The 288,358-nt window shown below is 40.0% G+C and overlaps 1 protein-coding gene and 2 pseudogenes across 6 annotated transcripts; 2 read left to right on the plus strand and 1 right to left on the minus strand.

The window, feature by feature from the left end:
- Positions 1-66,956: 66,956 nt before the first annotated feature.
- On the minus strand, positions 66,957-220,546 carry AKAP7 (A-kinase anchoring protein 7). Of its 4 annotated transcripts, none has more exons than XM_082856006.1 (9): positions 220,429-220,546; positions 206,883-207,014; positions 198,171-198,310; positions 190,109-190,245; positions 170,800-170,960; positions 144,953-145,065; positions 126,713-126,860; positions 104,880-104,948; positions 67,638-68,608 (listed from the first exon to the last, which is right to left on the minus strand). In XM_082856006.1, the coding sequence occupies exons 1-9, from the start codon at positions 220,445-220,447 to the stop codon at positions 68,412-68,414; spliced, it is 1,116 nt and encodes a 371-aa protein (XP_082712132.1). In that variant the 5' UTR covers positions 220,448-220,546; the 3' UTR covers positions 67,638-68,411. The 4 variants fall into 4 exon arrangements, with proteins under 4 accessions (XP_082712133.1, XP_082712132.1, XP_082712131.1 ...); XM_082856005.1 differs by lacking the exon at positions 104,880-104,948 and adding an exon at positions 108,633-108,707; XM_082856007.1 differs by lacking the exon at positions 104,880-104,948 and having other exon boundaries at positions 66,957-67,728.
- LOC309972351 (ubiquitin-like domain-containing CTD phosphatase 1) lies at positions 166,450-170,783 on the plus strand (annotated as a pseudogene). The gene has a single exon. The product of its transcript is annotated as a ubiquitin-like domain-containing CTD phosphatase 1 (transcript).
- Positions 220,547-240,088: 19,542 nt separating the features above from the next.
- LOC309971943 (small ribosomal subunit protein eS27-like) lies at positions 240,089-251,091 on the plus strand (annotated as a pseudogene). Its single transcript has 2 exons — positions 240,089-240,361; positions 250,991-251,091. The product of its transcript is annotated as a small ribosomal subunit protein eS27-like (transcript).
- The last annotated feature ends 37,267 nt before the right edge of the window (positions 251,092-288,358 follow it).

Consider the following 288,358-nt stretch of genomic DNA (forward strand, 5'->3'; position numbering starts at 1 on the left):
TTGTTTGTTTCTTTGTTTACTTTTCTGTGGGCAGATTGGTGAGCAAAAATGAATGCCATGAAACTAGCTTCTTTTTCAAAGGATAAATTCCCCCCTTCCCTCCTTTTTTCAATATAAACTTTAGTATTGCTCAGAAGAATATGGACATGTCAAGGGACTTTTTTAAAAAATCCTTTTGATTGAAAGAAAGAAAAATAATCTAGATAAATGGGAAAACATCACAAATCCTTTAAACCTTAATGAATAATTACTGGTACTGAGAGAAAAGCTTAGAGGGTTGTTAAAGTTCCTCCAGGAAGTGTCAACCTCTCATTACCAGAGAAGACCTTTAATTAATACCCAGGACTCCAAGAGAAGGAGGTACATGAAGAATTTCACAAGCTACTTCAGTTACTTGGAATTTTGTTAGGCAAATTGAGTCAGTTCTGAACATGCATGTGGTGCATGTGGGTACAGCCGGTACCCCACCCAGATGCCCATCATGTGGCCGCAGCACCTGTGTCCCAGCTGCTGGGAGCATTGACCTCAGGTGTGGTGATCGTTGCCCCCTTCACAAGCACAGCACCCTCAGCTGAGTGAGAGTCTCCTGTCTGGAAAGTTGTGCCCCATCCCAAGGATGGAGGATGGGACAGTTGGCAACCAATGACTTCCTGACACAGAGGCACAAAGGCTGGGCTCTGCCTCAGGGTGAGAAAAACTCGATGGGACATTTGTGGCCCAGAGCATCCGGTGGGGCCTGGCTGAAATTAGTCTGCAGGAGAACTCTTCCTTACGTAGCCTTCCTGCCCTGTCAGATCGTGCTCTCCCAACTTTCTTTCTCCTGAGAGCGTTCCCTCAACAAAGCTCTTCCACGAGAATCAGGCTCTGCTTCTGAGGAACCCAACCTAAGACTGTGCAACTAAATAAAATCTGAAACTCTCTTACACAAATCCCCATCTATGCCAGCCAATATTCAAATTTTTTACATTTTCTTTCTTTCTTTTTTTTAATCAAAATCTTTTCTCAGAAAAGGATCTGACAGAGTCAGCTTCATACACATGTATGATAATAGGTTTAAGGGTCTCTCTCCCTCTCTCCTAGGGTACTTGCGTTTTAACATGACACAAAGAACATGACTGGAATTAAGGGATTCATTGTTACTGGCTAAAGAATTTTGAGGGGGTGGAGTTAACTTTTCAGCACCTAAAGCAACACATCACAGGTCAGTATATACTCTACCTAAATACAAGTTTCACCTTAATTAGAAAGTTCTGATGTCATTTGTTTTTGTAAAATTACAGCCCCTGCCATCACTGCAAGTACACCAAACACCCCTTCCAGCTTCCTCCATTCTTACGAAGATATGGAGGGGGTTCTGGAAGGAGAAGCCAAGGATCTCCTTCTTTCCCCCACTTCTGCATCTCCTGGCCTCATCCTCTGCCTGGAATCGCAGACAATTAGACCTGCTAGTCCAGCATTGCCCGAAGGTTCTGAGTTCCAGCACCTCTGGAGAGCACCATTCATCTTATCCCCACTTGGGAGCAGGAAGGGGGGGAGAGTCACAATATCACTGATATATTAAATCTAAGAAATACAGAAGTACAGAATCCTAGTTAACATAGTAAACCCAGTCCTCTTAAACTTACCTCTAGAATCCTATTTTTATGGCTCACCCTTTAGGAAACACCAGTCTGATCCAACCACCGCATTTTACACGTAAGAACGTGAGCCCCGCCCCCTCCCCCCCCCCCCCCCGATTTCCCTTCTCTGGTTTGCCATCTCCCTGGATGAGGCGTCACCCCATCCCGCAGGAATGTGTCACATCACAGAGGCAGTGCTGCCTGTGTCCCGCCCGACCACATGCTGCACGCCTTCACCGCGTACGCTGGCAGCCACAGGCTGGCTGCACCCCCCACCTTCCAGGGTAACTTTACCTGGTTCACAAGTCAGGGTTTGAGATGCGAGCTTTAGGCCTCCTGTTGTATCTGTATAAGTAGACAAAACTGTCCCAAATCCAAGTTGACTAAACAAGTATCCTGTTTGTTTCTATTGGGGGTGTTTCTGCGGAGCTGAAACGCACTCTCGGAGATCCTGGTTTGTGGCATTTCACCTGTTTGAATTCACAGTAAGTCTCTGTTCCAGTGAGTTTGAGGATTCCAGGTCTCTGTTTCTATCAACAATTTTTGTAAGTGATTCATATTTTTTAAACATTTAGTAATTCTAGATACTTTTCTCTCCTTGTTTAGATTATCAACATCACTGTTTAATAACAGTTCGGCTTTTTGATCAATGAAGTCATTGAAAGGCTCTTATTCTATGAAAAAACCAAAGTGTTTACATTAAAAATACTTAGGCTTAGCTTTCAGCTCTAATCATGAGAAAAGGACTCAAGGTTCTTCAGAAATATGTCATAGTGTCTGCATATTTATAAATAAATGAGAGCTGCAGGGGTGAGCAGGGTTTCTTCAGAAATAAACCCTCAGGCTGCAAGCTCCTTTCCCAGCTCAGCTGAGGATAATGTAGCAAGAAGCCATTACAGCTGGAAAGAAAATCAACCATTTTATACCCTGTTTAGTATTTAGCCTTTTATCTGGAGCTAAGCGTGTTTATAAAGAAACTATTAGGACGGCTTGCTTTTATTCCACTCAGATTGCCCCAGCATCATGAGTGGGCAGACAACAGAGAGTCCTAACAAGGCCAGTCTGTTGTAGCCCACTGCCGCCTTCCCTAAGGAAAGCCTCCCTCACAAGTTCACAGAGGGCAGCCAAGCGTGCATGGACACCGTCCTCAATGCCACTCACTATTAGGGTCTGCACATCTGTCTGGGGACTCAGTACCCCTCCGCCCTTCCAACAACATAAATAAGAATGGTTGCCTGGGCTTCCTTGGTGGCGCAGTGGTTGAGAGTCCGCCTGCCGATGCAGGGGACGCGGGTTCCTTGCCCCGGTCCGGGAGGATCCCACACGCTGCGGAGCGGCTGGGCCCGTGAGCCACGGCCGCTGCGCCTGCGCGTCCAGAGCCTGTGCTCCGCAACGGGAGAGGCCACAGCAGTGAGAGGCCCGCGTACTGCAAAAAAAAAAAAAGAATGGTTTCCTAACCAGCCATTCTCCTATTTCATTCTCTCTGCCCACAGGGCGAGGAGAGGAGCAAAGCACAATGAATCTACCCACAATTATAAGCAGAGACATAATATTTTAAAGTTAAAGGGGGCCTTAAACATGGTCTCATTTCTGCGCTTTGCTTTTCACCCAGGAATATCCTTCTGTTCCAGGAAGTCACGCCATCATTTTTTCTCTATCTGCACTCCTGGAGCAGGTATGTTTTATAGCCATTAGCAACGCAACCTCTCCCTTTGCACTTCAGTAATCATTTGAGTCTACACACACACACACACACACACACACACACACATACACACACACACACACAGTTTTAGGGGGTGGGAAAGAAAGGCAATATGAAATAAAAGGGAGAATAAAGGATGTTGATGAATGGAGTCCAGAGTCAACTGAGCAACACTTTGGCTCCCATGGAAGATTCCAGAAGCACCATGTTTATAGGCTTGAGAGGCCACTGGCCAAGGCTAAGCCCCAACAGACTTCAGCTGGAGCAGCCCCTCTCCCCAGTGTGCTGCAAGTTCCCTTCCTACTCCAATACCCACGTCACCCCTTTCATTACACAAATTCAAAGTAGTGCACATGGGTCTTCAAGAAAACTATTAAACAACTGGGAAAACAGGTGTTGTAAACTGAAAAGGATGTGCTCATCTTGGTAAAGTGTATTTGTGCATATGTGCGGCCAGAGCTAATTCTCAGCAGATTTTGTGTTTGGCTTCTCCAAGAAAAATATTTGTTTTCTCTGTGCAGAATTATTGCTCATTCCTGGGGAGAGTCAGTCGTTTGCCTGTATTAGTTCGCGAGGGCTGCCATAACATAGTATCACAGACTGGGTGGTTTAAACAACAGAAATTTATTTTCTCACAATCTGGAGGCTAGAAATCCAAGATCAAGGTATTGGCAGCGTTGGTTTCTTCCAAGAAACAACATGAACTGTTGCTGACAGTTACCAGATAGGAATTCTTGTGCCTTTAATTTTCAGGTTAAGCTCGATGGACAATTTCTTCAACTTTGGATTCTCCAACGAGAGATGAAAGCTAAACTATGTGACATCCATAGCGTCATCTTTTTAAGTGCTTTTTCATGGTGCAAATGTGTCTTTTCAGGAGCAGTTTGCCTTATGTCTATAAAAGGTATTAAGCAGCAGTGCATCTCACACTTGATGATTGGTTTTCTCTTGGCCTCACCTTCAATCTGCTACTTAGCGGAGTGTATCTACAGTTTCCACTGGAAGATGGGTGAGTCACTTCTGTCCACCTGCTGGCAACAGCGATGCCAGTAAAAGGCCAAAAGAATGTTCGTCTGTTTCTAACAAATCCAGAAAATAGCCCCCAGGTGTCCCAGCTCGGACCAGCCCTAGAACCTTGGCCCCGTCCTCAGCCCACCATTTTGATCTGTGTACTGTGCTCGTGCTGAAGGACCTGGGTCGGTCTTGAACTCTCTCAGGATACCTCCTCCCCACCCCCACTCCTCACGGCCTCTTGCAGCTAAAGTAGATGTTTTGTTTCCTGACTCATGCAGTCATTCCCCTTTGCTTGTGGCTGAAACTCTTGGCTTCGTTTTAGTCATATAATTTTGTACGTTTATTTGGAAGTGTTTTTTTGTTTGTTTGTTTGTTTTTTAAATATATAGTCGTTGCAGACAGATGCACACACGTCTTTGCTGCATGCAGGTGGGGACTGGGGAAAACCTTTAAGGATACTCTTTGCATCTGGTGAGAGTGTGTCATAAGCTTTGTTATTGCCAAACTCACTCCTTTTTAGAAAAGGAAAAAAAAAAAAGCCAGAAAGTCATCTGTTCCATGCAAAGGGCCAAGAGCTGTTTCCAAATTAGTCAGCCAGCTCCCGAACGTTTAAAAAAAAAAATCAAGGCATTGGCAAGATTCCCTCCAAAGGCTCTAGGGGAGAATCTTTCCTTGCCTCTTCCAGCGTCTGGTACCTTCTGGCATTCCTTGGCTTGCGGCAATATAGCTCTGCCTCTGTCTTCACATGGCCTTCTTCTGTGTCTCTCCGTGTCCAAATCTTCCTCTCTTTTCTATTAAAAGACACCGGTCTTTGGATTTAGGCCCACTCTAAATCCAGAATGATTTCATCTGGAGACCCTTAACTAACGATATCTGCAGAGATCCCATTTCCAATAAGGTCACATTCTGAGGGTAGACATGGATTTGGGGAGGACACTATTCAACCCTTTACAACCCATGAAATAATTTTGTTAGTTATTTGTATTTAGTTAGTATTGCATGTAGAGAATAAACCTACATAAAACAAGATCTAGGTAATTTCTGTATCTGAATTAACACCTTCAATTCATTTCACCTGTTGAAGGCAGCAAGATGAGTTAATACACTGGCTGTCGGTATTTCTAAGTTTTATTTTTTAAAGGACATTATTATCCTAGTTTCTCCAAGTCAGACAGGTAATTAATTATAGCACTAACAAATGTACCTTTTGCATCAAACATAAGTCAAACAGCAAGTCCTGGAGTCTACCTGGGTTTCAGATCATGAGCAGAGAGTGAGCTATAGAAATGTGGTTGTTTCACATTCCTGCTAAACCCATATGTCCTTTGCTACTAGAAAAAGACCTAATGCTAAATATGAACTTGTGTGGTCTGGCCCCTGGCTCCGGCCAGTTCCCTGACAAGGTCTCCCACATTTCCATGCACTCTTGTGCTAATACGTCTATTTGAATGATTATCTAAATAATATCATTGAGCCCAATGAAGGTGGAAACCCAGTCTCCAGCATTCAGCACAGAGTATGACACATCATTGCTCTTCAGGATACAGATTGTTGAAGGAATTAACAGATGAAATGATCACTTTGCCCATCTGAAGTTTCTGATCTCGCTTTGTTGGGTGGTATCCCTAGATACAATCCTGGACATACCTGCAATGGGATCAGGACAAAAATACTTTGGTAATCTAAGCAGCCTTGTTCCCACTGAGAAAATGATAGACCTGAACAAAAGCTGAGGCTTGAGAAATCAAATGTGGCTTTTGTACAGTCAACAGAGGTTTTCACAGCGTGCTATTACTTTTTTCCCATTTGGAAAATTAGCAATCTGCTATCGCCTGAGTAGGAGGTATGCAATGGAGACAAATGACCAGGAGCTGGGCAGGGGGCCATGGTGAATAGCAGGGTATAGGATCAGTTGACAACTTGTGAGCCCGTCCTCAGAGTCCCCCCACCAGGTTACATTTGAATTGATCACATCTTCCCCGAGAGCTGGTGTCCCCCTTCTGTGCGGGAAGCTGATGGAGTCCCGTGCTTTGCAGCTGCCTGCTGAAACCCTGGCCAGGCTTTGTTGGCCCCGGGGCCAGGAAGTCTTGGTTTCTTAAAGGCAAGCAACCCGCTGTTTCAATTTATGTTGGCCTTCAACTGCCAAAAGGCGATCTGCTGAAAAGTTTATTTCAAGTAGAAATAAAAAGGGAATGTCGTAAATGAATCCAGCTGTTTGTTTCAGTTCTCATTTTTCAACTAGTTGAGTCAAGCGTATTGATTTTCAGGGGGAAAGAAAGGCTACAGATGTATACAGCCCAGGGTATTGACTGGGGGTGGGGCAGGGATTGAGTCAAATAACTAAAATGTCATTTCTGGGTAGGAGTCCCCATCTTTTTGGACTTTAATTGGAAATAATGAAGACCCCCTGCTGACTGAGGAGGGAAGAGAATATTATTTTCCTTCTTCTCCGGAGCAAGTGCTCCCTTAGAAACTAACGGTGGAGAAAGCCCTGAGGAGACTTCTCTTTGTTCATTACTGTCCCGTGTATTTGGGTTTGTTCTCTGGACTGTGAAGGAAAGTGGAAATGTCTTTTTCCTCTTCCCCACTCCTGCCTCAAGGCTAAACTTAATGACATATGGAGTTTGAGAAGGAAAACCCATAGGGCTTCCCTGGTGGTGCAGTGGTTGAGAGTCCGCCTGCTGATGCAGGGGACGCAGGTTCGTGCCGCGGTCCGGGAAGATCCCACATGCCGCGGAGCGGCTGGGCCCATGAGCCATGGCCGCTGAGCCTGCGCGTCCAGAGCCTGTGCTGCGCAACGGGAGAGGCCACAACAGTGAGAGGCCTGCGTACCGCAAAAAAAAAAAAAAGAAAACCCATAAGAGAAGCCCAGATGAGAGACAGTTTTTAATATCACACCCATTATATTAGGTATGATTATTGCTTTTTTACTTCTGAGAAAATGAGGGTCAAAAGGGCATAGTTACCTAGTTAGTACGTGGTGAAGGCAGGATTCAAACTCAGTTCTCTCTCACCAAAGCTGTGTTCTTCCTGTTACATCTATGGACAAACACCAATGGGAGAATTCAAGTCTACCTCTCATTAGCCAAGTGACCTCTCTATACCTCAGTTTTCTTATCTATAAAAAGTCAACGATTGTAATAATTCCTGCTTCCGGGAATGTTACAAAGATCAACTGAGTTAATATATGACAGTGTAAAGCATAATGCAAATGTCAGGAGGAATTATTGTTGTAATAAATTCTGCACCCACCACATTGGTGATAAGAGAATTTGCTTTCACTTACAGGTAATGCTGGGGGCTTTCTCCTCCACTGTTTTTAGAAATTATGCTGCCTAATTAAAATCTCCATTAACTGTATGAATGATTAGTCTCTGGAGTCATTATCTAAAGAGATTTGCTATCACAACTCTGCCTTTTAGACTCCAGTCTAAGTGTTTGTTCAAAAAAAAGAGTACCTCGTTCCTAATAGCTGCAGTTGGACTGGTCTAGTCACTGCAATTACCCCTAAAAGCGTACATCATAAAAAATTGTCACTGTGAGTATAGTGTGAGTTTTCTTAAAAGGAGATTTGCTTCCCCATTAGGCTTTCTTTAGTCTATTATTAACAGAATTTTGTATTACCCTAGGATGTGTCATCACCTATCTTCTCTGGGAAAACTGAGCTAGCAGCCTCATTATTATACGTTTCTCTCCTTTTGCATTTATCATCTATATTACATGGTTAATGCTTAGGTTGTTGGCACTACATCCCACAGTGGACACCTGATGAGCACGATCTCCCCTTTCCCCAGCCATTCTATTAATAGGACACCTCTTTACAAAGGGGAATCCTTTTCAGGTCTAGGATGGGACTGAATCTCCAAAGAAACAGATTCCCTTGCAAAAGAGCCTGGCTCAGGGATGGGCACATGCAGAGCCTGGGGAATATGGGTCTTCTCAGGGACTTCTATGCTAGATCTTTCCAGGAAGACATCTCTAGGAGGCTCCTAAACGGTAGGGCATGAGCCTTGATTTCTGGAAGCTATCTTGCCAAGTACCTGGGGAACATCTGCCCAAGGAATGAAGCCAAAGAGAGACAAGGTGAGATGGAAAGATGGAGCCAGAGTCCTGACAACAGCACCTAGGTTCCTAGAACCTGCCAGCCTTAAAACCCATGACTTCCCAAATATGCATCAACAAATTCCTCCCCTACTTTTATTAATTTATTTTGTTATGCTTTGAGTTGGTTTTCTGTTGCTTGCAGTTGAAAGCATCCTGACTAATTCACACTCCAATTGAGCATTTGATTTGTATTTCTATAAAAGTGATGCACGTGGCTAAGACTTGTGTCTGACACCACAACTATAACTACTATAGTCAGTGGGATACAACCAATGAGTGTGGTCTCGATGGTTGAAGGACGCTACAGACTTGTCACCTGCTGAAGAAGAGTCACAGTCCAGAGGATTGTTATTAACCAGCCCCCTCCTCTCTTCTCCCTTTAACTCTTTGACAGAGGCTGACCTTGGTTTCCTCTTAGATTTTGTGTAATATAATGCATTTTTACAGCCCAGTGGAATTGGCAGTCCTGCGTCCTTGCTCCTACTTAGTAGTGTGATATTGGAAAAATCACTTATTCTCTCTTAACTTCATTTTCTTCACCTACCAAATTAAAGTGGTGGACTAATCTTAGAAGATCACTATTAATCTTATGAAATTACTATGACTCTTATGTCCTAGTTGTTCCTTGCATTTGTTTCATCTTCCCACATAAACCATAAACTCTTTGTACGCAGAAATAACATATTAAACTTCTTTTGAGTCTTCAGCACGTTTGGTTTTATATCATTCAGAATATTTTGGCAACCCAGATAAAAATGTTTTTGAAATAAAGTTACTTTTTTAATTAATGAAGTAATTGACAGTAAAGTGGTACAAAAGTAGAGGGGTCCTTCATTTCTCTCAGAGAAAACAGCGTTGAGGAACCCAGAAACTTCCACTTATTAGAGTAAAATCTCCCAGACTGGCACTACCAGTTAGACGAGAGACTCCATCAAAAATATAAAAGCAGGGCGCCTTCAAGACAGCGGAGGAGTAAGACGTGGCAATCACCTTCCTCCCCACAAATACATCAAAACTACATCTACATGTGAAACAACTCCTACAGAACACCTACTGAATGCTGGCAGAAGACCTCAGACTTCCCAAAAGGCACCCTCAGGCGACCTACATGCAAAGGCAGGAGCAAATCCAAAGCTGAACCCTAGGAGCTGGGCGAACAAAGAAGAGAAAGGGAAATTTCTCCCAGCAGCCTCAGGAGGAGCAGATTAAATTTCCGCAATCAACTTGATGTACCCTGCATCTGTGGAATACCTGAATAGACAACGGATCACCCCAAAATTGAGGCGGTGGACTTTGGGAGCAACTGTAGACTTGGGGTTTGCTTTCTGAACCTAATTTTTTCCTGGTTTTATGTTTATCTTCGTTTACTATTTAGAGCTTATTGTCATTGGTAGATTGGTTTATTGATTTGGTTGCTCTTTTCCTTTTTTTTAATATATATATATTTTCCTTTTTCTGTTTTTGTGTGTATGTTTCCTTGTGTGATTATGTCTGCATAGCTTTGCTTTTACCATTTGTCCTAGGATTCTGACTGTCTGTTTTTTGTCTGTTGTTTGCTTGTTTTAGTAGAGTTTTTAGCGCTTGTTAGCATTGGTGGATTTGTTTTTTGGTTTGGTTGCTCTCTTCTTTCTTTCTCTCTTTTTTTAATTTTTAATATTTTTTTTCTATTTTAATAACTTTATTTTATTTATTTTTCTTTCTTTCTTTTTTTGTCTCCCTTTTCTTCTGAGCCGAGTGCCTGACAGGGTCTTGGTGCTCTGGCTGGGTGTCAGGCCTGAGCCTCTGGTGTGGGAGAGCCGAGTTCAGGGCATTGGTCCACCAGGGACCTCCCGGCCCCACGTAATATCAAACAGTGAAAGCTCTCCCAGAGATCTCCATCTCAATGCTAAGACCCAAATCCACTCAATTACCAGCAAGCTACAGTGCTGGATGCCCTTTGCTAAACAACTAGCAAGACAGGAACACAGCCCCACCCACTAGCAGAGATGCTGCCAAAAATCATCATAACTTCACAGACACCCCAAAACACACCACCGGATGTGATCTTGCCCACCAGAAAGATAAGATCCAGCCTCATCCACCAGAACACAGGCACCAGTCCCCTCCACCAGGAAGCCTACACAACCCACTGAACCAACCTTACCCACTGGGGGCAGACACCAAGAACAACGAGAACTACGAACCTGCAGCCTGCGAAAAGGAGACCCCAAACACAGTAAGTTAAGCAAAATGAGAAGACAGAGAAATACACAGCAGATGAAGGAGCAAGGTAAAAACCCACCAGACCAAACAAATGAAGAGGAAATAGGCAGTCTACCAGAAAAAGACTTCAGAGTAATAATAGTAAAGATGATTAAGAATCTTGGAAACAGAAAGGAGAATATACAAGAAACGTTTAACAAGGATCTAGAAGAACTAAAGAGCAAACAAACAATGATGAACAACACAATAAATGAAATTTAAAATTCTCTAGAAGGAATCAATAGCAGAATAACTGAGACAGAAGAACAGATAAGTGACCTGGAAGATAAAATAGTGGAAATAACTAACGCAGGGCAAAATAAAGAAAAAAGAATGACAAGAATTGAGGACAGTCTCAGAGACTTCTGGGAGAACATTAAATGCACCAACATTCAAATTATAGGGGTCCCAGAAGAAGAAGAGAAAATAAAAGGGACTGAGAAAATATTTGAAGAGACTATAGTTGAAAACTTCCCTAATATGGGAAAGGAAATAGTCAATCAAGTCCAGGAAGCGCAGAGAGTCCCATACAGGATAAATCCAAGGAGAAACACTCCAAGACACGTATTACTCAAACTATCAAAAATTAAATACAAAGAAAAATATTAAAAGCAGCAAGGGAAAAACAACAAATAACATACAAGAGAATCCCCATAAGGTTAACAGCTGATCTTTCAGCAGAAACTCTGCAAGCCAGAAGGGAGTGGCAGGACCTATTTAAAGTGATGAAAGGGAAGAACCTACAACCAAGATTACTCTACCCAGCAATGATCTCATTCAGATTCGAAGGAGAAATTAAAACCTTTACAAACAAGCAAAAGCTAAGAAAATTCAGCACCTCCAAACCAGCTTTATAACAAATGCTAAAGGAACTTCTCTAGGCAGGAAACACAAGAGAAGGAAAACCCCTACAATAACAAACCCAAAACAATTAAGAAATTCAATGCAATCCCTATCAAACTACCAATGGCATTTTTCACAGAACTAGAACAAAAAATTGCACAATTTGTATGGAAACACAAAAGACCCCAAATAGCCAAAGCAATCTTGAGAAAGAAAAATGGATCTGGAGGAATCAGTTTCCAGGACTTCAGACTATACTACAAAGCTACAGTAATCAAGACAATATGGTGCTGGCACAAAAACAGAAATATAGATCAATGGAACAGGATAGAAAGCCCAGAAATAAACCTATGCACATATAGTTGACTAACCTATGACAAAGGAGGCAAGGATATACAATGGAGAAAAGACAGTCACTTCAATAAGTGGTGCTGGGAAAACTGGATAGCTACATGTAAAAGAGTGAGATTAGAACACTCCCAAACACCATACACAAAAATAAACTCAAAATGGATTAGAGACCTAAATGTAAGACCGGACACCATAAAACTCTTTGAGAAAAACATATGAAGAACACTCTTTGACATAAATCACAACAAAATCTTTTTTGACCCACCTCCTAGAGTAATGGAAATAAAAACAAAAATAAACAAATGGGACCTAATGAAACTTAAAAGCTTTTGCACAGCAAAGGAAACCATAAACAAGATGAAAAGACAACCCTCAGAATGGGAGAAAATATTTGCTAACAAATCAACGGACAAAAGATTAATCTTCAAAATATATAAACAGCTCATGCAGCTCAATATTAAGAAAACAACCAACCCAATTAAAAAATGGGCAGAAGACCTAAATAGACATTTCTCAAAAGAAGACATGCAGATGGCCAAGAGGCACACAAAAAGCTGCTCAACATCACTAATTATTAGAGAGATGCAAATCAAAACTACAATGAGGTATCACCTCACACCAGTTAGAATGGGCATCATCAGAAAATCTACAAACAACAAATGCTGGAGAGGGTGTGGAGAAAAGGGGACCCTCTTGCATTGTTGGTGGGAATGGAAATTGATACAGCCACTATGGAGAACAGTATGGAGGTTCCTTAAAAAACTAAAAATAGAATTATCATATGACCCAGCAATCCCACTACTGGGCATATACCCTGAGAAATCCATAATTCAACAGATACATGCACCCCAATATTCATTACAGCACTATTTACAACATCCAGGTCATGGAAGTGACCTAAAAGCCCAGAGACAGACAAATGAGTAAAGAAGATGTGGTACATATATACAATGGAATATTTTTCAGCCATAAAAAGGAATGAAATTGGGTCATTTGTAGAGACATGGATGGACCTGTAGACTGTCATACAGAGTGAAGTAAGTCAGAAAGAGAAAAACAAATATCATATATTAATGCATATATGTAGAACCTAGAAAAATGGTACAGATGAACCAGTTTGCAAGGCAGAAATAGAGACACAGATGTAAAGATATGGACACCAAGGGAGGAAAGCTGGGGGGCTGGGTGGTGGTGGGATGAATTGGGAGATTGGGATTGACATATATACACTAATATGTGTAAACTAGTTAACTAAAAAGAACATGCTGTATAAAAATAAAATAAAATTCAAAAAAGAAAGCAGTAATGTACAAACATCTATTTCTGACTGTACGCTCCTGCCCTCCATCAAAAGTTTTGTAATTTGAAGCAAAGCTGCATTTTTATAAAGTTAATTCTTAAAAGGAAGGAAAAAGCTAAAAATATTGAAGAATAACTTCACATAGCATGTGGTAGAAAAAGTACTGGGCTGGAAGCCATAATGCTTCATTTTTGTCTTGGTTTGGCCACAGTCTAGCAATGAATGAATTAATTGGCAAATATGGCACCTTGTAGGTTTGACTTCATCATCTAAGAACAAAGGGTCTGGATTAGGTGACTCTAACCCCATTCCAACTCTCTTAATTAACTATGAAAATACTGATGTGTTCTATATAAAACTGATAAGCATATTATTTTATGATTTGGTTTTCTCATAATTTTTGTTCACTGTAAATTTTCACTAAAATTACCTAAATCATATTTGTTAAAGGTTTTTCTGTATCTGAAGGAAAAGAAATAAAGACTTCTCAGAGTCTCCTTCTGAATTCTCTGAAGCAGTTCCCTCTGCCCAGGACAGGAGCCTAAGGGTTTCAGCTTAGATGTGTGTGAAATGGATCAGGTATGGCTCAAGTGCAGAGATGCTTCTCCTAAGAGAAAGGATAAATGATCCCTGTGTTTTAGTCAGACTTGCCAACTGAGTATATTACAACAGAGCCAATTACAGGCTGAGCTAGCTTGGGAGCTGTCCAGAACACCAATCTATAAATGACATTAAATCATCACAGGATAAAATTAAATACGCAGCATAACTGAAGAAATGAAAGTTGTCTCCACTGGAACTGAAGTGGACAGTGCATTTATGGGAGGAAAAAGAAAATCACCCGTCAAGTATTTTTGCTGTGCACTCGAGAGGCGCACCATCTGCTAGCCTCACCATCACACTAGGTCAGTAGTACCTGAGATCAGCAGAGTCAGACAGCTGACATTCTGAAAGATAATAGTACCATCAGCCCTCTATAGCCTTGGGTTCCTCATCACAGATTCAACCAACTGTGAATCAAAATTATTGCCCTCAAAATTTCAGAAAGTTCCAAAAAGCAAAACTTGATTTTGCCATGTGCCAGTAATTATTGACATAGCATTGACATTGTATTATGTATCATAATAATCCAGAGATGATTTAAAAGATATGGGAGGATGTGCGTAGGTTATAAGCAAATGCTATGCTGTTTTATAAAAGGAACTTGAGCACGCATGGATTTTGGTGTCCTTGGGGGTCCTGAAACCAATTCCCTGTGGATACCAAGGGGCAACTGTATATGATGTACTCTTTACAGAAATGACCCATTTATCCTAACATTGCAATTTTGGACAATTTGCTATGCCCCCAAATAGTTGCCTAGTTTGGAAGAACAGCATGTAATAAATTTATCATGAATATTCAAAGAGGCATATAACTTTAATAAATGTCAAATTAGTTCCTCCATATGTGATAGTTACCTTTTTTTAAAATAGATCTTTATTGGAGTATAATTGCTTCCAATTATGGTGAGGCTGGAGTAGGATGATTGTTGTCTAAAAGTTTCTGTTTTGTTAGGCTGCTCTTTTCCTGACCTTTGGCTAAAAAGAGCAGGCTTTTGTCTGGGCTTTTCTGGGGGGTCTGTACTCATGGGCATTTCTAGGTGATGGCTCCTTCAGCTCCTGGCCTGGGACATATGAAGCTAAAAGAAAATCCAAAGAACTCACCATTGTGTCATTTCTTCCGCATGTCCCAAGGTCCCAAGGCAGTCTGCCTTCTTCTCTCCAACTTTCAGAGTCTTCTTGTGTTTGCTATAAATGTCACGTCCAGGGCTTTTAGTTGTAATTTCAAGAGGAATAGGGGAAAATGTGTCTACTCCATCTTCCTGGAAGCAAAAGTTTTGGCCCATTTTTGAGCATCCGAAAAGCCAATTTGTCTAAACATTTTACAAATAACTTTAAGTGGAAAAGTCATCACCACAATCTTAAAAATGTTTCTCCATCCATTAGTGGGCATTTTCACCTAATTTAGACCCAGCCTACCATCATCTTTTTGTATCTCTCTGTCCCTTTCCCTTTTCTGTTCACTAGTCTTTCCCCTTTCTGTTTAGAGCAAACCAACAAATTATCTTGCCCACCCCTCCCCAAAATTTTAGTGAAATTTATTGAGAGCCTGCCCTGGCCCCAGCACTGCAGAATGTGTTTGCCTAAAATCTTCCATCAGCCCTGAGCAGAGAGAAAGCAGCTAAAACATTTTTATCATGCTATTTAGTGTGACCCTGACTAGTTTCTAAATTAAGACACAGATAATGATTATTTCAGATTCATTTCACAGTATCTTCTAAAATAGTTCTATCTTGGGAGAGACCACTGTGTGCTCTAAAAGATCAGCCACTCAAAGTCATCTTTAGAAAACGAGCAACAGAATGAGATTTGTATTTGGTGCCTTCCTTGCTTAAGTGATATAAAGTAAAGTGATGGATTAAACCAATCTTGCTCCAAAACATCCTTCTCCTCTATTCTCCTCATAGCACTCAGCCACCCCTGGAAAGATCTTACCTATTTGTTTACAGGTCTTCAGTCTTCCCACCATACAAAGCAGGAGCTAGACAGCTATCTTGCCAGTAGTCACTTCCCAGGGGTAAGACGGTGCCACAGGGAGTCAACTGTCCAGGAATACTTGTTTGCACTGGTTGCAATGAGATTTTTAAACGTATAACATCCAAAATTTCTGCACTTCCTATTACATTTCCCTCACTTTCAAAATTGACTAATCTTTATAGGAAATTTAATTGGAATTTTGTTTGTTTGTTTTTTGGCTGCATTGGGTTTTTGTTGCTGCGCACGGGTTTTCTCTAGTGGTGGTGAGTGGGGGCTGCTCTTCGTTGCTGTGCACGGGCTTCTCATTGCAGTGGCTTCTCTTTTGGCAGAGCACTGGCTCTAGGCACGGGGGCTTTAGTAGCTGCAGCATGCGAGCACAGTAGTTGCAGCACGCGAGCTCAGTAGTTGCAGCACGTGGGCCCTAGAACGCAAGGGCTTCAGTAGTTGCAGCCTGTGGGCTAAGTAGTTGCAGCTCGCGGGCTCTAGAGTGCAAACTCAGTAGTTGTGGTGTACAGGCTTAGTTACTCCACGGCATGTGGGATCTTCCTGGACCAGGGATCCAACCCGTGTCTCCTGCATTGATAGGCGGATTCTTAGAAACTGCACCACCAGGGAAGTCCAGTTGGAATGTTTTATATTTTTACCTCAGCTGTCTTTTTAACAGTATTTAATCACTTCTTTTTTTTTTTAACCCTCATATGTGTTTTTCATGTAAGAATTCTGAAGTGTTTTTCTTTTTTAAATGCCCATTTGTTAGGAGATGAGTATAGATATTTTGCATTTCACCAAATACAATTTTCCTGAATTTGTTTGGTGTGAGAGAGAGAGATTTATTATGAGGAATCTGTTTATGTGATTATGGAGGCTGAAAAGTCTCACGAGCTGTCATCTCCCAGCTGGAAACCCAGAAAGGCCAGTGGTGTAATTCAATCCACGTCCAAATGCCTGAGAACCAGAGTTGATCATGGTTTAAATACCAGTCTAAGGGCAAGAGAAGACCAATGTCCCAGCTCAAACAGGCAGGCAGGAAGGAAAAACAAGGCGAATTCTTCCCTCCCCTGCCTTTTTTCTATTCAGGCCTTCAACAAATAGACTGGTGCTCACGCATACTGAGGAGGGTCATCTGCTTTCCTGAGGTCACCAATCCAAAGGCTAATTTCATCCAGAAACACCCTCTTGGACACACCCAGAAATAATGGTTGATCTGGGTACCCCCAGCTAGTCAAACTGACGCATACATAGCACAGGGAGATCAGCTCGGTGCTTTGTGACCGCCTGGAGGGGTGGGATAGGGAGGGTGGGAGGGAGGGAGACGCAAGAGGGAAGGGATATGGGAACATATGTATATGTCTAACTGATTCACTTTGTTATAAAGCGGAAACTAACACACCATTGTAAAGCAATTATACTCCAATAAAGATGTAAAAATAAATAAATAAGAAAGAAAAAAAAATTGACACATACATTTAACCATCACTGTGATAATACCTCATAGGGGCTGTGGTAGATTAAAGTATTTAATGTACATAGTGTACTTAAAACAGTGCCTAGCACCTGGTGCTAGAAAAGTATTTGCCATCATTATTATTACTATTATATTATTTATTATTTGGGGATTAATTATGATTACCTAGATCATTCATTTGAGAATATAAATCAAGAAAAGATGGAAGTTCGAGGCTGAGGGTACTTCAACATTTAGAAGAGCAAAAGCTGGCAAAGAAGAATGAGAAGGAAGGATCAGGAGGGTAGGGGAAAACAAGTATGATGACATAAACTCACAGGAAAACAAAAAAGCATTTCAAGACTGAGCAAAATTCCCATGTGTTGAATGATGCTGAGAGTTCAAGCAAGGCAAGGATGGAGATGTGAACACTGGAACTTAGTACATAAAACATTTATGTTAGTTGACAAGATCTTTGTGTAGATATCTCCTGGTTTTGACTACCAGGCATCCTTCTTCTTTCTTCTGGAAGCAGCATCCTACACTTCCTTGGAGATTTACATGCCAAACTCTGTATGTGGACCCAGTAAATCTGTCCACTATGGCACTATATCCTCTTCTATCACAGACATAGACTAGCTCATCAGAATCCTCCTCAGAAAGGTGCATTTCAGAGTTTGGGGGAAATACTGTCTCTTTAAACTTTTGTTGTTAAACTGGTGAGATATTAGCCTGGGGTTATAGATAGACAATGATCTTGCCTGGAAAATGGAGAGACCCATTAAGGGAGGCAATGACAGAGCCCTAATTATACTGTTGGAGCACCTAGATTTAGCCATGCCTGAAGCCATATTCATCCTCAGGATTCCTAGAATTCTTAAGTTGGCTTGAGCTAGATTTCAGTCACTTTCAGCCAAAAGCATTTTGACTCTATCATAAATATTTTCACAATGATTGTAATATAAAAAACATCAAGTGAGATTTGTATTTTGGCACATCCAAAATCTATGTAAAGAAAATTGGAAAGTAGACAGCAGAGGAAGGGGGAAGATGTAGAATTCAGTTGGTGCACGTGTCTCATTGACAGGACCAAGCTCTCTATTCCTGATAATGAGCTCTGGGTTTTGAGTTCTTTTATATTCTGTATCTTTACAGACATATCTGCAGCAGGTACTTGACACATGGGGTCAACAGACTAGGCAACATCGGGAAACCAGTGATGTTAATTGGTCTAGCAGCAGGTAACAAGCTAGGCTCAGTCACAGGGTGAAACTTCAGGGACATAATGTTAGTTCCTGGGAACAAGTGTGAGAGGGAAGGCTTTTGAGGATAAGGCAAGGAATGTTCTTGGGAGAGACTGGAGAATAATGTAGTAGCCTGATGAAAACAAACAAAAAGCTCAGTTAGCGCTCCAACCAGTTTGAGTTCATCTTTACAAGCAACAGAAACTATGTCTAGCTAAATTAAGCAGAAAGAGCATTCATTACAATGGTGTTGATGACTCACAGAATCTCTGGGTAGGCCAGAGAAGCAGGCTTGGGGGACATTCAGGCAGGGCCACCTGCCAAATCACAACATAAACCTGGTCCAGTGAAGATGCCAAGCGCTGCTTGCCTCTCAGACGCAAGCAGCTGTGGATAATAGATGCAGCTGCCACCATCCCCAGAGTGCACTGTGTATGGTTTATGCTTCTTATGTCACTAGCTTCCAAAGCAACATCTGTGTGACTCTGGGGGCACCGAGGGGTTGGAAGTAGAGGACAGAGAGTGGAGTAGGACCGGCAGAGCCAAGTCCATGTGCCTAGCTGCAAAGGAGGCTGTGAAAGGGGATATAAGGCAGTGTCACCTTCTATCATAGCACATGAACTCTAGGAAATTTTGTGCAGTATTCTCAAATATTAGAACATTCCAATGATGGGTGGCCAAGAATAATGGCAAGCACACTAGCCCCATTAAAGTGCAGTGTGGGCAGTGACTCAGAGTGTAGGCTTTGGAATAAGACTGCAGACATTCAAGTTCAGGGTCTGATAATTCCTTGCTCTTTAATTTCTCTAAGCCTCATTTCACTCATCTGAAAAATGGAGATAAGAATAGAACCTAGGGCTTCCCTGGTGGCGCAGTGGTTGAGAGTCCGCCTGCCGATGCAGGGGACACGAGTTCGTGCCCCGGTCCGGGAAGATCCCACATGCCGTGGAGCGGCTGGGCTCGTGAGCCATCGTCACTGGGCCTGCGTGTCCGGAGCCTGTGCTCCGCAACGGGAGAGGCCACAGCAGTGAGAGGCCCGCGTACCGCAAAAAAAAAAAAAAAAAAAAAAATAGAATCTAGCCCAGAGTTGGTGTAGGGATTAAGGAAGGTGATGCTCATGTAAAGAGACAAATTATGAGCCCGAGGATGCCCAGCCTTTCCCTTTCTTTGTCTGCGAAAGGAGATTCTGGTGGTGGCCTCTCAAGTTATTTTGCTCCCATATCTTCCAAGGAAGGCCCTGTTATTGCCAAAGTTGTTCCTAGGGATTTGTGATGTAGAATTGGGATAGAAGATCAGGAGGAATATAACTCAAGATATGCCTATGCTAGGACTAGGACAAGAGAAGAATTTTCCAAGGATTTTGGAGAAGAGAAAGACTAGAGATCTGGGAATACTAGAAAAGTGGATGGGAGAGGAAAGGGGCTCCTGATATTGCCCTTTAAATAGATAGATAGATAGATAATCTTATACATGTAATCGTACATATTATATATAACCTCTTATGGTATTGAGGAAATGCTAGTCATGAATATGGTCATTTTAAAATTATGTTTTGATAGCTGACCATGTTTCTTTTGGGTAACACTGCCTTAAGCATGAATTAAGTGGATCATAGAGTCATCAAGAAGGAAATGAAAATACAAGGAAAACACTTGGCATAGCGCCTGGCGCATAGTAAGTGCTGTACATATGTTAGCTGGTGTTATTATCAAAATTGGATCAAAGTCAGAGAAAGAGTGATATGATGTGACTAGTCACTTGAGCTATTGAACCAGGACTTCATAAAATCCTCTGAGGGAGATCAGGATTGATGCCAAACCCCGAGGCAAGATCGAGCTGCATCTGCTGAAGCCAGCTGCAGTGCCTTCTGCCTCCCAACTAGAAAGCAACACTCCTTGTAGGAGCTGAACTGTCCACCCCCCCATTCATATGTTGAAGTCCTAACCCTCAGTACCTCAGAACGTGACTGTACTTGGAGATAGAGCCTTCAAAGTGGTAATTAAGGTAAAATGAGGTCGTATGTGTGAGCCCTAGTCCAATAGGGTTGAAAAAAGAGATGAGGTCACAGATAGACACGTATAGAGGGTAAACCATGTGAAGACATCAGAAGGCATCCATCTGCAAGCCAAAGAAAAAGATTCTCAGAAGAAACCAATGCTGTGGACACCTTGACCTTGAACTTCTAGCCTCTAGAACTGTGAGGAAATAAATTTCTGCTGTTTAAACCACCCATCTGTGGTATTTTGTTATGTCAGACCTACCAAACTAATACACATGAAAATCAGCACCATTCAAGTTCAGAGCATCCTCAGTGTGCCCCACTGTACTCGGCCGATAAGCTTATGAGGCAGAGGATAGAAGCTCAGTAAATACTGGAGGTGTTACCCAGGTTGGTAAATGTCAATCTGAGGAAGTAATCTAGAAGCTTGTTAAAAGGTAGAAATGAATTTGGCGATGCTCACTGATAATCATAACCTTCAAGTAATACTAAAAATTCTGATACAGGGAGTCTGTCTTTTTTTCTAAGTCGCTAAGTAAGAATTGTTAACAGCCAGTGCCTATTGAAGGTTTTAACATACTAGATGCTGTTACTTTGCTGTATTAACTGATTTAATGCTCACAACAACCCTATCAACATTAAAATATCAAAATATTCATTGTTTTTGTGAATATGATCAGCATTCTAATTATATCCTGACATTAAACCCCTTGCATAGATAGATAGATGAGACACAGAGAGATGAAGTCGTTTTCCCAAGGTCACAAAGCCAGTAATTGGCAGAGTCTAGCTATGGGTCTTCCTCAACGTCTGCACTCTTACCCATCAGGGTAAGACCCAAGAGGGTCTCCGAGTTTGTGTTGTATACTTGTGTGACCTTGATAACCTGGAACATAAACGTCTTGCCTTCTGCCACTTGAATCGTTGACCAATCAGAGGTAAATATTGTGAATGACCTTTTGCCCTAATAAATATCAGTGTGACTTTTTTATTTTAAACAAAAAGAGGTTAATGTGACTATTCCTTTAACAATGGTCAATGTTAGGGGAAAAAAATCCTATTTGCTGAGCTTTAATGATCCTCCCATATAACCCAATTCCTCTGTCAACCTTTCCCCAATGTGAAAATCCTCATTATTAACACGAATCTGATTAGCATTCTAATTATATATTTACATAAAGACATCCTTTTTCAGTTTTTTCCCACACACAGTTTTCATTACAGTATATGGCAATCTTGGTGCTGAAGGTCAGGGTCTGAAAGCTACTCTGGGCCCCCCACTGCCTTTATTTACAACCTCCCACAGTTCTCACATAGCTACAGATGGGTCCTTAGGCCTTAGTCTGTCATAGATTTCTTTCTGTAGTGCATGAGGAGTGACCCAGATTTTTTAAATGCCTACAGTCTCCTCTGAAACAGCAGTTACTGCAAAGGAAGGATTTGTTATGGAGAATACAAACAAACTGTTTCAGCTGGGAGCTACTCAGAAATTTTATAATTTGCCATTAAGTAGGATTCTTAGCATTGACAATGGAAGGCATTCTGCCACAGTGAACCGTTCTGACTGATCAGAGTTCAGCATCACGTAGACTAAGAAGGGCAGAAATAATCCTACCATCCATCTAAGTAGATCAGCCAGAATGCTTCATAACACAACACATGGGTGCTAAGTGGGTTGTGATAGAAGATAAGACCTCTGTAACAAACTGAAATCACGGCTAATTTTTCCAAGCCCTTGATCAAATCATTTCTTTCTAGGTACTATCTGAGAGCAAAAGCCCTATGTCTAAATTCCTTCTGGAAGTGTGATATTAAAAAAATACCCGTGTTATTGAAAACTTTGTTATTCTCTTTCTGGAACACTCATTGACTTATAATAACAGCATAATACATCCTAAAGACAGATCAAATTTACAGACTAGGACTTTTTAATCTTTATCTACCCAACTGTGTTGGGAATGGTATCCTGAATTCATTGTGCTTCCAAATTAAATTTAGATCCACAAATTTCTTATGCATGCTGTGCAAAACCATCAACTCCATAATGCACGTTTGTTAAATATTTGCGCTGCGCTTGCTGGAAATCACAAAAGGCTAGGTTGTTGTTCTTGACTAGTACAAACAGATTTTTTAAGTGAAGAATTAGGGTTTAAAGAGACCAAACAGGAAAAAAATAATTATACCCCATTTGGAACTCAAGCCCATTGTTTGTATAAAGACTACATTAAACTAAACATCTGAGTCATCGCTAACTAGTATAAGCACCTTCAAAATATATTTAGTATTTTACATGAATTTTAATACTCCTAACAGTTTCATTGGGGCAAGAAAGAAATCTTTCCTCTTATCTGATAGTGGCAGATAAAAGCATGTAAAAGTTGCTTTTGAGGGGTCATCCACTTAACTTTGCCTTAGAACCTGCTGCATGAACCCTACGCCCCAGCCTCTGCCTGGGGCTGCCTTGTCCTGTTTCTCCTTCCTGGCTCTCTGCTTGGCTCCACTGCCCTTCTGCTTGTTTTAGGCTGAGCCTGGCTCACACTCGAGCCCCCAGGTAGGGATGTCCAGGTAACCCCTACACCCCAACGTGACCTCAGTCCCTCCCCTTTTTCCTCAGAGCAGGTCTCAGTGCCCTGACCTCCACTGCCCTCTCCCTGCAGACACCCTCTTCATGCAACAGACTTACCACTGAGGAGATAGAAGTCCGGGAAACCCAACACATGAGAAATAACTCCTTAGTTCATAGCACATTTTCATCAACGATCTATAGAAGATCCCCTTTCGTGATGTTAAAAATTATATTATTTATTTATTTATTTATTCATTTATTATCTCGTTCTCATAGCAAATTCCCTTTCCTCCACTGCCTTATACAAAACTTTTCAGGAACCCTCCTACACTGTTGGTGGGAGTGTAAACGGGTGCAGCCACTGTGGAGAACAGTATAGAGGTTCCTTAAAAAACTAAAAATAGAGTTAACATATGATCTAGCAATCCTACTCCTGGGCATATATCTGGAGAAAACTCTAATTCAAAAAGATACATGCACCCTAATATTCATAGCAGCACTATTTACAATAGTCAAGACATGGAAGCAACCTAAATGTCTATCAAGAGAAGAATGGATAAAGAAATTGTGGTATATATATATACATACATGTAAATATTACTCAGCCATAAAAAGAGAATGAAATATTGCCATTTGCAGCAACATGGATGGATCTAGAGATTATCATACTAACTGAAGTAAGACAGAGAAAGCCAAATACTATATAATATTGTCTGTATGTGGAATCTTAAAAAAATGATATAAATGAGCTGATTTACAAAACAGAAACAAACTCACAGACATAGAAAACAAACTTATGGTTACCAAAGGGGAAGTGGGGGAGGAGGGATAAATTAGGAGTTTGAGATTAGCAGATACAAACTACTGTATATTAAATAGATAAACAAGGTCTTACTGTATAGCACAGGGAACTGTATTCAATATCTTGTAATAAACTATAATGGAAAAGAATCTGAAAAGGTATACACATATAAAACTGTATAACTTTGCTATACATCAGAAACTAACACAATGTAAATTAACTACTTTTCAAAGAAAAGAAACATTTTCTGATGTGTTTGGTTTTTTTTCATTAAATGTGTTGCTACAAAATATTCCTTGGTGTGTGTGTGTGTGTTATAGGTTTCATTCTGTTTCAAATCTCACTCAGGATTATTTTTCAGATACATTATGTAGCTATGTGGCTTTTAACTACTGTATAATATGCCCATTCTTCACATTGTATATATTTACTCTCCCAGTGATGGTCACTCAGCTTGCCTAGAATTCCCTGACCACAGATAATGCTGCAAAGAACATCCTCGTATCATTCCTTTAGGCTTATGCCCAGGAGTGGAAGCCCTTGGCCACCCTGCACGGAGACTCTCAGCACCATACCCGTATCCCCTCGACCTCCCCAGCACTCACACAGGCAGGCCTCCCCAGCTGCCCAGTGCCAGCATCTGCATATCTTTGCCTGTGGGCTTTCTCAGCAGACCTCAACCAATGCCTAATGACAGTTATATAAAAATACTCCAGGGCTTCCCTGGTGATGCAGTGGTTGAGAGTCCTCCTGCCGATGCAGGGGACGCGGGTTCGTGCCCCGGTCCGGGAAGATCCCACATGCCGCGGAGCGGCTGGGCCCGTGAGCCATGGCCGCTGAGCCTGCGCATCCGGAGCCTGTGCTCCACAACGGGAGAGGCCACAACAGTGAGAGGCCCGCGTACCGCAAAAAAAAAATACTCCAGTTCTTTCACCCCTTGGGGGTGCGGGGTGGGCAAACTGTGAGGGTCTTACTCTACATTGGCTCCTAGACTCCCCCAGATAAACTCCATTAACACACAGTAGTAACTTGCTTGAAAACAGGTCCTTTATTGAGTGCCTTTCCTTCTCTACCTCACTTCTCTGCACCCCTATAAGGGTTTCGTGTCACCTCCCAAATAAACCACTTCCCTTCCAGTCCTTATTTTGGGGTATGTTTTGAGGAGAACTCAAAACACAGGGGTGTGTTTATTTACCTTACCAACAGAATGACTCTACAAATCTCATTCCCAACAGCAGTGGTAAGGGCGGTACCCACATTCCACATCCTCCCCGACACTGGCGCTATCCAGCCTTCTCAATTGTGCCCATTGAATCGGCTTAAGTGATATCTCATTGTTATTTTAATTTCCATTTCTCTGATTTCAGGGAATTCCTTGGCGGTCCAGTGGTTAGGACTCCGCGCATCCACTGCCGGGGGCCCGGGTTCGATCCCTGGTTGGGGAACTAAGATCCCACAAGATTGCACGGCACGGCCAGAAATAAGTTTTTCTCTGATTTCAAATCATTGTGAACTTTTCCTTATTTGTCTGTTTCCATCTTCACTTTCTGCAACAAAGTTTAATGGTAACAGCTAACACTAGATCGTTCACGTATATCCCTAGAGGCCATATTCCAGCAGCTCTATATGTATATTAACTCATTAAATCCTGGTGCCAATCCTAGGTTTTACTCTTATCACCATCCGCATTTTGAAGATAAACCAAAACCCAATTAAGTAACTTTCCCAAGGTCATATAGCTAGTAAGTCATGGAGCCTGAGTTAAAACCCACCAGACTCAGGCTAAGATGCTGTGCTCTTAACTCTCTTACTCTGCTGCCTTCCCTGATTCAACATTTTAAGAACCTTTCCCTCTTCTGTTCTACAGAGTTTCCTTTGAGCCCGCTTCCCCTTCTAAGCAAATGAATAATGTAGGGATTGAGTCCTAGAATTGGGTGGGGAGTCCATTACTTGGGACACAGCGGTACAATACAAAGAATACTCGGTTAGCACAGTCGTTACAAAGTGAAATATTCTACTTAATTAACTACTCTAGTCAACTGAGGAGTATATGACTCCCATACTAAGACGCATTAATAAAAAGTGGTACCCTAAAATGTTAAGATCTGTACTAGGTTTCTTTCGCTGCTGTAAACATTACCACTAACTTAACAGCTCATAGCATACGAATGTATCAGCCCACCCTTTCTTCAGCCAGTTCCCATGAGCTCAACTTCTTCCTCTGCTCTGGGTCTCAGAAGGCTGGCCCAAGCACGCATCTGCAGCTCCCTATCTGGAAGGAGAATTTGCCTCCACACTCACTCCTGTTGTTGGCACAATTCTGATCCTCGTGGCAGCAGGGCTGAATTTCCCATTCGCTCACTGGCTGTCAGCCGGGAGTCCCCCGAGCAACTTAAGGCCACCTGCATAACCCATCACGCCATGACCTCCATCTTCAGACCAGCAACAATGTATCAAGTCCCCCTCATGCTTCTCATATCTGACTTCTCCTTCTGCTGCATCCCTTCTGCCTCCAGTCAGAGAAAGTTCTCTACTTTTAAGGGCTGGTATGGTTGGATTGGGCCTACCTCAAAAATCCAGCATAAACTCCCAATTTTAAGATCTATAACTTTAATCATATTTACAAAGTCCCTTTGCTCTGTCATATAACGTATTCATAGGTTCCAGGGATCAAAGCATGGACATCTTTGGGGGAGGGAGTTGTTATTGTTCACCAAAAGATCCTCGTAGGAACCTGGGGTACCATTCCAAATTTCAATGGGAGTAATAACAATACCTACTTTTATAGGTTGATCATGAGAATTAAATGAGTTAATATTTGTAAAGTGCTTAAAACAGTGTCTGGAACGTGCTATATAAGTACTTGTTGAATAAATGAGTGGATGAATGAAGTTCTGACTGTACTTGAAAGATTGGAAGTATAGGTGATACAGCTGAATGTTGTTACCTACTGGCAAAATTGGAAATTATTGGTGGGTGGGAGGGTGGAAAGAGAGGAGTTAGAGAAAATCCCTGATAGCAATTTTGTTCAGTTGTCATTTGTAATAGGCAATGGTACCCATTATCTAGGATATTCTGGTTATTTGAAAGGTGCCTGAGAAAGTATCAGTAAAAATGTGAATATGGTTGCCTACATAACTAATTTATTTTAAGGCCCAGCTAGTCAACAAATCCCTCCTCTGGCATGGGCTTGGCAGTAGATAACCCCATGTGTTGCAGCACACACCGTGACGTTTTTACAGAGCCCCTACGCCCTTGCCATGGTATCCGTAGAAACACAGATTTCCTGGGAACAGACCATCATCCCAGAAGGTGAGAGGCAAATACAGGCTTTTTCCTACACTTGATGACACTTCTTAATCCCCATATTCCCATTACTCTTTACACAGTCTCTTTTCCTATACCCAGGATAGGACTCATGAACAGAGAGACCCCTTGTACCAATAAAACACTTGGGTACTCTCCAATTTCAAAGTGTTTCCATCAACTAAAGAAGCAGCATGATACAATGGGTTTGAATATTGACTATGCCATTTACTGGCTATTTGATTTTGGAAAACTTCCTTATCCTATATGCAAAATGGGGTTAGTAATAACTGTTTTCAGTTGCTGTTGGAATAACGGCCAATGTAATTGAAGTACCTAGTGGTCCCTGGCACATGAAAAACACTCGACAAATAGCTATTATTACCACATATTATTTCTAGGGATACCAGAAAAAATATGACAACAGGCAAATTTCAATTTCAGATAAATAACAAATAATTTTTATGTATATTTTAGTATATTGCATGGGGTATACTTATACTAACTATTTTTATTTGCTAGATCTGACAACCTTAATTATTTCATTTGATTTTTAAGACAACCATTGAAGTAGATATTATTCACATTTTACAGGTAAGGAAGCACACTCAGAAAAAAAATAAGTGATGTGAAACCATCATAAACACATTAAGTAGTAGAACCTGTTCTATTTTGTTTTTAACAGAGGTTTGGGGTCTGTTTGCTTGTTTTTTCTCAAAAAAGGATGCTCTTTCATGTTTATTACTTTCCTCTCTCTTTACCCTCATCTCACCTGCAAAGTGCTTACCACAGCTCCATAGATGTTCCACGCATGGGCTGTCTACGTGAACAGAGAGTAAGGGGTGGCATGGGATTGCTGTGTTATCCTGAAGTACACTCCAAACAGGAGAACTGCCTTTAAACACAAGGGTTGAGATGAGGTGGATTAAAAAGAAAGATGATTTTAATTCTATTATTACTTAATATTAACACAGTACATGGTGATTTTCAGGCAATACCTAGTAAGGGTCTACTGTGTTTATCAAGCAGTGAGCTCGCTCAGTGTAGGTGTGAATTCAGGGACAGGAAGATACCATAGGTACCCCATTAAGATCCACAAGGTCAGGAACCAGGATTTTTTGTATCTTATCAATGTATATCCTCCACCTGCCTCACTTTAGCTGTGTCTTGTTCCCCATAGCTTATCAGCATCTTCAACAAAGAGTGACTGAAGGAGATAAAGTTCAGACTAAGTACTGAAGGCTAGCACGTCATTCCAGCTGAGGTTTAGGTTGTCTGTGAGATTTTGCTAAGCCAGGTCAGAGTTACAATAACCATCAGGAGTTGACCTTATCAGTTACGGTATTAGAGGAGGTAGGAGAAGAACTTTAAAGTCAGCTTTGAATTACCCTCTTTTGAGGGCACACCGATTTAAAAACATCCACCACAGATGTAGAGGTCAAGAGGGATAAATCTCTTGATTCCCATGGTAGGGAAGCTCCAGAAGCAGTGTGATCTCCATAAAGTATCCTGCCCTAGATTTTTTAAGGTCTCTTGAGATGAACTTTGATTTCTTATTTCTGCCAGCACACCAAAGACTTTTTTTCTATTGTAAGTATATGCTCAGAAAAAATTTAACACACTAGCACTTATGTACAGTGTTGATTTGAGTGGCTGAAACAGGAACTCACCCATAGAGAACAGAGTCCTGTGGGCCTTCAAATTACCACTGTGCCCAGGAGGCTGACACTTCTCTCTCTGGAGTGCATTTTGCTGACCTTTTCACAACTATTCCCATTGCCTCTTTTTACTCTTTTTACTCTTTTCTGCCTATTTTACCTTTTATTTTCATCAATTTACTTGGAGTGGTAGAGAGGCTGAACTTGGGGTATGATTTTTAATCTGCATGAAAAATTCCTTTTCCCCTTTCCATATTTATGAGAGTCTGACTTGGCATCTCCGAGAAGGAAATCACTATAAAGTGTGGAAAATGCTTACGGCAGCCTTAAGAGTGCCAAGCCAACTGAACTGGGCCAAAAAAATTCTGCTTGTTGACAACACCTGTTAGCTCATGTCTACACACCTAGACTGGAAATAGCCACGGTGAAATTTCAATTGTTTACCCTGCAATAAATCTGCAAATTGCTTAGCTCAACAATGAGGTTTCCTTAAAGCAGTATTTCTCAAACTGTGGGCCATGGACCACTTGCATGGGACCCACCTGAGGTTCTTATAGAAAAGGCCCATTTCTGGGCCCCCCTGCAGACCTCTTACTGAATCAGAATCTGCAACTGACAGCAATGAGTCTTTAAAACCTTCCCTTAGGGTATGTACAAATGTGATCCAAACTGAAGTGTATCAATTTCCTCAATTGATTGGCTGATATGGTGTAACTAACAGCCTGCGACTTCATCACTTCCCCGCATCCTCTGGCCCACGCACCTGGGTCCAGGGAGCCAAATAGTGACCACGTGTGAGAGGAACACTGGGCAGCACTTAGGACCCAGGCTGCGTAAGGCTGGCTGGCTGTCATAGCACCAATGTGTGTGATTCTGTGGCTTCTCTATAATGGGTTCGGTACCTGTGGGACCCTCTGACTGAGACAGACGCCATTTGCTTTACACCTGAGGAGGGAGACACAAATGCATCATTCCACACACAAACAACAAGAATTACAGCAAACTTATTTTAAAAAGTAACTTAACCGTGAATATATACACTAATTCATTGAAACTACAAATTGAATATCCTGTGGTTTTTCTATTAACTTTCAATCCCTCCTCATTGGGAATCAGTGAGATCATTAGAGATGGTTAAAGGAATTATCTTTTTCCTGGTCTGGTCTGAGTTTCTTTCCTTTGCCAGGCACCTACCTGCACGATGCCCCGATCCTCTTCTATTTTAGGCTGGTCTTGTTGGAATGGTCATTTCCTCGTTAGATGACATTTAATGCCAGCATCCCAACATTTCCAGGCTTCCTACAATAGCTCGAAGTCTGGCTCTTATATACGGCAACTGCTCAGTTGAATTTCTGTGCTCTGTCTCGCTCCCTAATTATACAGAATTAAAGTGGTTCCCTCAGGGTCCCGATCTCTCTGAAAAATGTCTGTCCCCAGAGGAAAATGCATAGTTCCCATGTGCCCCTCGGCTGTGATCCTCCTATGGGTTGCCTGTCCCTGGCTCAAGACGGCTGCGTGTCCCCTCAGTCTGGCAGGTGAGAAGACCTTCTAAATTGAGCTTCTGTCCCCTCCCCTGGGAAAATTCCCTATCTACACAAAAACCCTTGCATTGTACCGTATTTCCTGTGCCCAAACACTCTCAAAGGCACTTGAGGTGTTCCTGCCTCTATCGTGTGGGCTATACTAACCGAGGCCCACGTAAGCCTCCCAACCTGTCTGCAGGTGGGAGAGAAAGCGAACGCTCCCTTCCCAAGGGGCACAGGCTTTCTGTAGAGCTCCCAGACTAGACAGGTACGAGGGAATTGGGAGAAGCAGGAGTATATGGGAAGCTTCTTTGTCTAGTGGGGGTTGTTCCTTCACAGAGCAGCCCAGGAGGTAAGGCACAGGGTCTCGCGTTACGTCCAGAGGAGGTCGTGCTCCTTTATCATGTGTGCTTGATGAAGAACTCACCACCTGGGGTATAAGTAATAGAAGGGTTGGATGCCTAAGGAAGAAGCAAAAATGTAGAAGGAGGCGCCTCTCCCCTCCTCTCTCGAGAATGAGGACAGTAAGTGACCACACAGCTTCAAATAGAGATAATCGTGTGGGTGGGAAGAACTCGAATTTTCATCAGAAATTAAGCCATGGTTGTAATCAGGTGATAAAAATAATGTAATGAATAGAAACATGGACTCTTACTGGGTACATTGTTAGTATTGATGGGTTTTACAGTGAAGTCCTCCAAAACAGGAAGTTGAATTTTGAAACTGTTCTTGGATTTTGTTCAAATTCCATTTTCAAAAGGATGAGGTGCTAGCTAGAATTTTTTAATCACTCCAGAAAGCTTGTCGTTCTCAAAAATGGTCTATTCCTAAAGTGCAACATTTTATAATGAAGGGTGATAAAGAGCTGTAATTGCATGGAATGAGAATTTTCTAGTCGATTTGGGCAGAAAAACTGAATCAAGTTGGAAAATCTGTGCTGCAAATCTTTGATCCTCCAACTAAATAAAGCAGCAGTAGAGACATTTACATTTTTTCTGTTTCTTGATTTTTCCTAGAATTATTTTGATGATACTACATAGACCTGAATTATCAAAATAGAAACTTGATTTACTGGAATAACCTTCCTCATGGGAAGAACAAAAGTATTATCCCTGTGATTTTTTGTTTTTAATGGGTTTAACTGCAGAAATCTCAGGCTTCCTCTAAGCAGGAAACAGAGACATACATCAGTGAGACAATGGATCCAAGATATTCATTTATTCATTCAGTGGATATTTATTTGACCAGGAGCTGGGCTAGCCAACGCATGTAATGGATATCCCTTTTCTTTAGTCTTTTGGATCAAACACCCATACAAGCTTGCAGAAACATTTCCAAAGATGAAGATGTTTGTAAAGTAAAATTAGGTCTCCCTTCCATCTCATCCCAAATGGGTATTAATAACACTTTGTTAATCCCACTAACAATGTCAAATGATTCCTTCTACACTTTCTTTATTTAAATAATCATATGTGTGTATATTTATCATTTTATTTATACTTACATATTATAAGTTATAATAGGTATATACACAAAAATACTATTCTGTAACTCTTTTCACTTTATTATATACTGAATTATGTCTAAGACAAGAAACAGGGATACGCCTTTTTATTTTACTTTACTACATAGTATTCTATAGACTAAAATTCCACCTTTTAAAAATTCAGTCATTACCATATTCACAGACCTTCAGTTTTTTTCTAGCTTTTGTAAATAAGAAAATTGTCATAATAAACATTCTTTAATGTAAACATTGATACATAAGTTTTTTTCTGTTAAATATATTCTCAAAGACATACATTGCTATGTTAAAAATATAGGCATTTTCAACTTTAATAAAAATGCCAGATAATTCTTGTACAAATTATGGTAATTTACAATCTCACCAACAATGCATATGAGTTCCTCATATCCTAGCCAGCATTTGATATTATCATTTTTAATTTTGGAACCTAATGGTTAAATATGGTAGCTCAATTTTGTTTTAATTTGCATTTCCCAGATGACAAAGCTTCATCTATTTATTGGACCTTTTCCCTTTCATTTCTGTGGACTGCCTGTTGATATCCTTAGGCCATTTTTCTACTGGATTGTTTGTAACTTGCTTGTACATTTGCTAGAAGCTCTTTGAAATATAATCCTCTGCTATGTTTATTGCAAACATTTTTTTCCCAGCCTATTTGATTGTTTGACTATTAACTTTTTTAATGTTTTCTCTCGCCATACTGAAGCTTTTAATTTCCATGTAAAACATTCTGTCAAATTTTATTTTATTTTTTCTCAGAAGTTTACCCCCAAGACAATCTCCACCCCAAAAATACACAGATATTCTCTGCATTTTGTAGTCTTTACAGCTGTGGGTTCCTATGACATCTTTTGGAACCAGGCTCTGATTTGCCGGTTTTTCCCCCCCAAAATTTTTTCTACATACTGTATATACTCCCTTGCTATGTTCCGTTCTCTAAGTCACTCTGGATTTTGTGTGGAGAAGGGGTTGTTTCTTTTCCCTGTGTTTTCGTTTTGTCTTTGGTTTGCAGACGATGTGTTCTGTCAAAGAAGAAAACAATATAGGAATATTCCTGGCAGGGCACTTTCATTTTATAAAAGGGCTGGAGAAAGAAAGCGCATAGCGCAGGGGAGGTAAGTACATGACCCAGGGCCCCAGCACGTGTCCCCTTCTGACACACACGCCTACTCCCACACATCAAAACTTTACAGCATTCCCATACACCCTGCGTGTGGCCCTTAAATCCTTTCCAATTAAGCATCGGCCACAGATGGCATTTCTCAAAGATGACTACAACTATATCTCCCATCCCACATGCTTTCTAGAATCTTGTTGCTCCCCCACCAGAGCGGGAATCTAATTCCCCTCCTCTTGAGCCTGGGCAGATTTGTGACTCACTTGTAACCAACAGGATGTAGCAGATACAACTCTGCTGGCCTTCCAATGCTGAGTCATAAAAGATGATGCACCTTCTGCCTTCTTAGCTGAAATACTCCCTCTTGAAGGTGGAATACACTTCCTTGACATCTTCAGTCATTCGATTACCCTGAGGCCACCATGCAGTGAGGAAGGCTTGCAGAGAGACCATATATATATAAAAAGAGAGAGATGCTCCGTCCGTCCCCAGCTGCTCCAGACCTCCACTGCCTCAGCCACTGTCTGACTGACCCACGTGGGAGACCCTGAGCCAGAATCACCCAGCTGAGCCCTTCCTGAATGCCCGCCCTTACAGACACCAAGAGTCATAATAAAGTGTTTACTGTTGTCTTAAGTCACTAGATGTTGGGATGGTTTGATACACAGCCATAAATAATTAGAATGGCACACTACATAGTGACAACCCAGGGAATGGAGAAGTCCATAATTTGAAATCTATTAACCACCCCCTTGCCTAATTATAGGTGAAATTTTAGGCATCTATAAGCAAGATATTTTTAAACAGAGAGGTTTTACATGTTCCTTAAATCACTCGGTGATTTTTTTAACTCTTAGGTGTAACGCTGGCTCTGCTCCCGTTCCAGAAAAGTATTCCTTACCTTACCACCATGCTTCCTCCTCCACCAAAAAAAGAAAAGCATAAGAAAACTGTAGGGAAAGGATCTAGAACTGAGTACTGTGGCAGCATGGAACAGCCTACAGTCTTCTGGTTCATATCAGCCCCTCACTCCATGTGCCCAGGCGAAAATCCCTTCAGCAAGAGCCTGGCGATTGTCTGTGCTATGTAAGCCCCCTCAAAAGTTTGAAGGAGAGTTAATATCTCCATACGTCTTTTTATGATCTTAGAGACATTCAAAACAGTGATTGCATCCATGCTTCATCTTAGTTTTTATTTCTTGGTTCCCACTTGCCTCTCTCCCCTCCTTTCCCCACATAACCCCATCTCCAAGGTAACCCATGTTAGCCACTTACATGAACCCATGTATCCTGCCATATTTTTATCTGTGCTCAATTAATGCTACACAGACACAGGGGCATACACGTACATTACCGTATAGAAAGCTAATGCTTGTAGACCTGTTAACCACATAAGCTGTGTTAACTGCCACACAGCTGACAGCCAGCTGCACCTCCATGCCTTCTTTTCTTCTCCCCATTTACACCCAGATCCCATTCCCACGGCTTTTCTCTCTCTTCCCACAGAGGTTGCTTCAAGTCACATCATTCGGAGCCAGGACATTGCTACTTATGTTTCCATCTCTCCATCCCTCTTTCTTTCCTTCCGTTCTTCTCAAGGAATTCAGGCAGTCAAACAGGTAAAGGTTGGACACGTGCAAGAACTCGAGAGGAATGGTTGGAAAAGGCCCTCGTCCTTCTTGATTTGGAGCAGAGACAGCGCCTCACTGGATGGGTCAGCGCCTGCTAACCTCTCCCTTCAGCAATTGCATTGCTGCTGCTTCCGTGTCCGCTAAACATTCCAGAAAGCAAGTTGGAAAAACACTATTAGTTTTCCAGCTATCATTGTCCTGTTGTCACCATAGCGACAGATGTTATGTGAAATCAGCTGTTTTATTGTGAAAACAGCATAAGTTGAAAACCGGCCTTGGGGAAGTTGCAAAAAACATGAGATTCAATTCTGATATATTATCTTGTGGATTTTCTTTTCTATATTAGCTTTTCTTTGAAATATACTTTATTGCAAGACAATAATATAAACTAAAAAGTCAAAGGGTCATCTTTTGAATTCCTTCAAGGGTCATCTTTTGAATTCCTTCAATTCCTCAATTGCAATAGTATAAGAACAGGTCTTGGTGGGAGCCTTGAAAGCAAAATCAAATCTGTGCAAATCCAAAGAACTTCCGAGCAGCCAAAGAAACCATAATGGCTAATGTGTTGTGTACTGAATGCTGGCTGAGGTGGCAGGGGAACACAATCAGATTCACAGGTTGCATCAGACCGAATTCTCCGGACCACCCAGTTCCAGAAACTGCCCTGGAGACATTCCGGACCGCCCAGTTCCAGAAATTGCCCTGGAGACATTCCGGACCACCCAGTTCCAGGAACTGACCTGGGGACTTTGAACCCAGCCCAGCCTTCCCGCCTTTCGAGGGGCGGGACCAACGGTCCCCCAGGATACCCGAAAAGACCACCAAATAAGGAATACCCTGCGCCCTCCCAGATTCACCACACCCCTTTCCCTTCTTCCCCTATAAAATCTTGCCCAACCCTCGCCCGGGTGCGACTTCTCTGGCCCCTTTCTCTCGGACCAGTGAACCTCGCCCGGGAGCGCTCCCTAGTAAAGCTCACTTGAAGCTTTCCTCTGTTTCGCGGTGCCGTTTGTTAAGATCCGACTTTACAATTTTATTCTTCTGAACATTAAATTCTATTTCTGGACCAAAATTAGAAATGAAAACACATACTTTGGACTCTGACACCTTTCAGTTAACTAATTAGAGCCCTGATTCATCATAAATGAGACCATTCAGAATCCAAATGCCTGCTGATAAGTCAAACTAAATAATGGTACAATTAGCTTTTAATCCCCGAAAAGATACATACATATCCAGGATAGAATAATACAATAGGATGAAAAGACAGGAGTAAGAAATTCATGTTATCATTGCCGGCTTGTGCCAACAGTGAATTCAGGAGGCATGTTACCTAGAGAGCCTGTTTCTGCAAGTGGCTGAGGTGTGTTATTCACTGAATAAGCCGTCAAGGTCAGAGGGACTTTGAAGTCGATTTGATTTATAAGACGTGAAAAATTCCTGCCCTTTTGCATGAAATTACCCAAGAAGGAGTCAGGCATAAGACAAAGAAGTTTATGCCATCTGGAAACCCTAGGAATTAGAATAAAATGATTCGATGGTAGGGTAGACACAAGTGTAGTTTCAGTATCCAGTCACGTTGTTTCAACCACAAATTAGAATTTAGGTATATTGCAAAGACAAACTTATGAACTTCTTAGAATATTATGGATAGCAAGTGGAGTACGCATACCAACGAGCAGCCTATTTCCTTGATACTAAATATCATCATATATGGTAATTCATAGAGACAAAATTTTAAAGTAGGAAATTAAAAAATTGTGAAAACCAAAGACTGAGATCTAATGAACTTTGAGGAAAAGCATGACTACATTTATGTACTTATGATTCCAAATCTGACTGAGGAGGCTTTCTGGGAATATAAGGCACTAGTACCAAAAACCTGGGTTCAAATCTTGAATCTGCTTCTTACTAGCTATGTGATTCAGATAAATTCCTTAACCTCTAAACTTCCGTTTTTATCTGTAATATCCACCTCAAATGTGTTATGAGGATTAAGTGGGAGAATGCATGAAAAAAGCTTATTTCAACTCCTGGGACACAGAACTATTATTATTGCTATTGTTGGCATCCAGCTGTGCAATGCACTCAACAATTTTAACAGCTTTTTTCAAATCTTAGGAGTTTGTAGATTATTACCAATATACATTTTAAACCTAACATTATTAGTGTTTGTTTTGAACCAGTATAAAAAATATATCCATTGCACTTCATATTGATGCCAAACAAGGCCTGAAATCTATATATTTCATCATCTGATATTTCTGGCCAGGATTAGAAATTGTTGTAGAAAACGCTTAAATTAAATCTGAAAAGAGTTTCCATAGAGAGTCTGCAGTAATTTGAGAGATATCAGAATAAAAGAGCTGAAGAAGTAATGAGAAGAAACGAAATTGGAAATACACCCATGTGCATAAAATACTTATTTGCATGATAAATATTGGCCCTACATTTGCAGTATCACATTGAAAGAAAATAAATGTCAATTTATTTGGAAACTAAGTTGCATAGGATTTAGATCAACAAGTTAATGTCATCCGTAAATGCTCCTTCATCAATCTGAAGCAAAGGAAAAGTAATTGGGAAATAGTGAAGAATTATACAATTATATTACATTTGTTTAATCTAGTGAAATTGACAGATAACTGTTTACCTCTGAAACTGGTTTCTGAGAAATGAAAAGAACACAGGGACCATGTAGAAAAATCAAATTAGCTGTGGTTAAGAGCTTTTCAAAAGGCAGAGTACTTTCATTCAGAAAGTTCAGGTACTTCTATCCTGAGGCTAATTATTTCAGAACCACAATTTGCAGTATCTGAAGTAACACGGAAACCAAGCAGGACTCTGCGGGATGTCCTGGGTAACAAAACCCCTCTGTTTCCCGCATTTCTTGTTTGTAGAAAAAAGCTTTAGTCTCCTAGGTGTTCCCTGAGTTCCAAAGAGCAGACTCAAACAGTTACTAATTAGGGAAGTGAGGGAATGCAGAAACAAAGGAAAAGCAGTTAAGCAAGAAAAGAAATGACAATAGTTCGGCAATAAAACAGAATCCTAGTTCCTCCACAAGGGATATATTAACAATCTGACACTTGTCTTTGAGTGCTTCTGCAGGAACTAAGACCCCCACCCAGGTGGAGGATGGTGACTATGTGACCCCAGACTGGTTGGAACCAGAAGGTTGATGATTAATATTCCGGAAACACCACCCTGTTACCTCACTACCAACTACAGAAGAAAGCTGTGCATGCTGCAGCTCTCACCCTAGATGTTGCCTTTAAAAACCCTTCCCTGGGGGACTTCCCTGGTGGTCCAGTGGTTGAGAATCTGCCTTCCAATGCAGGGGGTGTGGGTTCGATCCCTGGTGGGGGAACAAAGATCCCACTTGCCCCGGAGCAACTAAGTTCACACACCCCGCAACTAGTGAGCCCACATGCCACAACTACAGAGCCCACGTGCTCTGGAGCCTGTGCACCACAACTAGAGAGAAGACCACATGCCACAATGAAATATCCTGCGTGCCGCAACTAAGACCCGACACAGCCAAAAATAAATATACAATTTAAAAAAATAAAAATAAAAACAAACAAAAGAATAAAAACCCTTCCCTCAAAGCCACTGCGGAGTTTGGGCTTTTTGTGCATGAGCTGCTTGTTCTCCTTGCTGGGCCCTGCAATAAACACTGTACTTTCCTTCACCACAACCCAGTGTCAATAAATTGGCTTTGCTGCTCGGCAGGGGAGTGGACCCAAGTTCAGTTTGGTAACAAAATGATTTGGAAACAATGGATCTCAGACCTTTTATTTATTTATTTATTTTTTAGCTGCGTTGGGTCTTCATTGCTGTGCACAGGCTTTCTCTAGTTGTGGAGATCAGGGGCTACTCTTCGTTGCAGTGCACGGGCTTCTCGGGACGGTGGCTTCTCTTGTTGCAGATCACGGGCTCTAGGCAAGAGGGCTTCAGGAGTTGCAGCATGCGGGCTCAGTAGTTGTGGCACTCAGGCTCTAGAGCGCGTGGGCTTCAGTAGTTGTGGTGCGTGGGCTCAGTAGTTGTGGCTCATGGGCTCTAGAGCGCAGGCTCAGTAGTTGTGGCACACGGGCTTAGCTGCTCTGTGGCATGTGGGATCTTCCTGGACCAGGGCTCGAACCCATGTTGCCTGCGTTGGCAGATGGATTCTTAACCACTGCACCACCAGGGAAGTCTCTTAGACCTATTAAATACTACAATTTTCTAAGGAGTTCCCTGAAGGTCCTCTGGATGAAACCCTCCACTCATAAGAAAACATCTTCGGCATTTTCTTCTGATTTGTCACATCAGATCTTGAAAGATTGAAGAGAAGATATTCAGGGAAGAGCCTGCAGATGACGGTCTGTCTCCAGTTCTTGTTACCCAAGATGCTTCACTGCCTCCATGGATCACCGGGCACTGACCTGGAGTGCCTCTTTGACGTGCCCAAGGACTCTTGACCACACCCTCTCAGCCATAGTTTTCTTCTCCACCACCCCAACCTGAAAAGGGCCATTTACCTTTTATTTTCCATCCTTCACACATGTTTTCTCTGTGACCTGAAAGGCAGTACAGTGTAAGGCAACCATGAAATTAAGTAATTGTCCAACTTTTTATGGTTAAGTTAAATCTGACGTCTGATGTAGGATAAAACATACTCAGACACATGTTTTGAGAAACAAGCCACGTCAACTTCTTTCTCCTCTTTCACAGACGGAAATCCTGTTCTTACCTAATCCTAGGACAAATAATTATATTTCTAATACCCTCAGGCTATAAACCTTCGTGTGGCTATCCTACTATTCTGCTTCAGGCTGGTACTACAATAGCTACACCCTGGAGATCCCAAACTGTAGCAGCTCCAGGATTTCTCTGGGTCCCTCAGGGCCTGTCATACCTGAGATGCCACTTCTACTCAAGTGCTGGGCTAGAACACTGGGCTGGTCTTAGTGAGTGAAGAAGCAAGGAATGACACAACAGGCAGATTCCTGCGAACGCTGAACTTCAAGGAAAACAGATTTCCTCAAGGAAATCAGACAGAGAAGCTTGGGGAAATCATTATACAGTGCCCTGCTTTCTTCAGTGAAAATGTTTTTCATGGGAATTTAGGTATGCAGAGTACTTGCAATTGGAGTTGGGGAGGGTATGAATTCTATAGCTCACGGCATGTTTTATTCACTGACCCAAACTGTTCATTGCATTAAAGCTACATTCAGGTGTCCTAAAACTATACTTTATAGTAGGCAGAAATCTCAACCCTTCAAACTCTCTTTGCCATTTAAGCCTTTCTCTAGACTCAGTTTTAATTTCCGACCAGACCTTTTTGTCTTGAAAATGTCTCAGTTTAGAAATAAATCTTTAGAATCTCAGACCTGAGGTCTGGCCCTTTGGCCAAACAGGATATTCTTGAACATATTTGTAAGAAAGCCTTTCTAACAACACCCAAAACCCCGTGCCAAAGTGGCCTGGCTTGTTAGGGAAAATTTCTGGTAAACATCCCCCAACATCTGGATATTCAAGCACAGAGGTTAATGACTTTGGTGACTCTTCGGTTGTTGTTCACCTTAATGGTTATGAAAGCCTGGAACATTAAGAATTAGAAAGAGCTAAATGCTTTTACCGGAAATTCAGTAAACACACAAAAGAATAACACACAGTTCCTGGAACAGCATAACAGGGGTATTTTTTTCCCAACACGGGTCTGATATCAGGTTAGCCATTTGGTGAGATGGGAGCACAGCTCCTGGGATTCTCTGATTCTTCAGCCATCCCCTGCTTACCTCCTCCTCTTCTCTCTGCCTGGTTCCTACCTCCCTGGGGAATCCCAGAGACAGAGGCAAAGGCTGCCTAATCTACCATCAGACTCTGAGGTTTGTTCATGTTCAAACCTGAGTATATTAATGAGTTTACACTAGTTAGTATATATAGTTCCCTCTCAACTTGAGATCACTTGGGCCTGAATGGAAAGCTATGAAGTGTTCAAGACAAAGTGTCAATGTTTTCACTCTATTAGAAAGTCTTTGCCAATAAGAGGAAAATGCATTTAAGTTCTTTCTGGAAGCACTGGATTCTCATACCTGCATCTGTCCCTCCCCGTCCTCTAGCTCTTTGAGCCCTAAATAAGTTTCCAGCAACCCACTCTTTGTCTGGACCTTGTGACATCTCTCATTAAATAATAAAGCAAACATTCATAAAGCACTGAAAGTTTGTAAAACTAGGAGTAGTAACAGCAGTGTTATGGGACTTGTTCTAGCAGTGAACTTTAAGAAATCGCAAATCTAGAGAATTTCTATTTTTCATGCCTAGAAAATAGGATTAAGTTTTCTTTCAATGGATATGATAAACGCAATTGTCGTGTCATATGCAGTTCAAAACATTTACTAAAAAAACTTGTTAAAATCCCTTAGTTTTTTTCTCTTTTTTTCTTTAACTTCAGGAAATGAGTTGTTTTTTTGGTTTTTTTGCAGTACGCGGGCCTCTCACTGTTGTGGCCTCTCCCGTTGCGGAGCACAGGCTCCCGGACGTGCAGGCTCAGCGGCCATGGCTCACGGGCCCAGCCGCTCTGCGGCATGTGGGATCTTCCCGGACCGGGGCAAGAACCCGGGTCCCCTGCACCGGCAGGCGGACTCGCAACCACTGCACCACCAGGGAAGCCCCAGGAAATAAGTTTTAACTTTCATTATAAAAATAGATTATGGGGACTTCCCTGGTGGTACAGTGGTTAAGAATCTGCCTCTCAATGCAGGGGACACGGGTTCAAGCCCTGGTCTGGGAAGATCCCACATGCCGTGGAGCAACTAAGCCTGTGCACCACAACTACTGAGGCTGTGCTCTAGGGCCTGCGAGGCACAGCTACCGAAGCCTGAGCACCTAGAGCTTGTGCTCTGCAACAGGAGAAGCCACTGCAATGAGAAGCCCGCACGCCGCAATGAAGAGTAGCCCCCGCTGGCTGCAGCTAGAGAAAACCCGCACGCAGCAACAAAGACCCAACGCAGCCAAAAATAAATAAATAATAGATTATGATTATATGAAGGAAGTGATATGACTAAAATTTAGGTGTTCTCAGAGTTTTTTTATTTGTGCAAGGCCATAATTAGATGTTCCTAATAAAGATTGTGTTTACCACGCTGAAATTAGGGTTGTTGTGCTTTATGAGATAAAAATTTGTGGCCTTTAATTGGCCATTTATGGTGTGTAGAGCATCCAGATATGTTTTCTAGGAAAAAAAGAAAAGGAAGTATGGAAGGGAAGAAGTGAAGGAAGGTGGAAGGGAGAGAAGATAGAAAAGAACTTGCTTCTGTCTGCAAGTAATGCATTGCCCTATCTTTACACAAAGCAGAATTAGACAGTTATCCAGGCATACTAGTTAGATCAGTTAGGAAATAAATATTGTCAGCCCTACTCAGTTGATTCTCAAATCATACAATCTGCCCTTAATTCGTAATGCAGAAAATTATCCCCAAGTCTAAGTTCCTTTTTCTCAAAATTTTTATTATACATTTTCATCAGTTCTTTTAATACATGTATGAGTCACTCCTGTTGGGAATCATTAAGGGAAGAAGGGCTCTGAGGAATGAAAGTGGGTATTCTCATATTCTGCTGAAGTATAAACTGGTACAAAATTTCTGGAGGGCAACTGAGCAGTGTCTACCAAAAGTCTTTAAAATGTTAACAATTTTGACCCAGAAATTTCATTTGTACTGCTATGATTCAACAAAATACAAAGGTTTAGCCACAAAATATTTAATATAGCATTTTTTGCTAAAAATAAAAGTATTGGCAGCCATCTCAATATCCTACAACTGGGGAATACATTGAGGAAATTGACTGTAGTGCACAAAACAGCATAATATGCAATCATGAGAAGTTATAGAGCAAATGCTTAGTGTTAGAGAATGATTTTCAAAGGGTTAAAAAAAATGAATCTGTCAGTGGTTTTATTTAACTCATTACTTAATGAAGAGTAAAACGTTAAAACTGGACCAAAGGGCATTTGAGAAGGTAGGCCTTTATGGGCAATTTAATAAACAAAGGTTCAGATAAGAGACAGATTAGAAACAAAATTGATTAATGTCCAAGAGGACAATCAACCATAACCTTTGGGATTATCACTACCCTCCACCCCCCGCCCCACCCCGAGTCCACCAACACAATAGAAATTATTTACGTCTCAACACAAATCTACAAGTCAACCTCTGCCTGTACAAAGTGTAAAATAGTCTATCTAGGCAATAGAAAATCAAACTTGCAAATCCAGCAATACCCTGGAAAGACACCCACTTATCCCTTTTATCTATTTCTAAGTTTCAGATAATTTTTCTGATACTACCTCCTAGGGTTGACATGAGAACTGCACGTGTTAATACACGCAAAGCACATACAAAAGTGCCTGGCACAGAGTAATCATTAGCGATCATCATTATCACAGATGTAATTTTGGACTTTTGCTTATTCATTAAAACAATTTACTTATAAAAGGAAAAGAGACAAAGTAAATGATAGAATAGAAGTTTTCTAATGAAACCATTTGTGATTCACTGGAAGCTGAGAAAAAAAAATCATCCTAGAATCCAGTCTTTTCTAAGAAAGGGTATTAAAACATTCTTAAGTGCTATTTCACTCTATTTGTCTTTAGAACATCGTGGGCTTGGGAGGTGGGAATCAACAACTTCTAGTGACAATATTTAAAGGTCTGAACATTTGGACCAAGAATGAGACAAACCAGGCAGTGGGAGGTAGGATGGGGGAGAGCTTTATAGAACGCACATTATCAGCAGCAAAGCAAATGAATTTGAAAGCAGCTCAGTGGGGGATGATGAATAAGTTTCTCCAGTTAGAAACGGTAAATAGAAATTTATTTTATAATGCCCATAATTACTCTTTTAAGATTTATAAAATGTTACTTTCACTTGCTTTATTTAATGTCACCCCAGTTATGTTGTTTTAACAACTTTACAGCATATTATAACAGCTTTCGTGGTTTCACTTGCATCCTCAATTTCCCCAGCTCTGTTTTCCTATAAGGTCTTAGGTTCCTCAGTCATGAATTCTTCATCACACAATTTCAAGGATCTTCATGGTTTGGCAAGTCTCATTTGTACTTCAGGGTCTGTGCAAGAGATCATACCCTTAAAGACTCTATTTCCCAGTTGCAGTTATAAACATTCGTTGCAAAAAATAACCCTCATGGAGGGTTGGCTAAAGGCTAGAAAAGCTATTTACTCCAATTGCTCTGATGTTAGCAAAACAGACTCCTAAGAATCTGATCAGAGTTTTGGACCTCCTGCCTAGAAAAAAATGCAAGTATGTCCACCCATACAACATTTTGTATATGATTCCAGGAGGATTATTGAGCCACTGAAATCCCTCTATGGATCAGTTGAGCCTATATAAAGACCTGCTGTTTTAATTTTGTTTGTTTAATCTTTCATTATAGAAAATTTCAAACATTCACAAGAGTAGAAAAGAATAGACAGAGTAGTATAATGAACCTCCTTATACACGTCACCCAATCCCAACAGCTATTCCTCCCAAGCCGATTCTGTGGTCCTTCTCTCTTAATCTGTCTTTAAATCAATCTAAGCCATCAGATAACCATACATTCAAGATATACTATTGGCCCCTTCACTGTTTTCACCATACGACCATGAGGCATGATTATAACTTAGAATAACCTGATGAATATTCAAAGTGACCTCGAGAAAAAATTTGCTTTTGTACTTCTTTCAAATTCATTCTGAGGACGTTATCCACGCCATACCACCCCACCCCTCGCCAGAGATCATTACGAGGACAATCTGCACTTTTCTTAAGCTACTTCTTTGGGATTATTTTGTGAATACTATGAAATCTGTAAAGTTCTTTGGTAGGCAATTTAAGTATCGGTTGCAATTGTGAGTGCCACTTCTTTTTTCATTATATTAAAATTCATTTCTGGCAACCTTTAAAATTCATTTAAAAGTTGATTTTTGGTGTGATTATCCTGTATCCCGCCATTTCATTGAACTTTAAAATTAATTCCTAGAATTTTTCTGTCAAGCCTTTGAGTTGTCTTTGTACAAAAATGTATGATAAGTGTGTGATAAGGTCATCCAGAAATAATAATGTTGAGACTTTCTTTCTAATTATTAATCCAGTTTCAGATCTCATAACATTGACCTGAAATTCCAGAGTATTAATTAAATAATAATTTTGGTAAAGGATCATCTATGGGTTTTTTTTTTTATTTTAAAGAGAATGTTTTTGAATTTCACTATTAAATTAGGCTCTAGTTTGTTGATTTTACATTGATATGCTTTCTCACATTAAAAAATGTGTCTTCCGGGCTTCCCTGGTGGCGCAGTGGTTGAGAGTTCGCCTGCCAATGCAGGGGACACGGGTTCGTGTCCTGGTCCGGGAAGATCCCACATGCCGCGGAGCGGCTGGGCCCGTGAGCCATGGCCACTGAGCCTGCGCGTCCGGAGCCTGTGCTCCGCAACAGGAGAGGCCGGGGTGGGATAGAAAAGGAGCATCTAGTAGAAATGGGGAAAACTGGAGAATGATTATCTTTGATACTCAGTACACCTTCAACTATCACAGGATACAGACCTATAATCCCTGGGTTTGAGACTGGATAATCAATATCTTTATCTTACTTTAGATCTTACTGCAAACTCTCTGTTTATAGTGTTTTAGTCTCCAAACTAGTGGAGACAAATAACTAACAAAGCATTGTATGTTCTGCAGAAGACAAGCTACATTAACAAGGATTCCAGCTACTCAGAGTATCACATGGATATTTCTCAACATTCCTTTCCATACTACACACTCAGAGGGGCTCTGTCATAATCTCATAGTTCTCCGTTGGTTTGGTGAGTCATGTAGATCATTCATGCAAGTTGGTCACTTGGGCATCTAGAGGACCCATTTTTTCAGGGATCCACTAGGAAAACCTCAGAACCCCACCCCCTCCCCATGATCTGTCCAGGGTTTACAATACAAGAGTATGTCCCTTCACCTAAGGCCAAATCTTCTACATGTGCCCCATAACCCATTCCTCAACTAGTGTCTCAACTAGTGAGAATCCCATCACTTCTCTCTCCTATGTCTTCAACCTCTACCTCTCTACTCTGTGTTTTCTCACTAAAAACAAAGAAGAAAATCAAAAAATTTCATCCCCATCTATTTCCCTCTTTCCCTCCTCCTTTGCACAACCAAATTTCTCAAAATGGTGCCCATTTTCCTCACATCTGTGGTCTCACCTCCTGGACGATCCTCCACCTGCTCTGCTGTGGCTGCTGCCCCACCAGTCCTCCAAAGACAGGAGCTCACTCAAGCTCAACCATGTTGCTAAACCCCAAGGACATTTTCAGACTGCACCTTTCATGTCATTTCAGCTGTGATCAGTCTCTCAGCCACATCCTACATGACCCTCTCCTAATTCTCCACATTTCAATCACACTGGCTTCCTTCGTTCCTCCAAGTCTAGATTTCATACTTGCTGTCCTTCCTTGAACTAAGCCCCCTCCTTAGGAGGCTTCTCACTAACTTATGATGTTTCATGCATAACTATTTTGTTCATCTCATAACCCCAGGGCCTAGAACACCAGAGGCATTCAATATATATTTGTCAAACAAATATTTTAAGTTAGAGCACTTCTAGCAGGAGTCGTTATTCTAGCAGTCTTTCTTTGAGCACCCTCTCTGTCCACAACTCTTCAATTTCAGCACACTCACCACCATAATTACACATGAAATCTGAGGAAAATGGTCTTTGAGCAATTGAAAAGAGAATGGCAGTTATACATGGCAGCATAAGGTCAAAACCCTAGAGCTGAAAAATTCCTAGAGGTTATCTAGGAATACAACCCTCACCCCACACAAACATTATTGGTCAGCTGTGAAGAATACTGAAGTCTGAAAATGTTAACTGGATTCTATAATGCCTAGTAGATATTGGGTGGCAGAGTTGAAAATGGATGGACCACTGAGGCTGGATACTGGCACAGGCATTGCATTTGCAGTCATTGTGCATTTCCTTTGACTACTTTGGTTAAAAACTTGATCAAATTTCAATTCTGTATGGAAATGGAATCCCAAATATGGAATCTGCCAGGTGTCACCCACAAAACAAGAACCAGACAAGAGGTCTAAATTTGGCTTTTTGGTACCATTTGTTGCAATTGTTTCATCTCAAGATTTTGCTACTAAGCTGAGCAGCATCATTTTATCTCCAGATTTGCAGCCAGGAGCTTTCATTCTGCTTTTGCTTCACACTGGTCTCTGTGTGACCTTAGACATATCACCACAGTGTTCCTTCACCCATTCATTCTTTCACTTGTTTGCTCACTTAACAGCCCTCTCTTGAGCACTTCATATTTGCAGGACATTGTGTTGGCTGCTACGCATGATATGAAGATGTGTGAGATGTTGTCTAGTCTTCGACAAACTTGGAAAACAAATGAGAAAGGAAAAAGCAATTTGCATATATCAGGATGTAAATAAGCACGTAATCTAAAGATCTGCAGGAAAAGAGTGAGACAGAAGAGAAGAAATCCTAAGAAAGAAGAAAAAGCTACTCACTGAAATTTACTCATCCTGGATGATGGTTATTTCCAAAGATTGGGTCAGTGTCGGCGCTGTGACCTAAGAGTGATCAGTGAGGTTCTACAACTATGATGTAACAGAAGGAGCAGGAGACCAAGATGGAGTTTCAGGGCTGCCGCACACTTATTTTGCATCCTTTAGGCCAGTCAGCCTCATACAGCTTCAGTTTCTTCTTCTGTAAAACATGGTTAATAGAAAACTATTTTACAAGTTTGCTGTAATGTATGTAAAATGGTCTTCAAATTCTAACAAGCGCTTAGACGTATTATTTCACAGCATACCCTGCTTTCTCACAGGATATTGTTAGAACCAGCTTCCAGTCTGCTAACTACAAGTCAGGGACCACTCTTACAAGATTATCTAGGCTGAGATTCAGGAGAGTGTAAATAGTTTTTTATTTACTATCTATGTGGCCCTATATAAGGCACTAGAGTCTATGAGCCTCTGTCTCCTCATCTGTAAAATAAAAGTAACAACACTTATGCTACCAGATTCATAGAGTTGACATGAGAATCAAGAAAAGTAATCTGTTTGGAATGTCTTAAAAGGGTATATAACTGTTAAGTATTAAAGAGTGGAAAGAAATTGGCCTGTTCTTAAAATGAGAAATGTTTTACTTCTAGGTCTACTCATTTTCCCCTAAAATGCCAACACCCTGAGATAGTACCATTAACATTTTGATGGCCATCCTTTCATGACTCTCTTTATGTCTATAAAGCCCCTCACCCACTCACATACCCACTCCCCACACACACATGTTATTTCAAATGAATGGACTTTAACACTATACGGCTCTTAAAAAACATGGTTGGGGACTTCCCTGGCGGTCCAGTGGCTAAGACTTTGCCTTTCAATGCAGGGGGTGTGGGTTCAATCCCTGGTCGGGGAGCTAAGATCCCACATGCCTAGTGGCCAAAAAACTAAAACATAAAACAGAAGCAATATTGTAACAAATTCAATAAAGACTTTAAAAATGGTCCACAGCAAACAAATCTTAAAAAAATAAAAAACATGGTCACCTTTTCTATGTAATTGACCCCTCCTCAATGTACCTTTCAATAGTCAACTCAAGCTGTATCTCCTCTATTGAGCCCCTCCTAAACACTGCCTCCACAAGGTAGAATTTCTCCTTAGCCCCAGGACACTGTTGATGCCTCCATCATAGTACCCAATGCTTTATGGCAATTCCTTCCTTCTTAGCTGTTACCTTCTTAAAGGCAGGGACCATGTTTTAACCCCATTTCATATCCCTGGCACTTAATACAGTACCTGATACACTGTAGATAATGAATAGATAATCAAGGAATGAACAAGGTAACAAATAGATGAATGAATGAATGAATGAGTGAACTGCTACCTAGGATGTACACAAATTTTTTAATTGTTCCTTTCTAAAGTAGAAGGCAAGTCATAAAATTATTTTCATTATCTATGTCCCAATCATATGTAGTGAATTTGTTAAAGCATGTATAATTTTAAATTATATATATATAGTCAAATCCAAAATGTAAGGCTTGGGAAACCTCAACAATATATTAACTGAAAGCAATTCCTTATGATTCTAAATCTTGTCAGGGAAGATAGTGAATCAGAGTCATTGGAGACTTCATGTGTTAAGTTTGAGAAGTTGTCCCAGTGAGATTATAATACTTATTGGTGATATCCCTGCTATTTATTCCTCTCCAGGACAAAATGGGCCAGCCCAGATTCGCTGGAGGCTTTGTAATGGAAAATAAGTGCTCAATGCTTCTAAAATTTTAACATACATGGGAATCACCTGTGAATCATGTTAAAATGCAGATTCTATTTGAATTGACCTGGGTGTGGGTCTGAGGTTCTACATGTGTCCTGGGGTTGTCCATTTTTCTTGTCTATGGACTGCCCTTTGAGAAGTAAGGCAATAAAGAATAAGAAGGGGTCATTGCTGTCAACTCCATTTCCAATGACAATATCCTGAATCTTAAATCACTATGAACTTAACCACTGCCAACTGAGACCCCAGTTATTGGACTTGTTTTATGAAAAGGAGGAATAAAGGTATGTTTTGGCAATTAGTGTAACAAATGACCTTGAAATAACTGAGCTCAGATACTTATTACTAGTTCGCTCACCCTTTTTACTTCTTGAATGGTTTCTGTGGAGAGCTAATTTAAAACCAGAAAATCTTACAAAATTTAATTTTGCAATATCCTCACCTTTGCTACCAAAGGAAATATTCCACCCAGACAAGCATATTTCCAAGATATCAAATTTAATAGAAGCCAAGTAAAAAAATATCATGTTCTACATGCAGCACAAACTGCAGAGACCATGAGCTCAACATTGGCATTCCAGCTCAGCAGAACATATAGATGAACCAACTCAGAGGGAAAATCCCCCCTGCCTAAAGTGAAAGCAAACGCTACCTAAAAAGATTGTATTGAATCCATAAATCAATTGGGGGAAAACTAACATCTGAACAGTACTGAGTCTTCTAATTCATAAACATGGTATATCTCTCCATTTATTTAAGTCTTCTTTAATTTCTCTCAGCAAAGTTTTGCGGTTTTCACTGTACCAATCTTATACATATTTTATAAAATTTATTCCTAAGTATTTCTTTTTTTTTTTTTCTTTTTTTTTGCGGTACGCGGGCCTCTCACCGCTGTGGCCTCTTCTGCTGCGGAGCACAGGCTCCGGACGCACAGGCCCAGCGGCCACGGCTCACGGGCCCAGCCACTCCGCGGCACGTGGGACCCTCCCGAACCGGGGCACGAACCCGCGTCCCCTGCATCGGCAGGCGGACTCCCAACCACTGCGCCACCAGGGAAGCCCCGTATTTCATGTTTTTGAATGCTATTCTAAATGACATCTTAAACTTCAGTATCTAACTGTCATTGCTAATATATTAAAGATACAATTGAATTTTGTGTATTGACCTTGTATCCTAGGACCTTGCCAAACTCACTTATTAGTTATTCCAGCTTTTTAATAGATTCTAAATGAATTTCTAAGTATTTAATCATGTCTTCTGTGAATTAAAATCATTTTAATTATTCCTTTCCCATCTGTATTCCTTTTATTTTTTCCTTGACTATTGTACATGCTAGAACCTCTAGTACAATAATGAACAGAAATCATCATGAGAAAGGGCATCCTTATCTTATTTCTGGTCCTATGGGGAAAGCATTCAGTCTTTCACCATTAAGTATGACATTAGTGATAGCTTTTTAATAAATGTCCTTTATCGGAAAGTTCTCAGGGCTTCCCTGGTGGTCCAGTGGTTAAGACTCTGGGCTCCCAATGCAAGCGGCCCGGGTTTGATACCCGGTCAGGGAACTAGATCCCGCATGCCACGACAATGATCCCATGTGCTGCAACTAAGACCCGGCGCAGCCAAATAAATTAATAAATGTTTTTTTTAAAAAAAGAAAGTTCTCTTCTTTTCCTAGTTTACTGAGAGGTATTTTTTTTTAATAATGAAAGGGTACTGAATTTTGTCAAGTGCTTTTTCTGCATTTCTTGAAATGATCATATAGTTTTCTCCCTTATTTTGTTAACATGGTAAATTACATTGATTTTCAAATATTAAATCAACCTTTCAATTTTAATGTAAACCACACTTGGTCATACTTAATACACACACACACACACACAGCTAGATTTTATTTGCTAAGTTTTTGTTATTTTTGTGTCTGTTCATGAGAGATATTGGCCTGTAGTGGTTTTTTCCCTTGTATTTTCAGTGGTTTTGGAATCAAAGTTATGCTGGCTTCATAATATGAATTGAAAAAAAATTCCTCTCTTCCATTATTTGGAAGAGTTTGAGTAATACTGGTATGAATTTTTCCTTAAATATTTGCTTGAATTCAATAGTGAAGCAATCTGAGCCTGGAGTCTTCTTTGTGGGAAAGTTTGAATTATGGATTTAATTTCATTAATAGATATGGCACTATTCAGTTTTCTATTTTTCCTTAAGTCAGTTCTGGTAATGTAAATCTTTCAAGGAATCTGTCCATTTCATCTAAGTTTTTACATTTATTGGTATATATTTTTCAATTTTCTTTTATTATCTTTTTAATATCTATAAAATCTGTAGAGATGTTTCCCATTTCACCCATGGTGTTGGTCATTTTTGCACCTTCTTTCTATTTTCTGGGTGAGTCTGACAACAGCCTTACCAATTAACTGGGTTTTTAAACGCAGAATGAGGATTTGTTGTTTTTCAAAATGTTCTCAATTGTTTCTCCATTTTCTATTTCATTCATTTCTGCTCTTGTTTTCTTATCTCCTGCTACTTACTTTGGGTTTAATTTCTTTCTCTTTTTCTAGCTTCAGGTATAAGCTTAGATCATTGATTTGAGACCTTTCTTTTTTCTACTATAACATTTAAAGCTATAAAATTCCCTCTAATCACTACTTGAGATGTACTCACAAAATTTAATATGCTTCATTTTTATTTTCATTCAGTTCCAAATAATTTATAAATGCCCTTGTAATATATCTTTTGACCCATGAATTATTTGTAAATTTGGTTTTTTGTTTCCAAATATTTAGGCATTTTCCAGATAGCTTTCTCTTATTTCTTTCTACCTCAATTCTTCAATGGTCAGAGAATATACTCTACAATATATCAGTCCTTTTAAATTTATTGAGACTTGTCCAGCCAGCTTCCGTGAACTTTGATTGCCATCTTCAACTCAGTCAGGCCACCAGTGTTTTGAAGGGGCTCCCTTGCCAGTCTGAAATTTGCCTTTGAGTGAAAGCTGAGACATTTAGGATTTGTTTCTCTTCCTCAGGGTTTCAACCTTATGCTGCCTATTGTCTAATGTCTGAAAACAGTTGTGTAATATATTGCGTCCAGTTTTCAAGTTGTTTTGGGGGGAAAGTTATGTCTGTTCGTTGCTATTTCATCATGGCCAAAAGTGGAAGTTTGGAGTAGTTTTTCATGGATGACATTGTGAGACTAGGCAATGTGTTTAAAAGTCTAGATGATGAAGTATGCCACATTGTTGAGGTAAGGGGCATGCTCTCTATTTCTTGAGGAACAATCATGGCTCCACCCAGTGAGGACTGAAGGGAAGGCAGTACCATTTTGTCACCTCAATGGTTTCCACCATGGGAATGGAAGAAACAACACCACCCTGCTCAGGGCAACATTCTTCCAAAGGGGCAAAAGAGGCATGCATGGCAGAGCACAGGAGTGAATGATAGAGCCTTAGACGCTGGCATTTGGGCATCTTCCTGGCAGAAGAATGGCAATAAACAGAAGCTAGGGCAGAAAATACTGGATAAGCCCTCTCAGAAATTCTTGCAATATAGGAAGCGATGACCTGGAAAATGGCTGACTCATTTTTGTAGCAGACTAGATTTCCAAACTTTCATTTTTTTTTTTTCAAATGACATGTCACTTTACATTTTTTATTTATTTTTGGCTGTGTTGGGTCTTCGTTTGTTTCTGTGCATGGGCTTTCTCTAGGTGCGGTGAGCGGGGTCCACTCTTCATCACGGTGCGTGGGTCTCTCCCTGTTGCGGCCTCTCTTGTTGCGGAGCACAAGCTCCAGACGCGCAGGCTCAGTAGTTGTGGCTCACGGGCCCAGTTGCTCTGCGGCATGTGGGATCTTCCCCGACCAAGGCTCGAACCCGTGTCCCCTGCATTGGCAGGCAGATTCTCAACCACTGAGCCACCAGGGAAGCCCCCAAACTTCCATTTTCATAGCCATAGTATATTGACTTTTAAGACTAGGAAGAATGGAAAAGCTATAATTCTCAATATGTAAATATTTATTCAAAAATATTTATTGAACGTCTACGTGTACAAAGAAAAGTTCCTGTCACTGAAGGCCTCCTAGACAACCGAGGGAGAAACAGCTACATTAAGCCAATGCTTATAAGAGTATGTTCAAGGTGTAATCAGAGCACAAAGATGAAGCATTTTTTTGCTGTTTGGGTAAAAGCTAAACCTATACAATTCAAAACAGATCTTTCATGACAACATTCCTGATTTCAAAACAGGATAGCCCGGCCAGAAGAAATTAGTCAATCTGATTTGCCCAACGAAATATAGACAATGATCTAGTCATGTTTTAGTTTTTGATGCAGTACCTTATCTTTCTCCTGTGTGAAAGACAAACCAGGGAAGGGTTTCCCAGTCGCTCGGCACAACAATGGGGATAAAAATAGAAACTGTATTTCAATGCTCTGCTTGGTTATTCAACGACTCTGCCTCTTGATCACAAACTTTTCCTAATTTCAAACTGAAGTTTTTAATAAGCAAATAGAGAATACAATCAACCTCAGAGGAAATGCAATCGAAAATTAAAACTGAAAACAAATTCATGGGTAATTATAACACATTTTAAAGAAAGCCCTAGGAAGTACAGAATTGAGCCCACAGCAAAACTTGATCAATTCAAATGGTCTGATATTAACCATTTGAAGAAAGCCATCAAGCTTTCATATAGCCATTCTCTAGGCTCTAGCCCATCTTATACATCTTACACACATCTGCTTCTTTATGGGAGCATACTAATAAAAACGCAGTAGTGAACCTGTTTGCAATGCAGATTGTTCCCTGAAAGTCACCTCTCCCTGACCCCGACAGCACATATGAATGTGTGTTTGTGTGTGTGTGTGTGTGTGTGTGTGTGTGTGTGTGTGTAGCTGGAAATGGAGGTTGTTGCTTTTATTTACTCAATATGTATGAACTATCTGCTAAATAAGTTCATCTCCATGAGATTCCAAAACACAATATTACTTCCCTCCGTAAATAATGGTTTCCATCGTATGAAAGAGCAGAGCTCAGCAGCAAAGAGAATGCATTGCTTATACCCGCAGTGGGAGCACACTGATGGAAGCTGTCAATACCCCTCAGGCAGTAAAATATGGCTCTTCTCAACTCTCATAGATCCAACTCAATTTTGCGTTGCATGTAATTGTGCTATGCCGCACAGCCTGGGCTGAGTAAACCTATGATAGTCTGGAAGGTCAATGGTTTTCCAGGGAACAAGAAAATATGCTGCTAAGGATCATCTCACTAGCAAGAGAATAAGCTCAAGTGCCCAACTAAATAAAAAACTTAATTAAGCTCTGAATAATGATGTTTCCATATGCAGAGACTAAGGGAAGCCTGTAGGGAGGTGAATTTTCTTCCAACGTGCCTCTAGAGGACATATATTTGAACATGCCCAAAATAGAAAAGGCAAATCTGAATCCATACGCTTTAAATAGACGAAGCTCTCGTTATATACGGAGGAAAACAGTGTTTTGGCAGTATCTTAATTACTTCTCCATTTCTTTTAGAATGTCAAGATGTTATCCATGTGAGTTCTGCAGTAACTGAATCTTTTTTGTCTTCCTTCCTTATCTTGTATTCAGCAAAGATAAACATTCTTTCAAAAATAGTAAAAAAAAAAAAATCTTTCTGTATTATGTTAAGTGAAAAACTCAGTCTCGAATGGGTATGAGTCTCGAACTCATACTCTATGATTCCATTTCTGTGACATTTTGGAAAGTCAAAAATACAGGAACAGAAAACAGATGAGTGATTGCCAGGGGTTTGGAGTGAAGGGAGGGTCTGAATAGAAAGGGGCAGCTGGAAGGTATTCTTTGGCGTATTCAAATTATTTTGTATCTTGTCTATGGTGGTCATTATAAGCATCCGTGTATGTGTAAAAACTTATAAAACTGTACACCAAAAAATGAATTTTGCAAAATTTTTAATTGGTTTAGAAATAATTTTAGTGTCTATTTTGTAGCAATACAACAATGAGATTCTCCTTGCTATAATGATGCTGAATTTTCAGCATCTCACCTACAGTCTTAATCAGCATCATTATAGCGTAATATTGTTTCAGCATCACTAGAACGTTATTACAGCATTATTTTCTGTATCATTATAGTGTTGTTATTTCAGTGTCACTTAAGCTTCTTACGCCTCTTACCTAAGTAATATAAATCAAACTAAAGTAATGGTTGGTGTGAAGCACTCTTCCCATGTTCCTGCTTTCACTTTTTTTCTCTCACTTTGAGGCCACTATTTTAAAATACACAACTAGCAAGATACATAAATAACAGGATATTTTTGTTATCTTATACCAAAATGTATGCCTCACCACAAATTCCCTTAATTTTTTCCTTCCCTCTTCCTTCTTTAAAAGAATAACCAGAAATTGTGATAAAACAATTACTACTCACACATTTTTGAGAAGCAGTTTATCCTGTAACTGGGGTATCAATAATGCCAGGACCTATGAACCTGGAGGACATTCTGCTGAGTGAGATGAGCCAGATAAAGACAAATACTGTATGGTATCACTTACAGGTGGAGTCTGTTTTTTTTTTTTTAAAAAAGCTGATTTTATAGAAATGGACAATAGAATGACGGTAGCCAGGGGCTGAGGAAGGAGGAAATAAGGAGAGGTAGGTCAAAGGATACATACTTTCAGTTATAAGATCTGAGGATCTAATTTGCAGCATGGTGACTATAGTTAATACTGTATTGTATACTTGACATTTGCTCAGAGTAGATCTCGAGCATTCTCACACAAAAAAAGTTAACCATGTGAGGTGATAGATGTGCTATCTTGATCTCGGTCATCATTCCACAATGTATATGTATTCAAATCACCACATGGTACACTTTAAATACAATTATATTTGTCAATTATTTCTCAATAAAGTTGGAAAAAATAAAATAAAACCAACTTTTAAGTTCAAAATTGATGCCATGAATAAAGCATCTGAAAAAGACTTTCGTATACTAGTAGTTCCTTTCCTCATTCTCCTTGGTTTCCTTACCCCTTTGCCATGGTCAAGTTGTTAATGGACCCTGGTATGGTATTGTACGTTTGAACACACACAATTGCCATAGAGAGTACTGTCTTCAAACCTAGAGTCCTCAGAGGAAAGACTTCCCACTTCAGTGTACCGTGGGTCTAGGTGTCCACACTCTAACGCCTCCACCTGAAAACCCTTTCCTGGCTGAGCATTTTCTATTTTGCTGTGTTTCTGGAATAGGAGTATCCACACCCTACTCCATTTACAAGCCATGTCCTATAAATCCTGTACAAATAGCAGATCCCTAAGGTAAACCTTAGGAGAGAAACTCATTTCATCATGGGCCGCAAGGTCTCTCACTGTGGATCCCTGGACACCTTCCATCACTGGCTCTTAGAGCTTAATATTTGCATCTCTACCTCTTCCCAGTTGCCCTCCATCCCTTGCTATCTTGTTTTTGTCCATCACAGTGACTCCGTTTATTCCCTACAACAGGGATTCTGAACTTTTCTCGAAGGCGTCCCTGTTCAGACTTCTGTCTTCTGGTTTCCTAGTCTGTTGGTCTGAGAGTTGCTTATCTTATCCAGTGTGCACGGATGGAACGCGAATCTCAGTGTGCTTCCTGATGCTCAGTCATCTCTCCAAAGGAAGCATCTTCAATGATTTCTTGGGTATCTTTCCAGAACTTTCCCTGTATATACATGCTTTATACACACACACCCTTTTGAAAAACACACACGAATAAAAGCATATTATTCATATTGTCTTGTGCTTTGCATTTTGCTTAATATGCTTCCTGATCTCTGTATTTCAAAATAAATATACTCACTTCATTCTTTTTCACAGCAGCATAATTGGTATGTACCATAACTTATTCATCACACCTTTATTCTCAGTTATTCATTTTTGTTGCTGCCACCATCATAAGCAATGATGCAGTCAACATCCTTGTACTCATATTTTTGCAAAGACATGCAAGTGTAATTATAGAAAACTTTTTGAAGTGGAATTAATTGCTGGGTCAACACTTTCAGTTTATTCATTTTCATAAATTTCACCAACCATCCTCCCAAAATATAGTATCAATTTATATTCCTACCAAAAGGATGCCAGAGTTCCTGATTCACACTTCACCAAGCTAATATGTTACCAAACTTTTAAATCTTTACTTAAATCTTTATTCTTCAATAGGTTAAAGAAAGATACCTCATTATTGTTTTAACTTGTTTGACCTAATTATTAGTGAGGTCCGCATCTTTGTATACAATATTTGATTTTGGCCGATGTATATTCTTGCCCATTCTGGGATCGATTCAGATCTTTTCTCATGGTGCTGTGAGTCCTCAGAAAATTCATCCCACAGTGGGCCACGGGCTCTTTTCTGCCTCAAGTCCAAACAAACCCCATCGCCATTTCTACTCCTACAGATGGCGTCCAGGACCGCAGCAAAGGGGCACTTCTATGTCAGGCTGGCCACCTCTAGCACTTGCACCAGATACGGGGCCAAGGGTGCCTCTACTCTCAGACCCCAAACTTAAAGTGGGGAAGGGTCGGGGGAGTTCTCTGCCGGTCCAGTGGTTAGGAGTCGGCACTTTCACTGCCATGGCCGGGGTTTAATCCCTGGTTGGGGAACTAAGATCCCGGAAGCTGAGTGGTACGGCCAAAAAAAAAGGGGAAGGGTCCTAGCATCACCCCAAGCAGAGCAAGACAGCAGAGGCGTGGAGGACACAGCGCTGCCCACTTGCTCCCCTGCCCTCCCCGGCCCACCCCCAGTTTTGAGGCCCTTATCTGGCCTGGGCAGAGAAGATGAGAGCCGGATTCAGTCAGTCATCCTGCTGCGAGCAGTTTGTTGAACAAATAGAACTGGTGACATTATCCAGCAGAGCTTTGTTTTTCTTTTCCCATCCCTTTAAACTTCAGCCCATGCTTCTTCTTCTCCTTCTCCAGGAAAAATATTTGCAAATCCCTTGGGGATTTTGTGTTTTCTCTTTATTTATATATATAGGAATATATATATTCCCATAGTCACTTTGAGGAACACACGCCATCTCTTTTCAGTCATCAGCATGTCCAGTCCTGGTGAGAGTCAAACTCCACGCCCAGCCCCTGCCTGGGCTGCTGGGGGCTGAAAGCCAGGAGCGGGGAAGGAGGCACGGTCCTCCCCCTGCGCCCCCCACTCACTCCTCTGACTTCCTCGCTCCCTATAACAGTAGCAGCTCAGGCAGGAGGAGACACGAGGGGAGAAAACAGTACGTCCTGGCCTGGGTGGCTTCATGCCCTCAAGACCTGTTTCAAGCTGGCATTCCCGAGCGAGAAAACAGGTGATGGAAGTGTCCTCTTTGGGGGCCCCTTCGGGCTCCTGCCCGAGCCCCTCCCCGCAGCCCAGAGGATACAGCTCCGTCTGAGTGGGCCCAGCGGTCCCTCCCCAGGCCTCCTTGGCTGAGGCCTTCTCACCCTCTCCAGCACCCTGGGTGGCCAGGCCAGGCCCAAGGCAGTGAGTCAACGTTTTCTCATCCTCTGCACTCCCCAGGGGGAGCGAATGCAGCCACAGTGGGCTTTGTTGTCTCAGATGCCTGAGGCAGGGTCCTCTGTGCCTCTAACCTCCAGAGAGAATGAGGCGAGGGGGCAGCTTCAAGGATAAACAAAGCTGGACAGAAATTAAAGCGGTAACCACGATTTTATTTGGTAACTACTGCAGCAGGGGAGACAGCTGAGCTCCAGCCCTATTTGCACAGAGGTCACTGGCATTTTAAAGGGAGGCTGAGGGAGTGGGAAGGGGAAGCAAAGCGGGGACTTGAGCAGAGTTGGGGAAGTGAACCTTTACAGAAGGCGAGCAGAGGGTGGGTCAGTATGAAGGTATCAGGCCAGCTGTGTCTGCTCACTGGCGCTTACGCAGGACAGGTTTCTACCCTCCCAACAGATGGGGAACAAGCCCTCTACTTCCTGATGAGTACATTTCAAAGGAATGGCTTTCAGGTCTTTGAGAAATTTCTCCTGGGTTGTACGAGATACAAATATTTCTCAAAGGGACTGAGGAAATATTTACAGCTGTAAGTTTAGTAGCATTTTAGTCAGTGTTCTAAGAACGGGAGGTCAGGGGCCTACATCAGGTGTTGGGTAGAACAAATGGTAAAATTCCTTTGGCAGCCTTGACCTTTTCCAGACAGGAACTGCAAGGGGGACTAGGTCATCGCAGGGACATAACCTTAGGCCACTAGAAGTCATGGCGGAGTTTGGTCACGTCTCTTAGTGCAGGTGTTTGGATGAAGTTTAGATGAAGTTGTCTATACTAAAAGTTTCTGCAGTTCTCAGCAGGCCGTCCCCACCAGGAAGAGCATAAGGTATAAAGCACAGCTTGCTCCAAATACCTCCTCCACACAAGATGCTTTTTTATCCCTTTCTTGTGTCCTTGACCCCACTGACGGGTCTGGGTGTCACTCCCTTTGTACATATGATAAGGGGAAGGGTCTCTCTCACACACACATCTTTTTTCTGTTCCAGCTTACTAGTGCCTCAGTGGAAATGACAGCAGACAGAGACCAACTCCAACATCCTGTTAGCCAAACCTGTGGTTTATACCAAGAATTGGGGCATTGGGAGCCCAAAAGCCAAAGCTATAAAAAGCAGCCTCCTTTGTTTCTCTATTTTGGTGGTAGCCTCCCACCAAAGACAGAGTCTTATCTGAAATGGGGGAAACAAAGATTACAGAGAAAGGAATAAATACACCTATATCAATACATCATGTATCATTTCAACATGGGTTTTTTGCATACCAAGCACCCAGCCCAGAGGAAATGCTCAAAAAGTGAGTGAATGAACGAATGCATGAATGAATGGGCCCTATTTCTGAGTAAGGCAATCATTATGTAGTACTTCCTTATGGCTGCAATGCAATGAATTGTCTGATATCTCAATAGGTTAGTTTTATTTTAAAATAGCATTTAAGATTTGATTTATAAGAATAAATGTTTAGGGCTTCCCTGGTGGCACAGTGGTTGAGAGTCTGCCTGCTGATGCAGGGGACGTGGGTTCATGCCCCGGTCCAGGAAGATCCCACATGACACGGAGCGGCTGGGCCCATGAGCCATGGCCGCTGAGCCTGCGCGTCCAGAGCCTGTGCTCCGCAACAGGAGAGGCCACAACAGTGAGAGGCCCGTGTACCGAGAAAAAAAAAAGAATAAATGTTTAACATATAACATTTTGAAAATATGAAAATGCACAAATTAAGAAGTAAAGTCACTTGTAATCTCAGAACTCATCACTGTTAACATTTTATATGCATATATAAACATATATTATGTATATTATTTAAAAATAAACTAAATTATATGATATGAAATCCATACAGCCCCAAAATGGTACATCCTCCCTGGATGCTATTGCCTTTTTTTTAAGCACAACTTTGCTCAAGTTTGCTGTTGTGTTTCAGTTTGACTCATAGGTCCTACACTAGTCAGCTTTTGCCACAATAATGCTGCATAAGAACAACAACGACAAAAACAACAACAACAAAAAAAACCAGGTGGGACTTCCTTGGCGTTCCAGCAGTTAAGACTCCATGCTTCCACTGCAGGGGGCACGGGTTCAATCCTTGGTGGGGGAACTAACATCCTACATGCTGTGCAGCCAAAATATAAAAATAAATTAAAAACAGGTGGCAAAGAACAGTGAGCACGTGATTCTCACTCACATGTCTGCAGAAGCGGGTCTGCTAGTCACAACTGCACTTGGCTGGGCTTGGCTCCCGGCCATAGGTCTGGTTCAGGTTGGCTTCACATGTCTCTAAATTTCAAGCCTTTGCTTGATTCATATCCACATACATCCCATGGGCCAAAGCAAGTCACTTGGCCAAGCCCAACATCAGTAGGGCAAAGAAATATATTATGCCTTTGGTGGGATTCACTGTAAAGTTACATGAAACAGGCAGTCACATGTGAAGGATAAGGGGAAAGGAGAAGAACTGGAAACAATAATCCAGTCTACCCCAGGCCTAAACATCCTTCTTTCTATCATTTCCTTGTAGTTAGGTCTAGGATATTCATAGATCTTCTGTAATGTTTCATTATGTTAAACAACAAACATTTATTCAGTATAAACATGAAAAACACATTCTGAATGCACTAAAGACTGGTAATTTCTCTTAAAACAGGAAGTTTGACTTCTCCACAATCTATAGTAATGTACTCATTTTTAGTTTACTACATTTCTTTGATTTGAATGCTCCATTGAACTTTTGTCTGTATTTCTACGTGCGTCACTTAACTCAGGAATCCACCTTTCTCCAGGTTTCAGTAGAGCCCTATAGGAATAGTGCTTTCCCATTCTATAGCTGAAATCTTTCTACCATATTCTCTCAGGGAATATTAATGTTTTGGGTATATTAAAACATTTTTATATTTCTAAAACATCGCTAACATTTCTTACATTAAAATATCCCTACATCTATTTATTATAAACTTCTGTCCTTAAGTATATGTAAAATACTTATTTTTTAATAAAATGGATAAGACATAGCCCTATCATAATAATGTCAATCACCTCATATTGTTTTAGAATCTGGAGGTCAACTGTTTTCAATCTCTAAGTCTGCCCCCCAAAATTACATAAACCAATAAAATTCTTTCAACAATGGTGTCATTACTATCACAACTGATGTTTTCTGCCATTTTCCTCGTGCAATTACTAGGTGTTTTGACCCATATCACTTAAAATACGCAGGTGGTTTCATTTTCTTGTTTCTACCCAGAGACGTGATAAAATGTATACAAAGAAAGCCCCAGTGAATACGTCCTTTTTAAGGCCTAAATTACTTCTTGACAGAATGGGCAGGAGAGGAAGCACTGTTAACTCTTTTATGCTGTTAGGAGAGCATATAGGGTGCTCCCCAGCTGGGGGCTATGGTGCCCTCATCTGGAGGGGATGGTTAGTGTGTGGGGCATGTTTAGTTGTCACAGTAACTGGAGTCTGCTACTGGCATTTAGCGCCTAGGGGTCAGGAATGGTAACCGTCTCACACTACAGAGAGGTGTCCAATTCAAAATGCCAGCTGTGCCTTGTGTTGATACACTGACTTAGTGGAGTACGTCCTGTATTAGGACTTTCAGTTGCAAACAACAGAATAACTTAGCTAGTTTAAGTGGAAAAGGAACTTTACATTAAAGGATATTTGGTAGCTCACAGAATCCCCAGCAGGTCCAGAGAATCAGGTTGGGTGGCCAAGTAGCAGGAAAAATGCCTCATTTCACTGCCAGATGCGCCAGGGAAATGCTGTTGCCACCAGCCTCTGCCAGCATGTACCACCTATGCAGGTCATGGGATCCCCCAGATAGCACCTTTGCCACTGTAGTTTCTGAGACCTGGGTCTCCCTCCACCATCTTCACCGGAATGGACTGATTTCATGCAAGGTCTCCCTCTTGCTTGGTGGAGCCCAGATCACATCTGAACCCCAGTGACAAAGGAGGCTGAGAAGGTGAGTTCCTGGCCTCTACTGTGGGTCTCTACCCAGGGAAGCAGGGCTCACAGGGTAGGAGGTTCCCCAAACACAGGAAGGGTGTTCAAAAGATGCTGAGCAGTCACTGTGACAAATGTCCACAAAATCATCAAAAGCCCTCATCTCATTTCCCTCCATAAAGATACTTCCCAAGCATGGACCTGATAAAAACAGCCTCCAAAATTGTCTTATAGCATCTTAAAAAGATACATTTAGTCTCTCCCACTGTTGCATTTTCATTCTATTTTCCCTACCTCAGTTAGCATATCAGATATTTTCTGGATTGATGCTTACCTATCACTGCTGTTTCTTTCCTCAGCACTGTAATTCCTTTTTTAAAAAATTGATTGATTGATTTTGGCCGCACTGGGTCTTAGTTGCAGCACTCAGGATCTTCGCTGTGGCACGCAGGATCTCTTACTTGCGGCATGCAGACTTCTTAGCTGCCGCACGTGGGATCTAGTTCCCCGAGCTGGTATCAAACCCCGGGCCCCCTGCATTGGGAGCGTGGAATCTTACCCACTGGACCACCAGTGAAGTCCCAGCATGGTAATTCCTGTCCAGCTCTACGCCTCTTATTTCTTTGTCCTCTCACCTCCTACACCTTTACATATCTCACGTGAGCATTTACCAAAAAAAAAAAATTCTTTTAATTATGGGGTAAGATAACATGTATGTGGTTTTAAAAAAAGCAAAAAAAAAAAGTACAGTGCACTTTGGTTCAAAGGCATAATCATGGTGACTTTGTGTCCATGTGGTTTTTGGCAGGAAGTGTGGGGAGTAATCAAAAGTGTTGTACCCATTTGCTGTATGGTTACCTAAGAACAAGAGCTCCATATACCATATAGCAGCTTAAGTGGACAGGACTGTAAGCAAATGGGTCAAAGAATTTTACACATAAATATGTAGGGCAGTGCCACAGAACAGTGGCTTTTCAGAAGTCACTTGAACCACTAAAGGGAAAGCAACATAAGTTTCCCAGAAACAATGAATCGATTTCTCAGTTTAATTATTCCTATCTTTGATGCTATAACAGAACTTCATGGCCTTCCAATGAGTAACTAATTGTGGACTACACGGGGGAATAAGTATTGCAGTTTACATTTTAAAATAATCCCAAATTGCCTGAATTTATCAGTTACATTTAATGAATGCAAATAAGTAGTTTTGAGGATATTATACTAGAGCTGATAATAGCACCTTCCATCTGCTCTCAAATTACTTTATAAACAAGCTTTCTTATCCCCAAAATAGTGATCCAGGAAAGAAATGCTCTAGCTAGTATCAGAATTTTAAATTCACTGACTCAGAGTGGGTTACGCTAATATTCATTTTTACTGTGAATGAATAATCCAGGGGTTTGTCTTGTTAAGAATGTGTACTGCCATCAAACTCATGTAGGGGCTTGGAAACTTTTTTTTAAAGTACACTGGGTTTATTTATTTTTTATATGACTACCTGGAAAACCTGTTATTCAAGAATGCACCCACAATTTGTTCAATGATAAAACCGTTATTTGAAAGTGATGAAAATAATGGATGATGATAGATTATCCATTCATCAATTTAGTTTGGAGATACTATAGGTTCGTTTTGATTATATAATGAAATAAATTCTTAATTTGTTATATAATCTGATAGCTAGTTTATGAATTGATGATCAAGTATAGAGGTACCAACATACCTTATTAGTCTTCTGTCTGAAATGACATCTAGAGTGTGAAGTCAAAACTACAGTAATTACCTCCCTACGGGAACATCTGGTTGCTGGGATGACCAGGTAGAAGCACATTTGGGATTTTGGAGTGAATAGTTTGAATCTTAAGTATGCTCTAGCTATAAATCTAGAATATCTCAAAGGCTTATAGTTAGTTTAGACTGAAAAGTAGGTTAATACAATAACGATCTAGTATAAATGGGACCAAGTTCAAAGCTGGCAGAATCTTGCCCTGCTGTTGAAAATATTACTTTTTTGACATCCCTTAAACTATTCATATAGGATCTACTATTTTACCAGTGACTGAAAATGTGGGAATCTGGTTATAAATGACAATATGTGCCACTAGGTTTCCCTATGTGACGTCGACAGAGCCTTCTAGAATTCTAAGTCTCTTGTAGACAACAGATGCACTAGAGCAGCCCAGTCAAGAAGGCCCCATGGGTAGCTGTCCCAGACATGGAATCAGTAGGACTAGCATCGACGTATAGTCACAAAGAGTCTAGGGTCGGGCTTCCCCGGTGGCGCAGTGGTTGAGAGTCCGCCTGCCGATGCAGAGGACGCGGGTTCGTGCCCCGGTCCGGGAGGATCCCACGTGCCGCGGAGCGGCTGGGCCCGTGAGCCATGGTCGCTGAGCCTGCGCGTCCAGAGCCTGTGCTCCGCAACGGGAGAGGCCGCAACAGTGAGGGGCCCGCGAACCGCACACAAAAAAAAGAGTCTAGGGTCCTTGGAGATCACCTGGCACCACACTGTTTCAATACAAAAAAGTGAATCGGTTTGTTCAGAATCATTGTCAGTGGTGGGCCCAGGTCCACCCACTGGACCAAACCAATGCTCTTTCACCAACCACGCAGCCTCCCTCTCAGAGACTAGCCTACATAACATACTATACCAATTTAGGACAACACAGTATATCTATGTGACCCAACAAGCAATTCTTCTATGACTTTGACTAATGAGGAAAAAGTCATTTCATATATTTCCGATTCCAAACTTTGATTTTTGTAAATTAATGTCTTAATTAGATTTTTTAAATGGAAACAAGAGGAAGATTTATCTTACTGTACACTTTCCATTGTCTTTGTAAACCTGCTTAAATGAAGATTTCACTGATCAAAACTGGAATCTTTAATCCCTAAATTAAATATCTGGGTTTTTTTTTTTTCCAGTTCCATCATATCAGCTGACCACTCTCCTATGTTCACAGAACTTCAGGGCTGCAAGGGAGCTGGTCTGGTCAAAAGAAAGTGACTTTCCCTTTGTTCCACATCCTTAACTTCTGTAATGATTTGTACTCGGTGGAGAGAGGAACTGCCGCATTGTGGAAAGAGCATGGTTTTGAACTAGAATAGACCCAAGTTTAAATTTAGCCCTACCTTTTATTAGCTTTATAAATAGCCATTTAACCATTTAGAGCCCCAGTTTCCTAGTTTCCTAATCTGTAAAACAGAGCCAGTAACTTCCTAACAAGTTCACTGAAGGGAAGAAATGTAATAATGTGCCAAAATCACCTCGCTCACAGCCAGGTACTTCACAAATGGGAGGTATGATTCTTAAATAAAAGAACAGGAGGGCATGTAACCTCAGATTGCAAAAAGGATACTTTTTTAAGCCTTTCAAATTGTTGGGAAGGGTTGGAGTAGCTCCTTGAGGATAAAGAGGTTTATAGGTGTATGTTAAGAAGTGCTATTTTTCCTGAAATATTATTAACTTAGGTTCTGGGAGGAGCCCTGGGTTGCAGTTCAGGTCCTGTGCCCTAGCAGCAGAATGGCCTTGGATACGGCACTTGATCTCCTTATGACTGTTTCCTCACTTAAAAGACAAGGCAAGCCCCCAAATATCTTTGCTTCCCACTTCGAGGGTTGACTTAAGGAAGCCATCTACAAACAGTAAAGCCCTCCATCCCCAGGAGGGACTCCTGGTAAGCAGCTCCCAGGTCTTTGTATCTGGATGGACCCTCTCTCTTCATCTCTGCTACTGATATCACTTCAGTGACCCACTGTTAGCAGTTTATGAGATGCTACTGAGATTTTCTTTGCCTTCAATGTTCTGTTAATTCTCTGTGAAGCTGACTGATTTGAAGAGCTTTAAAAGTCTCAGGTTAAAGGTGCTCTCCCAGCTGTGCTATCTTAGCATGAAGGACAAAAACGTAAAAGTTAAGAAACACTAAGCTATCAGAGCGCCTGTTTCTGACTTCACTATATTCACAAAGATCCAACAGCTTCTAAGAGTGAGGAAAAAAAAAAATGAAGAAAGGCAACAAGGGAAAACAATACATTTATTAACGGGCATGAAAATGCATAAACTCACTTATAAATAAATGTAGTATAATTTACCCAGTGAAAAAATAGCTAAAATCCATGAGTAAACTGGATTTTATCTTTAAAATGATTACATATTTGATCTCTAATAATTCCCCCTCCATCATAATCTCTTAGTAGCAGCAATTTTACACTGACTACAGAAAAAGCTGTTACTAGTGATTATCGTATGGGAGGGAAACCTTTCAAGAATTTTCTTTAAAAATGAACCAGTGCAAACAAATTCAGATTATGAGGGATACAGTAAGACCGGGGGCTTATCTTCAGAAAAGTAGAAAATAAAAATCCCAAACATTCATTAAGAAATGAAAAAGCAGGGCTTCCCTGGTGGCGCAGTGGTTGAGAGTCCGCCTGCTGATGCAGGGGACATGGGTTCGTGCCCCGGTCTGGGAAGATCCCACATGCCACGGAGCAGCTAGGCTCGTGAGCCATGGCCGCTGAGCCTGTGCATCCGGAGCCTGTGCTCCGCAATGGGAGAGGCCACAACAGTGAGAGGCCCACGTACCGCAAAAAAAAAAAAAAAGCAAATTACATTTTGATCACTGAAAAGTAATACATATGGACATTATAAAACATTCTTAACCAGTGACTGCAATAATTACATTTATAAATGTTCATTCAAGTACTAGTGATCAATAAACATTCAAAGTCTCATTAAAAGTAACAATAGGCATAGATACATGTGAACAATGCTTCTTTTGATTTAACAACAAAAATCATGTCAACAGGAGACAACTTACCCTTAAAATACTGTTTTTTCTTTTTGTCTGTAAATGATTTTCCACAGTCTGTATATTTTATTTGTGAGGACCCAACGAACATCTCACAATGGCTAATTAAGAAGTCCTTTCTATAAAATGAACCTCGGTATTATAGAGATAAACATTCTAAAACACAAGTCTAGCTTAAAAATAGCAGTGCAGAATCAGTTTTCTTTGGTAAGAAACTGTTAACTCCTTACCAATGTTGGTTTGCTGTTGTGCAGACTCTATCAGAACACGTCTGTGGTATTTACCAAAGAGCTATTTAATGAGCTGAAAAGATTTCATAAACTCTGGTACCATGATAGCAATGTAGAGCTTACGTCAAAATTGCGCTGAAATCAACATCATTTCCTTCATTACTGTTGTTAATGACTCTTCCTTCAAAAAGCTCCCTCCTAATTTTGGCCTGAGTCTCAGGCTTTAATAAAAGTTCCTTTATCTGTTTCACTTTGGACTGCAGACCCATCCTCTCTCGACGCAAAGCTTCATTAATTAAGTCCCGGATTCCAATAGGTTTCTGGCCTATGGAAAAAAAATTATATGATACATTTTACATACAAATGCCAATGAAAAACATTAAATATGGTACACTGACTTATCAAAAGAGAGTTAAAAAGAAACCTTTAAAATGCTGCCCACATTTTATAGAAAAGGTTGCATTTCACCAAAAATATATCATTTACGTGAAACAAACTTACTGTAAATAAAGATCACTGCATAGCGACAGCACACATAGGACAAACATGGAACATTATGGACTAGCTGTATGGATAATAATTTCAACAGTGATCATTTTAATCATAGCACTTGCTAGCTCTGTGTGTGTTCTGGCCTCAGATGAAGTAGTCAGATGCCCTGCTAAGCAATATAAATGGTAGTATTCCATTTACGGCAAGGCCCCTTCCACGGCCTTTGCGTCCACGAGGCATCACGCAAAATACTCTCTCCCAGAGCCTCGGCTGAGGGCACGTAAAACCTGGGCCATTCTTCCTTCGTAAAATAATTTCCTCTGATAGTCCCAGCACTCCATTTCTCTTCTGCTGTGTTTCAGGAATGCAAACACATCGATCATGAAAGTATTAGGCAATCTCCACAGACTGGACAAGAGACACTTAAATAGCACAATGCAAATTAGTCCATTGACCCGGCAGAGGGGAGCAGGGATGCTTCTCACGGAGCGGCGGGGGCCTGCCTGCCTTCGGGTCTCATTTCCTGTTGTTGTCACTGTCAGTGCCATTCCTATCAGCCTCTTCAGTTTTCACAGAGCTCCCATCCCCTGGCTTGTTTTTGTTCTGTGTTTCTTCCAGATACTGCTGGACAGCCTTGAGCACCGCATTCTCCACCAGCCTCTTACTGAGCCTTACCAGTTCAGCATCATCGGGCTCACCTCCATTCTTATCACCTACATTCCACAATAGAGAAGACAGGTCACTGAGATCATATTGCCACAGAAACTCAGCATGCAGGGGCCGGCTAGTTCAGTTAGTTACAAAGAGCAAGTGTCCTTCAGTCTGGTAAACTGGATCTATAAATCCAAGAATACTGGTTTGGCTTTTCATTTGGTATTTGCAGAAGCAGGAGACTGCCTGTTCCTGAAGACTTCAGGTTGAAAAGCAGTTCATTAGCCCCAATCTTAAAATATTCTACCTAGCAATGCTGGAAGTTCCCCATTTCTACATGAGATTTTTGTTTTTCTCTCGTCCAAAAGTGATTACTACTACTAAAGTCCACATACCCACCACCTGGAGCCTCAGACATGTGAAATCACCAACAAGATGTATTTGCTTCTACTTCACCACTACCAAACGTCAGGTAATTGAGATTTCCTAATCAACTAGCCACATAGGATCAGCAATTTTATAACCCTTGGCCTGGATCGTTGTTAAAGTCTCAGTCCTCCCATGAAGACAAAAGCAATTACTACTGCTAGGAAATGGTTAAAATAAGCTTGTAAAACTAATATTCTTTTTAATTTCAGAGCTATCACTGCAATTTAAGAAATAGGAAACTCTTCGAGGAAGAGTTAGGATTATGACAGTAAATTCCTAGATGTTAGTATTTTATGGCCATTTTGCTTCCCTGCTAGTGATGATCAAGGTTAAATTATCCTTTCATTTTTCTGTAAAAGGGGTGGTTGTCACCTGTTCATATGCTGCACATTTCCCACTCATTCTCTTTCTTGTCTCCCTTAACTGAGGAAAAAAAACTAAGGGGCTCATCTCTCATGCCCAGTCAGTCCTTCATCTCCTTCCACTGAGCTACGGATCCAGGAAGGCAGATGACTGGAAGCAAAGACATCTGAGCACCTAAATATATTAAGTAAATGCTAACAGATCTCAAGGGAGTGATAGCATTACAGTAATAGTAGGGGATTTTAATACTCTACTTTCAACCATGGATAGATCATCCAGACAGAAGATCAATAAGAAAACATTGGATTTGAACTATACTTGAGGCCAAATGGACCTAAGAGACATATAAAGAACATTCCATCCAACAGCACCAGAATACACATTCTTCTCAAGCACATATGGAACATTTTCCAGGATAGATTATATATTAGGTCACAAAACAAGTCTTAGCAAATTTTAAAAAATTGAAATCATACCAAGTATCTTTTTCTGACCACAATGGTATGAAACCAGACATCAATAACAAGAGGAAAACTGGAAAATTCACAAACATATAGAAATTAAACAAACACTCATGAACAACCAATGAGTCAAAGATGAAATCAAAAGGGAAATTAAAAACATATATCTTGAAACAAACAAAAACGGGAACACAACATACCAAAGCTTATGATCCAGCAAAAGTAGTGTTAAAAGGGAAGTTTATAGCAATAAATGCCTGCACTAAGAGAAAAGGATGAGCTCAAGTAAACAACCTGGACTTGGGACTTCCCTGGTGGTCCAGTGGTAAAGAATCTGCCTTTCAGTGCAGGGGACGTGGGTTAGATCCCTGGTCAGGGAACTAAGATCCCACATGCCACGGGGCAACTAGCCCATGCGCCACACTGCTGAGCTTGCGTGCCTCAACTAGAGAGCCTGTGTGCTGCAAACTACAGAGCCCAAGCATTCTGGAACACACATGCCACAACTACAGAGCCCACGCACCCTGGAGCCTGTGTGCCACAACTAGAGAAGAGAAAACCTGCACACCACAACTAAAGAGAAGGCCACGGGCCACAGCGAAGAGCCCACGTGCCACAACGAAAGATCCTGCATGCCTCAGTGAAGATCCCGCGTGCCACAACTAAGACCCAACACAGCCAAAAATAAATTAATAATAAATAACTCTTAAAAAAAAAACCTAATTTGACATCTCAAGAAACTAAAATATAAGAACTAAGCCCAAAGTTAGCAGACGGAAGGACATAAAAATCAGAGCAGAAATAAATGAAATAGAAAAACAGTAGAAAAGATCAATGAAAATAAGGGTTGTGTTTTTGAAAAGATAAAACAAAAACAACAGACGTTTAGCTAGACTTCCAAGATAAAGAGAGAACTCAAACAAAATTATAAAGAAAGAGGAGACATTACAACTGATACCACAGAAATAAATATCATAAGAGACTACTGTGAACAATTACAGGTCACTAATCAGACAACCCAGAAGAAATGGATAAATTCCTAGAAACGTACAACCTTCACGTATGAATCATGAAGAAACAGACAATCTGAACAGACCAATAACAAATTTAAGATTAAATCAGTAATCAAAAACCTCCAACAAATAAAAGCTCAGGACAGTATGGCTTTATGGGTGAATTTGACCAACTGCTGATGTGCAATAAATCTTACTGTGCTGAGACTGCACACAACATCTCCTCCAAGAACCGCAAAGCCATTGTGGAGAGAGCAGCCCAGCTGGCCATCAGAGTCACCAAGCCCAACGCCAGGCTGCGCAGCGAAGAAAATGAATAGATAGCTCGTGTGCACGTTTTGTTTGTGTTAATAAAACCATAAAATGGCAATAAATAAAGAAGAATTAATGCCAATTCTTCTCAAGCTCTGCCAAAAAAAAAAGAAAAACAAAACACCAAAACAACAACAACAACAAAAACCCGAAGAGGACGTAACACTCCCACACTCATTTTATGAGGTCAGAATTACCCTGATATCAAAGCCAGGTAAGGATACTATAAGGAAAAAAAAAACAAAAAAAACCCCAGGCCAATACCCTCATAAATTTAGATGCAAAAACCTCAACAGAATACTAGCAAACCAAATTCAACAGCACATTAAAAGGATCATACACCACAATCAAGGGATATTTATCCCTGGGATATAAAAATGGTTCAACATATGCAAATAAGTCAATGTGATACACCATATTAACAAAATAAAGGATAAAAATCATATGATCATTTCAATATATGTAGAAAAGACATTTGACACAATTCAACATCCCTTCGTAATAAAAACTCTCAACAAATTGGGTACCGAAGGAACATATCTCAACATAATAAAGGCCGTATATGACACACCCACAGCTAACACACTCAAAGGTGAAAGGCTGAAAGCTTTCCCTCTAAATCAGAAACAAGGCAAGGGTGCCCACCCTCACCACTCTTATTCCACATAGTAATGGAAGCCCTGGCAAGAGCAATCAGGCAAGAATAAGAAAAAAAAGGCACCCAAATCAGAAAGGAAGAAGTACAATTGTCTCTGTTTGCTGATAACATGATCTTGTGCATAGAAAATCCTAAAGACTCCACCCAAAAAAACTGTTAAGACCTAATAAATGAATTCAGTAAAGTTTCAAGATACAAAATCAACATACAAAACTCAGTTGCATTTCTATACAGTAACAATGAACCATCTGAAAAAGAAATTTTAAAAATAATTCCATTTAAAATAGTATCAGAAACAATAAAATACTTAGGAATAAATTTAACCAAGGAAGTGAAATATCTATATACTGAAAACTATAAGATTCTGATGAAAGAAACTGAAGACACAAATAAATGGAAAAATACCCCATGTTCATGGACTGGAAGAGTTAATATCATTAAAATGTCCATACTATTGAAAGCCATCTGTAGATTCAATGCAATGCCTATCAAAATTACAATGGCATTTATTCACAGAAATAGAAAAAAACCCCTAAAATTCATATGGAACCACAAAAGACCCCCAAAAGCCAAAGCAATGATGAGAAAGAACAAAGCTGGAAGCATCACACTTCCTGATTTCAAAACAATATGGTACTGGTATAAAAAAAGACATACAATAGGCCGTGGAGCAGAATCACGAGCACAGAAATAAACTCACACATGTATGGTCAGCTAATATTTGGCAGTGGAGCCAAGAATACATAATGGGGAAAGGACAGTCTTTTCAATAAGTAGTGCTGGGAAAACTGCATATCCACATTCAAAAGGATGAAATTTGACCCTTATCTTATACCACTCACAAACGTTACCTTGAAATGAATTAAGGACTTAAAGCCTGAAACTATAACATTCCTAGAAGAAAACACAGGAGAGGAGAAAAGCTCCTTGACTTTGGTCTTGGCAATGCCTTTTTTGGATATGACACCAAAACAACAAGCAAAAGAAGTAAAAATCAACAAGTGGGGGCTTCCCTGGTGGCGCAGTGGTTGAGAGTCCGCCTGCCGACGCAGGGGACACGGGTTCGTGCCCCAGTCTGGGAAGATCCCACATGCCGCGGAGCGTCTGGACCCATGAGCCATGGCCGCTGAGCCTGCGTGTCCGGAGCCTGTGCTCCGCAATGGGAGAGGCCACAACAGTGAGAGGTCCACGGACCACAAAAAAAAAACAACAACAACAACAAGTGGGACTATATCAAACTAAAAAGCTTCTGCACAGCAAAAGAAGCAATCAACGAAATGAAAAGGCAACCTACAGAATAGGAAAAAATATTTGCAAATCACGTATCTGATAAAGGGTTCATATTCAAAATATATAAGGAACTCATACAACTCAATAGCAAAAACACAAAAAATCCTATTTAAAAATGGGCAGAGAGGGCTTCCCTGGTGGCGCAGTGGTTGGGAGTCCGCCTGCCGATGCAGGGGGCGCGGGTTCGTGCCCCGGTCCGGGAGGATCCCACGTGCCGCGGAGCGGTGGGCCCGTGAGCCGTGGCCGCTGAGCCTGCGCGTCCGGAGCCTGTGCTCCGCAACAGGAGTGGCCGCAGCAGTGAGAGGCCCACGTACCGCAAAAAAAAAAAAAAAAAAAAAAAAGGGCAGAGAACTTGAATAAACATTTTCCAAAGAAGACATGCAAATGGCCAACAAGTACATGGAAAGGTGTTCAAATCACCCATCATCAGGGAATGCCCTTGATTGTGGTGTATGATCCTTTTAATGTGCTGTGAATTTGGTTTGCTAGTATTCTGTTGAGGTTTTTGCATCTAAATTTATGAGGGTATTGGCCTGGGTTTTTTTTGTTTTTTTTGGTTTTTTTTTCATATAGTATCCTTACCTGGCTTTGATATCAGGGTAATTCTGACCTCATAAAATGAGTGTGGGAGTGTTACGTCCTCTTCGGGTTTTTGTTGTTGTTGTTTTGGTGTTTTGTTTTTCTTTTTTTTTTTTGGCAGAGCTTGAGAAGAATTGGCATTAATTCTTCTTTATTTATTATGGAAAAAAAACAAGAAATAATAAATGCTGGTGAGGATGTAGAGAAAAGGGAACCCTTGTGCACTATTGGTAGGAATGTAAATTGGTGCAGTCACTATGGAAAACAGTATGACGATTCCTCAAAAAAATTAAAAATACAATTACCATGCGATCCAGCAATCCCACTTCCGGGCATATATCTGAAGAAGATGAAATCACTATCTCAAAGAGATATCTGTGCTCCCATGTTCACTACAACATATTTCACAATAGCCAAGACATGGAAACAACCTAAGTGTCCATCAATGGTTGAATGGATAAAGAAAATGTGGTGTATATATATACAATGAAATATTATTCAGCCATTAAAAAGAAAGAAATCCTGCCATTTGTGACATGGATAAACCTTGAGGGCATTACGCTAAGTGAAATAAGTCAGAAAAAGACAAGTACTGTATGATATCACTTACATATGGAATCTAAAAACACTGAACTTATAGAAAAAGGAGAATGGAGGTTGCTAGGAACTGAGGGGGATAGGCTTGGAAAATATGTTGGTCAAAGGGAACACACTTTCAGATATAAGATGAATAAGTTCTGGGGCTCTGATGTACAGCATGGTGATTACAGTTAACAATACTGGATCCTATACTTGAAAGTTGCTATGAGAGTGAAGCTTTAATGTTCTCAGCATAGTAACAAAATTATAATTATGTGAAGTGAAGGGTATGTTAACTAATCTTAATGTAGCAAACAGTTCACAATATATAAATGTATCAAATCATCACCACTGTACACCTTAAATTTATATAATGTTATATGTCAATTATATCTCAATAAAGCTGAAAAAAAAAGAAGTAATTAGAACGCTCACACGTTAAACCTCAGCTCAGTTTTGGAATATCACCCATGACCTCCAGAAGCCAAAAGCCCAATGCCACACTTACGACCTCAGGTCTGGGACAGGCAGACACAAAGGGTATGAACAGGAAGATGGACATTATTTTCTAACGTCCCATGTAACAGGGATTGGAATACAAAAGCATATACGCCAAGGGTGAGAACTGGCTCCTAACCCTCCTTCTGAGTCCCACCACTTCTCCTTAACACATGTCCGAGGCCAATTATGCTTATAACCATCATTCCTAGCAACATCCAAGCAGAAGAGGGATGGTTTAAAGGCCCATCTGGACACGCTACAGTGGGAGGCCTTAGCAACTGCTCTCCCCTCAAAAGTGACAGTATGGTACTCCAGACCCATGATCAAAAGTCCTGGATAGTAAGCTTCAACTCAGTGATCTCTATACAGAATTTACTAAACTAAATATGTTAAGATACTGTTAAAAGAAAGATAAAGAAATTCATTACTAATACCACACTTGGGAGCAAGTTAAAACTATTTTTATTAGTAAGAATGAATGCGTATATTGCCTAGTATTTAAAGAATTCTATTAATCTTACAACACAGTGTTTATACTGTATAGATGTACCTCCAGATGTGTTACCTGGAACTATTTTTTAGTGGCTCTTCAAATTTAAGAGGGAAAATCAAACTTCACATGAAGAAATACTTCTCAAGTACCCTTCAATACACTGGAAACGACTCTCTACATCTGCCACCCTATTTGTGCTCTGCGTCTAGGCCAGAGATTGCATTCTTGCAACTCTTCCTGACCCCAGTCAGCTTTAAGATAACATCACTCGTCACATTACTGATACATCACCAGTGAGATAATAGGGTTGGATTTGAGTCTAAACATTACGCAGTCTCCAAGAAGCATCTCAGGTCAAAGTGTGTGCTTCAGTGATTTCTCTCAGTACACAATAAAGTGTCCCATTACTTGAAACGTTAAGGAATTTAAAACACAAAAATCTTCCCACAAAAAGTTAATTTTCCCTTCTGACTTCCGTATTTCTGTTTATGCTTTTACTATTAACCAAGACAACCAAGCTCAAAACAAGATTATTACCACCTTTAACTCTATCCAGCCTATGGGTCAAATATTAACTAGCTACAATAACAAACTAATTAACCAATCAACAAAAAATAAATTTATAAATGAATCTTCCAGATCTGTCCTGTATTCTTGCCCCACCTATGATTTCCACAAAGGCATCCTCAGACTATCAACGTTGGCCCAGGGAAAAGCCTATTGGAAGGCTCGCCACAGAGGCCTGCTAGAACGCAGCAATTCAAGAAATGCATATCTTCGTTCCAGTGAGATTTTTTTGTGTTCCCACTTTCAGTAGACTTAATTCAGCTTACTTGAAAGAGGCATTTTAAGATTAAAGTATTTTTCTTTTGACCACTACTTGAATAAAGGCATCTGTCTCCCACAGTGACCTCTAAGATAAACGACTGCATTCATTTTACCTGAAGCCTAGTTAACAATGGCAGTTCAATGTGTCACCGCAAGGTACATGATTTATCATTCGATATTCCAACAAAAGTACACACAAAAAATATTCCCAGTGGGCAGAATAGAAAACGAAATGATACAAATGAACTCACTTACAAAACAGAAATAGACACTTAGAGAAGGAACTTGGGGTTACCAGGGAGGAAGGGTTGGGGGAAGGGATAGTTAGGGAGTTTGGGATTGACAAGTACACACTGCTATATTTAAGATGGATAACCAGCAAGGACCTACTGTACAGCACAGGGAACTCTGCTCAGTGTTATGTGGCAGCCTAGATGGGAGGGGAGTTTGGGGGAGAATGGATACATGTATATGTATGGCTGAGTTGCTTTGCTGTGCGCTTGAAACTATCACAACATTGATAAGCGGCTATACCCCAGTACAAAATAAAAAGTTAAAAAAAAAATAAAATGTCTGCATTTTTTATGTTAAAAAATATTCCCAGTGTATGCAGCACTCTCTCGACAAAAATATTCTTTCTTGGTCTATCATACCTATTTGAAATGACAGATTAATCTTTCTCTTTGACACTGTTTTTTTAGAAATCCCCCCCCAGAAAATTTTTAATCAATTTCTTAGGAGAATACTAAAAATATAAAAGAAAGGGAATGAGAAATGCTATCAAGTCCACCAAACATAGTAGTGTCCCTAAAAGAACAGACTTAAGAAACTTTTCAACAAATTTGAAGGAAGCAATTCCACTCTCTGTAAGAGTCGTAACATAATTAATCCACGGTATATACCCAAGATTCAGCTTTTATTTATATTACCTGAGATCGCTGATACCAAGCCAGCACATAGATAAAATTTATATCTGTGATTATAAAAAAGAAAATAAGTGACCTTCTTTGTGGTAGCAAGAATATGTGCTACCTACTGTGATAATTTAAGGTCAATATTAATGTGGGTCAGCTGTTTTTATGTGTGAGCTGACCCAATAATTGCTTAACTGATATCACATGAAGGGCTCCAGAAACCATTACCACCCTCCACCCAATGCCAATATCTAGGTGCCTATTTGTCCTGACAAGAATAAATCATATTAATAGTTTTTAAAAGAGAACCAAAAAAATCTTCATAACAATGCCATGTAAGCTCTGAGAGAAAGGGTGCAAACACATTAAAAGTTCTCATTTGTCCCAATCAAAATCCCAGCAAATTATTTTGTGAATATCAACAAACTGGTTCTGAAGCTTACAGGGAAAGGCAAAAATAAACATTATAACCAACACAATATTGCAGGAGAACAACAAAGGCAGAGGACTCACACTACGCAACTTCAAGACTAACTATAAAGCTACAGTAATCAAGACAGTGTGGTATTGGCAAAAGAACAGACAAAAACATCAGTGAAAGAGAACAGAGAGTCCAGAAATAGACCCAGACAAGTGTAATCAATGTGATCTTTGAAAAATGAGCAGAAGCAATACAATGGAGCAAAGACAATCTCTTCAACAAATGGTGCTGGAACAACTGGACATCCACATGCAAAAAAATAAATCTAGACACAGACCTGAAACTCTTCACAAAAATTAACTCACAATGGATCACAGATCTAAATGTAAAAAGCAAAATTATAAAACCTCTAGAAGAAAACACAAGACAAAAGCTAGATGACCTTGGGGGTGGCAGTGACTTTTTAGATACAACACCAAAGGCATGATCCATGAAAGAAATAATTGATAATTTGAACTTCACTAAAATTAAAACCTTCTCCTCTGTGAAAGACAATGCCAAGAGAATAAGAAGACAAGCCAGAGTCTGGGAGAAAACATTTGCAAAAGACACATCTGATAAAGGACTGTTATCCAAAATGTACAAAGAACTCTAAAAGCTCAACAGCAAGAAGACAGGCAATCTGGTTAAAAATGGGCCAAACAGGTACATGAACACATGCTCAACATCACTAATCACCAGGGAACTACAAATCAACACCACAATAAGATATCACCTCACACCTGACAGAATGGCTATTATCAAAAAAACCCAAGAGATAACAAGTGTTGGAAAGGAAGTGGATGAAAGGGAATCCTTGGGGCTTCCCTGGTGGAGCAGTGGTTGAGAGTCCACCTGCTGATGCAGGGGACACGGGTTCGTGCCCCGGTCCGGGAGGATCCCGCGTGCCGTGCAGCGGCTGGGCCCGTGAGCCATGGCCACTGGGCCTGCGCGTCCGGGGCCTGTGCTCCACAGTGGGAGACGCCACAATGGTGAGAGGCCCATGTACCGCAAAAAAAAAAAAAAAAAAAAAAGGGAATCCTTGTTGCTGGGAATGTGCATAGGTGCAGCCACTATGGAAAACAGTATGGAGCTTCTGCAAAAAATTAAAAACTGAACTACTGATCCAACAATTCCACTTCTGGGTATTTACCCAAAGGAAAAAAACCCACTAACTCAAAGAGATTATATGCTCCCCCATATTCAAAGCAGCATTATTTACAATAGCCAAGATAAGGAAACAACCCAAGTGTCCATCAATGGATGAATGAAGAAAGAAACTGTGGTACATACATACAGTGGAATATTATTCAGCAGTAAAAAAGAATGAAATCTTGCCACTTGTGACAACATGGATGGACCTAGAGGGCATTATGCTAAGTAAAATAAGTCAGACAGATAAAGACAAATACTGTACAATATTATTTATATGTGGAATTTTAAAAAAACAAAACCCATAGATACAGAAAACAGATTAGCAGTTGCCAGAGGTGGGGGGCTGGGCATAGGTGAAATGGGTTAAGGGAGTCAAAAGGCATAAGCTTCCAGCTATAAATAAGTCATGGGCATGTAATGTACTGCCTGGCAATTATAGTTAACAACACTATACTGCACATTTGAAAGCTGCTGAGACAGTAAATCATAAAAGTTCTCATCATGAGAAAAACGAGCCTGTAACCATGTGTGGTGATGTACGTTAACTAGACTTATTGTGGCGATCATTTTGCAATATATACAAATATCAAATCATTATGCTGCCTAACTGAAACTAATATAATGTTATATGTCAATTATACCTCAATTTATAGAAATGGGCTGAGGACCTTCATAAACACCTCATCAAAGACATACAGATGGCAAATAAGCATATGAAGAAAGGCTCCATATCATATGCCATCAGGAAAATGTAAATTAAAACAATATATCATTATACAACTATCAGAATGGCAAAAACGGGAGCACTGACAACACCAAATGTTGGTGAGAATGTGGAGCAACAGGAACTCCCATTCATTGCTGATGGGAAGACGAAATAGTATGGCCACTCTGGAAGACAGTTTGGCAGTCTTACAAAGCTAAACATATTCTTACCATATGATCCAGCAATCATGTTCCTTGGTATTTACCCAAAAGAGCTGAAAACTTATGTCCACACAGAAACCTGCAGAGGGATGTTATAGCACTCTTATTCATAACTGCCAAAACTTGGAAACAACCCAGACATCCTTCATTAGGTGAAGAGATAAACTGTGGTACATCCAGATTATGGAATATTATTCAGGGCTAAAATAAAATAAGTTATCAAGCCATGAAAAGACATGAAAGTGCCTTAAATGCATATTACTAAATGAAAGAAGACAATCTGAAATGGCTACCTACTGTATGATTCTAACTATGTCACATTCTAGAAAAGGCAAAACTATGGTGACAATAGAAACATCAGTGGTTGTCAGGGGTTGGGAGAGGGGAGAAAGGGATGAATAGGTAGAGCACAGAGTACTTTTAGGGCAGTGAAAATACTCTGTATGATACCACAGGGATGGGTACGTGTCATTACACATTTGTCCAAACCCACAGAACGTACAGCACCAAGAGTGAACTGTAATGTAAACTATGGACTTTGGGTGATTACAGTGTGTCCACATAGGTTCATCAATTGTTAACAAATGTACTGCTCTGGTGAGGGATGCTGATGATGGGGATGTTATGCATGTGTAAGGGTAGAGGGTACATGGGAGATCTCTGTACCTTCCTCTCAATTTTGCTGTGTGAACCTGAAACTGATCTAAAAATAATAAAGTCTTAACTAGAAAAAAAAATATTCTCACTTGCTGACATCCCAAGTATCAAAAAACTTGAGTTGGTATCTGAACCAAGGCTTCTTAAGCACCTTCCCATCACCTGCACAATCTTGCCCTTCTCATTCCTGCAGCGTAATGTATCCTCCTTAGAAGCAAAATTCTTTTTAGCTGAGCTTACCTTTTCTTTCACCTACATAGACTAAAAGAAACACTAAATATAGATCTATAGGCTATTCAGAAAGTTGAGGTGGCACGCTCAGCTTCCTTGCACACCACCTGCAACTCATTGGAGATGAGGGACAGGTCAAGAATTGCCCCCAAGTACACATTTAAACTGACACCGTCCTCGGACACTTGTCTGCCAACACTACGGATAACAGAGTTGCTGTGAAGAAAGCTCCCCTCTTCTTGTCAAATACCAGAACTCTCCCCCACTCCCAACACAAACACACCAGAAAATGTTAGAATTAAAACAACAAAACCATATTTTAAATATTTTCTAGAATATAAAGTCCAAAGAGGAAAGAATCCTGCCTTTGTAAGTTTTATTCTTGATTTACTAGCACAGCATAGATTTTTTTAAAATGATGATGCTTTATGCACAAAAGGACAACCCCCAGGGGTTCTGGAGAGCACTATACTCCAACACTCCACCCTCACTATTTTTAAATCAGAGGGGTAGGAGTTGATTGCAATTAGACTGAATATCAATAGTAGCCTTGAGGGAAACCAAAGAGGAGATAAGGTCCAAAAGGCAGTGACCTGCAACCTCAGTGGGCAGAGGCATGATGCGGGTGGCCCCAGGCAAAGCTGTCATGATGACTAAGGGTTCTGAGCGCCTTGAGTCTTTTGCTAACACAGCTGGTACCTCCAGAGTCTTCCCTTTCCTCCACTGTTCCCCGAGTCACCGCCTGAAGCCAGACCCCTCACACATCCCTGTAGGAACCTCCAAATCACATGGCTGAAGATGATTTCTATGACTTGTACCCTCAAGATTGCCCTTCATATGGTCATATCAGAGGTGGGACACGACATATGCCCTGGATGTTTGTAGGCCAAAAACAGTCTACCAGAGAACTCTTTCCAGACATACACAACAGCCTTTTAGACAGACTTCTCCATTTCGGTCTGCAACATCAGCTTTCTGAGTTCACACTGTGATCCACATTGTTCTTTACACAATTTCTGCTGTCATGCTGTCATTTCTCATTAGAAATCTTGATGATGTGATAGAACTATCAGTGGTGATGTGGCAGAACTCCTAATGTGTGTGCAAGGAGGGAAAAATATGATATACATATGACTTTGAAATACAATTCTGCCATTTTCTATCTGCACAGGCTTGTACACAATCTCTCCAAATTTAAATTTCCCATCAATGGGCCAGGAACTTGATCAAATTGCTGAAAACCAATAACAAAAGAAAATCATAAAAGCAGCCAAAGGAAAAAGGATGCATTAGAGGAACAAAGACAAGAATGACAGCAGACTTATGCATGAGAAACAATGCAAGCCAAAATGCACTAGTACAACATCTTTACTAAAAGAAAAAGAAAAGGCAACTTAGAATTCTTCATCTGGACACATTACATTTTAAAAGTGAGGATGACTGAGGGCTTCCCTGGTGGCGCAGTGGTTGAGAGTCCGCCTGCCGACGCAGGGGACACGGGTTCGTGCCCCGGTCCAGGAAGATCCCACATGCCGCGGAGCGGCTGGGCCCGTGAGCCACGGCCACTGAGCCTGCGCGTCCGGAGCCTGTGCTCCGCAATGGGAGAGGCTGCAACAGTGAGAGGCCCGCGTACCGCAAAAAAAAAAAAAGTTAGGATGACAGAAATATTTTTTTCAGACATACAAATGCTGAATTAATCCATCATCAGCCAAAGAGCACTAGAAGATATGTTAAAGGAAAAAGTTAAGGCAGCAGGAAAATGAGACTAGATGGAAATTTGGATCTATTCAAAGATGAGAAGAGAACTAAAAACTGTACACATATAGATGACAATAAAAGACTTTCTCTCATTCTTAATCTCCTTAAAAGACAAATAACTGTTTTAAATGGGGTTTATAAAATTCATAGAAATAAAGTATATGGTAGCAACAGCACAAAGACTAAGGGAAAATGGAAATAATTGTCATAAGCTTCTTATGTTAAATGTGAAGTGGCATAATATTATTTGAAGGCACACAATTGTAAGTTAAGGATGTATATTTTGAAAACCTAGAGCAAGCACTAAAGTAAAAATAAAAAAGAGGCATAACTAATAAACTAATAATGAACCTAAGATGAAATCCTAAAACTTCTTAATATAAAATAGTGCAATAAAAGAGGAGAAAAGGGAAAAAAGAGCAGATGAGACAACTAGAAAACAACAAGCAAACTGGGTGATTTAAACTCACCCATATTGGGAGACTGGTTCAAGATGGCAGAGTAGAAGGACGTACGCTAACTCCCTCTTGCAAGAGCACCAGAACCACAGCTAACTGCTGAACAATCAGACAGGAAGACACTGGAACTCACCAAAAAAGATACCCCACATCCAAAGACAAAGGAGAAGCTGCAATGAGACGGTAGGAGGGGCACAATCACAGTAAAATCAAATCCCATAACCTCTGGGTGGGTGACTCACAGACTGGAGAACACTTATACCACAGAAGTCCACCCACTGGAGTGAAGGTTCTGAGCCCCACGTCAGGCTTCCCAACCTGGGGGTCCAGCAATGGGAGGAGGAATTCCCAGAGAATCAGACTTTGAAGGCTAGCAGGATTTGACTGCAGGACTTTGACAGAACTGGGGGAAACAGAGACTCCACTCTTGGAGGGCACACACAAAGTAGTGTGCGCATCAGGACCCAGGGGGAAGGAGCAGTAACCCCACAGGAGATTGAACCAGACCTACCTGCTAGTGTTGGCGGGTCTCCTGCAGAGGCCCGTGGTTCACTGTGGGGACAAAGACACTGGCAGCAGAAGTTCTGGGAAGTACTCCTTGCTGTGAGCCCTCCCGTAGTCCAACATTAGCCCCACCAAGGACCCTGTGGGCTCCAGTGCTGGGTCACCTCAGGCCAAAAAACCAACAGGGAGGGAACTCAGCCCCACCCATCAGCAGACAAGCAGATTAAAGTTTTACTGAGCTCTGCCCACCAGAGCAACACCCAGCTCTACCCACCACCAGTCCCTCCTATCAGGAAGCTTGCACAAGCCTCTTAGACAGCCTCATCCACCAGAGGGCAGACAGCAGAAGCAAGAAGAACTACAATCCTGCAGCCTGTGGAATGAAAACCACATTCACAGAAAGACAGACAAAATGAAAAGGCAGAGGACTATGTACCAGATGAAGGAACGAGATAAAACCCCAGAAAAACAACTAAATGAAGTGGAGACAGGCAACCTTCCAGACAAAGAATTCAGAATAATGATAGTGAAGATGATCCAGGACCTTGGAAAAAGAATGGAGGCAAAGATCAAGAAGATGCAAAAAATGGGCTTCCCTGGTGGCGCAGTGGTTGAGAGTCCGCCTGCCGATGCAGGGGACATGTGTTCATGCCCCAGTCCGGGAAGATCCCACATGCCGCGGAGCGGCCGTGCCCGTGAGCCATGGCCGCTGAGCCTGCGCGTCCGGAGCCTGTGCTCCGCAACGGGAGAGGCCACAAAAAAAAAAAGAAGATGCAAAAAATGTTTAACAAAGACATAGAAGAATTAAAGAACAAACACCTAGAAGAATTAAAGAACAAACAAACAGAGATGAACAATACAATAACTGAGATGAAAAATACACTAGAAGGAACAGCAGAATAACTGAGGCAGAAAAACGGATTAGCAGAATAACTGAGGCAGAAGAATGGATAAGTCACCTGGAAAACAGAATGGTAGAATTCACTGCCACAGAACAGAATAAACAAAAAAGAATGAAAAGTAATGAAGACAGCCTAAGAGACCTCTGGGACAACATTAAACACACTAACATTCACATTATAGGGGTCCCAGAAGGAGAAGAGAAAGAGAAAGGACTCAAGAAAATATTTGAAGAGATGATAGTTGAAAACTTCCCTAACACAGGAAAGGAAACAGCCAGCCAAGTCCAGAAAGCACGGAGTGCCATACAGGATAAACCCAAGGAGAAACATGCCAAGACACACAGTAATCAAATTGGCAAAAATTAAAGAAAAGAAAAATTATTAAAAGGAAAAACGACAAATAACATACAAGGGAACTCCCATAAGGTCAACAGCTGATTTCTCAGCAGAAACTATACAAGCCACAAGGGAGTGGCACAATATATTTAAAGTGATGAAAGGAAAGAACCTACAACCAAGATTATTCTACCCTGCAAGGATCTCATTCGGATTCAGTGGAGAAATCAAAAGCTTTACAGACAAGCAAAAGCTAAGAGAATTCAGCACCACCAAACCAGCTCTACAATAAATGCTAAAGGTACTTCTCTAAGTGGGAAACACAAGAGAAGAAAAGGACCTAAAAAAACAAACCCAAAACAATTAAGAAAATGGTAATAGGAGCATACATATCAACAATTACCTTAAATGTGAATGGATTAAATGCTCCAACCAAAAGACACAGCCTTGCTCACAGCAGTGAGAGGCCCGCATACCGCAAGAAAAAAAAAAAACCTAGAAACAAATGACAATGAAAACACAATGATCCAAAACCTGTGGGATGCAGCAAAAGCAGTTCTAAGAGGGAAGTTTACAGCAATACAATCCTACCTCAAGAAACAAGAAAAATCTCAAATAAACAACCTAACCTTACACTTAAAGGAACCAGAGAAAGAAGAAAAAGCAAAACCCAAAGTTAGTAGAAGGAAAGAAATCATAAATATCAGAGCAGAAATCAATGAAATAGAAACAAAGAAAACAATAGCAAAGAGCAATAAAACTAAAAGCTGGTTCTTTGAGAAGATAAACAAAATTGAGAAACCTTTAGCCAGACTCATCAAGAAAAAGAGGGAGAGGACTCAAATCAATAAAATTAAAAAAAAAAGGAGAAGTTACAACAGACTCCACAGAAATACAAAGCATCCTAAGAGACTACTACAAGCAACTCTATCCAATCAAATGGACAACCTGGAAGAAATGGACAAATTCTTAAAAAGATATAACCTTCCAAGACTGAACCAGGAAGAAACAGAAAATATGAATAGACCAATTACAAGTAATGAAATTGAAACTGTGACTTTTTAAAAAATGTTCCAACAAACAAGAGTCCAGGACTTGATGGTTTCACAGGTGAATTCTATCACACATTTAGAGAAGAACTAACACCCATCCTTCTCAAACTCTTCCAAAAAACTGCAGAGGAAGGAACTCCCAAACTCATTCTATGAGGCCACTATCACCGTGATAGCAAAACCAGACAAAGACACTACAAAACACGAAAATTACAGACCAGTATCAGTGATGAACACAGATGCAAAAATCCTCAACAAAATACTAGCAAACAGAATCCAACAACACATTAAAAGGATCATACACTATCAAGTGGGATTTATCCCAGGGCTGTAAGGATTCTTCAACATACGCAAATCAATCAGTGTGATACACATTAACAAACTGAAGAATAAAAACCGAATGATCATCTCAATAGATGCAGAAAGAGCTTCTGACAAAATTCGACACCATTTATGATAAAAATTCTCCAGAAAGTGAGCATAGAGGGAACCTACATCAACATCCTAAAGGCCATATATGACAAACCCACAGCAAACATCATTCGCAATGGTGAAAAACTGAAAGCATTTCCTCTAAGATCAGGAACAAGACAAGGATGTCCACTCTCGCCAGTACTATTCAACATAGTTTTGAAAGTCCTAGCCATGGCAATCAGAGAAGAAAATGAAATAAAAGGAATACAAATTGGAAGAGAAGTAAAACTGTCAGTGTTTGCAGATGACAAGATACTATACATAGAGAATCCTAAAGATGCTACCAGAAAACTACTAGAGCTAATCAGTGAATTTGGTAACGTTGCAGGGTACAAAATTAATGCACAGAAATCTCTTGCATTCCTATACACTAACAACGAAAGATCAGAAAGAGAAATTAAGGAAACAATCCCATTCACCACTGCAACAAAATGAATAAAATAACTAGGAATAAACCTACCTAGGGAGGTAAAAGACCTGTACTCAGAAAACTATAAGACACTGATGAAAGAAATTAAAGATGATACCAACAGATGGAGAGATACCATGTTCTTGGATTGGAAGAATCAATATTGTGAAAATGACTATACTACCCAAAGCAATCTACAGATTCAGTGCAATCCCTATCAAATTACCAATGGCACTCTTTACAGAACTAGAAGAAAAAATCTTAAAATTTGTATGGAGACACAAAAGACCCCGAATAGCCAAAGCAGTCTTGAGGGAAAAAAACGGAGCTGGAGGAATCAGACTCCCTGACTTCACACTATAATACAAAGCTACAGTAATCAAGACAATATGGTACTGGCACAAAAACAGAAATACAGATCAATGGAACAGGATAGAAAGCCCAGAGATCCACGCACACACCTATGGTCAACTAATCTATGACAAAGGAGGCAAGGATATACAATAGAGAAAAGACAGTCTCTTCAATAAGTGGTGCTAGCAAAACTGGACAGCTACATGTAAAAGAATGAAATTAGGACACTCCCTAACACCATACACGAAAATAATCTCAAAATGGATTAGAGGCCTAAATGTAAGACTGGACACTATAAAACTCTTAGAGGAAAACATAGGACACTCTGACATAAATCACAGCACAATCTTTTTTGACCCACCTCCTAGAGTAATGGAAATAAAAACAAAAATAAACAAATCAGACCTAATGAAACTTAAAAGCTTTTACACAGCAAATAAAACCATAAACAAGATGGAAAGACAGCCCTCAGAATGGGAGAAAATATTTGCAAATGAATCAACAAAGGATTAATCTCCAAAATATATAAACAGCTCATGCAGCTCAATATTAAAAAAACAAACAACCCAATTAAAAAATGGGCATCAGACCTAAATAGACCTTTCTCCAAAGAAGACATACAGATGGCCAAGCGGCACATGGAAAGATGCTCAACATCACTAATTATTAGAGAAATGTAAATCAAAACTACAATGAGGTATCACCTCACACCGATTAGAATGGGCATCATCAGAAAATCTACAAACAGCAAATGCTGGAAAGAGTGTGGAGGAAAGGGAACCCCCTCTTGCACTGTTGGTGGGAATGTAAATTGATATAGTCCTATAGAGAACAGTATAGAGGTTCCTTAAAAAACTAAAAATAGAATTACCATATGACCCAGCAATCCCACTACTGGGTATATACCCAGAGAAAACCATAATTCAAAAAGATACATGCACCCCCATGTTCACTGCAGCACTATTTACAATAGCCATGTCATGGAAGCAACCTAAATGTCCATCGACAGAGGAATGGATAAAGAAGATGTGGTACATATGTACAATGGAATATTACTCAGCTATAGAAAGGAACAAAATTGGGTCATTTGTAGAGACGTGGACAGACCTAGAGACTGTCATACAGAGTGAAGCAAGTCAGAAAGAGAAAAACAAATATCGTATGTTAATGCACATATGTGGAATCTACAAAAATGGTACAGATGAACCACTTTGCAAGGCAGAAATAGAGACACAGATCTAGAGAACAAACGTATGGACACCAAAGGTGGAAACTGGGGGGATGAGGGGGGTGTTGATGGTGGTGGGATGAATTGGGAAATTAGGATTGACATATATACACTAATATGTATAAAATAGATAACTAATAAGAACCTGCTGTTTAAAAAATAAATAAAAAGAAAAAAATAAACTCACCCATATTTATCATCATATAAAACATAAGATGCTCTAAATACTCCAATAAAAAGTCAGAGATTGTTAATTTGGATAAAAAACATGAATCAACAGTGAGGGCAACAAAAAAATCCTTCAAATATAAAGACATAGAAAGGTTAAAGGTAAAAGGATGGAAGAGGATGTATTATGCTAACACTAATCAAAAGAAAACTAGAGAATCAATACCAGACAAAGCAGGTTTCAGGAAAAAAAAAATTACCTGCCATAAAGAGGGATATTTTACAATTATAAGTGAGTCAGTTCATCAAGAGGAAGGATATAAAAATCCTAAATGTGTATGCACGTAATAGTAAGAGCTTCAAAGTACCTGAAGCAAAAACCAATAAAACTGAAAGTATAAAAGATAATCCACAATTACAGTTTGAGATTGCAAGGCCACTTTTATAGTTGACAGAACAAGGAGAGAAAAATTCAATAAGAACATGTAAGATGTGAACACTAGTAACCAAAACCACCTAACTGATAATTATGGAACGCTCCACCCAACAACAGAAACACACACATTCTTTTTAGTGTACAGAAAACCTTTACAAAAAGAGATCATATTCTGAGCCATAAAACAAGTCTCGGTAAATTTTAAATTATTACATTCATCCAGTGCATTGCCTGAAGCACAATGGAGTCAAACAAGAAATCAATAACAGAAAGATATCTTTCAAAGATAATCATTTTAACAGCATAACATGTGAAACAGTTAGGTACAATTCAACAAAATGTATGCAACACCTAAACACTCATAACTGCAAAATTTCCTAAAAGAAATTAAATAAGACCTGAATAGAGATAATAAGCTACACTCATTGATCGAGAGACTCAATATTGTTCAGACGTCAATTCTCCATCAATTGCTCTATAAATGCAAAACTAGAGAGTTTTGCAATCCAAACCTCACCAGGCCTTTTCATAGAAATTGTCAAGTTAATTCTAAAAGGCATATGAACATGTGAAGGAATTAAGACAGCTGAAACAATTTTTTAAAAAAGAACGAAGTTGGAAAACTTATACTACCTGATTTTTAAGACTCACATAAAGCCACAGAAATAGAGACAGTGTGGTATACGTATAAAGACAGACATATAGATCAATGAAACAAAACAAAATCCAGAAACAGACTTACAAACATATGGCCAACTGATTTTCAACAAAGGTACCAAGACAATTCAACAGAGAGAATAATCTTTTCAAGAAATGGTGCTTAGGACAATGGTATGTATAAAAAAGAACCTCAACCCTTATCTCATAGCATATATAAAAATGAACTCAAAGTGGATCACAGACCTGTTATAAGAGCTAAAATTATAAAGTCTTTAAGAAGAAAATATAGAACTTCTCAGTAACCTTGGATTAGGCAAAGATTCTTAAATAGGACATGAAAAGCACAATATATTCCCTAAAAAGGATAAATTGGACTTCATCAAAATGTAAAACTTTTGCTCTTCTTAAGATACTGTTAAGGCAAAAAAAGCAAACTACAGTCTGGGAGAAAATATTTGCAAAAATATATACATAATACATATAAAGAAAGTGTATCCAGAATTCAAAAATAACATAAAAAACAGTCAAAACGAATTGAAGCATTACTTCACAAATGATATACAGATGGCCAATAAACATGTGAAAAGATACTCAATATTATTAGCCATCAAGGAAATGCAAGTTAAAGTCACAATGAGATACTACTACTCATCCACTAAAATTAAAGTTTAAAAGATAAACAGTATCAAGTGCCGGTGAGGATGTGAAGCAAGTGGAACTCCCGTTGCTGGTGGGAATGCAAAAATGGCATAGCTGGTTTGTAAAAAGTTTGGACACCTCTACTAAAAGTTTTTCTTATGAAAGTTGGCTATATTCTTACCATGCAACCCTGCAATCTCATTCCTAGCTAGAATTGAAAACAAGTGAAATGAAAGCGTATGCTCACACGAAAACCCACACATGAATGTTTGTAGCTGCTTTATTCATAAATGCCCCAAACTAGAAACAACCGAAATACCTTCAATTGGTGAACGGCTCAATAAGCTGTGGTAGACCCACCCAATGGAATGGTACTCAGCAATACAGAGGAATGAATACTGATACGTGCAACAACACAGATGAATCTAAGGTGTGTTATGTTAAGTCAGAGCAGCCAGAGTCCAAAGGCTGCACACTGCATGATCTCATCTTTCTGACATTCCGGGAAAGTCAAAACTATCAGTACTGAAACAGACCAGTGGTTACCAGGGGCTGAGGATGAGAACGGGAGTTATAAATGGGCATGAGAGTCTATGAAGGATGATGGAACTGTTCCCAATTTTGACTGTGGTGGTGGTCATATGACTCTATGTGTTGGTTGAAACTCATAGAACTGTACACACACAAAAAGAGTGAATTTTCCTTTATGTAAATTATACCTCAATTTAAAAAATACTAATGAGAACAATTTCTTCCCCGTGATGAGGAGCTATGGAGAGGTTTATTCAACATGTGGACTCGCTGAATGGACTGGCACCCTATCACTCTTTGCAATTAGCATGGTAGCTAGTAATAAGGATGACTTTCTCAGCTCCTCTCTCTGTTCTAAGATACACACCTCAACTGTGATACCTGCAATCTCTCCCAGCTGCGGGCCTCAGATTCTCAGGTGCTTTCCTTCTGAATCATATTTTTTCTCTTGTGCTCAACATCAAAATTTGAAAATAATTTCCAGTGAAAGAGACTGGGGTAGTTTCTGAGCATGAATAAAGCCAAATCATTTTAATTTTCCTCCTCAGCGTATCAGACACGTATCACTTGCTCCAATCTGCTCAAAGACTGCAAACTAAATTGGTACCCAGTACTTGACTGACAAGTGATTACCGTCACTCTGTTGCTGAAATCTATTTCCAAGGGGCACTGTACTCACTGTGGTTTGTTTTGTTCACTTGTTTTGCCTTGTATTGTTTGTAGTTGTCTATCTGCTGTTCTATATCATAAATTGCTCTCTATTCAATGGAAACCGTGGTTGTTTCCTCCCTAAATTTTGATTCCTGTATTTGTTCAGGTAGGAATATAAGGAGTTCTCAATATCCCTGACTGTTTGCTCAGGACCACTATATGTCACTTTATGCAAAGATGATTGAGGAGTGCAATTTGAGCAGTGATAAAAGAAGCAGATGTTCCAAACACAAGTCCTGGTGCAAAGAAGTATCAACAGAAGTACAGCTATCACTGGAAAATTATTCTTATGACAAAGAAGAAATAAATAAGTTTCAAACATGTCAAAAGCATAGATTTTCAAATAATCATGCTCTTGTCTGGCAGAAAAACAAGGAGGCTAGGAAATGAGCCTTAAAATGAGCCTTGAATCTTAGAATTATTATGGTCATGTAATTTATTATCTTCTATTTAAGAGAGTTTTACATAAAACTTAAAAGTACGACTAACTAGAATTAATTTTCACTTGTTTGACGAACACACCTTCTCATGATAATATATACTTTTGTTTCTAGGCTGACGTTCCAGGTTGGGAGTTGATTCAAGCAGAAATAAAGGTCACTTTCCTGTTTTGAAGGCAATGTTCACCAACGTAGATCAGCAGCATAAATGCTGCCATTAATCTAACTGGTGAAATAAATCATAATTGTAGATATCACTTTACCTCTTTTATAAGCAATAAAGACACACCCTGATCAGAAGGTTCCAAAGGCTGAGAAAAACCCCACGGTACCAGGTCACTATATAGCAATAGCAGGAATGCACCCCTCCATCTGTTTAGGTAACACTTCATACTTTCCAAAGTGCTTTCAGAAACATTCTCTCATTTGGTCCTCAAAGAGATCTTACGAGGTTAAGATAAGTATTATTCTTCCATATTACAAGTAAGAACAATGAGATACAAGAGGCTACATAAATTGCCTAACAATACCACACAAAAGTGATGGCAATCCATAGCTCCCACCCGAAATCAGGAAGATGAATTCATCCAGGGCACCCACACCCCGGCAGATACTCCACAGCTCCCTGGTGCACCCTCATCCTGGGGAAATGAAGGTATACATGTGAGAAACACCACCTCATTTAATGATTGGTTGACTGGAAAAGAGAAAGATTCAGAAGCTTTCGCTAGCAGATGGCAATTTTTATTTTATTTTTTTTTGAAAATTTTAGACTAAATAATGGATGTTGATGAATGTAGTACAATCCCTTCCTTCCTTCCGTCTTCCTTCTCCCTTGCTCTCCTCCTTCCTTCCTTCCTTCCATCTTTCCATCCACACAGTCCCTGAGCACCCTCTATTTGTGATAAGCATTGTTGCTGTGAATAGAGAAATGGGCCCTGCCTTCAGGGAACCTGCAACTGAGTAGAGGTACAAGTGTGTGTTCATAAATAAGGGCTCATGAATGCTCTGAAGGACAGATGTACAATACAGAGTGGATCCATAAAGAAAAGAGGGATCAGTTCTATTGAGGAGAAAATATCGAAAGAAAGTGTCATGCTGGAGGTGATGCTTGAGCTGGATCTTGTGAAATGAGTGTTTCTCAGGCATGACAGGGAAGGAAGACCAGGCTGGCCTGTCTGGGAAACTGCAGAACTCGGCCTAGTATAAGGTGACTGAGGAGGTGGCAAGGAGGGAGAATGATGAGGCTGGGAATGTACACAGGAGAGACCACGAAGGCTCCTGTAGGACACGCTGTGGAGTTTGTACATGTCTTGTTTCTAGAGCATCTAGTATCATCAAATGACACTTCTAGATTCTGAGATATACACAAATTACTAAGGCTTGTCTTCAAGGAATTGCTTATTTCGACTCATGAGGTATAATGTTAAAGAAAATTAGATTTTCACAACCCTGCTAATGCTTCCAAGTCATCAAACTTAGTGACAGGGACGAAATCTAAGCATAACTACAATGTGATCAAGAACATCACAAATACTTGAAATATCACACACCGGCTGAAAGAAATCCCGTTTTTTTAAAGTATTCAAAACGTAGCTCATTTTAACGCAGCTAGCTGCCCAATCCAAAGGCAAACGCTTTTGGGATGAGCGTGCAGAGTGCGTTTTATGTTATAAAATGTACCATCTAGTTATTCAACTGGCGAACACATGAAGTAGGTTAAACTGCCTCTCTTCATTTCGTTTCATGGCTTCCAAGACCTAAATTTTAAAGTCTGGCCATGAAAATCCAGGTGCACAGGACGATTTGGCCAATGTATTTGGCTTGTGAGTACTGAGAAACCTGTGGACCCCGTCAAGTGGGTATCACACCAGCAACGATGGTGGGTCAAATAAAGAGTGTTCTGTGCTAAAGAAAACTTGAAGATGAGATGATTAAGAGTTAAAATAAAATCAGGAGAAACCTGATCATTTACAGTCATCCTTGGCTATTCTGCCGGGCATATAATAAAAACGCATAAAGAAACCGAGCACGCGTTCAAGCACTGAGTTCCGAGCACTGGAACTGTTTCCCCAGCTGTAAAATGCGGCAAGTCATCTGCTCTGCTGTCCCCACAGAACTTTTGAGAGGCTCTGAGGGGGATGGTGTGAGTCCGCAGAGAGGGGAGAGGCGCTGCTCCACCACCCTGGCCACTACAGTCCTCATAAACACCCCGTCGCCTGAGCCCCCACGGCCCTTTGCCTGTGCTGCCCACTGTGTTCAGTACACACGGTCTCGTTATATTAAAAAAAAAAATGAAGTTTGGTGAACTCCTAAATTTATTGCTTTCGCCTCAGGAAGAATGACTGAGAAAAGTAATTGTTTAGGATATACTTTCCTTTTCTCGACCTAAGACTATCAGTTTACTAGAGGCTTCCACAAAGCATTCAGACAAAACTCAAATGATGTTTTAAGTTCTCTTTGGTGGTATCCCCTGTTCATTCAAGTTCTCTGAATATGTGAATTCCTCCTAGAGGAGATTTTTTTTTTTTTTTTTTTTTTTTTTTTTGCATTACGCGGGCCTCTCACTGTTGTGGCCTCTCCCGTTGTGGAGCACAGGCTCCGGACGCGCAGGCTCAGCGGCCATGGCTCACGGGCCCAGCCGCTCCGCGGCATGTGGGATCTTCCCAGACCGGGGCACGAACCCGTGTCCCCTGCATCGGCAGGCGGACTCCCAACCACTGCGCCACCAGGGAAGCCCCCTAGAGGAGATTGAACGAGCATTTGAACTTGTTGAGTAATTAACTGCTGGTGGTCTGTAAGTGTAAATTCATTTCTTCCAGCAGTGGGTGTTTGCTTCTTAAGCTCTTGATGTCTAAATAGGGAAGAATTGCTCCCAGTCAAAGGAATTTCAGGAAACGGGTAGAAACACACACATGTGGTACGGGGTGGACAAACGACAATCACTACTGCACTGGGCTTCCTCTCCAGGTCCCCTGAAGGCAAGATTGATGTCCCTGGGGAAAGCAGGGCACCAAAAGGATGGTTAGAAGGAGATGAGAGATGATCTCCACGGTGTCCACTGTTCCTCTCTAAGGATGAAACCAGAGCTGCCCCCATCACCGCTGCTTAGAGACTCTTCCCAGGAGCCTTAGAGGCTGAATGGCCATGTTCCTTCATCACCAACTTCTTCTAAGACCCAGTTAAGTCCTGCATATCAAGTCCCAAGACTCTGCAATACTTATGTTTCCATGACACGTAGCACATAACTTTAGTTGTAATAGTTATATTTATGGATCCTTTTAATAATAATAAACCTACGATTAACTGCCTATTATGTGCCTTTTTTCTTTACACATTTAAATCAAAAGCTTACTATTATTATTGCTATTTTACCTACGAGAAAACCAACAGTTAGAAAAGCCATGAGACTTGCCCGCGTCTACACAATTGAAGAATGGCCAAGTTGAGACTCAAACCACACTTCTGCCATTATACCACCATGCTTCTTTATGTCTAGCAACTGGAAATTATTTTTATGTTCTATGATATTTTTAGCTCTAAAATGAGACTTCCAACCAGAAAATATTTATAATGCTTCCTGTTTAGTTATAGAGTCAGAATACCTGGACTAGAATCCTAGCTCCCCCATTCACTAGCTCTGTATCTCTGTGAAATTTGCTTAACCACTTCTAAGGGTCACTTTTTTTATCTGTAAACCAGGGATAACAGTAGTGCTATACTAAAGGGCTGTTGTGAAAATTAAGTAAGATAATAACACAAAGCACTTAGCCCAGTGCTCCACTTACAGTAAATATTCAACAAAATTAGCTACTATTACTACTGTTTTGGTTTAAATGAAAGGGATACTATGACCCTCTTTTAATTTATAAGGCTACAAGGCTATTTGTTTATGAGGTCCCTGCTATAGGGCTCTGTAAGCAAACATGATATGGGCAACCTATTCACGTTATACAATTGGAATAACTGCAAACAAGAAATGTATGCATTGTTCTATATAGTTTACATTTACATTCTTCTGCAACTAAATGATGTTCCTTCTTAGGTAGAGAGAAGAGCTACTGCTAATTAATCTTGTAAAAGGCCTCCAAGCAGACATATGAACAGACAGTACTCAAAACAGTGAGATACAGATGGTTTTAGGTTTCTAGATGCACCAAACTGAAAGGCGAAGCATTGAAAATAGTAATTTTTCTGTACTTGAAAATCACAATAGATAAAAACAATCATATCAAGTTTAGTATATATGCAACCTCCCAGCAACATATCAACTTTAGAACGTGCGTTATGCACATGTGGTAAATGTCACAATCCTTCGTAGCCTCAGGTTTGCTCTTGTCTTCCCAGTAGAGCCATTACATACTTTCAGTCACAGTGCTTCTTTCCATCCATTCATCCATTCATTGTCAAATACTCACAAGACTTGAGATAATTAATGGCAAGAAAAAAAAATACAGTAAAAGGTACACTACAAATGAAAAGTAAAAATCAGGATGAAGAAAAAACATAGATTACAGTAACAAGTAAAGAACAGAGGGAAATATGGATCACAGAAGTGCAGGTCATGAGAGCCATGAAATGGAGTTGAGCTTCCTGATACTTGGAGTGAAAAGGGAAACATGGTGGTTCCTCTTGTCAAGAGTAGAAAGAGCAGGGACTTCCCTGGTTGTCCAGTGGGTGAGACTCCACGCTCCCAATGCAGGGGGCCTGGGTTCGTTCCCTGCTCGGGAACTAGATCCTACATGCTGCAACTAAAGATCCCACATGCCGCAACTAAGACCCGGTGCAGCCTAAATAAATAAATAATTAAAAAAAAAAAAAGTAGGAAGAGCAAATCATGGTTCCTTTAGGATCAGAGTGACTGCTCCACTGCTGACACTCCCACAGGGCTCCAGGCCACATCCACTTCCCCAAACCCCTTCCTCACGTACCCTCCAGCCTTTCTGGTAAAAACAACCACTTCACTTCTCCCCTTCAGGTAACTGCCCATCTCATATTCTACATGGCTCCAGGGGGGCTGCTGATCTGCCAGAGCTACACTGGTTCACATGATACAGGTATAATTTTTTTTAAAGTGCCTCTTCCTCAAGATACTTCATTTCTATCTCTTGGAAATTTTTCATAATATACTTCTGTTAGTATACAAAAGTACTTTATGCCATAATATATAAATTACAATGTCTCTGATATGTACAGTGCCCTCCAGGGTTGTGTAGTTTACAACCTGTACCTTCCCTCAGATTTTACATATGCGAATTAGAAGAAAAGAACTCATTCTACTTGAACGTTGAACAGTAAAAATACTCCCCAGAGCTGCTGGAAGTCATATCCCCACCACTGAGTAAAACCTGAGAAGGTGAGGACACAGAGGATGCCGGAAGCCACAGCCACCACCAGCAAGCAAAGCCTCAAGTGTGTTAAACTGATCTGGGTGAGGGGTTTCCCTAGAAACATCAACAATTAATTTGAATTACTGTAGCATGTAATTTTTAAAAAGTTCCTCCAAACCTTAATGAATTCCCTGTGTTAAATTCTCTCTGTTAAAATAACTGGTGTCACTCTGACTTTCTTGACTGGATCCTAACTGACACAAACTATTTCTGTATTTTTCCCCTCACAATGCTGCATTTACAGAGGACTAAGATATAAATGACAAAGGCAAAGGGTACAAAGTTAAGAGCAGCTATGAGGCTAATTTTTAAAAAAATATTGCTAAAAATTGCATACTTCATGAACTTGCTTCCCTACAAAACAATTTGTTGGGCTTCCCTGGTGGCGCAGTGGTTGAGAATCTGCCTGCTAATGCAGGGGACACGGGTTCGAGCCCTGGTCTGGGAAGATCCCACATGCCGTGGAGCAACTAGGCCCATGAGCCACAACTACTGAGCCTGCGCGTCTGGAGCCTGTGCTCCGCAACAAGAGGCCGCGATAGTGAGAGGCCCGTGCACCGCGATGAAGAGTGGCCCCTGCTTGCAACAACTAGAGAAAGCCCTCACACAGAAACGAAGACCCAAGACAGCCAAAAAAATAAAAAAATAAACAAATGTGGGATTTAAAAAAAAAGAAGAAAAGATTTTAAAAAATAATTTGTTTACTATCTTTTAATTTAATATTCAAATTTCATATAGTTTTACATATATTTTTTAGGTTTTATAAAATCTAAAAATCTGTATACCTAACTTTACATTGAAGATTAAGTAAAGGATAGTGTATATTATACAGTAGTGGGTATACCATAGCATCACAATGAATTTTTATCTTAAATTTACTATATCCATATTATGGAAATTAATTTAAAATAGATGTAAATTTGGATAAAATGTTTTCATAAAAATTTCATTCACCAAGACAATCATACAACAGGCAATATACCTTAGCTTGTTATCTCTAGGACTTATTGATACCAACTGCCTGCTGTTACTACAGAGTTCAGTAATCAACATTTTATGTGCTGCTTAGGTGATACAACAGTGTACCTAGACCCGAACCCAAAGTTGTATGTTACATTTCTATTTTAAGCAAAGTTTGTTGATCCTAAAGGTACTCATTTAAAATACGCATTAACAGTCATTATAAAATATGAAATAATAATGAGGCATGCATTTTTTTCATAAAAATTTTGGTTTTCCACTTAAAGAAAGAGTTTGATGGCTTACAGCAGTTGGAAACGCTACCTTAAAATATCTTCGTTCAGGCAATGTATTAAGAAGTATTAAGGTAAAATCTGACTGTGATAACTTCTTTCTCTTTTAGGGCTCCATTTCAGTATTTTCGTTATTTAAAACGGGAGTTATGCAAACATAATTAGAATACTACTGGATAAATATATCTTTACCATTTGGCTCCTAAAATCACCAAAAGAAATGTGTTAAAATGAACACTCACTGTCCTAATTCTGCCACCCTGGAGCCATAGAGAATAATTTCTTTCCCTTCCACATTAAAGAATCCTACAGATATTTTAAGACAATTAATTCATCATCCTAGCTAAGCAGCTGCAGTCCTTCAGCCTTCTTCTTACGATGTGGTTTCCAGCCTCTTCACCATCCTGGCCTCCCTCCTCAGGACATACTCCTGATTGCCAGAATTCTAAATAAGGTCTGACTGCTATAGATCTAGATAGAAAGTTTTAGATTAACAGATCAACTGCTTGCCAGTTTATTAGTTATCATAAACATCAATCAAAACTCAAAAAGCTGAGTTTCACAGCTAACTTTAGCTGGATATTTTAAATGCTTAGAAAGTGTGAATTTTATTTTTGCTCTAACAGTCAGATGTGAGGTATCAAACTGAAACTTGGTGTAATTCACATGGCAAATGCCAACACCAACTATCTAACCACAAAGTTGGGGGGATGGGGGAGCAGAGACATGTTAAAAAAAAAAGTGAATCACCCTTTTCCATCAGATTCTTACCAACTGGGTGAGTTCTCGCCATGTACTCCAAGCAACCTGTTTTTACATCACTTTCTCCCGGCACTATAATTTTTCTGTATATATACCTGAGGTTTACAAATGACCTTGACTAAAGACCTAAGTTTCTGGGGGGTGTGTGTGTAAAAACAGAAAATTATAAGCCTCAAATATCTTTGACTCAGCCTTTAGTAAAATTAACATCACTTATATCCTAGTTAGCATAGACTATACTTACTCTTTATATTTTCATTATATAGTTAAAACTATACTCATTCTTTATATTTTCATCATATAGTTCAGTTTTTGCCTACGACTATTTGTTAAGGGCAAAGAACGTTACTATACAACAGAAAGGTTGGTGTTAATAGTTCTAAGCTCCGTTAACTTGTACCTTTGACATTATAAATGTTTGTTAAGGGAAACTTTATTTGCTAAAATGTTTGTTGTAGAAACTGTGGTTGCCTGCGTCAAGCTGTAACTGCTGCCTGTGATAGGAGCTTGAAGTAACTTCCACTCTGAGTGGTAATTAACTCACTTTCACTGGACTTGGCTGACTCAGCTCTAACTTTCCTGGAATGAAGGGGTGTGGCTCTGCTTGTTAGACTGAGAGCATCAAGATCTTTCATCCCGGCTTTCTCCCTTCAGAGCATGATAAATATTGGGACCCAAAACATCTCTCTTTAAAAAGTCATGTAAATTAAAAAGAAATCCTCCAACAATAGGGACCATGTATCATCACTGTACCTGGCTCAGGGCTTTCCAAATGTGACATGCTCAACAATATTTATTAGTTGAAGTGAAGTGAATACTCTTCATAACAGCTCTCACTTAAGGCTAAATTTCATTGCCTAAAATGAAACATGAAAGTTGAGAAGAAATCAAAGACTTTTTACCTCTTCACTAGGTTTAGAAATATTGGCTCCAGAATGGATGTACCCTGAGACACACTGAGTGTCTTCTAGAATATATCCGAAGCCTTTTGGTTGCAGGTGACAAAAATTTAACCCAAGCAAGTTAAACAAAGAAAAGAAGGAGGATTTATTGCTTCATAATATAAGGTCTCAGTCAAAGCTGAACTCAGAGGCTCAAACAATACCAACAGGACTATCTCTTTCTCTCTCCTTCTCTGGCCTCCTTCTGTGCTTCATTCTCAGGAAGACTCCCCCTCACTCCCTACCACTAGCAATCTTACGCTTACATCCTTTCCACTCACAACCCGAAAGGAGGACAGATCCTCCATCAAATCTTAGGGAAGGCTATGGTTAACTCCACATGGACCACATGTCTCTCCCAGGGCAGGGAAGCATGGCATCATGATGGACAGAACCCCAAGGAGAAGAGGAGGGAAGCTACAAAGATAAATGTTGTAAGGCTGCTAAACAATTCAAGGTCTGAAATTCTAAGTCCCTTTTTTCCCCTCCTGGGCATGATGGAAATAAAACCATAGTTTGCCAGGTTGCCTTCTAAGGTGACTTTGGTTGTACAGTACATTCTCATTCACTACAGGGAAATTATATTTACTGGGTCTATTATTAGCCAGTCACTGTGTCAGGCATTTTATAGACATTTGCTTATGATAAGTAGACATTTAAAATGAGGGTACAGAGGCTTTGAGAAGTTACTTAGAATAATAAATACTAGAGTCAAGGATGCAAACCGAGTCCATTTGCCTCCAAAATCCTCTGCTTTCAGCACTGAGAGTTCAGGGGCTCTTTTGAGTTTCTTTACTGTGGGCATCAGAAGTTGGTGGATGAAAGCTCAAAGATCTACATATTAGGCAGGGTCAACTTAGTTAAACAGAAGGCAACTACCTATAGGAAGTGACTTATCAGATGCCCTGAAAGAGTTTACTAGTTGCCTGAAATTCCTTCATTAGAGGTTACTTTGGGCTAAGTCAATATGGAAGCTTAATTTATTATTTTACTACAAATACTTCCCAAGGTCACTTGGAATAATTCAGTCTTGTTAAATGCATATGTCCCAGGAAGGGGTAACATTCGAGGCTTTCTTCTGTTTACCGAAACCTTTATGTACATCAGATTCCCCACCTTTTTTCACATGGCCCCCAAGAAAGAAGATACAGGGACAGGTAGCATCACATTGTTTGACAGGGCATCTAGGCAGAGCTCACAACAGCCAAGGACTGCACTAGGGGCTGGGAAAAATTCTACAACCTTTGCACTCCCAATGAAAATTACTCAGCATTTGATCATAGAATCAGCAACAAAAAATTCCGTTACCATATAGCCTATGAATGAACAAAGGGAACCAGGCATAGTAACTATTAGCATTTGCTCTAATGTTCCAAAACTTAATTTTGGAAACATAAACCTCTCGGGTATACATTACTTAATAAAGGAAAAATCTAATTTTTAGTGACTAGGGTTAAATGTTTGACATTGCACATTACTGTTGCTACCACAATGTTACCCACAGAAACCTTAGGCACAATGTAGTCTCAGGTTACACGGAGCACCACTGGCTTTGCTGTGCTTCACTGCTTCAGAAAGGAGGTAGCAGATAATGGGCTTGCCTGGCGTCCCAGCCTCCTACCAGCTCTTGGCCCCACAGCACCCCTGGAGGACCGTAACTGAGAAGTCCCTCAAACTACTAGCTTTCAGCCACTTCCCCTCTTAAATGGGACAGATGGGAAGCATTTTTTTCTAACAGTTTCACTTTATAAGCAGTTTTCCAAATGGCCCTGGCAGAGTACCTAGCACACAGTAAGCATTCAATAAATTAAAAAGAAGAGAATGAGGATGAGGTGGAGAGAACGACCAGGAAGAAGAAGAACTGCATCTATAATATTTATTTCCTAGACTCTTAGCTCTAAGGGACAATGAAGAAACTTCCCAGATCATGGTAGTTCAACCCCCACTTCTTAAATATGAGGAATTGAGGCCCAGAGATATTAGCAACTTGCCCAGTGTCAGACTGGATGTTAGGAGCAAAGCTGGGTTTATCACCCAAGTCTCCTTTCTCCTAGTCCTGTACTCTTTCTATAGTAAAAGCTGCATGCCAAGGGGTGGGCCATCTGTATTCAACAGGCAGCAAGAGACTGGAGTCACGCTGTATCCCCTGCAGAAACACATTTCTAAGGAAGGAAAATGAATGTTGTTGTCCACTGATGTGGGGTTCCCTATCACACATTTCCTGGGGCCCGTGCTGCAGTGCCTAAGGGAGAACCTGCTGGGATCTGATGCTATGAAGAGAGGTATACGACCTGGGTCCTGCTTGAAATCTATAAGATGAAACAGAGCACATGTATGAAACATAACACTAAAGTCAGTGTATCTAAGCGCAAGTGAGAAGAGCACAGTATATGGCTGTAGGATTTATAGGAAGCCTTCTGGAAAACTGGAAAATCTAAATGCTTCTCTGAGTATAACTGAACAATAACCACCAGTTCAAAAAATGAAAGCATTCATCAGGCCTGAAGTTAACAAACTGCTTACCTCAATTTATATATTAATGTTATATCATCAAATTCCAAATCATCAGAAACAAACCACCTTGAGATTTGACTCATATTTATAAAATACTACAAATGGTCCATTTAACTCATCCCACACAAAAAGACTATACTGAACCTCCTAGAGTAATGAAAATAAAAACAAAAATAAACAAATAGGATCTAAATAAACTTAGAAGTTTTGCAGAGCAAAGAAAACCATAAACAAAACAAAAAGACAACCTTCAGAATGGGAGAAAATATTTGCAAATGAAGCAACTGATAAGGGATTAATCTCCAAAATATACAAAGAGCTCATGCAGCTCAGTATCAAAAACACAAATAACCCAATCAAAAATGGGTGCAAAATCTAAACAGACATTTCTCCAAAGATGACATACAGATGGCCAAGAAGCACATGAAAAGATGCTCAACATCACTAATTATTAGAGAAATTCAAATCAAAACTACAATGAGATATCACCTCACACCAGTTAGAATGGGCATCATCAGAAAATCTACAAACAACAAATGCTGGAGAGGGTGTGGAGAAAAGGGAACCCTCCTGCACTGTTGGTGGGAAAGTAAATTGGTACAGCTACTATGGAGAACAGTATGGAGGTTCCTTAAAACACTAAAAGTAGAACTACCATATGACCCAGTAATCCCACTACTGGGCATATACCCAGAGAAAACCATAATTCAAAAAGATACATGCACCCCAATGTTCACTGCAGCACTACTTACAATAGCTAAGACATGGAAGCAACCTAAATGTCCATCAACAGAGGAATGGATAAAGAAGATGTGGTACATATATACAATGGAATATTACTCAGCCATAAAAAAGAACGACATTAATGCCATTTGCAGCTACATAGATGGACCTAGAGATTGTCATACTGAGTGAAGTAAGTCAGACTGACAAATATCATATGATATCACTTCTATGTGGAATCTTTAAAAAAAAAGGATACAACTGAACTTATTTACAAAACAGAAGTAGAGTCATGGATGTAGAAAACAAACTTATGGTTACAGGAGGGGTAGGGGGGATAAATCGGGAGATTGAGATTGTCATATACGCACCACTATATATAAAATAGATAATGAATAAGAATCTCCTGAATAGCACAGGGAACTCTACTTAATACTCTGTAATGGCTTATATGGAAAAAAGTCTAAAAAAGAGAAAAAAGAGTGGGTATGTGTATATGCATAACTGATTCACTTTGCTGTACACCTGAAACTAACACAACATTGTAAATCAACTATACTCCAATAAAAATTTTTTTAAATAAAAAATAAAGACTATATTGAAACATATTTCATATATAAAAGTAAAATGTCTGTGTATTGTTTAAACACATACTTATAAAATTAAGATATGTTTCTTGTTAAAATACATACTAATACTCTTTCATTTTCAGCATCACAGAAGATCAGGGCTAGAAAGTAACTGAGTTGTCAGTGCATCCATTCATTAGCTGTCCCATTCTCCCCTATGACACATCCCTTTGACAAACTACCATGGGAGGAGGCTTGGTTCATCTCTGGACATTCACCTGTTTCATTCTACATAAAACAAATGTACTTCAAAATGGGAAAATTTGGGGCTTCCCTGGTGGCGCAGTGGTTGGGAGTCCACCTGCCGATGCAGGGGACACGGGTTCGTGCCCCGGTCCGGGAAGATCCCACATGCCGTGGAGCGGCTGGGCCCGTGAGCCATGGCCGCTGAGCCTGCACATCCGGAGCCTGTGCTCCACAACGGGAGAGACTGCAACAATGAGAGGCCCGCGTACCACAAAAAAAAAAAAAGAAAAGAAAAAGAAAATTTGCACTAGGAAAGGAACAAGTAAAATGTCTTCTGAATTAGTTATAGGGATATCTCTTTAGTGATTAAGTTTCCTTTTCAGGTTTATTTAGTGAGTCTGATAAACTGCAGGGGCCAGTAAGCCTGTGCAACACCATTCTTACTCATGAACATTCCCTTCAGGAAGCTCACTATGAGACATGCGGTAATTCAAAGGACACGAGCGCTATAGAAGAATTCAGCAAAAACTATATTGGAGACTGTCTACAACATTTGTTAATCCTACAATATCTACGGGAATGTTTCAGGTTAAATATGGTCCTGTGTAGCAATAGAAAGTACTTAATCTACCAAGAAATATGCATTTATTGTCAGTCTATTCTACCTTTTGTGGCCAAAAAGTATACAGTTTGAGAAAATGTTCAAGTGCTGGGATTTAAACAAAAAGGGTCTAGCTGCTTTGTGCTGCATTAACTGAAAAATAAACCATGACGAGTTCTACTGTATTTGACTATTCACCCCATTACCAAGATTTCTGGCTGTGCATACAGTTAACTTCCCACACAAACATAGCCCTTACACAACTAGTTGATTTTTTAAAAATCACTTTGTTTGCTCTTAATAGATTAAAATGGTAGCACTAATAAATCAGTGAAACGAGAATACTTTCTATCTACCACCACCACCAAGGACAAAAGCAGGATAAAACAACAGCAGGAGGGGAGAGGGACCACTTGACTCTTACCACTTGGCCAGCTGGGTACCTCCTTTCTGTATCGCTGCAGGGCTACAGAGGATGGGCTTCCCAACTCACCTGTGTTTTGAGAATGACAACCATAAATTTCAACTTTCACCAAAAACTTGTTTAATTCTCCACTTGAGCTGCTCTCAGAAGATACATTCTACGGCCATCACCCTTTACAGCAGAATCAGAAGGGTGTGGGCATAAGCACTTTTGTGCTCGGCGGCTAGGAGGGCCTCACTGAGCATGTGGCCCAGAGCAGGCTAACAAGGCTACGAGGTGGGGTCACGAAGATGCATAAGACCCAGACGGTTACTGTACAATCCACTAGCAAGATCGGGCCCTCCCAAATGTCTACTATGGGTTCTTTTACATGCAATCAACACAGCTTATGAACTGGATATTTACAGTTAGTGCTAATTTACATGTTTCTTGAAGCATGCTGGCTAAGGAATTCTCTGCCTTTTTTTTCAAGTTCCCTTTGTAAGTACTGGTAGACATGTATTACCAGCAGCACAGCAGTGCCTGGCGGAGAACCTTCTCTTTAGACCATCCTGTAGCAGAGAAATTAAACACAGCACCAGAAAACAGCTGATGTGGTATGTGAAGAGTGTGGAGCAGATTAGGAGAAAAACAGTGAGGTAACGACAAAATCAAAGACAGATGAAAGAATAATGAGGAGAGAACGGGGAAGATGTGGGGCCAGTAGGGGTGAAGAAGAGGAAACGGGGCACAAATGCACTGATTCTAACCATAATTTGCACTTTCAGATTTGAACTTCGCTTCAGACAGTGTCTTACCTTCATTTTCTTTTTAAAATTTTGTAACTTGAGAAGGTAAACCCCCAAGAGCACTTCCTGTCGATCAATACTGAGAAGGGCTGTATGTAAAACAGAAGACTTTGCACTCCAAGGATCCCAGATGAGAAAGACAGAAAAGAGCAAATTCCTCATTGAGGTGAAACTTGATTTCTTCAGTTACAGACAGGGGACAAAGAGAAAGAGAACACAAGGAAAGCAGGAACTCCAAGAAAACCTGGAGCAGTGGAATAGGAAGTGGAAAAAGGTAAGGAAAGAATCCACTCTCCCTACATCTGTCCAGACCAAGGTTTTTCAGATCGAGATCTTCCTCCAGGAATCAATCAACCAAAACCCTCAGAAACTACAAATGGATCATTCTGACAAATATCTGAAAAGTTTCACGCTGCCAAATGAATACCAGTGCTCATTGTTAGAAAATGAACAATTCTGTTGTGAAGTCACCTCAGGTTTTAAGCGCAGGACCATCGCCTACTGTACAGTATCATTTTCACAAGTAAAATTTAGAGCACGGCTATGGGCTCTTGTTAATAAGCAAACGCTCCAAAGCCTCCCAACATTTATTCCACAGCATTCTCAGAAGAGTTCTTGTAAAAAAAAAACCTGGCTTATTTTCCCAAGTGAATATGTATAAGATATGTATTAATTATTTTTAAACCTGTCCCTGGCTAGTTTCCTGAGGAATGAGCAGCAGGAAATACAAGCCAGACGTGTATCTTTGAGTATCTGAATCAGATATCAAGAGATTCTGTTGACCTATTTAAATTTATTTAAATAAATCACTGATGTGACATAAATGTGGCTGCAAATTTTCATTCGTATGTCTGTAAACATTTTACTGAAAAAGAAGTAAAAATTCAATATTTGGGGGCAACTGCCCTTAAGGCAAATTCTATTCAGCAAACTAACTGCAATGCCAGTACTGTTTTTAACAAAGTTGAAATGTAAGTGCACACACATAAGCCAGTGAGTAAGAAATTTCAGTGCAATGTCATCAATTTAAGTTGTTTTCAGCCATAAGCAGATGTGGAACCTGCCTGACATTAGTGTAAAAATATTCAGTGAAGTTTTTGCAGAAATTAAAGTGGCATCACTTGTTTGGAGGGATCTTACAGTTACACCCGAATTCCCTCCATGGAGAACAAAGCAGAGGACACATGAAAATATCTGCAAATGTATATATATGTCATTTTTGAGCCAGCTTTACTTCTCTATATGTTATTATTGAGCATTGCTCTGAAAACATCCCAATTTCAGATAAGAAAAATGAAGTCTGGCATGTACAATTTATCAAATTGTATGCAGTGATATAAAGAAACTCAAAACTAAATTCTGACTCTAGATAGTGTGATAAAAACGAGCTGTAAAATACCAACATAAGAAAATGAAAAATGACTTCGGTATTCTGTATCTTTAACATAGCTCTATTCATTGAGTTGCTGTACTTTGACAGTTAATTATTAACTACATATCTACCAATCCTTTCAGTAAATGCACAAGAAAAATCACAGCTCATTAGTCTGCTATGTTTCCCATAAGAAAAAACCAAAACTATCCCTAGAAGACAGCCACATAAAATAGCCAGCCACTTAGGATGTGGCACAGAACAAATCACACTTACTGATTTTTTCCTCATCTCTTGAGAAAGGAAAGCAGCAGAGCTGGCCCATGGCACTAGCGCGCTCTCTCTCCTTCCTGGTGTTCTCCCAGGGCTCCCCAAAGAGCGACTGCGGTTTATCCCACGGTCCGCGGAGCAGCACAGGAGCACGACGAGTGGCTGCACAGGATACCCAGCCAGCCGGCAGGCAGGCAGGCAGGCAGGCAGGGAGGCAGGCAGAGGAGGGGGCACTCGCCGCCGGGAGCAAAAAGGCTCCGCCTCCCCGGGCTCCAGACCCACGCAACTGCTCTGGGACTGGCTCTCGGGGAAAGAGGTGGCCCTCCGCTCGCCTAATTCTCGCAAAACTGGGAGCTCTCTCGCCCTGAGGTGAGTGCCACGTGCGCTGCGTGGCTCTGCGGATGTGTCTTTAAGAAAGGTAATCGAGAACAAACCACAACCGGTCCTTTCTCCTGCAGACACATGCGGTAATTGCACAGGGAAATTCAAAGGGGAAAAAAAAACCAGATTTTCTGTCTGCATTTAAAGAGGAAGAGCTTTCTTTCATCCCCAGGAGATTTTTCTTTCTTTGTTTTAGGAATAGGGAACCTGACTTTGCAGAACACAGAAAACACAACTTGAATGAAGTACCACGAACTTCAAGCTGCAATAAGGGTAGAAATGCGGGGGGTGGGGGGGGAGTGTAGGGGGTAAAAGAACATCAGTTGTGTCTGCACTTTACATCTTATCTTTTAAAGTTAAATACCTGCTCTCTGAAACACTGCTTTCTTCCTCTATTAAAGCATTAAACCAATACTATGAATTTTAAAATTAGAGCATCAAGTATGTCAGTAGCCCAGAAAATGCCCCAAATCTAGAAGCATCGCTGAGAAAAAGATCAGCGATAATAGCATCTTTCTTAATGAAAACACAAGGTGGTTAGGCAGATTCAGGGACAACAAAGCAACTGATTTCCAGACATGATGATATATTTTGAACTTCATGACATAAGATTTCATGAAATCGTTCCAAATCTGTTATCTTATCTAGGGAAGAGCCTTATTTTATGACACCATGAGAAGGAAAGACTGCTCATAGCGTCAGGGTTACCACCCAGATTCTTAACTTTACTCCTCGACTTCCCAGCTAAGCACTCACACCCATTCACCAGGCACTGAAAGGAGAGGGCAGTGGATGATAATGAAAACTGCCCGCAATTCTGGAGGCAGTGTGTCTACCTCCCTATTCATCTGAACAAGAAGAGTGTGCAGTCTGGAAGAATAAAACCTGTCAATTTTTAAAATCCTAAGCATTACTTTTTGTGTTAAAGAAAGAAATATTTGCAGTGAACACTCTTCATTGAGGAAAATGAGCAACTCCTGGCATCTCCCGATCCCGGCATTGGTGTAGTGATAGAACCTTTAGAAATAAAAAGCCAGAGGTCTGAATCTCAGATATAACCCTAACCCTAACCCTAATACCTGACAGCAGGTATTAACAGTTCTGAAACACTGACCTCTTTGTCTGAGTTTTGATTTCTTCATCTGTAAATCTGGTAAGTTCAATATAAAGTTTGTTTTTTTGTTTGTTTTTTGCGGTAGGCGGGCCTCTCACTGTTGTGGCCTCTCCTGTTGCGGAGCACAGGCTCCAGACGCGCAGGCTCAGCGGCCATGGCTCAGGGGCCCAGCCGCTCCGCGGCATGTGGGATCCTCCTGGACCGGGGCACGAACCCGTGTCCCCTGCATCGGCAGGCGGACTCTCAACCATTGCGCCACCAGGGAAGCCCCAATATAAAGTTTTAATTTGTTGTTGCAAAGTAGGTAGTGTTTGGGAGGAGGGAAAGGAGAAGAGAACAGACTGTGGAAGCAGTGTATCTACATGCACCTCAGTCTTTCCAGCACCAGCTAGCAATCTCACCTCCTCCTCTACAAATTTCTGGCCCCCCTAGCTGCCATCTTGAGTTACTGCTTATCCATGGAAACTCCAAACAAGAAGACCCCTCACTCCAGTGCAGCATCCAGGGGATAACATTCTGTGATGAACCCTACCAACTTCACTTTATTAATTAGACCCTGTTGGCACTACTACTGAAAACATACAATTAAGAATGAAAGATATAAATTGTAAATCATTAGCTAAGTAACAGTGTGTATCTCAGGATATCCTGCGATCCAAGGTGGGGTGGGCAGGTGGCGTGGCTATGTTAGAGGCTTTTTTTTTTTTCATAAGCGTTAAAAGTGAATTAACCATAATAAAAGATTAGAAAACAACTGAGAAATTGAAGACAGGAGTTTTAAAACTGCTTTTAATTGTGCAAATAATTAGCATACCGTTTAACCTCAAAGAGGGGATGGAGTCTGAGTTCAAGGTCACTAAGGTTTTTCTCATTTCTGAAAGGCTGTAATTTCACCCTGTAGGTTTATGACTACTCCTAGCTCAGGATTTCCAAGAATGGTTTTCACACTGCATAGTTCTGGATTTTTTCAATAAAGATGATTCCTTCAACATACAATTAAATGTGATTTTCCTTCTACAGATTTCATAAGTTTTCATATACACAAATTTTCAACTCAAAAATAACTAAGAAATTCATGTGTCTGTATGTTTTCATTTAGGAAACAAGCTATATATATGGAATTCTGGTGAAAAAAATAGATCCGTTTCCCTGCCATTCCATGCGCCCTCCCCCCGCAAATCTGAGTAGCTATCATTCAGAAGGACCTAGAAAGTAGCCATCTTTTACCCAATTATTTAGAAATACAACAGTATGTCAGTATGTAACTAACTTGAATAGTTTAGATGTAAGCCCCTCCTCACCCATCCCTATCTCACAAAACAATCAAGTGGTAAGTTAAAATTAAAAATAATCGCTAACATTTCCTGGACACCTACTATATACCAGGCACTTGCTAAGGGCTTTACATTTAATCATTCATTTAATCCCTACCACGGCTCTGAGGTAGGTACAATTACTATCCCCACTGCACAGGCGAAAAACTTAACCTCAGGAAAGTAACTTGGCCAAAATCTCTCAGAGAACTGGAACAATAATGGGATTTGAATTCAATCTGTCTGGCTGCATAAAGCCCTGAGCATCTCATTGCTGAGTTCCTTATTATTAAACACAATTTGTGTGTGGTATCAGGTATATACTTTATGAAACCTCTTCCAATTTCAGAATAATGTTCAGAAAAATAGTTATTTAATCAAGCTCTACGGTAATATGTTGTAAATGCCTTGGTTTCTCATGTTTTGTCACCAGATCCTTTTATTAATGGTGCTAGAGTATTTAAAATCCTATTTTAAAACAAAGACCTAAAGACAGGTCCTTTATTGGAGCTGGAGCCTGGCCCTGCTGCCTGCTATGCCTTGGGGAAATGACTCAAGGGAGAACACGGGCACCAGAACAACCCTGGGAAGCATTCACCTTCCATGAAAAAGAGCAACTTGGACCATTCACAAGTAATCCTAGAAAATATTAGTAGGGTTTTATTAGGGGGTTAACAGACTCCTTTCAGTAATATATAGAGATCTACCATAACTAGAAGATTAGAAAAAGAAGTAAGGATAACATCAATGAGAAAAAATATCTGATATCATGTTCATAAATTTAAAACCATAACCTTTTCATGTTTTCTTTTCTCACAGACCTTGCTACAAAAAAATCATGGTTAAAACAGTTGCCCATATCTGCTATAGCTGTTTGAATTTTTATCATAATGGTTGAAATGGCAGGAATAAAACTAAAAAGTATGAGGGGGCAGCAGCTGCCTCTTCTTCATGTACTCTGAAATATCAGCTCTGATTACTATCTCCAATGGGAAAATATAATTCTTAACTATGACCAAAGACTCTATTCTCTTTGTCACTGTTTGGCTTTATTTTCTATCTATAACTGAAAACATGTATATTTGGATTTCTGGCCAACCTTGCTATAAAAGTCTGACTCTAAGGGAAAAAATCTCACTGTAATATTCTGACTCTGTAAAACTGTACAGATTACCAATTCTTCTGAGATCTCCCATTCATTAAGAAAGGAAATCTGAGTTTGACAACTTACAGAAGCAAATGAGAAAGAAAAGAAAAAGTAAATGTTCCTGTATTCAAAAGAGTGGAGAGAAAGAGGACATCAAATCATGAAGTGTAGAAAGAGGGGGAAAACGCTTTATCCCTCCAAATTCTGGAACCAAGCCTTAGGAGACATGCCTTTAAGCACAGAAGGCACACTTCAGGAAGATTTCCTTATAAAGCAGGTAGCACTCTTAACAGAAACTGTTACACCAAGAAATGTCACAGTTTCAGTGAAAAGTTACATAACTTCAAGAAATGCTTGGGGCTTCCCTGGTGGCGCAGTGGTTAAGAATCCACCTGCCAATGCAGGGGACACAGGTTCAAGCCCTGGTCTGGGAAGATCCCACATGCCACGGAGCAACTAAGCCCGTGAGCCACAACTACTGAGCCTGTACTCTAGAGCCCGCAAGCCACAACTACTGAGCCCACGTGCCACAACTACTGAAGCCAGCGTGCCTAGAGCCTGTGCTCCGCAACAAGAGAAGCCGCCGCAATGAGAAGCCCACACACCACAACGAAGAGTAGCCCCTGCTCGCCACAACTAGAGAAAAGCCCACACGTAGCAACAAAGACCCAACGCAGCCATAAATAAGTAAATAAATTAAAAAAAAAAAAGAAATGCTTGACAATTTATGGAAACACAATTCATGAAAACTGGGATGTTCTGGAATATATCCCAATTTTTTTATGTTGACATCAGAGTACCAAAAACCAAGCAGTTACTCTGGGCTTGAAGAAGTTTAGATGGACTTAATATTGTATTCTGTTTCTCTATGTTTCTGTAAAACCAAATTTTAATTCTCAGTAATCAATCCACAGTAAGCATATGCCTATCACATAGATGCCACTCCATTCTGAGTCATGCTACATCTGCATAGCCATTTTGTACCCAAAGGGCAAGGTTCTGAAACTACATCATTAAATATTGATATTTGAAAGCTGTTCTTATGAGTGTCTGTCTGCAAAGGAAAGAGACTGAAAAATTATAACTGAAAAACTTTAAGGATAATCTGTAAATCTCACCAGTAAAGTCCTTTTTAATTACCAGCTAAAAGAATCTTGACCAACCAGAAATTTGGGAGCCAAGATTTTTTAACATTATTCCTACTTTAGTCATATTTTCAACAAAGACTTTTTAACTTCTCTCTGCAGTGCTTTAGCCGTTTTTCTCAAAAACTGAAAGTTATAGTTATCTGTATTTGAAACTGCCATATGCTGTACAATTTCAGTATGTAATTGGAAAGACAATGTGTTTTTTCCTATATATGAAACACAAGGAGAAAAACATAATATACCATGTGCACTTAGGAAAGGACAGGAAACAAGCAGATAACCAGAGGTACAAAGGAAGTCCTTCCTTACCAATCCATAATGACCCTCCCAATCTCCACTGACACATGCCAGCTTAGTGCCAAGCTTCAAATGCCTCCACCCTGCTTATTATTCAGTCAGTTCTTTTCTATGTATGTGGCCAAACCTTAAACAATGTATGTAATTGAAGCCCTTTCCTTAATGGTGAGAAATCAATTAGGGCAGAGAATCTATTTCTCTGCTCAGAGAACAGACAGCAGCAGGGCTGGGAGAAGGGCTGAGAAGTTACAGTGTGTACCTGGACACCTTGAATTTGTATTATACCATTTTATCAATTCAATTTGATTCCAGGTGCTATTTATTACACACTGAGTATGTGCTAATGTGATAAGCACATCGGCTCTTGGGGTGAAGTTAACTCTTGAGTCGAGGGGTGCTGCCAGAGGAGGTGAGAGAGAAAGCCTGGGTCAAAGGAAGGTGGGAGGCCCACATTTGCAGGCACGCGTGAAAGGAGCAGAAGGAAGCCCAGCATTTGCATTGTGGTAAATCCCATTTGACAGTTTTAGGAAGGCAGTGCAGTACCGGAGGACAAAGGCCGGTGACAGTCATCTACCCTGGACAGATACTGTTCAGGCCTGCTTTTTTACAGTCTGTCCTTCTTTGCAGGCATTAACAATGAGTTCACAAAAACTGACATGAGTTACCTACTCATGGACAAGTGAAATGTTTGCATGTTAAAACCTACTTAAAAAAAGAAAGAAAGAAAAGCAGAGAATACACTTAATCTGCTGGTCAGTATTCGTATTATCCGATATGGCTGCTTTCTTATTCAAGTGTCTTTAATCCTTTAATGCCCTGAACCTTTCAGAGAGAAAGAAACATCCTTCATAGGAAGAAAACATGTATTTCAAAAAGCCAAAAAGGACCCAATAAGTAGATTCTATTTGTAGTTTAACAATGTAAACAACACAAAATTTGGTTCTACAGTTCCCAACTTATTGGGGGGTTTTCACAGGTCCTAATTCTTTATGTAGAATATCCTCAATACGTGTAGTTCTGAAAGTGGTTCACTGTTTGTCTTGGGCAAGACAACAGTCACATTTCCTGCTATGTAAAGCATTTGAAGACTTCAAATAAAAGGTGCTTTAATAACTCAGTATATAATTATTGAAGTTTTTTTCCTCTAATAACATTTAAAGTGATACAGAAGAATGAAAGTGAATCCCCAAGATAATGAAAAGAAAATTCTCTTATACTAGATGAAATGCAGTTAAATCAAGATTGGTTTCAGCAGGTCTCAGGATCTGTTATGATCCACCATGGTCTAGGCTGACACTCTTCTGATACACTATGTCAGTATTCATTCTGTTTACGGATTCATCTAACAAGTTTTAGTAACTATCAGAACTGTGCTTAAAAACCCAAAACACTGAGTCTATTTTCTGTTAATACATTTTGCAATTTACACTCAAAATGTGTATCTGTTAGGATGCATTCAGCTGCAAGTAACAAAAAACTCCTGATTCAAGAGGTTACGAATTTTTCAAAATGTCATTACCTCCTATGACATTTGGGTTGGTTATTTCTGTGGCTTAAGATCATCAAGATTCACCTACTAGTCTCCCATACTCAGCACACGGGCTTGAAGTCACCTAGTGTCCCCGTCGTTAAGATGCTGCTAAGTCCAGGGATCGCATGTATACTCAACAATTTCCAGCTAAAAAATGACGTTCTCTTCCCAATAAATTATGCATCATCAAGAAAACTGTTCTCTGAGGTCCCAAGCAGACTTCCCCTCACTTATCAGAACTGGGTCACGTGCCACTTCCTAAACTAATCACTGGCAAGAAGAATGGAACCAATCAGGGCAAAAGTGGAGCCCACGTGCCCTAAAGCCCACCGCCTCACAGGGAAGGGACAGCTCTGCCAATCAGCAATCAGGGCGGGAAAAGAATGGACTCAGAAGAGGCAAAACTCAGACGAGTTTTATATTTAACTTTTAATAAAAGTGTGGTATCTACTGTTTGGTCAATTCAACTTAGAAAAGTTCTTGAAAAGGTCTATAAATAATTTTGTATAGCAAAAAACGATAAAAGCCCTAAAAAGTGAATTGATAAAGGGTGGCACAGTAATTTTTATTTTTATTTTTTTTGAGGTACGCGGGCCTCTCACTGTTGTGGCCTCTCCCGTTGCAGAGCACAGGCTCCAGACGTGCACGCTCAGCGGCCATGGCTCACGGGCCCAGCCGCTCCGTGGCATGTGGCATCTTCCCGGATCGGGGCACGAACCCATGTCCCCTGCATCGGCAGGTGGACTCTCAACCACTGCACCACGAGGGAAGCCCAGATTTTTTAAAAAATCTATCATATATAGATAAATGTATGCCACACTTATCAACTAAATTCTTGCTAAAAATGCATAGCTGGAGCAAAACTGTGAACTCCCTTTCGCTAAACCATATTAGGCCAAGATTGACTTCTTAAGTAAAAGCTTCTGCTTTGATCAGAGCTGTTAGCAATGAAAGTATATTTGGCAGCTACGGTTCCCTGGTAGGAAAAATAAAACATGATAATCAAATGTAGCTTCCTGTACTCATAGCCAGAATCAAAACAGAATATGCCCCTGAATACCCCAGTCAATAGAAGATCAAATAGAGCCACAATTCATGAACAGACAAAATGTTGTTCTTCCTGTTAGCTACAGTTAGTGCTTTAGGTATTTTATACAAAATATAGGTAACGCTTTGTTGTGTTTTTCCCATAGCTCCCCAAAAGAGTCAGTTTTCCATCTTCACCACTGTATTTTTATACATAAATTATATATAAATATGCGTATGCAATATAAAATATTACATAAATACATAAAAGGCACTTGATAGAGATATCATATTTGTGTATATGTGCATTTTTATTTTTGAAATGCACCAATTAATCCATGCCGATTTAAGGACAGCATTAGGAATGAGGCAAATTTATAAAAATCTGACTGGGTGTTCTGATGTTAGGAAAGTAAGAATACTGTTGCTATAAGTATTCTAGTATAACTAGTAGTGCCATTAATCTTAATAACTAACATTTTTATAACTTTATATGTCAGGCACTGTGTTAAGTACTTTTAAAACATTAATAAGCATTAATTAGTTTGGTGAAAAAACACGTTCAGAGGCAATTAGGCAATGTGATGGGCCAGTTAGCCATAACTTTTGGCAACTTAGGCAGGCTCTCCTAAGACTAATTCCCTATATCTTAATGGCTTCTTTTGACTGCAGAATCTGCCCTCCAATCATTTCATTCATTTATTTTTCTTTTTATTTGGAATTCAATATTTTCTTTCACATTTTCTAAAATACACTTAAAATCAGAGACTGTACACATAAATCATAAAATAACACGAATTATCATTGCATCATTCTAGCAGTGATGCTTAATTTGTCACATAGTTAAATTTACCACATAGCACTACCCCTTTAATAGGTAAGGTTCTCAAGGCATCTAATATAAATCATAAGGTTTGAAACCAGGCCAACGGATGGTTGGATTTTCAAAATAGCCTGAGCCACAGCTGTCACTCTGTGTTAGCATCAGATTAATAGCTGATATACCAGTTAAAATACAGTGAGCCATCATTACGATTAATTTGCTCAGTTACTTACCCTGCAACTTCCTCTAACTCAAGCAGATGGAAAGAAACAAGCTGAGAGTTCCAACTCTCAGTTGCTTTTCAATTTTATTAGGGGCATAAATAATGAAACTTCACTTTCTTTTTAGAAGACAGGTTTCGTCAAGGAAACATTGTAAGAAGAGGACAATTAGATTACAAAAAGGAACAGGACTGGCATTTGAAATATAGTATTTTACCACGTCAAAGGTTCCACTTTTCAAGAACACTATGCTTTCTAGGTAGGATGATGTAAGTCCCATTTAAAGCAGGATACTCTTGGTTCTCTTCTGTTAACCCAGCATAGTATACTTACAAGTATCCATCTGGGTAATAAATTCCATGGCCATTCAATTTGTGTGTCATAGAGTAAATAATTAAATACCTTGCACTCAGCTCTTATTAAATTACTTGATAATTAAGTTTTCAAGTAAAAAAAAAAAATGTACTGTTCCCTTAGGTGATAAATTGTCTTTTCACTTTTCCCTCTTCTAATATGCTTGAGGTAGATTCATCTTACTCAGTCTAACTAGAGATGAAATTTTCTTAATCATCTCTCTGTCAGCCTGTGCAAAAGAAAACAAGACAAAATGTTTTGGTCCTGCCTACCACAAAAGAGGCATTCCTATATTATAGAATATAAATTTCACATAATAATGATTTTTTTAATGCATCGTTTCATATAGCTATGCTATTGTCAGTCTTGGGTATTTTTCTACTTGTCACATTCTTACCACAGAATGCTTAAATGGAAACTTAAAAGGGATAAACAAAAACATTAAGGAGAGAGGAATCAACCTAGTTTATATTTTATAGAGAGATAACTGAGTAGCCATCAAAATTAATTTGTTCAAAGAAAGAGTAGGAAATATTGATCAAAATTAAGTTTGGAATGTTGTCTGAGGATTAAATTTTTTCATAGTTTTCTTGGACACATGAACTAAATCAGGAGTTCTTAAATGTTTTGGCCTCAGGACCCCTTAACACTCTTAAAACTTATCTACAATCTCTCCCTACCAAGAGCTTTTGTTTATTTGGATTATGTTGTCAATATTTACTACATTAGAAATTAAAACAGAATTTTAAAAATTTTATTTATTCATTCCTTTCAAAATATCAATAATAAATCCACTATATAATAAATAATATTTTGTGAAAATACCTATATTTTTTAAATTAAAAATTTTTCTAGTGAAATGAATGGCATTATTTTTCATTCTCGTAATTTTCTTTAATGTCTGGCTTAATCAGACAGTTTTATCCTCATATCTGATTCTGCATTCAATCTGTTGCAATATGTTGTTTCATTTGAAGTATAAGAAAAATCTAGCCTCACATAGAAGTATATTCAGAAGAAGGAAGAGAATAATAGCCTTTTCAGATAACTGCAGATATTCTTCTTTGATATTACATCAAAACTTAACAAGTTGTAGTTTCTTAAAGTTTAGTTGCAATGTGGAATCTTAAAAGCATAACAATGAACTTTTCATACTCTTTACAGTCAAATCTTGTGGTCTATATTGACCTTTTAATGGGCCTTTTATCCATGCATGTCTTTGTAACAACACACATCAGTCATTTTAAAAATATTGATTCACTGAGTTATGCAGATTCTCCATATTTTGACATCTATCATTATATAACATCAAAAAATTCATTAATATCACACCACCTCATTAGGTAAGTCTTTATGGATTACCAAGGGGAGCAAGTAAATGTTTGGGGGTGAAGGAAATTTTCAGTATCTTGATGATGATAACGGTTTCACAAGTGCATACATATGTTAAAAACTCATCAAGTTATACACTTCAAACAGGTACAAGTCTCGTGGATAAGTTATACCTCAATAAAGTAAAGACAGATAGTGTGATAGATAAACTGGAAAAATGGAGTTCCTTATTCTACTCTGTGTTCTCTACTTTTGTGTATAAAATTTTCCATTAAAAAAATGTGGGGGGGGCTTCCCTGGTGGCGCAGTGGTTAAGAATCCGCCTGCCAATGCAGGGGACACGGGTTTGAGCCCTGGTCCGGGAAGATCCCACATGCTGCGGAGCAACTAAGCCCATGTGCCACAACTACTGAGACTGCGCTCTAGAACCCGCGAGCCACAACTACTGAGCCCACGTTCCACAACTACTGAGGCCCACGTGCCTAGAGCCCGTGCTCCACAACAAAAGAAGCCACCGCAATTGAGAAGCCCATGCACCACAACGAAGAGTAACCCCGCTCGCCGCAACTAGAGAAAGCCCGTGCACAGCAACAAAGACCCAATGCAGCCAAAAATAAATAAATAAAATAAATAAATTTTTTTTTAAAAGTGGGAGAAAGTCTTTAAATTTAAGAATCTGTCAACTCAAGGTAATAGATTACAGTTTTCTAAAATTCTTATTATTGCCTGAAAGCTTGAATTTTATCATTAGCAGTAAATCATGTCAGTTGTCCTTGATGTGACAGGTTTATTTATTTTCAAGAAGATGTCTGCCGAACACCCAAGTGTGAAAATGAAAAATGTCCATGGGTCAATTTTCAAGAAAAAATGGTGTTCCATGAAGGAAAGGGGCTATTTTAGCTCACAACTTAAACAACCACACAGTGCTCTTCCCTGAGTTAATCTCCCACTCCAATATGCAGAGGTGCTTTATGAACACCTCCCATTTTTGTCACACAAATATTAAAAAGACACATTCTCAAAGGTTGAGATTAAATACAATTAATAATTCTTACTACTCAGCAAGACCATTCTTAGGTGAAATTGGCTTTTTTTTTTTTTTTGCAACTGCCTTGATTCACACTGGTAACCCACAGTTTTTTTTTTTGTTTTTTTGTTTTGTAACCCACAGTTTTACCCACCACTGCTTTTGCATCATCAGTGCAAATGATAATCCAGAGGAAAAAGCAAATAATATCTTAGTACTATTATAAAAATAGTTTTGCCCTCACAGACCCTAAAAGTATCTCAGGGACTGCCAGGGATCCATGGACCAAACTTTGAGAAATAGTGATTAAAGCCATAAGAGTTTAAAGCCCAACAGAAGTGTAGCCTTAGACTACTAAATCATTCATAAGATAAGCACAATGAAGCACATTTTTACTGGTCATACAGAGTGAAGTAAGGCAGAAAGAGAAAAACAAATACCGTATGCTAACGCATATATATGGAATCTTAAAAAAAATGGTTCTGATGAACCTAGTGGCAGGACAGGAATAAAGATGCAGATGTGGAGAATGGACTTGAGGACACAGGGTCGGGGGAGGGGAAACTGGGACGAAGTGACAGAGTAGCATTGACATATATACACTACCAAATGTACAAGAGATAGCTAGTGGGAAACAGATGCATAGCACAGGGAGATCAGCTCGGTGCTTTGTGACCACCTAGAGGGGTGGGATAGGGAGGGTGGGAAGAGATGCAAGAGGGAGGAGATATGGGGATATACGTATAGCTCATTCACTTTGTTATACAGCAGATATTAACACAACATTGTAAAGCAATTATACTCCAATAAAGATGTAAAACAAAAAAAAAGTAAATGATTCACGTCAGCAAAAACAGACGTTTAAGCACATACCTAATGCCAACACCCCTACCTACTAAGGAAACCTTTAAGTGATGTATGACATTTTAGCAACATAAACATTTTCAAATTAAACATTTTAGAAATGTATTACTTATCACGGATATGACAAAGGCTCAGATTTATGGATTCTAGAAAGCTGAAAGATATTTGTCCTAGCTACGTCTTTCACCCAAGGAAGAAAAACTGTTGACTTCCTTTTCCCTGCACCCCTTCCTACCCTATCAACCAATGGGTCAATTACATTGACATCATTATCTTCCATAAAGAAGACCCCCATGCTTACATACCAAACTGGGCAAGATTCAGAGCTTTTGGAGCTCTGCCCTGACCCCTAATGGTAAAGAAGCACAGAAGGTTAGAACACCACAGTCAAATCTCAGGGTCTCCTTAGAAGTAACCCCCAAAAGTACTTTCCTTTTGGCTGAACCACTACCTACACAGGACCACCGGGAATCACTGGATGGACCATGACAAGGCTTTTAAGACTGACAGGACTGGTCTAAGCTGTCCAGGTCTAAGAGTGATTCTAAAAAAGCGGGGACACCTGGATAGAATAAAGTCATTGACTCAACTCACTTGGAATTCTCCATAGTTATTTCAGCCCATAAAGTCTGAGTCTGGTGTCTTGTTGGTCTGACCTATCTGACATTGGCTACAGACTGCTGACTACAGCTCTGATGATGCTAACTTACTGCCTATGACCCCTGTCCTCTTCTATCACCATATCTGCATAGGCCTGTTTGTTTCTATTTCAGCTGATGGTCAGCCCAACCCTAACCCTCTCACTGCCTCTGTTCTACAGTTAGAACTAATTGAAGGTCTTATCTTTAGGATCCAATCCTAAGTCATTCTTGAGTATTAAACTTCACCCTCTTTTTATCTCACATCTATCTACTCAGTTTCCTTTATCACTTACTCACTGACTTAGTATATTCAACTGTGCCCATCTCCTTTCCCACCTCCCTCACCAACTCCTCAAACACACAAACCTCCCCTCTGTAGCTTCCTCAGCTAACTAGACTGTAGACTCAGTCACGGTGCCTCCTATCTCTAATATTACTATTATTCCTATCACTTAATATTATCACTAATATTACCCCCACCCTGCCTCCCAATCTATTGCTTCTCTCCCCCCTGTAAACTGTACCTATTGTTCCTGGACAGTGTCCTTTCTCTACTATCCACCTCATCCTATTTATCCAAGCTCTGCCGCGCCCCATCCCCACTTTCCTAGAAGCTAAAGTTATAAGCTTCTTCCACTGTGTCCTATCAAAGCCCATTATTGTCAGGGATGAAGTCCTATTTCTCTACTCCTCCTCCCTCTCCATTTCTCAGATATAGTCTTAGCTCCCCAGTGACGCTATATCACTTTTTTTTTCATCTTTATTGGAGTATAATTGCTTTACAATGGTGTGCCAGTTTCTGCTTCACAACAAAGTGTATCAGTTATACATATACATATGTTCCCATATCTCTTCCCTCTTGCATCTCCCTCCCCCCCCCCCAACGCTATACCACTCTTAAGGGCTATGTCTTATACTTCTCTGTATCTCATTATACCTGAGAGAAGTGCACACACTGTACACTTTCAATAACATTCATTAAATTAATGGTGAATAATTATTATTAAACCAAAAAACAGCTGGGGTTCTCAGAAAATCATGTTTGTACCTCTGCTTGCAGAAGCTATAAAGAAGTACATTGGCCAGCAAAAAAAAAATATATATATATATATATACCTCTTCTCGACCTTTCCAAATTCCCCACTGCCTCCTCTAAGAGGTGTCTGACAGCTGAAAGTAAACTAGTCTTTGCAAGCACTAAACTGCTCATCAATCTTACAAAGGGTGTCATTTAATCAATTACCTTCCCTAAGGAAATATAAATGGAACAGAGCTGCAAGAGAAAAATTAATTCACCCAACTCCAGTAAGTAGCTCACAGAGAACAGCTTTCACCACCCTAGGATATCTGAGCTATAGTTCATTCCTGTATTCACCAGGAAGAACTGGTTTTTCACTTTTTTTTTTTGAATTTTAGCTGATTAATGCAGTTAGGTTTGAAGGAGTTATATCTCAATATTAGGTAAGCATAATATCAACCACATTTCTTATTATGAGAGAATTAAAATGTAGTACCTTTCTTTCTCTTGCATCTGAACATGTGACTGTTGCCTCCATATCCTACCAAACTCCCCTAACACTCCATATAAAGATGCATGATGGCAGAAGCTGGAGAGGAAAATGCTCAGCATGGAAATGAAAAGTAGACCCAGGGAACAGCAGCAGCTGCCGGGGGATCCAAACTCAGATGCCTTCAGGAACCAATCAAGTAGTGCAAGTGAGTTAGGCAAACTGTAGAAGAACAAGAGTCAGGGGATGATGAAAGGCAGCTACTTTCAAGGTGTGCCTACTACCCCACCCAGGAAATCACTGCATGCAAGAACGTAGAGCACGTGTGGCCACATTTCTGGATTATTCAAAGGCATCAGAAACCCAGATTTTTTACATAAAATCACCCCCAGATTGGCAAGTAATTAAAATTATAAAAACAAATTTAAAAACTCTGTGTTAGTTGAGTACAACATGAAAGGCTGCTAATTTGTGATCTTTGGAACACAAAGTAAGGTTGGTGGGGTGTAAAAAAAACATTCTAAAAAAATTTCCTAAAACTAAATCTCTATTTCACAACCACTTTTAGTAACTGGATTTCTATGTTAATCCTCTATGTCTGACTACTTAATTAATGATCCCAACAGATAGATGAAAAGCTCAAATGCAAAAATAATAACAAAAAAATCAGAAGAAAATATAAACGAAAATGTATCAAATCTTTGGTTTGGAGATGACTCTATCATAATAATTAAAGAAATCACAGAATTTTTTATCTATAGTTTTACAAAAATTAAAAACATTTAATATGAAAAATATCTTGTGACCAAAACTAAATGCAAAATAAAACCTGGAAAAATATTTGAAGTCAATATGGCAAAAGGCTAATTATCTATACTCTTAAGAAAACCTCGCAAGTTGGTAAGAGACACAAGAAGAATGCACTCCAACTCCTTATGGACAAAGATGGTTGCTGTTGCCAGTTCCTAACCTCATACAAAGTAGTGTACCCTGTGGGACTAGGACTGAGACATCTGCAAAACCACACATGGGGTTATGAGGGGGAAACATGCACAATTAAATGAGCTCTCAAAAAAAACTTTAAAAGCACCAGAGGAAATCAAGTGCCACAAAAGACCCAACAAATAGTAGAATTCACACCCAAGGAATCAGATTTTCAAAACATGAATTTTCAAAATTAATTATATTAACATCATCAAAGAAATAAATGAAGGAATAGCATCTATAAAGCAAAGATCAGAACAGGAAAGGATGAAAAAGAAACAACTGGAGATCTTGGAAATGAAGCATAGTCATTAGTTTTTTTGTTTTTTTGGTTTTTTTTTTGCGGTACACGGGCCTCTCACTGTCGTGGCCTCTCCCGTTGCGGAGCACAGGCTCCGGACGCGCAGGCTCAGCGGCCATGGCTCATGGGCCCAGCCGCTCCGTGGCACGTGGGATCTTCCCGGACCGGGGAACGAACCCATGTCCCCTGCATCGGCAGGCGGACTCTCAACCACTGCGCCGTCAGGGAAGCCCCTGTTTTCTTTTTAATGTCCTAAATGATATAATTGAGACAGCTGAAAAGAAAATCAGTGATTTGGAATCCAGTGCTCTCCAAGAATGCACCATTAACAAATTAAGAGATAGGAAATATGTAAATCTAATAAATTCTCTCCCCAGAAAAATCCACATATGTACCTACATACAAAGTTTTATAAACAATTTCAGAAGGTTCCCAGAGTCCCTGAAGCCTAACTTCCACTCTAGAATTCTGAATACAAAATATCTTAAGATCTGAAATCTGTCTCACTCTTTAATGCATACAACACAATACTGATTCAAAGTTCAGGAAACATATTAAATTTGAGTTAGTATCAAATTAAAGAGAAGCCATACCAACGGAAGCCAGTTAAATCTGAACAAGAGGGCAGAAGATCTAAATAGACATTTCTCCAAAGAAGGCATACAGATAGTTAAAAAGCATGTGGAAAGATGCTCAACATCACTAATTATTAGAGAAATGCAAATCAAAACTATAATGAGGTATCACTTCACACCGGTCAGAATGGCCATCGTCAAAAAATCTACAAACAGTAAATTCTGGAGAGGGTGTGAAGAAAGGGAATGCTCATGCACTGTTGGTGGGAATGTAAACTGGTACAGCCACTTTGGAGAACAGTATGGAGGTTCCTCAAAAAACTAAAACTAGAGCTACCATATGATCCAGCAATCCCACTCCTAGACATATATCTGGAGAAAACCGTAATTCGAAAGGATACATGCACCCCAATGTTCATTGCAGCACTATTTACAATAGCCAGGACATGGAAGCAACCTAAATGTCCATCAACAGAGGAATGGATAAAGAAGATGTGGTACATATAAACAATGGTATATTACTCAGCCATAAAAAAGGACAAAATAATGTCACTTGCAGCTACATGGATAGACCTAGAGTTTGTCATACTTAGTGAAGTCAGACAGAGAAAGATAAATATCATATGATATCATTTATATGTGGAATCTAAAAAAAGGGTACAAATGAACTTATCTACAAACAGAAATAGAGTTACAGATATAGAAAACAAACTTATGGTTACCAGGGGGTTAAGGGAGGGGAGGGATAAATTGGGAGATTGGGACTGACATATACACATTACTATATATAAAATAGATAACTAATAAGAACCTGCTTTATAGCACAGGGAACTCTACTCAGTACTCTGTAATGGCCTATATGGGAAAAGAATCTAAAAAAGAGTGGATATATGTAATGTATAACTGATTCACTTTGCTGTACAACTGAAACTAGCACAACACTGAAAATCAACTATACTCCAATAAAAATTAAAAAAAAAAAAAATCTGAACAAGAAATGAAACTCACAAAGATAGAGTCCTGCCCAGTATTCTCTGTTGCAAAACTCAGGTAAGATCAAGAAAATCAGTAATTATCCATAGCAAATACAAGACTCTAGTGTGTATTAAAATTGGCTAATTATTAAATAATAATTATCATTTTAGATGCAGATATTGCTTTAATGTTCATAAAGGCAGGAGAATATAGAGTATGTGTAACAGGCAAAAACCATTTTTTAAATAATGTTATATGATTGATATGGGGATATAAGATGGGTGAAGTTTGAAAGAAACTAAATTGCTCTGAAGTAGAAAAGCGTGAGACAGAAAGAAGCCTGAGAGAAAAATCTAGAGAAATTGTCATAATAAGGGGAATTTTAGAAACCAAGCTGATAAAGAGCAATAAAAGAAAACTCAGTGAATGGAACACAGTAATCTGGGATGACCTGAACAGAGCTGTGTAATGGCAATATAGGAGATCCATGCCGTGAGCTATATAATGCAGCCCCACAATACCTTCAGTAAAATCTACATACTGCTCTTTTTTTAGAAAATGGGAGTGGGAAAGGCAATGAAGCACTGAGTTCTCCTTCAAGGTTGGTTTAAAGTAATTACAGAGAAGATATGGAAAGCCAGCCAAAATCTATATTATGCAAGAAGCATTTACATTTGCCTTTTACAATGAACCTAAACAGCAATGTTTGGTCTTCATCAAAACTTTGATGGAAGGCAGCTCTCTTACAGAGATTCTGAAAACACAAAAATCTTCCTTAAAGCACACCTGAAATGTTCCAGAACATAAATTCAAATGACATATTATCTTCTGTTTAAGATAGCTGCTAAGATCTTTGGAAGGTAAAATAATGACTTCTCTGAAGATCTCTAGTGAGAATTTAAAAACAAAATTGTGTCTCTTGAACATTTTTAAAATACTTTAAACTTCAGTATAAAGATTCTTTCAGGATGTATATTTCCAAAGGTTTTCTTCAAGCTGACGTGGAGAGAAATTACCTTGGTTGAAGACCTTGAAATATTTAGATATTGGTATTTATCTTCTCTGAGTATTTTCATGTTACTTCAAAAGTATACAAATCAGGTTGTCTTGAAGTTCACAATTTTGTAAGAAGACTGCCCAGTTTGAAATTGTATATTTTAATCACAACAGATCAGGCTCCTTTAAAAGACATTCACATTGCAAACAATGAGTAATACCCCTGTTCTGGTTTTTCAGATTCTTCATTTGGTGTACACACTTTGCACTCGGAAACATAATTGTGTATGAACCTGTCTCATCACATGCCATCTCCCTGATATGATGACAGAGCATTTATGTATGAATCTTTGTTTCCCCTTAAAACATGTTTTTCTTAGGGAAGAAATTAAAGGACAAGTTTTCAATCTTTGCAGGCCACCTATGCTTTCCCTTCCCAGAGTGAAACTTTCTGACCTGGCACATTCTCTTCCTAATTAGAAGCAGTGAACACAAAAATGCCTGGTATAGAATGCTGTGGTCACGTAGGTCTTCACTGGAGAAAATGCTTTCTTCATATTCACGACATAAAATTAAACTGAAATGAATTATGAATCAACATTTGAAGACTTCATGATGATTGTGTTTAAAGCACAAAAGTATAAAAACCATAGGTACTAAAATCTTGATTAATAAACATGAATACTAAATATGTTCCACAAAATGTTTAATGTATTACTGTCAAAACGTAATATTTAGGAAAATACGTCGTTGAGAAAAACATACAACATAAACATTTGCCAAAACAAAATTATGCTAAAGAAATCAAAATCAAAGATAATGAGTAATTTTTAAATGGCACTCACCAATCACAATTGAAGACTCACAATGATAATAACCATTACTTTGCTTTTTCTTCAGCATGGAGCAAAGATCTATGCGATGTACCATTTCTTCTCCAAATCTGTGACTGATAAACTTTTCATAGAATTTGGGGTCTATTTTTTTCACTCCCTTGAAATAACAAAACAAAATCACATCAATCAATCATTTCACCTAAGCAACCAGTTCACATCTATACCACTTTCTTAGAACCTGATATTACATGTTGACTGCCTACTGGCATCTTAAAATGGATACCACAAAATTGTTGTAAAGTTGTTTTTAAAGTCCCTCTGCCTACAATGAGTTGTATTTTTTTTTAAAAAATCATTAAAGAGCGTTGAGTTTGAACGTGGAAGCATTCAAATCTTCATATGCTTTAAGCTTCAGAAATAATAAAGTATATCAAGTTGAAATTTGATATACCATGGGAAGAGTAATTATCTCCAACAACAATGGAGCAACGGGTGAATTTTTTAAAGTGATATGGATCTTAACACTTTACAGTGTGTAAAATGTTTTAATAAATGGATGCAATTTTTAAACTTATGTAAAAAATCATCTGAAAGACAAAGGTTATTTGAATTAGAGTAGAGCGGTCAATGGATCTTCCAAGTTCTTCTTTACCTGCCCCTACTGATTCTCAGTGTACTTTCACAGCAGGAATAGGGCTGGTTGCTGAAAAATTACAGTGGGATGCCCTTGGTAACTTGGTAGTTCCCCCAAATATGGGAAAGAATGTCGTCCCCTCCCCTTACTATACATGGTCTTATACCCATCTCATAGTCCAAAAACACAGTCCATAAGATGAAGATACAGTACTTCACAGGGCAAGTTTACCAGCTGACCGTGCACAAACTTTTTCTTTAAATTTATATATATTTTTACATTGCCCTGGAAATACCTGTTATTTGTTAAAACTTAGAAAATATAAAGAATCTAGAAAAAAAGAAAAGAAAAATCACTCATTTATATAAAATACATTAACCCTGTGGTGCATATCCTTCAAGTATCCTTTTTATGCATATGTATTATTATCAAATTATATTTATATAAATCTTACTCAAGTGCAATTAGAATATACTCTCCATTTTACTCACAAAAGTTACAAAAAAATTTTAAACAGAGATGTAAAAACAAAAATATTAAATCACCCCAAATTACTACTACTAAAATTTTACTATGTATTTTATTTTTCCTATGCACAACATGAGTTATACCATGAGTACTAACTGACACCAGTGCTTTTTTTCCACTTAATATGTCCTATCAATAGATAATATATTGATGTGCAAAATATTTTTACATCTCCATACTACTCCATTGTATGGAGATATAATTTATTCATTCAATTTTTTATTGTTGAACATTTAGGTTGGTCTTAACTTTTAATATTATATTTAACATGTTTTGTTGATACATGTTTTTGTTCTATGTCCGAACTGAGCTCCCCATCTTTCCTAACCCCTTCACTCACAGACTTTCTTTCCCACCTCAGTTCGAGTTAATCAGACTGGAAGCCTTGGGGGTCATCCTTGATTCTCCTCTTTCCCTCAACGCTACCTCCAATCAAATCCTGTTGGCTCTACCTTCAAAACACACCCAACTCTCACCACTCTCCTGCTACCTTTGTCTGAGCCACCTCTGCTTTTGTCTTTCACCTGGATTATCCCAACAGCCTCCTGTTTTCCCACCGTTGCCTCTTCTAAAGCCAGAGTGATTTTATAAAAACATACATCCAGATCAGGTCATCCTCTGGTCAAAATTCTCCAAAAGGTCTCCATTTCTCTCAAAGGAGGAATCAAATTACCAGACCGGCCTGCAGGCTCCTGTTCTGCTCTCCCCCTACTTCCTGGGCCTCATGCCCACCACTCTCCCCTTTGACCCCCTCCAGCCTCCCCGACCTCCTTGCTCTTCCGTGAACATGCCAGGCATATGCACCTCACAGCCCCTGTGCTGCCTGTTCCCTCTTCCTGGAATGCTCTTCCCCCAGATATCCTCCTCATTGCCCATCCCCATCTCCTTTAATTCCTTGCTCAAATATTACTTTCTTAATAGGGCCTCACTTAACCATGCCATTTAATTTGTACTCCCCCCACCCAGGAGGTACTCCCAAATCCTCTCTATCCTTCTCCCTTTATACACACTTATGTATATTTTTAATAGCACTTACCATCTTCTAACATACTCTGTAATTTATATTTTCATTGTCTGTCATTAGCTGTCTCTCTCCATTAGAATGTGAGCTCCACACAAGGATTTTCATCTGACTGTTATTCTCTGAAATATCCCCAGTGCCTAGAACAGTGCTTGACACGGAGCAGTGCTTGATAAATAATTGTCACAAATGCAAAGGAGGATAAAGTTTCAAGAAGAGGATAGTTGACAATATCAAATGCTGTTCATTCAGAGTTCAACAAGAATGAAACTGAATGGATTTCTTTTGATTTGGTGAGTTGAATGCCTTGAGAGACAGCAGAGCCTAATACTGAGGGCCAGTCAGTGCATGAGTTCAAGTCCTGGCTCAGCCGCTTTTCAGCCATGTGACCTCAGTTTCCTCATCTGTAAAATGAGATTAACAATACTACCTACCTGTAAGTGTTACATGCACTAAACAAGTAAATTTATAGAAGTGCTTAAAACAGTGAAATATGGTAAATGCTGTAATATATTGATATATATAATTACCATTAGTGAAAATAATAGGTAAGATTTCAGGGGGAAAAGGTTCCGAGTAAATGGAAACTGACCATTCTTATTTCTCTTTCAAATGCTTTTTCATTCGTGTGTGTTTATTGAGTGGGGGTGGGGTGGAGTAAGGGTGTCATTCCCTTTGACCAGACAGAAGATCAGTGATAAGTCAGCAGAAAAATCAGGACCTTCAGTTTTCAAGATACCATTGCCAGCACTGTCTAGCCACTATAACCTCCATTTCAGTTCTGTAAGATGTCATTGTTTAAAAAATAAGAAATAAGGGAAACATAAGAGCTACTCTAATCTGTTAGGCTAATTAATTTAATTTTAGCAAAAAGTAAGCACCAACTATTTTGCAAGAATTCTCCATAGATGACTTCCGACATGAATCTTAAGGAGTTATTTTTTACCAAAGAGTGAAATGGAATTAATTCTTTAACTCATAATTTATAGAGAGAGCTGTGGTTCAAAGAGGCATGAGGCCTTAGAAGGCACTGAAGTTATATGCCCTGATCAGAAAACATCTTCAATAATAAAGATCTAGAAGATCTTTAAGATTCTATAAGAATCTGCTTTGTCTGATATATAATATTAGCATGATCTTTGTTCTCTGGGGAATTTTTTGTTTGACAGTATATTTTGCAGGATTTTTTCAGGCTCTTGTGTCCCATGGCAATACAGCTCTGTTCTAGTAAAATCTATGTGAATTAGTCTCACCATCCAGCTGCAGCAGGTGGTGTTCTTCCTTCATAATAAAGAAATGACTATCATTCAAAGAAAATAAACAAGTACATCAAAATTGCATGTCTTTAGAGTAAGACTAGGCAGCCTCCTACTTTCTGAATGGATCCACTGGGTTGCCAAACTAGTCCCAGAGACATCACCCTGGCAAGGTTATATTTTAAAGCTTACAAGGCTGGTTTTCAAGTTTTGGACCACAAATTTCTCTTTGCTTCCCTTTTTCACAGCCCAGACCCTTTCCAAGGTACCTTGTCATTTAAAGAAAGATGGAGGTATAATATGTTAGGAGAGCTCAAAGAAAAACCACAGAAAAATGGTTAAAGCCAGGAAAATTTGACCTGTAAAGGCTGAGAGAGTTGGGATTATTTCCAACAATATGTAGGGTATCTTCAACAAAACCACGCTAAGGGTGTTGCATTTCTGGAATTCTGAATATGCCTTGTGATTGTCTAGTACTATGTTTGAAAATTACGTTTGCCTTGGACCTAACAGAAACAGGGTATATTTTTTAAGGCTTCATATTGATAATTGTACCCAATATAACTGACATATCAATTATGCATCATAACATTGAAGGAGAAAATAGGAAGTTAAAGACAGAACAGCACACTTTGAAACAATAAATTAGTGGCAAGGAACATCAAACACAAAAACTTTTCAAGACTATCCTAATTAATCCTCAGAAATGACTGAAGTTTTACTTCCCTTTGGCCTAGTTTCAAGTATTGTTTAGGGAGAATTATCAGTGCTGTTCAAAGCCACTTGGTAACTTCTGATACAATGGACCATGAAACCCTGAGGAACTTCACTCTTGATTGTAACTTGGCACGCAAAGAGCCAATACAGGAAAAACGCCATTGAGAGTGTGATGTGTAGTTTTAGAATCGTCTCATGGCTGCATCTGGTAATGGAAATTATTTACTCGGGAAGCACTCACCACATCATTTATATTTAGTTAAATGATGTGTATAATTTAATAGGCACCAAAGAGGGCTCAATCTTATATTACTATGCATCCAACTCTACTTTCAATATAGGAAGGAAACAGAGCCGCAAAATATGAAAAATCACATGAATGTGTGAAAATCATTCAGTTAAGGTTCTGAAAGATGAAATACTTCTTATTCATCTTTAGTTTCTACAACAAAGTTACTGAGATCAGAAAAACAATGGAATGAGAGTTTTGTTAAGAAGGTTAACTTTTTTTGTAATAGAAGATAATTTCATATTGTTACTTATCTTTTTTTTTTTTTTTTTTTTTTTGCGGCACGCGGGCCTCTCACTGTTGTGGCCTCTCCCGTTGCGGAGCACAGGCTCCGGACGCGCAGGCTCAGCCGCCATGGCTCACGGGCACAGCCGCTCCGCGGCATGTGGGATCTTCCCGAACCGGGGCACGAACCCGTGTCCCCTGCATCGGCAGGCGGACTCTCAACCACTGCGCCACCAGGGAAGCCCACTTGTTATCTTATTATAATAATCGCAACTTCCATGATGAAAAAATAAACAGCCTGCATATCAATCAAAAAAATTGTGTCCTTCTGAGGTTAAGCTTGATATTCCTGGAGCTCTGTTGTTTTCCAATAGTTTATTCCTGTCACCCAACAGCTATGAAAGAAAAGTATGTTTCCTGTGATAATGGCATGAAACCAAAATTCAGGATGCAAACTAAGAGCCAAAGCAAATTGGCCTGTCATTTGGGGCATCAGCTGATTAAAGGGGAATATGGTAATCTTTTACACTCATTTTCATAAGTGGAAAACAGGTACATATCTTTAGTGATACGATATTGGTTAAAAGACTAAAATTATTTTTAATGATGAATAGTCATCCTAGTGAAAAGTTACATACTGGTGATTCAAAGTTATAAAAAGATTATATATTGACAAGGGGCTTCCCTGAAGCAAATCTTACTTTACGATTCTTAATGACTCCATCTCTCAGCAAAACTACATTTTTCACTCTTACTTGTACTCTTTTATTGCCATCTTTCTCCTGATACAGACACCTGATGACCTCCTTGTTGGCTGCAGTCCTCCCTCAGCCCCTCTCAGTGGGGAAAATGGACACACTTCCCATTCAGGCTCAGTTCCACCCAAGCCTGTTCTTGACAGGGATGGAAAGAGACTAGGAGTCTTTACCACACAGCTAATGTTCTCTAGAACAGCATGGTGGTTTGAGAGCCAATGCCCAGCACCCCCGAGTGAGAACTGCCTTGAAGCCTTCCCATCTCCTCCTGCAGCTCTCGGCCAGCCTGTGGGCCTGGGCTCTGCCTCGACCCCCTGTCCAGCAATGCCCATTTCCTACCTGCCTGGGGCCCCGACACCCTCCCTCGTGCCTGTCAGTAACTTCAGAGATGAAAAAGTAACAAGTGATGGAAAACAGAAAAAACAGTTGTACTTTGCTCATTGTTTTGTACCAATCTGAAAAAAATGATGCTTCCTACCATCAGTTTAACAATTATAGAAAATACTTACATAGTATTTACTATGTTCAAGCACTGCTCTAAGAACTTATTAACTTGTTTAATAATTGCAATAACCCTGTAAGATTAGTACCATTATTATCCCCAGAAAAGGAAACAGTCACAGAGAAATCAGGTCACTTACCGAAGGACACACAGCTAGTAAGAAGTAGAGCTTGGATTCAGATTCAGGATAAGTGGAGAACACAGATAAAGTGAAATGAACAGAATGATAATATTCAAGCTCTTTCACTATTTAAAATACTAAAATTCTAAGAATATTAATCATTCTTAAGATATAATCATATATACTATCATATTTCTAAAACCGATGTGAAAATTACTTTGAGAATCTCGAGCATCTAAAATACCTGCATTTAATATGTGCATTAGTATTAATAAAGTGATAATTATATGTCCATAGTAAATAAATTTCATAAAGGGAGATGAGAAAGAATTCATAGATGCTACTTCCACATAGTAAAAATTACCCAAATAATCCAGCCTATAAAAAGAACTCTTCTTATACTGCAAATATGCAAATAATCAACTAAAATACTGGCAGAGATTACCTGCGTTTTTTAAACCAACTCTTTATTTGAGCATCCAGTATTTCTCAGTTCTTCATTTTACCTTATGCTGGAGCATCTATGCATCTCATTTTGAGGCTTTTCAAAAGCCTCGTAAGGCTTTTGAAAGAGGTCATCCTCTTAATCCCTCTATTTATATACTTGCTTTTAGCACTCCCGTTTTGTTTAATCTGGAGGCTTCAGAGAAAGAAAAAGTAGAAGCTTTTTACCCTAGCGCTATATCGAACATTTACAATATTGCACCTTTCAGCAAATAATAAGTAGAAACAAAGCTGCTAGAGCTAAATTTGTAATCTATTGTTGACACCCCCTTCTCCCTGCCCTAACACTGAGAAGAGCCGGATGCTTCTTGGGGTTATCAAGTGACAAGGAAAGCTGTCACAGAGGGCAGGTGATAAGACAACTCCTGGTAGCAGAAGCCACTTCACAAAAAGCACCAAGAGAATATGCTGTATTGTTTCCTGGGCCTGGAGCTCCCTTCCATGAGGTGCTGGCCTCAAATAGAACAGAGGAAGAAACATGAATTTGGTCCACAAACATGTAGCTCATTTATACTGACTAATGACACGTTAACTGAGAAAGAACAGGTTGATGGCAACCAGGAAGTTCTCAAGGCCGCAGACACAGTGCAACAAGCACAGGGATGCCTCAATACCTTTATTTACAACACAGACTGTTCCCATATAAGCTCATTCTTTGTCTACTTAGCAAACCGCAATTCCTCCTCAAGCTTTCTCCAAGTATAGCGTAAGAAATCAGATGCTGTTTGGACATATAACTGTTTATGATATTTGTGTGTGGCTTTTCTCATTCCCGTGAAACAAAGAGCCTCATAACTCAGGCATCCAAGGATGCTTCCTTGATAGCCCAATCTCAGCTGGACCCTCAGCTCCCCTTGATCAAACTCCAGCTGAGTTCCTGGCTCGGCGCAGCCTGTGGTCACTCAGGTGTAAACAAACTACAGCCTGCTCCTCCCACCACCTCTGTTTTCTTAATATTTTGCTTTTTGGAGCAAACAAGGACATGTTCTCCTGATTTCACCCACTTAACCATTTATTTCTATCAACTAAAGATAAAACATGAAATATCCCCCACCTCCCCAAATCTCTCCCCAAATAAGAGCTACACACATAACTTAATCTGTTTCCCTCCTTCCTTGCAACAGCTTTCCCTTCTAATCAACAGTTCTCTCCACATTAAGTAATGCCAGCAAGGCACTGATGCAAAAAACTCTCAGGATCTCAATAACGGAAGAGGACAGTGAAGCGTTCTGCAGAAGCACATTCAGAAATCAGTTCACAGAAAAATCCTAACGAACAATTTTAACTCGGCCTATGACATTGGCCTGTATACCGCAACATACTTATATTGTGGTTGAATCCGTTCTGCTTTTATAGCCTAGAGGTCAGAAGCATGGAACCATTCCTGTAAACTGGTTGGATTATCCACAGACAGAATTTCAGACCAAACTATAGCCTCAGATTCAACCTAAATGAGAACTGAGTACCTAGACAGTGTAGCAGGGACTGTACATTGACAAAATATTTTAAATGCATCCACAGACATCACTAAGTACAGCACTGAATGTTAAGCAAGAAACATCTAGAGCGTTTTTGTAGCTCATTCGGCTCCTGTGCATCTAGTACTTTCTTCTTTTCCCACTTTCTTATGAATTAATCAATTTCCTTGACTCCCCTCCCATCAACATTCTTCCTTCCTCCCTCCCTTCATTCTCAGAGGACATCTTACTTCCCCTAACTCATCCTCTTTCAATTGCCTGGGCATATTCCCTGCACACCACTTAGGACAAAGCTCCTTCCTAACAGAAAGGCAACCCAACAAGAACTAAGCTAAGGAATGGGAAAGAAATAATGACACCAAGGTTCACGCTGAGTGTGCTACAGGGTAGGAAATGGGGCAAGCAAGCAAGGTGCTCACCAATACAAGCCTTTTCACTTACTTGGTTGGAAACATTCCCTGGATATCATATTAGATAAAAGGAGATTTAGGGGAAAAAACCCCACAATAATTGGATATAGAACAGTCATTAAACATGTATCCTGGGAATCACGTGTAGCCCTTAAACCAATTTCAAAATGAATATTTCTCTCCAGGTAGAGCAAGAAATGTATTCATAGATTTTCTTTTTCAATGTGACACAGATTGCTATGTAAAATAATTTTATATATAATATTCAATAGGAATCTTTCTTTTGACCACATTTCAAACAATCTAACATTCAATTGTGAAATCACCCTTCAGTGTACTCTTGAAATACAAAATTAAAAGGATTTCATAGTTTCTCTACCGGACTCATAGCATAATATATGAGTATTCAATTACATACTGTTTCCCAAAAAGTATAGTTAAAAAAAAAACTTAACACACCAGCCAGTAATTTTTAGAGATTTTAAAAATTAAGAATCTCTTCAAAATTTCAGAAGCACTTCCAGACTAATAAAATAAGCAGCGGGTTTAGTAGGGAAAAAATAAATAAAAATAAAAATAGAAGAGTTAACAAGAAGGAACCTTAGGACGATAGTATGCCAAAGATCATATACACTGGCATACTCCATTTGCTCTTCTGCTCTACCCAGTACATTCCTCACCCAGGAAAGCTAGACCAGCCAAACCTCACACCATCCCCTGCACGTCTACCTCATCCCTACTTTGTACAATTTAGGCACATGCCAGTAGGGATACATGTGATAGAAAGTTACAATCTGTTGGGAGGTATGTTTGACATGATTTCCCTATCCATTCAGCTAATTCCCAGGTGATTACTGCCCCCACTTGATTCCTGTGAATTAAGTTCTAGAAATATTTGCACTGGAAGTTCAAGAGCACTAAGTCCTCTGTTTACCGTTCTCTGATTATCAGGATAGGCCAGGGAGGGTGAGGAGCAAGATGGAACCCAAAGGGACCAAGTCATGAAAAACAGAATGGGCACGAATAGGAAGAGGACACTGCTAAAGGTGCAGGGCCACTAGAGGAAGTCACAGAACATTCTCCCAGGTAATGGCTGATTAAGATCCCACAGTAGTGGGCTTCCCTGGTGGCGCAGTGGTTGGGAATCTGCCTGCCAATGCAGGGGACACGGGTTCGAGCCCTGGTCCGGGAAGATCCCGCACGCCACGGAGCGACTAGGCCTGTGCGCCACAACTACTGAGCCTGCACTCTGGAGCCTGCGTGCCACAACTGCTGAGCCCGTGAGCCACAACTGCTGAGCCCATGTGCCACAACTACTGAGCCCAGGTGCCACATCTACTGAGGCCTGCACGCCTGGAGCCTGTGCTCCGCAATGGGAGAGGTCACTGCAATGAGAAGCCCGCACACCACAATGAAGAGTAGCCCCCTGCTCTCCGCAACTAGAGAGGGCCCGCACGCAGCAACGAAGACCCAACTCGGTCAAAAATAAATCAATCAATTAATTAGAAAAGAAAAAAAAAGATCCCACAGTAGTGCTGAAGACAAATGTGAAATCACTCTGAAAGAAATGTTCTGGTCTAAATAATGTTATGTAACAAACTGTTGTAGTCAAAGTCAGCTGTGGGGAAGGCCGTAGCCAAGGAAGGAAGAAAAGTACTTTCACACTCTGGCCATCAGCTTGAGGGCAGTGTAAAGACACAGTTGTACTTAGAAGGCCTTAAAGATGGGTCTCCAAAATGGTGTCACAATGTTTACTAACAATTAAAAATGTTGCTATCAGGTAGGTTATAGAGAAAGAACACTTACTGCAGGAACCAAGCTGGAGTTCCTCTAGTCAAGGGTGGCTAATCCCCCAGGCAATATGAGCTAGATTTGTTAGGTCTTAACTACAGTTAATGTGAAGTTTTGCCCTGGCAAAGAGACCAATAACATTTTTTTTCTTTAATTTACAGGAATAATCAATTAGAAGAATTGAGCAATTTAGTATATTCTATTTTTAAGGTACCTCTCCTCGGGAGAATAAGATTCGAATGAATGGTCAAAATAAATCAGCTCATACTTAGGAATGGAAATATAATTCCAATGTAAACTAGTTATAGTTTTGGATTGCAACCTTACCTTCCCCTCAAATCTAAATGGGGCTCACAAGAAAAATACAGCTTTACCTTCTTTTATTTTGCAGTTAATTATAGTTAACAAGAGGTGACTGGCCAGTGAGCTTGGGCACTCTTTGCAGTGGTAGAGAAAATCTCATTGCCATTCAAATAATTTAAGCTGGTTTGCTTCTATGTGACTATTCGCGTGGGTTGGAAATTAGCTGTTAGCTATTAAACAAGCTAATTTTACAGCAACACCATTTTGGAATAAAGTTTACATTTTCTTGATCATATGTTCCCTTTTGCCTTTATCCATAATCAACCCACTACGGGGCTTGCCAGTTTCGTACAAGATCATTATGCTCCATTCTGTCCTTGACTAGAAAAATGAAATCTAGAGAGATCTCAAAATGTCTAAAAATGACTTGAGAAAAAAATTTTGCCATCACTAATGGTAATGGTTGAGACAGAGAGAACATTTATATTTGAATACAGTTAAGGCAAACCCATGCAATTCTAATTACCCTGAATACTTCATCATTGCATCTTTTAATGCAAGCTCTAAAACTGTTTCTTAAATTACACTTAAATCAGAATTTTGCCTGTGGATACAAGTGCTAGAGATAAGTAAAAATGTCCACAGAATCTGTATGCTTGAAGCAAAAGTAACATTTAAGCCTGAGTTATCACGATCAGCATTTCCTAAACCATGTGCTGCCGAATACCAGTGCTACAACACGATGGATGAAAAAAGGCCACGCTGATCAACTACATCGGGAAAACGATGCTGAAGTAGAATGTATAACTGTTCAAAATATTCACTGCCCTTCTGGTGGGTCCTTTTCTGCACACGGGTTACACCTCCTGCTCTGCTGAACTCAGAAGGGACCACATGACCTGCTTTGGCCAATAAGATGTGAACAGGAATGATGGGTGTCACTTAGCAGAAGCTTTCAGTTTGTGAATCACCAACTCTTTTCCTTCTGCCAAAGACCAGCAAAGTCCTAAACGGAAGCTGCTTGGCCGAAACCCTGAATAAAGACAACGAAGACCAGAGCCACAGATGACCCGCGTCCAGAGGCAAAAACTAAACCTTTGTTGCTGTAAGCTCTTAAGATTCACACTAAACATTCACATTTCAGAGATCCTAAGAAGTCCTGAAATAAAGACCCAGATTAACTTTATTTAACCCATCACTGCTAGCACGCATTTGATCACAGAATCGTTACCTCACATAAAATCCTGAGAAATGTTCTGAGACAACATTTTCAGGAAATGTCAATGAAGATACTTACTTCAAGTCTCCATTCCACTTTGCACAGACTTACTATTAGGTTGACTGTGTCATTTCTTCTAGGGTTTTCAAATTTTTCAAAATCTCTAACAGAATAAGGGTCAATCGGGAGCCATTTTGGTATTCTGACATTAATCAATTCCCAGAATTCTTCCTTAAAACTAATTTCACTTTCTGCTTATTATTTTCTATATTTGTCACTATTCAAAGACGTATAAATTACTGAAAGGTTACAAATGAACATTTAGTCTACCTTTGTAGATATCATTCCAATTTTTAAACAATTATAAGCATACTTAGTTTTTTTCAATATATGGAAACAGACAACAGAACAGAATGAAGTTGAAAAATGCATTCAAAACAAAACTGAAGGGCTTCCCTGGTGCCGCAGTGGTTGAGAGTCCGCCTGCCGATGCAGGGGACACGGGTTTGTGCCCCGGTCCGGGAAGATCCCACATGCCGCGGAGCGGCTGGGCCTGTGAGCCATGGCCGCTGAGGCTGCGCGTCCGGAGCCTGTGCTCCGCAACGGGAGAGCCCACAACAGTGAGAGGCCCGCGTACCGCAAAAAAAAAAAAAAAAAACAAGTCAGTTGCTATAGATAGTGCTCGGACATACAACAGATGACACAGTTGACTAATAGCACCTAGAATCTCGGAAGAAATTACACTTCCATCTCACAGCAGATTTCACTGAATTTTTAGTTTTAAAAAAAACACATTAAAACAAAATGTGTGATTTTTAACTAAGAAAAATCCAAAGAGAATTCCATACTCTGGCCTTAAATCTAAGTGCACCTGATAGTATGAAAAGAGACTCAAAAACAACTAAAAATTGTGATTAAGTCATTTGGTATTGGGAGATTCAGGAATAGGTTACTGAAACAATCTGCTTTATCTTGTACCAAGCGTATTTCTAAGGCCAGCTTTTGTCTGGAATAATAAAGGTTCGCTGCTACTAAGGGCACCTAGAGTGCCTTCTTTCAGGGAAGCAGAGAAGACAGTGGCAGTGCAGTCTGGCAGGGCCTCTTCTGCTGCAGCGATGGGCTATTCTTCACAATAAGGGTCCCTGTGAAAGTGACCTGCTCAGCCTCTCTAATACCCGCCCTGAAGACACTCCCCTCCCTTTCTGAAGGTGGTACCTGCCAAGACTCAACCCCTCTGGTCCCCTTTTGACGTTTTCCGTGCCTCCTTACAGTGGAGCGCTCACCCACTGGGAGTGAAAATCTGTGGGTGATTTCTGAGCTCTCTCAGCAACAGGCCTGCTCCTCCCTGCACAGCCTTCCCCACCCGGAAGCAGCTTCTCGCGCAAGTCCTGCTGGTCCCAGCTGCTTGCTGGCCACACCTGCACGTGATGTGGCATTTATAGATTTCTCTATCTCCCAGTTTCACTAAAAATGTAGTCTGTGATATGTTCCCAATTGTCTTTACTGTTCTGTAGGTTTTCCAGGAGGAGAGGTAGCAAGATTGCCACCATACTCCTACCACTACTTAAAGACCTTTCCCCTGTTTATCGTTTTCCTTCCATGCATACAAGAACGCTAATCTACAATCTAAAAAAAATTCTCGGGGACACGGGTTTGTGCCCCGGTCCGGGAGGATCCCGCATGCCGTGGAGCGGCTGGGCCCGTGAGCCATAGCCGCTGGGCCTGCCGTCCGGAGCCTGTGCTCCGTGGCGGGAGAGGCCACAGCAGTGAGAGGCCCACGTACCGAAAAAAAATAAAAATAAAAATTCTCCACGTCAAGCCAAATTAGCCTATTTGGTCATAATGCTTACCTCATAAGACATGTCAGAAGAGCCCAGGAGTCAAGTCATTAAGACCAAGCTCCTCCTTTCACTATGAGTACAGAAGTCAAGAAAGGTAATGAGATTTTGTCCAGGGCTAACCAACAGAGATAAAACAGGAAAACTCAAGGTCCTTCCAATGTATTACAGAGACTCCTTTGAGGAGGAATAGTCAGTACTCCTGAGTTTTCAAATGGTTTATAAAGGCCCATTATCATGCAGACCCAGGAACAGGCGTGGCAGCCAAATTACACCAGGCCAGTTATCAAAATCCCGAGAAAACATGTGACCTGACAGATAAATGAGTAAATAATAATTGGTTGTACGTAAGGAAAGATGACAGCAGAGAGTCCTAGCTGGGGAAGGACGCAGAAGAAAGTTGGAATTTGGCCAATTTTTAAATACAGTCTTGGTCCTGTATATCCAATCACCAAATAACTCAGGGACTGGGTTTTCCTTTTAGTTGTACCGTCAGAACAGAATTTTCAAGCACACACTCTTCTTTTCCACTACCCATTTCCACTCCCACTGATGCCTGCCATATGTCTTCACCCCTAATTCTCCTAACCTCATCATCATTTGGTCCAATAACCACCACCCTGCCCTTGCTATGTGCATATCGAATTCTGCACTCAAAACAAACTAGTCTAAGTGACAAGGGGAGCGAACAATTTCAAAGATCATTTCTTTCATTCTAAAGTTCTCTCACTGACTCTGTGAAAAGCTTCTATAAGGAAGTGCCGATTAATAACCTACAGCTTTGATTTTAAGTGCTACATTAGTAATTTGAAAGAGTCATAACTCAGGAAAGATATCTAAGAAACCCAGAAAAGAATTCATGCTTAAAAACAACTGATCTATCCATGAAAAGACTGCATTTATTTCTTGAGGAATCTGGATCTGCATTAAGATGCATGTTTGATTTGAAACTGGTCTTCTTCTGCCACCAAGTGTTAGCACACACTTCTAACCAACCAGTTTCTGCAATGTTCAAATCACAGAAATACGTCACTCAATGTGAAAAATAAATCCAAAAGAATGCACTGTAAAAAAAGCACTGACCTAAACAAGTAATAGTCTAACCATGTGAAACAAATATACTCTAAAGAAATTACACAAATAAATAAATTTTAGCTACTCTTTCAGAGACAAAGCAATTTAATAAGATTTTCTGAGGCTTCATTCACTTGATTTAAAAAACTACAACTTTGAAAACACAGTGATAATCAAAATAGCTTTACGATACACAAAACTACTTTCAAGGGAATTCCCTGGTGGTCCAGTGGTTAGGACTCCATGCTTTCACAGCTGAGGGCGTGGGTTGAATCCCTGGTCAAGGAACTAAGATCCCGTAAGCCACATGGCACAGCCAAAAAAATAAATAAACTACTTTTAATACTCTCTTAGGTGATATATTCCACTAGAATTCTATGAAACTAAGAAGATGTAAAATTAACACATTGACTAAATGCCTCCTGGTGTTAGAAAAATACATAATTATCCAAAAAAGTCTTATGTTTCCCAGAATCTCAGTTAGAGAACTTAGTTCTCTAGCTTGGGAACCAGAATACCATGCTGTAGCAGAGGAAGTTCCATATCGAGAAATCTGAAGGAGAGTTTCTATATATGTTGGTAGTGTACAGGAAAAGGTCAGGAGGATATACTAGTAGCGGTGCCTAAGAGAGAGAAATTATATAGGGAGGAAGGGAGTGGGAGATTGGTGATGAGGGAAAAAAATGTATCTTTCGATCTGTAGGTTTGTATGTATCAATATTTGGATTTGTTACAGTGAGCATATATTCATCTAGCACTTCTGTAATTAAAATAACTTTTAAAATAACAAGTACCTGAAATGAGACAAACTTCCTAATATGAGTGAAAAAAAGTATTCCACACCCTTCTCTCTCTCTCCCCCCTCTTATATTTCATTATCAATCTTAAGTAAACTGAATGCTGGTAATACATTCCACTACTGACTTTATCAATGGTCTGTCTCACCCTTGTAAATGAGTGGACCCAGAATGAAAACCTAGAAGAGAATTAGTGCTGAGAGAGGAAAACAGACAGCTGGAAATGTAAAAACCAAGTTAGGAAACTGAAGAGTCACATATTTTAAAATAATCTACATTCCAAACCACAAAGCATAATAAAAATCTACCGATGTGTATGCCACCTTTTCATATTGGTTTTAACTTCTGCAGTGGACCCACTGATTTGCTGCATAAAGAAAATACTAGCTCTGCATAGCATAGGGAGATCAGCTCGATGCTTTGTGACGACCTAGAGGGGTGGGATAGGGAGGGTGGGAGGGAGGCTAAAGATGGAGGGGATATGGGGATATATGTATACTTATAGCTGATTCACTTTGTTGTACATCAGAAACTAACACAACATTGTAAAGCAATTACACTCCAAAAAAGATGAAAAACAAAAAAAGAGAAAATACTGGCTATTTTAAGCCTGTACATCTCAAAGTATACTACTCTTCAGACCATCTGGATCAAAAGCCCTGTCACACTTACTGAATGAAAGCCAAGGTGTTAGGTCCAATTCCAGATCTGAACTTAGAGAATGGAAATCTGCAGCTTCAACAAGTACACCAGGTGACTCATGAATCCCAAAGTTTAAGACATATTTTCTTAAGCATTCAGAAACACTAACCATCATAATAGTAAATAGGAACAGACAGAGTCCACAAATTAAAGGCAAATATTCTTATTTGGCTTTCTGAAAGACAGTAAGATCTTAGTTTATTTTCCAAAGATTAACATTCTAATCAAAACAAAACACAACCTGATTTAGATTTTATACAGTCTTCAAGCAGGGACTGTTTCTATTTTGATCATCACTCTATGCCCAGCACCCAGTGTCTGACACACAGTAGGCACTTGATAAACAGTTGTTGAATTAGTAGGATTCGGACCAAGGAGCTCCCCACATAGAGAAATGAAACTGGATGGACAGGACTTGGCAAGTGGGAGGGAAGAAGATGAGACTGAGAATGAGGTAAGAGGGATTCTGGACAGGGCTTTGCAACTGACGACGATGTGATCTCATTTCAGTCACTTAACTTCTAAGTCTCAGATCCCTTTTCTATAAAGTAAAGGAGCAGATTCTGTGAAATCAACTGCCAAGAAATCATTTAAAATGCACGTAGTCTGAAACGTTGAAATACAAATTCTAGAGTTAATTGAAACATCCCTTTGATAAACGTCCTTGGGTGCTCTCATTGCATAGTTAATATTATAAAGACAGAAACATTTTGAAATGTGGATATTACCTTCACCACTGATTTGTCATTCTGTGATTAAGTTTGATACCACTGGGAAGAGGACAATCCATTTGAAAGCAAAACAAGAAAGATAATGAGTAAAAAAAGTAAACTGGAAAAAAAAAAAAGTAAACTGTCAGTCTACAGGTTTTGTCAGTTGTTATCATTCCTAATTCCCAAATCTATGATTTATACAAATGATTTTACCTAAATATTCTGGAATATAGTTATTATTTAATTTGGGCATAGCTATTAAAAACAAAACATGCAAGATATTGGGGGGGGGATTTTTTACAGTAGTCTGTAGAAAACTCATAACCACAGGATGGTCAACCACCCAAACACATGTTTTTACAGGACCAAAAAGACTTTCTGAGCACAGAGACATTAAATACAAACTGTTGAATTCAGAAAAAAGATCTACTTACTAATAAACATGACCTTCATTTATAGAGCTGCAAATCAGTCTTAACTACAGCAAAGAGTCATGGAGAGCAGGAACGAATACTAATCTGCATGCCCATCTCCAAAACTCTGGTACATCAGAGCAGGTCAGCAGATGTCTTAATTTGCATGAGAACCTCCCTAGGCTGAAATGGGAAAAAAAAAGGAAGGGTGCCCTTAGGATTCCAAGCGAACTGCTCGTGACTCCAGAGAAAAGTCCAAAGTCACTCCAACCTCTGAGAGAGGAGGCAGTGGCCTAGGAAGGCAGAAAGTCACCCTGAGATAGGGGAAGTCAAAAGACATGTCCCCTGGCTGTGGCACTGCTGACCGTTCTCAGGGAGAAGTACTTTTAAGTACTGAGCTGGGGAGTGGGGAGCCCTTCTGTTACCCTCTTACCCAGTTCCTGGAACACTTGTTCCACACCCTCAGTGGAGACAACTGCTGAAAGAGCAAGGTGGCTTTTTGGAAACCTTGAAAGAGCTATGTAAAAGGGGGGTGGGGCGGAGCTTGTCCCACCTTGAAGAACCCAGCCTTAGGAAGCAGCATCAGTGTATGCAGGCCAGTGGAGAAAGCTCTGAGCGCAGCAGGCTGCAAACAACCAGAAGCAAAGAACGCAGCGAAATACAACTCTGGCACCGCCCCCAAGGCTTTTCAAGGGATGAAGCAGATGTAGCAACAGATGTAGCAACGGTAAGTGATAGAGTGTGAGGCTAATAGGCACGGTGGCAAAGGAGGGGACAGCTGCCATGGCCTCCATGGAGGCTCTTGAGACAACTCAGCATCCTTGGGAATTGGAACCAGACTGACTTGGAATTCCAGGAGCAATAGTGGCAGGGGTGCCGAAAAGCACTACAAATGCCCCTCATGCTCAGGGCTGGTGTGGCTAACAAAAACAGGGCTTATAGGGAAAATGGCCACTGACCTTCTTCCGGAGCCATGGTGCTTTGGACAATTTCATGAAGGTCAAATGAGGCTTAAAAGCTCTGCTTTCTCCTGCCAAGATACCTTTTTCTTGAAATGTCCTTTTTGCAGCATCTGAAGAAAATAAAAAGAAGCACAAAAATGTTACCATATGATAACCATATGAGACAAGAATCTAAAAAAGTGGATACATGTATATGTATAACTGAATCACTTTGCTGTACACCTGAAACTAACACAACATTGTAAATCAACTATTCTCCAATAAAATTAAAATTAAAAAAAAATGCTACTATAACACATGGCAGTCTTTAATCATAAAAATGGCATTTCAAAAGATAACAAATTATCTTATAAGGAATATTATAAACCAGTTTGAGATTTTTTTTAAGAGAGGAAAAAACACAACATGTATGATAACAAACACATCATGACAGTTAAATCTGCAGGGATGTCAAACTTTCGGTAAAGCACACAAAAGCCACAATTTGACAAGGAAACATTTAATAAATAAAATAGCTCTTGGCTGGTATGATGCAGATTTCACACAATATCCCAGTGGTGTCCATATGTATAAAAAAGGACTAGCTTATTTGTAAACCCTCATATCTAAAACTTCTGCTTCTAACCAAGATAGAATAACAGAAATCGGATTTACCCTCCCATCTAAAACAACCCAAAAAAAGGACAAAGTATACGAAACAATGGTTTGCAAGACACTGTACACCAGGCAATGAAGGTCGGTGATCCCTCAGAGATGAGAAACAGACAAGGTAAGCCCTACAATTGTCCAGCTTATGTCCCTGGGTGTCTAGGTCTCTGCTCAAGGAAGAGAAACCCAGATGGAGCCCAGTCATCACACTAGGTTCAGAAAAAAGAGCAGAGAGTATAAAAGACCAAGGCATCTGGAGCTCATGGGACAGAGTGCCAGAGAAATGAGTCCTGCAGAGAGAAAACTGCAGAGATCCGCAAAGGGTCCCCCTAGTGGATTCAGCTAAGCCACTGACCAGCATGTGTGTGAGCAAACTACCAGAGGCTGGAAAACACACTCCAAAGGATTACAGAGAACATGCCCAGCTGTCACCCAGGGTTAGGAATTCTTTTCCCATCAGCCAGACTGGAAAACCTCAAGATTCATGGGACACTGGGCAGAGTAATCTAAGGGTCTTGCCTCAGTGGAGAGGAAAAATTAGATATGGCCTGGTACTGCTCTAGTCCCACCTAACAAATCTTAGAAGCAAGACGCCAAAGGAAAAACCTATTTCCAAGTAATTTAATTATGTCCCAGAACCAAGTCCAAGAATAATTAGAGTAAAACAAATTATCCAACACCCAACAAGGTAAAATTTATAATGCCTGATATCTAATCAGAAATGACCAGGGGGCTTCCCTGGTGGCTCAGTGGTTGAGAGTCCGCCTGTCGATGCAGGGGACGCGGGTTCGTGCCCCAGTCCGGGAGGATCCCACATGCCTCGGAGCGGCTGGGCCCATGAGCCATGGCCGCTGAGCCTGCGCGTCTGGAGCCTGTGCTCCGCAACGGGAGAGGCCACAACAGTGAGAGGCCCACGTACCACAAAAAAAAAAAAAAAAAAAAAATGACCAGGCATATAAACAGGAAAATATGAGCCACAATGAGAAGATAACTTAATTCATTAAAAGTGACCCAGAACTAACACAGATGTTAGAATTAGCAGATAAGGGCTTCAAAGTAGTTATTATAACTGTATTCTCTCTGTTCAGAAAGTTAAGTTCAGACATGCAAACTATAAAAAAAAGACCCAAATTAAATTTATAGAGATTAAAACTGCAAGGTCTGAGAAAAATAAACTGGATGGAATTAAGAACAGATTAGACACTGCAGAACAAAAAATTAGTGAACTTGAAGACGTAACAATAAAAACCACCCAAAATAAAACAGAGAAGAAAAATAAGGGAAAAAAAAAAAAGGAACAGAACATCAGTAAGCTGTGAGGCAACTTAGGTTGCCAAATATATGTATAAGTGGAGTCCCTGAAAAAGAGGCAAGAGAGAAAGAGATAAGAGAAGATACTTGAAGAACTAATGGCTGTTAGGGAATGAGAGCTATACCACAACCACAATGGAAAATAATCTGGGCAGTTAACTATTGAAATTTAAGCTACACAAGCATTTTGAACCAGTAATTCCAATATTAAGAAAATACACAAAAATAAATAAAAGTACCAATACATAAGATTCTATATAGAAGATACTTAGCATTGTTTGAATTATCACAAACTGGAAATAACCTTCATCAATAAAGAAATGGTTGTTAAATTACCATAGGGCCATACTAAGAACTATCATAATGAAAAGAATGAATTAGAGCTACATTTATTGACCTGAAAAGACATCCATGATATCTATTAAGCAAAAACAGGCAAGTTGCATGGTTACTATATCCATAACATAATTTCATGGCTTAAAAGAGAGAGAAAGAAAGAAAATAAATGCTAAATATTTATGTTTTTATTAGCATAGAAAAATAGTATAGAATACCTTAGAATGGAGGTTGAGATTGAATAGAGGCAGAAGAGAACAGTAATGTTTTCTTTATACATATTTATATTGTTTGAATGATTACAATGAGCATGTATTACTTTTGAATAAAAGGTTTAAAAATAAGAAGCACAATAACAAACTGACAATACGTTAGCAATATAACATTGCTACGAGTGCACAAGCATCATAGCAGAATGCACAAATAGGAGAGAGTCCTTTGCCACACATGTGAAAAATCCATCCCTTTCAAAGACCTTTGGTAAACAACTTTTCATCTGGTCTTTTTCCCTTAAAATCAGGGCTAATACATAAGTCAGTTTTAAAGATAAGAAAACTGAAACATAAGATGTTCAAGGTCACACTCCTTGTTAGCAGTTAAGAAGGAACTGTGATCCACGTGCCCTAACTTCTACCCTTGTCATCTTCAAGCTGGCTGAAACCCCAGCTTGAACCCTGGGGGTAAGGAAGGGCACAGAAGCTGCCTCAACAACTCAATGAGGAAGAGGAAGGCAGGGGACTCTGCCGCCCTCCACCATGCCGACACACACTGGTTTCAGTCTGAGAAGTTCCCCTGTTTTACACACTGAGCTTCTGAGTACCATTTCATTTTTTTAAAGGATTCCAATCCTTACCAAAAAGAAAGTTTGAAAAGCAATGATCAAAAAACTTATATAAGGTCACTTCAGTAGCAATAATCCCACCAATAATGTCCAAAAAAGAAAACCAAAATAGAAACTGGTAAAATATAGGACACAGAATACATCTTTGAATCTCAATATTCAATCTATTTTTTAAATTTATTTATTTATTTATTTGGCTGTGCTGGGTCTTACTTGTGGCATTCAGGATCTTTAGTTGCAGCATGTGGGATCGAACCCAGGCCCCCTGCATTGGGAGCGCAGAGTTCTAACAGCTGGACCACCAGGGAAGTCCCCACATTCAATCTAAATGTTCAGTGATGAATCATTAGAGAAATACAAATCAAAACCACCATGAGGTATCACCTCACACTGGTCAGAATGGCCATCATCAAAATATCTACAAACAATAAATGCTGGAGAGAGTGTGGAGAAAAGGGAACCCTCCTGCACTGTTGGTGGGAATGTAAGTTGATACAGCCACTATGGAGAACGGTATGGAGGTTCCTTAATAAACTAAAAATAGAACTACCATATGACCCAGCAATCCCACTCCTGGGCATATACCCTGAGAAAACCATAATTCAAAAAGAGTCATGTACCACAATGTTCACTGCAGCACTATTTACAATAGCCAGGACATGGAAGCAACCTAAATGTCCATCAAAAGATGAATAGATAAAGAAGAGGTGGCACATATATACAATGGAATATTATTCAGCCATAAAAAGGAATGAAACTAAGTTATTTGTAATGAGGTGGATGGACCTAGAGTCTGTCATACAGAGTGAAGTAAGTCAGAAAGAGAAAAACAAATACCGTATGCTAACGCACATATATGGAATCTAAAAAAACGGCACTGATGAACCTAGTGGCAGGGCAGGAATAAAGACGCAGACGTGGAGAAGGGACTTGAGAACACAAACGGGGAACGGTAAGCTGGGACAAAGTGAGAGAGTGACATGGACATATGTACACTACCAAATGTAAAATAGATAGCTAGTGGGAAGCTGCTGCATAGCACAGGGAGATCGGCTCGCTGCTTTGTGCCGACCTAGAGGGGTGGGATAGGGAGGGTGGGAGGGAGGCTCAAGAGGGAGGCGATGTGGGGATATATATATAAATGTATATTTATAGCTGATTCACTTTGTTGTACAACAGAAACTAACACAACACTGTGAAGCAATTATACTCCAATAAAGATATAAAAATAAATAAATAAATAAATATTCAGTGAGAAACTGTCCCTTTTAAGTTCAGCTAATTCTCTTCAATGTTAAGTATGTCCTAATTTTTCTAACAATTAAAACCATGAGCCTAGTGAAATATTACCTAATGTTTCAAGGAAATGTGTCCTTAAAAATAAAAGATACACCAGGTACTGTTCTGGGTGCCGGGGACACAATGGATAAAATAAATCCCCAACCCTCAGGGAGCATCCAACTATACTGGGTGCCACAAACAAATAAATACACAATGCGGGGTATCAACAAGTGACACAAAGAAAAATAAAGCAGTAGGGGCATACAAAGTGATGTGGAAGAGAAGGGGTTGTTATTTCAGAGAAGGTGGTCTGGGAATCCTGTTCCAAAGATGAGACATTTGAGAAGCCACCTGGATGAGGTCTAGAAGAGAATCACGTGTGGATCTGGAGTGAGGGTGCTCATGGCAGAAGGAACAGCTTCCATGGTGAAAAGTGGTTAGTAGGTCCAAAAGCAGTAAAAAGGGTAGGATAACCGGGACAGGATGAGCGGGGGATCGGGGAAGAGGTAGGAAAGGGGTTTAGAGAAGTGGGCAGGGGCCCTTACGAGGCACTGCAAAAGCTTTGGATTGTATTCTAAGGTTGGTGGGAAATTCTGAGGGTTTTAAGCAAGGGAAATTTATGTATGATAGTAACTTTCTTTACTCATCTATATTTCAACTGAAATATACATGTCTTCCTGGTGAAAGCAATTGAGTCTCAGGAGATTGAAAGTGTTCTTCTCTTTCCCTGGAAATGTATTACTTGAAGGAAAGACAGCTAAATGGAGTGTCACAGTGTTTAAGATGGGGGAGGGGGGCACTGGGGTCTTGGGTCACCATCTGGCATCTCCTGAGACACGTACCAGACTTGGCTTTTGAAGTTGTATCCTCCCTTGTTCCCCTATACAATGACTCTCTGTAATTTCTGTGCCCTCGCAGGTACACAAGATTTCATTCTATTGCTCACAAACTCATAAACTCAATGGAGCTGAGGCCCCTTACCACCCTTCCACTACTCCTTTTTTTTTTTTTAATTTATTATTTATTGGCTGTGTTTGGTCTTCCTTGCTGCGTGCGGGCTCTCTCTAGTTGCAGCGAGCGGGGGCTACTCTTCATTGTGGTGTGTGGGCTTCTCATTGCGGTGGCTTCTCTTGTTGCAGAGCACAGGCTCTAGGCGTGCAGGCTCCAGTAGTTGCGGCACACGGGCTCAGTAGTTGTGGCTCACGGGCTCTAGCGCGCAGGCTCAGTAGTTGTGGCACACAGGTTTAGTTGCTCTGCAGCATGTGGGATCTTCCCAGACCAGGGCTTGGACCCATGTCCTCTGCATTAGCAGGCAGGTTCTTAACCACTGCGCTACCAGGGAAGCCCCCTTCCACTACTCTTGAGCACACAGAAAAAGCAGAGCTCCCTAGGGCAAAGGTGGAACTGGTGAGAATACTGTACAGCCATCCATCACACAAGACCATCCTCTCTCTTCATTTCCACTGCCACTCTGGCTTTGCTACCTCTACGGACACGTCTCAGGAACAGAGCACAGGTCACTTCTGCTCTCAGACTTAGGGTGTTTCTGTTGCTTCATTCAGGGGATGATGGAGGGGCAAGAATTCACACTCTAGGGCTTCCCTGGTGGCGCAGTGGTTGAGACTCCGCCTACTGATGCAGGGGACACGGGTTCGTGCCCCGGTCCGGGAAGATCCCACATGCCGTGGAGCGGCTGGGCCCGTGAGCCATGGCCGCTGAGCCTGCGCATCTGGAGCCTGTGCTCCACAACGGGAGAGGCCACATCAGTGAAAGGCCTGCGTACCGTCAAAAAAAAAAAGAATTCACACTCTAGCTTAGCCTCTGACTCTCTCCTTCACCCAAACTAGGGAATCTTCCCTAGCATCAGGGCAGGAAAAACACCATTATCCTTTGTTGTTGAAACCCCAAAGCCCTTTCTCTATTTTTTCTGCTGTATTCTCTCTCTTCTGAGCATGAGGTGCCACTGCTTGGATGGGGGGCTAGGCATTAAAGAACGAATACAAGAAACACACAGATAAAACTTGGTATCTCAAAATATTATCCCACCACATTTTCAAAAATCTCCCTTTGTTATTTTACTTCTGTAATATCTACCAAGTGCTAGTATGTGCTAAATGTGATGTTTTGATCGGTTTGTAAATTTGGGGCATGTCCTAAAACCATTCACTGTGAGTCACTGCCACCATGATTTTTCCTCTCTCTTCTATGGTAATAAAAAAGGTTAAGCAATAGACCATTAAAATACCAAAAAAAAACACTAGTTCTTAGTTGTAAGCAACAGATGACCACTTTGGTTGAGTTAAGCAGGAAAGGAATTTATATAATAACACTGAGAGGACTAGAGTTGCAGCCTGGAAGGCTAGGAAGCCAAGACGCCCAACATTGGATCCAACAGTGGATAACAGGTCTGGGGATGCCACCACCTCTCCCAGCCGGCACTACTGAAGCCATGCACACACACAAAGGGCAAGAACTGTCACCTGCTTTAGACACTGATGACACAACCTATCCCCACAATGGATTCTGCACAGTCCTTTTATGCTCAGGTTGCTAGCTTCTGACTCAAAGTCTGGGCCAAAGCAAGATCACGTAACACCAAAAAGAAAAGTCTGTGAAAGCACATATCTGACATGAGAGAGAGTGCGGAAGAGTTTAGATACTAGGCAACCTAAACAAAAGGACAACAATCCAGCATATGCGTGTTTAAAGAAGACTGTACTCGTGCCAATTACGGTCACGCCTCAGAGATTCGGAGGGTTCAGCTCCAGACCACCACAATAAAGCAGAATATCACAATAAAGCAAGTCACACAAATTTGGGGGGGACATAAAAAAGTCATATTTACACTATACTCAATGTGCACTAATAGCATTACACCTAAAAAACAATGTACTTTATTGCTAAAACATTCTAACCATCATCTGAGCCTTCAGTGAATACTGATTTTTTTTGGCCGGTGGAGGGTCTTGCCTCAATGTCAACGGCGGCTGACTGATCAGGGTGGTGGCTGCTGAGGGCTGGGAAGGCTGCGGCAGTTCCTTAAAATAAGACACCAGTGAAGTTTGCCGCACTGATGAACTCTTCCTTTCACTTGAACACTTAGAGGCCGTTGTAGGGTTACTAACTGGCCTAACTTCAGTATTATTGTGTCTCAAGGAATAGAGAGGCCCAAAGAGTGGGCAAGAGATGGGGAAACGGACAGTCAGTGGAGCAGTCGGAAGACACACATTTATTAAGTTGGCCGTCTTATATGTGCACAGTTCATGGCACCCCAATCACTGACCACAGATCACCATAACAAATATAATAATCACAGAAAAGTTTGAAATATTTCAAGAATTACCAAAATGTGACATAGAGACACTAAGTGAGCAAATGTTGTTAGAAAAATGTCACTGATAGACTTGCTCTATATAGGGTTACCTTCAATTTGTTAAAAAAAAAAAAAAAAAGCAGTTATCTGTCAAACACAATAAAGCAAAGAGCAATAAAATGAAGTCTGCCTGTACTGTTACAATTAACTAATCACCTTTTAGTTCACATAATCACAAACAGGTATATCTTTTCTCAACTACCCTATCATAACCCAGCTTTAAACTTCTTTATTTCGGCATATTCTCAACTGTTTTAAACACACCTAATATCAAAACATTAAGCTGAATATTATAAAACTGTCACTTTTATTGCTCAAAAACAGTCAAATATTGGCAACGTCTGATGGTTTAACATATACCATAATGGACTAACTTACTAAATCCCTAAAATTTGACTAAAGAGATTAGGGCTTATCTTCTAAGTGTTCAAGTATTTGAAGAATTATCACATAGAAGAGCTTCGGATGGCAACTTAGCAACGTGTTCACACCAACCCTCAAAATAGAAATGGCTAGAAAGTGTCAAAGGTAAAATTCATTTGTTAAGTTATTTACTGAGCAGTTCTCCTATGTGCCAGGTACAATATGTCCTGAAGACAGCAAACAGTCCCTGCTTTTATGGAGTTTATAGTCTCATGGGACAGATTTAGCCCAAGAAGGAGAAAGACAAAGTTCAGAATTATCAGAAAATACAAGAGATATAAGGAAAGGAGCTTTGTTAACAGAAATCAAAATAGTAGGTATTTGTAATGTTCATTACTATCTACATTTGTTTTTACATATTATTTTATTTGCTATATCAATATTGTTATAAATTGATTCTAAAGAAACAACATTTTCTGATTTATTGGCTTCAGTTACATCAAATTTTGATCCAAGAGTTCTCATTATTCACTAGGCCTGAACTCTTTGATGATGGATATCTATCCACAATACCGGTTTAAATAATTTGTCACAAAGCACATTTCATTTTTATTACTGTGTTTTTCCAGCAGAGTATATTCTCTAGCTACATAGAAATATGGGGGACAAATGTCACCTTCATTTGGGAAAGTTATTTCTTAGGACTGACTCTATATTCCTAATATAATCTATAAGTATAATCTATTGCTTAGCCAGAATACTGGGTAATGGTTATAGAAATATTCTTGAGATCAGAAAAATTCTTGCTAGTGTAAAAACCACATGTCATTTTTCATCTATGTTAACTCATGTTCTGGAAGAGAAACTTATGAATATTTTAATAAATTGTTCAATTCCTCCTAGTACCAAAGACATTCTTTCAAGCGCTAAATAGAAAAGCACATAGCAAATACATCAGATATCCTTCAAAAGTCATCTACGAATGCTCCCTAAATAATATAATTCACCTCATATTTAAAGAAGCAAATTGTCTGAAGAACAATTTCTTAATGTATATTTTAAACACAGGGAGACTTGGCTGTATAAAAGAACATCAAAATGAATAATAAAGAGACAATACTTTTATAATCCTAAGTAATACAATTTTATCTATTTTTAACTTTTTATTTTTTGTATTTATTCAATTCCTTCCCATACCTGAAAAGAAGCAGTGTAACTGGAGCATACTGAGGGAGAAGAGAGAAGCAGGGTAAGACAGGAGACCTCAGCAGGAGACCAGAACACAAGGATACCGTGGGCCATAGCAAGGAGTCTGGAAAGTTGTGATAGACAGCTATACCCAGCTATACCCAGCGTCATTCTGGCAGATGAAGAGTCAAAGATTTCACTATGCTTACAAACTGCTGGAGCGGAGTATAGGAAGCTACTGTCAAAGAAGTCAAGGGATTTCAAGAAAAGGAACAGTTGTAATGGTAGCAGTCGGGGGGTAATTATTATTATTATTATTATTATTATTATTATTAATGATAATAGCTATCATCTATTTAACACTGTACATGTGCCAAACACTATACCAAAGCACTTCATGTATATTATCTCATTTTGTTTTGAGAATAGTTTCTATTATGCTTGTTTTACAAATAAGGAAATTAAGTAAGGAATTAGATAGATTGCTTAAAGTCACTCAGCTGGTCACAGGCTGTGTTGTGGGTCAGGGAGCAGGCCGGCAATCAGCTCTGACTGACCCCACAGCTCACTGTGAGCCAGGATGGTTGGATGGCTGTGCTCACAGTGCTGCAGCAAGAGAGCGAACAAAGCCCTCAATGCCCAAGAGGAAACATTCAGACAACAGCAGAAAGGAGAGGTAGAGGGTAACAAAACCTGACACCATGAACCACCAATAAAAAAAGGCTTTTGTGTGAAGGCAAAACAGGGCCAAAGCAAGAAAGAACTAAGAGAAAGTGGGTGACATTTCTGGGTCCCATGGTGTGAGGCATTTGGTACAGCGAGGAAGCTACGATCTCGGACTGGAGCCGGGCTTCAGCTTAGGCTGGAGGGTAGAGGGGGTGCTCCCGGACACTGGTTAGCAGTCCCGTTGTTCATGTACAGTGTAACAGACCAGCATAGTGATTATGAACACAGGATCTGGTGGGAGTGGCAAGATGGGTGAAGGAGGTCAAAAGATGCAAACAGCCACTTATTAAAAAAATAAGTCCTGGGGATGTAATGTACACCACGCTGCCCATACTTAATAATACTGTCTTGCATATCTGAAGGCTGTTAAAAGAGTAAATCTTAAACATTCTCATCACAAGAAAAAAAATTTTATAACTATGTGTGCTGACGGATGTTAACTAGATTTATTGTGGTGATCATTTTGCAGTATATACAAATAGCAAATCATTATGCTGAACACCAGAAACAAATACAATGTTATAAATCAATTATAGCTCAATTAAAAAAAATCTAACAAGAGGGGAATAGTAAAATAAATTATAATGCAACAGAATATTATACAACCAGTAAAAGTAATGCTTTCAGAGACTGTTTCATGACAACGATAATGGTAGCTAACATTTCTTAACTGGGCATTTATTCTGTACCAAATATTCTTCTTTATGTAGACTGTATATCACACATACGTTATAATAAATAATACTGTTAAAAAAAGAACACAGGTTTGTCACTTCACACCTCGCGATACTGCAGTGCTTATGTTCAAGTGACCCTGATTTTACTTAATAATGGCCTCAAAGTGCCAGAGGAGTGACACTGGCAATTCAGATACGCCAAAGAGAAGGCGTAAAGTGCTTCCCTGAAGTGAAAAGATGAAATTTCTCAGCCAAGGAAAGTAAGAAAATCATGTGTTGAGGTTGCTGAGATCTGCGTAGATCCATGTGTCTTCTCTTCAACATCCCTGGTGGAAAGTCCAGGTTATTTGTAAGAAGACAGTAGAGAAGGAGGGAGAAGCAGAGTGCAGATCAAAAGGCTTCCAAAAGAAAGGAGCTGCAAGGAATATTCTATACAACCTCAGCATGTTCTAGCTTTTCTGGGTGGCTGACAGAGTCTTGGTACTCCAGCAGAGGGTTAGGCCTGAGTCTCCGAGGTGGGAGAGAAGAGTTCAGGACATTGGTCCACCAGAGACCTCCTGGCCCCATGTAATATCAAACAGCGAAAGCTCTCCCAGAGATCTCCATCTCAATGCTAAGACCCAGCTCCACTCAACGACCAGCAAGCTACAGTGCTGGACATTCTATGCCAAACAACTAGCAAGACAGGAACACAATGCCACCCATTAGCAGAGAGGCTGCCTAAAATCATAATAAGTTCACAGACACCCCAAAACACAACACCGGACATGGTCCTTCCCTCCAGAAAGACAAGATCCAGCCTCATCCACCAGAACACAGGCACCAGTCCCCTCCACCAGGAAGCCTACACAACCCACTGAAACAAACTTACCCACTGGGGACAGACACCAAAAACAAAGGGAACTACGAACCTGCAACCTGCAGAAAGGAGACACCAAACACAGTAAGCTAAGCAAAATGAGAAGAAAGAGAAATACACAACGGATGAAGGAGCAAGGTAAATCTCATCAGACCAAACAAATGAAGAGGAAATAGTCTACCTGAAAAAGAATTCAGAGTAATGATAGCAAAGATGATCCAAAATCTTAAAAACAGAATGGAGGAAATACACGAAACGTTTAACAAGGACCTAGAAGAAGAGCAAACAAACAATGATGAACAACACAATAAATGAAATTTAAAACTCTCTAGAAGGCATCAATAGCAGAATAACTGAGGCAGAAGAATGGATAAGTGACCTGGAGGATAAAATACTGAAAATAACCACTGCACAGCAGAATAAAGAAAAAAAAAAAAATGAAAAGAATTGACGACAGTTTCAGAGACCTCAGGGACAACATTAAACATACCAACATTCGAATAATAGGGGTCCCAGAAGAAGAGAAAAAAAAGGGACTGAGAAAATATTTAAAGAGACTGTAGTTGAAAACTTCCCTAATATGGGAAAGGAAATAGTCAATCAAGTCCAGGAAGCACAGAGAGTCCCATACAGGATAAATTCAAGGAGAAACATGCCAAGACACATATTAATCAACTATCAAAAATTAAATACAAAGAAAAAATATTAAAAGCAGCAAAGGAAAAGCAACAAATGACGTACAAGGGAATCCCCATGAGGTTAACAGCTGATCTTTCAGCAGAAACTCTGCAAGCCAGAAGGGACTGGCAGGACAAATTTAAAGTGATGAAAGGGAAAAACCTACAACCAAGATTACTCTACTCAGCAAGGATCTCATTCAGATTCGATGGAGAAATTAAAACCTTTACAGATGAGCAAAAGCTAAGAGAATTCAGCGCCACCAAATCAACTTTACAACAACTCCTAAAGGAACTTCTCTAGGCAGGAAACACAAGAGAAGGAAAAGACCTACAATAACAAACCCAAAACAATTAAGAAAATGGTAATAGGAACACACATATCAATAACTACCTTAAATGTAAATGGATTAAATGCTCCAACCAAAAGACATAGACTGGTTGAATGGATACTAAAACAAGACCCGTATATATGCTGTCTACAGGAGGCCGACGTCAAACCTAGGGCCACATACAGACTGAAAGTGAGGGTATGGAAAAAGATATTCCATGCCAATGGAAATCTAAAGAAAGCTGGAGTGACAAAACAGACTTTAAAATAAACACCATCACAAGAGACAAAGAAGGACACTACATAATGATCAAGGGATCAATCCAAGAAAAAGATATAACAATTGTAAATATTTATGCACCCAACATAGGAGCACCTCAATACTTAAGGCAACTGCTAACAGCCATAAAGGGGGAAATGGACAGTAACACAATCATAGTAGGGGACTTTAAGACCCCACTTTCACCAATGGACAGATCATCCACAATGAAAATAAATATGGAAACACAAGCTTTAAATGACATATTAAACAAGATGGACTTAACTGATATTTATAGGACATTCCATCCAAAAGCAACAGAATATACTTTCTTCTCAAGTGCTCATGGAACCTTCTCCAGGACAGATAATATCTTGAGTGACAAATCAAGCCTTGGTTAATTTAAGAAAACTGAAATCATATCAAGTACCTTTTCTGACCACAAGGCTATGAGACTAGACATCAATTACAGGAAAAAATCTGCAAAAAATACAAACACATGGAGGCTAAAAACTACAGTACTAAACAACCAACAGATCACTGAAGAAATCAAAGAGGAATTCAAAAAATACCTAGAAACAAACGACAATGAAAACACGACGACCCAAAACCTATGGGATACAGCAAAAGCAGTTCTAAGAAGGAACTGTACAGCAATATAATCCTACCTCAAGAAACAAGTAACATCTCAAATAAACAACCTAACCTTACACCTAAAGCAATTAGAGAAAGAAGAACAAAAAACCTCCAAAGTTAGCAGAAGGAAAGAAATCATACAGATCAGATCAGAAATAAATAAAAAAGAAATGAAGGAGGGACTTCCCTGGTGGTGCAGTGGTTAAGAATCCACATGCCAATGCAGGGGACACGGGTTCGAGCCCTGGTCCAGGAAGATCCCACATGCCACAGAGCAACTAAGCCCATGCGCCATAATTACCGAGCCTGTGAGCAACAACTACTGAGCCCGGAGCCACAACTACTGGAGCCCACGTGCCTAGAGCCGGTGCTCCACAACAAGAGAAGCCATTGCCATGAGAAGCCCATGCACCACAACAAGGAGTGGACCCCACTCACCGCAACTAGAGAAATCCTGCACACAGCAACGAAGACCCCATACAGCCAAAAATAAATAAGTTAAATTAAAAAAAGAAATGAAGGAAACAATAGCAAAGATCAATAAAACTAAAAGCTGGCTCTTTGAGAAGATAAACAAAATTGATAAACCTTTAGCCAGACTCATCAAGAAAAAAAGGGAGAAGAATTAGAAATGAAAAAAGAGAAGTAACAACTGACACTGCAGAAATACAAAGGATCATGAGAGATTACAACAAGCAACTCTATGCCAATAAAATGGACAACCTGGAAGAAATGGACAAATCCTTAGTAAAGCACAACCTCCCAAGACTGAACCAGGAAGAAATAGAAAATATAAACAGGCCAATCACAAGCACTGAAGTTGAAACTGTGATTAAAACTCTTCCAACAAACAAAAGCCCAGGACCCAGGCTTCACAGGCGAATTCTATCAAACATTTAGAGAAGAGCTAACACCTATCCTTCTCAAACTCTTCCAAAACACAGCAGAGGGATGAACACTCCCAAACTCACTCTACAAGGCCACCATCACCCTGATACCAAAGATGGACAAAGATGCCTCAAAAAAAGAAAACTACAGACCAATATCACTGATGAACATAGATGCAAAAATCCTCAACAAAATACTAGCAAACAGAATCCACAGCTCATTAAAAGGATCATACACCATGATCAAGTGGGGTTTATCCCAGGAATGCAAGGATTCTTCAGTATATGCAAATCAATAAATGTGATAAACCATATTAACAAATTGAAGGAGAAAAACCATATGATAAACTCAATAGATGCAGAAAAAGCTTTCGACAAAATTCAACACCTATTTATGATAAAAACTTTCCAGAAAGTAGGCATAGAGGGAACTTACCTCAACATAATAAAGGCCATATATGACAAACCCACAGCCAACATCGTTCTCAATGGTGAAAAACTGAAACCACTTCCACTAAGATCAGGAACAAGCCAAGGCTGCCCCCTCTCACCACTCTTATTCAACATAGTTTTGGAAGTTTTAGCCACAGCAATCAGAGAAGAAAAAGAAATAAAAGGAATCCAAATTGGAAAAGAAGTAAAACTGTCACTGTTTGCAGATGACATGATACTATACATAGAGAATCCCAAAGATACTACCAGAAAACTACTAGAGCTAATCAATGAATTTGGTAAAGTAGCGGGATATAAAATTAATGCACAGAAATCTCTTGCATTCCTATACACTAATGATGAAAAATCTGAAAGAGAAATTAAGGAAACACTCCCATTTACCTCTGCAATAAAAAGAATAAAATACCTAGGAATAAACCTACCTAAGGAGACAAAAGATCTGTATTCAGAAAACTGTAAGACACTGATGAAAGAAATTAAAGATGATACAAACAGATGGAGAGATATACCATGTTCTTGGACTGGAAGAATCAACACTGTGAAAATGAATATACTACCCAAAGCAATCTACAGATTCAATGCAATTCCTATCAAACTACCAATGGCATTTTTTACAGAACGAGAAAAAAACATTTCACAACTTGTATGGAAACACAAAGGACCACAAATAGACAAAGCAATCTTGAGAAAGAAAAACGGAGCTGGAGGAATCAGGCTCCCTGACTTCAGACTATACTACAAAGCTACAGTAATCAAGACAGTATGGTATTGGCACAAAAACAGAAATATAGATCAATGCAACAGGATAGAAAGACCAGAGATAAACCAACAAACATACGGTCACCTTACTGTTTTTAAAGGAGGCAAGAATATACAATGGAGAAAAGACAGCCTCTTCAATAAGTGCTGCTGGGAAAACTGGACAGCTACATATAAAAGAATGAAATTAGAACACTCCCTAACACCATACACAAAAATAAACTCAAAATGGGTTAAAAAGACCTAAATGTAAGGCCAGACACTATAAAACTCTTTTCTGTTGTTGTTTTTTGTTTTTGTTTTTTTGCGGTACACAGGCCTCTCACTGTTGTGGCCTCTCCCATTGTGGAGCACAGGCTCCGGATGCACAGGCTCAGCGGCCATGGCTCATGGGCCCAGCTGCTCCGCGGCATGTGGTATCTTCCCAGACCGGGGCACGAACCTGTGTCCCCTGCATCAGCAGGCAGACTCTCAACCACTGCACCACCAGGGAAGCCCACTATAAAACTCGTAATGGAAAACATAGGCAGAACACTCTATGACATAAATCACAGCAAAATCCTTTTAGACCCACCTCCTAGAGAAATGGAAATAAAAACAAAGATAAACAAATGGGACCTAATGAAACTTCAAAGCTTTTGCACAGCAAAGGAAACCATAAACAAGATAAAAAGACAACCCTCAGAATGGGAAAAAATATTTGCAAGTGAAGCAGCTGACAAAGGATTAATCTCCAAAATATACAGGCAGCTCGTGCAGCTCAATATCAAAAAAACAAAGAACCCAATCCAAAAATGGGCAGAAGATCTAAATAGACATTTCTCCAAAGAAGATTTACAGACTGCCAACAAACACATGAAAGGATGCACAACATCACTAATCATTAGAGAAATGCAAATCAAAACTACATTGAGGAATTTCCTGGTGGCGCAGTGGTTAAGAATCCGCCTGCCAGTGCAGGGGTCATGGGTTCAAGCCCTGGTCCAGGAAGATCCCACATGCCGTGGAGCAACTAAGCCCGTGAGCCACAGTTACTGAGCCTGCGCTCTAGAGCCCGTGAGCCACAGCTACTGAGCCCGCATGCCACAACTACCGAAGCCCGCGCGCCACGCCTGGAGCCCGTGTTCCGCAATAAAAGAAGCCGCCACAATGAGAAGCCCGCACACCGCAGCGAAGAGTAGTCCCCGCTCACTGCAACTAGAAAAAGCCCGTGTGCAGCAGTAAAGACCCAATGCAGCCAAAAATTAATTAATTAATTAATTTAAAAAAAAACTACAATGAGGTATCACCTCACACGGGTCAGAATGGCCATCATCAAAAAATTTATAATCAGGGCTTCCCCGGTGGTGCAGTGGTTGAGAGTCCGCCTGCCGATGCAGGGGACACGGGTTCGTGCCCCGGTCTGGGAAGATCCCACATGCTGCGGAGCGGCTGGGCCCGTGAGCCATGGCCGCTAAGCCTGCGCGTCCGGAGCCTGTGCTCCACAATGGGAGAGGCCACAACAGTGAGAGGCCTGCGTACCACCAAAAAAAAAAAAAAAAAAAAAAAAAATTTATAAACAATAAATGCTGGAGAGGGTATGGAGAAAAGGGAACCCTGTTGCGCTGTTAGTGGGAATGTAAATTGATACAGCTACTATGGAGAACAGTATGGAGGTTGCTCAAGAAACTAAAAATAGAACTACCATAAGACACAGCAATCCCACTACTGGGCATATACCCTGAGAAAACCATAATTCAAAGAGTCTTTTACCACAATGTTCATTGCAGCTCTATTTACAATAGCCAGGACATGGAAGCAACCTAAGTTTCCACTGACAGATGAATGGATGAAGAAGATGTGGCACATATATACAATGGAATATTGCTCAGCCATAAGGAGGAACGAAACTGAGTTATTTGTAGTGAGGTGGATGGACCTCAAGTCTCTCATACAGAGTGAATTAAGTCAGAAAGAGAAAACAAATACCGTATGCTAACACATATATATGGAATCTAAAAAAAAAAACAAAAGGTTCTGAAGAACTTAGGGGCAGGACAGGAAAAAAGACACAGACATAGAGAATGGACCTGAGGACACGGGAAGGGGAGAAGGGTAAGCTGGGACGAAGTGACAGAGTGGCATGGACATATATACACTACCAAATGTAAAATAGATAGCTAGTGGGAAGCAGCCTCATAGCACAGGGAGATCAGCTCGGTGCTTTGTGACCACCTAGAGGGGTGGGATAGGGAGGGTGGGAGGGAGACGCAAGAGGGTGGAGATATGGGGATATATGTATATGTATAGCTGATTCACTTTTTTATACAGCAGAAACTAGCACACCATTTTAAAGCAATTATACTCCAACAAAGATGTTAAAAAAAAAAAAAAAAGGAACACAGAATATGGAGCCAGACTGCCTGGATTTGCGTCCTGGCTCTACCACTTACTAACAAATTATTTAGCCTCTTTTGCCTCAGATTCCCAACTGTAAAACGGGGGTGATGACAATCATCCCTGTCTCACGCAGTTGTTAAGATTGAAAGGGTTAACATTTGTAAGATGATTAGAATAATATCCAGCATAAAGTAAATCCATTTAAGTGTGTGACTGAAAATCAAGTAAAATAAAAGATATAGGGAATATGCCACCCCAAAATGTTTCACTTGGGCATAAGACATATTTTGAGCTAGAGACAAAGAGAATCAATAGATGCAAAAAGAAACTTTCCCAGAGCTTCCCTTGTCTGACCAAAAGCAGACACTTGTGAAAAATGAGGACTGCCAAAAGTCCCCTCTCCTGGGGAATTTGTATGGCCAAGGTGGACCTATACACACAAACCTTACTCCATTAGAGGCCCCCCCCAGTCTGCCCGCCCTGAAAGCTTAAAACCCTTTTCCTTTGTCTTGTCACTTCTCTACAAATTTATTATTCTTCTGTTAAGATGCTATATGAGCCCACATTCTAGCCACCCCCATGAGTTACTCTTCATTGAGGTTTCACCCATGTGATGTGTACTGGACACATTACTAAACTCTTTGCTTTTCCCTTGTTAATCTGTTGTCAGTCTAAGTCTACAGGGTCCCTGGGGGAGAATCTAGGAGGGTAGAAGGAAAAACAATTTGTCCCTATACGGGACAATGGAAAGGGTAAAAAGAGAGGGGAGAGGGGAGAAGAAGTATGAGGATTTGTGCCTGAGGGCCTGCACAGAGGCAGGGCGTGCAACAAGAGGCTCAGAGGGCCCTCTAGGGAGCGGGGCTGTGATTCAGACATTCTGGCTGGGGAGAAAAGTTTGTCTTTGCTTAGTTCTAAATGATGTGTGGCTAAGGTGTGCTGATGTCTCTGAAGACAGCTTAGTCCAGCCATTAAGGGGAAGGGTCAGCAGGCTGCTGGGATGCCCATCTGCCTGTGGTGGTTAAAAGTGCAAGAGCAGAACAGCTTAGAAAAAGGCCCGAAGATACCAGCAACTGAACAGAATCCCCACAAGGAGCAGAAACACAGGGCATATTCTCTCCATCTTTTGGGGAACATGACGGTCATAATAAGAGAAAGAGTAATGTTCAAATGAACACCCTGAAAACCTTTCATTTTTCCTTTTATGAGATAAATGCACTTGGAATCTTTTATCATGCTAAACAAGCACATTTTTCTCATTTAAAAAAAAAAGATTTGCAAGGACTATTATAATCCCAGCAGGCTAAATTTTTAGCAATCTCTCAATCTAATACACTTCTTAACAAAATTACATTTCACACAAAAAAATGAATGAAATCACATTCATTTCTCTGCAAAAAGCTTCCAGTGCAATTTCATCACTGTAAAATGTGGAGAAATGACATGTAAATGCCTAATTTTCAATACCTTCTTAGCTCTATGAGCTGTTGTGTACTGCTTGGAAAGCAGAAGGTGCTTTTTATTCTGGAAAAACAGGATCACTCAAGGTCAAGGTAGTAAGCTGAGACACAGTCTTGGCTGCTGTATACCAGCTCCCTCAAGCGGCTACCACCATAAACCTACACATACACAGTGCGCAAAAATGGGCGCGGTCTTTTTGTTTCTATTTTCATTACACTAGGAGGTGGATCGAAAAAGATCTTGCTGTGATTTATGTCAGAGAGTGTTCTTCCAATGTTTTCCTCTAAGAGTTTCATAGTGTCCAGTCTTACATTTAGGTCTCTAATCCATTTTGAGTTTATTTTTGTGTATGGTGTTAGGGAGTGTTCTAATTTCATTCTTTTATATGTAGCTGTCCAGTTTTCCCAGCAGCACTATTGAAGAGACTGTCTTTTCTCCATTGTATATTCTTGCCTCCTTTATCAAAGATAAGGTGACCATATGTGTGTGGGTTTATCTCTGGGCTTTCAATCCTGTTCCATTGATCTATATTTCTGTTTTTGTGCCAGTACCATACTGTCATGATTACTGTAGCTCTGTAGCATAGTCTGAAGTCAGGGAGCCTGATTCCTCCAGCTCCTTTTTTCCTTCTCAAGATTGCTTTGGCTATTCGTGGTCTTTTGTGTTTCCGTACAATAGCCAGGAAACGGAAGCAACCTAAATGTCCACTGACAGAGAAATGAATAAAGAAGATGTGGGGGCTTCTCTGGTGGCACAGTGGTTGAGAGTCCACATGCTGATGCAGGGGACACGGGTTCGTGCTCCAGTCCAGGAAGATACCACATGCCACGAAGCGGCTGGGCCCATGAGCCACGGCCGCTGAGCCTGCGCGTCCGGAGCCTGTGCTCCGCAACGGGAGAGGCCACAACAGTGAGAGGCCCACGTACCGCAAGAAAAAAAAAAAGATGTGCTACATTTATACAATGGAATATTATTCAGTCATAAAAAAGGATGAAATAATTCCATTTACAGCAACATGCATGGACCTAGAGATTGTCATACTGAGTGAAGTCAGACAGAGAAAGACAAATACCATATGATATCACTTATATGTGGAATCTAAAAAAATGGTACAAATGAACTTACTTACAAAACAGAAATGGAGTCACAAATTTAGAAAACAAACTTATTGTTACCAAGTGGGAAAGAGGTGGGGAGGGATAAATTGGGAGATTGGGATTGACAGATACACACTACTATATATAAAACAGATAACTAATCTTTACAAAGGCTGCAAATGAACTTATCTACAAAACAGAAATAGCGTTACAGATGTAGAAAATAAACTTACAGTTACGGGGTGGGGGAGGGATAAACTGGAAGACTAGGATTGACACATACACACTACTATATATAAAACAGATAACTAATACCTACTGTATAGCACAGGGAACTCTACTCAATACTCTGTAATGGCCTATATGGGAAACGAACCTAAAAAAGAGTGGATATATGTATATCAGATTCATTTTGCTGTACACCTCAAACTAACACAACATTGTAAATCAACTATATCCCAATAAAAATTATTAAAGAAAAAAAAAAGATGGGCGTGGTCTCTTCAGCCCACAGGCATCTACCAAAAATAAGTTACTAACTCATCAATTCAGACTTTATTAGTTCAAAATGCATAATAATTTTCTTCAATATTACACATTAATTCTAAATTACTCTTTACCCTGTAAATTTTCAATAATGAGTTCAAATATTAGTATCTAAAATTCAGTCCTTTTTTCGTAACAACTGTGAAATATTTTAAGAATTTGTTTCTTTTAACTTGAAAACTGAAAAACTCTATGAAAATTAGGTAAATCAGACTACTCATGAACTATAATTTTCAACTATTTTTCAAGTTAGTTTCACTTCATAACATATACTTAAACTTAACTTCTTTATCAACACTTTAATAATTAAAGTTATGTTCTTTAAAAATTTTTCCTGGGCTGCTGCCGGTTCCGCCGCGCTCCAGGTATCTTTTTCTGAATGCAAGCTGCCTCATCGTATGTTTCAAGGATGGCTCTTCCTATCATTGTAAAATGGGGCAGACAGGAATATTCAGTGACCACACTTTCAGAAGATGATACTGCGCTAGATCTCAATTTCTCAAGACCCTTACAGGAGTGTTACCAAAATGTCAGAAGTTACTTGGACTCAAAGTTAAAGGCAAATCTGCAGAAAATTATGTTAAGCTTGGAGCTCTCAAACTGGAACCAAATACTAAAATCATGATGATGGGAACTCATGAGGAGAGCTTGGAAGATGCCTTAGGTCCACCTCCTGACAATGATGATGTTGTTAACGACTCTGATATTGAAGATGAAGTAGTTGAAGCAGAAAATAGGGAGGAAAACCTACTGAAAACTTCCCACAGAGTAAAAGAGTACAAAGTGGAAATTTTGAATCCTCCCAGGGAAGGGAAAAAACCTTTGGTACTAGGTGTTGATTATATATTATTTGACCATAGTCTCTTGTGCAGATACTGGGATAGAATGAATGTGGCCATATCTTCATGAATTCCTAACATCTGCATATGAGGATTATGACATTGTTATCTGATCTGAAGTGGATTGAAGCTAAAATGAAAGAGCTGGGAGTGAGTACAAATGCAAATTACAAGATTATCTTCATGTTGGACAGTGCTGCTATGATAACAGTGCATACTCCAAGGAGAGGATTAATAGATGTAAAGCCTCTTGGTGTTATATGGGGAAAGTTTTCAGAGTTTTACAGCAAAAAAACCCATCATGTTTGATGACATAGGAAGAAATTTTCTAATGAACCCACAGAATGGACTAAAGCTAAGACCTTTTATGAAAGCACACCTAAATCGAGATAAAGACAAAGAACTTTTAAAATTAACCCAGTACCTCAAGGAAATAGCAAAGTTAGATGACTTTTTGGACCTAAATCACAAATATTGGGAAAGGTATCTCTCAAAGAAGCAAGGACAGTAGTTACAAGCTATACTGGCAGTTACTGAAGATGCTTGAGATCCATGAATTTCTTTTCGCTTTTATGCTAAAGATCATTATGACAGTGCTGTACATTGCAGTAAATACCAGACTGCTTATACTTGGTCTTCCAGTTTTTTGTAAATTTAATTTTATGTTTTTTGAAGATCACAGCGATATGCAAAAAAAAAAAAAAAGAAAACCTTTTTCCCCCTGTAGGAATATACTGTAACTCCTGAAAAACATTTTCTCCAGCATAGAGTACTGAGTTTTTTTCCACACACACACACACAAAAAGTGGACAAAAACGTATACTTAACAATGTCATTTTGTGACTTTGGAAACAAGTATGTCTTGTGTTTTTGTCTCACTGTGTTTTTATCTAAGCCCAAACCCAATCTGAAAATACTATTTTTAAAACCAAAATAAGAAAAGTTTTTAGTAAGAAACCTAGTTTGGTATGCTTAAAACCACTGATAGTTTTTCTTATTCCTTTGTCATAAACACAATTTCTCTTATTACTTCACTACTTAACATCTCTAAATTCTGAGCTGTCTCAGTTTGGTGTGTATGTGTGTCAGTGTTCTTTAAGCAAAACTGTAAAATGTCTGCTCTGATAGATATGTCATAGTGTGACAAACAAAAAACATGAGAATGAGGAATGAAACTAAGGAACAAGAGTGTGTTTCTTTGTGCTAGCCAAGTAGAAGCACTCTTGCCTAAAACCACTGTCCTAAAAGCAGTTAAAGGCAGTACATTTTGAAATGGGACGTATCGCTGGTTCAGCCCTAAAAAGCATGAACAAAAAGTTTTTGTCCTGTTCCAGCTCTGTCTTCTCTAAGTGCAAACACTGTGTTGCAGTGAAAATATCTAGCCATAAGATTAAAAAGAAAAATTTATTTGCAATGCTTATGCCTGTAGATATGTAATATGACCACTGTTTTGTGTTGACAGTATTGCTTTATACAGTTTTCTATCTGAAAGGAATCTGATTCTTTCAAATAAATACGGTACGTATTGTTCTCACGGGGGACTATTTCAGTGATGTAAACAATAAATTCCTTTTCTTAAAAAAAAAAAATTTCCTTCTTTCGATTAAGTCAACTAGCTCTGCCTCCTTTATGTTGAACAAATAAGAGTTTAATATTCTTGTATAAGCATACACATATACATAGTTTATAACAATGATCTAAGAAATGTATTACCCTGGTCAATGGAATATATTCTTCTGAAAGTTGTAATATATTTGAAAAAGTTTATAAAATATGACACAAAAACAAATGACATTATTTACTGATCCTGTTGGACTAAAGCAATACTAATCCTGAGGCATTCTTTTAAAAATAAATCTAATGAAGTAAAATATTAACAAAAATTCCATGTATTGAACATCTGGACTATCTGAACTCTACACAATTGAGGCTCAACTAAACTTCACTGAAATTTTCCATATACATATTCAAATATTTAGATTTCTTATAAAATTGCATAAAAACTATAATCCAGGGAATTCCCTGGCGGTCCAGTGGTTAGGACTCCGTGCTTCCACTGCAGGGGGCACGGGTTCGATCCCTGGTGGGGAACTAAGATCCCGCATGCTGCAGGACGCAGCTAAAAAAAATTAAAAAATAAAAAACATAATCCAAAACAACAATATACACACAAAATTAAAAGTAAGTGATAATATGAGTAGACAGAGTGCCATTCTATTTTCCGTTTCTTGTAATGTTTTGTTTAAACATTTAGAAAAGTATATATATTTTTAAGAAACAGTCTCTGGCATCTAGAAAGGAATTACAGGGGCAGTGGCCTTTTCTAAAATGACAAACCAACATCCTTGAGCTCAGAGTCAAGCTAAAGCTGGTGAGATTTCACATTCCTCACCACACAATGGCTCTTTCATCAATACTGGAAACTGCCTTTGTGAGAATATTGCTAAGAATGGATGGAATTCTCAATGTTGCAAGCACCCATTGAATTATTTAAAAGAACAATGAATGAATGACTAATTAGAAATGTTTCTTGAGCTCAGACATATTTATATTACAAAAGGAAAGACCTGAATCTAGCATTCTCTCCAGAGCAGTTCAGGATGAACAGATTAAGTCTGTTAACTGAAGGCATGGGTTCCCAAATGCTTTGCCATCAAAACTGTTAGAGTTGCCTTCTCCTTGGCCAACTAATGATTTTAAATCCTACTTGACTCATGACTATTGTTTAATTGCTTGCTTGTTTGTTGTTTATACATACTTTGCTCCACAAAAGAAAAACTTAACCAACAATGAAATGAAATCTGATCCTCACCCCTAAAGAGGTGCACTTTTGAATGGGCAACTAAAAACTGCATAAAGACAATATATTAAGTTTTTTAAAAAGTATGTCTCAAAAGAGCTCATACAATATGATATCCTTTTTATAAGATTAAAACCAATTAAAAATACATATACTTGGGAAGAATACAAGGAAATAAACCCTGACTTCAGGATGATGGTTAGCTTAAATGAAGGAAGGCCAAAGGATAGATTAATGAAAACGACAACATGGTTAGTTTACTACCAAGGTCCTAGCTTTTGTTTTGGGTGGTGGATTCCCAGATGATTATGATATTATTTTAAGACAGATAAACAGATAGATAAAAATAAACCCAGCATGGAGCAATGATGAGAGTGTGTTATGAATCAAGGATTATTGAATCTGAAATGAGATGACATGAAATGACCTGGCACAATATGAGAGGAAATGAAAATAAAAATTGTTTCATTAACAATTGTTTTACTAACACCCAAATTATGATCTCTGGATCATCTTTAAAAAGCACTCAACCAGGTCTTATACTTTCCTGCTTCTATTTCCCTGACATTTTCAATTGTGCTGCACAAAGCAATGTGTTCTCCAATGGATGTGAGACCTTCTACCACCACCAATGGACTTTCTGCTCCTAGAGCAGTACCTAAACAGGAAGGTAAAAAGGTAGCACAGAGAAAAATGCTGCTGATTCATCTACTGATTCTCCGGAATGGAGCTGACAATGCCCACAAGCCTCCAAATAGGCAACTGGTGATTCTTATTAATTCACTCAATACTTACGAAATGCCAACTACACGTCAAATGTCATGATAAGCGTTGGATCCTTCACACTCATGATTAGGACAGTCCTAACAAATACCTGATCCAGTCCATCATCTTCCAGAATCAACATATTCCTCAGGTCAAAGAATCAAGATAACTTTTCCCACCCTTTATTTGGCTACTTCCCTATACAAACAAATGCTGAAGCAGCTCACTTATAAAGCGAGGTTACACTGGCTCCCCAAAATTAAAAGATGTCAAATCTCTATTATAAGAATTGGGAGAAAAAAATTGCTTCTTCAACAGATGAGATTTCATGTAAGTATATCACTGTTTGTTTTACCTGCTATCTCCAAAAGTGGGTTTATGTGATCTCCTTCTGCCAGCTTCACAAATCCAACCTGATTTCCAAAAGTGTCAACCCCTTCAAAGGGCAAAGTCAAAGTTTTTCCTTGGAGGATTTCTTCCACAAATGGTTTTAATTCCAAAAGAGCATCAATACCACTGGTAAGAAATAATATATTTTTCAGTAACATATTAAGTAATAAAATATACAAAACCAAATGAGAAACAGTTTTAGAAAGATAAATTTTTATACTTGTACTAATTACTTTAATGCTCAAAATACCTTCAAAATCTAATCAATATGATCAAAATAAAACTAATATTAATTTTTAACAAAATCTGTAGAAGTGAATTAATCTTTACCTAATTATAATTTATTTTATATTAAAGACACAAAAGAAGATATAGTTCACCAAAAGGTTTTTAACCAAGGAAATACTGCATGGACAACTAAAAAAGAATATTACTGACAGTATATTGCAGAAAAACCTAATACCTCCAAAACATTATATTAGATTATGTGAAAGTTCTAGATTCTTGTTAAAAGTACTAATACTTATATAGTATTTACTATTTGTGAGGCACTCTACTAAAATTTAAAATACGTTATCTCTTTAAAATATAATAGTCTCCACAATAAGATAATTTATTATACTTGGGTTCAACCAAAGTGCAATTTATATTTACCAACTACAGCTACATAAGTTTGCTGTATCTGTTTAGCCTCTATGGGCTAAATAGCCTCTAAGGGCTATTCTGTGTTTCAAATGCATTATTTTTCTTTCTAAAAATAAATGTTTACTATATTAGTGAATTAGACATTATAAAGTTTGGAATATTTTGAAAATTAAGATCAATTATTTCCATAGTAAGAGGAGTTTGGTATAGGTACTTTATTATGAGAAAAAAAATAAAATCTCACTAGAGGGCAGCGATTACTCAAAAAAGAACTAAGGACATCATTACATTATGGAGAGGGGTTTAAAACACCCTTCTGGTGAACCACCATTAATTTAAATTATCTTGATCAGCAATTTGTTCGCCAGTAGTAATTATGTCAAATGTGTGAAAAGAAATTTAGGAATTTTTCTAGATCTTTCATATTTCTAAATTAGTATTCGTATAAAAGTTTTAACTGATTTTCATCCATAGCTCCCATGCTGAGTCTTGTTTCTCTGTCAAAACAGTACATAATACTTCGAAATAGCTTTAGAAACGTCAGCATTTCTCGTTGTACCTCCAAATCCACATCCAAAATCCAATCTTGCCTACCTGTATTTATGTTCATCCAAAAAGACACACTTCTGCTATAATACTGTCCTTCACCACACACTGACTTAAAGCATGTGAAAACAGATCAGCCACTTCCGGCTCATCTACCGTAAATGAGGGGAATTCAATATACTCATTTTAAATGTAATTCTATATGAAAGTAGGCCACCCTGAAGGTCAGGATTTTTCAGAGACAGTGAATTCTATACCCCATTTTTCTTTGAAGAAATATAGACGATCTAAATTCAGTCCAGTTTTTCAGTTCTTCAGTATCATAAATCAATAAATTTGTCCTAATGAGATGTCACTGGTCACAGAGTGAAAGGAGTCATAGTGCCTACTGATAAATATCACTAACTTTCAAATTCTTTTAAATAGAGCATCTTTTCAAGAACGGTTTATGGAAAGACTTCTTTATCGTAAAATGAATAGAGTACAGGCACGTAGGAAACAATTCTGAAACTAGAGTTCAGACCCAAAGGTTGTACTTAAAACTAAAATAGGGCAGCGTCTTTGCAAATCAGCATCTGGGCTAACATATTTCTATTCTTTCTTCTGCACTGTGAGGACACAAAGGGTGATAACTACCTGAAGAAATTCATTATTAAAAAAAGTTTCTGGAGTTCCGGGAAGATGGCGGAAGAGTAAGACGCGGAGATCACCTTCCTCTCCACAGATACACCAGAAATACATCTACGCGTGGAACAACTCCTACGGAGCACCTACTGAACGCTGGCAGAAGACCTCAGACCTCCCAAAAGGCAAGGAACCCCCCACGTACCTGGTTAGGGCAAAAGAAAAAACTAAACAGAGACAAAAGAATAGGGGGGGGTCCTGCACCAGCGGGAGAGAGCTGTGAAGGAGGAGGGGTGTCCGCACACTGGGAGCCCCTTCGCGGGTGGAGACTTCGGGAGGCGGAGTGGAGGAGCTTGGGAGCCGCGGAGGAGAGCACAGCAACAGGGGTGCGGAGGGCAAAGCGGAGAGATTCCGGCGCAGAGGATCGGGCCGACCGGCACTCACCAGCCGAGAGGCTTGTCTGCTCGCCCGCCGGGGCGGGCGGGACTGGGAGCTAAGGCTCCGGCTTTTGTCGGAGCGCCGGGAGAGGACTGAGGTTGGCGGCGTGAACACAGCCTGCAGGGCGTTGGTGCGCCGCGGCTGGCCGGGAGAGAGTCTGGGGAGGGGTCTGGACCTGCCGAAGAGGCAAGAGACTTTTACGTCCCTCTTTGTTTCCTGGTGCACGAGGAGGGGGGATTGGGAACGCTGCTTGGGAGAGCTCCGGAGACGGGCGCGAGCCGCGGCTAGGAGTGCGGAGCCCAGAGACGGACATGGGACGCTAAGGCCGCTGCTGCCGCCGCCAGGAGGCCTGTGTGCGAGCGCAGGTCACTAGCCACACGCCCTTCCGGGGAGCCTGTGCAGCCCGCCGCTGCCGGGGTCCCGGGATCCGGGGACGGCTCCCCCGGGAGAGCGCACGGCGCGCCTCAGGCTGCAGCGTCACGCCGGCCTCTGCCGCTGCAGGCCCGCCCCGCACTCTGTGACCCTCCCTACCCCCCGGCCTGGGTGAGCCAGAGCCTCCGAATCAGCGGCTCCTTTAACCCCGTCCTGTCTGAGCAAAGAACAGACGCCCTCCGGCGACATACACGCACAGGTGGGGCCAAATCCAAAGCTGAGCCCCTGGGAGCTGTGAGAACAAAGAAGAGAAAGGGAAATCTCTTCCAGCAGCCTCAGGAGCAGCGGATTAAAGCTCCACAATCAACTTGATATACCCTGCATCTGTGGAATACCTGAATAGACAACGAATCATCCCAAATTAAGGAGCCCTGTGGATGAAAGGCTCTTGGTGCTGCAGCCAGGACTCAGTGCTGTGCCTCTGAGGTGGGAGAGCCAACTTCACGACACTGGTCCACAAGAGGCCTCCCAGCTGCACATAATATCAAACAGCAAAAATCTCCGAGAGATCTCCATCTCAACGCCAGCACCCAGCTTCACTCAACGACCAGCAAGCTACAGTGCTGGACATCCTATGCCAAACAACTAGCAAGACAGGAACACAACCCCACCCATTAGCAGAGAGGCTGCCCAAAATCATAATAAGTCTACAGACACCCCAAAACACACCACCAGACGTGGACCTGCCCACCAGAAAGACAAGATCCAGCCTCATACACCAGAACACAGGCACTAGTACCCTCCACCAGGAAGCCTACACAACCCACTGAACCAACCTTAGCCACTGAGGACAGACTCAAAAAACAACAGGAACTACGAACCTTCAGCCTGCAAAAAAAAAAAAAAAGGAGACCCGAAACACAGTAAGATAAGCAAAATGAAAAGACAGAAAAACGCACAGCAGATGAAGGAGCAAGATAAAAACCCACCAGACCTAACAAATGAAGAGGAAATAGGCAGTCTACCTGAAAAAGAATTCAGAATAATGATAGTAAGGTTGATCCGAAATCTTGGAGATAGAATGGACAATAGAATGGACAAATTGCAAGAATCAGTTAACAAGGACCTAGAAGAACTAAAGATGAAACAAGCAACGATGAACAACACAATAAATGAAATTAAAAGTACTCTAGATGGGATCAATAGCAGAATAACTGAGGCAGAAGAACGGATAAGTGACCTGGAAGATAAAATAGTGGAAAGAACTACTGCAGAGCAGAATAAAGAAAAAAGAATGAAAAGAACTGAGGACAGTCTCAGAGACCTCTGGGACAACATTAAACGCACCAACATTCGAATTATAGGGATTCCAGAAGAAGAAGAGAAAAAGAAAGGGACTGAGAAAATATTTGAAGAGATTATAGTTGAAAACTTCCCTAATATGGGAAAGGAAATAGTTAATCAAGTCCAGGAAGCACAGAGAGTCCCATACAGGATAAATCCAAGGAGAAATACGCCAAGACACATATTAATCAAACTGTCAAAAATTAAATACAAAGAAAGCATATTAAAAGCAGCAAGGGAAAAACAACAAATAACACACAAGGGAATCCCCATAAGGTTAACAGCTGATCTTTCAGCAGAAACTCTGCAAGCCAGAAGGGAGTGGCAGGACATATTGAAAGTGCTGAAGGAGAAAAACCTGCAACCAAGATTACTCTACCCAGCAAGGATCTCATTCAGATTTGATGGAGAAATTAAAACCTTTACAGACAAGCAAAAGCTGAGAGAGTTCAGCACCACCAAACCACCTCTACAACAACTGCTAAAGGAACTTCTCTAGGCAAGAAACACAAAAGAAGGAAAGGACCTACAATAACAAACCCAAAACAATGAAGAAAATGGGAATAGGAACACACATATCGATAATTACCTTAAATGTAAATGGACTAAATGCTCCCACCAAAAGACACAGATTGGCTGAATGGATACAAAAACAAGACCCATATATTTGCTGTCTACAAGAGACCCACTTCAGACCTAGAGACACGTACAGACTGAAAGTAAGGGGATGGAAAAAGGTATTTCATGCAAGTGGAAACCAAAAGAAAGCTGGAGTAGCAATTCTCATATCAGACAAAATAGACTTTAAAACAAAGACTATTAGAAGAGACAAAGAAGGACACTACATAATGATCAAGGGATCAATCCAAGAGGAAGATATAACAATTGTAAATATTTATGCACCCAACATAGGTGCACCTCAATACATAAGGCAAATACTGACAACCATAAAAGGGGAAATCGACAGTAACACATTCATAGTAGGGGACTTTAACACCCCACTTTCACCAATGGACAGATCATCCAAAATGAAAATAAATAAGGAAACACAAGCTTTAAATGATACATTAAACGAGATGGAGTTAATTGATATTTATAGGACATTCCATCCAAAAACAACAGAATACACATTTTTCTCAAGTGCTCATGGAACATTCTCCAGGATAGATCATATCTTGGGTCACAAATCAAGCCTTGGTAAATTTAAGAAAATTGAAATTGTATCAAGTATCTTTTCTGACCACAATGCCATGAGACTAGATATCAATTACAGGAAAAGATCTGTAAAAAATACAAACACATGGAGGCTAAACAATACACTACTTAATAATGAAGATATCACTGAAGAAATCAAAGAGGAAATCAAAAAATACCTAGAAACAAATGACAATGGAGACACAACGACCCAAAACCTGTGGGATGCAGCAAAAGCAGTTCTAAGGGGGAAGTTTATAGCAATACAAGCCCACCTTAAGAAGCAGGAAGCATCTCGAATAAACAACCTAACCTTGCACCTCAAGCAATTAGAGAAAGAAGAACAAAAAAACCCCAAAGCTAGCAGAAGGAAAGAAATCATAAAAATCAGATCAGAAATAAATGAAAAAGAAATGAAGGAAACAATAGCAAAGATCAATAAAACTAAAAGCTGGTTCTTTGAGAAGATAAACAAAATAGATAAACCACTAGCCAGACTCATCAAGAAAAAAAGGGAGAAGACCCAAATCAATAGAATTAGAAATGAAAAAGGAGAGGTAACAACTGACACTGCAGAAATAAAAGAGATCATGAGAGATTACTACAAGCAACTCTATGCCAATAAAATGGACAATCTGGAAGAAATGGACAAATTCTTAGAAAGGCACAACCTGCCAAGACTGAATCAGGAAGAAATAGAAAATATGAACAGACCAATCACAAGCACTGAAATTGAAACTGTGATTAAAAATCTTCCAACAAAGAAAAGCCCAGGACCAGATGGCTTCACAGGCGAATTCTATCAAACATTTAGAGAAGAGCTAACACCTATCCTTCTCAAACTCTTCCAAAATATAGCAGAGGGAGGAACACTCCCAAACTCCTTCTACGAGGCCACCATCACCTTGATACCAAAACCAGACAAGGATGTCACAAAGAAAGAAAACTACAGGCCAATATCACTGATGAACATAGATGCAAAAATCCTCAACAAAATACTAGCAAACAGAATCCAACAGCACATTAAAAGGATCATACACCATGATCAAGTGGGGTTTATTCCAGGAATGCAAGGATTCTTCAATATACGCAAATCTATCAATGTGATAAACCATATTAACAAACTGAAGGAGAAAAACCATATGATCATCTCAATAGATGCAGAGAAAGCTTTTGACAAAATTCAACACCCATTTATGATAAAAACCCTGCAGAAAGTAGGCATAGAGGGAACTTTCCTCAACATAATAAAGGCCATATATGACAAGCCCACAGCAAACATCATCCTCAATGGTGAAAAACTGAAAGCATTTCCACTAAGATCAGGAACAAGACAAGGTTGCCCACTCTCACCACTCTTATTCAACATAGTTTTGGAAGTTTTAGCCACAGCAATCAGAGAAGAAAAGGAAATAAAAGGAATCCAAATCGGAAAAGAAGAAGTAAAGCTGTCACTGTTTGCAGATGACATGATCCTATACATAGAGAACCCTAAAGATGCTACCAGAAAACTACTAGAGCTAATCAATGAATTTGGTAAAGTGGCAGGATACAAAATTAATGCACAGAAATCTCTGGCATTCCTATATACTAATGATGAAAAATCTGAAAGTGAAATCAAGAAAACACTCCCATTTACCATTGCAACAAAAAGAATAAAATATCTAGGAATAAACCTACCTAAGGAGACAAAAGACCTGTATGCAGAAAATTATAAGACACTGATGAAAGAAATTAAAGATGATACAAATAGATGGAGAGATATACCATGTTCTTGGATTGGAAGAATCAACATTGTGAAAATGACTCTACTACCGAAAGCAATCTATAGATTCAATGCAATCCCTATCAAACTACCACTGGCATTTTTCACAGAACTAGAACAAAAAATTTTGCAATTTGTATGGAAACACAAAAGACCCCGAATAGCCAAAGCAATCTTGAGAACGAAAGAAGGAACTGGAGGAATCAGGCTCCCAGACTTCAGACTATACTACAAAGCTACAGTTATCAAGACGGTATGGTACTGGCACAAAAACAGAAAGATAGATCAATGGAACAGGATAGAAAGCCCAGAGATAAACCCACGCACATATGGTCACCTTATCTTTGACAAAGGAGGCAGAAATGTACAGTGGAGAAAGGACAGCCTATTCAATAAGTGGTGCTGGGAAAACTGGACAGCTACATGTAAAAGTATGAAATTAGATCACTCCCTAACACCGTACACAAAAATAAGCTCAAAATGGATTAAAGACCTAAATGTAAGGCCAGAAACTATCAAACTCTTAGAGGAAAACATAGGCAGAACACTCTATGACATAAATCACAGCAAGGTCCTTTTTGACCCACCTCCTAGAGAAATGGAAATAAAAACAAGAGTAAACAAATGGGACCTAATGAAACTTAAAAGCTTTTGTGCAGCAAAGGAAACCATAAAGAAGACCAAAAGACAACCCTCAGAATGGGAGAAAATATTTGCAAATGAAGCAACTGACAAAGGATTGATCTCCAAAATTTATAAGCAGCTCATGCAGCTTAATAACAAAAAAACAAACAACCCAATCCAAAAATGGGCAGAAGACCTAAATAGACATTTCTCCAAAGAAGATATACAGAGTGCCAACAAACACATGAAAGAATGCTCAACATCACTAATCATGAGAGAAATGCAAATCAAAACTACAATGAGATATCATCTCACACCAGTCAGAATGGCCATCATCAAAAAATCTAGAAACAATAAATGCTGGAGAGGGTGTGGAGAAAAGGGAACCCTCTTACACTGTTGGTGGGAATGTAAATTGATACAGCCACTGTGGAGAACAGTATGGAGGTTCCTTAAAAAGCTACAAATAGAACTACCATATGACCCAGCAATCCCACTCCTGGGCATATACCCTGAGAAAACCATAATTCAAAAAGAGTCATGTACCAAAATGTTCATTGCAGCTCTATTTACAATAGCCCAGAGATGGAAACAACCTAAGTGTCCATCATCGGATGAATGGATAAAGAAGATGTGGCACATATATACAATGGAATATTACTCAGCCATAAAAAGAGACGAAATTGAGCTATTTGTAATGAGGTGGATAGACCTAGAGTCTGTCATACAGAGTGAAGTAAGTCAGAAAGAGAGAGACAAATACCGTATGCTAACACATATATATGGAATTTAAAAAAAAAATGTCATGAAAAACCTAGGGGTGAAACAGGAATAAAGACACAGACTTACTAGAGAATGGACTTGAGGCTATGGGGAGGGGGAAGGGTAAACGGTGACAAAGCGATAAAGAGGCATGGACATATATACACTACCAAACGTAAGGTAGATAGCTAGTGGGAAGCAGCCGCATAGCACAGGGAGATCAGCTCGGTGCTTTGTGACCGCCTGGAGGGGTGGGATAGGGAGGGTGGGAGGGAGGGAGACGCAAGCGGGAAGATATATGGGAATATATGTATATATATAACTGATTCATTTTGTTGTGAAGCTGAAACTAACATACCATTGTAAAGCAATTATACTCCAATAAAGATGTTAAAAAAAAAAAAAAAAGTTTCTGCACACTTCATATCCAATCCATTGATCAATACTTTATTAAACACCTAAAATATGATACTAGACTTCGAAAAGTAAGAATACAGAACAAGAAACCAACAATATGTGTCTCTAGCATATTATACTGTATAGGATGAAAGGTAAAATTTAAAAATTAGGGACTTAGAAAATCCTTCATATAAACAATGTCTTACCAGGAAATCCAATCAGTTTCACTCTCACTATACAGCTACCCAAAATGAAGCCACACCTTGAATCTCATCATCACCTAAAAGTCACTACTTCTGCCACAAACACTTCCCTGCTTCCCCAAACCAGAAGCAAATCTTCTCTCCTTTGCAATTCCATTAATACTTTACACCAACTGAAACATACCACTTTTTACATTTATCTATTATAGCTACTTGGGTCCGTATGACCTAGTCAACTACCTGGTATAATCCATGAGTACAAGATCCATTCATGGTTCATCTTTATTTTCGCCAAAGCACTTAGCTCAGTACCTAACACATGGTTGGAAATTAATGTTGGTCAAACTGTAAAATACTATCTTGTCTATACAGCAAACTTCAACTATTACTTAGATCTTTCATTACAACTTAGTCAAGAATAATTGCTAAATTGCAAATATCTGGTCATCATTTTCCAGTAGAGCTGTGACTCCCAGTATCATAAAGTAGCATAAGAATGTCACTTTAATCCTTCAAACACAAAGTAGACTTGCTAAATATTTAATTTTTTACACAAAACTGAAATTTGCAAACAGACATTGTAAAACATGGGGCTGAATGACTCAGACTGTCACTGTGCTCTGTACTGTAACTCTTTAACAAGTGATGCCACAATTAAGGGCAACACAATGCTTCCTAGTTCAGGACTGTCCCATGTACTGCAGGTGATTTAGTAACACTGAGACCTGCCCATAAATGCCCACGGCACTCCTTAGTAATTGTGACAACCAAAAATACCCCCCAAAATATTTCTAAAAGTCTCCTAGAGGAACCTTCAAGATGGCAGAGGAGTAAGACGTGGAGATCACCTTCCCACAAATACATCAAAAATACATCTACATGTGGAACAACTCCTACAGAACACCTACTCTGGCAGAAGACCTCAGACTTCCCAGAAGGCAAGAAACTCCCCATGTACCTGGGTAGGGCAAAAGAAAAAAGAAAAAACAGAGACAAAAGAATAGAGATGGGACCTGAACCTCAGGGAGGGAGTCGTAAAGGAGGAAAAGTTTCCACACACTAGGAAGCCCCTTCCCAGAGACTGCGGGTGGCAGAGGGGGGAAGCTTCAGAGCCACAGAGGAGAGCGCAGCCACAGGGGTGCGGAGGGCAAAGCGGAGAGATTCCCACAGAGGATTGGTGCCGACCAGCACTCACCAGCCCAAGAGTCTTGTCTGCTCACCCACTGGGGCAGGTGGGGGCTGGGAGCTGAGGCTCGGGCTTCGGAGGTCGGATCCCAGGGAGAGGACTGGGGTTGGCTGCGTGAACACAGCCTGAAGGGGGCTAGTGCGCCACAGCTAGCTGGGAGGGAGTCTGGGAAAGTCTGGAGCTGCCGAAGAGGCAAGAGAACATTGTTTCGGGCTGCGTGAGGAGAGGGGATCCCTTCCCCATCTGCCCACAGAAGGCAGAGCACCACCTAAACGAGGTCCAGAGACAAGCACAAGCCGGACACCAGAGACGGGCATGAAACGTTAATGCTGCTGCTGCAGCCACCAAGAAGCCTGTGTGCGAGCACAGGTCACTCTCCACACTCCCCACTGGGAGCCTGTGCAGCCCGCCACGGCCAGGGTCCCGTAGACCAGGGACAACTTTCCCGGGAGAACAAATGGCGCGCCTCAGGCTGTTGCAACGTCACGATGGCCTCTACTGCCACAGGCTCGCCCCGCATTCCAATTATAAATACTGTACCCCTCCCTCCCCCTGGCCTGAATGAGCTAGAGCCCCAATCAGCCACTGCTTTAACCCCATGCTGTATGGGTGGGAACAGATACCTGAGGGCTACCTACATGCAGAGGCGGGTCCAAATCCAAAGCTGAACCCCAGAAGCTGTGCGAACCAAGAAGAGAAAGGGAAAGCTCTCCCAGCAGCCTCAGGAGCAGTGATTAAATCTCCACAAACAATTTGATGTACCTGCATCTGTGGAATACCTGAATAGACAATCATCCCAAAACTGAGGAGCTGGATGTTGGGAGCAACTGTAGACATGGCGTGTGCTGTCTGCGACAGTTTTATTTCCCATTTTTATGTTTATCTTATTTTAGTGTTTAGCGCTTGTTATCATTGGTGGATTTCTTTACTGGATTGGTTGCTCTCTTTTTCTTTTTACTATTATCATTATTTTTTTTAATAATCTTTCTTTCTTTCCTCCCTTCCTTCCTCCCTCCCGCCCTCCCTCCCTCTATCTCTCTCTCTCTCTTTCTTTCTCACTCTTCTTCTGAGCCATGTGGCTGACAGGGTCTTGGTACTCCGGGCTGGTGTCAGGCCCGAGCCTCCGAGGTGGAAGAGCCGAGTTCAGGACGTTGGTCCACCAGAGACCTCCCGGCTCCACGTAATATCACTCAGCGAGAGCTCTCCCAGAGATCTCCATCTCGACACTAAGACCCAGCTCCACCCAACAGCCAGCAAACTCCAGTGCCGGACACCCCAGGCCAAACAACCAGCAAGACAGGAACCCAACCCCACTCATTAGCAGAGAGGCTGCCTACAATCATACTAACTTTACAGATACCCCCAAACACACCACCAGATGTGGCCATGCCCACCAGAAAGACAATATCCAGCCCCACCCACTATAACACAGGCACCAGTCCCCTCCAACAGGAAGCCTACACAAGCCACTAAACAAGCCTCACACACTGGGGGCAGACACCAAAAACAACAGGAACTACGAACCTGCAGCCTGCGAAAAGGAGACCCCAAACACAGTAAGTTAAGCAAAATGGGAAGACAGAGAAATATGCAGCAGGTGAAGGACCAGACCAAACAAATGAAGAGGAAACAGGCAGTCTACATGAAAAAGAATTCAGAATAACGATAGTAAAGATGATCCAAAATCTTGGAAATAGAATGGAGAAAATACAGGAAACGTTTAACAAGGATCTAGAAAACTAAAGAGCAAACAAACAATGATGAACAACACAGGAAATGAAATTAAAAGTTCTCTAAAAGGAATCAATAGCAGAATAACTGAGGCAGAAGAACGGATAAGTGACCTGGAAGATAAAATAGTGGAAATAACTACTGCAGAGCAGAATAAAGAAAAATGAATGAAAAGAATTGAGGACAATCTCAGACACCTCGGGGACAATATTAAATGCACCAACATTTGAATTATAGGGGTCTCAGAAGAAGAAGAGAAAAAGAAAGGGTCTGAGAAAATATATGAAGAGATTACAGTTGCAAACTTCCCTAACATGGGAAAGGAAACAGTCAATCAAGTCCAGGAAGCACAGAGAGTCCCATACAGGATAAATCCAAGGAGAAACATGCCAAGACACATAATAATCAAACTATCAAAAATTAAATACAAAGAAAAAATATTAAGGGCTTCCCTGGTGGCGCAGTGGTTGAGAGTCCGCCTGCTGATGCAGGGGACACGGGTTCGTGACCCAGTCTGGGAAGATCCCACATGCCGCGGAGCGGCTGGGCCCGTGAGCCATGGCTGCTGAGCCTGCGCGTCCGGAACCTGTGCTCCGCAACGAGAGAGGCCACAACAGTGAGAGGCCCGCGTACCGCAAAAAAAAAAAAAAAAAAAAAAAAAAATTTAAAAGCAACAAATAACATACAAGGGAATCCCCATAAGTTTAACAGCTGATCTTTCAGCAGAAACACTGCAAGCCAGAAGGGAGTGGCAGGACATATTTAAAGTGATGAAAGGGAAAAACCTACAACCAAGATTACTCTACTCAGCAAGGATCTCATTGAGATTCAATGGAGAAATCAAAAGCTTTACAGACAAGCAAAAGCTAAGAGAATTCAGCACCACCAAACCAGCTTTACAACAAATGGTAAAGGAACTTCTCTAGGCACGAAACACAAGAGAAGGAAAGACCTACAAAAACAAACCCAAAACAATTAGAAAATGGTAATAGGAACATACATACCGATAACTACCTTAAATGTAAATGGAGTAAATGTTCCAACCAAAAGACACAGATTCGCTGAATGGATACAAAAACAAGACCTGTATAGATGCTGTCCTCAAGAGACCCACTTCAGACCTAGGGACACATACAGAGTGAAAATGAGAGGATGGAAAAAGATATTCCATGCCAATGGAAATCAAAAGAAAGCTGGAGTAGCAATTCGCATATCAGACAAAACAGACTTTAAAATAAACACTATTACAAGAGACAGAGAAGAACACTACATAATGATCAAGGAATCAATCCAAGAAGAAGATACAACAACTGTAAATATTTATGCACCCAACATAGGAGCACCTAAATACATAAGGCAAATGCTAATAGCCACAAAAGGGGAAATTGACAGTAACACAATAAAAGTAGGGGACTTTAATACCCCACCTTCACCAACAGACAGATCATCCAAAATGAAAACTAAATTAGGAAACAAAAGCTTTAAATGGCACATTAAACAAGATGGACTTAAATGATATTTATAGGACATTCCATCCCAAAACAACAGAATACACTTTATTCTTAAGTGCTCATGGAACCTTCTCCAGCATAGATCGTATCTTGGGTCACAAATCAAGCCTTGGTAAATTTAAGAAAACTGAAATCGTATCAAGCATCTTTTCCGACCATGAGGCTATGAGACTAGATATCAATTACAGGAAAAAGTCTGTAAAAAATACAAACACATGGAGGCTAAACAATACACTACTAAATAACCAAGAGATCACAGAAGAAATCAAAAATTCCTATAAACAAATGACAGTGAAAACACAATGATCCAAAACCTATGGGATGCAGCAAAAGCAGTTCTAAGAGGGAAGTTTACAGCAATACAATCCTACCTCAAGAACAAGAAAAATCTCAAATAAACAACCTAACCTTACACCTAAAACAATTACAGAAAGAAGAACAACAACAAAAAAAGAAACCCAAAGTTAGCAGAAGGAAAGAAATCACAAAGATCAGATCAGATATAAATGAAAAAGAAATGAAGGAAACAATAGCAAAGATAAATAAAACTAAATGCTGGTTCTTTGAGAGGATAAACAAAATTGATAAACCATCAGCCAGACTCATCAAGGAAAAAGGGAGAAGACTCAAATCACAGAATAGGAAATGAAAAAGGAGAAGTAACAACTGACACTGCAAAACTACAAAGGATCATGAGAGATTTCTACAAGCAACTATATGCCAATAAAATGGAGCTGGAGGAATTAGGCTCCGTGACTTCAGACCATACTACAAAGCTACACTAATCAAGACAGTATGGTACTGGCACAGAAACAGAATTATAGATCAATGGAACAGGACAGAAAGCCCAGAGATAAACCCATGCACATATGGTCACCTTATCTTTGATAAAGGAGGCAAGAATATACAATGGAGAAAAGACAGCCTCTTCAATAAGTGGTGCTGGAAAACTGGACAGCTACAGGTCAAAGAATGAAATTAGAACACTTCCTAACACAATACACAAAAACAAACTCAAAATGGATTAAAGACATAAATGTAAGGCCAGACACTACCAAACTCTTAAAGGAAAACATAGGCAGAACACTCTATGACATACATCACAGCAAGATCCCTTCTGACCCACCTCCTAGAGAAATGGAAATAAAAACAAAAATAAACAAATGGCACCTAATGAAACAAAAGCTTTTGTGCAGCAAAGGAAACCATAAACAAGATGAAAAGACAACCCTCAGAATGGGAGAAAATATTTGCAAACAAAGCAACTGACAAAGGATTGATCTCCAAAATATGCAAGCAGTTCATGCAGCTCAATATCAAAAAATCAAACAACCCAATCCAAAAATGGGCAGAAGACCTAAACAGACATTTCTCCAAAGAAGATATACAGATTGCCAACAAACACATGAAAGGATGTTCAACATCATTAATCATTAGAGAAATGCAAATCAAAACCACCATGAGGTATCACCTCACACCGGTCAGAATGGCCATCATCAAAAAAATCTACTAACAATAAATGCTGGAGAGGGTGTGGAGAAAAGGGAACCCTCTTGCACTGTTGGTGGGAATGTAAATTGATACAGCCACTATAGAGAACAGTATGGAGGTTCCTTAAAAAACTAAAAATAGAACTACCATATAACCCAGCAATCCCACTACTGGGCATATACCCTGAGAAAACCATAATTCAAAAAGAAGCATGTACCACAATGTTCACTGCAGCACTATTTACAATAGCCAGAACATGGAAGCAGTCTACGTGCCCATCAACAGATGAATGGATAAAGAACACGCGGCACACATATGCAATGGAATATTGCTCAGCCATAAAAAGAAATGAAATTGAGTTATTTGTAGTGAGGTGGATGGACCTAGAGACTGTCATACAGAGTGAAGTCAGAAAGGGCAAAACAAATACCGTATGCTAACATACATATGTGGAACCTAAAAAAAAAATGGTTCTGATGAACCTAGGGGCAGGACAGGAATAAAGACACAGACATACAGAATGAACTTGAGGACACGGGGAAGGGGAAGGGTAAGCTGGGACAAAGTGAGAGAGTAGCATGGACATATATACACTACCAAATGTAAAATAGATAGCCAGTCGGAAGCAGCTGCATCGCACAGGGAGATCAGCTCAGTGCTTTGTGACCACCTAGAGGGGTGGGATAGGGAGGGTGGGAGGGAGGTGCATGAGGGAGGGAATATGGGGATATATGTATACATATAGCTGATTCACTTTGTTATACAGCAGAAACACACACAACATTGTAAAGCAATTATACTCCAAAAAAGACGTTAAAAAAAAAAAAGTCTCCTAGAGAAGGGAGTCCCACCTCCACTGAGAAATGTAAACATTATAATACATTGAGAACATACCCACCCCCTCACCCCAACCCGACTGCACACCACTTAACAGTATTTCTAGTCAGTTACGTGTCCATCAGTAGAGGCTACTGAGACACAGGAGGCCGTCTGTACTTCCGGCAGACTAATCTCTCCCGCCCTTCATGCACTTGTGCTCATCTTCTCCCTCCTGTCCCCATCCCACTCCTCTCCCTCTACCTCTGCATCTTTCACAATCACACTCTATGGAATAATAATAGAAAACTGATTAGTTCTGGCTTCTCTACTGACCCGCATTCGCTTAATTCCTAGGACTGCCAGTTTCCTCCAATCTATAAAAAAGGTGACACTTCTGTGCTGCCCGACTCAGAACACTTGTTAAGGAAATAAAATAAGATAACATTTGTTTGGGGAATCGTGGCTGAGGAGCAGAGACTGAAATATATATACATGCCATAGTCAAGACCCATTTCCGATAAGAGAGATAAACCCTAAACTTATCAATCAATGGGAACAGTCTTCTCTGGTTTAAAAAGGTCTCTTTGGGGTACAATTATTCAGTTAATTCAAACGTCCTTTCAGGATTGTTTTTCCCTTCCCTCTCCCCTTCCCCTTCCCAGGGAATCCAGCATACTCTTATAAGAGGACTGAAAAAGCTCTTTGATCTGCTTGCTGTTTGGGTCCTAAGAGATTCCTATTTCAGGGCGACTGGTCTGGTCATATCCCTGGGTGCCCTATGCTCGTGTCCGTGAAAGCCCACCTGTTCTTTCTGGGCATTGCACTGGCATGTGCTGCTGAAGCACAAGATCCCCGCTGGGGTCTCTGATCAAGAAACACGGATAGGGCTTCCCTGGTGGCGCAGTGGTTGAGAGTCCACCTGCCGATGCAGGGGACATGGGTTCGTGCCCCGGTCCGGGAAGATCCCACATGCCGCGGAGAGGCTGGGCCCATGAGCCATGGCCGCTGAGCCTGTGCGTCCGGAGCCTGTGCTCCGCAACGGGAGAGGCCACAGCAGTGAGAGGCCCGTGTACTGCCCCAAAAAAAAAAAAAAGAAACACGGATGTTCAGCAGTCCCCCATCCTGTGCCTTCTGATCCACCAATTCTCTCTGACCTTCCAAGTCTACCCACCAGGGCACAAAGAAATTTCTGGATCCATCTATACACCTTGATAGGCAATGGGGAATTGAAGGAACCACCTCAGGTGCAGGTGTTAGAAATCTCCCTCGACTCGGTAGCACATTCTTTCAGCATTACTGAACAGGAACTCCTCTAAAGAGTTGAGCTTTTCCCAGCTACACCCTGAGAACCCCAAACCAAGGTGAGTGTCTCTATCACTCCCAGTTCTCTGCTCCAACACTGGCTGGAACAGTCAACCCCAAAAGGGGAGCCAGGATGTGTCTGGCTTCGTGCCTCTTCCTCTGATTTGCTCACTCCGCCCAGCACCAGAAGGCCTCTAGATTCCCTTCCCATCCTGGACGACAACCCTCCTCCCAGCTGGCTGTGGTTTCACTGACCACATGCAGTTCTTCTGAATTAATCACTGGTTCAGCATCTCTTACTTGCCATCCGTGAGACCAGCTCAGTATTTGCTCCTGCTCCTGCCCATTTGTGTTGGTTAATTTTGTTCGTCAACTGAGGCCATGATACCCAGTGTTTGGTCAAACGCCAGTCTAGATGTTGTTGTGAAGGAATTCTTTTAGATGTGATGAACATTTAAATCAGTAGACCCTGAGTAAAGCAGAATGTGGATGGGCTTCATCCAGTCAGTTGCAGGCCTTACGAGAAAAGACTGAGGTCCCCCAAGGAAGAAGGAATTCTTCCTCCAGGCCACCTTTGGGCTCGAGCCTATATTGTCAACCCTCGCCTGGGTCTGCCGCTTGCCAGGCTGCCTTGCAGAGTGTGGACTTTAGCCCCCACGGTCATGTGAGCTAATTCCTTAAAAGAAATCTCTCTACATATAGCTACAGCTGTAGATACAGATATATCCATATATCTAGATATCCAAATGGATATCCATCCTATTGGTTCTGTTGCTCTGGGGAACCCTGACTAGTCCACCATTCTAATACACAGGGGACCACTCATTTTCTCTCAGGCTTTCATCTTGTGTCACATCTTCTCTGGCTTCTTTTCTTTTAAGAGCATCAGAGTATTTCTTTTTTCTTCTGATTGGCAAAGTGAACAGTGAAAATGAGTTAAGTAAAATCTTCTGGTCCTCTCTGTCACTGCAGCGTGCTCAAGACCTGCTCTTGGGTAGATCATGTTGAGAGAGATCAGAAGACTGATCCTTAAAGACATGCAGTTCTAACTATTTAAAAAGACATCACTTGGGGCTTCCCTGGTGGCGCAGTGGTTGAGAGTCCGCCTGCCGATGCAGGGGACATGGGTTCGTGCCCCTGTCCGGGAAGATCCCACATGCCGTGGAGCGGCTGGGCCCGTGAGCCATGGCCGCTGAGCCTGCGCGTCCGGAGCCTGTGCTCCTCAACGGGAGAGGCCACAACAGTGAGAGGCCCGCGTACCGCAAAAAAAAAAAAAAAAAAAAAAGACATCACTGCCCGAATCATAATTTGACTGTATATTTTGAGTTACTAATTTATTGTTTTCTCCCTTCTATTTTTCCTTTTCGTCACCCCTTCCCAATCCAAGCCTTGCTCTTCATTCCCTCAGGAGACTATGTCAGGGGAGAAAACAGAAGTAACCTGTAACCTGTAATTCTGGTTTTGGCTTTCCAAAGAGCTTATGTTTAAGCTTAATCCAGAGGGCTAAACAGGGCAAGGGATGCTCATACCGACAGACAGAGTATCCCAGAGAATTTGAGGAAGAGCAAGGTTTCTCCACTCCAGGCTGGAAAGCAGCAATCAATGACTAATACTCAACTTTTATGGTACAGCTCTGGGTTTGGAGGTTCAGAGTGTACAGGTACTCTAGGAATGAAGGAAGTAAAACTGAAATTGTCCGTTACTCTAGTAAATGACAGCTCTAATAGCTAATAATATCAAGTGCCTGCTATGTGCCAGGCCCTATACTAAGAGTTCTTACATGTATTAGTACTATTATTTTCTCCATTTATTTAAAAAGTAAATGATTTGCCCAAAATTGGGCAGCTGTTAAGACATGGTTGGGCCACGGTTCCAGAATCTTTACCTGGAATCCTAACCTAAATGGTCAGACTCCAGAGTGCTTACATAATTAACACAGATAAAATAACTGCATAACCAATGCATCTGATAACAATAACAGTTTAAAAGTAGAGATTAAGGGGAATTCCCTGGTGGTCCAGTGGTTAGGGCTCTGCTCTTCCATGCAGGGGGCACAGGTTCGATCCCTGGTCAGGGAACTAGGATCTTGCACACCACGCAGCAGCACAGCCCCCCAAAAAAGTGTAGATCAGGAAGAATATTTATATGGCTAATTCTGTACATTGGCTTATTAACTGGAACAAATTATCAAAGAATACTTCTTAAAAAAAAAAAGAATACTTCTTTAGAACTTCAATGCCTCTTTTGGTTCTGCTATGATTACTCACATTACAGTAATAACTTGGAAAACAATATTCCAGAAAGAATGTATTACTCACATGTTTATTTCATCTTCATTTAATAACTGCATCACTAGCAGGGTAATATGAAAGGAACCATCTCTGTTCATTGCTTTGGCCAGTCGCTGATCTTGTTGTATTATTGCATTTTGCAGGATCTTAATTTCTTTTGTAATCTAATCACACACAGACAAAACAGAGATTAGGTAAGCAAAATTTCCTTATGGTAACACTGAAATCAAGAAGAAAAATAAGCAACATATGAAATGAGAATGATGTCAAGATCCTTCAGCCAAACAATGCTTAACTGTCTAACTATTCTCAAATATCCTGGAGAAATGACTTGGAAAGTTTAATAGGACGTTTAAGTTAAAAAAAAAAATCACACAATGCTTGTCCATTTTAAAAGCATCAAGCCCAACACCCTTCTTTTACAGACTGTGCCACTGGTTGCATGGAAAAATTCTTAATGGCCATGTATCTTTTCAGAAATGTATCCTTGGAATATACAGTATGACTCACTATAATTATGATCTTTCCTAAAAATAAAAGTTTTATTCTTGCCACAGAAAGGTCAAACTGGCAGACAACATTCCATTTCTGTTGGCAGTAATATTTATTTGTCCCCAAGTGAATGTGTCTGAGAACCCATTCTTCATGGCCTTTAAGATTTTTTAGGACAGCAATAATTTCAACAGGAATGACAACTGTCATTTCCCCAGACATGTGAGGAGGGGCATCACCATGGAGAGAGAGCTGCAAACAAGTCTAAATGCGTATGTTAGAAAAACTGTACAGTCCACACCTAAGCAAAATCCCTGGTCCCTCATCAGCCTTCCCCTCTCAACCTAATGAGAACAAAGAAGAGGAATGGGTGGCTTTTCCCTCCTCCATTTCCAGTTGGAGACAACTCTAGTCAACTCTAAATGTGAGTGCACTGGAAAATAGTTTGAATATGGACTAGCAAACCAAGCAATCCCCAGAGAAAAGAGTGCACGTAGAAGCCCAGAGGCAGCAGAATTAGAGAGAAAAGGAAGAGAGAGGGGGCTGGCAACAGAAGCAGAGCCCTAAAGAGACAGCAGAGATAAGAAACAACTGAATCATGAGCGCAGCAGGCTGTTCTGATACTAAAGAAGCTGTTTCATCCTGAACAATGTGCCCATTATCTGCAGAATGCAATTGGGCAAATCATGAGATACTATCCTGGGACCTGACTTCTCACGTATCTTTACAATAAATCCACATCACCCAAAATAACCTCAGCATTTCTCTATTCCTTGCAACCTGGAGGACAGTAAAATGAGAAACAGTGTTTTCCTGGTAGGAAGTTATGCAGTAACACCTAACACAAGATTTCCCAAGGGAAGATGTCACTTCCACTGACACCCAACAAAAGAATACTGGCAGCCTGATAATTAAAATGCTCCTAAAGCAATAGTACACAAAGATCTTACAGAGTCAGCGTTTCCTCTACCTCTATATTGATAAAACTAAATTGTAAACTCCCCAAGGGCAACATCTATTTCTTCCACCCCTCCATCTCGCCACAGTGCCTGGTAATAAAAATAAACACAACACTGAGACCACAACAGTAACTACCCTTTCTTGTGTGGTCACTAGGCTCTAGGCACTAGAGTGAGCATTTTACATATATTAGTTCACGGAAGCCTCCCGCCGATCCTGTGAGGTAAGATGTTGGTACTGTCTCCACTAAAATAAATTGAAACACAGAAGATTAAAAAAATCTTTTCAAGATCATATACCCAAAATAGCAAAGGAATTTGAGAAAAGGATAAATTACAATACGTGAGAAAAGATGAAGGAAGTACCTGGAGGAAAAGATCCAGGAGTGAGAAGAAGCGACCAGAGAGCCGTGCAGGAAGAGGTACAAGTAATGTGTTTTCAAGAGGAGACAAGGAGAGGGGCAGACATGTGGGTAGTGACTCAAGACATGAAACATCAAGGGAAAAAAGGGCATTTAAAGGAGATTCTGAGGAAGTCTTACTGGATCCTGTGTAATAGAGCACACAGGCCCTCTCATGAAAGCCTTTAGTATAAGTCTACACTACTCTGCGAGGATTTTACACGTGAATTTTTGAGAGATTTTTCCAGGTGCAATGAAGTGCTGAGATCAGCTTTCAGGAATGATGAAGCAGCCAAGACAGTCCAGGTTCACGTGGGAAGGGCCTAGCCAGTGCCGAGTAAATCACGCGAGATCAAGAATATCAGACCTCAAAACAGTATAACTACATCTTCAAATCTTAGCTGGTACAAATGGTAATTCTGGCTTAACTGATCGTGAAAAAGTGGTTTAGGATGATAACTTTTTAATACAGAGTGATGCAAATTAAAGGTACTGGACTTGTATCAGAAATCCTGGATTTTTACCCCAGGTCTGCCGTGGGTGGAACCCCAGAGAGGTCACCTAGTCTCAGTGAGTCTTGGTTTCTTCAATTGTAAAGCACTGCCAAACTTACAGGGGTGTGTTAAAGGTCACGCAGACAAGCTACAGGAAAGCACTTTGCAAGCTCTGCACCATTTGCCTAATATAAGGTCTGCAACACTGCCACTATTATTAAAATCAGTGGTTCTCTACCCTAGGGGACATTTGTCAATGCCTGAAGACATTTTCATTGTCACACCTGGGGTTTGCCACTTGCACTTAGTGGTAGAGTATCTGCATTTTCATAAAAACTGAGTCTTCATTCTAAGCTCAAATACTAATTATATGTAAATTCAGGACAATGCTCAAAAATTTCCATCCATTTGTATATTCCGCATTTTAGTGCAATGTCCTACTATTTAGTGAAAAAGTTTTAGACCATTCATATCTTTGAATTATCCAGTAGCTTGTAAAACTGCAAATTAAAATTTGTAAGACACTTTGAAGACTATTTCTCTGAAGTCATACAGTATTTATAATGCAAAACTAACCTTAATCTATGAAAATTCTAAAGATAATCTAATCAAGTAATGTATTTCTAACTATGCTTTGATGCTCCAGATCAATTTACATATTCCTTGATATCATCTTTAAAAAAATTTTTAATGCATTTTATTACTAATTATATTCTTAAAAGATAAAAAGAAAAAACGAAACTACTTCAGTCTTCTCTGTATGCCATTTTAAAAGGTACCAGTGTCGGGCTTCCCTGGTGGCACAGTGGTTAAGAATCTGCCTGCCACTGCAGAGGACATGGGTTCAAGCCCTAGTCCGGGATGATCCCACATGCCGTGGAACAACTAAGCCCGTCTGCCACAACTACTGAGCCCGATTGTCACAACTACTGAATCCCACGCGCCTAGAGCCCATGCTCTGCAACAAGAGAAGCCACCCAATGAGAAGCCCGCACACCACAATGAAGAGTAGCCCTCGCTCACCACAACTAGAGAAAAGCCGCTGCACAGCAACAAAGACCCAACGCAGTCAAAAATAAATATAAATTTTTTTTTAAGTACCAATGTCATTAAACGCCAAAGGAAACTAATTTTTACAGTCCCTGTTTAAAATTCTACAAAGCCTTTAAAGCGTATCTGTTATCATAATCCCCAGCCACTGGCAGTGTTGCACGATGCACATTTTTTTATACCTAATATTGTAGAGCCATATTTAAGAAGAATATTAAAAGAAACTTTAAAAAATAAAAGCTTATTAAAATCTTAAATATTTCATTCATTGAGTAGTTTCTTTGTATTTAGAGAATAAAAACAAACACAAATCTGCCAAACCTCACCACTAAGCCATGTTTCACATGCCTAAAAATGACACAATAAGAAATTTCATTTTTCTATCTTTTAAGCTTTCTAGTTGATTCAAACCATACATGAGCTCAAAGAAAAAGCCTTCAAGTTAGTTCGTGAGGGAGAGCAGTTATAGTCTAGCACACAGAAGGAGAATGTCCTTGACCTCATCTTTTGACATTATTTTTGGATTTTTTCTAAGCTGTTAACATAAATTATTCCTAAATTTGCTGCCTCATTAAGATTTAACAGAATTATCCCAACAATGTGCTACCTAACTTTTCTTCAAAGCTGAATATAGTCATTTTTCTTGCTTGTTTACACAAAGGAAAAAACTTGAAAATTTAATGATACAGCAATAAGTAAAAATTTTAAAAACATCCTAAAATAGGAGAATTTTCTGTATTTTAACATACATGATGATATCAAGTATTTTCACAACTACATTTCCCAGAAAGGAACAGAATGCACAAATCATTTTTCATCTTTTCATAAGACCAATAATTTTCACATTACAAAATGATGAAATACAGAATTAAATGTAGCAAATGTCTTTTAAAACCCCTAAAGAGCATCATATTTTTCCATTAGTATAAAACAATTATCTTACAAAAAAAATTAATACACTCCTAATTTCAATCAGCTTCTGATTGTTCCCTTGCATTTTTCGGTGTTGACTTACCTTTAATATTATTACCTCTCGTAAGAAAGCATATAAAACCAACATATGGGCAAATCCACCCAGAACTAATAATTAAGCAATTCTAGCCAGTTAAGAAATATTTAGGATTTATTATAATGCCATTAAATTTCTCATCTTTTTATTTTTAAACTAATGTGTAATTGCAGGTAGTGGAGAAACACACTTTCACATGCATGCAATTAGGATATTTTTATGCAGTCATTCTAATTCATTTTCCAATTCTATTTCTTAAAAATATGAAAATCATGATTTTCCAAACCTAAAGCATTCCAAATGTCTAATAACGTGTTTAAAAATCAAAGACCCTTATAAGTCTGAATACTTTTTTCTTTAAAACTAGGTGCCAACAAGTAGAGGCCAAAAGTAGAGCAGCTCATTGTCAATGTGCTGGCTTCCAAAAGCTTGTTTGCAGGTCACTTAATTGGAACTTGGAATACAGTCTCCCATTGAAATAATGTTATAAATGCTGCTCCTTTTCCCAGGCCTTCCCACAAAAGCCCATAAGTAGTTTCAACAGAAAATTAACATTAGATACTTTCAAACAAACAAACGAAAAAGGTGCTCATACGAAAGATATAAAAAGTATCTCCTGGGCTTCCCTGGTGGCACAGTGGTTGAGAGTCCACCTGCCGATGCAGGAGACACGGGTTCGTGCCCCGGTCGGGGAAGATCCCACATGCAGCGGAGCGGCTGGGCCCGTGAGCCATGGCCGCTGAGCCTGCGCGTCCGAAGCCTGTGCTCCACAACAGGAGAGGCCACAGCAGTGAGAGGCCCGCGTACGGGAAAAAAAAAAAAAAAAAAAGTATCTCCTAATCTTGTCCTATTCCTAGCCCTCCTCCCCATATTTGTATTAAGCTTTCTGTTACCCACAAATAAGTCTCTTGAGAGGGAAATATTAAATTCTTTGGTTTCCAGGTTACTTGAAGCTTGTGTGCCCCACTATTACAAGTCACCCTACCCCCTGGAAAAGAAAGTGCCATTGAACCTATATTATAAAACTAGCATTTGTAACACTGTACTTATTATTTATAAATGTTCTGGTTGGAATTTGGTATGCCAGAAACACACCTTCCACCCCGAAATGACAATATTTTGTGTGTGTGCACCTACTCTTGCCAAACTCCGTTCTAGGTACTGGGAACGACCTGAAAAACTTTGTGAGGAAGATTAACAAGTGTCAAATTTCAAGGGTGACAAATGACAAAAGGAAAGCCATGAAAGTGTTGTGTTTTGTTGGGGTTTTTTGGGTTTTTTTTGGGGGGGGGAGGGGGTTGCCCTAGTCAGGGTGGTCACGGGTGGGAGAGGTTTGAGCTGAGATTTTGGCATTAACAAAATCAAAAGGAGAGGAAAGTAAACTCCCAGCCAGAGAAGGCTTTCCAGAGGGCAGAGGGAAACTGGCAAGTTCAAGCAAGGCCAGAGGGGCTCAAGCAGAAGGAACGAGGGCTGAGGTGGAAAAGGCCAAGCCATGTAGAACCTTCTAGAATATGGTAAAGCCTCTGTCTTCATCCTAACAACAATGGGAAAATACTGAAGTGATAAGCATGTAGATTTGGATTTAGAAAATAATCATTATCACCTCCATTTAACAACTGAAGACACCGAAACTACAGCAATTAAGTAACCTGACCTACATCCACAGTGCAGTTTGTAATCCAGCTGGTATCCGAACAAGGTCTGTCAGGTTCCAAAGCCTGTACTCTCCTCACTTTCTACAGAACCTCCAAGAAGTTGAGAAGCAGAAACAAAGGTTACAGGGTGAAACAAAGCAGCTTGCGGGGTGAGAACTAAGGGTTGCAAACAGTTCTCTCATCCCCTCCTCTCATCTTTGCAGCCTGAATCCTGAAATAAGTAGCAGAAGAAAAGAATCTCTCCACCCTCTTTCCCCTTGGTCCCCTTCCCTGCCAGCCCTATCCCAGCACATCACCCCACCAGTCTTCACTGGAGGAGGCGGGAAGCCGGCACAGCGCTGGAAGCGGCTGGGGCAGGCTCAGAGGGGTTGCAGAGCTGCTGCTCTGACCAGCAGGGCCAAGAACAGAGGCAGGCAGGGAGCAAGAGGAAAGGAAGGACCTCAGCAAAGCAACTTAGAGAAGGGCTCACCCAACTTCTACACTCACAGACGCTGGAGTGAAACAATCTCTAAGCAAGAAATCAAAAGAAGGAACCTGGCATCTCTTCCAATCAGAAATCATGTGCCCTTGGGGACATCACATGGCCTGTTTCACAGGCAGTTTCCTCAGGACCTGCCCTCCGTCTGACTGCTTGCTTAAATAGCACCACCTGTGGCTTCCTGCTCTCTTCTCATTCCCATAGGTACACATGATCCTAAATCTCAGAGAAAACCTGTCCAAATAACTCACAAGTATTTTAATACATAATTTCTGATTGCATTAAACTTTGCATCAGCTAAACACTTTTAAGGGCTATTTTACTGTTAACCCGCCACTACGTACCAGTAAAACCAAAGTCTGATTCTTTACTGTATCAAATTCTAAAATCCTGTATTGCTAGGTAATACCATTTCTCTTTTTATGTGTTTTTCTCCCCAACTAAACTGTATCTCACAGACTAGATACTTCCTAGAGTGTCCTAAAAGAATTTATTTTTTTCTTTGATATTTATTTCTTTGATTTCAATTTCATTTGCTTTGATCTTTAAAAATTCACTAGCATTGTGTAGAAACATTCTAGTTAAATAAAGGGAAAAGCAACCTGAAAACATGCCCAGTTAAGAGATCAGAGCCCACAATCAAACAGAAATTCAGATCTAGCTCTTAAGATATATGAAATTGGGCCAAGATATAAAAACAGTCAGTCATCCGAATAAGGTGTTCTTTCCTAAGGCATTTTTAATTCCTAACTCAGTGCTCTAGAGGTCTTAGATACTGCAGTTTTCTCTCTCAGTCACATATAAGGGTTTCTTAGTGTGGGCCAGTTGGCTGGTCCCATTTCCTATTACTGATGCCACATTAATTTTTCAGACTTTTAATAGATTTCTACCGAGTTTGTCATGCACTATTAAGTTGGTACAACAATGAGTAATTTTTAAAGAAACTACGTTGCAATAATCATTACCATGAACTGGACTAAGCAGCAGGAAATCCCAGTTTACTTTTCCCACAGAGATTTCAGAATCTTTTTTTTTACCAGCTCTCTGCTTCTGAAAGATTCCTCCACTATGATGAACAAACACTTAGAAAGGAGCTTGACATGGTACCTGGCAACACTTTTTCAAGTAGCTTTTGCAAAATTATTGTTTAAATATGATTGTTTAAATAGTATTTGTTTGTTTTTGTTTGCGGTACGCGGGCCTCTCACTGTTGTGGCCTCTCCCGTTGCGAAGCACAGGCTCCGGACGCGCAGGCTCAGCGGCCATGGCTCACGGGCCCAGCTGCTCCATGGCATCTTCCCGGACCGGGGCACGAACCCGTGTCCCCTGCATCGGCAGGCGGACTCTCAACCATTGCGCCACCAGGGAAGCCCTAAATAGTGTTTTTTAAAATTACTGTTTATACATATTCTATATTCCCTGTGTGGCCCAGCTAAAAATGCCACCAAAGACTCTTAAAAGCTGAGAGCAAATGGGCTTATGAGCATTTAGTGTACCTTAAATATAATTTAGAATAAACTTAGTAAAAATAATTTTTTTAAAAAGTAGCACCTCTTTGTTGGTGATCGGAATGGATAGGAAATAGTTGGGTTGACCATCTTTTTGCTTTTTTTTCCTCTTCTTTATTTTATCTTTATTGTTCCATTCCTTTTCTTTACTTCTCTCCAAATTTATCTGAGGTACATCAGGGACTAGAGAAAAAAAGTCAAACAACATGTCTAATGCATTTAAACAAAGATAATATAATCAGAAAAAAAAAAAGCACTATACAAGTAGCAATCATTCTTAACTGTCATTTTCAAATCTAAAATAGGAATTGGCAAACTCTTCTGCCAAAGACCTCATAATAAATATTTTAGGCTTTGCAGATCGTACGGTCTTAGTCAAAACTACCCAAGTCTGCTATAGACAAAACACAGATGAATGGGTACAACTGTTTTCTAATAAAAATTTATTTACAAAGCAGATAGATGTGGCCCATGGGCCATGGGTTCACTAACCTCTGATCTAAAGCATAACTAACAACCATTCTCTTCCCCTTGCCACAATTTTCATGATGCTAGGAAAAATCACTTTTTCATCCATCCTGTATATGTATATTTGTAACTTTTACAACAAAAGCACTTGCAGCAGTGCCATTCAAAGTTTGGTTCATGGCCAGTGTCACACTACAAACCATTTGTTCCAGAAACTGAGAGAATGCTTTATAAACTTTCAGAGCAATTAGGCAAAGTAATTTTGTCTGTCAAAGTTTGGCTTCTATTTTATAGATCTTTTTCTTTAACCCCTTTGTGCTAATAATTCATGTTTTATTATATTTTACAAAAGTATCAGTCAGCAACATGTAAGAAATTAAAGAAAAAAAAAATGGTCCTTGACCATAGATAACTTGAGAAACACTTAGCATGCTTTTTAAGGTCATCTTCAAAAGACATTTCCAACACCCAACAACTCTTATTATGAAGCTATACCCCCAGAAGTAATTTCCAAATCAGCGTGAAATGCCATTGTCTCTTTTACAAATTCTATCAGGGGCTTCCCTACTCGTGCAAAACTACCATTAATTTATTTTTCAGGTGTGCCTTCTTGAACAGTAGCTTACTGTTCAAAATACAGTACATCAGAGAGACTTTGAAAAATTCAAATATAATTGTATATTCTGAGGTATGATTTTGGAAAGAGGGAGAGAGGGAGGAAGCACCTTGCCTTACATTCAGTCCTATGAAGTTGGTTTCATCTTTGGGATCAACTCTAACAGACCATAGTGACCAAGAGCACAAGGCCCATGTGCATCTAACTAGACTCCTTATTTTACATACGATGAAAGAGAAGAGAAGAAAACCTTTTTAAAGCAGCTCAATGTCACAGAGTCAAGCCTGGTGTCTAGACCTTTTAAAGGTCTCCTCCTAGTGTACTTTCTACTGGAGCAAACTGCTTCCCTCTCGCAGCTCTAGATGAGTAGTTACTACTGCACACAAAACCAAAGAGCGGAAGGAATTGACTTTATTCTGTTGTTCTTTGAAATATTAATAGTAAACAATTTTTAAATGAATGCTGCAAATAATACTTGAATGCTAACTTCTAAGAAAAATAGTAGAAAACGTTTAAAATTTAAAAATCAAAGAGTTTGTGGGAATACACATGCTTTCTTTCTAGGATTAACATATCTGTGAGCCCTAGAAAAAGACTTAAGACAGGGGTAAATTAAGAGCAAGGTGATCTGGGTAATAAGTCTGACTGTATCATAATGAGTTAAGGCAAAATTACCCAGTCTGTTTGTGCAACCATTTCTCTACTACATTTCTCAACAATATGCATAATGATTAACATGGTTAAAATGAGATATCTTCACAGAGAACACATATCTGAAATATAAATTATTAGCTTCTTTTGTACCTGTGAGCTTGTCAGAACTTTTAAAAAGTTCGTAGCATCCTCTGTATTACGAGCATTATCTGAATTGCTTCATAAGATGCCACTGGGTTTTATTTCCCATGCAGCTTTTTTCATATGGAAAATCAAATCAATACACTGAGCTGCTTGTAATTTCAGATATATACGAAATAGTCCTACCATTGATTATAGTAACATGAATTAAATGTACTAATTGTAAACAAAAGCCACAAAATATGCTAATGAAGTACCACATATTTTAAATCCACTTCTAAAATACATTCCTAGCCCACCTCCATCTGCTGTTAGTAAACTGGCACTCTGGAAAAGGAAACCATTTTTAACATAATCTGGGCTGGAATCCTGGCTCCACACACTAGCTGTGTGACCTTAGAAAGTCACATAAATTCTCCTGACCTAAGTTTCCTCCTTTCTAATGTGAGGATAATAATAATAGCTACCTCATAGGAACATTTAAACATTGACTTAGGGACTTTCCCTGGTGGTCCAGTGGTTAAGACTCCGTGCTTCCACTGCAGGGGTATCTGACAGTTATCAGCCTATGCCTTTGCGTAAAAGTAATCTACAAAAGGAAAAGGGGGAGTGGAAATGGCTGCTGGGAAGACAACCAGCAATGCAGCAGAGGCAGCACTAGATAGTGAAAGGGCACTGACCCAAAGACTAGTCTTCCAACAAGCATCTTTCCATCAATTTACTTCATTTCTTTATCTGAGAACTTAAAAATCTGGCCAATCCATGGAGAGACAGCTAATTCTAGGTTTGGGGGATAAAATGTACAAGAGAAGGCTAGAAATTCAAAGACTCCTGGGATCATGTCAGAAGGTCTCTAGAGCCAGTTTGAAAGTTCCCGCACAGGCCAAAGATGGGACAATTTGAACATCAAATGACCATAACAGTAAACTTCTACACAACTTGATTTCTTCAATGATAAACGTTCACGCGTGCATGCACACACACACACACACACACACACACACACACACACAAATGAAAACAAAAGGAGGAGATCTAGAGATCTCCTAGAAAAGAGACTGAAGAGATGTATCAAATATAATGCATAGGCTTTGGTTCCTAAATCAAATCAACTTTTTACAAATTACAATACAGGGACTTCCCTGGTGGTGCAGTGGTTAAGAATCCGCCTGCCGATGCAGGGGACATGGGTTCAAGCACTGGTCTGGGAAGATCCCACATGCCGTGGAGCAACTATGCCTGTGCGCCACAACTACTGAGCCCGCACACCTAGAGCCTGCGCTCCGCAACAAGAGAAGCCACCGCAGTGAGGAGCCCGAACACCAAAACGAAGAGTAGCCCCCACTCACTGCAACTAGACCGCGCGCAGCAACGAAGACCCAACGCAGCCAAAGATAAATAATTACAATACAATCAGAGAAATGTGAATATGACAGGGTATATGATGACATTAGGAATTACCATTATTTTTCTCATGTAGTAAGGATATTTCAAGTATGCTTACTATTATATGCTTAATAAGATTCCTCATTTTTTAAGGATATGCATTATTTACAGAAAAAATGAGCTCTCTGCAATTTACCTCAAAATAACCCAGTGAAGAAGAGGTAATGAATACATGAGGCTCATTTATACTATTCTACTTTTGAATATGCTTAAAAGTTTCTATAATCAATTTAAAAAAAAAAAACCCAGGGGCATGAGAGGAACAAAAGCTGCATAATCTAGTAACTAGGGGTCTCTTCTGGTTCTAGTTTTCTGTGATTTGGAATAAAGGTACCAACTGTTACTACCTGTACTAATTAGGACATTTTATGGTGAAATTAAACAAAGAATGGTGTCCAAACTAATAATCCAGCTGATTTTATAACCTTTAGTTTATCTCAAAATTAACATAGTAGAAATAGAATCCTAAGCCTATAGTCTAGTTTTTCTTTTTTCAAACTGCAAGTATCAATCCACTAATGCGTTATGAAATCACCTTAGAAGACAAAAAAAAAAAAGCACTTTTTAATAACTAGAATGGAATGGATTGGAATGAAAGAAAAGGAAAGCAAAGCAAAAGGACAGAATGGTAAACAGTACACTGCTTACGATACATGTATTACTTAATGAAATTTCAGTTTTTTACATATATATGTATATTGGGTGGCAATGTAAAATCTATTTCTTACTCTGAACATAAGACATACTTTTGCTGTATTTTACTCAATATAACAGTACTAAGAAGAGGAATAGACTTAATAAAACAGTATTTAAAAGACCACTGGAGTGTTCAGTATTTTGTTTTACACATTACCTGTTTAAAACTAAAGTGTCCTCCTGTCTGTAGCTACTCATTTTTGCCATTTCAAATGTTTCATAAGTCCATTTTGCAGATATCCAGAGAAGGAAAATCATAATCTCTGAAGGTAATAGTTATAATGTGAAATAGGTCTAATAATTCTGGTATCGTGAGAATGACACAGAGTAAAGCCCCCAATTCAGAATGCAACCTCTTGGTAAAAATAAAGAAGTACAGGGTTTTTCTAAATTCCCTTAGCTTTCTCTTATCAATAACTATTAAACTTCCCTCTGAACTGGATTATCTACATTTTTCTTTTGTTAGGCATCACAGACAGGGTAAAGTTTAAAATTATCTGAAGTGAGTTGGGCAAAAAAGGGGGAAAGAATTCTGTATTTACTGTTATAGTACAGTTTAATATACCATTATAAGTAGTTTGTCTTTCTATTTCAGTGAGTCCTGATGATTTATGGTCAACTTGCTAGACACTTGTTTGCATATCTTCTTTGCCTTTCATTTGCAGGTTTATTTGTTTGGTTTATTTGCAGGTTTATTTGTATGGCCAGAGTATAAAATCCCTCTTTTCCTTACTGAACTTCATTTTATTTCTAGCTTTTAAATCATAATCTAAGTTCTAAAATACAATTTACTGTTATACTTTTTATTTAGTGCATATGAAAATACAATGAGCAAAGTATTCAAGTAATATCAAGTTTACAATAAAAACATTAAAGATCAATGACCATGGGACTTCCCTGGTGGCACAGTGGTTGATAATCCGCCTGCCAATGCAGGGGACATAGGTTCAAGCCCTGGCCCAGGAAGATCCCACATGCCACGGAGCAACTAAGCCCGTGTGCCACAACTACTGAGCCTGTGCTCTAGAGCCCGTGAGCCACAACTACTGAGCCAGCGGGCCACAGCTACTGAAGCCCGCGTGCCTAGAGCCCGTGCTCCACAACAAGAGAAGCCACAGCAATGAGAAGCCCGCGCACTGCAATGAAGGGTGGCTCCCGCTCGCCACAACTAGAGAAAGCCTCCGGGCAGCAACGAAGATCCAACGCAGCCAAAAATAAATAAAATAAATAAATAAATTTAAAAAAAAAAAAAAAAGATCAATGACCATAGGAGCAAAATGTAGAAAGCTTTTGGCAATATGCCCTAGATCTTTCACTGGATTATTGAGTAACTTTATTGTTTAGCAAAAAAAAAAAATTATCAGTTGTCGTAGAGCCTGTAAACGCATCCCATAAATTTATTACATTTGTTAATTTTCATAATGATTTCAGTAGCCATTTTAATCTGCTCTAATGAATCTGGTCTTGTTGACAAAGGCTGTAACTCTCTCATCCATGAGTTGGCTTTTTTTACCTAAAGCACCACATATGTCATTTTATGTAAATTAACTAATTTTCCTAAAGTTTGTTTAATTCCCTCGAAAAACTACAAGGGAATGAATTATGGGAGAAATTAATGTAATGAGGTAGTCCATCTGTTATTGTTGGTTGATTGTGTTCATACTTGCTGTTAGCCAAAAGGCTGAGAATGAATTCGATTTTGCTTTTATATTCTTTTCCTTTTTTCTTGTTACTTAAGCAGTCAAAATCTTTGAAGTAACCATTCTTAAAACTTAAGTATACAGCTTAGAATATTACCTTCTATATTTCATAGAATTACTCTGAATAATCTTTGGCAAATTACTAAAACTTTCTAAAAAAATAATTTACCCCTCTCATTCATTGTGAGGATTAAGAAATAATAAAGCATTTACTGATGTGCTAGAAGCACTCAGTGATATTATAAAATACTGCTCTCAAAGGGCAAGTATTTTAATACTTAATTCAACAAATATATTTGGGCAAAAAATTTTGGTAAGATTAAATTAATAAAAATTTACGGAGGCAAGTTTGTGCCACACACTGCTGTAAGGACAGCATTAACAAATTGAATCTTCCCAACAAACTTATGAGATAACTACCATTATTAAACCAATTTTAGAGATAATGGAAGTAAGCCCAGACACTTGTTCAAAGTACACAATAGGAAAGTGTAGAAGCAAATTTTGTCCCTTGACAGTCTGACTCCACAGCCCTCACTTTTAACCACCTAACTTTAACACTATTAGTGATACCTTAGTGGATAGTATCAAAACAAAAACTGAGTTTCTCTAGTTCTCTGTTTACTGAATTGATGAAGCTTACATCTTTAAAAGCCAAGTTTCTAACCACAACTAAAAACTTTAATCATATTTTTTCATGAAAAGTATCAAGAGCATTCAGGGACTTCCCTGGTGACACAGTGGTTAAGAACCGCCTGCCAATGCAGGGGACACGGGTTCGAGCCCTGGTCCGGGAAGATCTCACATGCTGCAGAGCAACTAAGCCTGTGCGCCACAACTACTGAGCCTGCGCTCTAGAGCCCGCGAGCCACAACTACTGAGCCCGAGTGCCACAACTACTGAAGCCCGTGTGCCTAGAGCCCGTGCTCCACAACAAGAGAAGCCACCACAATGAGAAGCCCGCGCACCACAACCACGAGTAGCCCCCGTTCGCCACAACTAGAGAAAGCCTGCATGCAGCAACGAAGACCCAATGCAGCCAAAAATGAACAAATAAAAATAAATTTACAAAAAAAAAAAGCATCAAGAGCACTTATAAAATTTGAAGATTAGAAAAAGGAAAAAAGAAATTGCTCAGAAACCTCCCATCTTAACACAACCACTGTGAATTTTGGTGTCAAATCACCTAAAGTGTTTACACAATTGTAAACAAACAGCACATATATTTTCCCCCTACTTTTTCACTTTGCATTTTATATAGGAAATGTTCACTATTACATAGTCTTCAAAAATATTTTTATAATATATAATTCCATACTATGTAGTCTAAAGGCACTAGTATAGCTTATTCAACCACACTCTAATGGACACTTGGGTTTTCCCCAATATTTTTACTATTTAAAAACACTGTGACACACATATTTATAAATAAAACTTCTTCCCACAAGACTATGTCCTTATAGTAGGAATTCCATGAGTGACTCTACCCCATGTATGAACATTGCTCAAGATCCCAACAAACTCCATTCTAAAAGGACTATAACAGTACATTGTCAGAAGCCATGTAGATATAACATTAAAATCACTGAGTATTATTTTTAAGAGATATTGCCAATCTGATAAGTTACAATTGTATTTTGACGTGCATCCTTTGATACTTATGAAGTTGAATAATTTTCCATACATTTGTTTACTGAGTTTTATCTTTTACACCCTTTGCCAGATACCAATTATTTTTTTATTATTTGGGACAAATATTTGCCTTAAGTCCTTTCACAATAAAATTTGAAATATGCATTACAGGCTTCCCCAATAAATTACAGAAAGGTACAGGATATAATTTACCCTTTTTTAAAAATTGACTCAGTACAATCACTTACTATACCAACTACGGAGATTCAATCTTCATTTGATACACATTTTTCTGTTACAAAATTTTTTTCCAGGTAAAGGGAGGTTTCAATTGATACTTTAAAATACTTAAGATTCAAAGTATTTTTTAATATACTAATTAATAGTATTAGCTAATGAATAAGGAATAAAATGATAATTTCCCATATCTCTAAAATCTTCAATAATTATAAGGTTAGACCTAGAATTCTGTGAGCTAAAGTAAGGATTACAGTAATTTCAGTGAGGAGAACTGAATGCCACATTTAGGAAAGACATGCGACAAAAAAAAAAAATCACTGAACTACTCTGTTTTGAACCTTGATTTAAGTGTGGCTTCATAGTTAAGGGCTGTGATTATCTTAAGAAAGTAGAGTCATTTAAACTAAAGCTCTCCACAAATTTTTACACTCTGTGGGAAGCATTCTAAGTTATTCCTATCAGCAGTAGAATGAAAGACTCTCCACTGCACGCTCCCACTCAACCTTCAGAGGCAGGATTCACAGCAACCTCAAACCTCTGGATGGTTTACTGGGTTTCTAACCAATTGACCAACGACCCTTCTGCCTGTAAAGAGAACAGACCCATCCAGGTCCAGGTCAGCAACTCACTAATGCTGGATTCTCTCCCAGAAAACATTCAACCTACAGGGCCAAAGGTGTGGTTCAGGTTGTACTGCTTCCTCAACATTTCTGAAAGATTTTCTTTTTACATACATTTGTATATTTTATTTCATATATATATTTATTTATTTTACTTACCTTTACTTATATTTTTATGTATTTATTTATATTCCAATACATATCATTTTGGCCAGTAAACATCTGTTAGATGAATGGGTACTGCTGAATTAGCAGTAGGTCCAGAATAACTGAGGTGGTTATAAACCATGGAATGTTGTGGCCCATTGTTTTCTGAAGTAGCTTATAAACTCCAGAATGATCTGGCCCCAAATTCTGTGAGAATGCCTTAATATTATCTGTGATAGTTTTATCAATAGACTACCAACAGACAATTATTAATTAACAACCCAAACTCAAAAACATGACAAGTACTTAAGGTGAAGTAATTAAGAAAAAAATATATGTATCACTAAATTTACTATTCATTGCTTCTAAACATATTTATTTAATAAAGTACTTACTTCCACAGTCATCTATAATATCGATAGTAGCAAATGGCAAATCTACCAGAGAATCCACTGTGTTGGCTTCAGATTCTTCTGACATTTCCCTTTTTCTTGACACATTTTCACACTCATTGGAATTTATTCCTCCTTTAACATCACAAAAAGAAAAGTATATTATTTTATTTATTTTAACTCATATCCTAAGCTACAATAACTCAACTAACTGAACTCAATATAAATTAACATCTGTTAAGAAATGCTAAAACTGGTATTCAAATATATTGTACAGCTATTTATATAAATATTTATACCATATTCTCCATTTTTATAAATGCACTTTTATGTTAAACAGCTTTAATAATTTTCTGAAGCACAGTACTCAACTCAGGGTTAAATGAAGTTGAGTTAATCAACAAGCCTCAAGATCCTTTATAGCTGCATTTTCTTAATTCTAAAACTACAGTTTTTCACATACCTTTTGAAAACAAGCCAACAAGGTTTTGGCAGTCTTTTTCATGTTTATTTTTTAACAATATCACTTACCTGTTCTCATCTGTACAAGCTATGACTTTTACTTTTTTCTTCATAAAGACTTTTAAATTTTTTTCTCTCCATTATTATATTAACATTGGAAATTCAAACGTTAAAAACACATAGCTTTAAATACGCTTTTCTAGAAATTCAATGGTTAAAAAGCAAAAAGATCTTACAGTTTCCCGACAGCTCTCCCATGGATATTAATATTAGAGCCACATTTCACATTTGGTCCTTGTTTTGTTTTGTTTTGTTTTTACGGGTGGAACAATCATATTCGTTGGGAGGAGGTTAAGGGAAAGAGGGTGTCTGTTCAAATTGATAGTCAATTGCTAAGTTTATCAGTAGGTGGTCTCCCCAGTACTATTATTCTCCATGCTTTTATTGACAGACACAAATGTTGTTTGAACTAGAACTGAACAAAATCCTGGGATACTTATATAATTTCTACTCTATATATTGAGTAAAGATTAATTTACCACTAACAATATTAAAGAAGTCATTTATTTCATTCTGCTGTAATCCTCTATTTTCATATATCAGGCCTTAAAAAAACACACTCCATTAAGAATATGGCTTCGGAAAAAAAACTGGGGAAGATGGCGGAAGAGTAAGACGCGGAGATCACCTTCCTCTCCACAGATACACCAGAAATACATCTACGCGTGGAACAACTCCTACGGAGCACCTACTGAACGCTGGCAGAAGACCTCAGACCTCCCAAAAGGCAAGGAACCCCCCACGTACCTGGTTAGGGCAAAAGAAAAAACTAAACAGAGACAAAAGGATAGGGACGGGTCCTGTACCAGCGGGAGAGAGCTGTGAAGGAGGAAAAGTGTCCACACACTAAGAAGCCCCTTCGCGGGTGGAGACTTCGGGAGGCGGAGTGGGGGAGCTTGGGAGCCGCGGAGGAGAGCACAGCAACAGGGGTGCGGAGGGCAAAGCGGAGAGATTCCAGCGCAGAGGATCGGGCCGACCGGCACTCACCAGCCGAGAGGCTTGTCTGCTCGCCCGCCGGGGCGGGCGGGACTGGGAGCTGAGGCTCCGGCTTTTGTCGGAGCGCCGGGAGAGGACTGAGGTTGGCGGCGTTACCACAGCCTGCAGGGCGTTGGTGCGCCGCGGCTGGCCGGGAGACAGTCCGGGGGGGGGGGGGGGGGGTCTGGACCTGCCGAAGAGGCAAGAGACTTTTACGTCCCTCTTTGTTTCCTGGTGCACGAGGAGCAGGGATTGGGAACGCTGCTTGGGAGAGCTCCGGGGACGGGCGCGAGCCGCGGCTGGGAGTGCGGAGCCCAGAGACGGACATGGGACGCTAAGGCCGCTGCTGCCGCCGCCAGGAGGCCTGTGTGCGAGCGCAGGTCACTAGCCACGCGCCCTTCCGGGGAGCCTGTGCAGCCCGCCGCTGCCTGCGGGGTCCCGGGATCCGGGGACGGCACAGGCGGGGCCAAATCCACAGCTGAGCCCCTGGGAACTGTGAGAACAAAGAAGAGAAAGGGAAATCTCTCCCAGCAGCCTCAGAAGCAGCGGATTAAAGCTCCACAATCAACTTGATATACCCTGCATCTGTGGAATACCTGAATAGACAACGAATCATCCCAAATTAAGGAGCCCTGTGGATGAAAGGCTCTTGGTGCTGCAGCCAGGACTCAGTGCTGTGCCTCTGAGGTGGGAGAGCCAACTTCACGACACTGGTCCACAAGAGGCCTCCCAGCTGCACATAATATCAAACAGCAAAAATCTCCGAGAGATCTCCATCTCAACGCCAGCACCCAGCTTCACTCAACGACCAGCAAGCTACAGTGCTGGACATCCTATGCCAAACAACTAGCAAGACAGGAACACAACCCCACCCATTAGCAGAGAGGCTGCCCAAAATCATAATAAGTCTACAGACACCCCAAAACACACCACCAGACGTGGACCTGCCCACCAGAAAGACAAGATCCAGCCTCATACACCAGAACACAGGCACTAGTACCCTCCACCAGGAAGCCTACACAACCCACTGAACCAACCTTAGCCACTGGGGACAGACACAAAAAACAACAGGAACTACGAACCTTCAGCCTGCAAAAAAAAAAAAGGAGACCCCAAACACAGTAAGATAAGCAAAATGAAAAGACAGAAAAACACACAGCAGATGAAGGAGCAAGATAAAAACCCACCAGGCCTAACAAATGAAGAGGAAATAGGCAGTCTACCTGAAAAAGAATTCAGAATAATGATAGTAAGGTTGATCCGAAATCTTGGAGCTAGAATGGACAATAGAATGGACAAATTGCAAGAATCAGTTAACAAGGACCTAGAAGAACTAAAGATGAAACAAGCAACGATGAACAACACAATAAATGAAATTAAAAGTACTCTAGATGGGATCAATAGCAGAATAACTGAGGCAGAAGAACGGATAAGTGACCTGGAAGATAAAATAGTGGAAATAACTACTGCAGAGCAGAATAAAGAAAAAAGAATGAAAAGAACTGAGGACAGTCTCAGAGACCTCTGGGACAACATTAAACGCACCAACATTCGAATTATAGGGGTTCCAGAAGAAGAAGAGAAAAAGAAAGGGACTGAGAAAATATTTGAAGAGATTATAGTTGAAAACTTCCCTAATATGGGAAAGGAAATAGTTAATCAAGTCCAGGAAGCTCAGAGAGTCCCATACAGGATAAATCCAAGGAGAAATACGCCAAGACACATATTAATCAAACTGTCAAAAATTAAATACAAAGAAAACATATTAAAAGCAGCAAGGGAAAAACAACAAATAACACACAAGGGAATCCCCATAAGGTTAACAGCTGATCTTTCAGCAGAAACTCTGCAAGCCAGAAGGGAGTGGCAGGACATATTGAAAGTGTTGAAGGAGAAAAACCTGCAACCAAGATTACTCTACCCAGCAAGGATCTCATTCAGATTTGATGGAGAAATTAAAACCTTTACAGACAAGCAAAAGCTGAGAGAGTTCAGCACCACCAAACCAGCTCTACAACAACTGCTAAAGGAACTTCTCTAGGCAAGAAACACAAAAGAAGGAAAGGACCTACAATAACGAACCCAAAACAGTTAAGAAAATGGGAATAGGAACACACATATCGATAATTACCTTAAATGTAAATGGACTAAATGCTCCCACCAAAAGACACAGATTGGCTGAATGGATACAAAAACAAGACCCATATATTTGCTGTCTACAAGAGACCCACTTCAGACCTAGAGACACATACAGACTGAAAGTAAGGGGATGGAAAAAGGTATTTCATGCAAATGGAAACCAAAAGAAAGCTGGAGTAGCAATTCTCATATCAGACAAAATAGACTTTAAAACAAAGACTATTAGAAGAGACAAAGAAGGACACTACATAATGATCAAGGGATCAATCCAAGAGGAAGATATAACAATTGTAAATATTTATGCACCCAACATAGGTGCTCCTCAATACATAAGGCAAATACTGACAACCATAAAAGGGGAAATCGACAGTAACACATTCATAGTAGGGGACTTTAACACCCCACTTTCACCAATGGACAGATCATCCAAAATGAAAATAAATAAGGAAACACAAGCTTTAAATGATATATTAAACGAGATGGAGTTAATTGATATTTATAGGACATTCCATCCAAAACAACAGAATACACATTTTTCTCAAGTGCTCATGGAACATTCTCCAGGATAGATCATATCTTGGGTCACAAATCAAGCCTTGGTAAATTTAAGAAAATTGAAATTGTATCAAGTATCTTTTCTGACCACAACGCCATGAGACTAGATATCAATTACAGGAAAAGATCTGTAAAAAATACAAACACATGGAGGCTAAACAATATACTACTTAATAATGAAGTGATCACTGAAGAATTCAAAGAGGAAATCAAAAAATACCTAGAAACAAATGACAATGGAGACACAACGACCCAAAACCTGTCGGATGCAGCAAAAGCAGTTCTAAGGGGGAAGTTTATAGCAATACAAGCCCACCTTAAGAAGCAGGAAACATCTCAAATAAACAACCTAACCTTGCACCTCAAGCAATTAGAGAAAGAAGAACAAAGAAACCCCAAAGCTAGCAGAAGGAAAGAAATCATAAAAATCAGATCAGAAATAAATGAAAAAGAAATGAAGGAAACAATAGCAAAGATCAATAAAACTAAAAGCTGGTTCTTTGAGAAGATGAACAAAATAGATAAACCACTAGCCAGACTCATCAAGAAAAAAAGGGAGAAGACTCAAATCAATAGAATTAGAAATGAAAAAGGAGAGGTAACAACTGACACTGCAGAAATAAAAGAGATCATGAGAGATTACTACAAGCAACTCTATGCCAATAAAATGGACAATCTGGAAGAAATGGACAAATTCTTAGAAATGCACAACCTGCCAAGACTGAATCAGGAAGAAATAGAAAATATGAACAGACCAATCAAAGCACTGAAATTGAAACTGTGATTAAAAATCTTCCAACAAAGAAAAGCCCAGGACCAGATGGCTTCACAGGCGAATTCTATCAAACATTTAGGGAAGAGCTAACACCTATCCTTCTCAAACTCTTCCAAAATATAGCAGAGGGAGGAACACTCCCAAACTCCTTCTACGAGGCCACCATCACCTTGATACCAAAACCAGACAAGGATGTCACAAAGAAAGAAAACTACAGGCCAATATCACTGATGAACATAGATGCAAAAATCCTCAACAAAATACTAGCAAACAGAATCCAACAGCACATTAAAAGGATCATACACCATGATCAAGTGGGGTTTATTCCAGGAATGCAAGGATTCTTCAATATACGCAAATCTATCAATGTGATAAACCATATTAACAAACTGAAGGAGAAAAACCATATGATCATCTCAATAGATGCAGAGAAAGCTTTTGACAAAATTCAACACCCATTTATGATAAAAACCCTGCAGAAAGTAGGCATAGAGGGAACTTTCCTCAACATAATAAAGGCCATATATGACAAGCCCACAGCAAACATCATCCTCAATGGTGAAAAACTGAAAGCATTTCCACTAAGATCAGGAACAAGACAAGGTTGCCCACTCTCACCACTCTTATTCAACATAGTTTTGGAAGTTTTAGCCACAGCAATCAGAGAAGAAAAGGAAATAAAAGGAATCCAAATCGGAAAAGAAGAAGTAAAGCTGTCACTGTTTGCAGATGACATGATCCTATACATAGAGAACCCTAAAGATGCTACCAGAAAACTACTAGAGCTAATCAATGAATTTGGTAAAGTGGCAGGATACAAAATTAATGCACAGAAATCTCTGGCATTCCTATATACTAATGATGAAAAATCTGAAAGTGAAATCAAGAAAACACTCCCATTTACCATTGCAACAAAAAGAATAAAATATCTAGGAATAAACCTACCTAAGGAGACAAAAGATCTGTATGCAGAAAATTATAAGACACTGATGAAAGAAATTAAAGATGAGACAAATAGATGGAGAGATATACCATGTTCTTGGATTGGAAGAATCAACATTGTGAAAATGACTCTACTACCGAAAGCAATCTATAGATTCAATGCAATCCCTATCAAACTACCACTGGCATTTTTCACAGAACTAGAACAAAAAATTTTGCAATTTGTATGGAAACACAAAAGACCCCGAATAGCCAAAGCAATCTTGAGAACGAAAGAAGGAACTGGAGGAATCAGGCTCCCAGACTTCAGACTATACTACAAAGCTACAGTTATCAAGACGGTATGGTACTGGCACAAAAACAGAAAGATAGATCAATGGAACAGGATAGAAAGCCCAGAGATAAACCCACACACATATGGTCACCTTATCTTTGACAAAGGAGGCAGAAATGTACAGTGGAGAAAGGACAGCCTATTCAATAAGTGGTGCTGGGAAAACTGGACAGCTACATGTAAAAGTATGAAATTAGATCACTCCCTAACACCCTACACAAAAATAAGCTCAAAATGGATTAAAGACCTAAATGTAAGGCCAGAAACTATCAAACTCTTAGAGGAAAACATAGGCAGAACACTCTATGACATAAATCACAGCAAGGTCCTTTTTGACCCACCTCCTAGAGAAATGGAAATAAAAACAAGAGTAAACAAATGGGACCTAATGAAACTTAAAAGCTTTTGCGCAGCAAAGGAAACCATAAAGAAGACCAAAAGACAACCCTCAGAATGGGAGAAAATATTTGCAAATGAAGCAACTGACAAAGGATTGATCTCCAAAATTTATAAGCAGCTCATGCAGCTTAATAACAAAAAAACAAACAACCCAATCCAAAAATGGGCAGAAGACCTAAATAGACATTTCTCCAAAGAAGATATACAGAGTGCCAACAAACACATGAAAGAATGCTCAACATCACTAATCATGAGAGAAATGCAAATCAAAACTACAATGAGATATCATCTCACACCAGTCAGAATGGCCATCATCAAAAAATCTAGAAACAATAAATGCTGGAGAGAGTGTGGAGAAAAGGGAACCCTCTTACACTGTTGGTGGGAATGTAAATTGATACAGCCACTGTGGAGAACAGTATGGAGGTTCCTTAAAAAGCTACAAATAGAACTACCATATGACCCAACAATCCCACTACTGGGCATATACCCTGAGAAAACCATAATTCAAAAAGAGTCATGTACCAAAATGTTCATTGCAGCTCTATTTACAATAGCCCAGAGATGGAAACAACCTAAGTGTCCATCATCGGATGAATGGATAAAGAAGATGTGGCACATATATACAATGGAATATTACTCAGCCATAAAAAGAGACGAAATTGAGCTATTTGTAATGAGGTGGATAGACCTAGAGTCTGTCATACAGAGTGAAGTAAGTCAGAAAGAGAGAGACAAATACCGTATGCTAACACATATATATGGAATTTAAAAAAAAAAAAAAAAGTCATGAAAAACCTAGGGGTGAAACAGGAATAAAGACACAGACTTACTAGAGAATGGACTTGAGGCTATGGGGAGGGGGAAGGGTAAACGGTGACAAAGCGATAAAGAGGCATGGACATATATACACTACCAAACGTAAGGTAGATAGCTAGTGGGAAGCAGCTGCATAGCACAGAGAGATCAGCTCGGTGCTCTGTGACCGCCTGGAGGGGTGGGATAGGGAGGGTGGGAGGGAGGGAGACGCAAGCGGGAAGAGATATGGGAATTTATGTATATATGTAACTGATTCATTTTGTTGTGAAGCTGAAACTAACATACCATTGTAAAGCAATTATACTCCAATAAAGATGTTAAAAAAAAAAAAAGAATATGGCTTCAATACACAAGATAATAAATATCCTGGTAGGTCATAGCTAACATAAACCAAAAAAAACTAAATTTTTATTGCAATTTGGGTAATCTCTAATATTACCTACACACACACACCCCTATTTTCTAGATAAAAGCAAAAAATGACAATAAAACCTTTTTGTTGTTGCTTTTTGTATATCAGCTAATCATGTTCAATACCAAAATCAAAAAAATTAATAGTACATTCTTAATAATGCTATTTATTTATATTACAGTTCAAACCTTATTGAGTATGAGTGCCTGGGACGCAGGTGTTCAACAAATGTTAGTTTACTTTAAATCTAATCAAACTCACAACTATTTGAAACATGTGAGAACAAGTAAATGTTTCCTTTCTATGTTTACACTTGCATTGAAAAATACAAATGCAGCTTATATTTAAACAACAGTTTTAATAGATCAACACATATCTTTATATTTTGGGGCACATGCAGCTATGCAGAAAATATCATCACTGACCATGTTGCTTACACTTAAAAGCTAGCAACAAAGAGTATTTGTGCAGTTACAAGTGCACAAAGCTGAATGAAAATCTGGACAAAATGAAATAAACCCAACTTTCATTTTTCTATTTTACTCTTAATCTAAGAACTTAGTAATAAATTCTAAGGATCTAATGTACAGCATGGTGACTAGAGTTAATAAATACTGTACTGTATACTTGAAATTTGCTAAGAGAGATCTTAAGCATTTTCACCAAAAAAAAAAAAGTGAAGTGTGGATGCGTTAATTAACTTGATTGTGGCAATCATCTCACAATGTGTACTTCTATCAAATCATCACGCTGTACACTTTAAATATATACAGTCTTATTTGCCAATTGTACCTCAATAAAGCTGAGGAGGGGAGAAATTAGTGATATTAAATTGGCCCATTTAACAGTGACATCTCAATACTAGCTCCAAAGTGCCACTTGGAAATATACTGGATTCTTGGCAATATGTGGAATGGGGAAGGAAGGCTGAATTCTATGCTCACGTTTTGAAGGCAAGATGAAGAATTAAATAACATGATGAATTAAATTTAGTCATTTTTTAAATGAAAAATGTTGTTGAAACAATTAAATGTTTACCTTATCTTAACCAATTAATCAACAACAATTAGAGAACAAGTGCTATGTGGATCACCCTGGCTATACCAAAAGGACAATCGAGCAGTGACAATGGTGATAATAGTGGTGTTTGGGTAACATGCAAGGCAAGCTGGCTACTATAAAAGAAAGGGTTTGGGACTAGAAATCAGGAGACAGGGACTTCCCTGGTGGTCTACTGGTTAAGACTCTGTGCTCCCAATGCAGGGGGCCCAGGTTCAATCCCTGGTCAGGGAGCTAGGTCCCATATGCCACAACTAAAGATCCCGCATACCTCAACTAAAGATCCCGCACGCGGCAACGAAGATCTCCCGTGCCGCAAGTAAGACCCAGCACAGCCAAATAAATAAGTAAATATTTTTTTAAAAAATCAGGAGACAGATATCCTACTATTGGACCTGCCACTCACTTGTGATCCTGGGCAAGTCGTGTGAATTCTCTAGGCCCTAGTAGTTATCTCATCTATTAGATGACAAGGTTGTCCTAGTTGAAAAATTCTAAAGCTTGGTTGTACATCAGAATCACCTGAAGAGCTTTTTTAAATGATCAACATCTGGGTCTCACCCCAGGCCACCTAAATCAGAATCTCTGGAAATGAGGCCAGCCTCTTGTACTTTTATAAAGCCTGCAGGGTGACTCTAACGTGCAATGAAGTTTGAAAACCACTGCTCCCCTTTCACTTATTCCATACCTTGATTCTGTGCCAGACTAAGAAATTATGTTAACAGTTGAGAACAATCAACTTAAAAGTAAAAACTCTGATTAATCGTCTACTGGCAGGGAAATCTTTCCTGATGACCAGCTCAGGGCTGAGTGAGGTAATCCAATCTCCTTCCACATACAATCACAGCATGAATACATCATGTTATAGATGTCCACTTACATGTCTTCTCCATTAGACTCTAAGCTAAAGTGACCAGATAATTTACAGCCCAAACCAGGGCTCCTTTGAAAAGTGAAACGGGCAACTTTTCCAATTACACCCCTATCTGTCTGTATGGTCGCCCTACTCTAAGTTCCTTAAGTGCTACGTCTTATCCTCCTTTGATTCCTCAATGCCTAGCACAGTGTCCAACTCACAGGAGGTGCTCAATACACTTGTACTGAACAACAAAGGTAAGTACCCATTTGGGAGTGGTTAATAAATTACTCAAGCTCCATGGCCACACAGCTATCTCAGTGCTCCTAAAAATAATTCCTGGTGTTTAATGGCATCCTTAGCACATCACAGATTCATTTTCACAGAATAAATGATATTCTATTTGACATAAAAATAAAAATTGAAGTATAACATGACTTGCTCAACATCATTCCCCATCTTGTTAAATAAAGTACATGTAAACTCTTGAAGCTTGGGATTAACATACACAGACTACTATATATAAAATAGATAACCAACAAGGACCTACTGTATAGCACAAGGAACTCTACTCAATATTCTGTAATAACCTATAAGGGTGAAGAATCCGAAAAAGAATGAAGATATGTATATGTATAACTGAATCATTTTGCTGCACACCTGAAACTAACACAACATTGTAAATCAACTATATGCCAATAAAATCTTTTTTAAAAGATGTTTAATTTTTAAAATAAATAATAAACTCTTGAGTGCAATGGTATGTCAAAATCAACAAGCACCTAGAACTTGAAATACAAATTTTGTTCTATTAAGTTACAGAATAGTTGAAAACCTTGTTGTAGATATGAATTATTAACTCAGAAAAAAGAGAATACCACTTTCAAGTAACTCTTGAAAGAACTGCTGGCCATTCTATAGAACAATGTTTCTCAGCAGGACTCATATCTGGAAGCCTTCCTCCAGTTCTCTAAGCTCTAGTGTTTGGGCAAAGGCTGGCAGACCTGAATTCAACACAGCCATCATAACTACACTTTCTTTTACAGAAGTGCAAATATGTTGCTTTGGGAAAACTGCCTTAAAATAACCAAACTTTAAATAAAGCATTTAAACTATAAATTCACCATTTTAAGTACTTAAAATCTGGTCTAACTATAGTTAAAATAAAATTCTATCTTTTGTACAAATCCAAATAAAAGTAACACTGCTAAGTGCAGTAATACTATAAAGACAGGTGAAACTGGTTAACTACTACTAGTAGTAACAACAACAGCTAACATTTGAGCACGTTCCTATGCCAGGCACAGCTGGAAGCACTTTACAGACAGTAACTCATTTAACCGTGCTATCAGGCAGTACTCTTATTATACTCATTTTACACCCTAGCCGATTAAGTAACCTGCCTCAGGTTACAGCTAGTAGGTCTTGGGGCTAGAATTTGAATCCAGTTACTCAATGGCCAAAACCCACCCTTTCCAGCAACATGCCCTGCTGGAAAGTTCACATACGTAGTTTATAGCACTGTAAACTGAGGCAATCCTTTCAGAAAGCAATCAGGAGCCATGAGAATTTTCTTCTTACCCCAACAGATACCAGATAGATATCTGGGAGTCTATCATACTTGTTAAAATAGATTCACCTCAGCTCTGTTTAAACAAAAAAGAAAAAGTTTAACAACTTAAATGCCTAATAATAGGGAAATGGTTAAACAAAGGATACTCACTATAATGACAACTAAGAATAATGGCTAGGAAGACTACAACAGCTGAAAAAAGTTCGTAACAAATACAGGATTCCCTGCTATCTGAAAGCAGAGCCTTCCTACGAAAAATTTGCTAAGCAAAATGACGTCAAGTGAAGAAGCAATTATCTTTGGTTGAAAAATCCTGTTAGATTTCTTTTGATTAGTGAAAACAGGTGCTAATGCAGGTCTTTCATAAATGTAAAAGCAAAGTGACATAACGTGAACTTTTGAAAAGCAGGGGATACCTGTACTGAGCTTTTGAAAAGCAGATATAAGACTACTTATGCACTTGCGCTATGTTTACAATTATATATGAAAAGGCTGACAGAGCTGCACTCAATATATTTCTGCTATTCAAGTGTTTTAAACAGAATTAATATTACTTTTATAAGGAAACAATGCACACATTTAAAATATATTATAAAACCATACATGAAGTATACACTAATATTCAAATATATGTGCACTTCAGCAAATGCCTTCATCAAAGACCAATAGAAGAGAAAAAGGATAGTCTGCCCTTTGTCACACAAAATGTAGTTTCCTATTTGGATAACCAAGTACAACTTTACTGAGAAAGATTCTCTTTTATTCACTCTACTAGGTATATAGTAGGTATATTCCCCAAGAACTAGTAGAAAGAGTCAATCCCATCATCCATGTCAGTCCTGGCCTGGCTACTAAAACTAGAAACATCTTACAGCTGGAGAAATGTTGAGAGCTGTCAACAAGTCACCTGACCTCCATGCTTTGGTTTCCACATCGTTAAAACAGAAACTAAAGTATAACCCAAATTACTAGAGAGTAATGGATTAAAGTTAATAATATCTGAAAAGGAATGTAAGAAGACAGTAAACTCCACAAACATCTTAAAGTACGCCGTCAGCATCCTCAGTTGCAAGGCCAGACACTAAAGGAGCTGGGGTGTGAATCCTTTCTCTTTGACACTGACAATCCCCTACAGGTCCCCCTTTATAAATGCATCTCAAAAACTCCCGCCCTTGGGGATTCCCTGGTGGCGCAGTGGTTGAGAGTCCCCCTGCCAATGCAGGAGACGCGGGTTCGTGCCCCGGTCCGGGAGGGTCCCGCGTGCCTCGGAGCGGCTGGGCCCGTGAGCCATGCCCGCTGGGCCTGCGCGTCCGGGGCCTGTGCTCCGCAGCTAGAAAGGCTCCAGCGGTGAGAGGCCCGCGTACCGCAAAAAAAAAAAAAAAAACCTCCCGCCCTCAGCATACATCTACAAGGTCTTCATCGTTTCATTCCCTCAACAACTGTAAACATATTCACACTAGTTAACGGCTACTGCATAACATTTTAAGATTTTCATGCTTTTCATATCTTTTTATGCGTTTATATTACAAAAATCTCACAGAAGAGCACCTTTTCTCTAATTGGCTTGTTGGTCCCTTTCACTAAAAGTCCAACCCGTAACTCGCTCTACCCACAAAGTTCAGTCCACAGCAAATGCCGACCTGAACTGGAAATCAATTCTGAGCCCTACTTTAGATCTAGCGCCAGTTTAAAGAGGTCATTTCTACACCTAGAATAAAATCCTAGAAGGAAACCCCAAGTGTAGTGGTTCAGGTCTTTGATTGTTTGTGATAAAGTATAAAAACTGAGCTTTTTCTAAGTTTGCCGACCACACAATAACACCGTCGGAGGGTGTGTGAAGGCATGAACTTTCTAAAAGGTCATAAGACCTTCGGGAAAGCAAAGTGAAACTTAGCGTGGGTTCACACCCCCCGCCTCCGGTCGCACCAGCAGTGCGTGCACTAACGAAAACGCTTGCTTACAAGCAGCACTGATCACACCCCGGTTGCACTGGGCTCCCAGCGGCTACAGAGTCCCGCGCTGAGCGGGGAGAGGAGGCCCCGAGCTGGGCAGGCGTGGGGTCGCGCTCCAAGCGCTGGGGGCGCAGGGGGGCGGCGAGGCCGGGCCCTCCCCGAGGCCGAGCGCCGAGCGGGGCCCACGCCCCCGGGCTCCGGTCACCCCACCCGGCCCGCTCGGCTACCCGGGCTCACCGGCTCCGGCGCGCTCCATAGCGCTGGCGTTGGCTGGCGGCAGGTCTCTGCAGGCGGCTGCGGCCTGGCGCTGCAACCTGGGGCCAGCCGGGAGGTGGGTGCGGAGGCGGAAGCCGGGGCGGGGCCGGGGGTCAGCGGGCGAGGCGCGGAGGCGGGGCGGGGAGCGGGGGGCGGTGGGGGCTCGGGCCGCGGCGACCAGGCCTGCGGAGGCGCCGAGCCCCCAGAGCCGCAGTCCCCGCAGAAGCTGCATGCCCATGCCGGGAGCCCGGAACGAGCGGAAGGGGCCGACCCGCAGCGGCTGCGGTACCGGATTCCGGCGAGCGACGCGGGCCCGGCGCGGGGAGGGCCGGGGGCTCTTCTCTGCGCTGCGACGCTCCGCCCCCGCTCCCGGCCGGGGCCCCGTGCAGCCTTTGGCGGCGCTCAGCAATCTCCAGTGGCGCGGCCTTTACCATCCAAGTTTGGAGGGGTGAGATTGGGCCTGGGCTGAAAGCGTTCCCCGATCCTGGGTCTCTTGAGGATCCATGTGTTTAGTTTTAAAAAGAGCTTTCAAAACACAGAGTTGTGATTAAAAAATATTTGGGAAGAGCGAGATGTATAGGAACGAGACCTTGTCCATCTGTATAATTAGATAATTTACTTTGCTTTAAAGGAAAAAAACCCCAAATTGTGGCGATATCTCAAAGTTTTAACAATGGTTTCACGCCTAGAAATTAAATGGAAAGCAGCTACTGGTGTTTGTAGGGTAAAGCAGTAATATGAGTAAAAACAATTTAGTTAATTAATAAAATTAATTAATAAAAATAAACTTTTGAGTTTGGGTCAGAATTGTACTGTAGTTTTCTTTTAAGTGCAAAGAAACCATGCAGTAAGAAAATGAGGTACATCGCTCAACAAATCAATGTACCCTATTTTGCAAATGATAACACTTATCTTTTTTTTATTTATTTTTTTATTTTTGGCTGTGTTGGGTCTTCGTTGCTGCGCGGGCTTTCTCTAGTTGCGGTGTGCGGGGGCTACACTTCATTGCAGTGCGCGGGCTTCTCACTGCGGTGGCTTCTCTTGTGGAGCACGGGCTCTAGGCGCGCGGGCTTCAGTAGTTGTGGCACGTGGGCTTCAGTAGTTGTGGCTTGCGGGCTCTAGAGCACAGGCTCAGTAGTTGTGGCGCGGCAACCACAGGCTTAGTTGCTCCGCGGCATGTGGGATCTTCCCGGTGCAGGGATTGAACTCGTGTCCCCTGCGTTGGCAGGCGGATTCTTAACCACTGCGCCACCAGGAAGTCCCAGATAACACTTATCTTGAATACATCCTAGAATGGAAATGGAAGCAAGGAACTCACTCAGCCACAATAGTTGACATCAAAACCATACACAAGAAGTCATAAAGCTTGTTACCCTAAAATAATTCTAGCACGTTGGGTATCTGGTTTGCACACCCATAGCAATTATGGGCTGATTGGAGAGGGACAACAGATTCCTCTAAAATCTACTCTGTCCTGAGGGTGTGCAGGTGAATCAGACAAGTCTTTTCCTTAAGGAGCCGATCACCTAATAGCAGAGAAAGAAACATGAGTAAATTGCAATAGGTGATACACAAAAAGAAAAAAAAGAAATCCACAGTCAACATTGAAGGGGATCAAAATATGCCACTTTAGCATTAAGATAATTTTTGGAGGCAACTGAGAAACGGCAGATACTGAAGAACTCTCTGCCCTCCCCTTTCTGCCTAATAGCGGGGCATCAGTTTTACTTTGTGAAGGTGACGTAAATTTCCACTTGTAAAGGCAGTGTAGGTACAGGTTCCTAACCACTGGACCGCTAGGGAATTCCCGTGAAGGCACAGACTCTTTTAAAAGTGTTTGTTTTCCCAAGTGCATAGAGCTTGTTCAATGAACAGTTGTTGAATGAATGAATAAAAGTTTTATAACCATCAGACCTGTAGTGGTATTTGTTAAAAAAAGAAAGCAACACACCCAAATAAATTTCAAAAAAGAAACAATGTCATGGGTAATCTTAATGTCCTAAAGCTTCACCAGCTTGAGGCTAAAAATCAGTTGATATTAACACTAATACCTAAATCTGGATAGCTAAATTGACCTATTTGCTCCAGCCAGAACTCCAGCCCCTAGTGTAATCCCTCCAAAATACATCTAGGGTTCTATACTGTGCCTGACATCACTAATGAATCTTCCAGGCTGCCACCATGCCCAGTCCTTGTCTCACTGGTCCAGTTTCCTTTCCAGAAAGTCCTCTGTCCATACCAGACATCAGCTGATTGGTGGTTCACTTGGTCATGATGGATCTTCTCAGTCCTCAGGGTGACAATCTCTTGCAAATGAAAATACCAATTCCTCCACCACATGTTACACTGCTTAGTGGACAGGGCACAGTGACTGATGCCAGGAAAATTATTTGGACCTCTGAGAGATATAGAATTCATGGAGATAGCATGTTCCTTTTGTTAAAAATGAAACAACAGGCCCAAAATGGAGTCGCTTATGCTAAGCCCCACGTCACCAGAGACTTACAGTTTCTATTCTCCCAGAAATGGAATCTAAAACCAGTCAACTAGGAATCGTCTGATCACACTAGTTAGGTAATCTGCCTGATAGACCCCTGCCATCCCCCAAAGGGAAGTAACCTTGCAATAACGGACCCAATCTTTTGCCTAGTATAATTTCCTTGTTCCCACTCCCTTCTGCCTATAAAAATCTTTCATTTTGTACCTCTCCTTGGAACTCCTTTCTATCTGCCAGATTGGATGTTGCCAGTTTTGAATTGAGTTTTTGCTCAAAAAATTCTTAAAATTTGTAATATGCCTCTGTTTATCTTTAAACAATTCACACATACAGCCCTTTCTCTCCCCAGATGACAGTGTACACTGCCAAGATAACTGGATTGGAAGGGTTCCAGTTCAAGCTAGCACACTTTTCCTATTCCTCCACCCACCTCTGACCTCCGACCTCCAGGGCCTGCTGCTGAATTGGCATATTTGTTCTGCCAGGCTCCTTCTGTGTGGTAAGTTCTCTCTTTAGTTCCCTAATTCTCTTTTGTGGTGTGGTCCTGTCCCCATAACCAAAATAGTTGTTGTTTTCATTCTGGTCCTAGGAGTTTCTTCGGTACTCCCCATCAACTACAGCTGTAAATGTTCATCAAGTAGTGAAATGGAGCAGGACCCTGTGGGGCCCTCCTGGTACAAATCCTTTCCGTGTCCCCCGTTTCCTGTTTGTAGGAAATAGGCTTCATTCAGCCTCCTTGACCCTCCCTGAGTTCCAAAGGCAGATTCAAACAGTTGCTAATCAGGGAAGAGAGGGAATTCAGAAAAAAGGGAGGAACAGTCAAGAAACCATCGTGCAGCCTTGGGGCAGGGTCCTGGTTCCTCTCAAGGAATCTACGTAACAGTATCTTTGAGTTCTTCTGCAGAAGATTCCCCCGGTGGAGGGTGGTAACTTCAGACTGAGGGCAAGATTCCTGGAGCACTGCCCTGTAACCTCACCACCGACCAATCAGAAAAAAGTCACACACCCTGTAGCCCTCACCCCAAATTTTGCCTATAAAAACTTCTGTAAAACAAACCATCAGGGGCTTCACGGTTTTCTGAGCATGAGCCACCATTCTCCTTGCTTGACCCTGCTCCGAACGCTGACATTGACCCTGCAATAAACCTTTCTCTGCTCCAAACTCTGACATTGACCCTGCAATAAACCTTTCTCTGCTCCGAACGCTGACACTGACCCTGCAATAAACCTTTCTCTGCTCCAAACTCTGACATTTTGGTTTGTTTGGCCTCACTGTACATCAGGCACAGGAATTTGCATTCAGTAACAGGAGGATGAAGTCATGCAGTTCTACAGGACATGGTCAAATACCAGTAGAAAGTCAACTGAGACCTTTGGTGACCCAAGGTGACTCAGGATGACATTTCATTTTGTTGGAAGAGGGACATGTGTTTAACAGTAAAATGTGCATGCTTTTCAATTAATGTTTGAGTATAGTATTTGTTTAAGAAATCATTTTTATTACATTAAAAAATAATAATAAAGGGGCAAAGGGAGGCCATGTTTATTACATTAAAAAAAAAAGAAATCACTACACCTATTTCATAATAGATTTATTTCAGTAGCCAGACACAGTTAAAGAGCCTGATAATATTAAATATCAGGGTGAACATTTTAAATTATTTTAAATATTTCTGACTTCAAATTTCAAATTTATGTACATAAATTGTACTGTTTTATACAATTTTTAAATTCAGAAAAACTCATGGAATAACATTAAAATGATCTATAATACATCAACCAGAAGTCTATCTCTCTAGATATACATATGCATACACATACCATTATAGTATATTTTTATAAAAATAGAATCATCTTGCATATGGCTTTTAGCCTGCTTTTTTCCTTGCAACATATTGTGACAAATTTCTCATGTCATTAAAAATTATTTTTTCAATGACTGCATATTAAATCTTTACATAAATGTATCACAGTGTATTTGATCAATTGCCTATTGATTATCGTTGTTCAGTCTCATTTAAATACATCTCAGTTTTTTCATTATTAAAAATATCTCTATGATAAAACTGTATTCTATAAATCTTTGTATATATTTTTTATCATTTCCTTAAAACAAATTCCCAGAAAGAAGCTTGATAGGTTAAAGATTATGAATCATTGTAAGGCTTTTGAAATATATGGCCAAATTATCTACCAATTTACATGCTTGTAAATAGTTTATGAAATTCTAAGTTCTTTGCTCATTTTTCATTTGAAAGATAAAAATGCTTGTTATTTTACCTTGAATTTCTTTAACTGTTAATGAATCTGAATATTGCTGAATGTGTTTAAGAGCCATTTGCATGTCTCTATAAAAAACTTTTGCTTATTTTTCTTCTAGGTTGTTTATCTGTTTCTATTGCTTCATAAAATCTGTCTATTTATTAACGATTCTTTTATTTTTGCCGCACCGCACGGCTTGCATCATCTTAATTCCCCAACCAGGGATCAAGCCCAGGCCCTAGCAGTGAAAGTGCTGAGCCCTAACTACTGGACCACCAGGGAATTCCCTATTTATCAATATTAATGATTTTAAAAACTTTGTCTTATATATTGAAAACATTTTCCCTAATTTGTTATTTGCATTTTAAGTTGTGTGCAGTAGTTTTTGGCATGCAGAATTTGAAAATTTGTATATAGTCTTATGTATTAAGTTTCCTTAATGATTATATTTCTTTGCTGTAACAGTTAAAAATATTTTCCTTTCACAAGACTATTTATAGAGCCTTCTACATTCTTATTAAAATTCCTTTACTTGGAATGTATCTTTTTATCCCCCCTTCTTTTTCTTAATTTCTTAAGCAAAAAAAGAGAGCTAAAATGAGGGGAAATGCAAAAGTGGGATCCCTTTAGCTATGTATTTATCTGAAGGTCTCAGCCCCAGTTGGCCTATCCTTAGCTCCAAAAAGTGTCCTCACCCCCTTCCTTTTCTCTCCCTGGAGTTTTCTGTGGCCAGCCCTGACATCTAAATTTCCACAGTAGGCATGCACAAAAAACATGGCCTTCCTTTCCTGCCCCAGGACCCTTGCCACATATATTACAGCTGCCACACATATTACAGGTAGAGTGACCAATTGTCCCAGTTTGCCCAGGGCTGTTCATTTTTAGCTCTGCAGGTCCCATGTCCCGGGAAACCTCTGGTCCCTGGTGAAACAGATACAATTCTGATCCTCATACAGATGGAGAGAAATTAGATCATGTGTCCAAAGATTTCTCTGGGCTTAGAGAACCAGGAAAGGCTTGAAAGAAGAGGTAATATTTGAGACCAGCTCTGAAAATGAGTGGATTAAGAGAGCTAGAGTGAGAACGGGTGGGGTGGGTCACACACTGAAGACTTGGGAGGCGAGACGGTACAAGTAGATGCAAAGGAGAGCCGTTCTCCCAGTTTGACTGGTTCAGGCGGCAGAGGACTGGGGATAAGGCCAGAAAATTAGTTTAGGACCAGATTATAGGAGGTCTTAAATGCCAGACTAAGCAATTGGGACTCTATCACATAAGAATTAGGATTTGTTAAAGAACTTCCCTTGGGACTGACTTGGTGAAGGATGGCTCTAGAAAGACACATCGTTGAGGTCTGTGCAGGATTTATTGGAGAGGGCTGAGTCAAAACCGCACATCTAGTCAGTTCACTGTGGTACTCCAGTAATCGACATGGGAGCGTCAAAAACCCAAGCTAAGGTGGTGTGCTAGAAATAAAATCAAAAGTGATAGATTTAAGAGACTGCAAGACAATAGTTGGTGAAACTTTGCAATCAACAAGGTGGAGAAAGAGAAAATTGGTTGGCTGGCACAAAGAGGTAGAAGTGGGGTGAAACCGGTGCTCCCAGAGCAACCAGGAATGAAAAGGATGAAGAGTGAGAGGATGGAAAGAGGGGTGGGTGCATGAGCAAGATGGCAGAAAATGTGTGCTGGATGATGGACCCTGTCCTCCATCTCTCAGAGGTCTTCAGTAAAGTCAATAATTCAATCCACTGATCTTAAGTGTGAGTGAGTTTCTTGTAGAAACCAAAGAGAAAGCTGAGGAACAGAGGGCACACAAGAATTCCTGGGCTTGGAGGCTGGAAGGGTCCTATGGTTGTAAGCACCTAATTTGAACTTGAACTTTCACATGCCATCAGAGTTTGAGGCAGTTTCACTGGATCTTGAGGGGCAGGAGTGGCATTCAGCTGGGTTCCATTTAAATGCCCACGGAAAGACAGAGATACAATAAAGCAGGAAAATTGATTGAGGAATATTGGGAGTATAAAGTCAGAGCAAGATGAAGCATTGATCTTAGATAGGAGAGATGGGTGGGAAGTAAGCTGAGCTAGATGGATCTTGGTAAGTATTCCGATCGGATGGGGCTGTGGTTAAGGGAGCAGCTTTCTAAAGGTGTCAGTTTCCCTAATGAAAATAGGTGAAGACATTTGCTGGAAGGAGAAGGCGGTACTGCAGGGAGAATCTTGCGATTTGGAAGTTTTATAGATGTACAAATCGTCCTTGACACTGTGGGTTTGGATGAGGTCACCCAGGGAGAGTGTATGGAGTTAAGGGACTGTGTATGGAACACTTTCACCATCTTTGTGATAACAATCGAAATTAAAAAAAACAAAAAACATTTCATCAGCCGCCTAGATTATTACATGCTTACCACATGTCTTTCTTTCTGGCTAAGAATAAGACAGAATCGCTGTTAGAACATATTCATCAAGAACATGATTCTTCTTCAGTCAAGTGAAAAGGGAACATTTACATATTATAACGAATATGCTAGTTTGTATCATTACTCAGAGATAATGATGTTCTTAAATCATCATTTGGTTTAGTTTTTATAAAAACAGATCATGTTGGTTTTTCTACCCTAAAGTAGTTAGTGCACCTGACCACATTTTGGACACGTGCCAAATTGGGAGATTAGACGTAACAGCTCTAATTCTGCTTCCTGAATTTGATTAGTGCTGGGGATTAGTTTCTCATTTGATAGTTTATAGGATTTCTTACCTTGAAACTCTATGTTTTCTTGGCTATTTTTTATATCATACACATCATGTAAACCTTCATTATACTTTGCAGTAGAGCATTCTGCATTAATGATTTGCTGTTGTTACTCTCTAGTCAGATCTCCTGAATACTGAAAGGAAAGTGTTAAGAGGTATGTTAAATTCCACTTTCTGGGGTCATCAAGGCTGTATATTATTATGTGTTGGTTTCATCTTCCTCTTCACATGTTAGAAAGTATTAATGCAGTTTATGTTTAAATTTGTTATTTTTCACTTCAGTTATTTTCAGGGAGATATTAACATGGATTATATTAATAGGATATTAATATCTGGCTTAGTAGATTTCACATCTTTCTAAATTTAGTCATCTCATGGCTTACTTGGCATAAGTGTTCCTCGTTTTTTACCTGTGTAATTGATATTTAAATCATTACACAAGACTTCACTGGCAAGACTAATCTTATTTGCATGCCAATCAGAGTATAATTGACAATTATATTACGAGGTTTTCTTTGAATAATGTAAGAAGTAGATGACATAAGAAATAGAAAAAAAAATAGAGTTTAAAAGTCCCAGAAGGAAATAGAATCAGAGTTCGAGGAAACTTGAGTCTATTCTCCCTTGTACAGTAAAGGATTTTCTTACTGATAGTCACCTATTTGAATATATTCACTACCTAACAGCTTTTTGCCTAGGTAGTATGTGGTTTCAATTCAAAGAATATCTTTCATTGTCTATTGACACATATCTATATAATGAAAGAAAGCCAAAATAATTATAATCAACAAAACTGGAAAAATCCCCTCTCTATAATGTATCAGCTGCCCAAGATCTGACTCTTTCAACCTTTATCACTTTGTAGTAACATAGTACAGTTTATAGACATAATTTGTACATGTAGACAAACAATGTATAATAGTTTACACCACTTTTATTTAATATTTTTCTAATAGCTATTTCAAATGCGTATTTTTATATATAGCATAATTTGCACTATATCGTAATGTTTTACTGTATTACACCATCATCTGTTTAACCAGTCACTAAAGCTTTGTCATTTTGACAATGTTGGCTTTCCAGTAGAAGGCACTTACAAATATCCTTGGATTTTTTTCCCTTTCTTTTGTATTATTTTCTTGACGCATATATCAAAAGTAAATTTACCAAGTTAAGAGAAACTTATTTGCTTTTTTAACTTTTGTTTAGTAGTATATCAGATTGCTCTACAGGTTAAAAAAAACAAAAAGGTAGTGTAAAAGACATCTGCTCCCCAAAAGCCCTCACTACATTGGGCTTATTATTTATTTGGTACTTACTAATTCTTTACAGTTGCACTTCTTAAATCATCAGCAATGCTAAAATTTTCCAAAGGTCAAATATTTATCAAGTACCTAATATTTGCCAAAAATTCACTGGATCTTATAAATAGGCATCATTGTCCATAGGCAGCATAGGAGTGGTTAAGAGCATAGACTCTGAAAGCCAGATTGCTATCTGTGATGAGCTTTGGAAGCAAGCCTCCCATACAATCAGGATTGCCTACCCAACAAAGTATGAGTTCTTCAACTCTGCATTCAAGGCCTGCCATGGCTCATCTCTACACACTTCTTTATTGGGGGAGGGAGGGTGTTATTATTGTTTAACACCTTTCAAATACATCAAGCAAACTAATAAATTAGCTATTTCCTAAGCATCCTTGAACAACTATATTCTAGTGTATGATGTAAACTTCATCTAAAATATCTTCTTCATTACCTGTAGAAAAAAATTTCAGTTCTTCCTTAAATCTCCATCTCATATGTCTCCTTCATCTGATCTTTCCAACCAAATGGGAATATTCTCTACTCTAAAAATCCCCTGAGCTTTATTTTCTTTGGCAGTAGAAAATTTCTTTTGCATTCTACCTTCCATGATAGGTAATCCTCTTATTGGATAGTTAGCACCTTAAGGGAGCCTAGCACTTTGCTTAATACTTAAGACAGACTTGATATTCTTTTTTTTCTGAAACAAATCAAAATTGATTGATCTACACTTACACACCAAAGCCTTATCTCATCCATGCTATAAAAGTGAAGTGGAAAATCTAGGCAATTTCCAGGTGATTTTAAACAATATATATTTTTAAATTTTTATTAATTAATTACTTTATTTATTGGCTGCATCAAGTCTTAGTTGCAGTGTGCAGGCCACCCTTTATTTGTGGCATGCCAGCTTCTCTCTAGTTATGGCATGTGGGCTCCAGAGCGCATGGGCTCATTAGTTGCGGTGCGTGGACTCTCTAGCTATGGTGTGCGGGCTCAGTGGTTGCGGTGTGCAGGCTTAGCTGCCCCACGGCATGTGGGATCTTAGTTCCCCGACCAGGGTTGGAACTGGCGTCTCCTGCATTATAAGATGGATTCTCAACCACTGGGCCACCAGGGAAGTCCCTAAACAATATTTTTGAGTTGATGATGCAGCAATTTCCTCACCAAAACCTTTGAGTGGCTACACTTTTTTTCAATTTTTGCCTCATTTCCACTATAGAGATTTGACTTCCATAATTCCCATGGTTGAATCTCAAAGTAATTGACCCCAAGACCTTGAGCTAATCTTGACAGAAGCAAGAAATTTACCAGCAGTTTTGTTTACCAATATGGAAGGACTTAGAGCTTCAGACTCCTCAATTATGTGCTATTATTATTGCCTAATAATCTCTCTTCTCTCCAACAATTTTTAAAAACCATCTCTTTGTCTTTGGAGCACTGTAGTTTTACTTTTCTGGATCTAGACATGAATTTATTTTCCTTACCTGCTGGGAAACATGGGGCTTCCTGAATCTGAGAATTGGTATCTCTCAACAATTCAGGAAAATATACAACCATTGTTTCTTGTATCATTGCCTCATCCTCATAATCTCTTTCCTTCTTCTAGAATTCTAATTAAATTGTGTTAGAAATCCTCTTTGTCTTCAATTCGTTTTAACCTCTCTATATTATTCTCCATCTCTTAGTCTTTCTGAGCTTCATTTTGGATAAGTTCTTCAAATGTTTTCTCCAGTTCACTAATCCTTCCTACAACTTTGTCTAATAGGTTATTTACCCAACCACTGAGTTTTGAATTTCAGGCATTATATTTTTCATTCATTCATAGGCCTCTATTTATTTCTTTTTCAGGTCTCCTTGTATTTTTTTTTAAGTCTGTTGCTCATGTTTCCAGGTCTCTCCTTTTAAGTTTTTAAACATGTTAATCACATTATTTTGTATTCTAAATGTGATAATTCGAATTTCTGAAGTCTTTGTGGATTTGACTATACTTCCTGGATTTTCTTCCTGATTCATACTTATACTTCCTTTTTCTTCTTATATATTTTGTGAGTTTATGTTGGATTTTAATCTGAGGAAATTCTTAGAAACCTGGTTTGAAGTTACATTCCTCCAAAAAGATACAGGTTTGTTTCTATGTCACCAGGGGGCACTATTAACCAGGAACAGTTTAAATTTCCTCTTTGATGTTTCATACCACACAGGTAGGGTTGCCAAATAAAATACAGGACACCTAGTTAAATTTAGATTTCAGATAAACAACAAACACTTTTTAGTGCAATATTTGGAACATATACGAAAAAATTGTTCTTTATCTGAAATTTACTGGGCATCCTCTATTTTTATTTGCTAAATCTGGCAACCATACACATAAGTAGCTTGAAATTGGCTTCAAACTCATGTAAGGGCTTGCTTAAGTTTATGAATTCTCAGGGAATTTTTTTTTCCATTCTCCCAGGGCAAAGGTTGAGACAGGTTAATTTTCAGTGTCTTCTTCTTTAAGGTGGATTTATTTCTTGCTCATTCTTATAATGATAGCATTGTTCATTAGAATCTCAGATCTATGCAGTGATCTCCCATAGATCCTTGGCTTTATCTGTTATCCTCTGCACTCCATGTAATTATCAAAATGTAAATACAGGGTCCCTTAGGTTGACCCTTAGTGTGAAAATCAGCTTTACAGATCACTTACCTTTTAGGGGTATTTTCTTTTCCTTTTTCTTCTTTTTTTTTTTTTTTTTGTTTCTGTAGATTCATTACTGTCTTGCCAGCTCCATGAAACATTAAAAAATATTTCTAGGTAGTTTATCCAGTATTTCTAGTTGTTTTTGGCAGCAAGGGATTAAGGAGATGATGTTGTGAGGGGGAGTCATCCAGAGTATCTCAAATGATATTCTATCAGAACCATATGTCCTTCAGTCCTTTTTACTTGCTGGCTCTGATATCTGGTATCCTTGGTATCTCCTCCAATTTTTCATATTCCTTGCCAGTCAGTAGGTGTAATCCAGAATAGTTAGTATCATTTGACTTTGCTTTCATACTCTGCAAAGGCTGGTGATCTGTCCAGTGACAAACTGGCTCTGAGCTCCATCTAATGACTTGGGCTCACTGCCACATCTATTTGCTACCAGTCAGTGCTTTTTCGCTGAGGTTAGAACCTACTTCCCTGTGCCCTAATCTCTTGAGGAATTTTATAAAGTATAGGTCAATCTAATGCTGCCACCACCACCACCCCAACTTGTTTTCCCAGTTAGTCCAAAAGAATCCTATTCTTTTTCGTGTTTCTGGAACCACACCTAAGACTTCTCATGGGATTAGCCTTAGATTATTTTTCTAGTTGCCGTTAGGAAGATCTGTTTTCAGAGCAGGGTTAGATTCCCCTGGGCACCCCTGCCTTCATGGGTGAATGACCAGCAGCATCTTTCTCCTATTAGTCTCGACATCAGAGTTTTAATTTGTCTTTTTTCTAGGACCACTCAGCAAGGTATATTCCTAGTACCAATGGTGTGCTGGAGCTGACTCATACCAAATTACAATTGCAATAGCCAATTGTTGAACTTCAGGAATTTTGAAAGTTGGTGATAATGCCCAGCTACTATTAAAAATTAAATTATATCTTTGACATAAATCACAGCAAGATCCTTTTTGACCCACCTCCTAGAGAAATGGAAATAAAAACAATAATAAATGGGACCTAATGAAACTTAAAAGCTTTTGCACAGCAAAGGAAACCATAAACAAGACGAAAAGACAACTCTCAGAATGGGAGAAAATATTTGCAAATGAAGCAACTGACAAAGGATTAATCTCCAAAATTTACAAGCAGCTCATGCAGCTCAATATCAAAAAAACAAACAACCCAGTCCAAAAATGGGCAGAAGACCTAAATAGACATTTCTCCAAAGAGGATATACAGATTGCCAACAAACACATGAAAGAATGCTCAACATCATTAATCATTAGAGAAATGCAAATCAAAACTACAATGATACAATGAGGTATTACCTCACACCAGTCAGAATGGCCATCATCAAAAAATCTACAAACAATAAATGCTGGAGAGGGTGTGGAGAAAAGGGAACCCTCTTGCACTGTTGGTGGGAATGTAAATTGATACAGCCACTATGGAGAACAGTATGGATGTTCCTTAAAAAACTAAAAGTAGAACTACCATATGACCCAGCAATCCCACTACTGGGCATATACCCTGAAAAAACCATAATTCAAGAAGAGTCATGTACCAAAATGTTCATTGCAGGGCTTCCCTGGTGGCGCAGTGGTTGAGAGTCCACCTGCTGATGCAGGGGACACAGGTTCGTGCCCCGGTCCAGGAGGATCCCACATGCCACGGAGTGGCTGGGCCCGTGAACCATGGCCGCTGAGCCTGCGCATCCGGAGCCTGTGCTCCACAACGGGAGAGGCCACAACAGTGAGAGGCCCGCGTACCACAAAAAAAAAAAATGTTCATTGCAGCTCTATTTACAATAGCCAGGACATGGAAGCAACATAAGTGTCCATCAACAGATGAATGGATAAAGAAGATGTGGCACATATATGCAATGGAATATTACTCAGCCATGAAAAGGAACAAAACTGAGTTATTTGTAGTGAGGTGGATGGACCTAGAGACTGTCATTCAGAGTGAAGTCAGAAAGAGAAGAACAAATACCAAATGCTAACACATATATATGGAATCTAAAGAAAAAAAAAAGAAAGTGGTCATGAAGAACCTAGGGGCAAGACTGGAATAAAGATGCAGACCTACTAGAGAATGGACTTGAGGATATGGGGAGGGGGAAGGGTAAGCTGGGACAAAGTGAGAGAGTGGCATGGACATATATACACTACCAAACGTAAAATAGATAGCTAGTGGGAAGCAGCCGCATAGCACAGGGAGATCAGTTCGGTGCTTTGTGACCACATAGAGGGGTGGGATAGGGAGGGTGGGAGGGAGGGAGGTGCAAGAGGGAAGACATATGGGGACATATGTATATGTATAACTGATTCACTTTGTTATAAAGCAGAAACTAACACACCATTGTAAAGCAATTATACTCCAATAAAGATGTTAAAATAAATAAGTAAAAGAAAAAAATTAAATTATAAAAATTATAGTTAGATAAATTTTAAAAGATGGTAAGTATAAAACTCTTAGAAAAAAATATAAGGATCAATCTTTGTGCCTTAGGCAATGATTTCTTAAATATGACACGAAAAGTAAAAATGACAAAAGAAAGAAAGTAGATAAATCAGACTGCATCAAAATTTAAAAGTTTAATGCTTCAAAGGACACTTCTAAGAAAGTGAAAATGCAACCCATACAATGGGACAAAATATTTGCAAATCATAAATCTGGTTAGGGACTTGTATCCAGAATATGTTTTTTAAAACTCTTGTAACTCGATAATAATAAAAACAAAAAACCAATTAAAAGATAAATGATTTGAATAGACATTTCACCAAAGTAGATATACAAATGGCCAATAAGCACATGAAAAGATCTTCAACATCATTAATCATTGAGGAAATGCAAATCAAAACCCCAATGAGGTACTTACCCACTAGGGTGTCTATAATCAAAATACAAACAATAACAGATACTGGTGAGCATGTGGAGAAATTAGGAATGTTCAGGATAGGCATATCCATAGAAACAGAAAGTAGATTTATGGCTGCCTATAGCTGGGAGGCGGGGGAGGGGTTGATGACTGCTAATGGTAATAGGGTTTCTTTTTGGAATGTTGAAAATATTCTAAAATTAGATTGTGGTGATGGCTGCACAACTCTATAAATATACTAAAAATCATTGAATTTTATCCTTTAAATGGATGAATTGTATGGTATATGAGTTATATCTCAATAAGATTTTATTTGAAAAAAAGATAATAAATATTTAAGACACACCATTTTCTAATTATTTTACATTACCTATGCTTTTGAGGTTATTTACTAAGAGATGGTACCCAAGTGCTCCTAGAACATAGGATCAAATTGTACATGATGTTAAACCAGCAAGGACTGTTTATCTCAACTAAGATCTTGTTTATTTCTTTATATCAGACAGCCAGATGGCAGTGAGTGATAATACTCTGTACTAATCCCTTGGGAAGACTCATTAGCTTGAGCTTTAGACGCAAACAATAATGATCTGTACCATTATGAGAAATATAACAATGCCAGAAAGGGCTTCATGACAAATAAAATGATTGGAATGTGGTCATATATACAAAAGATCTCGTCAGTCATCCTGCTTCACTCCATCAACAAATATTTGTTGAGAATTATAGAAAATGCAAAAATGAATTAGATCCTGTTTCTGTACACAGTCAAGGCTCAGTCAAGAAAATAGAAAGCAATTTAAATATTTAAAGCTAAAGACATTTAATACCAAGAAATAGGTACTTATAAACTTTTGAAAGGATTTAAGGGGTGAAAGTCAGAGGAGATACCACCAGCTTTCAGATTCACTAAAACTGAATCTGAAACTTCTTGCTTTCATACGGAAGTCAGGAAGATAAAAGGGACCGAAATCAATAATCCTCGTTGCCCTGCCGCCCTGGGGTGACAGGCTGGACAGGAAATATGGAAGTTGCTGCAAAAAGTCCCATCTTAAATTCACACGTCCACGGCCACTGCCACGAAAGAGAATGGCTTCTATCTCTCTTGAATCTAAACTGTATTTGTAAGCCTTCTGGCAAGGAACTACTTGGAAAATGTAGTTCTCATTCATCCAGTCCCTGCAATGAATGAAAGGGAGAGAATCAAAGGGATTGGAAATGGTGCTAAGTACCAACAAATAAGATATGACTCATTACCCTAAGGGTAGTCAGATAATGTTCTGAGACTAAATGTAGTATGCATTAGAGATTGTTTCTTTGTGGCTGCAGATGCAAGTTGCAGAAATCTAATCTTTCCCTTGGGTAACTGGACACGCCTGGAACCACTGGACTCCTAGGCACTTTACCAAGTTAGCACGACCTGATTTCTTAGGAGTTTATCTCCCACCCTCTGGCAGAGGTCTTAAGAAACGTAAAGGTACCTGTGAATGCTTCTCACTTGTTCCAATCATCATTACATCACTAATATACAGTGGACCAGTGTGAAGTCCTGTGGTGTGACAAGACTATCAAATTCCCTGTGGACTAGATTATGACAGAGAGCTGGAGATCTGATATAGCCTTGGGACAGGACTCTTGTGTACTGCTGGGTAAAAGTAAGCTGTTTCCGGTCTTTACTTATTAGCAAAGAATAAGAGTCATTTTTTGTTTTGTAAACAAAGTTGAATGGGATCCTAGCCGGTTCCCATTCATTTATGCATCATCTATGACTGCTTTCACCTTACGACACCAAACTGAAAAATTGGGACAGAGACCTTACTGATCAGCCAAAATATCACCCTCAAATAAAGATAAACAGCAATAAAACAAAGTTTTAAGTTTACTTCTAAAAGTAAAGACTAAAACGTATTTATAAGCGTTAAAGCCAAATACTTTTTCCTGAGACTTGAAATAATAACTATTTAAGTGGACTTTTCCCCCTCAGTCTTCACATTATAGTATAAAATAGCCAGAGCTGTGCTGCTTTCAATCTCTGATAAAAAAATAATAATAAAATTAAATTTAAAAACTGTTTACAAAAATCTGTGTATTCTTTACATGATTGGACAAAGTTATTTCCCATATTTGATTGACAATTTGTTATTACTTCTAATGATGCACATTTAAAAATTTTGTTTGTTTGTTTGCCTGTTCTGAAACAACTCCAATGCAAATTTCAGCACAGGTCAGGACCCTCATTTGCAATTCCCTGGGCGTCACTGCTGAAATGCCATATTGACCTGAATGAAGAGAGGCTGGTCTACAGTATAGACCCAGAGTTCTCTGTTTGTTGAGTAAACACACTCACTTCAAAATCTAGATGTGGGTGGAGAAAAGACAATGGCAAATGTTGACTCTCTGATCTTTTAATTAGTAGTGCCATTTGTAGACATTTTTCTTATATTTTTGAATTCTCATTTCCCTATAATAATTTATAATTATATAATGTTTCATAGGGTTAGAGTCTTCAATATCCGTATCATCCCAGAAAGTGTTTTCTTCTCACATTTCATAGTTAAGGAAACTGAGGCTCAGAGTCAGTAAATCACCCAGCTTCACAGAGAAAAAGACCGAAGAGAACAAATATTCACCAAACACCCTATATTATAGGAACCATCTTAAGCCGGAACACATCTTGATTTTTAGACTCCAAGTCCATTATTCTTACCAGACAATTTATTAATTCCAATCATTATGAGCATTGGGGATGGTTACATAGCGGTGGTGATAACTGTTAAACACAAAAAAATATACCAAGCACTGCACCCAAACTGAGAATAAGATGACTAGGAAGATGGGAGACACAACTATAAAACTTTATGGCAAAATAATATGTTTATATTGCTACATGAAGAATAAAACTGAAGAAAAGGAAGTACTTTATAACAGTTTATTTGTGACGTTCTGAAATACCTAACCACAGGAAGTTGTAAAGTGTCTATGGATTATTATTATGATTATTACAGATCAAACATCTTTTGGAAATGATTCAAATACAGTCCTGCTTAAATTCAGAAGCTGTATGAAATGCTTCCCTCCTCCATTCTGTAAGCAGATAGCTTAGGAGGTCCCCAGAGAAAGAAAACCAGGAATGGCTTTCTTGACATAAGAGAAGCCATCTTTGCCCTAAGTCATTTTGTGATCTAAGCCTGGCTACAGTGCTTTCCCTTGAATAGGTCTCAGTAATCAGTGATCTTAAGGGAAGTAAGGGCATTCAAACGCAAAAGAAAAGCAGTTAAGAAACAGTTCAGCAATAAAAGAGTCCTAGTTCCTCCTCAAGGCATATGCATAACAATTTGATACAGTCTTAGACTTCTGCAGGAACTAAAGTCCCCACCCAGGTGGGGGATGGAATGAAGATGTTGACCTTCCAGACTTCAGTCTGCTAAGGCTTGGACTCTGTTGACCTTTGCCCCAATTCTATGCTGCATTCTCCTCTGCTCAGGCCCCTTCATGAATATGCATACGCCCTTAGCTTAAAGCTTCCTCAGTTTTCCTGTTTGGGGAGACGCTGCTCTAAGAAAGATCCCAGGTGTTTTCCTTGATTGCTGCAAGTAATAAATCCTTCCTTCTCCCACTCTTTGGCGTGGTTGTATCTTCTGGCTCGACACCAACAAAGAGACTGTTTTCGGGTAACAGTTCTATTATTCTATGATACTGTCTCTAGTAACAGGGTGTTTGTTTCCCCGACTTTAACATCCTACAAATCTGTTGGGATATGGATGTGCTTCTTGAATTATCCATCATCGGGCTGTGTGCAAATATGCAGCAGGAATAAGTATGCCTTTCTTTAGCTTCCTGCTGAGGCTGCATGCTTCCAAATTCATCGGAGTTACTAATTTACTAATTTGTCTGATAAACCTTTAGTATACACACCCTATGTGCTAGATTTGTGAAGACTATTAAACAACTTATTAAATCCTTTCCTACATAATAGATTTTGAGTGGCCTAGTCAAAACCAATGCTAGTGGCACATAACCTTCATTAGAAAGGTTAGATAATATACAAAAGAAACTAAACAGGCATCCTTTTGCCATCTAGGACAGGGGTCGGCAGACTTCTGTAAACCGCTGGACTAAATATTTTAGGCTCTGCAGGGCCTTTATGGTTTTTGTTGCAACTACTTAACTCTCCATGACAGTGCAAAAGCGGCCATGGGTAGTACATAAGTGAATGAATGTGGCTGTGTTCCAATAAACTTTTATTTATGGACACTGAAACTTGAATTTCAGATAATTTTCATGTGCCACAAAATACTATTCTTTTTGTTTGTTAAAAACCATTTGAAATGTAAAAATCCTTCTTAGCTTGCACACCGTGCAAAACAGGCTATGGACCATAAATTGTCAATCCCTGATCAATGAAATGACTATCTATGAAAGAAAATACAGTTGTAGAGGAACATGAAGGATGCGGGTAATATAATATTAAAATAAGTATAAAACTCAATGTTAAATATTTAAAATATTTTCATACCAAGAGTTAGAAAGATGAGACAGTATTATGTGGGTTCCATATCCCGATGGAGTAGACCTACGTCTCCTTAGATGAGTAATTTCAGCAATCCGTAGGGGAAGGATCTGAATGACTGCATACAAAAAAATGAAAAATAAAGACATGATCCCTTCAGATTCATCATAGTTCTTAGCCTTATGTTGTCTGGAAGTTGAATTTCTTCCCATACAACTCTCTATACTTGGATTCTATTTTTTGTTGTGGTGGTTGTTGTTTTTTAAATAACTGACCTGTGTATTAATCAGGGCTTTCTGGAGAAACAGAACCAACGGAAATATATATATATATATATATATATATATATATATATATATATATATATAATATATATGCACACATATATATAATATGTGTATATATATGAGTTTTTAATAAGAAATTGGTACATGCAATTATGGAGGCTGAGAAGTCCCATGCCCTGAAGTCAGCAAACTGGAGACCCAGGAGAGCCAGTGGTATAGTTCCAGTCCGAGTCTGAAAACCTAAGATCCAGAAGTGCCAGTGGTGGAAGTCCCAGTCCTAGAGCAGAAAAAGACCAATGTTCCAGCTCAAGCAGTAAGGCAGGGAAAGCATATTCTTTCTTCCTTCACCTTTTCATTCTATTCAGGCCCTTAATAGGACTGAATGATAGCTACCTACTTAGGGGAGGTGTGATATTGTGATTTATAATAAGAAATATAGTTTCCTGTGGTGACGACCTCCCCCACAAGAACATGCCTCTTGCAGAGGACCTCCTTCATTCCTCTCCAGAAGAGGAGAAGAGGAAGCACAAGAAGAAGCACCTGGTACAGAGCCCCAGTTCCTACTTCATGGGTGTGGAATGACCAGGATGCTATAAAATCACCACCGTCTTCAGCCATGCGCAAATGGTGGTTTTGTGTGTTGCCTGTTCCACTGTCCTCTGCCAGCCTACAGGAGAAAAAAGCAAGGTTTACGGAAGAATGCTCCTGTAGACAGAAGCAGCCCTGAAAGCACCCTGAACTAAGGTGAGTGGGAAACCATTCCAATGAACACATTTTGGATTTAAAAATTGTGTGTGTGTGTGTGTGGAAGAGGGGGGCAGCTTTGTCCCCATTTCTGGCGCAGAGCTCCCAAAACCCTTGGAATTTCCTGAGTGATAAGAGAAAAGGAAGGATCTTTTGTTTAATATTTGATCTGTGGTCCTCAGTTCCTGAAGTTGCTTCAGACCCATGAAGGTGAAATGGGTGTCCTGTTATTCATAACCACAACTGAATTTATGTTAATGATGTGACTTTTGGAAATCCACTAAAGATGGTGGGGAAGGTAAGGCTGGTCGCCAGGGAGTCAACCATGTGATTAGAGGTTTGGAACTTTCAGTCCCACCCCCTGGTCTCCTGGGAGAGGAGAGAGGCTGGAGATTTGACTTTAGTCACCAATGGCCAATGATTTAATTAATCATGTCTGTGTAATGAAGCCTCCATAAAAACCCCCAAAGAAGAGGGTTCAGAGAGCTTCCTGGTTGGTGAACACCAGGCTGGAGATGCAGGGAGAGTGGTGTGCCTGGAGAGGGCAGAGAAGCTCAGCCCCATTTCCCTCATTTACCTTGCCTTCTGTATCTCTTCATCTGGCTGTTGGTTCACATCCTTTAATATCCTTTGTAGCAAGTTGGTAATCTAGTAAGTAAAATGTCTCTCTGAGTTCTGTGAGCTGCTCTAACAAATTAATCAAACCTGAGGAAGAGGTTGTGGGAACCTCCAATCTATGGTCAATTGGTCAGCAGCATAGGTGATAATCTGGGTTTGTGATTGGCATCCAGAGGGGGAGGGGCAGCTTGCAAGACTGAACCCTTAACCACTGGGATCGGATGCTATCTCTGAGTAGACAGTGTCAGAATCGAGTTGAATTTAGGACATCAAGGTGATGTAGGAGCTCCTGGATGATAGCTACCTACTTAGGTAGGTAGCTATCATTCCACTACCACGTTGGAATTGGTACCCTTTCCGGAGGGGACTCTGCTCCAGGAACACACTCACAGAGACACCCAGAAATAATGCTTAACTATAGATCTTGGCACCCCATGGCCCAGGCAAGTTGACACAAACTTAACCATTACACCTGTATTTCCAAAATTATGGAAATACACTTGTAGATAGTATGATAGAAGGTAGATAAATGGTGTATGGTGAGAAAATCTATCAGCTCTCTTACTAAAATCAGACACTAGTCATCCAAGCTTTGGAATGGAGGGAGGACCTTCAAGTGAAGGCTGTGACTGGAGTTTGGAGTGGGCACTGGAATCCACAGGCCTGAATAGAGTCTCCAGAAATTCCTTGCACTGAACATCCCTTGTTCCCTGCCTCAAGTGATTTTGCACATTTTTTACTCCACTGCTGTAGCAAACAGCTTCATGCAGTTAGCACCTTGCCTCAGTTGCTCTTATTTTTAAAACGTTTATTTATTTATTTGGCTGCGTTGGGTCTTCGTTGCGGCATGTGGGATCTTCGTTGCGGCATGTGGGATCTTAGTTGTGGTGTGCAGGCTCTTCGCGGGCTTCTCTCTAGTTGTGGCATGCAGGTTTTCTCTTCTCTAGTTGTGGCACTCAGGGTCCAGGGCAAGTGGGCTCTGTAATTTGCGACATGTGGACTCTCTAGTTGAGGCACACGAGCTCAGTAGTTGTGGCGTGTGGGCTTAGTTGCCCCGCGGCACGTGGGATCTTAATTCCCCCCCTCCCCCGACCAGGGATCGAACCCGTGTCCCCTGCATTGGAAGGCTGTTTCTTTACCACTGGACCACCAGGGAAGTCCCCTCAGTTACTTTAACTCCCATTTTTACCTTGGGGCTTCCCTGATAGCATAGGGTGAAATGTCTACAAAGACCTATCTGGCATTCAAGGAAATGCAGACTGGAAGTGTGAGAGTTTTATGCTTCAGGGGACAGCCCTTGGCTGGTGTGGGACAGGAGCCAGTAGGTCCTAGGCTCCTCTTCCTTCCCTTAATGGACAGTTCTGAGGCTCTTTGAAAGGTCCTGGCAAGATAGCATCTTTTATTGGCTTTCTCTTCTTTTTTACTCAGGCTCTGCTTTGAAGGGTGAGTAGGATACCCACAGGGTCTGCTTGGGTTATCATAACAAAATACCATCAACTAGGTGGTTTAAACAACAGAAATTAATTTTGTCATAGTTCTAGAAGCTGGAAGTCCCAGATCAAAGTCTGGGAGGGTTGGTTCCTACTGAGAACTCTCTTCCTGGCTTGTAGATAGTCGTCTTCTTGCTATGTCCTCACGTGGCCTTTCCTCGGTGTGTGTGCAGAGAGGGAGCGTAAGCTCTCTGGTGCCTCTTTTGTACGGGCACTAATCCCATTGGCCCAGGCCTGACTCTGTTGACCTCATTTAAACCTAGTTACCTCCCAAAGACCCCATCTCCAAAAACCATCACATTAGGGGTTGGAGATTCAATATACGATTTTGGGAAGGACACAAACATTCAGTCCATAACACAGGATAAGACATTCACCTTTCCCTTGGGGAATCACTGTCTTATTTTTACTGGCACAGTTATCCTGGCTTCAGAGGCCACCACTCATTCCTTTTTTAAAAAATTAGTTAATTAATTAATTTTTGGCTGTGTTGGGTCTTCACTTCTGCACACAGGCTTTCTCTAGTTGCGTGGAGCCAGGGCTCCTCTTCATTGTGGTGCGCGGGCTTCTCACTGCGGTGGCTTCTCTTGTTGCGGAACACAGGCTCTAGGAGCGTGGGCTTCAGTAGTTGTGGCACGCGGGCTCAGTAGTTGTGGCTCACGGGCTCTAGAGCACAGGCTCAGTAGTTGTGGTGCACAGGCTTAGTTGCTCCGCAGCATGTGAGATCTTCCCGGACCAGGGGTTGAACCTGTGTTCCAGGCACTGGCAGGCAGATTCTTAACCACTGCTCCACCAAGGAAATCCACCACTTGTTCTTTTTTTTTTTTTTTTGCGGTACGCGGGTCTCTCACTGTTGTGGCCTCTCCCATTGCGGAGCACAGGCTCCGGACGCTCAGGCTCAGCAGCCATGGCTCACGGGCCCAGCCGCTCCGTGGCATGTGGGATCTTCCCGGACCGGGGCACGAACCCGTGTCCCCTGCATCGGCAGGCGGACTCTCAACCCCTGCGCCACCAGGGAAGCCCCACCACTCGTTCTTTAATGCTCTGATCCAAGCCTTAGTTGGTAGCCATAATTAGTGAAATGAATTAATTTCTTGTAGGAGCTGAGTGATATTATTGTGGTTAATTATAGAGAACATGGGCTATAAAATAAGGTTTCCTCTTAGTTCTCTGAGGGCTCCAGTGGGAGCCTAGCTTAGACTTGCCGCTCTGATGACCGATACCAGATTACCCTAGATTAGGTGTTCTCAGCCCTGTCTGCACAATAGAATCATGGGGGAGAAGGGTGAAAAATACCAATGCCTTAGCTCATCTCCAGCTTCTAATTTGGTTGCTCTGGTTCAAGGATTGAAGCTTCAGTATTTTTAAATTGTAATGTGCAGCCTCAGAGGTGCAGGCTACAGTCCAACCATCCTACACTGGCCTATACAAAATTGTCCACTACCTGCTGTGAATTTTAAGGTTTAATGTGGGGCTATATTTGACAAGAGGCCAAGCAACAGTTAATTTAAAAAGCTCTTTGAGGGACTTCCCTGGTGGTCCAGTGGGTAAGACTCCGAGCTCCCAGTGCAGGGGGCCTGGGTTCAATCCCTGGTCGGAGAACTAGATCCCACATATATGCCATAACTGAATCTGCATGCCACAGCTAAACATGCCACAGCGAAGATCCTGACTGCTGCAGCTAAGACCTGGCACAGCCAAAATAAATAAATAAATATTTTTTAAAAACTCTTTGAATCTCTAGAGAAAATAAACACTATCATATTTAAAAACAAAACAATGTACACCAATGTGCATAGCAGCATTTTTCACAACAGTCAAAGGGTGGAAACAACCCAAAGGTCCATCAACAGATGAATGGATAAACAAACTGTGGTTTATACACACAATGGAATATTACTGAGCCTTAAAAAAGAATGAAATTCTGTTACATGCTACAACATGAATGAACCTTGAAAACATTATGCTAAGTGAAATAAGCCAGATACAAAAGGACAAATATTGTATAATTCCACTTATATGAGATTCCTAGAATAGGCAAATTCATAGAGACAAAATAGAAGTTGCTAGGAACTGGTGGTCATGGGGAATGGCTGGTTGGTATTCAATGAGTACAGTTTCTGTTAGGGATGATGGAAAAGTTCTGGAAATGGATTGTGGTGATGGTTGCACAACATAGTAAATATACTTAATGCCACTGATTTGGTCACTTAAAAATGATTTAAATGGTAAATTTTATATTTTGTATATTTATCACGATACAAGAAGACAAAATGAAACCTCCTCTTTGTACGTGTGGTGCTTCTGAATGAAAATTGAAGCTGCTCCTTCATTATGAGGGCTACCGTACCACTAATAGTAAAAAGATGAATTGGCAACAGTGAAAGAGAAATCACATTTAACAAGGGTTCTTAGAATGTTATCAACAGCCTGAAGTCACTAGAAAGTGATATCTTTGCATGACGTTTTTCAATTTTTTAAATATCAGTATGTATGTTCAAGCCGTTTAAAAAAATAATGTTTTCTCTGTTTAGAATTTATTTTTCTGAAAAATTTGAAATCAAAATTAATGTTTGAAAATAAAAGTAATGACACTCTCATCAACTTAATCTGGTATCGTAACTATACATTTTTAGATACAACAGTAGGAAGTATCTTTAAGTATCAGCCTTAAAGGCTATCAACCAATGATTAGCATAATGTTGGAGCAGGTGCTACGAAGGATGAAGATTATCATGCTTTTGGAATTTCTGACTCATGCTATATAGCCTGCCATAAAGAGCAGTATATAAAAGGATTTGTTCAGACCAAGGAAAATCGCATATATAGTTCTTTTAGTGACATTAAGAAGTGCTTGGGGCTTCCCTGGTGGCGCAGTGGTTGAGAGTCCGCCTGCCGATGCAGGGGACACGGGTTCGTGCCCCGGTCCGGGAGGATCCCACATGCCGCGGAGCGGCTGGGCCCGTGAACCATGGCCGCTGAGTCTGTGCGTCCGGAGCCTGTGCTCCGCAACGGGAGAGGCCACAAGAGTGAGAGGCCCGCGTACCACAAAAAAAAAAAAAAGTGCTTGTAGTAAGATAATTCTAGAGCAAATGTCCTTCCTGTACATTAACTGTCACCAACTCCCTTTTTCTTCCATGACAATTTATGCAAATTTTACTCCTTTCAAATTCGGATAACGCCTCTTTTTCTTTGCTTGTTATTAACTTGATTAATCTCTTTCTCACACCTCCATCTCTCTCTCTCTCTTACTTCTCTGCCTCTCTCCCACATGAAATCTTTTCTCATGGTAACATATTCCCAGAAATTATAGTGAATGTAATGAGAAAAAAAATAACTCATGATTTCAACATTTTCTTTTGCAAACAACTCTTCGGTTGCAGATCAGCAGTATGCGGCTATGAAACGCAGGTAAACAGGGCACTGGAAAGAACTTCTTCAAGCTGTTTACCAAACTCCTCCTGCAGTTGAGAGTTTAGAGTTGAATGAGTGAATTAGGAGAAGGAACAGAAATAGTCTAAAACATTCAGGTTTATAAGACTTTTATAGAATCTCTTGGAGTCCTGCCTTCCTGTGATGAAATTCCCTTCCGCATCTCTCTCCCACATCAAGGTAACTTGTCTCAGAGCTAAGAGGCTTTTGTGAGTGACATTCTGTCTTTATTCCCAAAGGAATTTCCTGACTCCAAAATGCTTGGTTGGTCTAAGTCAGGGGTCTCCCCTTCCTCAATTTACTACCCTTCCTTAGCTAGTGGCTCCACTGTTCGTGCGTATAAAGGGGAGGGTTTGCACCCTGTGTTTCCTCCTCTCTTCTAACTTGACTAAGGACTTTTAGAAGCTTCCCTTTCCTTCCCTGCTTCCTTTGGACCTTGGAGAATCTTCACCCCAGTAGCTGGGGCTACATTTGGCGGGGGGTGGGGGGGTATTTTCCTCTTGGTCAGAGTTGAACATCAGAGTGAGTTTTCACTTGGTAGCAATGTCATCCAAGGAGCTGTATCCTATTGGTATAAGTATAGATACATGGTTAAGCCACATTGTAGCCACATGACCCAATCATTCATTTGTTGGGTCAACGTGTATTTATATGTTTATTTACCGAGTGGCTGCTATATGCCAGGCACTGTCTTACAGGCTTGGTATAAACTAGATAAGAATCGTTGCTCTTGTGGAACTCATATTCTGGTAGAATCAGGTAAAAAATAAACAAGTAAAACATATAGGGTGTTAGATGGTGATGAAAGCCAAGAGAAAATAATAACAAAGCACAGCAGAGAGAGAGAGAGAGATTGCACAGTGTTACATAAAGTAGTGAGAGAAGATGTCTATGAGGAGGTAGCATCTGAATAAAGATCTGAATGAAGAGAAAAAGCAAGTCGTGCCTATATCTGAGGGAAGAACATTCCAGGCAGAGAGTTCAACAAATGCAAAGTATCTGTGTGAGGTAGTTGTGAAGATGTGTTCCAGGATGAGTGGAGGGACCAGTGAGGCTGGAGTGGAATAAGAAAATGGGAGGGCATCAGGGGATGGGGACAGAGAAGTTGGCCAAGTCCTGTGAGTCCTTGGAGAACATGGTGAGGGCTTTGGTTCTTCTCTGAGTAACATGGAAAACTATCGGGAGGGAGGGGGTTTGGGCAGATAGTTGACATGAGCTGACTTTTATTTGAAAAGGCTGATCCTGGGTACAATGTTGAGAAAAGTCTGAAGGGGGCAAGAGCAGAAATATCGAAACCAGTTAGGAGGTTAGTGCAATAATCCAAGTGAAAGATGATGGAGTTTAGACCAAGACAAGAGCAGTGGTGATGAAAGGAAATCTAGTGGAAATATTGTGAAGATAATGTCGATAAGCCAATGCTTATGGATCCAATAAGGGGTGAGCAAAAAAGGGACGAGTTGTGATGATTCAGTCTGATTGAAGTGTCCTATGACAGGGGTCTGCAACCCCTGGGCCAAGGACCAGTACCAGTCTGTGGCCTGTTAGGAGGTGAGCAGCGGGGGAGCGAGGGAAGCTTCATCTGCCGCTCCCCACCGCTCGCATTACTGCCTGAACCTCCCCTCCGCCACATCCATGGAAAAAGTGTCTTCCACAAAACCAGTCCCTGGTGCCAAAAAGGGTGAGGACCGTTGTTCTAGAAGATACTGACATCTCAGTTTGCTCCTCTCCAATTGAAATAGATACTCTCAATAATGCCCATATTTACAGATGAAGAAATGAAGTTTAGAGAGGTTAGGTAATTTGCTTAAAGTCACACAGTTTGTAAGGGAAAGAACTAAGGCTTAAACTCAGATCCATCTGATCAGAATCTATAATTCTAATCATCACTATTTAGTAACACACTTTTTAGATAAACATAACAATATTTTAATTTAACAGCTATCTACCCTAAAACTTTTTGTTAAGTAGGAGGTGTCATTGTAAAGGTATATGCAAGAAAAGAAACCTATACACACTGAGTTATAAAATCTGTTTCTTCTATGTTTCGTATCATCATTCGTCAAACAAATATATAATAAAGTTTGATCAGCTGATAGGCATAGCTTCCAAGAGTAGGAACACTCCTTGCAGAAAAAGGACCTGGCTGGGAGCTGACTGTTAAGTAGGAGAGTGTCTTCCTTTTAGCTTAATTTGTCCAGCCTGATCAATGGTCTTTTTTAAAAAAAATTTATTTATTTATTTGGTTGTAGTGGGTCTTAGTTGCAGCAGGTAGGCTCCTTAGTTGCGGCTTGCCGACTCCTTAGTTGCGGCATGTGAACTCTTCAGTTGTAGCATGCTTGTGGGATCTAGTTCCCTGACCAGGGATCGAACCCGAGCCCCCTGCGCTGGGAGCGCAGAGTCTTATCCACTATGCCACAAGCCAAGTCCCTGATCGATGGTCTTTAAGGAGCTGTCCCCAATCTGGGGAGCTTCCACTGTATTCTGAGGGTTTAAATCATGAGTCACCAGGCTTGATCCACCCCACACCCTGTTCTTTGATATATTTTTGACCTCTTTTCAAGACAGTCTCCACGTACAGCTCAGCCTAAGCTGATCCAGTTGCCCTGTGTTTTGGTACGTCCCGGCCTCAGGCCTTACTCTGATTCTCAGCTATTGTTTTCGTCTCTTTTCTAGAGTTCAGGGAATCAGCAAACAGTTTCTCAGATAACACTGCTCTTGATTTATTTATATGCCTTGTGTAGTCCCCTGTTTGGTTCTTTTTTTTGGGGGGGGGCCATGCTGCGTGGCTTGTGGGATCTTAGTTCCCCGACCAGCGATTGAACCCAGGCCCTCAGCAGTGAGAGCTCAGAGTCCTAACCACTGGACTGCCAGGGAATTCCCTTTGTTTTTGATTTTAAGTAGCCCCCCACCCAGATCTGTCCTGACCCTCTACATCTGTTTGCAAGTCAGTGGTTTAAAACTCAACATGCATTTTCTATTAACACTGTACGAGATTATTTGTCCCTCAGGCACATCTATAAAATCAGGTGGCAGCATTTTTGAGCAAAAAAAGCATGACCTTTAGAGGCAGGCAGACCTGATTAGTATGAGGATAAAAATGAGCAAATATTATAAAATATAATGTATTGTATGGCTCAGAATAGGGCTCAATAGATTCGAGTTTTCTTCTTTTATTTGTGACTCACTGCCAGACAAAATATATACTCACAGCTTTCCCCCTACACTCCTGTCCCTGAAATAAACACGTAATCCTCCTGAGGAGTTCTAGTGTTTTAAACTGTTGATAACAGTGGAAAAGCATGAAGTATGTGGAAGTTTTAAAAAACTTTTATGCAACATCCCCTTAGGCCCTAAATTGGAAAGCCAGTGTAACATCCTAGCAACAGTGGTGAAAGAGGAGGAAGCAAGATGGAAGAGACAGGAAAAAAAGGCAGGAAACATTTACTGAGCATGAACTCAGTGTGAGGGGCTGTGCTAGGCTCTTCCAGGCGTTACGTTACTTAATCATCTTGCATTTTAAAAAGAATGAAATAATGCCCTTTGCAGCAATATGGATGGACCTAGAGATTATCATACTAAGTGAAGTAAGCCAGAGAAAGACAAGCGTCGTAAGATATCACTTATATGTGGAATCTAAAAAATAAAAAAGATACAAATGAACGTATATACAAAACAGAAACAGATTCACAGACATAGAAAACAAACTTATGGTTACCAAAGTGTAAAGGAGGGGAGAGGGATAAATTAGGAGTTTGGGATTCACATACACACAGTACTGTATGTAAAATAGATAAATAACAAGGACCTATTGTAGAGCCCAGGGAACTCTACTCAATACTTTGTAGTAACCTATAAGGGAAAAGAATCTGAAAAAGAATATATATATACAGATATATATGTATAACTGAACACTTTGCTGTACACCTTAGACTAACACAACATTGTAAATCAATTACACTTCAATTAAAAAAAGATGTCTGTTCTATATAGAGAAAAACACCAGCGCTCCTGAGTCGACGAATCTTGCCTAAATTCATGCAACTAACATGTGGTGGAGCTGGAACTTAAAGCTAACTCTGTCTGAATTCTAAGTCCATAATATTTCAATATGTTTAATACATATCAAAATGTATATAAATAGTATGTTAACATTATTATTAAAATCAGCATTTATACACCTATGATAAGATAAACACTGTCATTGCTCTCCCAAAGGGTAATTTTATATTTCAATCACAATATTTTTAAATGTCTAGGCCTAATTAATATGAGAAATTTGGGTCAAATGGTAATGGTAATTTAGTTTTGTTTTTGATAGACTTACTTTATAAGGAATTTGCAGTAAAAATACCTTCCTAAATGTAGCTGTGGCATAACTTCCTCAGTTCTTTAATAGCTTCCAGATGTTTAGATAACTTTGTTTAGACACTTTGTAAATTATCAAAGTTCTTCGCTGATTAAATAAGATTTATAATAAAGCAAGCCTTCTCTGCCCTGTTAGACCTCATGATGTTGAAAAGCTTTTTGAAATCATAACTTCAAAGTTGTTTACGTGGTTATAGTCTCATAATAAATACAGGATTATAGATATTTCTGTAAGATTATAAAGGAAATGAAATAGAAATAATGACAAAATGACTTCCCATGTTCATATCTCTTTCTTTAAATGTTTACCAATTGGCCAGCAAACTTGATATGTTGAAAAGTCTTATTGACATCAAAGGATACTTTCTGTGGTACAAAGGATCAAGTACAGTGCCTGTCAACACACAGACTACTCTGTAACAGAGTTAAACAGTTTACTTGAGATAATGTCAAAGCAGATGACAATTTGTACAGTGGGGATTAAAAAGTCTAGATTTGTAGGTTGGAGACGTGAATACTAAAGAGTTAGTAAAAGGTGAAGAGTCATTTGGGAAAAAGGGTGGAGAAACATTAATGAGATGCTCAACTACTATGGTTACACCCCAAATCTCAAGGAGTCTGAAAGTTACAGAAAGGGATCTGATTTTAAAAACAAAAACAAAAAAAGGCTTGTGACTGACAGTGAGAGAGAAATTTTTTAAAATTTGATTTATTTGTTTTAAAGATAGACAATATTTTGGGACTTCCCTGGTGGCCCAGTGGTCAAGAATCTGCCTGCCAGTGCAGGGGACATGGGTTCGAGCCCTGGTCTGGGAAGATCCCACATGCTGCAGAGCAACTAAGCCCGTGTGCCACAACTACTGAGCCCGTGTGCCACAACTACTGAAGCCTGCACACCTAGATCCCGTGCTCCGCAACAAGAGAAGCCACTGCAATGAGAAGCCCGTGCACCGCAACGAAGAGTAGCCCCCGCTCGATGCGACTAGAGAAAGCCTGTGCACAGCAAGGAAGACCCAACACAGCCAAAAATAAATAAATAAAGATAGCTAATATATTTTTTTCTGTTCCAGTGTGTGTGTGTGTTTTTTAACATCTTTGTGGAGTATAATTGCTTTACAATGGTGTGTTAGTTTCTGCTGTATAACAAAGTGAATCAGCTATACGTATACACATATCCCCATATCTCCTCCCTCTTGCGTCTCCCTCCCACACTCCCTATCCCATCCCTCTAGGTGGACACAAAGCACCGAGCTGATCTCCCTGTGCTATGCAGCTGCTTCCCACTAGCTATCTATTTTACATTTGGTAGTGTATATATGTCCATGCCACTCTCTCCCTTCATCCCAGCTTACTCTTCTCCTTCCCCATGTCCTTAAGTCCATTTTCTACATCTGCGTCTTTATTCCTGTCCTGCCCCTAGGTTCTTCAGAACCTTTTTTTTTTTTAGAATCCATATATATGTGTTAGCATAAGGTATTTGTTTTTCTCTTTCTGACTTATTCACTCTGTATGACAGTCTCTAGGTCCATCCGCCTCACTACAAATAACTCAATTTCGTTTCTTTTTATGGCTGAGTAATATTCCATTGTATATATGTGCCACATCTTCTTTATCCATTCATCTGTTGATGGAGACTTAGGTTGCTTCCATGTCCTGGCTATTGTAAATAGAGCTTCAATGAACATTGTGGTACATGACTCTTTTTGAATTATGGTTTTCTCAGGGTATATGCCCAGTAGTGGGATTGCTGGGTCGTATGGTAGTTCTATTTTTAGTGTTTTAAGGAACCTCCATACTGTTCTCCATAGTGGCTGTATCAATTTACATTCCCACCAACAGTGCAAGAGGGTTCCCTTTTCTCCACACCCTCTCCAGCATTTATTGTTTGTAGATTTTTTGATGATGGCCATTCTGACTGGTGTGAGGTGATACCTCACTGTAGTTTTGATTTGCATTTCTCTAATGATTAGTGATGTTGAGCATCCTTTCATATGTTTGTTGGCAATCTGTATAAGACAGATAATATTTTAAGGCTACAGAAAATAACAACAAAAAGGAAGACTTGAAATTTAAATGTGATGACACAGCAGAGATGTCACATGTAGCCACTGTCATTTCGTGTGTGAGGTGAACTTTCACTATTATCACGCTTCTGGATGGAGCTCTGTCACACAGCTTGCTTTCTCTACTGATCATCACCATCCTTTCCATCTGTATTGGTGTGGGTATGAAAACCACAGTTTTTTTACAGAAGGATTTACAAGATAGCTCTAAACTCCTTATAGTAAACTGGCTTTTAGAGTGTAGCTTAAAGAACTTTAAAGGAGGCACATACTGTAAATATTATTCTAGTGGAAAGGTCCACCTGCTTAGAATTAACCCCATTCAGTCCCAAACAATTGGTGAAATACTTATTTAGAAGTGGCATTCAGTTGCTTTTATTACATTGTTTTCTGGGTCTTCTTTCACATCCTTTCCCCTGGGAATTCTCTTTACTAAAATTGTTCTGTGATCCAACAAAGGGACCATGCTGCCAAACTGGAAAAAAATAAACCGTTTACTTTCCTTAGCCTATTATTTTTTGTCTCGATTTGTCTTCTAATCCTTTTTTGTTTTTAGTGGTTTTTTTTTTTTTTTGATGGATAACAAGGAGATAACAAGGCTTCCCTTGCCTAGATAAGTTCTCCCACAAGCTATGTGTCCTATATTCTGTGATTTTAAAAAAACTACTTCTCGCTTTGGAACCTATATGTGATGAGGGATGTATTTCTTCGGATGAGCACATGTACACAAACATAACTATGGTATTGTCCTAGTTTCCTAACAAGATCGATCATATCTAATTCACATTGTTATGTTGTTCGAAAAAATGAATACATACCTTGGGAATCAAGGTCATATAGATAGAAATACATTTCTACCATGTATTTATCTTAAAGTCAGTAATTGATATTCCTGAATACAAAGCAAAACTGCTGTTAAGAATTAAATGTTAAGTATATTTATTTAAATAAGAGGCCTAAAATTATAATTTTGAGGGACAAAAGCGTATTTAATTTTGACAATCATGCTACTTTATTTTTATTTATTTATTTATTATTATTATTTTAGGCTGCATTGGGTCTTTGTTGCTGTGCGCAGGCTTTCTCTAGTTGCAGCGAGCAGGGGCTACTCCTCATTGCAGTAGCTTCTCTTGTTGTGGAGCATGGGCTCTAGGCATGTGGGCTTCAGTAGTTGCGGCGCACGGGCTTAGTTGCTCCACGGCATGTGGGATCTTCCTGGACCAGGGATCAAACCTGTGTCCCCTGCATTGGCAGGCGGATTCTTAACCACTGCGCCACCAGGGAAGTCCCCATGTTTCTTTAAAAAATTTTTTCAGAAATAAAAATAAAAGCTGGTAATTACTTAGAAGTAACAGGTTGGTGTTAAGGAGATAAATCAATCCTATTAAACCAAATGTTAAGGTTAGTATCTGTGCTATTTTAAAACTGGTTTTAATATATTAAAAAAATTTTTTTGGAGTAGTATAGTCGATTTATAATGTTGTGTTAGTTTTGGGTGTACAACAAAGTGAATCAGTTATACATACACATATATCCACTTTTTTTTTTTTAGATTCTTTTCCCATATAAGCCATTACAGAATATTGAGTAGAGTTCCCTATGCTATATAGCAGGTTCTTATTAGTTATCTATGTTATATATATGGTAGTGTGTATATGTCAGTCCAATCTCCCAATTTATCCCTCCCCCCCATCCCCTGGTTTTAATTTTTTTAAGACAATTTGAAATACATTCACAGAGTGAGGAGTTGTTTAATTCTTTCTGCTGTGGAGGCCTATGATAAAAGCAGAGAGACACCACCACTTAGAGACCATATAGATACACATATTTTTCTCAGAATTTTTAAAAATTAAACTTTTCGGGACTTCCCTGGCTGTCCAGTGGTTAAGACTCCACTCTGCTGGTGCAGTGGGCACAGGTTGAATCCCTGGTCAGGGAACTAAGATCCTGAATGCCGCACGGTGCAGCCAAAAAAAAAAAAAAAAAAATTAAACTTTTAAAATTGAGGTGTAACATTCATACAGAAAAGTGCACCACTCATAAGTTTATTGTTCAATGAATTTTTGCAAGGTTAACACACCTGTGTAACCACTATCTGGATCAGGAAATAAGTCTTTGCCAGTGTACCCCAGAACCCCATCTCTGTCGTTACTCCACCAGCAAAATTAAATCATCCTTAATTTCTATCTCCATAGACTTATTGCTTGTTTTTGAACATTACATAAATAGAATTGCACTGTATATATTCTTTTGTGTGTGGCTTTTTTCATTCAGCATTATACTTTTGAGGTACATCCATGTTTGCTTGTATTTGCTATAATTCATTTGTTTTAATTGTTGTATAGTAACTGATAATATGAATATACCATAATTGTATTGTTTGTGGATATTCTGTTATTTGGGCTGTTACAAGACAATGCTGCTGTGCACAGCTGCATACATATCTTGGTATGTTTATGTCCATATTTCTTTAGAATATATTTCTTGGAGTAAAATTTTGAGGGCATAATATATGCATGTGTCCAGTTTTACTATATGCTGCCAAGTAGTTTTCCAAAATGGTTTTACCAATTTGTACTCTCACCATCCTTAACTTTCGGTATTATCACTTTTTTAATTTTAGCCACTCCGATGGGTATATAGTGGCATAACACTGTGATTTATTTATTTTTATTTTCAAAAAATTTTTATTTTATTTATTTATTTTATTTTTGGCTGTGTTGGGTCTTCGTTGCTGTGCACGGCCTTTCTCTAGTTGCGGCGAGCGGGGGCTACTCTTCGTTGTGGTGCGCAGGCTTCTCATTGCAGTGGCTTCTCTTGTTGCAGAGCACGGGCTCTGGGTGAGCAGGCTTCAGTAGTTGTGGTACGTGGGCTCAGCAGCTGTGGCTTGCGGGCTCTAGAGCTCAGGCTCAGTAGTTGTGGTGCACGGGCTTAGTTGCTTCGCGGCATATGGGACCTTCCCGGGCCAGGGCTCAAACCCGTGTCCCCTGCATTGGCAGGCGGATTCTTAACCACTGCGCCAACAGGGAAGCCCAACGCTGTGATTTAAATTTGCGTTCCCCATGTGACTAATAATGTTGAGCACCTTTTCATATATTTGTTGACTGTTTGAGTACCCTGCTTTTATGAAGTTCCCATGCCTTTTGTCCATTTTCACTGAGTTTTCTGGCTTATTTTATTGATTTGTAGGTGTTCTTTTTATATTCTAGATGAGGATACTTTGTGAGATATATGAATTCCAATACTCCCACTTTGCAGCTTGCCTTTCACTCTCATCATGTTGTCTTCTGATGAGCAAACGTTCTTAATTTCTTTTTTCTTTTGGCCGCGCAGCGCGCAGGTGGGATCTCAGTTCCTCAACCAGGGATCAAACCTGTGCCCACTGCAGGGGGAGCATGGAGTCTTAACCACTGGACCACCAGGGAAGTCCCCCGAAATTCTTAATATTAGTGAAGTGTAGTTGATCAATCTGCTTCTTTATGGTTAGTGTTGTGTGTGTGCATGTGCGTGTGGGTGTGTGTGCTAATTGTGAGACATTGTTTCCTATTCCAATATGATGAAGACATTATTTTATATTATCTTGTAGATAGAAGATTTATTGTTTTTACCATTTACACATGTCTGCAATCCTGCTACAACTGGTTTTTATGTATGGAGGGTAGTTTGGGTCAAGATTCATTTCTTTTCCTATGTGGTTATTTGAAGGACTCGATATCATTTATTTAATTTAATTAATTAATTTATTTAATAAATGTATTGATTTATTTTTGGCTGCGTTGGGTCTTTGTTGCTGCGTGCGGGCTTTCTCTAGTTGTGGCGAGCGGGGGCTACTCTTCGATGTGGTGCCTGGGCTTCTCATTGCAGTGGCTTCTCTTTGTTGTGGAGCATGGGCTCTAGGCACACAAGCTTCAGTAGTTGTGGCACGTGGGCTCAGTAGTTGTGGCTCGTGGGCTCTAGAGCGCAGGCTCAATAGTTCTGGCACATGGGCTTAGTTGCTCCACAGCATGTGGGATCTTCCTGGACCAGGGCTCGAACCTGTGTCCCCTGCATTGGCAGGAGGATTCTTAACCACTGCGCCACCAGGGAAGTCCCTGTTAAGCCAATTTTGCATTTGGTTTAACATTTGAAAATCAATTAATGTAATTCACATCATAATCAGATAAAGGAAAGAAATTATTTATGATCATATTAACAGATTCAGAAACAAAATCATTTGATTAGATTCAATACCTGTTCATGATTTTAAAAAAGAAAAAGTAAAGTCTTGGCAGTTTAAGATTAGAAAGTATTTTTAATTAGATAAAGGATATTTACCAAAAAACTCATACATGTACTCATAGACATATGTACACGAATATTAGTTTTACTGTAGATATTGCTTATAGAAGCAACAAATTTTTTTTTTTTTTTTTTTTTTTTTTTGCATTACGCGGGCCTCTCACTGTTGTGGCCTCTCCCGTTGCAGAGCACAGGCTCCGGACGCACAGGCTCAGCGGCCATGGCTCACGGGCCCAGCCGCTCCGCGGCATGTGGGATCCTCCCGGACCGGGGCACGAACCCGTGTCCCCTGCATCGGCAGGCGGACTCTCAACCACTGCGCCACCAGGGAAGCCCAGAAGCAACAAATTTTAAGTACATACATGTCCATTGGTAAGGGACAAGTTACATACATCATAGCCTAAAAATCTAGCTGTCACAATGACACAGATTAATAGGTTTCTTTTACTCTGTCTTATTTGCGTGCATATTATAGATGACTCTTTCCCTTGGGGAAGTTTTATTTTTTTCACTGTAGGTTTTGTCTCCTGCCCTTGCCCCCCAGGGTTAACTTCTGGACAACCTTGTTAGTTTTCTTTGTGGCATAAGGTTTAGAGACTACTCTTATCTTTGAAAGTCTATCCTTGTCTGTTAGCCTTTTCCAAGACATACCAAAACACTTTTTTTTAATATTAAAGCTATAACTGAAATCAACTGGGCAAGCTGTTTTCTGAGGTCAGAGTTTCTGGAGATCTGAACAGGTATCAGTGCGGAAGCAAGGGAAGCTGCTTGACCAGGTTGATAAGATTTATCAAGGCTTGTGGTTAATTTAGCTGATAGGTGTCCACTCAGGCTATTCTCACATCGTAAATTTTAGTTCTCTGAAAAACCTCCATGTGTCTGGAATCCTCCCCATGTGTTCCTACTCCAGTCAGTGGAATGCCCAGTTTAACTTGGCAAGACAGCTTTGATTGATATCACTGAGCTCAGATGAATAGTAAGATCTTACTTATCTCAAAGTCTCATGTCCATCCACCTTTGGAGGATTTTACTTAGTCATACTTTTTTAGTTCATCTCAATTTTTCTTACGGGAGCAGACATTTTAGAATATTAAATACTTGGCATGTGTAACCCATTAGGGTGAATATTATTCTCTTACAAAGGGCACATGAGGCTCTCATATGAAAAGTGCATTGTTTTTTATATGTAATAATTTCATTAAGCCACTACTTATTTAGGTGTCATTGATCAATGGATTAAACAGTTATAAGCCAAGTGCTACTCTTTTTTGGAAGGTGGCTTGCCTGTCTACTTAGCACATGGTACATCACAATGAAAATATTTGCTCAATTTACTGAGTTTAAATTTAAGTGAATTGAATTATCATGCTTTGAGGTTTTTGCTTAGCTAAGACTTTCCGGGAAAGTTATATTTAAAATAATAAATGGATAAAACACTTAAAAATCTAACACTCTTATGAAAACCTTCAGTGTATCCTAACCCAAGCTCCTCTTTAAAGCCTTAATGCCTTTGCTCATGTGTTTTCTCTTAAAAGCTACCCATCCACTCTAATTTCCGTGATACCCTTAATCAGAATTTATCATTCTTTTCTTTACATTACTAGTATCTTCAATTAGGACTTGAACTGTTCTGCCTGTTTTTGAGATTTACTTCAAGATCTTCCCTATTGTACTAGTCTCCTTGAGTTTTGGTATTATACAATGACTTGGAGCATGTTACTTCTTGTTTTCTGGAAGAATTAGTCTAGCATTGCTATAATTTCAAAATAGGCTAATTGCTATTATTAAGAAAAAAAACTCACCTCAAAATCTCAGTGGTGCAACATAATAAAAGTTTATTCCTCACTTATTTCTTGCTCATAATCCAGTATGGGTTTTGCATGGGGATAAGGAGGGACTCTGCTCCATACATTCAGGGACCTAGGCTCTTTACATTCTAGAGGATCTATCATCTCCTAAGGCCTTGAACTTCTCCTCTGGGTCCTCTGCGTCTAGCAAATAAAGGAAGAGAGAGAAACAGTGTGAAGGGTCATGTGGGAGATTTTTTAATAGGAACTATGCCTGAATACAGTTTACATCAACTCTACCCACCTTCCATTGGCCAGAACCCACTCACATGGCCACACTTAACTGCAAAGGAGGCTCAGAGATGTGGACAGTTTTGTGCCCCAGAGGAAAAGAAAATATGCCTTGTCACATAGCCTTATCTCTGCCATCATCTATTCTTCTGTCAGCAAATACCTGTTTTATCCTTCTTTCCACACAAAGAACATACACCTTCCCTCTACAAGGGAAACAACGCAAAGTCTCGTCCTGTCATGGAACCCAGCACAATGTACAGGATCTCTGGGAAATGTGCAGTCTTCTCCATCAGTATCAAATGTGGCTCCTTGTAATCTAGCAAACTATTAACTAAAAAGCCATGGTATCGGGCTTCCCTGGTGGCGCAGTGGTTGAGAGTCCGCCTGCCGATGCAGGGGACACGGGTTCGTGCCCCGGTCTGGGAGGATCCCACATGCCACGAAGCGGCTGGGCCCGTGAGCCATGGCCGCTGAGCCTGCGCGTCCGGAGCCTGTGCTCCGCAACGGGAGAGGCCACAGCGGTGAGAGGCCCGCGTAGCGCAAAGCAAACAAACAAACAAAACAAAACAAACAACAACAACAAAAGCCATGGTATCTGTAGCCCTTACACCCAGTACTGTAGCAGCAGAGCAAAGACAATTTGTAATCTCTTGTTCCTTGAATATTTGGTAGGTCTTATCTATAAACCACTTCACTCTAGTGCTTCCTTTTTGTGAGTTTTATTTATTATTATTTTATTATAAATTTTTTTCTTTTTTGGAGTTTTAAAACTTCTGATTCAATTTCAGTGGTGCCCATGGAAATTTCCTTTTCTTTTTCTTTTTGAGTTGGGTTTAGCAACTCACAATTTTTCTAAGAATTTTTCCATTTCCCCTGAACTTTTTAAATTTGTCTTAAAGTTAATAGTATTTTTCTGTTATCTTTTAAATTCCTTTATCTGCTTTCCTTATAATTGTTCAATTGTATAACAATTGTTATAATTGTTCACTTGTGTCATCTCACTTTTTTTCTAGATTGGTCTTGCCAGAGGTGACTTATTTTATAAATATTTTCATAGAACCAAATTTTGACTGCAATGATTCTTTCTTCTGAATATTTCTTAGATCATTAATTTCCAATTTTATATGTATTACTTTCATATGGAATATTTTCTTTTTTAAAAAATTAATTCTGTAAGTTGGATGTTTATTAATTTTCAGCCTTCCTCTTTTTCAGTACATATATTTAAGGCCATGAATTCTTTCTGAGCACCATTTTAGCTGAATTCCATGCTTGTTCTCATGATTTTGTAATTATTTTAAGCATTCATAATTTTTATTATGTTTACTCCTTTCCCCATGAGTTATTAAGAAGTACCTTCCCCCAAATATATGGAGTTTTAAAAGTTAATTACTATTCTTTTCTTACCTAATTGCTGTGAATTATGACATATGGTACATGATATCAGTTGTATGAAACTTGAGACTTGAGTTTGAATTTGAAATCTGAGATTCATTTTATGGCCTGATATGTAATTTTCATAAGTGGTCTTTGTATGCTTGAGAAGAATGCATATTCTGCAGTTGTTGAAATTTCTGCAAATTTCTACGTATGTTCATTATGTCAAGATTGTTCATTGTATTTTCAAAACCATATAATCTTACTGAGTTCTGTCTGCTTGGTCTGTCAAATATTGATAAAGCTGTCATACTCTCCCTTTATGATAGTAGTTCATTAACTTTTACCGGGAATTCCATTTATATTTGCTTTATATATTTTGAAGCTATGTTATAAGATGCATGTTACAAACTATGTTAGAAGCTATGTTACAAGTTTAACATTTTTATACCTTCCTGGTGAATTAAATTATTTTTCCATAATATTGATCCATCTTATCTCTAGTAGTGCTTTTCACCTTAAAATCTATTTTATCTATTATTAATAGAGCAACATTAGCTTTCTTTTAGTTAGTATTTGCCTGGTTTACCTCTTTCAATCCTACTATAATCTTTCTCTGTCCTTAGATTTTAGGTGTTCAGGGTATAGTTGGATTTTTGAAACAGTAGTCAGTTTCAGATTGAATTTAAATGGTATAAAATGGAACTCAATGGTGTTTGTATATTGATATCAAAAAATTGTTTTACCCTTGTAGTGCATGTATACTCTAAAGTGGTAGAGACTAAGTGTAGTCTGTGTCAAGTAGTGAGGACACTTTGAGGGCAGAGATAGGAACCAATATTCCCTTTACTGGGAATTTACCGGTTTGAAACTATACTCTCCAGGAGGATATTCCTCTGGAAGTGGGGTCATAGGACACACTAGCATATACATAACCTTAAAATCCTGATCCTTCTAAGTGTTTTCCAATAAGTAGAACACAGATGTGTAGCTCGGGGGGAACCACACAAAACCGAACTGAAGGTTTGCTAATACCAACCTCCTACCTCACATCTGTTTTGCATAAACTAAGGACCACTCCCTAAGATGGTCAGTTTTCCAAACGGAGGAATTTGGTTAGAAACTGCAACATTCCAGCTCCAATCCCACTGTCTTTACTATTTCCAGTGGCTATTTTATAAACTAGCCAATCAGGTCTGGGCTATGTAACTATCACCAGCAAAACCCTTCTAATCCAGGGGATTGCTCTTCTAATTTTTCTTCTGGTGCTTTTATTCAACAGTCTCTTCTGCTGCTGCTGTTGTAGCTGTTGATGGGTTTCACCAGTACTTGCTGAGGCCACTTAGAAATTATGCTCCACACGTGGTGCCCCTCACTGCATGCCCAAAGAATTGAGCTCTCGCTGCCATGAACTTCAGAAGCGTGCTGCAGTACTGGGGGGGCAGTTTTGCCTGTCCAGTGAAGTCCAGTGATGCTGCTTCAAGGTCATTTTGCCTCCCTAATCCCCACATCTAATTAAGTGTGCACTGGAAGTGCAGTGTTTCCTTTCACCTGACCAAGCCCTCCCTCCACTCACCGTTTGCGAAAGAGCTTAGTGACTTCGGGTCTGCTGCCCCCAGCCCTGTGAGGGGAGGTCACATGGCAATCCATTTTCATCAAAGCTTGGTGTTCTGTCTCAGTCATTTCCCATCCTAGGACATCGGCCTGCTCCCGGCGAAATGAGGATCCAGGCCCCTAAGCCTCTTTCCACGGCCTCCTCTTTCCCTTAGACTCTAGGTTTATGTCTGTGAATGGGCCTGGAGCCTTCTCTTTGGACCTCTCTAAGCCCTTCTGTCCTGAAGATCAGGCACACACGAAGGCTCTATAACCTTTCTTTATTTATCACTGAGAATCAAAGTAAAATATAAACTTTCATAAACTTGTTCTGTGTTACTGTCCAAATGTAACTGGTATAAAATGAGACTCAATGATGTTTGTATATTGACAGCAAAAAACACTGTTTTGGGCTTTGCTGGTGGCGCAGTGGTTAAGAATCTGCCTGCCAATGCAGGGGACACGGGTTCGAGCCCTGGTCTGGGAAGATCCCACATGCCAGGGAGCAACTAAGCCCTTGCATCACAACTACTGAGCCCACGAGCTGCAACTACTGACGCCCGCGTGCCTAGAGCCCGTGCTCCGCAACAAGAGAAGCCACCGCAATGAGGAGCCCTCACATGGCAACGAAGAGTAGCCCCCGCTTGCCGCAACTAGAGAGAGCCCGCGCGCAGCAACGAAGACCCGAGGCAGCCGAAAATAAACAAACAAACAAATAAATAAATAAAATTATAAAAACAACAACAACAAAACATTGTTTTACTCTCCAAGTTCATATAACCTCTAACTAAAGAGGCAGAGACTAAGTGTAGTCTGTGTCAGGTGGTGAGGACAATTTGAGGGCAGAGATAAGAACCAGAATTCCTGACCCCCTTTACCAGATTTGTTGTCTACCAGACTGTGAACTCCACCATAGCAGGGATGATGTATTATTCATTTCTGAATGTTCAGAGCATGGCATGAGTCCTGGTACATGATGACACTCAGATTGTTAAACTGAAATAATACATCTTTGTTTCACCCTTTCCAAATGTAACTTTTGGGGGGGATTTTTACTGGGCCTGTTCTATATCTGCTTTCAGTGCTAGGGACCAATTGACCGTGAGATCCCATAGCAAGCAACTGGAAGACTCACAGACGGAGAGAACAGACGTGTGGTTGCCAAGGGGGAGGGGGAGAGGGAGAGGGATGGACTGGGAGTTTGGAGTGAGTAGATGCAAACTATTACATTTAGAATGGATAAACAACAAGGTCCTACTGTAGAGCACAGGGAACTATATCCAATCTCCTTGCATAAACCATAATGGAAAAGAATATTAAAAAAAGAATGTATATATGTGTATAACTGAGTCACCTTGCTGTACAGCAGACATTAGCACAACATTGTAAGTCAACTATACTCCGATTAAAGAGAAAAAGGAGATTCTGTTCCAGTTTCAGCATATCCAGGCCTCTTTCTGTGTCACTGAGCCAGAGGAAGCAAGGGTGTGTGGGGAACAGCTCCAACTATGATTGAAGGACTACTTCAGGCTTGAGATGCTCACGTGCAGCATTAGCAATAGTTGGGAGTGGCCTTTCAAAAGGAGATTATCATCTCTCAGTGTGACTCAGATGGAAAAGGGGCCTTGTGATACTTTCGAGGAAAAACCAGTGGAAGATTTTACTGCAGATGGAAAGGAGAAGGGTTGCTTGAGGGCAGACTCAAATACTAGACTAGAAAAACCCAGCTTCCGTGGTAAATTGTTTACCAAGATGGCTGCCAACAACTCTTTCTATCACTGCACACACATTCCACTCCTCCTATCAAGAGGTGAAGTCTATGATCCCTCTCCTTGAACTGGGGCTGGTTCTCTGACTTGCTTTGACCAACAGAATGGGGCGTATGTGATGCTGTAGGACTTGTGGGCCTAGGCCTGAAAGGCCTTGCAGCTTTTTTTATACCTTCTCAGAGGCCAGAGACCATGTAAAGGAGTCTGGGTTATCCAGCTAAGACGCCGCATGGAAAGAGAGAGGCCCTGGAAGATGAGAGTCCATGTAGAGGAGAAATCAGGCTCCCCAGGTGACAGGCAGCACATGGGAGTGAGCCCATCTTGGATCCTTAATTCACGGTGGAGCCTCCCAAGCTGACACCACATGGAGCAGAGACGAGCCATCCTGCTGAGCCCTGCTTGAATGCCTGCCCCACAGAATCAAAGCAATAAAATTGTCGTTAAATTTTGGAGTTATGCAGCCACAGGTAACTGAAACTGCTCCAGTGAGTGGCCAGGTGATGGAGTGACTCCTCTTGGTATTTGCATGGTGTCTTTGTTGCTTCTGGCAGTGGAACTGGGATGCGTGCATTCACAGGGAGGATTGAGATTGCCTCCATCAGACAGTATGCGAGGGCATTGCCAGGTCTTCTTGCCTGTTCTCAGGCAAGAACCTGTGAGCAGGTTCTCAGTCTAGAGCCACCCAGATACTTCCACCTGGTTGGCCTTGGCACCCAGAAGTCACAAAGATAAAAGAATGAATCACTGGTATAGTGAGATAAAGATTCCTTAGGAGCATGCCTGTGTGAGTGAGTTGGTAACACCACTAGGAAGTCCTGGGTGAATTTACAATCCAAATTGCCAGGCTGGCTTTGCTCGCAGATGGTGCCCAGGATTAAGGCTGTGATGCTAACCTTGGATGTGGTGAATCTCAGGTCTGGTATCTATTCCTGTCTTGTTCTCAGTGTCAGTCTTGTCTGTTAGTCCAGTCTGTCTAATGGGAAGACCCAGACTTGCTCTTACCAGTTTTTATTCCTAGGGATTAATGTTCTGGCCTTGTCCAGGCAGCCCGTGTTCCAGCCTGCCTACGTCTCTGGATGTCACCCGTTCAGGACTTTGTCCTGCTGTCTGTCCAGTCCCCTCTTCTTGCCCTGTTAAGACTTGCTTGCCTGGACTACCACCTGTTGTTTACTGACATCTGTATGGTACCATGTTCCATCTGTTTTCTTCACTTCCTTATAGGTCCTAGTATTTGATTTTCCTACCTTCAGTTCCTGCTAGGTCTTCACTGAATCTGCTCCATTCCATTGAAATGTTGGGGCCAAGTAAGGCTGTGTCCAACACAGAGTATAATTCTTCCATATGATAGCCTTTAGATATTTGATAACAACCTTTCCATCACTTTTAATCATCTATCTCTTTAGGCTAAGTCTTGCTGGCTCCCACATTATCAAGGTCACCCATCTACGAGTATAATTTAGCTTGTCGATATTCCTCCTAAAAGGTGGTGTACAGAAGTGATTTGCAGACTTCCACAGAGGATATAGTAGGGATATAATTTCCTATGATAAGGACATTATGTTTTATAAATCATGCCTACATTTATGTTATTATATTGCATTAACATTTTAAAGGGGTTTCATCACAGGTAGTTCAAGGTTCTGTAGGCCCTAAACCTTATATAACTTTAGGGATTCTTTAAAAAGAGTAATAAAATTATGCATATAGTTTCAAGGCCTGTGTAGTTTCAAGGACTAATTTCATTGTAAATCTGCCTTTAACTTTGTAATAGTATTGTCTTGTAATATTCCCAGGTCTTCTTTACCAGAACTGCTTTCCAGTCAGACTTCCCCTCTATAGTAGTTAACATACCTCTATAGTTAACATACCTCTATAGTAGTTAACACACCTTATTAAGTTTTACTTGGCTGCTTAGCATTGGGGGCATTAAGTAAGTTAACTCATGTGTGGGACTGGGAACAATGCCTGGCACATAAAGGACATAGTAAATGTTAGCTTTTATTATTTTTATTATTCCCTGGCAGGACCTTAGCAAGTAACTCATCTTCCTGACTCTTACTTTTCTCTTTGATGTAATGAAGATAATACTTGCTCTGCCTTTTTCATAAAGTTCCTGTGAGGATCAAATGATAAAATACGTTAATGTGCTTTGTTAACTGAAAATATCATACGTACGGAAGGCATTGTAACTGAGGTTTGATTTGACATTGTTAATTTTAGAAAAGGCTCTGTTTAGGAAAGAAAAGAAGACTTTGGCCGAGGTGCAGTCTCTAAAGACCTCCGTCGAGGTGCGAGGGGGCAAAGGACAGGAGGTACATGTGTGCCAGATGCTACAGGCAATGACTTGGACAGCCTGTTTGACATGCCAAGGTTCAGAAAAGAAGAAATAAGTAGAATCTGAAAGAAGGCGATCTAATTATACAAAAGAACGGGGAGGTATCTTTTGTGTGTGTATGTGTCTTTCCACAATCGGCCTGAACCTAGGTTTCCAGCCTTCAGCCACATCCTGCGCTGCAATCCTCCCAGGCCCCCGCCTGGAGATCCTACCCACACTTTGGGTTCAGCATAAAAGCCCCTCCTCCAATGGGCTTCCCCAATCCCTCCTGTCCCTCCCACAGGAAGAATAAACGGTTCCCTGCCACTGCCCTCTCTGTGAAAGCGCTTCTTCCACTCTAGACTGAGGAGAATCTAGTTTTCCTTATTTCTGTATCAACAGGGCCTAGCCTGGGGTAAAGGTTTAGTCAATGGATTCACTTTGAAGAAATAACTTTTGAAAGTTGATAAAAGGGCATTTAAGATCGGGATTCGAGGGTAACAAAGGCTTGCACACAGGCATCAGCACTCATTATCCAGGGCAGCTCCGAGGGCGAGAGGAGTCCTTCCAGCGCAGGGTACCCGGCCCGGGCGCGCGGCGAATCCCTAGGGAAGGGTCGCCCTGGCTGGCGCGGGGGCGTGGCCTGGGCACAGGGGGCGTGTCGCAGCCCGCGGGGGTTTCCGCACCCGGTGCGCGTCCGGCGGGGGCGCGGGAGGGGCTTCCGCCGCGAGGGGGCGGGGCTGGCGCGCGGAGTCCTCTGACGGCCTCAGCCAGGGAATTTCAATTTGAAACCTACGGGAGGGAGGGGGCGGGTGTTGCGGCCGGCGGCTGGCGCTGAAGCTGGACGGGTCCCTTCGGCGAGCGAGCTCCTGAGTGCGGCGTCCGGGTAAGGAGGTGTGCGGAGCTGCGGAATGGCGGGCCCGGGGCGGGATATCCCGGGCAGAGCGTCTGGTCCCTGCGGAGCTGCAGGGGCGTCTCGGATTTTTCCTGAGACTGCAGCTGGGAAGCTGATCCTGGGCAGGAAGCGGTGGCGGGACGGTTCCACCAGGAGGGGGAGGGCTGCCGGCTTTGGGGTTTTCTGCGACTCCCTGTCTTCTCCTACTCGTTCCCGCCCCGGGGACCGGGTCCTGTTGTTGCTCCAGGCCGGATCCCTGCTTCCCCGCTCCACTGCGGTCCCCCACTTCTCCCTTCTCGGGAGCCAGGGCCGCGTCTCGTCGGCGCCGGGAGAGGTGGGGGCCTGGTGAGGACTGCACCGGCCCCGCGGGGGTGCGGTGGGCTCAGGGTCACGCGTCCCGGGCCCCGCGGAGCGGCTGCAGGAGGGATCCGGCTCCATCCTGGGCGCGGGCCGCGGCGCGCGAGCCTGTCCCAGTTCGGAGCGGCCGTCTTCCTTCGACTCTTGGAGATGAGCGCGGGGGCCTGAGGTACGCGGCGGCGGCGTCGCCTTTCTGGCGGATGATTTTGGGAGAGGAAACGCAGGCGAGGACGCCGCGCATCCCTCGGCCGGCCGCGCGCGTGGGCGCTGCGTGGAGCCGGGCGAGGGTCGCGTCAGCCCCAAGCACGGTGCGCGTCCCCCGCCGCCGCTCGCTCTGTCCCGCAGGACGGGTGCGACCTGGTCGATTCGGAGAGAAGCGCACTTTTTGCTCTCTGATCCGTGCAGTCCCGGCACTCAGGCCATCTCACCACCCATGGCTTATTTTTCTCCTCTAGATTTGAGGGCAGAGAGTTGGGAGGGTTGTTAGTTGAGCTGCAGGGGAAGGACCAGGAGAACAGAACAGAAAAAGCAGGGTTGGAATCGAAGTCTAAATCCCCAGCCCCAGACGCTGCCTGCGGCAGCCGGGATGTCTGCTGGAAGCCGTCGGTCATCATGCTTCCCGAGATCGCTCATCTCCCTTGAGGTCAGGGTTTTTGGTGAAGTGAGAAGAGCTCTCGCCTAGAGTCTATTATTTTTTGGGGGGGGGGGTGTCTCTGTGGAGCCCTCCCTATTGACCTAGGACGCCTTAAATTGCATTCCTTATTACCACCACCGCTGCCTGTTTTTTTTTTTTTTCCGCTGCCTGTTTTTAAGAGCCCTGGTGGGGTGCGAGGGAAGGTAGAACCTAGAGGACCTGTGGATATATTTTCTCTTTTCTGAATCACATCTTTTCCTCAGGTTTTTGAACTTCTTGCATCTGAAATGGCACGTGTATGCTAGATGTCTTGTTCTTGTTACTCTTATTTAACCTTTTTTAAAAAAATGAATCTTAACAGTTTTTCCTTTATTCTTACGTTTTATTCAGTGACCTTTTAATTTTTTCCATTGTTTTTTTCTTCTCACCGGAATCTATTATTTGTGTATCCTCTATTTATAGTACTGCACTGAGAATTAGAATTTTGGCCCGTGTCCTATCACATTTCCCACTGGATTTAGGACTAGAGGGAAACTGAGTCAATTTCTTGGCCACAGGAGCTGGGATTTAGAATTCCCAGTCTTTGAACAGGTTTTACTGGGAAACGAATAGCACTTAATCCTATTCGGTTTCTGTTTGGAGGGCTCTTTGCTGTGAGAAATCACTGGATTGCTGTTGCAGCCACTGATGGGGCTGCATTGCAATGCAATCTTGAATTGTGATAAGGGCCAACTCAATACATCCATCAGGCTGACACAACTTTTAAAGAGTTAGGCTGTGTCACCTGTCAGAGTTCCAGGGATCAGTCCTAAAATTCAATTTGAGAATCACCATCAAACCTCAGATATCTACTTTATAGAGGTTATTGGAAAACTGTACAAGTGGTAATGGCTTGGAACAATGGCGTGGATTTAGGGCTAATTTAATCTTATCCTGTCTTCCTCACTTCTTGGGCAGAATTCCCACTGAAGTCAGTAGTGGTCTTGTGTGCAGAAGGACTGCTGAGAACAAGAGGCTGCTCATTTAGATTAACGGGAGGGGACAGTTTCTTTCCTTTTGAAACATCCCTCTTTAAGAAAGACCTAGTCATAACAGTGCTTTAATCTTTTATCTCTAGTCAAAGTAGTTAGACCTTCCAGAGAAAATATGTGGATGAGTTGAGCCCCCAACTTCAGATTCTTGATACCTAAATTGAATGGGGATTGCTTAAAACGGTTAAAAGTGATAAAAAATATCATTTAACGAATTTCAGTAAAATTATTACTACAGTAAAAAATCTAAATTGTTGTAGAATATTCTCAGCTGGGTCCGTATATTAAACTGGGTAAATATACAGCTGGTTATGTATATTAAAATCTGAAACTTAATTCCAAGTAGAAAGAAGCAGATTTGCAGATTTAGGGGACGAATCTGAAGAGGGCTCACCCCAAAATAACTATGGAAATATAAAACAAGAGAATTCAGATAGCCCTTGCTGTATCTGGAGAGGTAGCTTTTAGTACAGTTTGTGTATGTGTAGGCTTTAGTGACCGTTTGGGCTCATCATTAGATTTGGAGGTTTCTGAGTTAGTTTTGTGCTGATCTGAGTTGGTGAGCTTGTTAGGTTCTTTGCTTCTTAACTAACCGTCTTGTGGTTTACCCTTTCCAAATTACCAGTTTGAAAGGATTGAGTTTAGAAAACCTATCCAGTCACCAGATCTTAAAAATAGATTTTTAAAAATCTGAACCGTGTGCACGTGGACTTCCCAACCACTTGCTTTCAACTAAAAATACTTGCAAAGATGACAAAGCAGTCTTCAACCAGAATATTTATTGGTAAAATTACTCTGTAATTTAGTAATATTGTATAGTTATGTTTAAGGTTGGGTTTTGCCCTGAATCACCACTCTCATATAACTGACTAGAGAACTACAAAGGTTCCATCTTTGCCACTTTATTTAGGAATGTGGGGTTTATATTTTATATAGCAGAAAGCTAAATATTTTTGAAGATTTGCTTTTGTTTCTGTTTCCACAGGGAAGTATGGGCCTTTTTCTTTGTTTTTTGAACTGAAGTAGCCTGTTTAAAAGCTGTGTGTAGACATTTTGGAAAAGTATGAATTGCTAGTATTTTTATAAGGCAATAAAATAGTTTATAGGGATCAATACTGATGAGAATCAAATTTTGCATTTCTAAAAGTCTGTATTGTTTACTTGGGGAAAACAAAGGAAATATGGGGGAAATACCTCCCTACCCCACGTTTATTTAGAAATATTTCCAGTGGCCTTGTTTGTTTTTTTCGGATTCAGAATTACTGTACCTAACCACTGGGTACCCTTACACGTTTAAAAGCCTCAAGTAAATGTTTGTGCTGGCTTCAGTAGTCAGCGAATACTAGCCAAACACTAATTTACTGCCCTTTTATAGAATCTTGGAATCTCAGGGCTGGACCTTTAGGAGTCAGCAAATCCACTCGCAGCCCTTTCGCCCTCCCCCCAACACACAAACATCTCCAGCCTCTTTGGAAGGTCTGAGTTAATAGAAGATTTGTATATGATTCCCCCACAGATTCCAGACAGAGCATTCTTTGGGAATGCCATTTTTTGGCACAAACCAGCAACCTAGTCATAAGATTTCTATCATTACTCTGGCTGAGCAGTGCCCCAAACTAAAATCTAAAATGGAGTTAATGCCTGCTATCATTAACTGGAGGGGAATGGCCTCCAAGTGTAAATACTACAGTTATTTAGATGTTACAGGTAAGCCAAAAAGAAAGAAAGAAATCATTAAAAAAAAATAAATTTATTTATTTTATTTTTGGCTGCGTTGGGTCTTTGTTGCTGTGCACGAGCTTCCTCTAGTTGCGGCGAGCAGGGGCTACTCTTCATTGCGGTGCGCGGGCTTCTCATTGCGGTGGCTTCTCTCGTTGTGGAACACGGGCTCTAGGCGCGTGGGCTTCAGTAGTTGTGGCACGTGGGCTCAGTAGTTGTGGCGCATGGGCTTAGATGCTCCATGGCATGTGGGATCTTCCTGGACCAGAGCTCAAACCCGTGTCCCCTGCATTGGCAGGTAGATTCTTAACCACTGCACCACCAGGGAAGTCCCAGAAATCATTTTTAATATCAGATAGAAATAACTGAGATAGTGATAACTAATGGTTTTTTTTAGTTTTTTCTATAAAGTACGTGACTTTTGTATGAGAGAGGGAATACATATGTAGAGTTATGTGAAGTACCTATAACATTATGTGTACTTAATAAATTTGATGAATCAGTTTGTTGAAACTTTATATGATGTAGTGGAGGCGCTTTTAATTAGGATTCGTTGAAAATTGGAGTTAACTTTGTAGAACCTGGTACTGTTTCATGTAGAAATGTCATGTAGGTTATATTTCATATAGGTGATTTGCTTTTCTTACTCTTGGCTATTGTTTCCCCTTGTTTTGTGGTTGTCTTGATATATGTAGGTTTATTAGATGCATGTTTTTCATGTCTAGAAGGGTAGATAATCTATATTTCCCTAAATATCTCGTTTTGGGGATAACATTGATTTTAATGATAATTTTAGTGGTTTTCTCATTTTTTAAAGTGATGTCGCTTTCCCTTTAGTATAGGGTAGACCTCAGGTGGCTTATGGGTGCATTCATACTGCTTCTGCTTTTTTTCCAAGATTGAATTTGGACTAATTTCCTATTCTTAGTTACTTTTAAAGTAGAAATGTATTTTCATATCACACATACTTCTTTGCATTTTTTTTTTTTTTACTTTAGTGTATTAGAACCGTAAAGGTCTAAATTCATTATAGATTGCCTCACAAATAATCTTTATGGTAATATGGAATTTATTTGAGGAATAAGAATTATCTTTTCATTTGCTCGGAGAGCTATCATAAGTAAGGTTTGCTTTAGGTAGCCAAGCTGACACTTCACATATGTGACTAAATTGAACGTCATGGGGATGGTTTCAGTTCTTTCCAGGTTAAGAACCAGAGGGCATGGAAAGAGTTCTAAAGTGATTTTGTCACATGTTCATCTGTAGGACCTTGTTGTCTGGGTCAGGTAGGAAGTTCATTGTCTTTAAATCATTCATGCTTTTACCAGGAAGCCAGTTTCCTCTTGCTTTTCTCTTTTTATGGCCTATTTATCTACCTCCATGAAAGAATTTTCAAATACTTAAAAAACTTATGTTACCCTCTAATTGCCTTTTTCCAAGAAAATCGTGATTTTAAGAACTTTTCACATAAGTCTGGTTACCGAGTCTCTAATCATTTTTTCCAAGCCCTGAATTCAGGTTTCCAGACCTCCTGATGAGATTTGCAGCTGGACCTACCACCATGATAACAGCAGTGCTGAATTTAATCATATTTTTGAGTTTCCTATATTCTATCAATATATGTACACATCCCAGTATCCTGAAGATACTAAATGAATATGTAGTTTAAACTTTGCCATAATTCTTAGGTCTTTTTTTTTTTTCTAAATAGTCTACTCGTTTTTCACCCTTGATTCATCCACCTAGGGTACCAGAAGGGAGGGTGAAAATCATTTAGTTTAGATTTTTGACCTTGAGGTGGGAAGTGTAGGGTTAGTGGGAAAGGTGTTGCCCAGGGTGGCCTCAGGGGCTCATGAACTGACTGAGACTGTTAAGTAAAGTGGGCTGTGTGTGTGTGTGTGTGTGTGAGAGAGAGAGAGAGAGAGATTTGGGGGAGCAATTTTGAAAAACAGAAAACGTTGAAAACTGCTGATGTAGTTCTATTCTTAGTTTTTGAGATTAGAGGATCGAAGTCTTACAAGACTTTCTGTTTTTTATTTTTTTCATGTTACCCCATTGCACTTTCATGCCTCCACTGTTGTGCATATTTCCTTTCAATTCTTTTGGTTGTCCGATTTTAGCCAGTTGTCAAGGTTAAACTGAATTCTTTTTTTTTTTTTGCGGTACGCGGGCCTCTCACTAATGTGGCCTCTCCCGTTGCGGAGCACAGGCTCCGGACGCGCAGGCTCAGCGGCCATGGCTCACGGGCCCAGCCGCTCCGCGGCATGTGGGATCCTCCCGGACCGGGGCACGAACCTGTGTCCCCTGCATCGGCAGGTGGACTCTCAACCACTGCGCCACCAGGGAAGCCCTAAACTGAATTCTGATATAATATTGGCTTCGTATTTTCTTACCTTGAACTTAATGTGTCTTTATTTCCTCACAAATTTCTTGGATGGAAATATTAATTAGAAGGGAATCAGTAACAGGTCCACATTGTGGTGCTGGTTAGAATGCTACTTATGCCAGTGGAACCTTGGGTAAATTATTTCTCAAGGCCTCAGTTTCCTTATCTTCACTATGGGGGTGAACAATCATAACCTACCTCAGAAAGTTAGATGAGGATTAAATGAGCTAGTGCTTATAAAATGCTTCACGCAGTGCCTGGCTTCTGTGAAAATTGTTAGGTTAAGAAAAGACTTAGTGGGTTGCTTGTGAAAATGTGGTAAGCAGTTTTTTTTTTTCAGTGGTCAGGAATAATTATCTATGTGGAAGTAGAGTCTTTGATATGAAACTGTAATTTCCTATGGTGATCACAAGTTAAAACCACTTTTTAACAATTTCAGTATGGTATCTCTAGAATTTTTTTAACTATCCACTGCTTTTGGCAGTACTCAAAAAAGCATATAGATGGCAAAATGGTCTGGATCTAATTGCAGCATCACATAGAGGTGGTAGTCTTTTTTGTTATGTTGCCTGAGGTAGCTGATTCGGAGTGTAAAACTTGTATGCATATGCTATATTATAACTTGCTCTCTCTACAGCTTCAGTGAACTTGCTGCAAGAAGGCTGTTAGTGGAATTTTTATTGATAGTGTTTAAGTCTCTGCATGTGACAGTAAAATGTGACCTTTTCACATCCAGCACATCTTTTCATACCTGAAATAGATCTGCTGACATATTTTTCCCCTAACAGAGTGTTTTAATTTTAAATTAGTTGACAACATTAAGAAATCAGGAGGTTTCACAGAAATACCTTTCTTTTAGGTTTCTCTGGGAAAATTGGAGGACCTTGGCCACACTGGGCCCACGCTCCTTTGTTGCAGCGCTGAGGAGTTCCTGCCCCATCTCACACAGGTCATCTTCCTACTTTGCGGAAGTCCCACCCATTGCCTTTTGGCTTAGTGCTGGACCTTGTCATTCATTCGTATTAGATATATGGCTCCTCTAGACTATCCAGTTTGCATCTCTTTTACTAAATACCAATTTGGAAGATGCAAAAAGGACTCAATCTATATGACCTTCAATAAGGTGTTCCTGGCAGTGGGGCTTTTCTACCTCTAGGGCCAGCAGTCATTTCCCACCTCTCCCTTTGTGAAGGCTGACCTCTGGGTCACTGTCAGTCATGGTTTCTGGAGCCCAGCATGCAGTAGGCCCTCGGTCACACTTGGAAAGAATGCTCTTTCTAGTTTCCTCCCAGACTTTGTGACTCCTTCTCAAAGCAGATTGCCTGGTTCTCTGAAGCCTAGTGTTACACTACTGCAGCCCATAGCTGTACCTTATTTGTATGTTATTTGGATTTTTTAGAGGACTTTTTTTTCATTTCATCATTTAATATTTTAGTATGTATCTCTAGAAGGTAACTCTTTTGTAAACATGATTGGAATACCACCATCACACTAAAAATTCCTTAATATCATCAAATATTCAGCTGTTGATATTCAAATCTCCAATTACCTCAAGTATCAATTTTTGAAAAAGTTTGTTTGAATCCAGATCCAGTTAAGATTTGCATGTTATAATTGGTTGGTGTATCTTTTGTTTGACTTTTTATTTAATATTGGAGTATAGTTGGTTAACAATGTTGTGTTAGTTTCAGGTGTACAGCAAAGTGATTCAGTTATACATATATATGTAACTATTCTTTTTCTTTTTCTTTTTTTTTTTTTTTTTTTTGCGGTACGCGGGCCTCTCACTGTGGCCTCTCCCGTTGCGGAGCACAGGCTCCGGACGCGCAGGCTCAGCGGCCATGGCTCACAGGCCTAGCCGCTCCGCGGCATGTGGGATCTTCCCAGACCGGGGCACGAACCCGTGTCCCCTGCATCGGCAGGCGGACTCTCAACCACTGCACCACCAGGGAAGCCCCATGTAACTGTTCTTTTTCAAATTCTTTTGCCGTTTAGGTTGTTTGGTTGGTGTTTCTTTAAAGACTGATATGCTCTAATTTCCCCTTCATCTCTTATTTTTCCTTGCAGTAGTTTGTATGTTGAAGAAACTTGATTAGTTGTTCTGTTTGGTTTCTCACAGTCTGAATTTTGCTGATTTCAATCCTCTAGTGTAGTTAACCTGTTCTTCTGTCCTCTGTATTAGTAGTTGGAGCTAGAAAATTGGTCTAATTCAATTTATTTTCTTTCTGTTTTTCTTTTCTTTCTTTGTTTTTTCTTTTGTAATGTTCCTCCATGGTTTAGGCTTCTATATGACACTTCTTGCTTGCTTTCCATCCATGAAGCCAGGCTTCATCCTGGCTTCAGGTGCTGTCCCATTAGCTGCTTTGTCTTCTTTTTAACCTGTGCTGGACAGGTGGATTTTACGCTAGTGGCTCAGCTTTGTCCTAGGTTCCATTGTATATAATCTGATAAGGCCCGAAGCATTGTTAATAAACAGGTGAAAAAGGAAGAAAAATAACTTTTGGAGCACAGATGATAAGTCAGCTACTGTAGTTGGTGCTTTATATATTATATGTTAATATCCGCAATCCTTTTTACAGCAACACCTTGAAGTAGCCGTTACGCTCATTTTACAGATGAAAAACTGAGACTTAAAATCAGAATAATTTGCTCAAGGGCACCCAGCTTGTGTGCTGCTAAAACTTCTGTTTCTTCTGCAGGGGAGGGTGAATTATTGCTTTTAATTGTTTGATGCTGTTACTCTGTAGAACCTGAAGATTTTAGGAATTTGTTGGCATCTACAGTATCTAACTTAACAAAAGATAAGCTTGCTTTCCTAACTGGTTTCTGCCTCCTAGTTTCTTTTGTAAAGGTGTGATTGTGAAGCAGAGTACTACTGTTAGTTGTGTGATTCTTGAATCAAGCTGGAGTGGCGAGTGCCCTTCATCTTGTTTTTCACATTAGTGTAGTGTTTCCAGGCTGATGTTTCAATGTAAGAAAAATGTCCCAGGGTATAAAACACGTCAAAATAAAATGTGTGCCTTCTTTCTTTTCAGTTTTTATCTTTCAAGCAGTTTTATACTTTTTGCTACTTCATTTATAGTGCAGATAGTATTCCCCACGGTGCTAGTATATGATTTAGAAAGTCAGGTAATAGTGTAGGGATTATAAGGAAAAGCAGCAGACCCCTGCCTTTCATGTCCCTTCATGACAGATTTCTGTTCCTCAGAGGCAACCGCTTTCAGTTCTTTTGGTTTTATTATCCATGTGTTTTGTTTAAAACCACAATATACTTGCTTTTTTGCTTTTTCTATTCTAGACAATAATAGATGTTGACTTTCTACCTTGGTTGGGGTTAGCCTCCTTTACAGACTCCCTCTTCCTGTGCACAGATGCACACTCTTCTCTCCTTCCACAGCACATATAGGCAACAGCTGAGCTGTGTATAGTGCTTTGATTGCATATACTTTCTTTTATAACTTTTTGTTTTATCCTGAAGTTAATTGCCTATTTTTTTCCTCATTTGTATAGTTTTCTTAGTACCTACCCTTAATTTAGCTCTAAACTTTGTTGAAAACTATATGGGAAACCATTTTCTTTTTTTTATTAATGACATCCTTCCTGGACTGGTTATTCCTAGAACTGCTGTGCAGCTGTATTCTGGAAATTGCCCTTTTCCTCTCTTCCTGGGCTCCCGGGTGCCTGGGCTTCGTGTCTCTTTCTTATCTCTTACTTTACATGAGTGCATCCTCCAGTAGTTTCCCAAGAAAGTGCAAATGGAAGACGAATTTCTTGAGACCTTGCATGTCTGAAAGCACCTTTTCCCACTCTTAAAATGCCTCTTTGTACTCTCAGTTTGATTGCATTTATAGTTTGGCTGGGTATAGAATTCTAAGTTAATGGTTACTGTCCCACCGAATTTTGAAGGCGTTGCTCCATTGTATTTTCACATCCCACTGTTCTGTTGAGAAGACTGACTCGATTCCCATTTCTGATTCTGTGTATGTAGCTAGTTTGTTTTCTTTAGAGGTTTTCAGGATTTTATCTTTGAACTTGTTGTTTTGAATTTCATGATGGTGTGCCATGGTATGGGAGTCTTTCATTCATTGTGCTGAGCACTCAGTGGGCCCTTTTAGCTTGGAAACTCTTGTCTTTCAGAAATATTCCACTATGATAATGACTCCCTCTATGTTCTCTGTTCTTTCTGGAACTTCTATTAATTTGGATGTTGAATTTCCTGCCATGACTTAAGGTTTGTTACTTTTTTCTCTCTGATGTCATCCCTTTGTCCTTTTGTTCCCTCTTTTCGGGAAATTTCTTCAATTAGTTTTCTTCTAATCTCTCTACTGAACTTTTTTGCTTTCCTATTTTTGAAGCTACTCCTAGGCTAATGAATTTTCTTTTTGATAATGTCCTTTTCTTGTTTCATGTATATAGTTTCTCCTGTCCTGCCCATCTTGATGTACCCCTGCGCTTGTTTTCTCTCTGTCTGGAATGCTCTTCCCTCAGATACCTACATAGCTTACTCCCTTAACTCCTTCAGATCTTTGCTTCCGTGATCATTTATTTGAAAGTACAACCCTGCTCCCACCCCTACCCCAGGGTGCCCTAAATCCCTTCCTTGTCTCTTCTTACTTCTGCACTGTGTATTGCTGAAATCTGATATCCTTATATTTTACTTTTTGTTTATTGACTCTCCCCTCGCTGGAATGTAAGCTGCATGAAGGCAAATCTTTTTGTGTATTTTGTTCAGTATTTACAGTACCTAGAACAGTGCCTGGTGCAGAGTAGGCACTTGGTAAATATTTGTTGACTGAGTGACTGGACCTCCCTGTTTTCTGTATAGAACCTCACCTTTGCCCTCTGAGCACAGAGCCTTTCTTTTTCAAGTGCTATAGAGTGAACTTCCTGTCTTCTGGCTGCCAAGTTTTGTTGAGGGTGTGAGTGTGGTTTAAACGTTACGTGTCCTTATTTCCAACAGGTCCCTGTCTTCAACTTGCTCTCCCATCTCAACCCTCAGAGGTTTCTGGAACTTCCAATTCCTAAGGCTCTCAAGCCTTCTCCAACTATCCCATTGTTTTTGGTAGGTCCCCACCAAGATAGCAATGCAAGTTTAGGCTTCCTCTGCTCTGCTAAGTCAGTTACTTTATACATCTGTTCTCCATCTTCTAAAATTCTGTTGATATATCTCATCTGCTGGCCTGTCCCCTCCCTTTTTTTTTTTTTTTTTGTGAGTTAGTACCTTTTTTTCTTTAATTTTCTTTCTGTCATTTTAGTGTGGTTTTGGGAGTGAGCAGAAATTAACTCATGTTCAACCCACTGGATTTAGGGTTTTAAACTGATAAAAATAAATTTCCAACATTATTGTGGTACTCACATTTGGTAAAAACTGCAGCCATAATAAAATTGTCCTTTTTCTCATGCCAAGTGCTGAGTCAAACTTTAGCAGTATATATAGAGAGACAGAAAAGTCAGGCGGTTGAGTTAACATCTAGGGTGGATGGGAGTGGTTGACTGATATGTGACTGAATAAGAAAGTGCTTCTTAGGAAGAGCTCAGAAAATGTATTATATTTTTTTCTTGTGATAGTTCAAGGATTAGTTCAGTATACACACTTATAAATTTTATATACTTGAACTAGATTTAAAAATACACAATAAAAACAAATTTGGTGAATGTGTATCAGAAATGGCAACCTTATTTTAGAGTTTACTGAGTATCTTAGTTTGTCTGTCTTTAGACTGACTTATGATTGGCATACATAAATTTGAATATTCTTTGACTATTTGAATATCTTTTGGTTATTAGAGGAAACTTTGAACTCATGTGGATTCTGCTAATACTTTAAGGGTGAAAAATTTCATTACTAGAGCATAAATAGAGAGTGGGATTTACACTAATGTAAAGATACACACATTAGCAATTTTTGTGTATGAGTTTCGGGGAAAGTGAAACAAAAACGGAGGGTCTGAATAAGGCAGTGGCTGTGAGGTCTGAGAAGCTCTAGGAAGATCCCAGGGCTCCTGAGGGCATGTGGTTAGTGTCAGTTAAGTTGCCGAGTGGGTTTTAGGGATTTATTAATTCAAATACTCTATTCATTAATGTAGAAGATGTTATAGACAAATAGATCAGTACAGTAGTATCTCCCCAAAATGTGGTGGTATGTTAAAATGATTAGAGGTGGTGCACAGATGAATCTTTTTCTTTTAATGGTTAAATATGTGTGCATCAGAAAAATATCCAAGTACTTCAAAACTATGATTACATTGATATTACTTAGTATAAGGCTAAAGTAGGTAAGTTTTTTTTTTTTTTTTTGCCATACGTGGGCCTCTCACTGTTGTGACCTCTCCCGTTGTGGAGCACAGGCTCCGGGCGTGCAGGCTCAGCGGCCATGGCTCACGGGCCCAGCTGCTCCACGGCATGTGGGATCCTCCCGGACCGGGGCACGAACCCGTGTCCCCTGCATCGGCAGGCAGACTCTCAACCACTGCGCCACCAGGGAAGCCCGAAGTAGGTATTTTAAAGTGACTTGATTTAAGGATAAGTATTACATAAATAATAATACAGTAGCTGTTTGGATTTGGCAAAATTATAAAGTAGGTCTGATTACTAAAGTCTGAGAAACTTTGGGCAGGGTTAAAATAAGATTTCTCCTAATAGATAACAACAGAAAACTGTATATGCTGACTGTGGCATAGACTTCTAAGTTTTCTTTTTTAGAAATTAACACTGTTTTTATTTTTCAAGTTTATTTTTTGGTATTCTTTTCAAAATAAGTCCTCAGAACATCTTATCATTCGATTCTTAAACCAATTTTGTACCAGAGTTCTGATAGGTAAGCAAAGTGAGTTAGGAAGGGGTTAAACTTACTCAAAGCCATTGAGCAATTTAGTAATGGAGCTTCAGGCACGGCCAGGGTCTCCCTGTGTCCAGAGTTGTTCCCTTTACTGTGTCCTCTTTTGATGTTAATGGACTTGCCAATTGAAGTTTTCTTGGAGAACTTAGGAAGCCTGCCAAGTTTTATAGCTGGGAGGGCTGTCCTGTAGCTTTTATATATTTGTATCTTGAACCCTGAAGGTAGACAGAGCTAGGTCTTCCAAAAATAGTTCAATAAATGTGTCAACATTTTCAAATACTATTGAAAAAACAAGGAAGTGGAAAAGTCCTATGGGATTATTGGAAGACGGTGCCAAATGCTTTCACAAGTATTTGAAAAGCAAATGTGGCACTGTGGCCATATGCTAGACAATGGTGCATACTTAGCCTTCATTTTGGAACCCATTTTTATATGATAATCTTTTAATTTTCCCCAGTACTCTCTGTTTAATTGCAGACTCTGGGAGAAAAGCTGCTAAATGAACATTTTTCTTGAAAAGTTTTCTTTAATTCACTTCTCTTACGGAGGAAAAGGCAAACTTCTGTTTTCTTAATAAAATGAATACAAATTGTGTATGGGAAAGATTAGAGTGACAAGTAATGAGTGGGATCTGTCCACTGACAAAGGAATCAAGAGTTTATCCACGAGCTTGTAACAAGAACTGTTTTTGGATCTTGGCCGTTAAAATCAACATCAATAACGACTGCGTCTTAATTTCCTTAATGCTAAGATTGTCTGTTTTAAATTACGCACATAAGGGAACGTGAATACATTCTTCCTTCCGAGATCTCTCACCACCCCAAACAGAAAAATAAAGGTGCAGGGAAGATATTCTTCACTCGTGCAGTTCTTCAGTGAAGGGCTGTCGCTGTGGGCAGCATGTGTAGTGCATATGTGGCTCCAACTTTTCTCCTAATTGAGGCCAGTTCACTTTCATCCTCAGTGCTACCAGCTTAAATGGAAAGACTCGAGGGTGGAATCTAGAGCATTCTATAGATCTGTGATCTGTGTGTTACTTGCTCTGTGCAGCACACATGTAGCAATGACGGATAATATGGCTCTTTTTTTTTTTTCTCCCCTCCCCATTATGGCTCTTTTTTAAAGGACCTTTTTTGTTGTTCTTGTTAGGTTTTTTAAGCCATGTTTTTACTGTATCTGATTATCTACTGAAGTGTTTTTTTGTAGAAAGACTGTACCATTGTCAGCTATAGAAAATTATTTTTCTTTTTTAAACTTTTTATTATGGAAACAATTAAAAATATTCAGAAGTAGAGAGAATAGTAGTGTAATGGACCTCGTGTAGCCTCACTCAGCTTTGCCAATTACTAGGACCCGGCCAATCTTATTGATACACCCCACCCCCATGATTTTGAAGCAAATTCCAGATAATTTCATTTCATATAATTTCATTTGTAAGTAGGTAATATTCTCCCCCCGCATTGGCATGTGATCACCAAAATAAAGTCCATGTTCATTACTGATTTTGTAGAATTACAGAAATTAGTTCATTTATGGCATATTCAGTTGTGTTTTTGGGATAAATATCTGAATATTGTTTTGATCAGTGAGAGCAATTTCATCTAAGTTTTAATCCGTGAAAGCAGTTTCATCTAAATGCAGCACTGTGGACATAAAGGAAATGCTTTAGCCAGTTCTCAAAGACCCAATTTCTAAACCAAATCTGAACTGACGTTCAAATTCTAGTATATTCTCAGGGTAATGTTGATGTTCTATAAATCGTTTTTCCATGGCTCCTGCTTATGTTAATGCTAGATTTTAATGTTCTTTTTTTTATTTTTACATTTTATTTATTTATTTACTTGCAATATAGCTGAATTACAATGTTGTGTTTTAGGTGTATAGCAAAGTGATCCAGTGATTTTAATGTTTTTAGATTTTTCTTTTTTCTTTCCGTCTCTCACTTCTTCTCTCCTTCTCTGTCTCTTTCATTCTTTTGCTTAGCATAGTTTAGTGGCAATATGTTGGAACCAGACCAAGTGAAACATTTTTTTTTTTTTAGCTGACTGAAATTTAATGGAACTATGCAGTTATGAAATCACAGCAACCTGCCATGTGTATAGTTCTGTGTGGCTGTACAGAGGGGAAAGTATATGCTTTAAACATTCGTCATTGAACTTCCCTGGTGGCGCAGTGGTTAAAAGAATCCACCTGCCAATGCAGGGGACACGGGTTTGAGCCCTGGTCTGGTAAGATCCCACATGCCGTGGAGCAACTAAGCCCATGAGCCACAACTACTGAAGCCCACGCGCCTAGAGCCCGTGCTCCGCAACAAGAGAAGCCACTGCAATGAGAAGCCCGCACACTGCAACGAAGAGTAGCCCCAGCTCACCGCAACTAAAGAAAGCCTGCATGCAGCAATGAAGACCCAACACAGCCAAAAATAAATAAATAAAATAGTTAAAAAAAAAAACTTAAAAAATAATTCGCCATATACTATTGAGAAATCATACTAGAACGTTGGCATAATAGACAAAGCTGACACTTAATAGTTGAAATGCTTTTCCTGATTAACAGGCATGCTTTTTATGTTAGAGATAGTTTACTTTATATTTTAATTTGATTTTTAAATAAAAACATAGTTTAATATATTTTTTGTAAAGACATCACATATTGAATTAGAAAATATTGATAACAATAGAAAACATTTCCTGAATACTTAATATGTGTCAGACACTATTCTATAGGCACTTTTACATATATTTTCATTTAATCCTCACAGTAACCCTGGGTAGTAGGTATTGTTATTTCTAGGTTTGCCTCATAAGAAAACTGAGGCACCACAAGATTAAGTAAATTGCTCAAGGTCACTCAAGTAGTTAATGGCAAAGCAAGGATTTGAACCCAGGCCATTTGAGCCTATAGGCATAACTACTTTCCTATATTATACCTGAGAATATGTAAATTCCTCTTCGTACCCTGTTTGTACTTGCATTTCCCTCCCCAGAGGAACCATTTTGAACCAGAGCCAATGCTACACTATTGTATGAGGGTATAATTTGATCACTGGGTGGGTATTTTTCATTGAGAAACTTGAAAGCTGTGTTAATGAGATTCTACTCGTGTTCCTTTACTGGCTTTAGTTGTGAAGAAGAGGGGAAAAGTGGAAGCAAGTGGAAAGTAAAGCGGTAACCGCTGAAGTGTCTTCCTCCCGCCCACCCTCCAAGGAACATTGAGCCCATCTGTATTGTTGACAGGTCACAAAGGAGCTTCTGAAGCCAGTACTTTAGAGTACCACTGAATCTTCAGTTGAGTACCTTGAAGTACCAGGTATATTGTTGGAACATTGGTCATCGTTGGGCTGTCCTAAAATGTTTAGACTTTAGTGGGAGTTTGTCCTGGGTCTACAGTGACTGGAATTTTAACAAACCAGATACCTGATACTCTCCTCCACTTTTTTTTTCTCAAAGGAGTGGAGGGTAGAAAGAAAATTGTTTTAGCCCCAAGTTTCAGTCCCAGTTCACCAATTACTAAGCGTGACATTGAGCAAGTGATGTTGCCTCTTGTGTCTGTTTTTCTCTTAAGTGGTTCAGTTGCCCTGACATAAGTCCAAATCCATTTAAGATGTCGTCTGTGGCTCATTCATTTGTCTCTGTTTGTGGAGAAGGTAATTGCCTTTCCTTATAGGATAAACATAGACAAAGAACTTTGGCAAAACATTTGATAACGTTTTCATGGTGTCTTTATGGCAGCATTGGGAAAAAACTGTGTAGTGGAGGGAATCTGTGGTGGTATTTGTTACTGAAATTTTAACCTTTCTCATCTTCTATCCAAAATATTTTTGCCAGCAATTTTTATGATGACAGACAAGGACTGTTGATCAGATTTACAGATTTCATGGACGTTTGTAGGGAAACCAAATAAGGCTTGTACAGATTGTCTTGTTAGCTACAAAATGGGTTGAAATAAGATGAAAGTTGTTGGAAATAAAAGTAAAGTCTATTTAATTATAAGGTCTTTGAAAGAGTTCTGAAACAGGGTAGTCTTGGCCCTTCTTTTCAATGTGAAGTTTTATTAAAAAGTAGTAGATGCCTTTTTATTCCTTTTATTGACTTCTGGTCTCACAACTCCAGTGGAATTGTTCTTTTCCAGGTAATAGATGGCTCTATTGTCAAGTCTATTGAACACATTTTCCCCTATATTATTATTTATTATTATTATTATTTTTTTTTTTTGCGGTACGCGGGCCTCTCACTGCTGTGGCCTCTCCCGTTGCAGAGCACAGGCTCCGGACGCGCAGGCCCAGCGGCCATGGCTCACGGGCCTAGCCGCTCCGCGGCATGTGGGATCTTCCCGGACCGGGGCACGAACCCGTGTCCCCTGCATCGGCAGGCGGACTCTGAATCACTGCACCACCAGGGAAGCCCGCCCCTATATTATTTTTGACATTGGTGACCAACCATATTGTCTTCGAAATTCTCTCTTGATGCTGTTAGACACTTTTTGTGTCTTGACACTTTTTCTATATTCCTTCTGTTCTTTGCAAGCTTCTTTTCCTCTGACTATCCCTTCAGTTTTTTTTCTGTTTCCCAGGGTTCTCAGCCTTTGATTCTGTCTTGACTAATTTCGTATCACCCAAGACTTCACCTACAATCTTAGTTTGTTAACTCAAATCTCTCTCCAGGCTAAGTCTTCCTTTTCAGCTCTGGATCCTTATATGACTTAAAGAAATCTGCCAACATCTCAAAGTTTTTAAATGAATATGTGAAATATTTTGTGCAGAATGTGGGCTTTAATTGATTATTTTCCTTTGACCTGGAATATTTTGTTCATTTTTTTTTTTTTCCGGTACGCGGGCCTCCCACTGCTGTAGCCTCTCCCGTTGCGGAGCACAGGCTCCGGACGCGCAGGCTCAGCGGCCATGGCTCACGAGCCCAGCCGCTCCGCGGCATGTGGGATCCTCCCGGACTGGGGCACGAACCCGCGTCCCCTGCATCGGCAGGCGGACTCTCAACCACTGCGCCACCAGGGAAGCCCTGTTCATTTTTTAAAATTTATTTTTATTGGAGTATAATTGCTTTACCATGTTGTGTTAGTTTCTGCTGTACAGCAAAGTGAATCAGCTGTACATATACATATATCCCGTTTTTTGGAGTTCCTTCCCATTTAGGTCACCACAGAGCATTGAGTAGAGTTCCCCGTGCTGTACAGTATGTTCCCATTAGTTATCTATTTTATACATAGGATCAATAGTGTATATATGTCAATGTTCATTTTTAGGTACTACATTTTAAGGGGCATGTTGTGTGCACTAAGTATATATTTGTTCAATAAAAATGAGTGGAAGCTTAGACAAACTGAGTCCATGTCCGTGGAAGGGTGCCTGGGATGTTGAGGTTAGGAGAAACCATAGCGCATGAGGAACTAGCTGTTGAAATAACTGAAGGGGAAAGACTTGCTGGGATAGGCAGCCTATTGAGAGCTGTCTTTTGAGCACTGGCTTTCTAACTTTCTTAGGACAGGATCCATTTTGAGATTTTATATCTTGACGCGTTATTCAATATGGAAGTCTATGTGTGTATATATGTGAATAACAAACAAGTTTCATAAATTTAGTTCTTAGCCTAGCTTATGTGCATTGTGCTCAGATTTTCTTTTCTACTTAATAATAATAATAATAAAATGCCAGTCAACAAACCACTAACTTGATTTCACAACTTACCAATGGACTGATCTGTGTTGGAAGAATCCTTTTTCCATGGATAAAAATAAGAGATTCAGAGAAGGGAAGTTTTTCTACCTGGTATGAGAAGAACTTTTTTTTTTTTTTTTTTTTGCGGTACACGGGCCTCTCACTGTTGTGGCCTCTCCCGTTGTGGAGCACAGGCTCTGGACGCGCAGGCTCAGCGACCATGGCTCACGGCCTAGCCGCTCCGCGGCATGTGGGATCCTCCCGGACCGGGGCACGAACCCGTGTCCCCTGCCTCGGCAGGCGGACTCTCAACCACTGCGCCACCAGGGAAGCCCGAGAAGAACTTTTTAACGGTTGGAGCAGGCAGAGAATGGAATGGGCTACCACGGGACCGAGTGACTTTTCCACGGTTTGAAAGACCCAGGGCAGAGGCTGATAGTCACCTCTTGGAAGGTGGGAGAAAGATTCATTGGGTGGGGGATGGGACTTTGTGACCACCAAGGTGTCTTACGAGCCTAAGATTTTATGATTCTCATTTTGATAAAATTTTTAATTTTATTAGCTAACTTTATTCCATATTTTTAAACAAAAGAGCTTCATTTGGGAAGTTTTAAATATATACAAAAGTAAACTGAATAGTATAATGACACCCCTACCCCTCATGCATTCTTATCACCCAGCTTTAACAGTTACCAACTCATGGCCAGCCTCGTTTGATCTATATTTCTGTTCTCTTTGCACATATTTCTGTATGTATCTCTAAAAAATAAGACTTCTGAAAAAAAACCCACAATACCATTATTACACCTAAGAGATTAACAGCAAATCTTTAATATCAAATATTCACTCTTCAAATTTCCATTTGTTTTTGTTTTCTTTTGTAGTTTTTTGCTAGAATTAGGATCCAAATTAGGATCCACATATTGCGATTAGTGTTTTTTTTTTTTTTAGTGATTCTTTTTAATCTATAGGTTTTGTCTCTTTTATATTTCCTTGTAATCTAGTTTTTTGAAGAAACTGGATTGTTTGTCCTCTGTCATTCACACAATTTTTCATTTTTCCGATTCTATCCCTGTGGTTTACTTTAACTTGTTCCTCTGTCCCATAAATTGGCAGTTACATACATAGGCTTTTATCAGCTTCAGGTTCAAATTTTAAAATATTTTTTTGGCATGAATATGTTATCGGTTCTGTTCTTTCTTAAGACCACTCATGGAGTACAGCAAAGCTAATTGTAAAGACGATTGGATTGCTTACTTAGTTCTTCATTTTCTGAAGTCATCCTAAGCCAAATTCCTCATAAAAACAGATGGAACCACTTAGAAGTTTGGGAAGATAATAATCCTCTGCAAACACCACATCCAGATACAAATTACAAGAGTTTCTTGTCTAGCTTCATTTCCAAAAAAGAAAGGGAGAAAGCAGATGCCTTAGTAATTTCCTCAGACCACAAACCAGGTTTTCAGTTAAAGTGAGACATTTTACAGTAAAGCCAGTCTTGATTTTTCTAGCACAATATGGAAACATTGCAGTTTTGCTCGTTAAATTTCCCACCCAGTAAGCAAGTATTGTCAGTGACTACTCCCCCGATGCCCTTCTTCCTTGGCAGTTGGAAGTAAAAGAGTAAAAATGGGAAGATGGCAAGTCAGAAAGGAGTATATGTGGGGAATCAAGTAATTGTGTTCTGTGGTGATCCTTTTGAAGGATATTTGTAATCTTCTTCTTACTTTTTATTATGGAAAATTTCAAATGTACAAATAAATAGAGAAGATAGTCTAGTGAATATCCATATCCCCACCACATAGTTTTTTCTAGTTTTTTCCCTCTCATGTATAGTATGTTTTCTAAAATTGGGTATGGGGTCACACCGCTATTCACCAGAATCTTATCATTTGTTTCATTTGTGAGGCTTGTGGCATAGCCCTTACATCTTTTTTTCTTTGTTTTGTCAGTGTTGGTAAATCTTTTGCTAGGTTTTATTTTATTTTATTTTGGTCCATGTTTATTATATTAGGTGGTAGGTGAAGAAGATTATATTATTCAGTGAAGATGATTCTATTATTCAGTGAAGATAGGCTGTGATTAGGCTTCATTCTCTGCCTTCTGTTTTAAAAACTTTATGTAATGGAAGCATATGTAAATGAAGAGACATGGAGAGAGTAGAATAATGAATTCCCATGTGCCCATCTTCTAGGTAATTATCAACATATGGTCAACTTTGTCTCATTTACGTACCCACAAATCCCTCTGTTCCCACCCTGTTTCATGCTGGATTGTTTTAAAGCAGGTCCCAGACATTATATCACTTCATCATAAATACTTTTTTGTATGTCTGGTAAGCATTAAAAAAACAAAATAAACACAGTTCTATTGTTACATCTAAAAAATTTAATATTTCCTTAATATCAAATATTCAGTGACTGTTCGTATTTTTCCATTTGTTTCATTTGTTTCATAAATGTTTGTATAGTTGGTTTGTTTAAGTTAGGACCCAAATAGGTTGTACATTACATTTGGTTGATATGTCTCTTATTAGATATCTTAATATGTAGTTTCTTTCTCCTCTTTTTCAGTTTACTTGTTGAAGAAACTGTTGTTTCTTTAGAATTTCCCACCTTCTGGAGTTTGTTGATTGCATTTCTGTGATAGTGTTTAATATGTTTCTCTTGTCTGAATTTCCTTTTAATTGGTAGGTAGATCTGAGTCTTAATAAGATTCAAAGTTGGTTTTTGGTGGTGGTGGTAGTGGTTTGGAGAATCCTTCATAGTTGTTGGTGTTTATTTCTTATTGCACAGCTTCAAGAGACGCAATGTATGGTTAGCTTCTAACCATATTTTTTTCTCTGAATTACTTAAATTATGGAATTCATGACATTTTGCCCCAATTTCTTCATTATATATTTGTAAAAAACACGAATATTTTCTTATTAACCAGAACACTACCATTATATTATAACAGTCAATTGCCAGTAGTTCTCTAATATTATCTGGTATTGAGTTTATATGAAAATCTCTCCAGTCATCCCCGTGACTTCCTTTATAGCTCATTTATCAAACCAGGACCCTATGAAGGAGCACATATATGGT

This window comes from Leucopleurus acutus (genome assembly GCF_964270905.1).
Source record: "Leucopleurus acutus genome assembly, chromosome: 15".
Taxonomy (NCBI): Eukaryota; Metazoa; Chordata; class Mammalia; order Artiodactyla; family Delphinidae; genus Leucopleurus; species Leucopleurus acutus.

Excerpts from the sequence above, each read along its gene's own strand:
- AKAP7 (XM_082856005.1), bottom strand. Across the intron at positions 170,961-190,108 it reads AATGAAGATGAAATAAACAT|TGGTATTGATGCTCTTTTGG; the intron begins GTGAGTAATACA and ends ATTTCTTACCAG. Across the intron at positions 68,609-108,632 it reads CTCAATGAAGAGTGTTCACT|GTGATAAGAATGGAGGTGAG; the intron begins GCAAATATTTCT and ends TGTGGAATGTAG.